The sequence below is a fragment of the Esox lucius genome, chromosome 3 (assembly GCF_011004845.1).
Source record: "Esox lucius isolate fEsoLuc1 chromosome 3, fEsoLuc1.pri, whole genome shotgun sequence".
NCBI classification, from domain to species: Eukaryota; Metazoa; Chordata; class Actinopteri; order Esociformes; family Esocidae; genus Esox; species Esox lucius.
In genome coordinates this window covers 29156192-29442611 of record NC_047571.1, presented here as the reverse complement: position 1 = coordinate 29442611, position 286420 = coordinate 29156192, and the positions used below count along the sequence as shown (strand labels likewise).

At 42.6% G+C, this 286420-nt stretch overlaps 16 protein-coding genes across 43 annotated transcripts; 8 read left to right on the top strand and 8 right to left on the bottom strand.

Annotated features, from left to right (window-relative positions):
* Positions 1-6496: 6496 nt before the first annotated feature.
* LOC105024884 (regulator of G-protein signaling 21) lies at positions 6497-9303 on the top strand. Its single transcript, XM_010895152.3, has 5 exons — positions 6497-6723; positions 7085-7159; positions 7282-7343; positions 7458-7624; positions 8100-9303. The coding sequence occupies exons 1-5, from the start codon at positions 6668-6670 to the stop codon at positions 8292-8294; spliced, it is 555 nt and encodes a 184-aa protein (XP_010893454.1). The 5' UTR covers positions 6497-6667; the 3' UTR covers positions 8295-9303.
* Positions 9304-10377: 1074 nt separating this feature from the next.
* On the top strand, positions 10378-18064 carry ro60 (Ro60, Y RNA binding protein). 3 transcript variants are annotated; one of them, XM_034289865.1, is made up of 9 exons: positions 10378-10572; positions 11505-12091; positions 13100-13320; positions 14991-15137; positions 15224-15361; positions 15439-15555; positions 16932-17048; positions 17277-17423; positions 17712-18064. In XM_034289865.1, the coding sequence occupies exons 2-9, from the start codon at positions 11518-11520 to the stop codon at positions 17865-17867; spliced, it is 1617 nt and encodes a 538-aa protein (XP_034145756.1). In that variant the 5' UTR covers positions 10378-10572; positions 11505-11517; the 3' UTR covers positions 17868-18064. The 3 variants fall into 3 exon arrangements, with proteins under 3 accessions (XP_034145756.1, XP_010893468.2, XP_019900428.1); XM_010895166.5 differs by having other exon boundaries at positions 10568-10661; XM_020044869.3 differs by lacking the exons at positions 10378-10572; positions 11505-12091 and adding an exon at positions 12585-12625.
* A 2467-nt stretch (positions 18065-20531) lies between these two features.
* cdc73 (cell division cycle 73, Paf1/RNA polymerase II complex component, homolog (S. cerevisiae)) lies at positions 20532-49295 on the top strand. Of its 2 annotated transcripts, none has more exons than XM_010895209.4 (17): positions 20532-20691; positions 21664-21769; positions 21953-22022; positions 22125-22187; positions 22310-22362; positions 22560-22648; positions 23832-24045; positions 25629-25724; positions 26081-26159; positions 26414-26478; positions 41015-41072; positions 43601-43636; positions 43821-43908; positions 45825-45986; positions 47514-47614; positions 47962-48103; positions 48204-49295. In XM_010895209.4, the coding sequence occupies exons 1-17, from the start codon at positions 20561-20563 to the stop codon at positions 48238-48240; spliced, it is 1590 nt and encodes a 529-aa protein (XP_010893511.1). In that variant the 5' UTR covers positions 20532-20560; the 3' UTR covers positions 48241-49295. The 2 variants fall into 2 exon arrangements, with proteins under 2 accessions (XP_010893511.1, XP_010893502.1); XM_010895200.4 differs by having other exon boundaries at positions 25629-25727.
* Positions 30905-36452, bottom strand: LOC105024894 (beta-1,3-galactosyltransferase 2). The gene is made up of 2 exons (XM_010895181.4): positions 35326-36452; positions 30905-34513 (listed from the first exon to the last, which is right to left on the bottom strand). The coding sequence occupies exon 2, from the start codon at positions 34243-34245 to the stop codon at positions 32908-32910; it is 1338 nt and encodes a 445-aa protein (XP_010893483.1). The 5' UTR covers positions 34246-34513; positions 35326-36452; the 3' UTR covers positions 30905-32907.
* Positions 49296-65306: 16011 nt separating the features above from the next.
* LOC105024960 (potassium channel, subfamily T, member 2) lies at positions 65307-102466 on the bottom strand. Of its 13 annotated transcripts, XM_034289769.1 has the most exons (32): positions 102163-102461; positions 101864-101943; positions 101555-101654; positions 99662-99706; positions 97933-97981; positions 97733-97792; positions 97270-97344; positions 96121-96204; positions 95757-95851; positions 88523-88706; positions 86931-87097; positions 86143-86698; positions 85903-86039; positions 85567-85642; positions 85331-85439; positions 85091-85199; positions 84712-84861; positions 83791-83975; positions 83259-83475; positions 82769-82874; positions 80117-80289; positions 78199-78270; positions 76848-76982; positions 74039-74150; positions 72107-72163; positions 70125-70226; positions 69071-69154; positions 68542-68670; positions 67415-67745; positions 67061-67151; positions 66664-66824; positions 65307-66429 (listed from the first exon to the last, which is right to left on the bottom strand). In XM_034289769.1, exons 1-31 carry the CDS (start codon positions 102255-102257, stop codon positions 66710-66712), a joined length of 4080 nt encoding a protein of 1359 aa, XP_034145660.1. In that variant the 5' UTR covers positions 102258-102461; the 3' UTR covers positions 65307-66429; positions 66664-66709. The 13 variants fall into 13 exon arrangements, with proteins under 13 accessions (XP_034145660.1, XP_034145688.1, XP_034145686.1 ...); XM_034289770.1 differs by lacking the exon at positions 65307-66429 and having other exon boundaries at positions 66473-66824; positions 83800-83975; positions 102163-102462; XM_034289772.1 differs by lacking the exon at positions 65307-66429 and having other exon boundaries at positions 66473-66824; positions 85579-85642; positions 102163-102459.
* A 53-nt stretch (positions 102467-102519) lies between these two features.
* Positions 102520-161909, top strand: LOC105024917 (complement factor H). The gene is made up of 21 exons (XM_034289837.1): positions 102520-102601; positions 103081-103185; positions 105296-105484; positions 109647-109823; positions 110315-110494; positions 110599-110640; positions 112574-112636; positions 113360-113422; positions 121581-121643; positions 121987-122151; positions 124642-124830; positions 129078-129254; positions 129732-129911; positions 139389-139430; positions 141367-141429; positions 152581-152643; positions 153671-153835; positions 156321-156509; positions 158530-158709; positions 158874-158936; positions 161887-161909. Exons 1-21 carry the CDS (start codon positions 102535-102537, stop codon positions 161892-161894), a joined length of 2433 nt encoding a protein of 810 aa, XP_034145728.1. The 5' UTR covers positions 102520-102534; the 3' UTR covers positions 161895-161909.
* A 2115-nt stretch (positions 161910-164024) lies between these two features.
* On the bottom strand, positions 164025-174788 carry zbtb41 (zinc finger and BTB domain containing 41). 2 transcript variants are annotated; one of them, XM_010901997.4, is made up of 11 exons: positions 174569-174788; positions 171564-172866; positions 171098-171305; positions 168439-168508; positions 168013-168160; positions 167474-167603; positions 166919-167014; positions 166565-166671; positions 166304-166409; positions 165889-165977; positions 164025-165586 (listed from the first exon to the last, which is right to left on the bottom strand). In XM_010901997.4, exons 1-11 carry the CDS (start codon positions 174617-174619, stop codon positions 164952-164954), a joined length of 2943 nt encoding a protein of 980 aa, XP_010900299.2. In that variant the 5' UTR covers positions 174620-174788; the 3' UTR covers positions 164025-164951. The 2 variants fall into 2 exon arrangements, with proteins under 2 accessions (XP_010900299.2, XP_010900300.2); XM_010901998.4 differs by lacking the exon at positions 174569-174788 and adding an exon at positions 173388-173564.
* A 343-nt stretch (positions 174789-175131) lies between these two features.
* LOC105028931 (protein crumbs homolog 1) lies at positions 175132-190117 on the top strand. Of its 3 annotated transcripts, XM_034289762.1 has the most exons (9): positions 175134-175399; positions 175863-176852; positions 177897-178450; positions 180224-180389; positions 181710-182637; positions 183276-183317; positions 183698-183820; positions 185035-185257; positions 190076-190117. In XM_034289762.1, exons 1-9 carry the CDS (start codon positions 175294-175296, stop codon positions 190109-190111), a joined length of 3168 nt encoding a protein of 1055 aa, XP_034145653.1. In that variant the 5' UTR covers positions 175134-175293; the 3' UTR covers positions 190112-190117. The 3 variants fall into 3 exon arrangements, with proteins under 3 accessions (XP_010900303.2, XP_034145653.1, XP_010900301.2); XM_010902001.3 differs by lacking the exon at positions 190076-190117 and having other exon boundaries at positions 175132-175399; positions 183721-183820; positions 185035-185127; XM_010901999.3 differs by lacking the exon at positions 190076-190117 and having other exon boundaries at positions 185035-186482.
* A 5232-nt stretch (positions 190118-195349) lies between these two features.
* Positions 195350-200555, bottom strand: LOC105028929. 3 transcript variants are annotated; one of them, XM_010901995.3, is made up of 11 exons: positions 200431-200554; positions 199091-199943; positions 198788-199016; positions 198584-198689; positions 197976-198123; positions 197250-197297; positions 196989-197066; positions 196556-196693; positions 196362-196445; positions 196159-196209; positions 195350-196012 (listed from the first exon to the last, which is right to left on the bottom strand). In XM_010901995.3, exons 2-11 carry the CDS (start codon positions 199841-199843, stop codon positions 195902-195904), a joined length of 1746 nt encoding a protein of 581 aa, XP_010900297.2. In that variant the 5' UTR covers positions 199844-199943; positions 200431-200554; the 3' UTR covers positions 195350-195901. The 3 variants fall into 3 exon arrangements, with proteins under 3 accessions (XP_010900297.2, XP_010900296.2, XP_034144395.1); XM_010901994.3 differs by having other exon boundaries at positions 199091-200554; XM_034288504.1 differs by having other exon boundaries at positions 195903-196012; positions 196159-196238; positions 199091-200555.
* Positions 200556-202563: 2008 nt separating this feature from the next.
* On the top strand, positions 202564-205910 carry ahsg2 (alpha-2-HS-glycoprotein 2). The gene is made up of 7 exons (XM_010901993.4): positions 202564-202869; positions 203996-204106; positions 204192-204273; positions 204507-204664; positions 204869-204973; positions 205154-205231; positions 205415-205910. The coding sequence occupies exons 1-7, from the start codon at positions 202579-202581 to the stop codon at positions 205805-205807; spliced, it is 1218 nt and encodes a 405-aa protein (XP_010900295.3). The 5' UTR covers positions 202564-202578; the 3' UTR covers positions 205808-205910.
* Positions 205911-212461: 6551 nt separating this feature from the next.
* On the bottom strand, positions 212462-219182 carry LOC105028926 (titin). Its single transcript, XM_029115921.2, has 7 exons — positions 218759-219182; positions 216917-217099; positions 216665-216786; positions 216412-216574; positions 216199-216314; positions 212643-216090; positions 212462-212555 (listed from the first exon to the last, which is right to left on the bottom strand). The coding sequence occupies exons 1-7, from the start codon at positions 219108-219110 to the stop codon at positions 212491-212493; spliced, it is 4449 nt and encodes a 1482-aa protein (XP_028971754.2). The 5' UTR covers positions 219111-219182; the 3' UTR covers positions 212462-212490.
* Positions 219183-221705: 2523 nt separating this feature from the next.
* Positions 221706-229451, bottom strand: LOC105028925 (profilin-2-like). Of its 3 annotated transcripts, XM_010901989.4 has the most exons (4): positions 229115-229451; positions 226937-227129; positions 222872-222916; positions 221706-222678 (listed from the first exon to the last, which is right to left on the bottom strand). In XM_010901989.4, exons 1-4 carry the CDS (start codon positions 229241-229243, stop codon positions 222470-222472), a joined length of 576 nt encoding a protein of 191 aa, XP_010900291.2. In that variant the 5' UTR covers positions 229244-229451; the 3' UTR covers positions 221706-222469. The 3 variants fall into 3 exon arrangements, with proteins under 3 accessions (XP_010900291.2, XP_010900292.1, XP_010900293.1); XM_010901990.5 differs by having other exon boundaries at positions 221706-223606; positions 229115-229437; XM_010901991.5 differs by lacking the exons at positions 221706-222678; positions 222872-222916 and adding an exon at positions 223680-223955 and having other exon boundaries at positions 229115-229447.
* A 7766-nt stretch (positions 229452-237217) lies between these two features.
* LOC105028935 (TSC22 domain family protein 2) lies at positions 237218-255953 on the top strand. Of its 4 annotated transcripts, none has more exons than XM_034291150.1 (5): positions 237218-239600; positions 248491-248565; positions 253509-253560; positions 253996-254295; positions 254380-255953. In XM_034291150.1, exons 1-5 carry the CDS (start codon positions 237838-237840, stop codon positions 254449-254451), a joined length of 2262 nt encoding a protein of 753 aa, XP_034147041.1. In that variant the 5' UTR covers positions 237218-237837; the 3' UTR covers positions 254452-255953. The 4 variants fall into 4 exon arrangements, with proteins under 4 accessions (XP_034147041.1, XP_034147037.1, XP_028973385.2 ...); XM_034291146.1 differs by having other exon boundaries at positions 253996-254319; XM_029117552.2 differs by having other exon boundaries at positions 253996-255953.
* A 1245-nt stretch (positions 255954-257198) lies between these two features.
* LOC105028923 (UAP56-interacting factor) lies at positions 257199-262691 on the bottom strand. Of its 2 annotated transcripts, none has more exons than XM_010901987.5 (9): positions 262519-262691; positions 261742-261879; positions 261397-261569; positions 260927-261162; positions 259662-259734; positions 259489-259553; positions 259124-259198; positions 258865-259000; positions 257199-258494 (listed from the first exon to the last, which is right to left on the bottom strand). In XM_010901987.5, the coding sequence occupies exons 1-9, from the start codon at positions 262586-262588 to the stop codon at positions 258396-258398; spliced, it is 1065 nt and encodes a 354-aa protein (XP_010900289.5). In that variant the 5' UTR covers positions 262589-262691; the 3' UTR covers positions 257199-258395. The 2 variants fall into 2 exon arrangements, with proteins under 2 accessions (XP_010900289.5, XP_028974824.2); XM_029118991.2 differs by having other exon boundaries at positions 257199-258497; positions 262519-262690.
* Positions 262692-262759: 68 nt separating this feature from the next.
* Positions 262760-269856, top strand: cpdp (CPD photolyase). 2 transcript variants are annotated; one of them, XR_829428.4, is made up of 10 exons: positions 262760-262919; positions 263137-263483; positions 263878-264029; positions 264374-264556; positions 265078-265236; positions 265645-265843; positions 266263-266415; positions 266621-266742; positions 267140-267256; positions 267338-267427. XR_829428.4 is itself a non-coding variant. In XM_010901988.4 (10 exons), the coding sequence occupies exons 1-10, from the start codon at positions 262909-262911 to the stop codon at positions 269330-269332; spliced, it is 1635 nt and encodes a 544-aa protein (XP_010900290.2). In that variant the 5' UTR covers positions 262762-262908; the 3' UTR covers positions 269333-269856. The 2 variants fall into 2 exon arrangements, 1 of the variants encoding a protein (XP_010900290.2); XM_010901988.4 differs by lacking the exon at positions 267140-267256 and adding an exon at positions 269184-269856 and having other exon boundaries at positions 262762-262919; positions 267338-267497.
* A 7344-nt stretch (positions 269857-277200) lies between these two features.
* On the bottom strand, positions 277201-286218 carry LOC105028922 (neuromedin-U receptor 1). The gene is made up of 3 exons (XM_010901985.4): positions 285596-286218; positions 280813-281721; positions 277201-278076 (listed from the first exon to the last, which is right to left on the bottom strand). The coding sequence occupies exons 2-3, from the start codon at positions 281696-281698 to the stop codon at positions 277727-277729; spliced, it is 1236 nt and encodes a 411-aa protein (XP_010900287.1). The 5' UTR covers positions 281699-281721; positions 285596-286218; the 3' UTR covers positions 277201-277726.
* Between the last annotated feature and the right edge of the window lie 202 nt (positions 286219-286420).

Below are 286420 nucleotides of genomic sequence, written 5' to 3'. Positions count from 1 at the left end.
TATTAGGGATTAGTTGGACCTGATCTAAGCACAGACAACTGTCCTCTAATAATGAGAATAGGTTTAAGTTAAGCAGAATGAAGTACATGGTGCAGGAAGCCTAAAACATTGTCCTCATATGCGGCCACAGGGTCTCAGGAGGTTCATTTTGCTAACTTTCTTTATGTAGTATCAGGTGTTATACTTGGCTACAAATTACACTTTTGAAAACAATACAAAGATTTGAATTTTGTTCGACTTCCACCAAAGAATGTGACTCTAACAGGAAGTTTTTTCTGAAGATAAGTTTTGCTTCCCACAATACTAAGAGTATCACTTCTAAGCATCTTCTTTTAAAGCAGAGGCTCCCACAAACTCCTAAGAAGTTGTGAATCATTTCACCAGGGTGCTTTAGTTTTAGGTGAACTGTTGGGGTAGATTTAGGAGCACAAGACTTACTTCACTTGGCCCATTTGTCACATCCTTAACAACTTCCTTGTTTCTCATGTGTTTCGTATATTTTTTTTTTTGATCGAGGCAGTGAGACTAAACTACATGTTCAACCAGTTTGGTCATTTTTGTAATGTGGGTCAGTCAGCAGGGCTCTCATCAAAGGAACAGGAAGCGTGGGAAGGTTCTTATTTTTTGTCAATGTTTTCTGACGAAGATAGGTGACAGAAATTGCACGTTAAAATATTGGTCATTGGGGCCGGGTAACACAAGCTTTCCATAACCGTGTTTCTTAAATGACGAAAATACCCATTTGATAGATTGACAGATGCTCATTCAAATCTAACGTAATTGCTAAGGTTTACCAATGTTACAGAATTCGTGTGCATGGGCGCCCTTAGGTTTTGTGGTCGCCTTTTTCTATGCTGGTTTGGAACTAAACAAACCTCAGTACTTCCGTCCGAGGCAAGAGGGGAACGTCACTCTACCATGATGCTTAGGCAAACACAATGTGATTTAAGGTCAACTAATCGCACATTAGGCAGCGCACAGACCATAAAGGAGGACATAAATGCCAGGCCTCTTTCATTGAAGGCTGCAACAAGTGTTGAAAAAGCGCTCCGACAATTAAATCTGTTTCGGTCAGCGGGTTCTCACTTCCTCTGCATTGCAGATGACTGTCGTCACACAAACAATGCAGCGGCTTCATTTACTAAGACTGCATGGCTAAATATAGGACCTTCGCAGGTGGTAGGGGGCCCACGACGCAATGTTGTTGTTTCTTTAATCCAATCTGAGTTTGAACTTGGTGTTGAGAGTGAGAATACATATTGTCAGTCGTGACATGGGTTGAACTCTAAAACTCAGTTGTAATATGTGGGTCGAGCTCTGAATACAGAGTGATCATTAACCAGCACTGCCAAGCACACCCTTGTTAACATTTACCCTGTGACCCCTGATATTACAGAGGTGACCAAGGGGTCACTGTTTTGTCCAGGGTCAGCGGTCCCCGCAGCTGGTACCATACCGACCACATCAGCCATCACACAGCTGGTACCATAACGACCACATCAGCCATCACACAGCTGGTACCATAACGACCACATCAGCCATCACACAGCTGGTACAATAACGACCACATCTGCCATTACACAGCTGGTACCATAACGACCACATCTGCCATTACACAGCTGGTACCATAACGACCACATCAGCCATTACACAGCTGGTACCATTCCGACCACATCAGCCATTAGGCAGCTGGTACCATACCGACCACATCAGCCATTACACAGCTGATACCATAACGACCACATCAGCCATTACACAGCTGGTACCATTCCGACCACATCAGCCATTAGGCAGCTGGTACCATACCGACCACATCAGCCATTACACAGCTGGTACCATACTGACCACATCAGCCATTACACAGCTGGTAACATACCTACCACATCAGCCATTACACAGCTGGTACCATAACGACCACATCAGCGTTTATGCAGCTGGTACCATACCGACCACATCAGCCATTACACAGCTGGTACCATAACGACCACATCAGCGTTTATGCAGCTGGTACCATACCGACCACATCAGCCATTATGCAGCTGGTACCATACCGACCACATCAGCCATTATGCAGCTGGTACCATACCTACCACATCAGCCATTACACAGCTGGTACCATACCTACCACATCAGCCATTACACAGCTGGTACCATAACGACCACATCAGCGTTTATGCAGCTGGTACCATACCGATCACATCGGCCATTATGCAGCTGGTACCATACCGACCACATCAGCCATTATGCAGCTGGTACCATACCTACCACATCAGCCATTACACAGCTGGTACCATACCTACCACATCAGCCATTACACAGCTGGTACCATACTGACCACATCAGCCATTATGCAGCTGGTACCATAACGACCACATCAGCCATTATGCAGCTGGTACCATACCGACTAAATCTGCCATAACACAGCTGGTAACATAACAACCACATCAGCCATTACACAGCTGGTACCATTCCGACCACATCAGCCATTAGGCAGCTGGTACCATACCAACCACATCAGCCATTATGCAGCTGGTACCATACCGACCACATCAGCCATTATGCAGCTGGTACCATACCGACCAAATCAGCCATTACACACAGCGACACCGGAACAGAACAAAAATCAAATTACAGTCAAACAGGTTGTCAGTGGAAACAGACACTAAGAATGCAATTACCTATGTTTCCTTCTTTCGGTTTTAGAGATAAGGGAATCATTATTTGTCAACCATCAACTGTGACGTGGACTGAAAACGTCCTGTCACCCTAAAACATCCTGCGAAATACCTCTTTCACGCTCATTGTGTTCATTGGAACTCATAAAACTCAACTCATAAAACTGGAACGACACAGCTATCCCAGTTACAATAAATACAACACTCCATTAAAAACAACCTGTGGTTCTTCAAACAGCAGACCACAGGTGACTGGAATCCAACTATTTACAGACTTACAGGTTTTCAGCTCACGGTTGAAGAGACATGTCACTCATTCAAACGCTTAAAGATTGTAAGATTCAAAAATAAGGATTAGGCTGATTAAGACTGATTATTAACTATAAAAACTAAGAAGAATTAACATTTTAGGATCCTGTAAATTAAATAAATCTAAAATGCACTCACGGATATCACAGTACTAGTTCTCAATCACACTTATTGTCAAGTCCTGGCTATGCCCCTAGCCATCTCTGCGCTGGGCTCGGGGCATGGTCAGAACAGGACAGGAGGTGGCACATCTAGCCACCTCCAATCATTTTGGTCTCCCCAATTGGAGGCAGGTGTTGGTCGTTGCCTCCAATTGGGGACCCTATTTAAGTTCCTTGTTTTGCACTTCCAGTGTGGTCCACTGGAGGCGACATACTAAACTCAAACTAAAGTCAGCCCCAAGAAATTTCTGGCCTACGTCCGGTGCCAGCCCCAAGACGCTGGGTGTTTCCAGCGCCCCCTGCTGCCCGGGAGCCGCAGTCAACGCCGCCAGCACCCCCTGCTGCCCGGGAGCCGCAGCCTGAGCCGCCTGAGCCGCCTGCGCCGCCTGCACCGCCTGCGCTGCCAGCGCCGCCAGCGCCTCCCGCTTCCCAGTGGCCGCAGCCGCCAGCTCCTGGTTTTTCCTGTGTATCAGTTAGCCCACGTCACTGGTTGCTGCTTCTTTTTGTTTTGTTTGAGTCTTTCTTTTATTAAACATGGATTATCCCTGTTATTTCGACTCTGCGCCTGTGTCCTTCCACACCCCAGCACGTGACACTTTGTTGGGAAAGTTTTTTAAATCAGAATATTGGTAAGGGAAAGAAGTATTCAGACTGCCACTGTTACTTTTGAATTAACTAGCCGAGTTTGACCAGAGGGTTCAGCTCCTCGTGGTATTTTCTTTACTTCATACTTGTAAATATTGATCATTATGATGCACAAACCCCTTAGTTAGACGCAAAAAGTCCCTATATGAGTTCACTATCAAAGCATGCAACAATATGCAGACCTAGTATACTCTGAGACGAAGAGTCTGAGGTCATCCTAATATATTCGCATTCAAATTTAAACAGAAATCAACATTTCTAGAAATCTTAAAATGTAAATGTCGTCCCGACGAATTTAATGCAAACTGTACTTTTAAGTGTTAAAGCCAGACTACAGTGCCAGGCAGTCAACAAGTTGATTCCCAAAGAGGGTTGAAACCCAGGACTAAAACAACGACAATTACTTTATGTGTATTTGATATTTTTGTAATTTACTGCAGTATTTCTTCAGTGCCTTGTAAATAAATAAATAAAAAGAATGTGAGTATTGTAATGTGTGTATTTTGTACTGTGCCAACATCTGTTACATCAGCATCGCACTGTTGACCCCAAAGAACACTGGCAGCTTACGGGGCCTTCCAGGGAAAGCCTGCGGGGCCAGCCCCAACCCTACACAGCTGCATACCATCGAGACCTCATCAGGGGGGATATAAAGACAATCCCCAGGAGCAGCTGAGGGGACAGGCCCCAGACAACGCCACCTCACCCAGACCCGTCAGCTTTTCTTTGGGTTGTGGGGTTTTTCCCTGCTCCTTTACCTCTTTTGTTTCTAAAACGCCCTTCAGGGCACTAAACACATACTCGCTCCAAATCCCATCTGTCGCTCGCCAATATTATATAACTCTATACAGTACTGTTTTAGGCACCTGAAAGTCGAAACTAAGGCACTTTAATTGGGTAGTTAGTGTTTAAATAAAAGAATATAGACTTTACTTTTGGTCAGTGGACATGCAAATCTCATAATTCCATACATAATAATTACTAAATGTGAAACAGCGGGAACCATTGCTCTAGATAACTCATGATGTTGGTATAACCTCTGCATAGTTGGAGTCCAGACACACAATGTCCTCTATGTATGGCATTATGAATATGGTCCTGTATGCAATTATTAACTTTTCCATTTGAATATCACCACGACGGAACATAAATAACCATTATATAAAACTGCATCATGGTAAAAAATGAACGACAATTACATTACATGGAAGATACACATGCAAATTCAAAACAGCGCATCCTCTGTGCTCCGACTTAGCTGATTTCTAAGTTTGACGTCCTGACGCAGAGACTGCAGATAAGTCACTGGTTTTCATCAAGTCACTGTTCTGATGGCTAAAACAGACCAGCAACAAAGTGTTACTATAGACCCAAATAAGTCAAACCGTTCCCTGACTTCATCATCAACACAAAAACTCTCAATCGTTTGAAAGCCAACAATAAGAGTTCTGCATTACAACAATGATCTTTAGTTGTTCTGATCATGCACTATACAGCATCCTCTCCTTTAAGATGGTTTTCGTTGGTGTCTTGAAATTTACAAGCATACACCTCTCCCTATTTCTGTTGAGGTTAATTAATGGAAAGAATGTCATTTCCATGTCTGCTCTGCGTCCTGTCATAGCATTCCAGTGATTCCTTATCTGTCCTTACTCAAGCAAAGGTTATTTTAAGCTCCTGGAAGTCTATTTAAAGAACATACCTGATTTACCTGAAACGTCAACCTGATAATGAAAGAGGAAGAGATAAGATCAGATTTCTTACAATAAAGGCCAGGCCTGGAAGAGGAACTCTCACACAGGTCACATTGAACAGCTTTCTCCATGTCCTCTATTTAAAGAACAGTCTATTTAAAAGGACTATTTTCCTGAGAAAATGTCCATGACTAAACTGGATCATCAACCAGATGATGAAATTGCCTGAGCTAAGGTCTGAACCTCTTGGATAAAGACCGCAAACACAAGTAACTCTCACAAATTGCATAATGATGAGCAAACTATCTATGAGTAGCCTAGACCTTTAATTATAAATAAGGTTTTTATCATGTTTGTGGTTTCTCACTCACTCAATGTCTCATTCCCCTCTGAAAACTTGTTGCGCAACACAACCAATCTTGTACCACACATATCCCTCTGATATGGGGTCTTGAACTGTTTAGGAGTGTCCACGGACTTCAACTTTATCTTCCTCATATATGTCTCACTAAGTCACACATGTGACATTCGGATATCTCAGGAACTGAACTGTGACATAACCCTGTCGACCCGCGACGGACACCTGCGCTACTTGAGTGAATCTTCCTCACAGAGCCCGGCGTTGTCACTTCCAGTTCAGCTTGATCAATGGCGTTCACAACGACTGATACCCAGAGTCACACTTCCAATGTGTAGAGAAGAATGGGATTCATTCAAAGACTAAACATGCCTTGTGAAGCGGCGTTGTGCAATTAGCTAATAACAAAAGGCCACATGAGGCCTGACGCACTTTGCACTCATGTGTTATCTATAAAAAGGCCCTTGCAAGTAAATAATGGTTAAAGATAGCAAGGCATGGGTTGAGAAAGGGGAGGAATGGGCTGATCCTCAGCAGATGAAAGCACAGCTCTGTTGAGTTATTTCCGCGGCTTGAAGCCGTGCTCCGTGACTTGTTGTCTCTGGATGTGAAGCATTTTGAGGATGCCATACAGTTCACACTCTGGTACATTTGACCCCGCAAACTGAGTTCAACCAATCAGTGCTGAGATGCAGGTGGAGCTTGGGTATTATCGTCTGGATCAGGAAGTATAAAGAGTCAGCTAACTTTCTTGAGAATTCGTTTTGGAAGCTCAAGGAGCAGGTTTAAGTCACTTTTTTTGCCACTGAACAGAAATAATCAGAAATGGTTTTTGGCTGCAGGGCGGCCTCTGAAGACACTGAGAACGCCAAAGGCCTTTTGTAAGTTTTTGATTTAAATGTAATTACAGTATTGTAATTGTTTATTTTTAAAATAGGAATGTACTTATTATGAGCACATATTTGTTCTATTGATATCTCATTTGCAAGTACTGTATACCAGCCATATTTTGAAAAGGATAATGTCACTGTGATATAAACAAGCCATAAAACATAAGAGGGTTTATGGCATATGACAAAATACTACTGAGGTGATGTCTTGAAATTCTAAATAAGTAACCAACATAATTAGAACATTAAACAAATGTTTTGTCATAACTGTGGTCTGACACATCTCGGCTATCAGTACTCAGGATCCATATATATTTCCTGAACATAAACATTCTTATCATTTCTTCAACAGACATAAACCTTGGAAATCAAGACTCCATAACTTCATCCACACTCCTTTACCTCACACAAGGAAGAAAGTGCACATGTGTGTAAAAACAAATAATAATACAAATAATTTAACATTTTATTTTTTATTTGAACTAGTTTGTCAATATATTCAATAACACTATTCCTCTGTTTTAACTTTTTTTTTTTCTTTTTTTGCAGACAATCGAGTGATGGTTTAAAACAGCTGGGACAATCCTTAGAGAATCTACTCACTCATAAATGTAAATATAAAACGTGTTACCATAGAATCTAAATTTGTTCTGAATGTTTTAGTAAACAATTTAAATAAGGCTTCCACATTCATCCAAATAACATTTTACATTTTCTCCTTTTAGATGGCAAAGCAGCATTTCGTGACTTCCTGCAGTCTCAGTTCTGCGAGGAGAATTTAGAGTTTTGGCAAGCCTGTGAAGAATTCAAGTCCATCAGCAATCCAATGGAGCTTGCCTGTAAAGCAACAAGCATTTACAAAGAATTCATCCAAACTGACTCCCCAAAGGAGGTAAAAACAAATGATGATTTTGATAATAAGAATATATATATTATTATATTTTCTTCATTGATGTCACTACAGCTCTGGAAAAAATTAAGAAACCACTTTTTTTTTCCTTTCCAAAAAAGTTGAAGGTTATGAGTGAGGAACAGAAGGGTTAAAATTAAGAGACCACTGCAAATTGAACGCTTCTGTTCCTCACTCAAAACCTTCCTTTTCAACTTTTTTGGAAAGGAAAGAAAAAGGTGCAGTGGTCTCATAATTTTTTCCAGAGCTGTATATTTACCTCCTTCCCCACATAAATACTTTGCCAGGAACAAAAATTTAAATAGTATTTTGAAATTCACTTTTAAATTAATGCACAGAGAGTTACATCTTAATTTAACTTTAATATAAACTAAGGTAGATTTCTAAGTTTGAAAACAGTGTTATGATAGTATCAAGGATGCAGAGCTTGTTTTTCATAGCATTTTTTTTTCTTCAGGTTAATGTTGACTTCCATACAAGAGACACCATTGCTCAGAATCTCCAGCGGCCAACGCCATCTTGTTTTGACGGTGCCCAGAAGAAGGTTTATAGCCTTATGGAGAATGACGCTTACCCTCGATTCATTCAGTCAGACTATTTTAAGGAACTGTATGTGGGTAGCCGGGGCTTGGGGAAACACAGAAGAGCTTGAGTCGGCCGGACCCCAAAAAGTGACTGTTGCAACTTGATTTTGAATGCGACTAAATTATCTAGTTTGCTTCTGAAGCGCACATATAAAATTTTCTCTCACAGATTGGTTTGCCTGCTAAAGAGATTTAAAAATGGCTTCACAAGATTTTGAGTTATTTTTTATACATGGTGGTGTACAGTATATTTGTAAAAGTGATAATATTTATTTTTATATTCCTTCACTGTTAAGCTGCGTTTTTAATTGAGTTCATTGCTGCAACGATCCATCGACATTTTGTGTTTGGATTGAGGGATGTGCAAACCCTCCTGCAGCCAATGTTTACACCCACCGCACATTTTCTAATCCAGGACACAAAGTGTACAGGTGCACACTGCGGTAGAAGAGTACAGAATGATGGTTGGCCTTGGTCCTTCTCATCTGAGTACTTTCAATCATCTCATGCAATGTCACGCCTGGAAGCTAAGACGCACAGACCATAAGCCTGCTACCTCAGCCGAGATTCAGAGACTTACCAGTCCTCAAAACTGACCCAAGATAAGCCCTAGGGTGCGATGTTGTCATTTGATGTCAAGATGTTGGGGAGAAGTAAGTGTCTTATTCAGTAAACAAAAGCGGTGATCTGGAATCTGGATTGAAATGCATGCACTCCTCCCAGTATTTGCAAATGTAATTAGGTCACATATAGCTTATACTGGAATGCCAAGGGATATAATTACAAAATATCACAATTCAGACTGCAGCAGGACTGTACTTTTTTATTTTTCATATATAGGCTACTGCAATGCTAATGAACTGTAATAAAATACATTGGTCCTCAAAATGATGATTATCAAGGCAGTGCCGTGATGATATTGTGCTTGTAGCAGTAACAAATGCAAAAACATACTTGCTGGATATCAAGGATATGTTATTGTCGAAGAGATGTAATTGTTAAGGAGATGTTTTGGGCTTGACAACAAATGTAGAGAACGTTTTTTTCAAGGCTTGTAAAGATAATGTAAAGATAATATGTATATATTTTAATATATAGCCTAAGTAAAACTATTCTTATGTCTTAAAATTGCCTGTGTGTCCTTTCCAACACTATACCATCTTGCAAACTGTGCTAGTAAAGCACACACACACACACACACACACACACACGGGCCTCATGACAAATTTTCTGATTATGACAGAACATTTCAACACAATGATTTGGACAATCACACTGCCACTTCCTCTTCAACAGCACACATGATATTAAGTAGAATTAACCCTTTCCCCTTCCAGCCGAACCGCCCATGATCTGAGCCTAAACTGTCATAACATTTTCAGAGCAGCAATTAATGTATCACTTCCTTTTAATTGTTGACATGCCAACTAAAGATGTCAGATGTCAGAATCGGATTACTGCGCTATTTAAATAATATTTACACACTTAGTCAAAAGGTTTAATGGGTGTTTTGCATGTCATTAAAGACACAGATCGTGATGTACCAATCAAATGACCTATAAAAGATTAGATCATTTCCCATTGAGAAGTTATATCCTGACCCCACCCACCCCAAAAGCATTTCCCGCCCTCTCTGAATCTCCATGACTTCTGTGGAAATTTTTAGAAATTGTGCAAAATTCACTTTTATTAAAAAATATCACAAGACCCATGTTTATCTTGACAATGATTAGGTTGTTTTTCCATTCTCCATTACATCGGTAGGCTTTTACTAACTTGATATCCCTAATTTAGTAGCTGCATTTTAAGCCAATAGTGTCCTCTAGTGTTATAAGAAATTAAGAAAGCCTTAAGTGTTAACAGTGTAGATTATTTCGATTTCATGACAGAGACCCTTTATTACAAAGGCCCACCTTATTGCCTAAATTATTAATTTAAAAGGCCCAGTTTTTCCAAAACGTTTCAACTGGATTACAGTTATCTCCATTCCTTAATATCATATTTTGTGGTATCCTATTTTGCTAAATTCGGTTTTCCAATTCTTTAAATAAAGATTAAGCAACTTGCCAGATCTATTGGCCAGGTGAGGTTATAGGCAGTCTGCCGTACAACTGCAAACATCATTAACTGTCAATATGTGTGTGCGTTATATTTTTTTGGAGCACTGACTTTGCTGATAGCTGCTTCAGTCCAATTTACGTAGCCTATTACTGTGACTCCGTGGCTTATTAAAATACAAAACAAGACTTTGGTGGTAATCAACTGCCGGGAATAATCGCCACTGACAGGAAAGAAGAATGTAGAGAACTGATGCTCTCCCAGCAACCACTTCTTCAGCTGCGTCTGGTGAGTCGGTCTGTGCGATTCATTCAGTGACACCCATCCGACCCGAAAACCAACAATTTGATTAGCTGCAGTATTAGTCACAGATTGTGGTAAGTGCGAAAATGAACATGCGTGATGTAATTTTTCTTCCTCGAAATTGAAGCCGGGAAATTTAGATTTTCTTGGTGTTTACGTCTGGCCAAATACTACTAATTCAAACAGTGGCTAAATTGTTAGCAACTGTTAGTTATCGCCACAGCCACAACTGCTAGCTACACTATCTCGGGTCCAGGTTGTTACGTTATTACACACACACACACTGTCCCTTGTCGCTGGTGTTATTGACGCCGGCTTCTGGACCAGAGCTAGCCACAACACCAGAAGCTATTAGCTCTCTGGCCAGCCAGAACCGCTCAGACTGACTTGACATTGTCGGCAAAGATGTAATGTTGTTATGTGGCTTGTGCCTCTAGTCCCAGTGAAACTGTTATCGTTTTAGCTTTTTTTTTTGTAGCCTACTAGCTAGTTTGTTTAATGGTTGTTTCCTAAGTCGGCTAACTTGCTAACGTTAGCATACATTGAATGATTACAAACGTAAGCAGTTGCTATGAATTGTATCGTGGTTATCTAGCTACCATATGAATGTCATTCCTAATCGGCTTAAGTCTATTTATATCAACTTACGATAGCTGCTCATTAAGGGTTCTGTCTAGCTATTCGGGTTGCCAGACGTATTACTGTTGTTGTTAGCCATGGCAACTTGCTAGCTAGCTATACTGTTGTACAGTACACTGTAACTGAAAAATCGTGCACAGTAAGAACAATAACAACCTGGACCGTTATCTTTCTTGTTAAAAAACGTACCATAGCTGGTACGACGATCCATTTTAAAACGTAAAAAGTAATGTAATGTACAGCTAAAACATCGTTCTCTACCCCTGTCTCCGGCTCAGAGGAACTGTCACAATGGAATTATTAGGACAGGGTGCAAACAACAACGACCAAAACTCGGCCACCGACGGTGAACACCCGTGGGAGGTAACGGACATAACCAGACTCCGCCGCTTCCTGTGCTACGGCTCGGAGATGGCCATCTATGACACCAAGGAGCATCGGCTGGGCATGGAGAGTGCCCTGGCTCTGCTCTCACTGCTCCAGGAGGGCAGAGGTTGTGAGGTGGTGGAGGAGGTCAAGAGGCTGGCTCAGAAGGGCAAGCAGGTCAGGGCCAACCCCTCCCTGTTCGCCCTGGCCGTATGCTCCCAGCACGCCGACCTGACCATCAGACAGGGGGCGTTCCGAGCCCTGAGGGACGTGTGCCAGGCGCCTGAGCATCTTTTCACCTTTGTCCAGTACAAGAAGGAGGTGAAGGACGGGATGCGGTGTGGTATATGGGGACGGGCCCTGAGGAAAGCCGTTTCGAGTTGGTACAATGAACAGGACGCCATGAGCCTGGCTATAGCAGTGACCAAATGTAAAACGAGAGGGGGGTGGTCGCACCAGGATCTGCTCAGACTCTCCCACACCAAGCCCGCTAACGAAGGTGAGCGGCAAGAGTTGTACCTGTGCTCATACTGTTTTACATAAATACACCGATCAGCCATAACATTATGACCACTGACAGGTGAAGTGAATAACACTGATAATCTTGTTATCATGGCACCTGTCAGTGGGTGGGATGTATTAGGCAGCAAGTGAATGTTCTGTCCGCAAAGATGTGTTAGAAGCAGGAAAAATGGGCAAGCGTAAGGATCTGACAAGGGCCAAATTGTGGTGGCTAGATATTTGGGTCTGAGCATCTCAAACTGCAGCCCTTGTGGGGTGTTCCCTGTCTGCAGTGGTCAGTACCTATCAGAAGTGGTCCAAGGAAGGAAAAGCAGTGAACCGGCGACGATCATGGGTAGCCGAGGCTCGTTGATGCGCGTGGGGAGCAATGGCTGACCCGTGTGGTCCGATCCATCAGACAAGCTACGGTAGCTCAAATTGCTGAAAAAGTTAAAACTGGACCACGGAGCAATGGAAGAAGGTGCCCTGGTCTGATGAATCACGTTTCCTTTTACATCACGTGGACGGCCGGGTGAGTGTGCGTCACTTACCAGGAGAACACATGGCACCAGGATGCACTATGGGAAGGAGGCAAGCCGGCTGAGGCAGTGTGATGCTTTGGGCAATGTTCTGCTGGGAAACCTTGACCACTGCCATTCATGTGGATGTTACTTTGACACATACCTACCTGAGCATTGCCTCGATGGGTCAGGGCTGTTTTGAAGGGGCAAAAGTGGGACCTACACAATATTAGGCAGGTGGTCATTATGTTATGGCTGTTCAGTGTGTTGTGTGTGTTTATATATAACAGTCACACAGTATTTTATCCTTAAAAATAATGTGCTAATTAATAGGGTTGTGGCCTGTAGGCTTCCCATCTGTCTATCTTAAAGATGCACTAACTTGCTGTTGCTCTGGATTATAATGTCTATTTGAAACTGAAATCATGGCATCAGGAAACGTGGTTGAATGGCTTCCTCCCATTTCTCCTCTGCCATGTTTGCAGCAATCACGTTGATCAGTAAGTATACTATGAAAGGATGGAAGGAGGTCCAGGTGGCCTACTCAGACAAGGAGAACTCAGAGGAGGTGGTGAAAGTCCTCTCGTACCTGGGGGCGGTTGAGAAGGTCAAACACAGTGCTGACGAGATGGAGGTCACCCATCTGATAGAGGAACACCAGCTGGAGCAGGAACAACTATTGACAGACCACCTGAAGTCCAAAGAGGTGAGCGGTATGGACCAACCAAATCCACAATTTACCTTTTTTCTTTGCTTTTGTTTATATGAACAGAATGTAGGAAAGAGTGTGATGAAATGGCAATGGGTTGGAATGGAATCCATGCTCTGTTTATGCATTCTCTGGTGGCAGGAGTTTACAGCGCCATGCCAAACCAGCCTACCCAAGCCAATATTCAGCCGACTCTTAAAGGGGTTGTCCTATCCACGAAGGGAAGGTGGTCAGATTGGTTTGCTGTCATCTAATGTGTTTACTTGATACGGCTGTGAATCAGAAAGTGCCTAATTATTATGTCGTTTTATGATTGTGGGAAGTTAAGCACTAGTTATCTGGGAAAAGTTGAAACATCACAGTATTCTTTTTGACAATATTTAGATTGGTCCTGAAATTATATGTTTAAGTTATGCACTCCAGATCGCCAAATCGGCCCTTAGACGGTACGGGCGAACTTGTCTAGAACACATCCGTCTGGTGACGTTACCTGTATGAATGAGCCGCACAGTGCATTACGGATAACATTTGCTTAGCAACAGCGTGACACAGCATGACAAGCTGAATGTGATTGGTTGACTGTCTGCAGGGCGGGACTATTATGCATTCCTCCTTTTATTTCCCGTCTTGCCTTTTCTTGAATATCTTTTTCAGACTTGCAACCAGAAATCTCTACTTGATTGAACATTTTATGTTTTCTAATGCTAAATTGATAGTGTTTGTGTGATTTTTACGATTGCATAACTGTTTCAAATGGTGATTGTGTTTGTTCCCCAATGAGATAATGTAGTAATTAGCTAGCCATAACTTGTCCAGAGAGCATTGAAATGGAGGTTGTGTAGGAAGCATTATTTAGCTATGCATACCATGGGAATTTGTTGTTTGGGTGAGTTAGCCCTTCATATCCTCCGCTTGTGTACATTTTTCACATCTATCAATCAAATGTATTTATAAAGCCCTTTTTACATCAGCAGTTGTCACAAAGTGCTTTTACAAAATGCCCAGCCTGAAACCCCAAGGAGCAAGCAACAAAAAAGTTGAGGCACAGTAGCTAGGAAAAACATCTAAATCCCAATCATAAAACTTGGAAAGCTTTAAACAAATGATTGAAATGGTTATGTTTTTGTCTGAATATGGTCTGGAAGTATGATTGAACTGTATACATGTACAAAATCAAAGGAATTGTGAGAGTCACAGTGCATATTGTAACAGCAAATATCGTGACAATATCGTATGGCAAGGTCCCTTGCAATTCCCTGCCCAATTAAGCACTCTATCGTGTTTTCATTGTGGCTGTTAAGCACTCATTGTATCACTGTAGTTAAAGCACTGTTGGATTTTATCATTGTGTAAGATAAGAACATTATAATTATGGAAGATAAGGACATTATAATTTTGTCATTGTGGACTATTAGCACTGTATTGTGGAAGATGAGCACAGCCTCATTGTGGAAGATAAGTACAGTATAATTTTATCAAGTGTATCATTTTTTTGTTGAATTTTAATCACAGTATAATTCTATTATTGTGAAAGTTAAGCAGTATCATTTTACTGTGCTGCACGTATGTTATTTTACATGTGGTCTTGAAACACTTGAAATTACTTCGGTGGGATAAGATTGTGGGTTGTTATTTGGTAAAGTCTGGTTGTCTTTTCTTCACTGTAGGTGTGGAAAGCTTTATTAAAGGAGATGCCTATGGCGTCACTGCTAAGAGCCCTGGGAAAGATGACCGCAGATCAAGTCTTGGTACCAGGAAGCTCAGACGTGGCAGCGGTTTGCGAGAGGATCCAGAGTGAGGCTTCTTTAATGAAGGTGAGGTGTACCCAGCTGAAGTCTCTCAGCCTTTAAGATTAATCTGCCCTGATTTCTTAGGAATCTAACAGGTCTTGTTGATTTAGGCCAAACTGCACCCCTTCAGCATCTTGACGGCCTCTGAAAACTACAAAAGGGGCCAGGGCAACCGGGGCAAACTGAAATGGGAACCCAACGTTGAGATCCTCAAAGCACTGGACTGCGCTTTCTACAAATGTTTCAAGGCAGGTTGAGTGTTGTATACACACATTTCTGAACGACCAAGGTATTGGCCTTCTGAGTAGGGTGTTTGTTTCCTCAGAACGTGGAGCCGACAGGCAAGCGCTTCGTGGTGGCGGTGGACGTCAGCACGTCTCTTAGCAGCACTGTCCAGAGGACCTCTGTCGGCACAGCTGTGGCGGCTGCAGCCATGACCATGGTGAGTGCCACACCACTACTGCTGCACTCAAGCCGCACCATAGAGATGAATAGAGGGTGTGTTATAAAGCCGACGGGATAATGAAAAGATAGGTGTCAGGCTTTCCTTCTCGCTAAGGGTTGTGGACTTGTTGTCACGATTGTGACATTTAGTTGACCATTGATTGTCGCCCAACTAATTGCGATTAACGATTTAAATGGCAATATTGTTAATTTTATGCCAGTATTATAGTTTAAGCCTAATAATATTGTAAAAATACACATGGTGGTGCTTGAGATTTGTGGTGTTTGCACTTTTGATCGCCCCCCTTTCAGGAGGAAATTTGACAGTTCGGCTCCTCCAAATAAATGCTTAATTTGGCTTAAAACCAAAATGCGCCCAGAGCGGTGCAGATGTGTTCGGCGTAGGAACCACCACTAAGTCCATGTTGTTAATGATTGCGCTACAAAAAGCAGAGGCCAATACATTTTCCTGCACATCGTAACATTTCACCTCTCGCTCTGCTGCACGTATTGTTATAGGCTAGTTATTGGAAATGGCTCATTCTAAAACTATTATGTAGGCCTTCTTAATATTGCGAAACATGTTTTAAATTAGTTGTACAAGGACATTTTTTTAAAATTCAAACTAGGCCTAAATATGCGATGGGATGACATTTCTGTATATGCATTTTAATGTGCATTATCTAATTAGAAAAATAGGGATGGAAATTTGACTTATACAATATTAGTAAAAAAATTTTACACATGAGTTGATACGACAAATAGACAACTGAAAAGCGTTTGTCTTTTAACTAATATTTTAGCGAAATTACGTAAGGTTGCATTGCAAAAGTGTTCTAAACTGGGTTTAAACATACTGAAATTAAGGAGCAAATTACTTTCATTAAATTAGCTGTGCCTGTAACTTTCCACAGAGCTGTCAAAAGCTCTGCTGCACCCCTGGGCTAGACATCGTACCTGTTTAAAACAGACATAAAAAATGAACTGACCCCTGTTCAAAAGTCTGCATACCCTTAGTTCTTAATACTGTGTATCGCCCCCTTTAGCATCAATGACAGCGTGCAGTCTTTTATATAATAGTTGTCTTTGAAGCCCCGAATTCATGCAGGTGGTATTGCTGCCCATTCGTCTTGGCAAAATGCCTCCAGGTCATGCAAAGTCTTTGGTTGTCTAGCATTAACCGCACGTTTGAGATCTGGTTTCTGTAAGTCTACTGATTCTTAGAACACTTCATTTAAGGCTACTGATTCTTAGAACACTTCATTTAATTCTACTGATTCTTAGAACGCTTCATTTGAAAGTCTGATGATTCTAATCCCAGGTATCTTAAAGCACAAACATTTGAAGTGGTAAAGTTGGTTGTCTATGTTAAAGGTTATAGCACGGACGGAGGCCGAGACACAGGTTCTGGCCTATTCTGAAGGAGCTGTAGTTCCTTGCACCATATCAGCCGACATGTCTCTTCGGGAAGTAACAGCCGAGCTGGTGAAGGTACACACACTCGCACTCAATTAAGATGATTAAAATAATAATGAAAAATCTGGATTAATGTCTGAAACGTCATTTTCGAATGGGCAGAAAATAATCAAAGGTTTTTCCTTCCAGGTCCAAAAAACATTTGCTAAAGTTGTCTTTACCGAACACAGTTGTCTATACTGTTTGATCATGGTTTGTAATATTATTCTGTCACGGCTGGCCTTGTCAATCATGTGCTTACAGATTCCCAGCGGCTATACAGACTGTGCCCTGCCTATCCTGTGGGCCTCAGAGAAGGGGGTTGCTGTGGACATGTTCATTATATTCACCAACAGCGCCTGCTGGCACGGCAAGGCCAACCCAGCGGAGTGCCTGAGGATGCACAGACATGTAGGTGGAGTGCATGCATCTTCGAACTTCCTTACCTTCCAATCTGGACCTAGAATCCAGTTCCACTGCTCTTTTTCTATGGTGTTCTTTCCCGCACCGACCTTTGCTGAGAACTAATAAATTGATCAGAATGCACTTACAATCTCTCTATACTGTTTGGTTGTTTCACCTAGGTCTTTTTAAAATTCATGTACTTAATAGAAGTTACTCTGGATTGCTCTGAAGAGTGTCTGCTAAATGACTAAAATGTACATTTCAATGTTGTTTATCTTGCCCCCTTTTCTGTAGAAAACAGGCATTTTCTCCAAACTGATTTTATGCGGGTTGACCTCCAAAGGCAACTCCATCGCTGAGGCGGCTGAAGACAGGGGCATGCTGGACATAAGTGGCCTCGACCTAGGAGCTGTGGATGTTATCCACAACTTGGCCCTGGACCTGATTTGAGAACCACTTCTGTACCGCATGTAGAAAAGATGAGGAGGGTGCCCAAGAGAGGACAAATTCAGAAGATATTAATATCTTTTTTTTTTTTTATCTTGAGTCCAACGCTGATGCACCCAGCAGGCTTGACTGAATTGTGGAAACATGTTTGGTTATTTCCTGACAGTTTGTAGAGGTGATCTTAAAAAAAAAAAAAAAAAGAAGAAAAAAAAATAACTATCATGATGTAGTGAGTATACTCCCATCGTACTACATCAGTCATGTGGTACTGTATAACAAAATGTCACAGAGGGTATTTGGACAAGACCATTGACTTAAACTAAGCTGTCTCATGGGGTGGCCGTGCAAGAGACCTGTGTTGTAATGGGCAATAGAAGGAATGTAGGAGAGACTGTATGGTAGGTCTTGTACATCTACTATGATGTGTTAGTTAGAGCACGTTTGGCGTTAACATAGAGTTTTTTTTTTTTTTGTTTTTTTTTTACCTTTTAAAGTTTTTCCCTCTGTCGTTTGTTGCGTTGTTATAAATGAGCACAGGCTCACCTGTGAGGACTTTAACGAAGCAAGGGGCCAAGGGTCAGAAGGTCAATGAAAGTCTTGCGCTCTGACAGTTCTGAATTGAGCCTGTTGAGGATTGTCATGACGACGCAATCGGGCTGTTGTTGCATTACTCAAAAATACTAACTAATAAGGCTTGCCCTATATCAATAGGTATTTTCCAAATATTTGGGTGTTTACCAGTGAATATTTCTGATACTGTCTAATTATAGAATACCCTTTTGTACATTTAAAGATGCAGCATGGAATTCTATGCTGCTGTTTGTGAAAGTGGTCCTGTTGAGCCAATAAGGGACCCAGAAATGGTGTACTGGGTCATATATGTGCTGATCTGTGACCAAATGTCATCAAAACCGCTAGCTTTCCTATACGTCGCATGGAAAACTGAGGTATACTTGTTAATTGAACTTATGCACATATTAGCCATCCGTCCCAAAATGGGAGATTAAGAATTATTTGGTTGATTTTGGAAGTCCCGGATTGCATCTTTAAACAAGTAATACACGAGAGCAAAACCATTTTTACTTTGTCACTAATGAAAATGTAACGAGATGGATCTTTAGTCAATGTCACTGATTTATTGCAAGCTGGCAATGTTCGTTTTTTCAGTGTGTTGTGATCATTGGGGCACATATTTGAAAACGGTTTAACTGTATTTAACGCTAAAGGGAAAGGAATGTTTCTTATTGGACAACTCCCGGAACTCCCTCCCGATTTCCTTATCTTACTCTGTTTGGTGCTGAATGTGCATCACCCAGAGTTGTTCAGGACACATTTGCGATTTTCTGGAACTATTTTTACATCAACATATAAAACATTTTCTTGAAAGGATTTTTGAGGTACAACTACTCCCATTTGGTGGGTCTGGTAAGATGTTGCTGGAAGCAGTGTGTGACGGCATTCCCCAAACCACAACCCAACCTTTCCCTGTTTCTGAACTGGTCTTCAGTACAGCAATGTTCAATTAAATGTTCCGGACCGTGAAAACAAACTGAACGCAGCACTGGTATCTAGTGATTTATGAATCTTTTTCGATTGCTGTGTTGTGTTGAAGGTCAAAACAAGGTAATTTTACAGTCCATGGAGACTTAAGCTGCTAGAAGCATAATAGATTTATTACAGTGTAGTAGGTTTATAAAAAGCGAACACTAATGTAAAACTTGTCCTGTCATGCAAAAACTAACTTTTTCTGTACAAACTCTGGCTACATTTCCAATTATAATTTGAATGAATGTACCTTTTTTCATACTTGGTTTGTTTTTCTTCAAGACTTGAGCAATTGAGCTGTGATTGCGTTATATTTCTTTTAAATGCTGGATGAATATTATTGCATAATATTGATATGCTTTGAAATTTAGGGTTCAATTTAATGGGACAATGATAGCTGAAGTTACAATAGCACAAGTGGATATTATTAATAAGATTTACTTAGACAAATTCTGACCATTGAACTGTGATTTCTTTTTTTAACTGTTTAATTTTATGCAATATAAAGTAAACCGTGTCATTTTAGACATTTTAGTTTTTCCCAATCCCACAAGTTGAAGATAGAAGTCTCTTTCTGAGGATAGCGGTTTTAAAGTGCTTAACAAAACAGATCATGTAAGCCATGATCTACATTCATCCTAAAGAAACTATACTTGAGTCATTGACCCAGAATGGCCACAGGCCATGTTGATTGAGATGTCTGACATCTGACTGCTCGGTATGGCTGTAATATTCCAATCCATGTTTAATTAAACATAAGGTGATGTTTTTTTCTCTGCTGCATGCCATTTACATTGTTAGTCATAGTGTTAATCCAAACCTTAATAAAGCTTTGTACATCTCTTAAAAAGAATCTACAGTATTTACTGACCAAATTATTTTTATAGAAAAAAACTAGCTGTGGCCAGACTCTTCTCTGCAGTAGAATGTACCTAAAAATGGAGGCATAACAGTTTCTTATGAAAGATATATATTTCTGCGTAGCTGTTGAAATGGGTGTAATGTTTATCAGTATAGGTTCAGAATTGGTTTATCCACTCACATGAATACACAATAAAACATTTGGAATCAGGCATTCTGTGTGAACACATTGAATTCTGTTGATAGGTGACTGGGGGCCTTGTAGTCACACTACATCAAGACTAGTGAAGATGGCGGACGTGTTGAGTGTTCTTCGGCAGTACAACACCCAGAAAAAAGAAATCGTCGCCAAAGGAGACGAAGTTATCTTTGGAGAATTCTCTTGGCCAAAAAATGTCAAGACTAATTATGTCATTTGGGGGTATGTTAATTTTGTAAATACATGGTTAAATAACTCGCTTTTTGTCGCCCTTTAGTGTGGCTAGGCTAGTTAGTTAGCAAATAGCTAACGTTGGCTAGCTAATGTTAGCTTCTAGCCACTGTGTTGTTGCCAAAACTTTTCTTGTCCTGTTTGTATTGTGCGAATATTAGTTATATATAACAAATGCAGCTAGTTTTACTTCTCGTTTCGGGGTTTAGCAAACTAACCCGCCAACCTTAACTATGTAATTGCTTGCTAACTACGTAAAGTACAGTATGTAACTTGCAAACTAATGTCTTTGGTTAGCTAGCTACAGTAGCTGTGTGGTTTGTTTAGTCTTCCATGGGTCTACCGGACAGACATACTAGGAGGCAACGTCGTCCCAAGACAGCTGTCTTACCAGCCAAGTTAACTCATTCCCATACAAATGTGGCTGAAATAATTTGGTTAGCTGCTGTGTTGGTCTTATCTATGCCAAGTTTAGTTGGCTAGCTAATGCAACACAGCTATAATTGACCTTTCCTGCACGTGACCTAACATCCAGACACCTAGGTGATGTTCTGTCAGGCAGGTTGTTCATTATGTCACTTTTGTTGGTGGTATTTTTTCCTGCACTCAAAGAGAGTTTTAATAGTAAAAATAGTAAACATAAATACATACAAGTAGCTAACAAAGTATGTCGCGCAAACTTAAGCAATTTGCTAGTGCCTCTGTTGATGCTTTCAAGCTGATGGTCGCTGTGTCTTTCATTTCTGCAGAACCAAATGTAGTTTAGGCCACATTAGCTATAAAACTATAAAGACCAGACAAATTCTTAGCGTTACCCAGCAAGTTACAAAAGTTTCAAAAACAAAAGTTCGAATTTGTTATTCGAGGGACCTAGTAGAGCACCGCCGACATCGCTGTAGACACCAGGCTGAACTGATGTTCTGCGAGGTGAAGCTGACAGGCGTTTTCACGTTCCGTTTCCAGAACTGGTAAAGAGGGTCAGCCGAAGGAATACTATACTCTGGACTCCATCCTGTTCCTGCTCAATAATGTGCATCTTCCTCATCCATCCTACGTGCGAAGAGCTGCAGTAAGTTAACGTGACGTCCTTTAGGACAAACATGTGTCTTCGAGGTGATTTTGAAGTGTTGGATATGGTCCCGTGTGTGTGCTTTCTTCTCTGGTTTCTGTGCTCATTCGCATAGTTTTGCGGTGACCTTTGTTTTCTTGCTTTTCGTAAAAGATTTCTTCTGGTTATATAATTACCCCTTAGACGGAGAACATTCCGGTTGTCAGACGACCTGATCGAAAGGGCCTGCTGTCGTATCTCAATGGGGAAAGTTGTAAGTATGCAGTTTATATTCAACACCTTGGAATGAATGCGCGTTTTCATTCTTATGATGATGTTCTACCCAAGCTTATTCTCTTTTGCTTTCCCTTCACAGCTACTTCAACAAGTATAGACAGAAGTGCCCCCATAGAAATCGGTTTGCAAAGGCCAACACAAGGTACAGTTTAAGCATTTGTAATGTAACAACACTCAGATTAATTGAGTGATTTAATCCATGCTACATGCATAAAAGATAATGTTCCCTTTTATTTATCCACGTTTAAAAAAAAAAATCCATAGTCAAACGAGCTGCAGACGAGGTGTCATCTGAAGCCAAGAAACCAAGGATAGAGGTATTTCACTAGCACTTTTCCACCATTATACCTGTTTAACAAGAGGGTGTGTGTGTGTGTGTGTGTGTATTCTTATCATACCATCTCAAAGTAACCCCATACCGTTTTTCTATATGTGAAAATAACCCACACTGCACTTATGTGCTAGAGTTTTCTGACGCAAACGTATTGTTTTTGTGCATCTTGTTGGGCTGTAGGATGAGGAAAGAGTGCGCCTGGACAAGGAGCGTCTTGCTGCCCGGCTGGAGGGTCACAAAGAAGGAATTGTGCAGACTGACCAGATCAGGTATGCGATGCATATTCCCGTTCATCATAGTCTTCTGTGCAGAATTGTCCTGTTTTACTGTTCTTCAACAGTATTATACAACAGGTGGAAACTAGCTGAATTTCAAGTGCTATTTACTTTAGGGTTAAGCTGTAGCCACAGGGCAAATTGTCTGACTGGATGTTCATGATAATATACAATTATTTCTGTACACCAAAAGTAGACCACAACAAAGCCTAAAAACATCTTTAAAGATCGCCATGTTTTACAGCAATGACTTTGAGATGATCATGTCTCTTTGTTTGTGAGTAATCGTTGAAACATATCTTAAACAATTATTGCTATTTGATTGCATGTTACAATAGACAAAACAGAAAATGGTATTTCCAAGTCCCAAGCAACAATCTGCTAGTCATTGGCTCTAGCTTTGTCCCACGGACTGAGTGTCCCCTTTAAAACCAATACATTTATTCTTGTATGATGTGAACTTTGACCCTTTGTGTCAAAGACCCTTTACTCTGACCCATTGCATCATGCTGATGCCAGACAGGATTTGGGGTAAGCAGTAGGATTCTGTGGACTTGTCCAGCCTGGTGTCAATGGCACAGGGTGGTGGTGGTGGTGGTGTTTTGGTGTAGAGAAACATTCCTTAGAACACATTGGGCCCCGACATAACAGTACCAAGATGAATTTGGATGCTCAATGTGTCCAGACCCGTACCAGACGGCTATCATCTTAATATGAACTGACCACTGAGTGTCGGTCCGAACTGACAATGAACGATGTAGATGAAACTAGCTAATAAAAGTAATCTGCGATTGGTCATCGTCACTTTCTTATGATGTGCTTTAAGATGAGTAATGCGTTATGCACTGGTCCTTAATCTCCAATGTTTGGAAGAAGTTTACGGCTATCAGACCCTCAGACCCCCCTTGCTTGGTTGCATGAGACACATGGGAGGTTTTGTGGTAGTCGATTGGGTGACAGACCAACTCAATTAAGCCAATTCCTACTGTGCTTAGAACTACTCAGAAGTTTCTTATTGGACAAGGAAGGCCACGGTTTTATTTTCCTCACCAGACCCTCCGCACCCATTGGTTGGAGTGTCGTGAGAACGTGTACTCCAGCCCGCGCAACCATGACGTAGTCCTGAGCCGGGGGGGGGGGACATAAGGCGTTAACCGTGATCTTTCCTCTTCCGCAGGTCGCTGTCCGAGGCCATGTCGGTGGAGAAGATTGCCGCAATCAAGGCCAAGATCATGGCCAAGAAGCGCTCCACCATCAAGACCGACCTGGACGAGGACATCACCCTGAAGCAGAGGAGCTTTGTGGACGCGGAGGTGGACGTGACCAGGGACATCGTCAGCAGAGAGCGTGTCTGGCGGACCAGGACCACCATCCTACAAAGCACTGGGAAGGTCAGGCCTCTAGAGCAGCGCGAGGGTTTCATTTGGCGCTTGTGCTGACATTTAAGGAGTGCTTGCCTAGAAGTAACCGTGTGTTGTTGTTTTTTTGCACTTTTGCGGGTTTTGCGAATGTCATTCGGTTGGGTGGATTCACCCTGCGACCGGGTCTTCTAAATGCGACGTCTTTTTCTAAAATTGACGACCAAATGTTATTTCGATGTATGCTAAGGTGTGTATTTCGACCAGCCCCTAAATGAATATAGTTGATTCGGTTTGAATTTTGGTTATTTGAACGGCGTGTCGGGATTGTCGGGTAGGGACAGAGGAAATCGATTTGCCGATGCATGAGGCCGGTTTAGTCAGTGTTGCCAGCAACAACCTGATCCGTATGAATGCTGTCTGTAGATATCGGCTGAGGATGAGCTTCCTCGAGGGGGAGGCTGGCAGTGGTCTTCATCCATTGCCGTTTAAAAAGCTTTTGCCGATTTTGTCTTTGTGTGAACAGTCTTTTTTGCCAGCAGGTGGCAGCAGTGCCTCATGGGAAATGAATTGATTTTGTTGCAATATTGCCTTTTTGGTTGTTAATGGTGGTATTACAAAATAGGAGAGAGGACATTCTGTCACAGTCCGGGTTTTGTTTGATAAGAAATGTCTGTGTAAATTTCTGTAGTCACTGATCACTCCCTGGTTTCTCCCTGTAGGGCGTTTGTATGTAGAGTAAGCTCAAAGCATTTTATTTGTTTTCATGGTAATTTGTCAAATGCACTGAACAACACAGCGTCATCCTGCACTATGACATTCTTGTGACATGGCAGCCGACAACTACGTAGTGACATAAGAATATAAAAGCCAAACTATAGCTAGAACAAAAGAGTACTGTAAACTAGCAGCGGTCCGGGTAGTGTTATGGATACGGCGGCAGTCCGGGTAGTGTTATGGATACGGCGGCAGTCCGGGTAGTGTTATGGATACGGCGGCAGTCCGGGTAGTGTTATGGATACGGCGGCAGTCCGGGTAGTGTTATGGATACGGCGGCAGTCCGGGTAGTGTTATGGATACGGCGGCAGTCCGGGTAGTGTTATGGATACGGCGGCAGTCCGGGTAGTGTTATGGGTACGGCGGCAGTCCGGGTAGTGTTATGGGTACGGCGGCAGTCCGGGTAGTGTTATGGGTACGGCGGCAGTCCGGGTAGTGTTATGGGTACGGCGGCAGTCCGGGTAGTGTTATGGGTACGGCGGCAGTCCGGGTAGTGTTATGGGTACGGCGGCAGTCTGGGTCGTATTTGAACATTTAGATATGCATATTACTGCCGTACTTTTCACAAGTGTAAACTAGCAGCATTTGGTAGTTATTGAAAATTATAGATACGTGTGAGTGCACTAGGCTTATGAATGGTGACGTAGCGCACTGCAACTACGTAGTGAGGATTTATATGTATGTTTGGGTCACAGTTCAGCGCGTTGCCTCACAATGATCTCGGTAAGGGATATTGTATTCTGCTTTATTGACACATCAAGCTGTGTTTTTTTCTTTCTAATGTGTCATGTTTCAACTTCCTGATAACCTTGTGGTGTTGAATCTTTTGGTCCCGGCAGAACTTCTCCAAAAACATATTTGCCATCCTGCAGTCGGTGAAGGCCAGGGAGGAGGGACGCGCGCCCGAGCAGAGGCCTGCACAGAACACCGCCCAGGTGGTGAGAGACCGGCCCACGTCCGTGGCCAGCCTTAGCTTGACTGCCGATATATATTTACCTTCTTAAAAGTCTGTGTGGTCGGTCGCGTGGATGTGAAAAGGTCATTGTTGGGAATGAAATCCCCCCCCCACCCGTAAAGACTGTCTGCATATTCCCTCACCTTCCTGTTGTGTCATTCCTCAAGGAAACCACCTTGGGTCCCCCAGGGAAAGAAGGTTATCCGTTTAACGGGTCAATGCTGAGTTGGCTGAAACACTGAACTTGCCACCTCATTACAATAATTTTTATGGGGGATCATTAATTGGAAGTGTCCCGTCTCTTGTTTTAAGTGTAAGCTCTTGTCTCCCCTCAAGGACCCGTCCATAAGAAACAAACAGCCCATTCCCGCTGCCTATAACCGTTACGACCAGGAGCGATTTAAAGGAAAAGAGGGTGAGTGGAACCAGGGCGTTAGCTGGGTTAGTGTTTCTATGGAAATGTGTGAAGAATAGCGTGTGTGGACTCATCTATGCATATACTGCCTGTTTTCATAGATAATGTGTCCCCTGGGGGGGTGTAAATGATTTTCATGCATTCCGTTCACTTCCTCACACCGAAATGAACCAGTAAAGATAACAAGCCTTAATGCTTTTATTTTTATTTTATTTTTACAATATGCCTTATTGACATACATCCACTGTTCCCAGAAACGGAGGGGTTCAAGATTGACACCATGGGAACCTACCACGGTATGACCCTGAAGTCTGTGACGGTAAGACCCATCTCTTCTGTCATGCTTGCGGTTCAGCTCATTTGTGCTCGTCTTTATTGGGATAGGTCTTTTTTTTCGTCTTGCACCCAGTGCCAAATCTTTGGAGGCTGTACAAAATACTGTCTCTAGAGGAATGTCCTTGTCCGGCTGCCTGTTTTGCAAAAGGCTCTATGAAATCTACCAATCAAAAAAAGCGCCGAGGGGTCCTACGCACGGAATCCAGGAATACCGAATTTTGCTTGAAATGCTGGGCATGATCAAAAAGCATAAGTGATTTGTTTTTGCCTCAACTTTTTTGAAGCGGCAATGCAGGAATGCCACTGTCTGCATTTACTGGTTTGCCAACTTATCATATCATTAGCCCTAAGAGATTATGCATATGTGATAGCAGGCTAACTGTCGTGCTGTAGATAAGAAGGCTTTCCCGAAACCCTTGAAAAAGTCAGTTGAAAAAGCCTTTGCTTACTTGGCATAATGACGTGAATGCCAACTAGCTGCAGTTTACTCACCGAATGCTAGGTTCACACGTCTGATGGAAACACTGCTGACCAAACGTCCCTTGCTTGTGCTTACTTTTAATTACATCTGTAGTATTATCAGAATAGATAAGTGTCAGTACGTTATGAATTGTGATTTTCCCAGCGCCATACATTTGGTATTCGATACTGTGGGATTTGGGATTTGCTCATCGTATTTATTATGCAGTAGGTTGAGAGCCATAATATGTTTCTGTAGCCGCAGTATTTAATAGTTTAACAATTAAGTGTATACAGCAGATCATCCAACATCATTACCAATTTACATCCTAACACCAGGGTTTGAATTATGGGATTGGAGGGAGGGTTTGACCCGCTTAATTAAGAGTTGGACACCCCCAAAAGAGTTAAAAACAGGTCAGGGGTGTTTAAACATGCCTGGGGAAGGACCCCCCCCAATTGTCATTGTATAATTCGCACTCTGCCTAATACTGTTTTTCAGATCATAAAAATAATAGTAATTCCATCCTTTCCTCTAAGTAACATTCATTCAGTGCACAGTTTCTTTAGTTTATTTCAGCCTGGGACCCAAAATGAGAAAATAATTGACTCCCTGGGACCCAAACATGTGACCTGTATACATGTTGGTTCATTCCATTGCACTTGTACATAGCTATTCTACTATAGATACCCATTTGACCATTTCCAGACCTTTTACTATTATTAGAATGCCTTGGGTTTATCACACTGTATCTTTGGTCAGGAAGTGGTTTTATTATTTATATCAACTTCCCTGCATGCAACACTTTGGGGTGTGCCTTGTTTCTGTACAAAATGCATTCAGGCCTTGTGGCAGTGTTATGGCTTCAGCCACGTTCATTAGAACCACATCGGTGAAAGTGTGCACAATCCACTTTAACGACAGTGTGTCGGTCGCGGCCGGGGGGGGTGGGGGGTTCAGCCGAGGAGGCGGGATGGACATCTGGTAAGGCGTGAAGCACGCCTTGAGCATCTCCCTCCTTAACGAACAGCTTCCGAGGCAGGTTCCCCTGAATTCCAATTACCTTCCAGTTCATGATAATATGCTCTTTGGGGGGAGTTTTGCACCATTTTGTCTCTTGCATTTGCTTTGCTCATAAGTCACTGGGCCCCAGCTTCCTGCCCAGTGCCGTAGAAGTAGAACAATACAATGTAGGTTTGTGGTTTTGGAATGAATGATCCTTGCCACTGAGCTCACCTGTTTACCGCCCAGCGACAGGTGTGGGACACAATGGGTTTATAGCAGGTCTGGGTTGCAAGATACGTTTTAGAAACGTTGTTTGAAGACTGATCCCCAACTGAGCATTCTGTTTAATGCAGGCTTTCTAAAACGAGGCATTGTATTTCTTATGAAAGGGGTGCTGCTGTCATCAGATTGTCTTTGGAACGAGTATGGCTTTTCTTAGCCTCTAGTTACAGCTCTCAAGTTGGCGTCAGTAGAGTTCTTTAATTAATTTTTAGGTGTTATTAGATATTGCGATAATGGACCTGCTATCAATATCTACTCCGTTTTGGGATCTATAATTTAACCAGCACATGCAGTGGCGATGAACCGATACAAATCCTCGGAAGTCTGTCTACTCTGTTGTTGCCATAGAGACTGCGTTCCGGTGATAGGCTAGTTACAGAAGCCCGTCTCCTAAAGCTTGAGGTGTGTTGTCTTGAGTCCGGGCGTGTACGCTTGACTTGCTTCACCCCCCCGTGGCAGCGGGTCTTCCAGGCCTGTGATCTATGTGCCTCGGGGCTGACCAGATGTCAGTGCGATTGGCCTCTGGATGCCGCCCGGAATCACCAGGGGATGAGTCATGGCTCCGCAACATCTCTGCAAATGAGAACCTGCAAAGGTCCAGCAGCTCTGTCTTTGTCATGCACATGCCACTGCAGTCTTTTATTTGTGCGTGCGTGCGTCCGTGCGTGCGCGCGTGCTTGCTTGTTCTCCATTTATGTGTACTTATGTGCCCACAAAGATGGGAAGACCTGCAAATCTGTCCGCACAATGTTTATTTTAACGGTCCCTGCTAGCAAAAATTGTATTTTACAGTTGGCATAGTGTTAGAATTGGGGTTATTTTAATGTTTAGGCATTGCCGTTTAGGTTTAGGACTAACCGTTGTGGCGCGGGTAAGTTTAAGCATCAAAGTTAGATTATTGAGGTTATTATAAGGTTACAGCTGGGAGATAAGGGAACATGCATTTCTGCGTGTGGTCCTCACAAAGATAGGAGAACATATGGTATGTGTTTCTGGGTCTCTTTGTCTGTCTGTTTCACTGTTCCATTAGCTTACACAACATCCCTCTTGTGTATTGCTGGTGTCTGCAATGTTTTGTCAAGTTAGGTCATGTGAAGTTTCAGTTTCATGTCTAAATGTGTTTATTCCTGCTTTTGTGAACTCATGTGGCTTCAAAACTCAGCTGTTCCTTGCGGAGGTGTGACCAAGTCATTGTGACCAAGTCACAAGTAAGTCTCAAATCTTACCATTCAAGACCGTCAAGTCTCAAGTCCTAAACTTTGACTTTCGAGTCATAAACGAGACATAATGTGCTCTTCACCAAATTTGATATTAATTTCATATTTTTTACAAGAGTAGTAGTTAATGTTACTTTTACGCAACTCATTAATGTTTTAAAAAATGTATATATATTTAATACTTTCCAAATAAATTATTTTTCCATGGAAATACATGTCCAGCCATTAATAAGAAACAAATCTATATGATAATGAGAGAAATTATATTGTAGTGCCCTCTCTCTCTCCAGATATACTCTAAGCCCTTAAAATAATCCTGCCATTAAGCTATCATTATTTATTAAAAGGTACATCAAAACAACTGCTACATAACGTCAAGCCTACAAGTTACACTAGAAAAGTTTTATATATAGCTGTTTCTATATTAGCCACGACTTTCAAATGTCGAACAAGTCTGTAATATTCTCCCTGCATGATTTGCAAGTTGCCATCCATTTTTTGACTACAGCGTCTTTCTATAAAAAAAAATTTTTTTGGGTATCGTCTTTCCAAGGGCTCCGTCTTGAATTCGCCTGCCAGCGTTCTTCAAGGATCGAGTCAAGGCTCCGGTCCAAGTAAAGTTACAAGTCATTGTTGATGAAGTCGAGTTGCAAGTCTTGTGATTTTTCAAGTCATGTCTAAAGTCATCATATATTTGTGACTGCAATCTGACTCGTCCAAGTCATGTGACTCAAGTCCACACCTCAGGTTACTAGAATCAATCAAATGTGTTTCATAAAGCCCATTTTACCGGCATTTGTTATGAAGTGGTTTTACAAATACCCAGACAGAATCCCCAAAGAGCAACCAACAAAGTTTTGATACTCTGATAAACTTGGAGAAATGTGGGATCAAACCGCGCTGAGGGTATTCCGGTCTTCTTCTCTCTGTGCCGGTGAAGATTATAAAAGTTTGTGACTTTTTGGCGCACATGAATCTTTTTGCATGTTCAGACAGCCAGCAGGGCAATAAATGCGCGTGGGCTGTGTACTGAGTAGCGGTCAACCGATTATCAGCCTAGCCGCTGATTGGATCCGATTATTCCGATTATTTATTATTTACAATAATCAGAATTGATAATTTGTCTTATATAACTTCCCCTAAAATACTTGATTTTAAATGCGCTTCTCTGGATGCAACATCTCTTTAAAATGTTTCCGCTTGTATGTTTCTGCTTCACATTATTTTTGATGTTTAGTATTTTCAATAGAAAGGCTGCTACATATAAAATGAAATATCAAAATAGTCTGAATAAACATACAGTCACTATACATAGATTACAGACCTGTGGCAGGTGGTAAGTTACAAAGTGTACTGGAAATTGTTTCAGAAACAAGAAAATAATGCATTGATGGCACTTAAGTTTTGGGCTCGCCTGGCGGAGGGCTCTGGACGCTTATGAAAAACTGTTTACGTCATTGTGTGTCCAAATCTACACCGAATGACAGAAAAATAGCTCTTTTTTTTTAGGGTAATATAGTAGCTTATTACATTGAAATCTGACATCAGTTCATTAAAATGATGTGATCCAGAGACGATCAACTAAACAAACAAGCTAACTACCTAGCCCTGTTGCTTCAAGCTGAATCGAATTAGCTGGCAATATGCTCGTGCTTTTTTTCAACACAGTGTCTCAACATGACCATCAACAAAATCAGTCTAATACATTAGGGCTATTAGGAATAAAAAAAAATTGTGGGGGAGAACATCAGCTGAATCCATGTGTTGTTTGTTCTCTTGTGGTCTCGACCAACCCTAATCTCAAGGAGGAAGTGCAGAAATGTCATTGTTTTATGTGAAAATTGGAGATGTTGTAATCCTACTGTTGAGTTTGTGGCCAATAGTTCAGACAGACAAATTAATCCTGTCTCTTGAGCTCATTGCTTATTTTTTTTTTTATATATATATCCATATATCTCACTCATCTGTGTGTCTGTGCCAATTGCATTGGTTCATTATGGGCGCTGTCATTAAGGATATCTCCATGGTGTCAGTAGAGAGTCCTTCCAGAAAGAAAATCATTCTGTGAGGTGCACATCACTTGGACTACTAACACTGTTTTGACACGTAGCTGAGCCTAACAGTCATGAGTTATTTTCTTTCTTAATGAAACCAACCAAAAAAGACAGACACCGATGTTGAAATGCAGTAGACAGAACCTGAATCATGCCTGAGCAGCAATACAGCAGAGAGACTGCAGTGTATTGGATGGGCAAGCCGTACGTCCTGTTACTGCTTAGAGGAAACATGTAGGCTACCAGCCAGTGTTATTGTTAGTAGCCAAAAATTATTTCCACACAAAAATCAGGGCATGGATCACAGAAAATTCACTAGCGTGTGTGATCACAACATTACGCATCCAGTGTCTCCCGAAAGTATTCAGACCTGTTCCGTTGGAGAGCTCAACAATGAATGGAGATATCCCCTTCTTGACTTCTTAAATAGGCTGAACTGGACAGTCCGTGTTTAATTTCTGTGCATTGCATTCTGCAAGCTCATTGGCCTACTGAGCTGTCAATCGTGTTATGATAGGCAAAAAAGTTTTGTGGCTGTCTCTGATTTAATTGCTGTATAATCATCTAAAGTTTACCACTGAAGTGTAGAATGTAAAAGTGTTATGCTCGTTTACTATGATAAATAGTCTGTCAAATATAGAAAGATAAATAGCAAAAATGTCTCAGTGCTTTTTACAACAGTACCCCCATGACTTATAGAAATTATATAATTTCCTGGTTAAATGGGTGTTTGCATTTCATGTATTTGTGGATGGGCTGATCTGTGTCTCACTAGATATATTGCTGGTTTGTTATTAGTAATTGGGCTGAGGGCTAACCGGCAGTTGACTTGACTAAATAGGTGAACTCGACAGCCCTTTTTCATGCACGTTTCCACTCAGTCTCTTTGTTTAAACAGGAAACCTGTTTCACATGAATTCACTTGAGACAATCTGATTTGTTCATGTCAGAGTGGTGTGTGTACATGCTCTCGCTGAAGTCTGTTTCCTCTTTCACAAACATTTCATGTATTTACACACACGTCCCTGCCAAAGTTCTTCCTATGGATCTGTAAGTAATTGTAAAATGATTCAATGGTCTAGTTTGGTTTTGGTACTTGATGATTTTTATTGACACCAGCAGTGGCTTTGTCACGGTTTTGAACATGCTGTGGTATGAGTTATCCCTTACATGACTGTTATCTATGAAGGGAAGCGTATTTCAATTCAAGGTGAACACAATGGATACCACACATCGACAGCCCACTGACACAGTGACATCCATCTTCATTATAGACACTGTCCACTATTAACACGACAGTATGTCTTCCTCTGTACACCGACGCATAACCTTATTTATCTCACAAGACCTGGACTTCCAGTAAAAAAATAAATAAAAGAACTGTTTGATAACCCTCAACCAACGATTGGGTCCAGAAACGGATGCTTGTCTCCTGCCCGCGATTCTGGCCCGGGCTGCGACCTGCCGGCGCCCTCTGCCCTGCGCGTCCCCTGCAGTCTCCGCTGGCGAAACCTGCCCGTCTTGTCCTTGGACGTGTTGATGCAGGCATTGTGCTTGTTGCTCTGCAGGTGGTGCCAGTACTTGAGCAGTTCATTGGGGTGGAACTGGTGCGAGGTGATGAGGTGGCTGTACTTGCAGCTGGTGTAGGACACCCGCCAGTGGTTGAACAGGAACTCGTTGGGCGGCGGCGTGGGCTCGACGCGCAGCTTAGCCAGGCATATGCCCACGTAGACGTCCTCCAGGTGTAGCCTGCGAATGCCCAGGGACGCCCGGTAGATCTTCCCCGCCAGGTCGCCCGAGAACACGTAGCCCGTCCCGGAGCAGAACGTCGGGTAGCGCTCGCTGGGGTACAGCTCGGGGGACATGTACCACTTGCTGTTTTTGTTGCGGTTGGGCGCGTAGCCCCTCATCAGGTAGCCCGTGAAGTAGTCCCGTTTGGGCTGGGCCTCGGGCCGGAGCAGCTTGTGTATGAGGTACTCCGTGTTGACGAACATGTCGCTGTCCGTCTTCATGACGTAGCTGGCGCCCGGGCAGTGGGCACTCACCCAGTGCATGCCCATCAGGGTTTTCAGGGTGAGGTTGTTGTACGTGTCCATGTAGTCCTGCTGCACAATGTCGCGGTGCCTCCGGCTTTCGGCCTCTAGCCGGGCCTGCTGCAGGCGGCCCACTTCGCCCTCCTTGACGCCCAGCAGGAAGAGCCTGACGAAACCCGGGGATGTGCTCTCGTTCCCCCAGGTCTGCCGGATGGCCTCCCTGGCCTCCACCTGCCGGGCCTCCGTGGCTATGAGCAGCACCAGGAAGGGCTCGGGGTTGCCCTCCCTGCACTTGTTTGGCTCATTGAGGATGTAAGGGTAGGGCTCGGAGTTCAGCGGGCTCCCCAGCCCGACCTCTCCGCTCAAGCTAGCGTTGGCTGCCAGTGAGTTCTCCAGTCCCGGGACGCCCTGTGAGGAGTCCTGCGGTTGGGAACTGAAGTTGGCGGCCATTTTCGGGGGCTCAGGCGGGACGGGAGCGTCCCTCCACTCCCGCGGTGAGCTGTGATTCTTTTTGTGCCCGGGGGGTCGCAGCCGACCCACTCCCTCCGTGTAGGCCGCTTGACGCTCCCTCTGCCACACGGAGCCCCGGAAGCCCGGCAGCAGGTCCTGATTGGCCAGGATGACCAGGGCCCCCAGGAGCGAGAGCGCCGACAGGAGCCCGGCGACGTGGGTGCAGCAGTGCCGCCGCCTCCACTGCATAATGGCTGTTGCGCACCGCCTGGCAGCGGTTACGCCCAATCAGGCCCGGCGCTTCTCGTGCACGGCCGCGCCCTTATCGCAGGTGACGGAGCAGCGTGTTGAGTGGCTGGCGGAGGTGGGGCCCCTGGGGAAACTACGCCATGGGGAGGGCATGCTTGCACTTTCGTCTGGATCACTTGCTGGTCGGTTATCAAGAGCCGCCCCCGCGTCCCAACCGGCTTTGTGCGCCTGAACGAACTACGGTCTTCGGCAGAGGGCGATGTTTTACCTAGGAAGGAAATGGGAGATACTGTTAACATTGTAAGGATGGGGTCACAGGACAAATGTTTTTGAACTCCTGGTCTAATTTGTGTGAAACTCCGGTGAGGGGAAGTGCTCAAATTATTTAGATTGGTAACTGAGCAGAGGACGGAAAATGGGTCAAACAGTATGTATGGACTCATTACTTTGAATCTCTCTAGATGAGTGTGCCTGCTGATTGTCCTTAATTTATATGCAATAATAGTGGAAGGAAAGTGTTTAACAATTTAAATTAAATTAATAGAAAAATCCTCAAATGACAAACATCCTGCTTTAAGTTCTCATTAAGTGCAGGTTAAAGGTTTATTTTGTGTGTGCTGTATGAAACCGTCTGTGATTGGCAGTGAAGTACAGCATTCCAAGCTGTCATTTGAAGTTTTTTTTCCAATTTCGATTGCGGTAAATGCTCTGTTTTATATTCCCCTTTTGGCCACTGGCCCTCAGGGGTGTGGGGGGGGGGGGGGCTGGATTACATGCTGCCCTCTTCAAGACCCCCCCCCCCCCCAGACAAAGGCCTGTTTGTGAGGAAGCTCAAGAGGTGCTGAAAAGCCCAATGTTGAGCCGTCCTCAAGAAAACCAACAGCATGGACACCATACATATATACACACTCTCTCACACACACACACACACACAGCCTAAAGTACTCTCAGGTTCAAAACAAAAACAAGTTCCCAGTGCCACACATTACTTCCCAGTAGCCAGGAACCTTTAATGACAGTGTCTGTACGTGTAAGAGCGATGTGTGCCGTCTGAGGCGGCGTGCCGGACCAAAGACATACCCGTTCCCCGCCACCGAGCTTCCCAGCGGAGGTCCGTCCCCGCTTCTCTGGGCGCAGCGATCTGCCGCCACACGGCCCTGTTCCCAGCTAGCGCGCTGTCTTCTCCCTCTTCGCGCCACACGCACCTCGGCTCGGCTCCGTCGCGCCGCTACCGTTTTACCACCGGCGACCGCCTTGTGGTTTGCTGCTGCTTCCGTTGTCGGGTTTTCCGGCGTCGTCGTCCCGCTTTGCCGTTTGCTGCTGTGAAGGTGCCCACACGCGTAGCGGTCCCGCCCTTGACTTGAGATATTACTCAATGGTAAATTTCACACATGCGCTCCGCGGGTGTGGATGTATTTTTCCTGTGGCGCGCTAGCGATGCAGTCTGTCCAGTTGTGTAAACCACCCCTTCCCACACACACACACACACAGTTCTTATATTCGGTGCTGGCTGTGCCACTGATATGGCTGCTACGTCTTGGTGTCCGGGAGATCAGTGTGTGCCGCTCTGGAGGCTCTCCCTGCGTTGCTAGGCAGAGTGCGGGTTGACTAGATGGCTGCCGGCTCCGTACGCCTCTGGTTCTCTCTTCAAGCACTCCATCTGTATCCCGTTCTGAGATGCTGCTATCTCTCTGCCGCGTCCACACTCCCTTCCTTCCTCCTCGCTCTCTGTGTCTGTTGGTTGCTTCCTCGCTCTCGGTTTCTGTTCGTTTCTGAATCTGTTTTTTTCTGCCCCGTTTCGCTCTGTCTTTCTCCTTTTCACAAAACCCGCCCTCTCATTGCATTTCTCTGACTCTGTTCCTCTCGCTTTCCTGCTTCTCTCTCCATCTGTCTGTCTCTTGTGGGGGGTACTGAGGGGGGCAGGGTTTCTTTCCCTGTATGGTCTGATAGACAGCTGTGTGCTTGGTGACAGTAGCTCCCCACCGCCACATCTCTCATTGCCTGCGGCTCGACAGGAGGGGTGGGGGGGGCCCTGTGCTGCTGACCTATTTGTATTCATTCCCACCCCTCCGTTGGGGGAAGAAAGGATTTCTCTGATTCGGCGTGTGGTGGAGGGGGGGGCTTTTTTGGTGTACTCATCTCCCAGAGCGTGTAGACAGTCCAAAGAGCCGATGTCTCCAGAGTGTTTAGCGGCAGTCCTAACCTCAGTGCCACTTGATTAGTGCTGCACGATTTGGAATAAGGTATTGAATCACAATTCCTTTGGGGGGGGGGGGGGGGGCAAATGTCACCATTACAATAATGAGCCTATACTCATTCAACTTGAAGGCAAATCAAGTAGTTTGTTTTTAAGATGAGGCTCTTAATAACCGTGCTGTTGTGTATCTGGGACAATATCTTGTGGCCACTCTCTAGCTTAAAGCAGACGGGTTCTTGAGCATTTGCCAGGTGAACTCTAACATTGAGTGTGAAAACAAAACCTTCTAAATAACCAATAAACATAAAGACCCTGTCTCCCCTAAGGAGATGCAAATCATCTTTTGCTAAATACATTTTAACCACTTTCCAAGTGTCTTCAGTTTTGCATTCTGCAGCTGATGCATGCTTGTGAGGGTGTAGACCTGGTCTAAGAATTAAAGCAAACTGGTGATGCACTTTCAAAACCGCAATAACAGACCTTCTGTTTTTCATAAATAAGAATGCAGGTCCTGAATAAATGGGGGGGGGGAAACTGTTTACTGACCGAGTACGCATGCCTGTCGACCTTCACATACATTTAAAAATATTTATATAATTCGGTGAAATTAGCTATTTGAAATATTGCAATTGTTTATATTGTAATTTTGGATTATAATGTCGCCTTAAGCCCGACGCTGTTTTCGCCCTTTGCAGGATTGACAGTTAAACTCTAGCTGCCTGTAGCTTGACGCTCTCTCATCCAGGCCCTCCTCGCAATTCCCTGCTACTGTTGTTTGTGTGCAAGATGGATGTGATAAGCTTATAGTGGGGTTGGAACATGGAGGTCACTGTTGTAAAATGCCATTGTTTTTTTAGCAGGGGTGAGTCACTAAAAACAGACAGGCTACGCCTGAGTTGGTCTGATTTATTCTAGGGATTTTCGGTTGGAACTAGGGCACGGCCTCAATTTTGTGAATGAAGCTCTTTTTAGATTACTTGTTACATAGGTTTGAATGTAAAGCTGGTTTGTGGTCAACTGACATTTTCTTGCTATAGCTGCAAACTGAATTGACCTTTAACCAAAACACCTGTATTAGAGTACTCCTTGTGTCTTTGACCTCATCGACAGTTCAAACTAGCCTGAATTCAAGCAATGGCGAGATGCAAATCAGATTTTTTTTCTTTTCTATTTATGTCTGGATTCTGGCAGGTGTTTGTTGTTGGCCTGTTTCAGGTCAGTTCTTCCATCTGCTTGCTCGTTTATGTTGCAGATCTGGACGTTTAAACCAGAATAAAACTCATTTGTCTGGCCAGTGTTGCGCTGTAGATGAGTCGCTTCACATCCCGGGCAAGCTGCTGAGTCACTATCTGAGTGGCCAGTAAATCAGAGAAGAGGGGACTTGGGCCTAGATAAGAGGCAGAGAACTGTTAAGGGATGCAAAGGCAACAGTTGTTGGTCGCCAGTTCCCCGTTCATTTAATTATTCTTTCTCTCTGACCAAACGGCTGGACTGTTGACAGTGTCGTCAGAAAGGATTTGACAGTTTTTGTCGTGATTCCAAACAAGTGCAGTTTTAAGAGCTGGGTAGGAATTGTGCCTTTTTCCACATACACTTAAACAACCGCCATCATACAGGGCGTTTCCGAGTGCACTGATGTCCAGAGTGTGTCGCATACACACTCGCCCACGCACACAGTGTTTAGGTCTGAATAAATTATCCTGGCAGCTGATATTGCTCATTGTAGTCCAAAATTATTTGTGGGCGAAGTTGAAAGCGCCTGGCCTGTGCCTTGTTTCCCTCCGAGAGGAACAGTCCGTCCTCTCCCAGCATTCATACCACAGCATTTGCACAGGCGAAACGAACTCTCCATTTGTCGTTTTATTTCCCAATGTTCTGTTTACATGCCTGGCCAAGAGTAAACATTAGAAATGGCGAGCAAGAATAGGCCAGACAGCTTTTTGTCCCTTAGTGGGACCGTGACAGTTTATCAAGTGCGGTACTTTTATTAGCCAAACAATGGTAAAGCATGTTCCGGTGACAGCCAAAACCTGAATAGAGACGTGTACGTTCCTGCTGACCGGCCGAGAGTGGTCTAACTGTGTCGCTCCTGGCGGTACAGCCGTTTGACCGGACAGGACGAACACACTGCCCCGCCAGTCAAACGGCTGTGTCGGGACAGTGTTTCCTGATTTGGATTCTCCGCTGGTTTTGACCCACTGCCATACATATTTCACAAGCGCAACGCCATTTTGCTCTGTTATAACGCTACTAGCTGTGGCGAAATATGAACTGATAAGGTAACCTACTACCCCCCCCCCCCCCTCTCCCGCCCACCGTTGTTTTTTCTTCTTCATGCGTTTTAAACGAGGTGCCGTTTCGGGAGCCAAATGATTAGACTCTTCCTGGTGAGTGGAGCCACAAGTGTCGGCTCACCAAGAAGGCTGAATACCTATCACTGGTGGCAGCAGGCAAATGTGTGAATAGCCTTCCGTAGCGGTGCTTTGAAAGGTTCTTCCCCGACCCATAAGGTGACTGGGAGTGAAGACGTTGTGCCTATGGTTGGGAGCTGTAGGTCTAGATATTTACCGGGTTCACATTAAAACGTCCCTCAACGCCCTCACTCTTTAATTAGTTCGGGATGTGTGCTACCTGGAGGGCCGTCATACGGACCTGATTAAAATATTCACACAGTTCATTATCGCGGGTAAACAAAGCTTGCATAATTTATTGCATAATAACTTCAATGTATCCCAGTAAATAAATATATACGGCCCGTGGGTCCGGGATTTGCATAGCAATGTCTTGACTGCGCACTGAAGGATTTAATCATCACTCATATACAACTCAGTCTGCTTTTCATGGAGTTGACAACAGGCAATCCTGCAGGAAGACAACGCATTATTTTAGCTGGGTTGTGTCCGTTTAGTGTACGGCAGGCAAGTACAGCAGGCATCCATAAAGAAATGTATCAGAAAGGGGTGCCTTATTGCGTTGGGATTCCTTGCGATATTTCAGGGCCCCGGATGCCCTATTGTGGTGGTTTGCCGACGAACGCTCACCCCCAATAAAGAGCCGTGACGGATTCGTTGCCGTGCAGTACAGGTAGCTCGTCACGGTTCGCACGTGAATCGGAATGAATACTTTTGAAAACATTTTGAAAATAAATGTCTGTCTATGCTGTGTGAAATGTCTTGCCTGAGCTGAGCTGTGAAAAAAAACACACACCAGGCCTTTCTGTTTCAACGGGAGGCCTTGTCCAAGTTGTTATCAAAACTATAATACCTGTTGGAGCTTTTCCAACTTTGGTGCTGTGAGCCAAACTCAAGAAGGAACGGCAGCATTGGTGACTGGAGGAAGGCTGTAGATGAATCTGTAGACTCCTCCAGCTTCATTTTTTATCTCCCGTTTAGCAGCATTTCTGAATTCTAGGAAAGTACAGTGTTGATGGACTGAGTTATTCACCATTCTTGATGAAGTAGCCCACGCGGAAGCTTAACACCTTGTCACTAGAGATGTGCTGGCTGCTTTTCTAGACTTACAGAAGTAATGGGTGTTTTTATAGTGACTTGTTCAACTGGATCGTTCCGTGGGCTGCGCATCAGTACAACCCGCGTCGTCTTGTAGTACGACCAGGAAGTGTGGGCTATACAGGGGCTGCCCAGGCTTTGTTAGTATTACTTCCAACATAAAGCTAGCTACTTTGCTGAAGTATAGCTTCGATAGTAATTGAACCAACGCCAAACGTGGGATGGAAAATGGTTTGCAGAAAACCATCCAACCATTTACATGGAGTAAGCGTTATATAGAATTTAATTTAGCCAGTGACCGACTCACTATGAAGTTCTGTGTACCATAGACCTTATCCATCAGAATAGGAAGTGCTGTATGGCTAGGTTGAACAGTGTTATGCCATGTGTGGTGATCGGTTGAAATAGCAGATTTTTTGTACTGCAGCGAGGTGTCAGTTTCATGCAGGAACAACAAAGCAATGGTTCGACGTCACTCTAGACATGCAGAAACAGTGTGGTGTTTGTAGTGAATCGCCTCACCATCTGACACTTATCAAGCCGTTGCAGAATATGTGACAGGTGTTGTTTCCTTCACCAGTATATGTGTGGTGGCCACATTTCAAGGGGCTGTTTTAAGAGCTTTGACGGGGGATTGACAGAAACGGACTCCTGTGAATGCAGATGTTCCCCCAGATTATTTTTAACCAAGCCCAGGGACTGTCATTGCACCTTAGAAGGTGTGACCTTCAATGCATGCCTCTGTTTGTACGTACACACACACACACACACACAGACGCGCGCGCTCACCAATCCAAGTGGAATCGATATTGGCCTTGAGTACAGGGGACAACTCCAGAGGCTCCTGATGACGACGAGGTTGAGATATGAAGTTGGAACAGCTCCAACAAGTATTAAAATGTTGATTATGACATGGGCTAAGGCTCCCATTAAAACAGAATAGCCTGGTGTGTTTTTTCACAGCCCAGCGCAGGCAAGACATTTCACACAGACAGACGTTTATTTTCCAGCTTGAATGGAACTTGAAGTGGGTTGACCCCCCCCCTCCCGTTTTGTGTTTCAGGAGGGAGCATCTGCCCGGAAGGCCCAGACACCAGCCCTGCAGCCTGTCCCCAGACCAGGTCTGTATCCGTCGCTTGTCAAACAACAACCACCCCATGTCTTGAGGGGGGCTTTTGTAGAGATCGCTTTTCTGAGTCACTCAAAATCCCTGTGTCAGCATTCATAAACAAACATGGCCTGAGGTAGCATTTAGTGATCTGCTGCAATTGGGCCTGGAACTCATGATGTCATATTGTCTGTGCGTCTGTGTGTCTCATTGGATTTAAGATCCTCCAGGTTTTTATCAGTACAGTTGGCGTGTGTTTGGGGTTGGCTGGATAGCCTGCTCCACACTTACAGGTGGTGACCACTGATTGTTTCATGACTCTAAATACATGGTTATGGACCACATCTACGTGTTGCTGCTAATGGATACTTAAAAACGTATACTTAAAAAAAAAAAAATAATTCTCAGACCAACTTTCATCGCTTCAAGGTTGCCGGACCATCGCCAAATGCCCCTGTCAATTCCTTGAGCACCGCGCCCCATAAAGTGTTTGGCAGCTGTCATGGGGCATTTGTCATGGCTCCCACCGTGGAATTTATCTGGGAAATCAAAATCCCTTCCACCAGCAGAGCCCTGGGATCACGCTCATTGTGTGGCGTGATGAATCGCTTGTCTGTTCTGAAAGTGTGTGTGTGTGTGTGTGTGTGTGTGTGTGTGTGTGTGTGTGTCCGTCCACTCGTTTTGAAGATACACTAGCACCTGTTCTTCAGAACTGCAACCCGACCCGGTTGGTTTCTCACGGTACCAAACAGAAACGTTCGAATGAAGGCCCCTGTGTCTGTTTGATGGGTCTCCGAGGGGGGGGGGGGGGGGGGGGTCTGTTTTTATTTATTAAAAAACCTTTTATTATCAACTGTATAAAATATTTAGATTTATCCCATTGGTTATGACCTTCGGTGCTATCAAAAGAAGTTGGAGAATGTTCTGAAAAAGTCGGGGTTGAGCAAAAAAAAAGACATACCCGGGAGCTTGGTTAAATACATTACTTACAACGTTGTATATGCCACAACCAGAACTGTGTCAAGGAAAATAATATTTCAGAATATCCACCGTGACAGAGATCATATCAACCATCTCTGACGGTGTCTGTCTGTGACATCTGTTCACATGAGCGATAGCCTGTCTGGCAGGATGTGACACGTTTTCCCTGTGCCACTGATGTGGATTAATAGATGAGCTCAGTTTGATAAACTTGCAGGCATCAGAGATGCTGGCCTGGGGGGGGGCTAAAACATTGCCTCCTGGGAATTCTACTCTGGGTGACGTGGCGCGAAGTGCCTCCGTGCAAGTCATTCGTCGCCGTGTGATTGGACGTTTGCTTTTTCCAGTCCGAGAGCATTTTGAAGTTTTTTGGTCTCCTTCAACGCAGGTCCTCGTGCCACACTGCTGGTTTTGGTGGACCCGGCTGCCTCCGTGGAAATGTGTGAACATACACGATGAGCATTGCTTTTGAGGAAGTTACATGGTGTGGCTTGTGCCAAAGCGCTGCATCTAAGACGGCCTGGCCGGGTGAAGTTAACCCCAACACACGACCGGTGTACAGTTATGGGAATTATTTGTCTTGTCTGTTGATGTCTTGTGTCTGTTGATGTCTTGTGTCTGTTGATGTCTTGTGTCTGTTGATGTCCTGTGTCTGTTGATGTCCTGTGTCTGTTGATGTCCTGTGTCTGCTATTTAAAATTAAGTTTTTACATTCGTGCATTGGTCTTATCTCACAATTCAGGTCAGCTATTCATAATTGCAGTGGCATGCAGCATGAATATATCTCCAGCAGGATCAATGCGGTTCGGTGTCCTTGGTGGGAACGCAGTCAACGAGATGCAGCAGTTAAACACAATAGGGCATCTGTTTTCGGTATTCTCACTAGACCTTTGTATTAACAAGTACTGCAGCTTACAAGGCTCTTCATATCACATACATTACCTGTTCGATAAAACTTGAGCCTGGCGTCTGCATATTATTTTGCAGCACCACCTCTTGTGGGGAGATGGCAGCGTGGCAACAACTACTACACTTCAAGCTTATACTTTTTGAAAGATTTGTTGTGAGTGCCTGATGTATGTGAAATTTGGTGTTCATTTTAACCTCTTGGATAGTAATGGATGATGTGGACATTCACCTAATCCAAGATCAGATCTTCACGTATTTTAAATACCGGCTCTTTAGAAATAGAATAGCAAAAGCCACTTTACCTTAGAAGGATGTATGGAACATGATGATTAAATCCTTATTGCTCCTTCGGATCCAAGCATTTGAATGAACGGCGATTAAAGTTACGATGGTTTGTAAATAGTAAAACCCACGTCGCTAAACTAAACAGGCTGTACGTGTTTGGTTGTGTGTGTCTGTTTTTCTTTGAGTAGTAGGAGTTTGTTGGTTTGAACTGGACTGATTTTTCATTTGACAGACGAAAACAAGCTAGAACTTGTAGTTCCTGTTAATCGCATCCGGTGTTAAAATGTTGTGGCTCTTTGCTTTTTTTTTATTTTATTGCTGTCACAGTTTTTTTGTTGTTGTAATCTCTCTTTTTTTATCTTCCAGTTTCCCAAGCCAGACCCCCACCAAATCAAAAGAAGGGTATGTAGTGGTGCGCGTGTGTGTGTGTGTGCGCACGTGTGTGCACAGATTGATTTATCTTAAATGGGAATTCACTACCCAATATATAAACCCATTTAGGGTATTGTCCTTTTGAAGTGCGCTGGGTCTTTTCTCAGTGTGATTAGTTCTGAGCATGGGACCTTTGGGTCCTGTTTGTTTGCAGGCTCGCGCACCCCCATCGTCATCATCCCAGCCGCCACCACGTCCCTCATCACTATGCTTAACGCCAAGGACCTTCTGCAGGACCTCAAGTAAGTGTGTCTGTGTGTTGTTTGTAAAATGCTGCCTCTGTTTCACACGGTTTGTGAGGTCAGGTTTTGGCAAGCTCAGTGTGATGCTGAACACACACACACCTCCGTGTGACTGACGGGGGAAAACCTCCCACCCTCAAAGGTGTTATCGTCTAACGAGCGCGCGTGCGTGCGTGCGTGCGAGCGACATTTGGCCGCTCCATACATCGTTCTCCCCAGTCTATCCAGCGTCTGAGTTGTTCCCTCGCATTACATTGGTATGTCCATACATGAACATATATGCTCCGGCCAATATGGAATAGGCGTGTTGACGTGTTCACCTGGCGTTGATTCCCCGTTCCGTGCTCTAGGTTAGACAGGGCACACGGACCCCCCAAGCCCCGGTTTTCATCTGAGGCAAATGAGCGTTCTTCTTTGATTAATAACTAACACCACCCAAGGTGAGGCTCACAAAACCAAACCCCCTGTTCTTGTGTGCCGCCTCAATACGTCGCAAAGGTGAATTACACCGGCACGTGCACGCACGCACACACACACACACACACACACACACACGGAGTAATTGCTATTTTGCCGTTTAATTGGAGTCATAAATCACTAGACGTCATCAGATGGCGGCCGCGACGGCCCTGGTGGCGGTGGACTGGGATGCATCATCGGGCGGAGCCCTGGTGCCACGCGAACACGTGATCGCGCCTTGCGACTGCTGCGGTGTCCTCGCATGGCTGGCGGCTACAGAGCCGGTGTGCTGCCGCGGCTGTCGATGTCCAGGATCATTGTGTTTCTTTTTTCCTGGCGTAGCGCGCGGTGAATTTGACGGAGGGTGTGGTAGAGTAGTTTTTCGTGTTAGGAGTCGTTAGCAGTCTAGTTGGAAAGTGAGCGTGTACTAAAACAATAATAACCTAGAGCGGATGTTTTTTTATTTGTTGAATTTTTTTGGATTGGGTGTAGGCTGTAGAGGATGTGTGATGTGCAGGAGATTGGACTTATCTTGTGTGCTTTGGCGAGACAATGAAGGGATTTGAAGATGAATCCAGGACAGAGGACCCAATGGGACAGATGATGTGCTCCCGGAAACCACGTTCCATAAACGGCATTGTTTATCCCACTAGATATTGTCACGTGAGAATTTGTTCTATAAATAACAAGGGCTCGAGCAGTTCTTCTTGGGCCCGTCTTCCTTAAATGGACCTCCATTATAACCGTTGATTTCATTCATGCCTGATCGTCGAAGACCATCCCGGGCTGTGCTTAGGCCAATGCATTTTTAAACAATCCCACAAGTGTTTGGTTGTGCGCGGCGATGATCGGTTATCGTCCGCTGCTACAGAGTGGAGAAATGAGTTGCACATTTTCTGTGTGACATTTGTCCGCTTCGGAAATCTTTGCTCAGCCAGTCTTCCTACCCCAACCGCGTGGTTCCCTCCCGTTGTATTAACCATCTAACTGCCCAATGCGGTGTGTGCTGAGCAGTTTATATCGCGTGTAGGGATCAGGCCAGTTGACGTTTCCATTCATCTACAGCTGTCTAGTTGAATGTGTGTCTTAGGGAGGGTCCGGCGTCTGGTCTGGTAGTCACCGTGGAGCCGTCAGTCCTCAGGTGTTGCTAGCAGCTGTCAGGAAATGAATGACAGTCACCAGGCTCCTCGCGCTGCCTCACTTTCAACGGCAGCGAGATCAAAACTCAGAATCACCCGGGGTTCAATTCTTGATGCCTTACACATGCATTTAGATTTTGTTTGTCTTGTGAATGAAAATGTGGTGGGTGGGAAGTTTGTTTTTGTTTTGTTTCTGCAGTGGATGGATAGACCGTGTCGCTTAACCCTCCCCTTTTCCCCTCTACGTGCCCCTCCCCTTTTCCCCTCTACGTGCCCCTCCCCTTTTCCCCTCTACGTGCCCCTCCCCCTTTCGGTCAGGTTTGTGACATCTGAGGAGAAAAAGAAGCAGGGCATCCAGCGGGATAACGAGGTGCTGCTCCAGAGGCGTAAGGACCAGATCCAGGCCGGGGGGGCCGCGCTGAGTGTCACCGTGCCCTACAGGGTCATCGACCAGCCCCTCAAACTGGCCCCACAGGACTGGTGAGCCCCGGCCTGGAAAGAATCTCGCGCCCTTCTGTTAGAGAGATGCGAAAGACATCATCCAATTTCACAAGTCACACACTTTTGCACTATGCCACCTCTTGCACACTTGCCTTTCACCACCAGCCCTCAGGGCAGGGATGTGTATAGGCACGGTGGCAGACAAAGATGGCTGTCTGTTTGTCCGCAGTAGATGGATCACAGTATCGCCATTTCACACAATATACTGGATTAAACGTTGTTACATCTTGAAGAATACGAGATGTAGCCATTTTGGAGGATTATTTGAACAGGAGCTAATATCCGATTTTGAGGGATTTTGACATCCTTACTCTTAGTGAGTATTAATTGGTTAATTGCAAAAGTTCCAGACTGCATCTTTAATCGAAATAACTGATAAATGGCTAGCAATAGGTTTATTTAAAAGGCCAGCACGTGTCAATTAGGTTGCAGTCTCTTGTTCCATTCTCTACGATGCACACCCACAATGTGTTTTCCAATTTTGTCTCACTTTCATTTCAATTTTTAGTATTTAAACGTTTACACCCCTAATTGGGACAGAATACACAAATGCCTGGCAATCTAAGATATGTGGTAATAATGGTTTATAGCATAGATGTTCTATATTAATGGGATGACCATGGTCCTACTAGTGTTTACAGGCAGCCAGCTGCTGACCACCTGGGAAAAGAAATCGTTCAGTGTGTTAGGATATTAGTGTCACGACTGAGCTGAATGGCCACTCGAGGGTTTCGACCAAGGCCAGATGTAGCCTGGGAGCCAACCCACGCACTTCAGAAGACGTAGAAGAATACTTGGCCATGTTTATAGACTGAATTCCATTGAACACAATAGTACTCCACTCTTGCCGACGGCAAACGACTCCTCTTACTGTCTGTACTAAACATCCCTGCGTCTGCTTTTCATTCATTTTGTTCCACCTCTTTGTCCGCTCCCCACTCCTGCCCGAACGCCCTCCCCTTCCTGTCATCAGGCCGGCGATCAGTGTGCCGTCTGTCTACTAATCTCTCCACAACCCCTGGGTCTCTTATCAACACTGCCTTCACTTTGCTCCAAACCTATCCTGAAAATCAGCCTCGACCCCCAAATCAGCCATGACCCAATAATCGGCCTCTATTTCTATAGCTAACGCACATTTCGGTCTATTTATTTTATTTATTATAATAAATGTGTAGAAACTAAATGAGAACTTGTCACGCCCTGACTGATGGCGACTGAATGCGCTTGACTGCAAGTCGGTCTGGGTGAAAGCATCCTCTTAATGACTAAAGCGTGTGTGACAGTGTGGCGGTTATACTTTGCATCGTAACGACCCACACACACGCTTTCATCCATCAGCCGCTGAAACACGCCCCATAACCACCAGTCAGTTTGCTTCTTCTCTAAACATTGTCTGACAGTGCGGCAGTTGTGCGAGACGTGTTTACAGTAGCGTGCCCGTTGAAAGGAGCCAGGTGTTAGTGGATTGGTAAATGCTAATGCCGTCTCTGTCTTTGTGTTGTGAAGGGATCGCGTGGTGGCGGTGTTCGTGCAAGGCCCCGCCTGGCAGTTCAAAGGCTGGCCGTGGCTGCTGCCGGATGGATCCCCTGTGGACATTTTCGCCAAAAGTGAGGTTCCCCGCGCTTCTCTTCTGTAATGGATCCTACCAAGGCACTCCGCCCTTTCACATTCAGGGCGCGTGTCTGGCAGTTATTGAATCTTTTTTTTTTTTTTTTTTTTTTTCCTCGTTATCGGTGACAATGAGGAGTTGCCATGGTAACCCAGTTATTCAGAGGTCAGAGTAGTCTCCTCGTAAGTGAACAGCAGGCAAGCCTTAATTAGCCTTTCTGTCTTCGGTCCGGACTGTTTAAGTAGGACCGCGGAGCTTAGCCGCCAGTTACTCCGGTTTCCCATCCACCGACCTTGGCTGGTGCGTGTCAGAATGTGGCTCCTAACGGTGGTTATCGCCCCGCAGTTCGAGCCTTTCACCTGAAGTACGACGAGCAGAAGATGGACCCCAATGTGCAGAAGTGGGACGTGACCGTGCTGGAGCTGAGCCACCACAAGCGCCACCTCGACCGGCCCATGTTCCTGAAGTTCTGGGAGACCCTCGACAGGTTTGTGTTAACGAGCATTTGTGTACCTTCCGCCTCCCATATATAGTGTCTGAGGTTATGAATGGATGACGTCTGATGGTCGCCCTTTCTGTCCCAACAGATACATGGTGAAACACAAATCCCACCTGAGGTTCTAAACGTGGCACATGGCCCTCCTCCCTCCACGGGTTCCGTCACAATCTCCCCCCTCGCCCCAAACATCGCCCCCTTGTCGTCATCCGGACTAATGTTAGTCGAGAGAGGACTTGCCCCGCCGGACGTTTGTGGCCCTGGGATGCCCTCCAGTGTGTTGAGAGAGTCTTTCAGGAAAACCCCCGTCTGCCTGCTCTTCATATGTTTTCATAGTTTCAAGCATCAGATGCTCTATGTCAGACTGCAAGAGGTTGGGGGGGGGTTCAATGTCTTCAGCGACTTGTATAGTTGGGGGACAAAAATATCCAAACTAGATTGGCCTTGTGTCTTACAGTGGAGACAGATTGAAGTGCAAGATGGAGAGAACAGCAGCGGGATGAGGGAGAGGCAGGAAAACAAACAGCGCCCCATATTAAATCCTTCTGTCAAATTGAATCTCGTAAAATCCATTAGGAAAAAAAGGCCCTGGATAAGAAGCCGTTCGGAAATCTGGCGGTACAAATAAAAGGCACTGCTGAGGATAAGGGACCTGAGACCTTTGTCGCTGCTTAATTTTTCCTGTGTTTTGTTTAATCCCCCCCCCCACCCCCATCTTAACTAATGGACTATTAATAGTCTAGAGCTGTTGACGAGGGCCCTGGTCATCAGTAACGCTCTGAAGGGAGCATTATTAAATCCTAGGCTAAAAGGGTGGAGTGACGCGGTCTTGTAGCCAATCCACCTGAGCAGTGTCGTTATGAGCGACCCAAATGTACATATTATTATAAATGAGTTAAACTGTCTGAACAGACTTCGAAGAAACTCAAAGAAGCTATTCTCCTTTTCTGGATACGTAGCTAAGCTCTTATTGATTCGTTGACCTATTCCAGACAGTCAATTCCAGTCTCTGCTCGGTGTTTCTCTTCTTTTGGACTGTGTATCACTTTTGTCAGGCCATAAAGTTACAAAGGTTGAATCCCTTTTCTTTTCTTTTTTTGGTGTTGTTCAAATGAATTATGGCGGAGATTTGCTTTGTTTTATGTGTTCACAGTGCAAATGCATAATAAAAGCTGGTAGAGAAGTGTGTTTTCTGTTTTGCATTTCAGACTTGGAGCTTTCAGAAGAATGCGGAGTGTGAGTCAGCTGACTGTGTGCGTGCGTGCGTGCGTGCGTGCGTGCGTGTGTGTGTGTGTGTGTGCGCTCTTCCGTGTTGAGGGAGAAAGCAGGAGAGTCTCCCTGTTGTCTCGGAAGTTTTGTTAGGAGAGCGATTGGATTCAGCGTTGATGTCATTGAACAAGTACAAAACAATGCAGTCAGCATCTAACCAGAAGTCCTAATGGAAGAGTGCAAGAAATTGACCAGCGAAACAGTTCAGACCGACGTATGTTATAAGTGGGACGTATAAATGTGCAGGTGCAAGGCAGCATGGGCACCTGAAATGCAGGGACAGCGTCAAGGAGGTTCCCGAGGTAGACATGTGTAACAACTGAGAACCAGAAGAACCAAGGAGACCAGAAAAGACTAAAACCAGTAGCGACTTGCTGAACCATCAGAAATACTTTCTTTGGGTTGCGAAATGTTTTTGCTACATTGCGGTTACCATCGTAGTGTAGCGCTCTACATTTAAACCCATGTAAACCCTATTAAAGGCTGTCATTGGGTGCGTTCGTTTCGCTTCCACGCTCAACAAACGGCGTAACGCTACACGTTCCTCCCCCACGTCTGCTCTTGGACATTCCCAGTCACTGCTGTAATGAATGCTATGTTGGAAGCTATGTATTTATTTTTCTTTCTCTTCTGTGTGTTTGTTTTGAGGTGATCCCCGCATCCATATTCGCGCCACAGTCATTAATTTTAATTACTATGTCATCCATTTAACCACCCTCATTCAATACACCACAGTCATCCTTTTTCGCAAAGTCTAGCCAGTCATCCACCAAAGTCTAGCCAGTGTGTTCTAATGGCTCCACTTGTGTCTTCATGTTCCAGGAACATCGGGCACCGTCTGTCAGTCAGTTTATACTGGCGTTTTGTTGATTGTGGTCATCCTGATCATAGTGCACAGATGGAAAGGATTCAAGTGTACTGGGTTACAAAATGTTCCTACCCTGTACAATCTACACCTGACCTTATTGCTGAAGCCCATTGTAAACCACACCTGACCTTCCCTGTGGCCAGTGTGAATTTTCCCGTTGTATTACGCCAAGGTCTCCATTTTACTACCAATAGTTGTCGTCTTTACACATTTTTCATATCAGGACAGTCAATAATTCTGGGTCTGACATCCCTGTGTGTGTGTGTGTGTGTGTGTGTGTGACACGTTACCCTGGCACAGTATTCAAAATGTTGTGTATATACTCTCTATTACAGCAAAAGCTGAAAAATACAGTTATTCAGTTTCTGAACTACATAAAAAATACTTCAGTCAGGGACATTTCAGATTAACCAAATATATTTGAAACCTTTATTTTGGGCTTGATGTGTAATATGTTGTTTATCTGTGCCTAATCAAGAAATGGAGTCAGTTATTTTAGACATGATGTTTGTAAGGGAGTGTTGTTGATGACGTGGGTCATAAATTGGCATGTGACTTTTTTGCAGACCCTTTTTGGCTTGTCAGCTGCACTTTTGCAATGCCTGGCAATCGCAGAAACAATCTTTAACTGTCACTTTTTTTTACCACAAGTGAACACCAACTTTTAATCCCTATATATAATTGAAAATGGTATAAAGACAACATATTAAATGCTGAAAGAGAGACATTTTTGTGTCTTTGGAAAAATACATGGCCATTTTGAATTTGATGTCAACACGTTTCAAAACATTTGGGACAGGGGCATGTTTACCACTGTGTTGCATCACCTCTTTTAGTAACACTCTGTAAATGTCTGTGAACTGAGGAGACCATTGCTGTGGTTTTGAAATGAAAATGTCTTCCCATTTTTGGTTGATATAGGATTTAAGCTGCTCAATAGCTCTGGGTCTCCTTTGTCGTATTTTTCATTTCAGAATGTGACAAATGTTTTCAATGGGTGACAGATCTGGACTGCAGGCAGACCAGTTTACCGTCCAGACTCTTTTACTAAGGAGCCATGCTGGTTGTAATACATGCAGAATGTGGTTTGGCATTGTTTTGCTGAAATTAGCAAGGGCTTCCCTGAAAAAGTTGTCTGGATGGCAGCATATGTTGCTCCAAAACCTGTATACAGTGGGGAGAACAAGTATTTGATACACTGCTGATTTTGCAGGTTTTCCCACTTACAAAACAGTCTGCCATTTTTATCATAGGTGCTCGTCAACTGTGAGTGACGGAATCTAAAACAAAAATCCAGATAATCACATTATATGATTAAGTAATTAATTTGTAGTTAAGCTCCCTCCAAAGATTTTCTATTGGGTTCTGGTCTGGAGACTGGCTAGGCCAACTAAGGAGATGCTTCTTACGGAGCCACTCCTTAGTTGTGTTGTGTTTCGTGTCGTTGTCATGCTGGAAGACCCAGCCACGACCCATCTTCAATGCTCTTACTGAGGGAAGGAGGTTGTTGGCCAAGATCTCGCGATACATTGCCCCATACATCCTCCCCTCAATACGGTGCAGTCGTCCTGTCCCCTTTACAGAAAAGCATCCCCAAAGAATGATGTTTCCACCTCCATGCTTCACGGTTGGGATGGTGTTCTTGGGGTTGTACTCATCCTTCTTCCTCCAAACACGGCAAGTGGAGTCATCCAGATGGTCATTGGCAAACTTCAGAGGGGCCTGGACATGCGCTGGCTTGAGCAGTGAGACCTTGCGTGCGCTGCAGGATTTTAATCCATTACGGCGTGTCACTAATGGTTTTCTTTGAGACTGTGGTCCCAGCTCTCTTCAGGTCATTGACCAGGTCATGCCTTGTAGTTCTGGTCTGATCCCTCACCTTCCTCTTGATCATTCATTCCCCAAGAGGTGAGATCTTGCATGGAGCCCCAGACGGAGGGAGATTTTATCCCTGATGTCCTTACACAACTCTCTGGTCTTGGCCATTGTGGAGAGGTTGGAGTCTTTTTGGTTGTGTGGACAGGTGTCTTTTATACAGGTAACGAGTTCAAACAGGTGCAGTTAATACAGTGGAGAACAGCAGGGCTTCTTAAAGAAAAACGAACAGGTCTGTGAGAGCCAGAATTCTTACTGGTTGGTAGGTGATCATACTTATGTCATGCAATAAAATGCAAATAAATTATAAAATAATCATACAAGGTGATTTTTCTGGATTTTTATTCCATCTCTCACAGTTGAAGAGTACCTATGATAAAAATGACAGACCTCTACATGCTTTGTAAGTAGGAAAACCTGCAAAATCGGCAGTGTATCAAATACTTGTTCTCCCCCCTGTATATTGTTCAGCATTAATGGTTCCTTCACAGATGTGCAAGTCACTCATGTCATGTGCTCTAATTCACCACCATACCATTAAAGATGCTGGCTTTTGAACTTCGTACTGATAACATGCCGGGTGGTTCTTCCCCTCTTAACTCCAGAGGACGGGGCATCCATTATTCCCAAAAATAATTTCACATTTTGATTTGTCAGACCCCAAGACAGTTTTCCACTTTGCCTCAGTCCATCTTAAATGAGCCCGGGCTCAGTGGAGGCGGCGGCGGCTGCGGTTCTGGATCTTGTTTATCTAGGCTTTCTTCTTTGCACGGTTGAGTTTTAACTTGAATCTTTGGATGCAGCGACATACTGTGCTCTCAGACAATGGGTTTCGGATGTGTTCCTGAGCCCATATAGTGATTTCCACTACAGAATCGTCTCTGTTTTTAATGCAGTACCACCTGAGGGCCTGATTCTCCCTGGATTCTCTGAATCTTTTAATTATGTACTGTAGATGATTAGATCCCCAAACTCTTAGCAATTTTAAGTTGAGAAACGTAATTCTTAGATTGTTGCACTATTTGTCTGCAGTCTTTCACAGAGTGGTGAACCACTCCCCATCTTCTCTTCTGAAGGACTCATCCTCTCTGATGCTCTTTTTATACCCAATCTGTTACTGATTTGTTGCCAGTTACCCTAATTAGTTGTGGGATGTTCCTCCTGGTTTGTTTTTTAGCATTACACAACTTTTCCAGGCCTTTGTTGGCTCTGTCTCAACTTTCTTGAAACATGTGACTGGCATCAGGGGTGTAGAATTAGGAGGTCACTGGGGATGATGACCCCCAGCTCATGATTGTTTAAGTTCTGTGTAATTTCATATGCGCCAGTGACATGCAGTGTTTGACACAACGCCCTGATGCAGATTTTCTTGGCAGAATTGTTGGTAGAAAAATAAATTGCATTTTCTTCTGGGGCAAGTAGCTACCAGCCAGAGCATTAAGCTAACCAAAACCATGACAACTAAAAGACTGGTTTAGATAAGAAGTAAAATGGAGTGGATTTAAAAACATACCACACCCAAAGCAGTGAAAAACCTTCCCTGTGATTGGTCCTCGACACGCTTGCTGACATTCTCTTGTGCCCGCCGTCCCCTGACAGTGTCCGGTTTTCCGACACAGACCGGCCCGAAATCACAGCGCTCTTTTTTTTTTTGACAGCTGTTCACTTCCTCTGGAGCAACGAACCGTCGGTCGTCGTTTGGGATCTGTTCACACGTGCGCCACATTTAACACGATTCTGACTCAACTCCCGTCGCTGCTCCCTGTCCGACGTGTTTGGTTCTGGTCAACCTGGTTGAGGTGCTGGTGTACACAGGCGTCTCTGAGGGCCTCTCCCTTCTTTACTCAAGATTCAAACACTTTTTCGAGGGCCCCTTGTGATAGTAATTCCATCGACTAGAACTGTTTAGTAAGTAGGTAGTAGAGCGACTCAATTCTCTTGGCACAATTAGCCATTTCTTTGCAAATATCGAGAAGATTCAAAGTTTACGCAATAAACCATAAAGCATCTTTAAAGTAACAGAAAAATCGTCAGTTCTTTTACAGTGCAGGGGGTGTGGTGAGTTTCTGCGTGGCTGTCCTATGTCAACCGTACGTTCCCTTTGTTCCATCTATATCTAGGTTTTACCCAAAAGGGCTGGCTGTCCTATGTCAACCGTACGTTCCCTTTGTTCCATCTATATCTACGTTTTACCCAAAAGGGCTGGCTGTCCTATGTCAACCGTACGTTCCCTTTGTTCCATCTATATCTACGTTTTACCCAAAAGGGCTGGCTGTCCTATGTCAACCGTACGTTCCCTTTGTTCCATCTATATCTACGTTTTACCCAAAAGGGCTGGCTGTCCCCCTGTCTTATCCCAGAGAAGTAAGGACACTGTAGGCAACCCCTTCAACTCAGAAGGGCCACTTACCATCTGGACAAAGCGCAGATAAAACTGATGGTTTAAACACAGAGACTGACGGAGGCCCCAACGATCTACTGATACCATTCAATTAGGACCATAACTAATAACCGAGATCAGATCCCCCTTACCAACATTCCTTTTCTTATCTAAACATGGGGGTACCTTTTCATGAACCCTAAACTTAAACCAGTAAATCTGTTACACACTTGTAGAATAGAAAATACATCAGTTCAAGATATTCCCTGATACCCTCTACATGATAGGGCGCTATAGACTTAGAGCCCCTTTTCCCAGGGTCTGACGCCACTGTTAATTGATATGGAAATTGAATATGGGTATATGTGGCTTTAAAAAGGTCACGCGCTCTTCTAATTTTCACTCCGTTCCTTATTGACTGCGGGCCAAAGATTAAATTAAAGACAGAGGGGATAGAGAGGTTCTGTAGATGGATTGCCCGTCTCATATATTCTGAGGTTTGTAGGGCTTTTCGTACCTTCACTCAGTTGTGAAGGATGTGCCATGTAATGTCACGCTGTATAGGTCCAAGTGCTGGTGGTTGATTCTCTTATCTCACTGAGATGTTCAAGGTTTTCACATCAGTTACTGTCTACTCAACAATCCTGTAGTTGGGCCATGTGAACAGACTTTTCGTCTTTTACCCATCAATCCTGAGTGGAGTTCCTGTTAGGACTCTGTGCTGTGTTGACAATATGACCTACACATAACCTCGCACGTCGTCTTCAGGCCCTTGTACTGAGTATTGTTCTCTGCCTCTTGCGGAATTGAGTTTTGGTTTGTGACTTCCGGCTCACATGGGAGTGCTTAGCTCATGCCATTCTCTAGTTCCTGTTAGGACTCTGCGCTGTGTTGACAATATGACCTACACATAACATCACACATCATCCTTATATAGAATATTTCTTCACTCAAAATGTATTTTCTTACTACCCGGAACATCCAAAGAGGACTGGACACTGGGTCCTCTTTTGGTTCTGATCTTTCCACTAAGCCTTTTTCTACATCTTATTGTTTGCTTCTGGGATTTAAGGTTGGGTTTATCCAGACGTTAAATTGGGCCGGGGTCAGAATGTGAACTAGGCAGAGCTGAGCTCCAGTACTTCTAAAGACCAGCAGTACAAAGTTAGATACAGCAGGTGCTATTTTGCACAGATTTTACAATTGTGTGCTCCAATCTATGGTCTGACTGCAAGTTTGGGGACCTCAACATGTTTGTAAATTCACACTAGACACTGCTATTTAGAGCACCATAGAGTGCTCTGTATTTATGAACTTATAAACGTCCCAGAATGCACTCTGGCAAGTGAGTGTGAGATAACCGCTAGCTGCAGATGCGTGACAATGCACGGACAGAACAAATAACAGGGGGAAAAAATACATTCATACTCTGAGAATATAGGATTACATGCATATAAATTAAATTAATCATAACATCATGTTGTGATGGCGCTCATATCATTTCCAGCTTCCATCTGGCTCTTTTTTTTTTTTATATCATCTAAGCGTATCTGTTCCCCAGGTAGTTGCTGTAAATGGCAACCTTCTCAGTCATCTGTCGTGGGGGAAAGAAAGGTAACAATAATGTTTTCTGTGGCCGCACTTTGCTGTCCCGACACATACTGTACATTTAGCATTTGTCTTAGCAATGCCCCCTTTAAACATCTACTTAATATGAAAAACAGACAAAGCCAGCTGGCATCTGCCTGTGTTACGCAGGCCTCTTGTGTGTTTGAATTACGTTTCAAATATTCATGTGCTCCCCTCAGTTCCCGGACCCTGTTTTAATGGGCTCCCAGTCTGATTTATGAAGCTACTGGGAGTTGGTCAAACATAAACACTGAAACCCAGCGGCCCTTTAAAGTGAGTTAACAGGAAATCTATGTGCTGTGACCCAGAGAAGGTTACAGCACTACCTTGTAATTGGCCCATGGAGACTTGACCTTTTCCAGGATGGAGTGACAGTTTTAAAGGCACAATTTGGGAGGTTTTCTCTGTTGTGTAACGGTCATTTCTACTGATACATAACAATTTTCTTCTTGGCGAAATACAGGGTTAACCCCTCATTAGCTTGAAACTAGCTCTTACTCATACCACAGAATGTTAGGTTTGTCTGCTGCAATTCGTCTTCCCGATTCCCCAGCTTCACACTAACATTGGTGTCCGGGCTGAAACACAAACCGAGGATTGTGCCTTTAAGTCTGCTCTGTCTGTTTGACGCTGTGTCATCTCTTTGAATTAGGATTCAGCCGGGCATGTTGCTGGCAGCTATTCTGATGAGTAGACACCCTACTGCTAAGTCTTACGTGTGACAAATGACCGCGTTTGCTAGTTTGTCTTCTCGTCAATTTAACACCAGCATTACATTCATCTTCTGTGGATTTTAATTAAGGTTTAGTGTATCACTAAAAATAGGATGTAGGTTTTGGTCTGAGAATGCAGACTACACTTTGTAACACGGGGAGGAATGCCTATCAGTGGTAACTTAGAAACTAGGTCGAAGCTAGTTTGTAAATCTTTTAGATCAAGTTGTGTAGCTTGTTGATTTAGCCTTCACTTCTCAATAAAATAAAAATGTTGTTTCTTTGCTATACTTGCCATTTATGTAGCTAGCAGTTTTATGAAGCTGACTTTAGCCATTTACTGTCCATGAATGGCTACCAATTTCCCATGATTAATATACAGGGAGCCATTTCCAGGTTACGAGTCACACAGGTGAGCTAAGCAATGTAAATAAATGAATGTGACATAGCAAACCAACAACAACTGACTAGTTAGTAAAGCACCTACAGCATTTCACCCAGTCATGGCTAGCAGGTGGAAAGTAATGTTACGACCAAAACCTTGGGGCATGTTCCAATCTATGAACTTTGATGAATATCAAACGTATGACGTCCGCCAGACAGTTTCAGGACCGTTCTCCCCCCATAACTGATTGGACAGCTATGACCTTTGAGCACGTCAGGATGGAGGCTGGTGGTGGGACTTAAAACGCACTGCGCGGCTGCTGACACACTGCTCTAAATGTACTCTCGCTGGGACGGTATGACACACAGGAATCTACATGACATTCAGCGCGTATGACGTGCGACGGACAGAAACCAAATCCTCCGTGCTTCGGTCTAGTCATGCTTCACTCAGCGTTCGGTAAGATCTGGACAAGGGGCTAACAATGTGAGGTTTTGTTCAAAAAGGGCTTTGGGATCAGGCATATGTTTTCGCTCTCCTTCATCCACACTGTCATCCTTCCCCTCCCCAATTCTCCACGGACACGGCGCTTCCCAAACGGCGCCCCGTTCCCTCGCTGGTAGCCGATGACTTCAAAGGTTTTAGTGCTCCGTGGGTGGATTTCGACCAGGTCAAAAGCGATGTATCACACAAAGGATAGGGTGTGGTTTGGAAGCCACAAAGGCACTTTGAGCTTTGAAAGGCGTGAACACGAGTCAGTCTCTTCAACGTCCCCCCACTTCCCTCTCGGGTTAATTGGATGCGCTTGCTCCAAATCCGTAGCTTTAGTGTTTCAGTCAAAGGAAGTCTTTGTTCCGGCGGTGCTGATGTGCTCACATCTTCGCCGGCAGGCTGATAGACTGTTCCCATGCACCCCACTCCGCCCCACCACTGGTTCCCAGGCTCCCAAGCGCCAGACAGGGCCAGGGGGCCATACAGCAAGGCTCTCCAAGGGGAGGGTGCAGCCTGGGGAAGGCTGACCTTGTTCTCTGGAGGTCTTCGACGCGAACCGCGTCGGTGCGGGCCCTGGGTTTTGGTAACCTGGATTTGAACCTTTTTGTAAAGCTTTCTCCTTTTCCTGGTCAACACCTTACTTCATTTCTAGAAAAGGTTTAGTGTAAAGGTCAAACTCCAGGTCAGGTGAGCACAGGGACCCCTCGGATGTATCGGTTTGCGAATTCAACTCGGCAAATGAAGCTGAAACCCTGGGATATCGTTTGCATCCTCATTGAGAAAATTACCAGGTACTCAATTAGTGCCTGGAGATATTCCAGGTTGTTTCTGAAGAAGATTAATTATGGGGGAATATTAGAAGTAAGCTGTCTGTCTGTGTGTGTTGCTTCTGGTCTTGCATGCGTATGAGAGAGAGAGAGAGAGAGAGAGAGAGAGAGGGAGGGGGGGGTGGGTGGGTTGGTGGGTGATAAATAATGCAGATGAAAATTCTCGCTGCTTGATTCTGTGTCCATGCACGCCTCTCTACAGAAGGAGCTCATACGTTCTGCTCCAGGGTCAGCTATCCCAAAACCTCGCAATGACGTTGCCTGTCAGCAAGATCTCCTGGAGTGAGCTTGACCGCGGGATGAATCTTTGATCAGATCTCTGGTCCGAGGGGATGTTGACACTTTCGGGAAACATTTGGGAAATGTGCCTCACCACTGCTTGAGCCCTGCCCTGTAATGTAATCACTGTGATGTTGTAATATTATGCTGGAATACTTTCCTATCGTCCTGCAAGGTCATTTCAAACTCGTTAACCGACTGCAATAACAACATATAGAGAAGCATCGAAGGTCGCATCACAGAGATTGGTGGGTGGATTTAAAATGTGATTATTGCCCCCCCCCCCAAATGAATGGATTTCTTGTTCCCACCCAGAAGGGAAACAAATGATATGTCAGTTCTAATTTCTTAGGATACTACAGCGTTCCTGTAAGTAATAAAGAAAAATGAAATCAATCCCACAACACGTTTTTCCTTTCCAGACAAGAACCCTGTTTAAATGTATTCGTCTTTCATTGTTTTCTTAAGGGAATCAAAGATGTGAAAGTGATTGGATAGGTGAAAACAAAAGGTTGTCATCCTGTTACTTTGGGGGGGAAAAGAAAAAAGAAAAGTGCCACTGTGTAGGGAAGGAAGAGAATATTTTTGGAGTTTCTTTATGTGGTGCACCGCTTCTGACCTGGTGAAAATATGCTGTTTGGGAATCACCGCGTCTGGGGAGAATTGGGGAGGGGAAGGATGAGAGTGTGGATGAAGGAGAGAGAAAACATTTCACCGATCTGCTGTTTATTTCCAAGCCAGTTAGAGAAGGAACAGAACAGTAACACAAGAAAACGAAAAGGAAGGTTAAAAGATAGAGGAAGACAGAGGATGAAAGGATTGAGGAAGATGGAGTGTTCAAGAATTGATGACGGCAGAATGTTAAAGGATGAGTTTAGACAGAATGTTAATGGATGAGTGTAGACAGAATGTTAAAGAATGGAGGAAGATGGAGTGTTAGAGGACGGATGAAGATAGAGAGTTTAAGGATGGAGGAGAATGGAGTGTCAAAAAACAGAGAACAGAATAGACAAGCCAAAGTAAGAATTTAGCTTTGCTATCAATCAGAAAGGGCCAGGAATGAGATTGCACCAAATTGCTTTTGGTAAAATAGATTGGGTGAAATCAATACAGGGAGCGGGGGGAGCGAATCCCCTTTAACCCTCCTCAGTCTCTCATCGAGTGTGATGTCCATGCGGAGCCATAGTTTAACGCCGACCCATTGACTTCCACGCGTGTTTTCCTGCTCTCCCCCGAACATTGGCCATCCATCATCTCCAGCCTTGAGACATGGATAACCACTCCTTCCTCTGGAGCTGCTGCCATTTTCTCCAGTTGTTCCTGGTCGGTCCTAACATGCACTGGTTCTAAAGCAGTGAATGTGGACCAGGTTCTGACTGTGTCCGCATTCTATAGCCGCTGGAGCACATGAGGAGATGCGTTTGGAAGGCATTCAAGCATGCGCTTGATCCAGACGTCTGTAATCTGGGAAGCCGTTAGCCCGTCATTATCCTGTGGTTGGCGGCACATGGCGGCAATGTGTATTTTAAAAGAATAGTTGCCAAATAATTTTGCTTACGGTGAACTGGTCATCTGGTCACTGCGGGAACACGCTAGAGCGACAGATTGTTATGCATACTGTTTTCAAAAGAGACAGAGTTTGCTCTGGCCAAAGACGGTCCAGGATCTTAAACATCTTCCACACGGTTGGCGGTGCTTTGGCACCAGTCCTGCCTGCAACTACCATGTTTTTCTCACGTGGAAGGGGGCTGTCTGCAGGCTCAACCATAGCCGCTGGGCCACACCATGCGCAGAGGTACCAGGGAGAAGCTCCTGATTGAGGGAGCTTGAGCAGTTTGATGGGAAGGCATGGTGAGATGTGCGACGGAGGGCACGCGTCTCAGTGTCCTACTCAACCTGAACAAGCTGGGAGTTGCTGCGAGGAAGCAAGGGGGTTGATAACAAAAACGTGGATTGTATTACTAATGGTCGGCTCTGAAGATTTTGTCGGTAATAATAATACTACCAGGGAGCTCAACTGTCGATGTTGCACTGGAACTGTTTGTCTTGAAAACGAGTCCCCCTGTTAACAGCCTGCATCACTGGCTCCATTGTAAATCTCACTGACATGTCTACCTCTGCTCAGCCTCCTGGAATCACACTCAAATCCAACAGGCAACACAGACAGGTCCCAGAAATAGAGTGAATTCATAAGGTCAGCCTCGGAAGCAGCATTGGCGACATTGACAACCAGGCCACGTCAGATAACGCCCATGCTCTGTCCGTGTCTGAAATTCCCCTGATGATGAATTAGTGGTTATTGCATGCGGTTATAGCATGCAGCTATGGCATGCGGTAATAGCATGCGCAGAAAACGGAGAAGGGCGCATGGGTCATTTCAATATGTCTAATGAGTCACAGACCGACGTCGGATGACAGTGGGAGTAACAAGGATCACCAGCTTGTTCATTGTAACTGGACGCTACAGACCAGAGGGAGGTAAGTCAGTATTTGGACTGTATGTGTGAAATGCCTGACAGACTGTTAGCTACTGAGAGGTGTGTTCTCTGTGTGACAAACACTGACTGGCTGTGAAAAAGCTGCTTACTCAGAAAGAAGCTTAGAACTGGAACCGATGCCTGTTATCTGATTCAGGTTATCAGTGAAACCAAACAGGCTGGATACCAAATGTACAGGGATTTAATCATCCACACATGCCAACCCCATTTGAATATTAATACATCAGAAATCTGCATTAAGAAGAAATGGAAATCCATAGAATGGTGTGATCGTAGTTTGAGTCACGTCTGAACCCGAAGTGCCAAAGCCAGGTGGTCCCACCGGAACCGCCTGGTCTACGCATAACGGGCCAAAAGACGAAAGACGAAAGACGAGCGCTGTGGTTTTTGAAAGCTGACAGGTTAGTGTGGAAGAGGTGAAGGAAGGATTGTTTATCTATAAATAAGGACAAACAAAACCAACTGAAATCCATCGCCCAACCCTGAAACAGATTGGTCAAGCTAAGCAGATTAAATCCTGGCTGTAGGCCATTATGAGTTGACATGGTCAAAACATATAGACTCAATGTTTGCACAGCTTCAGAATTATATTTCCGAACGCCTCAGTTTTGTCTATCAGTGCATTACCTTTGAAAGAAACGATAGAGGCCATAGACCAAGAAGATGAAATGCCTAGTGTTTTGCCTTCATATAGTCCCCCATTATAATGTGGGTGAATGTGTTGACTGCTGTATGACGGCTGAGCGGCTCCAAGCCTTGAAGCGCTTGAGTAGCTGGGGTTTGTTCCATTGGATAAAACCACCGCTGAGAAGCCGTCACACTGCAGATAACAGAATGTCATCCTTATACATAAAAAACACATTTAACAAAGTGTGTGAGAATGTGTCCTCAAAATGTGCTTTCACAAGACGGTTGGTCCCCTGAGTCTAATCTCACCCTCTTTCTGCCCCCCCCCCTGTCTGTTACCCTTGCAGGTGAAGAACTGCCCTTTCGTCTTGGATCCAAATGGCCTCCCTCCTCGCCCCTCCCTTCCCATCCTCTCTCTCTCCTGGCTGGTAAATAAATGCCCTTGAGTGTCTGATCTGAATGACCATGGCCGTCGACACGCAGGCTTTGATGTTTGTTTATCCATTGGCTGGGCTTCCTCCCCTGAGCTTACATGAGTCCCATTGCAACATTTGCATATTCAAGTGTCAGCCAGGCAGTGTGTGCCGTCCTCATCAGCAGAGATGAGTCGGCTGTTTTTGCCCCCCTTTACGGGCTGTATTTACACCCGTGGCTTGATTCTGATTTCATTTCCCCCGACTAGTTGGTCCTTTAAATCAACCAGAAAACGCAGTCAGATGTGCCACGACGGCTGAGACCGAAGCCGCTTTTCTACCTGGATCGGGTTGTCCTTTGGCCTGTGTTATGGTCGGTAAGTTTGAAGTCTGAGTATCGATTTAAGTGGAAAAAAAAATTCATCAGGATTCATCTGCCTTTGTGTCCAAAGTGGCCACAGTCTAAATCTGGATGAGATCAGGACGGAAAGGATGTATGTTAGCACCAGGTGTAAACTGGGCTTGTGTAAGGTAGTCGCTTGTGCTGGCTCAGGAGACAGCCACTTCAAAAGGCGTTGACACCTTTGACGTAAAAAAATAAATAAAGAACCAACATCAGCGGATTACATTGGGGACTTTTTAATGTGACTGTAATGTAAGCTCCCCACTAGGCAAATATATTATGTTTCCCCTGCTGTTCCCTGGCATTTTTAAAAGGCTCTTCATTAAGCCCTGTCCTTTAAAAACAAACCGAAAAAAAGGCTCTTTCTTTTTGAAGATGTGCTGGAATGAGATGAGTGGTGGTGGTGAGGACGTTTGGATTTATTATTTACTAATTGGAGAAAGAAAATTTGAAAGGACATGAAGAAAGTGAAGTGAGACCATCGGATTACTTTCCCTCCTCCCCAAAATAAATTTTAACATTTTCTCTGAGTGTATTGACCCATTCCTCCCACTGAGTGAATGTAATACTGAGATGTTCTGGCAGAGCCTGGTAGCCCTGAATGCTAGTGCTGACGATCAAAGAAGAAGCTATGTGTCTTTTTTCCTTTGTACAGTTTCCCTTGGGAGGCTGCCTTATCGAAATGAAAGCCAATGTGAAGTGGGTGTGTTTTGTGACTCCATGAGGGTGGGTGGATACCTTAATGGGGTGGATTTTGAAACCGCATAAAACGGGAGATAATTATTTGGTGTTCTAGATAAGCCGAGGGAGGACCCAATTTGCTTCAGATATCTTTTGGCTACGAGTCTAAGAGTGCTCCTGTCACCTAGTTTTCCAATTTGCATGTTGTTTTCCTGCAATTATTAATTGCAATTACTAAAAGAGCTATCCCGATCTAGTTATGCTTCACTGAAACAATACATTTGATGTCGTGTGAAGGTGTAATCTATTTCCAGTACAGTTTTGTGTGTTTGGATACGAACTGGTTCCTACTGTCTGATGACTGTTGAGCTACTTCAGATACCTCACTCTAGGGTTGTGTGAAGCTTCCTCTGGGATTTTCAGCTGTCTTTGTCTGAGCTCTTAAGCCTTTATCTAATGTCTCACTCTCTCACAGACACACACACGCACACACACACAGACACGATCACAAACACCTTTACGTAACGCCACACACACACACACACACACAAACAGGCTCGCCAAAAGCACACACCATTCTCTTCCTCAAACACACACAGACACACACTTTTAACACTGCAAATTCATACACTTGGCTGCATAGATACACACGCTTGTATCCAGTATGACACATTTGCACAGACAACTGCAGAGTCCTATGCAGCCAAACATACCAGACACACACAGAGGCACTTGACAGGTCTGCCACACTTCAGCACACCTGACTGGACCGGCGGACCGGTGATGGGTGAGCAAGGCCGAACAGCACTGACTTCACGTCTTCGGCGCCGCGCACGCGCACGCTCTAGTTCAAAAGAGACTTTTCACCAGCAGGCCGGAATAACTGAAACCACAGAATATTTGACCAGCCCGTAAACGAACGGCAGCAGAAGTTGGTATGGTAACCCTGAGGTGGAATCGCGTCCCAACCCTGACCTCACTGGAACTGCCTGAACTTCATTCACCCCGGGGATACGACTCAAGCGTATTCTTTCCCTGCCAGTCAAATATAAACGTGTTAATCCGAAACGCAAGAGAGGTGCTTCTGGAGTGCTTTCACATTCTACAGTACCGATACCCCTGTCAAAAGAAAAGGAGAGTTATAGGACACCATCTCTCCTCTCTCCTCAATGTAAAAAGGAGTTATTGGAAGCATTTCAGCCACAGGCGGTGAATTTGTACAAGCTTTCGTTGTCGTTACTATTTATTTCTATGACAACTTCTGAATGCTGGAGTGTTATCATGACACCGGTATGCCCCCACTGTGATAATACAGTAATACTACACAGAAGCCTGTTACTGTAGCGCAGCAGAGAATAAATATATTTGGGATTTGCTGGGATATCAAGTAAACCAAGTGTTAGACCTACTTATGAGAACATCCTTTCATATTTAACGTGAATATTTCATGACCCCACTCATATAATATATGCATTCCAATCCATCAAGGTCATCTTTGAAAAATGACAACGTATCAAGAGCCCAGCGTGAACCCAGCGCTCCCAATTTGTTTGTTTTTTATCTGTCTGTAAGTCCTGCGTTGTTTATCGATAGTCTTTCATCGGCCCACGGGTCACATTGGTTCAGCGACATTATAAAAGTAACGGGACATATTGCTTTCATACACTGTAGTATTCAGATTAATGCTAGAGAAAAACCAGCACGGTCAGTACCGCAGACCCGCGCATGGATCATTTATCACGCAAGCGTGAAACATCGACGCTCTTGTGTGGAATACACCGGTGACACCATTAAAATAGGACGTGCATTTGAAAAAAAAAAATCCGTGAATCAATATAGGCTGTGGGTTGTGAATCCGCTATACGGATTGACTGATTTAATTAACTTGCCATTTCAGAAAAAAAAAAAAAAACACATGAAACACTGACTACACGACACATACATTTTAATAGCATAAGTCAGATCCTTATCACCATTCAGGTCCCTAAATTGCATAGTGCAAAACATTACGACATGACATGAATACAGATGCACTGCATATATACCTCAACAGAAATCTGTTAGTTCATCATTCGATCTGCAAGCTACCACACTTATTTGAAATAAAACGATGGTGGGTATTCCATTCAACTATGCCGTGATATTAAAACGTGTGCCCTCGAGACAGACTGAAATCAGGCAATTGCAGATTCTTTCGGCTCTCCTGTTGTGTTGGAGAACAATAAAGGCATTTTCCTCATGCATACCACGTGCATATCAAGGATTGCATATAATAATTTAAAAGTCTGTGATAGTGTGAACTGTTTTGCATTGAACCCCGAACTGAACCTGAAATGTTATGAAGAACTACATTCCCCAACCCCAGGTCGAAACGATCTGCGTAGTTGCTTCCAGAATGTGCAGAGAGAACAAGTGCAAACACTCAATAATTTATGAGCGTCAGTATGAATAAAGACAAACATTTAACAGGTGCGCAATAGTAAAATACATGTGTGAGTTGAATGGATAAATGGACAGCGCATTAGATATAACCTGGAGTGCTTTACACTGTACTTTGAGGACAAAGTCTGACGACCCAGAGGAGCTTGTACACGCAAACACGCTACTATAGAAATATGGCATCAGTGTCAAGTTAGTGACAGACTGAGCAGTAGATATAGAATACATACAGACAATATGTATCTAGAGAATATATTAACTGTACTGCTTTTTATATAATATATTTTCCCAAAAATGTGCAATATCCAGTTTGTGATGGAGACCCTGCTTCTTCACAGCAACTCCCGGTGAACTCCAGACACTTGTGAGATGCCTTCTGAAGCACATCTGCCGCCGTTCGGGTCGTTGTCACTCTGCTCGTTCAACCAGGAAGCTTAGACAGAAATCCCCGGAACACGCTGGAAGGAACACACTCCCCGGGCCTTCTACCTCGATCGAGCTAACAGGTGACCGAGCCGCCACAAGGAGTCACTAGCGCGCTACGAGAGAAAGGCAACCATACTGGATTACAAACGCCCCCAAACCCGGATACCTCCGGGTCAACTGCGCCGCCCTCCAGTCGGCCAACAGGATTCAGACCCCGGACTCACAATGGGGCAGCAGCTACAGCTCATTTCTTACATAAAGCCTCATAAGTCTGATAAATTCAGTAGTTGTCAATTTTATCCTTCTTATCGGTTCCATGTAAAGTCTCCTGGAAAGAACAAACATACAGGCGATCTGTGTGTGCGCGTCCACGTGCACAAATGCAGGTATGGTTCAGAGGGGAGTCTCCGTCTGGGCGGGTTCCCCAAGACTTGTCTTGCTCCCCAGACTGTCAGTGGTGTCCACAGCCACCGGGATGAAGCCCAGAGGGTCTGGTCGGATGACATACCTGTAAGATGGGATACAGGGCAATGACGTGCCACAAAAATAGTCTGAGTGGTTATTTTTATTACTCCAAAGAGCAAAGAATAGCATTGGCTTGAATAACATTAGTCTATAAATAATAGCGATAACATGGAGAGTAAAACCAGTAATCTTTCTGCGTTCATGATCCGTTGACGGTCATGTGGTCACATGTCAGGAAGTGTCTTTTGCTCATCCTTATTTCCCTCCGGACATACTCACACCATATCATTCAGCTCCAGTCGTGTTTCAGGAGGTGGGTTGATTAACACATACGAGTGTGACTGAGTGCTCTGGTCTGCTTTGACATCATCTGGAATTGGGGGAAAAAAACAAAAGTGTAAGCCTGGGTCAGGGTGGAAACGCCAAGATATTGTTGCCTGAACATTTCGGGATTTCGACCTTCTCGGTTTTTTGTCCGATTCTGTTCGGTAAAGAGGGCCACCCTATCGCGTATTTATAGAGGATTGCGGAAATATTTTCCATCTGTCTTCCAGCGGGTTCGTCAGCCCCAAACATCATTCACCTTGTTCTAGGTTCTGGACGTTGGCGGATTCCTAGCAGAATGTCCCTTACCATGAGTGGACGACGAAAGTCCCAGGCTCTTCATCCGGTTGTTGACCAGCTCGGACAGCTCCTGTCTCTCGGAGCGTCTGGTCCTCAGACTCCGCTTGCTCCCCTTATGAGCCCCCCGCTGGTCCCCCCGCGGCCCCCTCCGGTTCAGCTTCTGCGCCCACTGCACGCTCTTTCTCCGCAGCAGGGGGGCCTTGATGTCAGAAGGGTCACTGGAGGTGGAGCTTCGGTGGAGACCGCCGGACGCCGCAGGAGGTGCCCCGCCCTTCTGCTCCTTGAGGTCGTCAAAGTCACCCGTCGTCGCTGACATCCCGGCGCACACTGAGAGCTGAGCCTGAGGGTCGAGAGGTCACACAGAACCAAAGCAGGTGGGGCCTATTCAGAAATATGGACGGAAATGGATGGCAAAAACGTTTCACGGCTCATGAAGAGACAAGCCAGAGATTGTAAAAGAGGAGTTTGACGATTATTTCTCACTGACATTTACGCCAGCGACAACTCCTGCCCGGTTTGTCAAGCACAATTTAACCAAGACACATTACAGCAGAGGAAAGGGACGTTCATCTGCACTCAAATGTAATTATGTCGGGCAAAATGAATATCCATCATTTATTTTTGGAACAATGGCCCTTTGTACCATACATATCTTTTGATAATAATTGGTAATGTAATACAGGTGGTTTGAATCCTGAATGATGATTGGCTGACAGCCGCGGTATAGCACTCCGTATAACACAGGTATGACATCACATCCCTTTTTACTGCTGTAACCGGTTCATAAGAGCAATAAAGCATCTCTGGGCTTGGTGATGTATTTCCAACATACTATGGCTAAACGCTGTGCCCAGGCACTCCACAATGCAGCATCATCGCCAACAGCTCTTAGTTGTGGTATATTGGCCACATACCACGCCGCCTCGTGCCTTATGGCTTAAAAAGACACACACGTCTAATGTGTTTCAACACGCTTGCGTAATCATTAAACGTGGATCATTTGAAAGAGAAGTCCCTTTGTTCGTCATTTATAGAGGCAAATTAGGAACACACACGACTTTCAATAAACCCAGACGCCCCTCTACGAATGTAAATGAATGTAACACGGAAACAGCCGTGGGGTTTCTGAAAGGCACCTCCAAGGAATCCTCTGTCTGGGATTCTGTCCTGTAGATGCCAATGGGAACGTCTCCGACAGTGGAGGACAGTTTCTGATAGAGCCTGCCATATGTCCGGATCCACAGGTCCTCCTCTGAGATCTGAATCTGAAAAGTGAGGCGACGGTTAGCGGCAGTATCTTCAAGTTTAATACAGATTAAATATTTATAATAATAACGTTGCGCGCGCAGCCGCTATTCGCCCCCCTCTGGACTAAAACTCTGGACTACGGTGATGTAGTTTACAGGCTTGACGCTAAACGGTTTCTCAATAACTTAGACGTGATTTACTTCACTGGCAACGGCCCCAGCTTCAACAAATCACGGTCACCTCGAAAGAAACCTACAATAGGTGTGTATCTCAATAGTCCAATACAGATGCCACCTTTCCTTGTCTTTCCTCCCACGGGACGCAATGAGAGGTTAGTTGTTGCCTTATTCCATTCCGTCCAAGACGAGAAGAGCAGGCCACTATTGACTTTTGCAATGCACCCCAACAGATACTCACACAGCAGAGGAAGCCAGACCCTGGAGTAGTGTCCAGGCCCAGTAGCAGCCTGATGATGGAGATCATGTAGTCTTTGACAAACGACTAGGAGAGCAGACCAGGACACAACGACAAGATCAGAAGGTAGCTGAGAGTAACTAAACACTGAAAGGTACATTCCTGGTCAAGTCCAGATAGAAGGAGAGAGACCAAGTTGACTGGCATTACACTGTAATAACAAATTAATTATTATAATAACTATCTAATTACAGACAATAACTAGAGATACAGTAGCTAGAGTTAATAATTGCAGATGACTAGCAAAAATAACTACAGATAATTAAGAGATATAACTACAGGTAGATAATAAGATATAGTAACAATAGTAAAATAATAATAGGTAAATAATACGATACAGTAAGAATTATAATATCTACAGTTAACTAGAGATAATTAAAGCGATTAGCCTCTGCATACAGTACCGACAATTTGGTAGCTAGCTGAACAGTAAGTATACATCCACTTCCTAAGGTTTCAGCTGCTGTAAAAAACGAGTTATATAAAGGAAATACTGTACTCGCTAGATGTCAGATAGGTGACACTGTAGCTATTTGAACCCACTAGGGCAGCTATCCCCTATTTTAAAAATAAATAAGAATAATAAATACACAGATACGCATTTATTAACACTAACATTTGTTATTGCCACATTTATTCTCTTACAAAGACCTTATTGCACAATTCTATTCATTCTCATATGGGGAGTGCAAAGCGTGTGTGATTCCTGTTACCTGGTAGAGGAGTGAAGCATGCGTGTGTGATTCCTGTTACCTGGTTGAGGAGAGTGTCCAGCATGCGTGTGTGATTCCTGTTACCTGGTAGAGGAGTGAAGCATGCGTGTGTGATTCCTGTTACCTGGTAGAGGAGTGAAGCATGCGTGTGTGATTCCTGTTACCTGGTAGAGGAGTGAAGCATGCGTGTGTGATTCCTGTTACCTGGTAGAGGAGTGAAGCATGCGTGTGTGATTCCTGTTACCTGGTAGAGGAGTGAAGCATGCGTGTGTGATTCCTGTTACCTGGTAGAGGAGAGTGTCCAGCATGCCGATACTGAAGATCCTCCCAGCAGCGAATGGCAGGCGGAACATGAAGGCCATGTTGGAGCCTGTCTCCCGCTCTTTCTAACACATAATTGAGGTTTTATTTTTAGACAGCCTCTCGACCAACACGCGGCCAACGGCATTTCTGCTGTTCTCCCATAAATATACAGGGGAGACCCAGACGCTAAAATGTCCAGAACCTCCTTTAATCCTCTTCTGAGGTCTAGTTCACATGTGCACAAATATTTTTTTTAATGTTTTTCTATGCATTTTGGCCTTTCGTCCACATGCAAACAGTATTTTAGGTCACTGAAAACTCCTTCCAGGGGAAGGATATTCAGAAACTCCGTGTTCAGTGTTTACGTGTATACAGGGAAAAGTAAAACTAGGGAGCCCTGGAGGTGTCATTGAATTTTAATATTTTTTTATAAAACGTGCTCGTTTTTATAAATGTGCTCTCATATATTATTGTCTTGTTTCAGGATTTTTGTTCTTATGGCTAACATTAGATCTAATTGAATGTCACCTACAGGGCTCCGTAGAAGAGATTTTGGCTTGTAAAGTCAGTGTGCCCTGTTATCTTCTTTGTTTACATGAGGCGATTTTATGCAATGGCAGACGTATCCAAAACAGTGCTGGTTTTAATCTTTCTAACAGGATTTTTTACATGTTTACACATAAATGTACAGTTACTCTCCCACTATATTGAGGAACAGAGGCGTCAGAATCCGCTACAGAGGTCACTGCTACATCCAGCACCTACGCCGTTGTTGTTAGCCTACCGGGACCGCTAATAACCTTTTCAGGCTTCTGATTGGCCAACATGGTTTTAAGGTTAGGGTTAACATTATCGCCTGTTGGTTTGGCATGCTTTTTGACAGTGCTTAAGATTGTGTTTTTGCGTTTTCATGTGTTTTTTTTAAAAACAGTGCTTGTATGGACATTATTTTATTTTTTTACGAAGAACAATACTTGTGTACATGTGGACTAGGCCTTTTAGACTAGTCTAGTTACTCCTCCAAATTTGTAGTATTGCATTGTGGGATAGAGTTCCTTTTTCAACTGGAGACACACACCTGGATACAACATATGCAGGTTACAGGAACTGAAATCGGTGTCCCTGATTCCAGTCACGGATAGAGCTGAATACATTGCCTCAATCAAAAACAGCCTTCTAGAGCAGAAATGACTATAGCCCTCTTTGGGATGTAATCCGGGCCTGTTATTAAATGCCTGTGGCCCAAATGAGAATGCCAGGCGGGTCCTCTAAAAGAGGCCAGTATATTTGACAGCAACCACTAGTCGTTAATAATGGTATGTTATTGTTGATACAGGAAGTAACGCATACACATTATTATATACACATATTACCCCTCACATTATCTCTAAACAGTTTACATGCCACATGCATCTATGAATGTGAATGACAACATAGAATTTTATGTATATATACACTCACCTAAAGGATTATTAGATTTCTCATTAATGCAATTATCTAATCAACCAATCACATCGCAGTTGCTTCAATGCGTTTAGAGGTGTGGTCCTGGTCAAGACAATCTCCTGAACTCCAAACTGAATGCCAGAATGGGTAAGAAAGGTGATTTAAGCAATTTTGAGCGTGGCATTGTTGTTGGTGCCAGGCGGGCCAGTCTGAGTCAATCTGCTCAGTACTGGGATTTTCACGCACAATCATTTCTAGGGTTTACTAAGAAGGGTGTGAAAAAGGAAAAACATCCAGTATGCGGCAGTCCTGTGGGTGAAAATGCCTTGTTGATGCTAGAGGTCAGAGGAAAATGGGCCGACTGATTCAAGCTGATAGAAGTATGCAGCAAAGCATTTGTGAAGCCACAACACGCACAACCTTGAGGCGGATGGGCTACATCAGCAGAAGACCCCACCGGGTACCACTCATCTCCACTACAAATAGGAAAAAGAGGCTACAATTTGCACAAGCTCACCAAAATTGGACAGTTGAAGACTGGAAGAATGTTGCCTGGTCTGATGAGTCTCGATTTCTGTTGAGACATTCAGATGGTAGAGTCAGAATTTTCCGTAAACAGAATGAGAACATGGATCCATCATGCCTTGTTACCACTGTGCAGGCTGGTGGTGGTGGTGTAATGGTGTGGGGGATGTTTTCTTGGCACACTTTAGGCCCCTTAGTGCCAATTGGGCATCGTTTAAATGCCACGGCCTACCTGAGCATTGTTTCTGACCATGTCCATCCCTTTATGACCACCATGTACCCATCCTCTGATGGCTACTTCCAGCAGGATAATGCACCATGTCACAAAGCTCATATCATTTCAAATTGGTTTTTTGAACATGACAATGAGTTCACTGTACTGAAATGGCCCCCATAGTCACCAGATCTCAACACAATAGAGCATCTTTGGGATGTGGTGGAACGGGAGCTTCGTGCCCTGGATGTGCATCCCACAAATCTCCATCAACTGCAAGATGCTATCCTATCAATATGGGCCAACATTTCTAAAGAATGCTTTCCATACCTTGTTGAATCAATGCCACGTAGAATTAAGGCAGTTCTGAAGGGAAAAGTGGGTCAAACACAGTATTAGTATGGTGTTCCTAATAATCCTTTAGGTGAGTGTATTTTGTAAACTTTGCATTTATAGACGTAGAGACACCCAGACAACACACTTTGAGAAAAAAAAATACTGTTGCTGGTTGTCTTGTGTATTGCTCAATACTGCGCCTTGCAATGACGAACTATCTAAAACAGAGATAAAAGTATTGCATCAAAAGCCTCTAGGACAATAACCCTCATTGAGATGGTTTAATCTGTGAGTTCTAGAACAGCGGTTCTACAGTGGTTTTCCCTATAGACCCAAATTTGACAAATAAATTCAGTCAAAACCTCCTATCGTATGTTATGGATTGTATCGCAATCTAAATTTCGTAATTTTTCATTGATTTCTGCTCCCGAATTGGACAGATTTCTCTTACAAAACAGACTTGTGTTTTACATTGTTTAGGGCTCAACTGTGATCACTGAAAGATGGCAAGCCATGCCTAAATTGCCAATCTAGCTGCCCCAGATAAGCAAAGAATTGTTAACATATGTGATTGTAAACTGTCTGGCTCCTAGCAAGCTTTTCAGAACAGTTAAACCAGTTAAACATTCTCTCGCTAACTTGCTAGCGGTTGCTTATAATGTTATCTGCTGAGCTAGACTAACTGCCTAATCTACATCGCCTGACATGAACAGCTTCTCCCTCTAAATATGGTGCAAGTGTTTTCAGATCAACTGATCAGATCTCTGTGACGACACATTCAATCAGCAGTGCACAGCAGCAGCTGACAGAACTTTACCATAACATTACTGCGGGAGTAACATCAGCAGAGAGCTGGCTTAGTTAACAATATAATATTATGTAGCAGCTACTTATCAACAGAAGCTAGCTGGCTTATGTGGAAGATATTTATATTGGTATTGGCTATACTGTTAGCACAATCCCCTTCATTTTGTTTGGAATGGTTATGATTGGCTGAGTGTTAAGCTACTTTTGATACTGTCAAAATTCCTATGTTCTGATCATTGGTGTAAAAAACACCTGTATATCTCCAGCAACAGTAAGTGCGATGCATTGCTTGCCTTTGGGTATGTAGCACCAGTAAACAGCTTTTATTTACTTTGAAATAAAAGCTGTTTACTGTAATTAGTATAGAATTTTTAAACATATCCACAACCCTACGACACTCTCTGGTGACACAAACGTGGGTTTCTCACCAGTTGAGAAACACTGTTCTAGAAGACGTTCATTGATCCTGCCTTTCATGCTTACAGGAATCCTCTGAAGGGGGAGTCATCCTTAAGTAAGCGCCATCTTACTCAAAGCAATTTGTAATTACATTAGACAACGTCCAACCTTTTCCAGTTGAGAGAGAGCCAGGGAATAGCAGTCCTTGGCTCTGAACTGCATAAACCTCATGTTGGCAGGGTGGGTCAGCTCCGTTATGATTCTCAGACTGGAGAACAACCTGGGTGAGAAGAAAAACCCAGTTGAGATGATGTGAATGGGAGGAACAAAATCATTACATTAGAGATGGGACACCAAGGTTATGTACAGGGTCAGTTCTGGATGGTCCCTAAATAGGAGACCAGTTGTTTCTGGGAGTGGTGTTGGAAGGCCTGTAGGGGGCACTCTTCCCTCTAGTCAAAAGATCAAATCCCAATGCTCCAGGGTAGTAAACGGGACATTGCCCTGTTCAGGTTGCCGTATTTGGGATGGGATGTTCAATGTGGTGGTGTCCTGGCCACATTTGCTATCTGGCCCAGAGATCATCACACACCCCTGCTTCTAATTGGCTCATTCATCTCTTCTCCTTTTTGTCACTATGCCAAGATTGACAAGATTGTTGCTGTAAATACGAATGTTTTCAGTCAGCCTACCTGGTAAAATAAGCGTTACATAAATACGAAAAAAATAAAAGAAATTAAAACATGTTTGTGTAAGTTTGTAGTATGTGTTGTCTGGTAAAATTATGAGTTGACATTTTTTGATTAACTGTCAAACCAACAAAAAATATGAGACAAGAAACTTCCATCAAACAGAAAACAAATGTATTTCCTGATGCAATATGACAAGGTTGCCAAGGAAACTAGCTCTGCAGTGTAGAGCATTTTTTCCCCCAGTCTTTCAAGTTCACGGTTGAATAAAACTAATTATCTTCTAAATTCATCTTTGAAATCCACCTCTAAAAATGTTGTTTTAGGAACATCATCAGCCTGCATATGCAGATGTGTAAAGGGAGGGGGGTAAACACATAAATGCAGTTTTTTTAGTTACCCCACTTCTGTGGCCTGTAAATGTGTAATTAGCTTATTTTATGGATAAGTGATAAGTGGTTACCCAACTATTCGTTCACACTTGCATGAAATGCTTTAACATGTGGTCCAGTATATAACAAATATTTTGCCCATTTACAACCATTTTCTTACCAGAACAGCTTACAATCAGATCATCTGAGCACAGATCAAAACATTTGACTATTTTGCTACCCTTACAGTGTCTGCATATTAATGCTAGTGGCAGTACCTGAACAGTGTCTCAACATTATTGCTAACTAAACAGTGTCCACATATTAATGATAGTGGCAGTACCTGAACAGTGTCTGAACATTATTGCTAACTAAACAGTGTCTGCATATTAATGATAGTGGCAGTACCTGAACAGTGTCTGAACATTATTGCTAACTAAACAGTGTCTACATATTAATGATAGTGGCAGTACCTGAAGTGTCTGAACATTATTGCTAACTAAACAGTGTCTACATATTAATGATAGTGGCAGTACCTGAACAGTGTCTGAACATTATTGCTAACTAAACAGTGTCTGCATATTAATGATAGTGGCAGTACCTGAACAGTGTCTGAATATTTATGATAGTAGTGGTACCTGAACAACAGTGGTACCTTAACAGTGTCGTAATATAAATGGCAGTGGTGTAAATGACAGTTGTGTTACTGGAATATATTCTGAACATTATGATAGTGAAGGGTACCTGAGCATTGTCTGAACATTAATGACAATAGTGGTACTTTAACTGGGTCTGAACATTAATTATAGTAGTGGTACCAGAACCGTGTCTGAACATTGATGACAGTGGTGGTATCTGAACAGGTTCTAGACATTAATTGTAGTAGGTGTACAAGAAAAGTATCTGAATGTTAATGACAGTGGTAAGTAGTAACAGGCTCTAAACATGGTACCTTAATGTCTGAAAGTTAATGACAGTACTGTTACCTGAATATTAATGACAGTGGGGAGTATCTGAGTATAGTATAATTATTAATGACAGAGGAAAGAACCTGAACACTGTATGAACATAAATAATAGTGTGGGTACCTGAAGAGTGTCTGAACATTAACGACAGTAGTGCTACTTGAAGAGTGTCTGAACATTAATTAATGAAAGTAATGGTACCTGAACAGTGTCTGAACATTATTGAAAGTAATGGTACCTGAACAGTGTCTAAACATTATTGAAAGTAATGGTACCTGAACAGTGTCTGAACATTATTGACATTAGTGGTACCTGAACAGTGTCTGAACATTATTAACATTAGTGGTACCTGAACAGTGTCTGAACATTATTAACATTAGTGGTACCTGAACAGTGTCTGAACATTATTAACATTAGTGGTACCTGAACAGTGTCTGAACATTATTAACATTAGTGGTACCTGAACAGTGTCTGAGCATTAACGACAGTATTGCTACTTGAGTGTCTGAAAATTAATTAATTAAATTAATGGTACCTGAAGAGTGTCTGAACATTAATTAATGAAAGTAATGGTACCTGAAGTGTCTGAACATTAATTAATGAAAGTAATGGTACCTCAAGAGTGTCTAAACATTAATGTCATTAGTGGTACCTGAACAGTGTCTGAACATTATTGAAAGTAATGGTACCTGAACAGTGTCTGAACATTAATAACATTAGTGGTACCTGAACAGTGTCTGAACATTATTAACAGTAGTGGTACCTGAACAGTGTCTGAACGTTATTAACATTAGTGGTACCTGAACAGTGTCTGAACATTAACGACAGTATTGCTACTTGAAGAGTGTCTGAAAATTAATTAATGAAAGTAATGGTACCTGAAGAGTGTCTGAACATTATTGAGATTAGTGGTACCTGAACAGTGTCTGAACATTAATGACATTAGTGGTACCTGAACAGTGTCTGAACATTGACAATGGTTTTGGCATCAGCCATGTAGTCCTCCTCTGCACTCATGGTGCTCTCCTTGTCCACCACCACCACGTTGGCTGCAAAGGACACACCGCAGCGAAGGAGGTCATCCAGGCTTGGAGACAGACAGACGTGCACAAATCATTTATAATAAAAAAAAATCTGTTGGTTCACATCCTGACTACTGATTGGCCAATAGCTGTGATATATATGGTCTCATGAATTTTTACTGCTCATCTGCATCGGTAAATGCATCACAGTTAACCTCTCTCACGTGTCAGCTAGTACACATTTGCTTTCCCATGTGTTTAAGATGCATTGTTCACATGTATAGAGGAGTGGCCTATGGAAACATGCAGTACATGCAGAGGAGGAGTGAGGAGGATTGGCCAATGGAAACATGCAGTACATGCAGAGGAGGAGTGAGGAGGAGTGGCCAATGGAAACATGCAGTACATGCAGAGGAGTGGCCAATGGAAACATGCAGTACATGTAGAGGAGGAGTGGCAAATGGAAACGTGCAGTACATGTAGAGGAGGAGTGGCAAATGGAAACATGCAGTACATGCAGAGGAGGAGTGAGGAGGAGTGGCCAATGGAAACATGCAGTACATGTAGAGGAGGAGTGGCAAATGGAAACATGCAGTACATGCAGAGGAGGAGTGGCAAATGGAAACATGCAGTACATGCAGAGGAGAAGTGGCCAATGGAAACATGCAGTACATGCAGAGGAGGAGTGGCCAATGGAAACATGCAGTACATGTAGAGGAGGAGTGAGGAGGAGTGGCCTATGGAAACATGCAGTACATGCAGAGGAGGAGTGAGGAGGAGTGGCCAATGGAAACATGCAGTACATGTAGAGGAGTGGCCAATGGAAACATGCAGTACATGCAGAGGAGGAGTGAGGAGGAGTGGCCAATGGAAACATGCAGTACATGCAGAGGAGTGGCCAATGGAAACATGCAGTACATGCAGAGGAGTGGCCAATGGAAACATGCAGTACATGTAGAGGAGGAGTGAGGAGGAGTGGCCTATGGAAACATGCAGTACAGGTACAGGAGGAGTGAGGAGGAGTGGCCAATGGAAACATGCAGTACATGCAGAGGAAGAGTGAGGAGGAGTGGCCAATGGAAACATGCAGTACAGGTAGAGGAGGAGTGGCCTATGGAAACATGCAGTACAGGTAGAGGAGGAGTGGCCTATGGAAACATGCAGTACATGTTAAGGAGGAGTGGCCTATGGAAACATGCAGTACAGGTACAGGAGGAGCGGTCTACAGTATGTAAACATGTACAGGGGATCTACGGGGTTATGATGCTGAGTGTCACATACTTAGCGATGGAGCCAACCATGTAGTAGACCAGGGGAAACCAACAGATGGCCTCCAGAAAGGGGGTGCCAGGCCTGGTGAGACAAGATCACAACAGACTAGATGGTCAGGCACAGCATCTTACGTGACGCGTAGAAAACAAATAAGAAACGTAGCCTTTGGAAAGTATTCAGACCCCTCCACTTTCTCCAATTTATTTAGTTTGGAAAACTTTTCGTTGCCATTAGTTTGTACCCAATAATGTCAGAATGTAGAAATATTTTAGGAATTTTTGGCCATTTTATTGAGATTCAAAAACTTAAATACCTCATTTACATAAGTATTTAGATTCTTTATTAAATATTTTGTAGAAGCCCCTTAGGCAATGATCACAGCTTCGAGTCTTCTTGGGTATACATCTACCAGCATTACACATCTGATTTTAGGCAATTTAATCTATACTTTCTTGTAGATCCTCTCCATTTCAGTCAGACTTGATGGGCGGCTTCTGTGAACTTTAATCTTCAACTGTAATCTTTGGCTGGAACACTAAAGGACATTCACAAACTTTTCTTGAAGTCACTCCAGCGTTGTCTTGGCTATGTGCTTTGTGTCATTATCATGGCGAAAGATGAATCTTTGCCCCCAGTCTGAAGTCCTGGGCTCTTGATTAGGTTTTCAAGGACCTCCTTGTATTTTCACCATTCACCTTTCCCTCAATCCCAGTGTTTCCCACAGACATCTTTGTTAGCAGCCAGTCGAGGGCCAGTTTTTTTCCTTCATTTCATTGTATTTAGAGTAATAAACTGATGCCCTAAGAACTTATATAGTGGCAAGATAGATATTTTTTTTAACACCTGCATACAAATTTCTTATATTGTAGCTAGAAACAAAATAACCTTTTGGTTCACCAGCAACTGTAACGAGTATATTGAAAATATTTTTCCCCAAATCAATCAAGAACATTTATTTTGAAAAGCCCTTTTTACATCAGCAGTGCTTTTACAGATACCCAGCCTGAAACCCTAATGAGCAAGCAACAACAGTAATTGATCCACAATTATAACATAAAACACAACTAATGAGTAAGGATGCAATGTTTCTAAATAATCCACGTGGTCCTAGTAACGAATAATGTGGTACTTCGCACAGTTCCGCCAAAACCTTGTGACCTGCGTTTAATTAATAAAATAAAAAAATAAAAAAGAGAATGAGACAAAACATTTCCGCTGCCCTTCTCAGGGCAGGGGGTTACCATGGTAACTGAACCAACAACGACCTGTGAGTAGACCTGCACATCGAACCTAGGTTGCCTGGCAACCCCAAACGTCGGTAAAGTGAATGCCGACGAAAGCACAGAGCTGAACTTGGACAGCACGTTCTCACCTCAGACAAAATACTAGATTTGTTTTTGCGGCAGCGGTGTGGATATTGTCATTGCAGTGTGGCGGTGGCGGAAACCCTGCTCAATCCTGACCAGACACCCAGTCCCTCCCGCTGTCAAGCATCTCCATTAATCAAGTGCAATCAATTGAACTTATCACAGGTGGACTCCAATCAAGTTCTAGAGACGTCTCGGGGATTACCAGAGATAACCAGATGCGTCCGAGTGTCACGGAAAAGGGCCTTAATACAGTGTTTTTATTTCCAATAAACTGGCACACATTTTGAGACTGATGGCATAAATGAATTAATGTAATCAATTATAAATCAAGTGTGTGGAGAAAATGAAGAGGTCTGAGTACTTTCTGAAGGTACTGAACATACAGTGTACTCCACATGGATTTATTACTGAAATAAAGATACCAAATATTTGTACTCAAAGCTTTTAGATGTGTGATATGTCTTATTATGACTCTGCCAAAGTATTCCCAAAATATCATGCAAGATTCCCAACTGGCAAAGGTGAGGGAAGTGAGGATTTTCAAAACTGCTTCTTACTTGTTATCCAGAAGCAACACAATAGGGTTCAGATCTTTCCTTAGTCTGTAGGAAGCTCTAAGTGGAACAATGAAGTTGTACAGCCCATTCCCTGCTGTTTCGGCTGACACGATGATGGGCTTGTTCTTAAAGCTGTACGCTTTGGCATCTTCAAAGTTGTTATGCTGACAGCCCTATGGGAAAAAGGACATACATTATTGATGTTGTTGTTTCATTTTTTTGGTTTCAAAACTGTTTGTGGTGAAGCAACAATAAATGCTTTATGCATATAAATGTGACAGTCGCGTTAAAATCTTCTAACACAGGAAAATAAACACACAAACACACACACACACACACACACACAAAACAAAGGTAAAAACCAAAAGTGTACCAAAGATGTCAACTAACAGAAGAAATTATCTATAAAATAAAAGAGTGTCAGAACAATAAACCAGGTCCTCTTCCAACAACAGATTCATTTTTATATAGGCTTATTCTTGGTCCAGGAAACGGACCAAAAAGGTATAACCAATATAATATTTTATGGCTAACCTCAGTTGGCCATTCAGTTTGAAAACAAGTGTATAAGATATGTATGTAAAAATGTTTGACCTTCGTTAGCTCGACAGACCCACTTTTACAACCAGTGGTCAACCATCTTTAACTGGTAATAATAATAAAAATATCATTATCATAATTTATTTATATATTTCAATGTCAATGTCAGGTCATGTGGACATAGAATATGCCCAGACCTCAACTAGGCCATTTTACACAGAACTACAGATTTTCTCAAACATCTACGTCTACGCATTTAATAATGAACAGTTTCTCATGAAATTGGCTCCCGAATGGAGCAGTGGGTTTTGTTCAAATCCTGGTCACCACATGCCAAGATTGTCCGGGGGTCCCGGAGGGCTGTGGGCTGGACCAGCAGGATTCTGGACCAGGCTGCCTCATCTCATCAAGCCCTGTTGGCCCAGTAAAGGGTCCAAGTGGCCGCCGAATCAACCGTGGCTGTTGCTTGGTGTCAACTCGACTCCAAAACCACAGGTCCCAACAAAGACCTCCCAGTTGAAGGAGCAGTGTGATAAGAACTACAATAGGTGGGCGAGATGTGCATCAGAGGAAATTGATGATGGCTGAGAAATGTTGTCTAATTGTGAGTGAGGGATATAAAATAAAAGTGCCCTACAATATCTCATGTTACTGTTTTCTTCTGATTTCCTGCCCATGTTAAAACATAAGTGTTAAAAGTGAATAACACCACGCCAACATTCATTATTGGGAAGTTTTGACAAATAATGCTTTGGAGCTGCTTTGCTCTTTTGGTACGAGGGCCCAGAATGCACTGCCAGCTGGAAATAGAGTTGCTGATGCTACCTTAGGAGCAGCAGCCCCCCCTGGTGGAGAAATGGTGCATAACTCTCAGTGCTGTCTGACCCTGCGTATACCAACTATTTAAGCTGCTGCTAGGAAGTTCATTTTCATCCATCCATCCATCATCTTCCGCTTATCTGGGGCCGGGTCACGGGGGCAGCAGTCTAAGCAGGGATGCCCAGACTTCCCTCTCCCCAGACACTTCCTCTAGCTCTTCCGGGGGGGGACCGAGGCGTTCCCAGGCCAGCCGCGAGACATAGTCCCTCCAGCGTGTCCTAGGTCTTCCCCGGGGTCTCCTCCCGGTGGGACGGGACCGGAACACCTTCCCAGGAAGGCGTTCCGGAGGCATCCGAAACATTCCGACTGAGGACCATGGCCTCGGATTTGGAGGTACTGATTTTCATCCCCACCGCTTCACACTCGGCTGCAAACCGTCCCAGTGCATGCTGAAGGTCCATGCTGAAGGTCATTTTCATTCAAAGCAATTTCCAGGGTGAACATTATGTGTTAAAAGCATTTTATATTTGTTTTGGCAACTCTTTTTTGCACATTTGAAAAGGAGCCTTGGAAATAGCATGGTTTTAGCTACCGAAATGCAGCATTGCTCTCTCTCACACAAACACACACACGCACTCTAATCATGCAATATGCCAACAGATGCTCGGTTGACAACTTGGGATAGAGGTTTTATTAAGCTACAGGGACTATTGCTACAGAATGGTACACTAGGTTTAGGCTACACATACATTATATAGTGATATTTTTTTAATATGAAGGTGAATACACAACCAAACTGGCAAGAGCTGAACACAGCAGGTTGCGAGGGACACCATCAAATATTCAGTAGAAAGTATTTCTTGGCATTTGTTGCTACTTTAGACAAAGCTATGCAAACAAATACAAGCTTTTCTTTATTATCTAAAGTAGAAACTACGCTAAGGAAAACAACATGCTTCCCGCAATTATGAAGATCCTAGAACACGGTGTCCAAATGTTGGAGACAAAACAAGTTTTTTCCTTTACCAATTTCAAATGAAAAAACATTTATGAAATAGGCTACGCAGGTGTGCCTTAGGCTGGCCACAATAAAAGGCCACTTTAAAATGTGCAGTTTCACTGTATTGGGGGGTCCGAAAACCAGTCAGTATCTGGTGTGACCACCATTTGCCTCACGCAGTGCAACACATCTCCTTAGATCATTGAGTTCAGCTCATGATAAATGAGGGCAAAAACAAAAGCGTTTATAAATTTGTTCAGTGTATAATTTAATAAGTCACTAGCATCATTTACCTTTTCCAGTCTGAGGCAACAGAATGGTACTTTATCCTTCAGCAGATGACACAGTGTTGCAGAGCTACCGATGTAGGGCAGGTTGGGAGGATAGCCTTTCATGTGTCTTGAAATAAACATAGGCACAATTAATAATGGACAGAGTGTGGATCTGAAATTCAAATTAATGGTCAAACTAATGCCATGGCTGACCTACAAAACAATTTGTGGCAGGCATCATCATGTCCAGTCATGATAAGCTACTGGTTGGACAGGTTTTTGCTCCAGCCCAGCACTAACCTACCTGAATCTATCAATTATTCATGGGCTTCATTCTTCAAACGTGTATGCTGGGATGGAACAAAACCCTGCACGCACTGTGGTAATACAGTAATGGTTGTTGACCCTTAACTCAATAATAATTTCCCCCTAAAAAATAAATGTCATAGAAAAAAAATTATCACAAAGTTTGACTTGATGACATCCTATAATATAAATAAATAAAACATACTTCTCTGTTGATTGGTCCTTGTTGGAGGGCAAGGTTTCGTCCTCTGATTGGTCGCTATTGAGGTCACCTGCGTGCAGGAAGGAGGGGTCTGGAACCCCCAACACAGAGTCCATGCTGGGCCTCCGGCCACTACTCTTAATGTCCTCTGGGGGGAGACAGAGTGTGGGTCCACTGCTGGGCTGGATCTCCCTGTCCTGAAGATCTACGGCCACATTGCCTGAAGAAATATAAAAGGAACATGCAACATTTTGTCTCACAAGTCAATTAATTGACCATATTTCAGAAAACAACGATTTAATTCCAATTACGCAACCTGTTACGCAACAACCTGTAACGCAACAACCTGTAACGCAACAACCTGTAACGCAACAACCTGTAACGCAACAACCTGTAACTTAATTTCCACACAAGCCCACTTAGTGCATTGAACTAATACGTTGTCCAATACACTTGTGCAATGTATTACAATATTTTTTGTATACTCCTTTATATTACGTAGTGTACAAGTTTGTGATGCTTGAATCGGGCTCACATTTCTGACCCATATCAGCGATGACACTTAGACGGGTCCTTTGGGTCTTAAAGGTGGACTCCTCCTCCTTGGTGACGTTGATGTAGAAACAGGTGTCACTGGGACTCATCCTGAACTGGGGCCCGGGGTTCAGGAGGATGCTCTTACTGTCCTTGCACCGCACCCCGATAAGACACACACCATACCTGGGGACGGACACAGCTGTGTCACACAGAAGGCTTGTTCACACTGCACCTTAGCCCAGGGCTAAGAGTGCTCACATTTGCACATTTTGAAGTGGGCTAGCACCACCGTTAGCCAAGGGCTAGTTGGCCCTTCTCCGGAGCGGGGTTAGCACCAACTTGTCAAGGCTAGCCCCAGAAAACACACAGTGAGAAAAATAACAGTGTGAAACGGTGTCAAGAACAATATCATAGAACGTCCATTCTCCAATATTTTCACACTGTCGTTTTTCTCTTTGCATTGTTTTAACGAATGTGTCAAAGCAAATGCTGACAGGGAGTATATCTTGATAATCCAATGTCAGAAAGTTGTTGCTTGAATCGTGGCATTGTGACATTGATAGCATGTCAGTGATGAACATGTAACATCATTCTCATGCCAGAGAGAATGTAACATTTACGGCTTCTCAGAGACAGAATGTTAAATAGTCTCATGTCCTATTTGTCTTTAAGACGAGGGCTTAGGAATACAAGTGTGAATCCTTAGCCTAGGGTTAAACTATGTGTTCAAGAGTCTGTTAACCCTGGGTCTAAGATAGCCCCGGGGCTGAGAACAATATAGTATGAAAAGGCCTAGAGTGGTGCTAAACAGGACCAGAGCCGAGGGGAAGGATGTACATTCAAAACATCTGCGGACGCACAACTCTTTCCCCACTAAAGAGCCCCCCATGGTGTAGAGACCGCTTTTATCGCCACATACTTCTTCTGTGCGTGGAAGGAGGTGTAGGTGAAGCTCTTCCCAATGTATTCCGAGAAGAAGACGCTGTCCATCAGGGCGATGTTGTAGACCTCGTTCCCCGAACACGTGCCGTAGGTCTGGTGCCACTGCACTGGAGACTGGCTCCCCTCCCTGGGGCGGAAAGACATGCTGGACGTAACCAGTCACGCGAAAAACCCTCTACCCAGCCCATTGTGAACACAACATCTCATGAGCTGCTACGTGACTCCTTTCAGTCGTAATGGTCAGAACGGAGACTCGAATGGAGACCAGGAGGGGTTTGCCCACTGTGCCGTGTAGATGTGGTGTCTGGGTGACGTGTGTTGGCGCGCGGGTGTAGCCAGGGTGGGGGTGCACTTACAGGCCCTGTGAGGTGTGGACCAGTAGGGTGATGAAAGTGGATGTCGCCGGACAGATGCAGTTCAGGGCCAACATGGCGTACTTGAATTCATCTTCACACACCACATGGTCTTCACACACACCACACAGAATTAATAAGATTTCATTTAAGTTCATTAAAAAAAACAATCCCACTTTCATAAGCCTGAATACGTATATTCTTTAAAAACAGAGTAAGGAAAATAATTCAGGAAATTCTCACCTGCAAATTTCACATGAAATTTATTCTCCGGCATAAGAATCTGTACATAAATGGGGCACTTCGGAGCAAAATCCTTCACAGCCCAAGCACGCAAGATGGTCTGATGGTCCTAAGAGGCAAACAGTATGAAGTCAAAACATGACAAGTATTTTCACAGCATTAAACAGACACTTCACCCCCCCCCCCCCCCCCCCCCCCCCCCCCACACACACACACACACACACACACACACACACCACTGTACATACGGCTGCTGTACGGTCCACCTCACAGCGACTGCTCAGGATGAAACAGCCATTGGCATTGTCCAGTCTGAAAAACAAGGACACCCACTGAATACTGAGTGGATGAACGTGGATAATCTACAGGGGCAACCTCTCATCTCCTGCTGGGTGGTGGCCCCGGGTCTTCCCTAAACATCTGGTTGAAAGGCAATGTAGTGGACACCTATTGCACCTCCACTCCACAAATGTCTTTCACCGTTCCAGCTAAAGGAACGGACACTAAAGTCCCAGAAGAAATGAAGTACATTTCAGTGGTCTGAGATGTGACCCTTGGTGTTAGCGACTCACTTGGCTCGTATGAGGTCCTTGTCTTTGAGGGCGGAGCCCTGGAGGTACATGACCCTCTGGGACCACAACGGGATGTGGAGGACCCGGCGCACCTGGGGATCCATCTCTGTCGCACACAGGATGATGACATAGTGCTCCTGATGGATGAGAGAACACACAGGATGATGACGCAGTGCTCCTGATGGATGAGAGAACACACAGGATGATGACGCAGTGCTCCTAGTGGATGAGAGAACACACAGGATGATGACGCAGTGCTCCTGGTGGATGAGAGAACACACAGGATGATGACGCAGTGCTCCTGGTGGATGAGAGAACACAGTATGATGATGCACTGGTACTCGTTGGATGAGAGAACACACAGCATGATGATGCACTGGTACTGGTTGGATGAGAGAACACACAGCATGATGACACACTGGTCCTGGTTGGATGAGAGAACACACAGGATGATGACACACTGGTCTTGGTTGGATGAGAGAACACAGGATGATGACACACTGGTACTGGTTGGATGAGAGAACACAGGATGATGACACACTGGTACTGGTTGGATGAGAGAACACACAGGATGATGACACACTGGTACTGGTTGGATGAGAGAACACACAGGATGATGACACACTGGTCTTGGTTGGATGAGAGAACACACAGGATGATGATACACTGGTACTGGTTGGATGAGAGAACACAGGATGATGACACACTGGTACTGGTTGGATGAGAGAACACACAGGATGATGACACACTGGTCTTGGTTGGATGAGAGAACACACAGGATGATGACACACTGGTCCTGGTTGGATGAGAGAACACACAGGATGATGACACAATGGTTCTGGTTGGATGGGAGAACACAGAGGAACATTCTGGACTGTTTTCATTAGGGTACTGGATGGACAAAACGGGACAAAAACACAGATGGGACGACTTTGAACATGTCCAATGAGATGTGTAAGTGTTGCATTATCAAGCAAACAAGACCCAAGAAAACGTCCACGTACACACACACACACAAACACACATACACCTGCAGCTCAGGGTGGGCGTAGAACTCGTTGAGGAAGTCCATAAGCAGGTCTATCTTGAGCGACCTGACACACAGCACCACGTGTTTCTCCGACTCGGCCCGGCGGCGGCTGTAGTTCCCACCAGACTTCTGGCTCTCCATCCACAGGTAGGCCATCTGCTCAAACTGACAAGAGCATTCAGCACAGGTAGGCCATCTGCTCAAACTGACAAGAGCATTCAGCACAGGTAGGCCATCTTTTCAAACTGACAAGAGCATTCAGCACAGGTAGGCCATCTTTTCAAACTGACAAGAGCATTCAGCACAGGTAGGCCATCTTTTCAAACTGACAAGAGCATTCAGCACAGGTAGGCCATCTGCTCAAAATGACACGAGCATTCAGCACAGGTAGGCCATCTGCTCAAACTGACAAGAGCATTCAGCACAGGTAGGCCATCTGCTCAAAATGACACGAGCATTCAGCACAGGTAGGCCATCTGCTCAAAATGACACGAGTATTCAGCACAGGTAGGCCATCTGCTCTAACTGACACGAGCATTCAGCACAGGTAGGCCATCTGCTCAAACTGACACGAGCATTCAGCACAGGTAGGCCATCTGCTCAAACTGACATGAGCATCAGCACAGGAACAGCATTCTACTGGGCTGAATATCAACAGTCCACCCGGTCAAACATTTAATGTCATGGGAAAATGATCTGAAACACACCTCATTCAGAGGATCAGTCAGTAGAAAAATATTTTGTAAAAAAGGAAGCAAATGGAACCAAACAGGGAGGGACCAACATTTATTTGTCAAATAGAATAATGATGATGTTTGGTTTGCAAATATTCTGTGTATAAGATAATCAAATGAATAAGCCCCAGGATCAGAATCAGATGGCCATATGTCAGGTCCTGGCTGGTGCCTGTGGGTCACAGCCAGGGCCTGCCCGCAGAGGGGCCTCTAGGCATCTCTATGCACCTGTGGGTCACAGCCAGGGCCTGCCCGCAGAGGGGCCTCTAGGCATCTCTATGCACCTGTGGGTCACAGCCAGGGTCTGCCCACAGAGGGGCCTCTAGGCATCTTTGCGCTACTGTTTATGATTGTCCCCAATTAGAGGCAGCTGCCCCGCATTGCCTCTAATTGGGGACCCTATTTAAAGTTGCCCTTGTTTTGTTTGTGCCATTTGTGTTGTGGCTCAGGTTGCCACTCTTTTTTTTGTTACGGTTACAATTAAAAGGCCCTTGGTGTTAGCGCCTCATGTCCCGCCTCCCTTCAAACGTGACACCATCACGCCATGATTAGTCCAGTTAATGGAGTCAATATCTTTTATGGATTTTTTTTTAAACGATCCATACCAAAGTCCATGTCATTCCCTGTATTATCATCAATAAGGTAAACTGTAGACTGTAAGAATGGTAGAACAACAACAGGAGAGATTTGTTTACAGTAAGCAATGCCAAACAGCAAAATGCACATTTTGTTTAGTTCACCTAAGAATAGACAAATTAACATTGAAAATGACCTTTTTTATTTATGTTCTACCTTCGTGTGTGTTTGTGCGTGCGTGCGTGCATACTCGTGCATTTGCAGGAAAACACTCTCTCACCTGCATGGGCAGTACCACCAGGGCCACAGAGATCATGATGATCACCAGCAGCTTGGAGGGCCACACACTGGGCGTGACGTCGCCGAAGCCCACCGTGGAGAAAGTGACAATGCAGAAGTACCAGGAGTCAAACACAGTCAGCTTCTTCTCTCCCGCTCGTTCCAGGTGCTGGAAGCCACAGATACTAACAGCCAGACAGGAGGAGCAGGGACATACAAGGTGTGAAGGAAGTGATGTCACAGGAACGTCAGGTGACTTTCACGGCTGCGTTCGCACAGGCAGTCCGATTGTGATCCTTTTTGTCAGTGACTGATATTTTGGCCGATCAGATCAGCTGTGAAACAGATCTGACCCGATTGGGATAAAAAAAAAAAAAGAACGATCTGATTCGGGGCTGGCTGTGTGAACGCAGTCTTAGTTGCTTTTCAAATAAACAGGTTGTTATTTTTGTTACTTTGACACTATCACTTCCCTTTGTTTATAGATAAAGATATGTGTCCCCTAGGTTACATTCACCACCTTCGGTGTTCTCGGCTGGTAGCTGCATGGTTACTGTGGCTAGGTAGCGAGACGTCAGACTCAGTAGCGTATATTAGATTAGATTCAACTTTGAACAGTACGAGTACAGCCCAACGAAATGCAGTTAGCATCTAACCAGAAGTGCAAATAGAGGAGGGCAGGATATTTAAGTATTAAGTATAGTATACATTACAAGTGGAACATATAGATCTGCAATGAACGTATTAAGCATATGTATGTGCAAGTGGGAAATTAACAGTTGTGCGATGAGGCAAATGCAATGACAGATGACAATTCTGACTGCGCAATCGAGCATGTTGGAGGAGCAAGGTGGCATGTGCAACTGAAATGCGGGGAGAGCAGCAATGAGGTTCCCGATGTCGACACGTACATGTAACAACTGAAAACGTCCATATCTCACTTGGCAAAGCAGTGTCAGAGTCCAGTAGTAAAAGGGAGTAGTGCAACAAGGTCGGTGAGTTAGTGATGGGTCACAGAGTTCAGCAGGGTTACGGTAGATGGAAAGACACTGTTCCTGAGCCTGCTGGTGTGGGAACGAAGAGACTTGTACCATCTGCCTGTTTGTGGCATGAGTGTGAAGGGTCCCTGATGATGCCACGTGCCCTATGCAGACACCACGCGCTGAAGGTCTATGATGCCTGGGAGATGGGCACCAGTGATGTGCTGGCTGGTTTTCACCACCCAATGCAGGGCCTTCCGGTTGGCTATGCAGCATCCGCCAAACCACTCTGTGGCACAGTTAGTCAGAATGCTCTAAGGTGTGTATTGGTAAAAGTCACAAGGATCTTGAAAGACAGGCGGGCCTTCTCCAGCCTCCTCAAAAAGTACAAGCGCTGCTATGCCTTTTTGACCAGGGCTGAGGTGTTGAGGGTCCAGGAGAGGTCCTCGGAGATGTGGACACCCAGGAATTTGAAGCTGGACACACGCTCCACCTCAGTGTCATCGATGAGGACTGGGGCGTGGCTGCAGCCTTTAGAATTCCTGTAATCCACAATGAGCTCCTTGGTCTTCTTGGTTATGGTGGAGACACCAGACACAGGCTCACCAAATTCAGACTAATTTACTGTCAGCTAAAGCTCGGATAAAGGTAAGAAAGGACATTTCTCCAGTAACAGGCCTGTGTGATTTTAGCCAGTAAGAAATACAAACTTCCAAGCAAATTCATACTGTTGAATATATTTGTGGCGCGCAGAATGTTTACCGAGAATTAATAAACCATATTCGTGTCCTCAAATATTCAGTAAACAGTAAGGTCGGATGAATCAACAAAAACACCATGCACATTGTGGACATTTCTGCAGTTCCTGACTGAAAACAGTGTCCATGTGACTACTGTGGAAGGTCGTGTATTGACACTGGACATAGCCTGACCTTCGATCGTCCAGATCCAGTAAATGGATTAGTAAGATTTGGCCACTGAATGAATGTGCAACTTTCTGTGTGGTAATTACATAAAGCAAGGTTGTAATCTGGGTAAACCTAGATTGCCCTGCCAGGACAAATAAAACTTTACAGGAATGTTTGGTCTAAAGGTTTTTCAATCTTCCACGACTGCCAAACCAGAGATGTTTTGTTTAATGTAATAAAAATCAACTGAACGCCGTTGATTTAATTTACTGAATTTCTTATTGTATATTTGAATGCTGTTGAGTTTGTTATTCTGTTTCAACACCGAAAATCTATTACAGACATTGGTTTTATGTTGTGAAATATTTGTAAGAAAGAATATTTTATATTTGGTATATCTAAAGGAATGTATTGATTTTCTAAGGTAATGGAGTATTGAAAGCAACACAGATAGGGTGATAATGTAGAAATTGTAACAGCTTCAGAGGCATCTTAGGACACAGAAGGAGTATTTTTATGACTAGAATGTCAGTCATGCAATTAAGCTGAAAAATTTAGCTGAACTGACATGAAACATCTTGATGGCACACAGACTACATTCAACTATTTATATGACTAAGGACAATTGGTTATACCATAGCCTATTATCCATAAGTGTGTCATAGAAAAGGAGGTGTATGTTTATGCAATCAAATATTAAGAATCATTATATTTTTCACTTTGTAATAGTTTTTGTTGATTTAGTGGCCAAACTCCAAATTAAATCAATTTTGATTTTGTGTTGTAGCACAATAAAATGTGGAAATGTCCAAGGGGCGTGAATATGTTTTTGGGAGCCAGTGTGTATATAAACAGAATATGTATGTACATCTACGTGTGTGTGTATATACACTCACCTAAAGGATTATTAGGAACACCATACTAATACTGTGTTTGACCCCCTTTCACCTTCAGAACTGCCATAATTCTACGTGGCATTGATTCAACAAGGTGCTGAAAGCATTCTTTAGAAATGTTGGCCCATATTGATAGGATAGCATGGAGATTTGTGGGATACACATCCAGGGCACAAAGCTCCCCTTCCACCCAATCCCAAAGATGGTCTATTGGGTTGAGATCTGGTGACTGTGGGGGCCATTTCAGTAGTGAACTCATTGTCATGTTCAAGAAACCAATTTGATATGATTCGAGCTTTGTGACATGGTGCATTATCCTGCTGGAAGTAGCCATCAGAGGATGGGTACATGGTGGTCATAAAGGGATGGACATGGTCAGAAACAATGCTCAGGTAGGCCATGGCATTTAAACGATGCCCAATTGGCACTAAGGGGCCTAAAGTGTGCCAAGAAAACATCCCCCACACCATTACACCACCACCACCAGCCTGCACAGTGGTAACAAGGCATGATGGATCCATGTTCCCATTCTGTTTATGCCAAATTCTGACTCGACCATCTGAATGTCAACAGAAATTGAGACTCATCAGACCAGGCAACATTCTTCCAGTCTTCAACTGTCCAATTTTGGTGAGCTTGTGCAAATTGTAGCCTCTTTTTTTCCTATTTGTAGTGGAGATGAGTGGTACCCGGTGGGGTCTTCTGCTGTTGTAGCCCATCCGCCTCAAGGTTGTGCGTGTTGTGGCTTCACAAATGCTTTGCTGCATACCTCGGTTGTCACGAGTGGTTATTTCAGTCAAAGTTGCTCTTCTATCAGCTTGAATCAGTCAACCCATTCTCCTCTGACCTCTAGCATCAACAAGGCATTTTCGCCCACAGGACTGCCGCATACCGGATGTTTTTTCCTTTTCACACCATTCTTTGTAAACCCTAGAAATGGTTGTGCGTGAAAATCCCAGTAACTGAGCAGATTGTGAAATGCTCAGACCGGCCCGTCTGGCACCAACAACCATGCCACGCTCAAAATTGCTTAAATCACCTTTCTTTCCCATTCTGGCATTCAGTTTGGAGTTCAGGAGATTGTCTTGACCAGGACCACACCCCTAAATGCATTGAAGCAACTGCCATGTGATTGGTTGATTAGATAATTGCATTAATGAGAAATTGAACAGGTGTTCCTAATAATCCTTTAGGTGAGTGTATGTATGACTGAAAGGTGGGAAGGTGTTCCGGTCCCGTCCCACCGGGAGGAGACCCCGGGGAAGACCTAGGACACGCTGGATGGACTATGTCTCCTGGCTGGCCTGGGAACGCCTCGGTCCCCCCCCGGAAGAGCTGGAGGAAGTATATATATAGTGCCCGAAGAAATTAAGAGACTACTGCACCTTTTTTTTCCCTTTCCAAAAAAGTTGAAAAGGAAGGTTTTGAGTGAGGAACAGAAGTGTTCAATTTGCAGTGGTCTCTTAATTTTGACCCTTCTGTTGCTCACTCAAACCCTTCCTTTTCGACTTTTTTGGAAAGGAAAGAAGAAGGTGCAGTGGTCTATATATATTTTCCAGAGCTGCATTTCTATTTATAATACACTCATTGTCCACTGCCAGATTACTAGGTACACCAGAAATGTCCCACAGGGATGCTGGTCCATGGTGTCGCAGTGCTGTCACAAGCCAGGAATGGGCAGGCGGTTTGGTTCAGGAGGAATGGGCAGGCGGTTTGGTTCAGGAGGAATGGGCAGGCGGTTTGGTTCAGGAGGAATGGGCAGGCGGTTTGGTTCAGGAGGAATGGGCAGGCGGTTTGGTTCAGGAGGAATGGGCAGGCGGTTTGGTTCAGGAGGAATGGGCAGGCGGTTTGGTTCAGGAGGAATGGGCAGGCGGTTTGGTTCAGGAGGAATGGGCAGGCGGTTTGGTTCAGGAGGAATGGGCAGGCGGTTTGGTTCAGGAGGAATGGGCAGGCGGTTTGGTTCAGGAGGAATGGGCAGGCGGTTTGGTTCAGGAGGAATGGGCAGGCGGTTTGGTTCAGGAGGAATGGGCAGGCGGTTTGGTTTAAGAGGAATGGCTTCTCCACCCTTCTCCTTGCTGTCTTCACCTTTGGCTCGGTCAGGGCAGCGGGGCTCAGGGTTGCCCTGCATTCTCAAACCTCCTGGAGCCTCCTCATACCTCCCCTGACGAGGTCTCGACAGATCTACTGGACTGCCTCCGGAAGGTTCCGGAACCTGCTTTTTCCTCTCCGCGGGGCCGTGTCGATGCCATGCTGATGCAGCGTGCAGGGGGCACGTTCAGACATGCTGTGATGTTCAGCTGCGCTCCGGACGTATAAAGAGACCTAATGTGTGTCTGTAAAATACCTCACCCCACTACACCGCCGTCAGTGGCCGGTGTCATTGACACCAGCTAGGATTGGTCCGTGCTGCTTGCGGGTGACTTACTTACCCCAGACATCGTCGTGAGTTACAAGCCCAGGTGGAACAGCTCCGCCTTGCCCTGAAAATGGCGGCGTGCTCACAGCCATTTGGCCACACGTTGTGCTCGTTGTGACATTCAATCAAACAGTAACTGAATGCCTCGATGCCGGTCTGCCTGCTTTATATTGCAAGGCCACTGTCTTCATCCAGCAGACCACACCCATGTGACTGTCTTTCTATATAGCAGGCCACGCCCATGTGACTCACTCTCTCTATACAACAGGCCACGCCCACATGACTCACTGAATAGGATCTGTTTTGGGGAACAGGGTGGTGTACTTAATGAACTGGCCACTGAGTGTATGTTTCGAAATAAATCATTGATGGGCCAGATGTGTGGGCGCGTGAGAGGCCACCATTAGCCTTCACCCTGACAAGCTTTAATTTATGGCCATGCAGGGAAAGAGACCAGCACTGCAATCGCACACACACACACACACAAACACATACACATTCAGGAAAACAAGGCATCTGTAAACCAAATAAAATAGCTAAATGGCCAAGTATTACAAAAAAACATCACTGCAGTAAATCAAACATTATAATTCTCCGTAGAAGTCTCGATCAGATTCATGGGGAAATGCATCTACATCTTCTTGAGTTATACAGAGTTGTTTAAAAGTAAACCACAGTGCTGTTTTGAATTAGAGCACATTTTTATGAACACAACCAGCCTGTCTGTAAACCCATCACCTTTAGATGCAGAGGGTTGCTCTGATCACTGAGCTACACCGAACTTTCGACAAGTACGTGACCTTCTAGGTCCTGGCATGTACCAATCAATTTTGAAAATGCTGCCTGCAGCACACCAGCACCACGACTTCCCACGTCCACAGGAACAACTACACACAACACAATTACGGGCAGAGCATTGAACGGCGGCAATGAGAGGCCATCAGCTCAGGTGAGACAGGCAGGCCACAGAAGAGCTGTACACGTCATCATTGGTTATCATCACACTGGGTTAGGGTTATCTGCCACCCGCTGCTTTAGATAACTTGGCCAACAGCCACCACTGAATGGGCGTATATGGCAGTGTTGTGCAATTGTGCCTTACACCAACACAAACCAAGACCGTTAGTTTATATTCTACAATAATGAATGAGCAGAGATGCGTTTCGAGGGGCAGGGTTCAGTGTGTCCCTTCATTAGAACGATCGGAAAAAGAAGAAAACTTTTTTGTTTTTCCAGATCTGGTAGTAATTGCTGCCATTACTTTGCTTTTGTGGAATCGCACATAATGAAACTAATGGCCTTCTGGCAATCCACAGGAAGCCAGATATCATGGGAAGAATGGTTCCGAGATAATTGACGTTGCACTGCTAGAGACCAACAGAGAGAGAGAGAAAGAGAGAGAGAGACAGAGACAGAGAGAAAGAGAGAGAGATCATAGGAGAGGATCACTCCAAAAGCTCTACACTTGAGAACCCACAAATGTGAATTTCATACTCGATACATTAGCAGCCAGTGACTTAAAGTGCTTAATGATCCAAAGCGGAAAACCACGGACAAGGAGCAGCAATTAAAATGTTGGCCGGCAGCGTGAATGCTGCGCGTGTGTGGTATAACGCAATAAAAAACATTAAAAGGAGACGGTACAACTTAAGGGTCCTTTCTTCCTCTGTCCCCTCGCTGAGTTGCTGAGTGCCCACAGTTTCCTGTGGTTTCTCACACTAAAGCCTCCCCGGGACACAGAACCTATTAGCGTTGAATGTCCGCCGTGTCAGTTACACCATCTTGTCTGTTTTTCCAAAGGACAGTTCAGACAGGATTAGATTAACCAACAACAGAAGAAGAAAAACTTGCAGTTATTTTCTCATTCAAAACTGACCGTTCAGATGGAAGCCTGGAGGCTGTTGCAGACATTAATATATGACAAATGGTCGAGGGCCATGACGGCTTTCAGTTTTCGCAAATGTCAAAAAAAATATATAAAAAGCAGGAGAGTGTTCTGGCACACACAGACACACACACACACACACACACTCACCAGGTGAATATGAGGCAAAACAGAGTGGAGATGAGGATGACCACCTGGTAGAACATGGCAGACTGTGTTCTCTGAGTGGCACGATGGAAGTCATTCTAGGGAGGGAGGATAAGAGAGGCGATTGGTGAACTTTTAAAATCTCTGTATTGTCTCTACCACTAGCATTCCATACCGATTCACCAGGATCTGAGGTCGGAAGGCTGTCTCTACCACTAGCATTCCATACCGATTCACCAGGATCTGAGGTCGGAAGGCTGTCTCTACCTCTAGCATTCCATACCGATTCAGCAGGATCTGAGGTCGGAAGGCTGTCTCTACCACTAGCATTCCATACCGATTCACCAGGATCTGAGGTAACACTTACAATCATGATCTCCAAGGATTTCTTGGCCAACCAGCAGTTGAGGAACACAGGGATGAAGAGGTTCCGAAGCGGGACAGAGATGATCTAAAACATGTAAATAAAGATCAGTAGGCCAGAAAACCCAAGGCAGCCTAGAAGTGCCTGATGTCAGTCTACACACATGGTGAAATAGTAACTGCCAGATGTCAGTCTACACACATGGTGAAATAGTAACTGCCTGATGTCAGTCTACACACATGGTGAAATAGTAACTGCCTGATGTCAGTCTACACACATGGTGAAATAGTAACTGCCTGATGTCAGTCTACACACATGGTGAAATAGTAACTGCCTGATGTCAGTCTACACACATGGTGAAATAGTAACTGCCTGATGTCAGTCTACACAAATGGTGAAATAGTAACTGCCTGATGTCAGTCTACACAAATGGTGAAATAGTAACTGCCTGATGTCAGTCTACACAAATGGTGAAATAGTAACTGCCTGATGTCAGTCTACACACATGGTGAAATAGTAACTGCCTGATGTCAGTCTACACACATGGTGAAATAGTAACTGCCTGATGTCAGTCTACACACATGGTGAAATAGTAACTGCCTGATGTCAGTCTACACACATGGTGAAATAACTGTGGCAATTTGAACATTACATGATTCAGAATATGAACTACATGTTCTTCATATTCCAACCAAATCAATCTTAAACCACGTCAACTCTGGGTAATCTGTCAAGGAACAATGGACTACATGAGATATGTAGAAGATATGGGGAAGTATTAGTTTCAGTTGACTCGCACTAAAATCTTTTTTGTTTTGAGAACAGGGATGTTGGTCACATACACATGAGCATTTAATTTTTAAGAAAGTTTAGAGCTTTTCTTAAACAATCTGATCCCTTCTTTTAACACACATTGACAAAATGTTTACGATCGTACTTTTTCTGTAGTTACCACTGCAGGAGACTTTGTCCTAAAACGCTTATATTCATTCTCCGTACATACAACTGACTATTTAGCCACGTGTGAGTATTTGTTCTATATGTAGACCTAGAAGCTCAGGAGTCCAGGGCTCATAGACAGGGCGGGAGTACTGATTCTAGGATCGGGTCCAACCTCTCACTCATGATGATTAAAAAGGTGTGCTTTCTTACGGAAATCAGGAAAGGCACTGTGTTAACCATCTCCAGGATGAACTTAAACTGTAGTATCTGCTCCCAAATGCTCCCCTGAGGAAAAAACAGGGAACAATCATGTCTCTTAATTTCTTTCTTCATGTTTATTTAATTCTTTGCAGCTCTTCTTCATTTTCTTTTAACTTTGTAAATTAGGCAAATCAGAGCTGGCATTGTGGGTAGTGGGTCTGTCCAGTAAAAGATTGCTGGATCAAATCACAGAGCCGGCAAGGGGAGAAATTGTAATGCCCGCTGAGCAAGGCAGTTAACAGTAATTGCACCCCATGTGCTTTTAATGCTAGCTTCATATACTGCTTAATCAGGGGTTGGGTCAAATGTTGTAGCTTGGTGCTGGTTTGACCGTTTGTACAAACTTGATATGACTGTAGAACAGACTGTCCTGAGTGTTTCCTTAAGGTGGGTTACATCCTATAGAACTTACCTTGCAACTCAAGTAGGTCGCCAGAAGTGTTTCAAAAAGACAAATAATCGCAACAAACACCTGTTGATTAAAAAAACATGGATCATTTTTATTTATTTTTATGATTTCACATCCTTGACAAGTTGAGAAACAGCGAACAGTAACACCCATTCATGCAATAGTTACAATGTAAGTTGAAAACTGGTTGGCAGAAACCTCACCTGTAAAACCCATATGAAGAAACTTCGTTCGACCCATATAATGGAGGACCTGTAGAAAGAAGAACACAGACTTATTGTTTCAGTGATCAATATCAAATAGCCGGACACATTGTGAAAATGAACAGCTGAAGTGGCTGTGATATACAGTTGTGCTCAAAAGTTTGCATACCCTTGGAGAATTGGTAATATACAGCTCTGGAAAAAATTAAGAGACCACTGCACCTTTTTCTTTCCTTTCTAAAAAAGTTGAAAAGGAAAGTTTTGGGTGACGAACAGAAGTGTTCAATTTGCAGCGGTCTCTTAATTTTAACCCTTCAATTCCTTACTCAAAACCTTCCTTTTTGACTTTTTTGGAAAGGAAAGAAAAAGGTGCAGTGGTCTCTTAATGTCTTAATGTCTTAATGTCTTATGACCTGACCCCTGTTCAAAAGTCTGCATACCCTTAGTTCTTAATACTGTGTATTGCCCCCTTTAGCATCAATGACAGCATGCAGTCTATTGTAATAGTTGTCTTGCAAGTGGTACAGCTGCCCATTCAACTTGGTAAAATGCCTCCAGATCAAGCAAAGTCTTTGGTCATCTCAAACCGCACGTTTGAGATCTCGAGTGGCTTGATGATATTAATGTCAGGAGACTGTGATGGCCACTCCAGAACCTTCAACCCTTCAACTTTTTCTGCTGTAATTGACCCACTGGAGGGTCAATTTTGTCTCGTGCTGGAAAGTCCAAGAGCTTCCCATGCGGAGCTTTCGTGCAGAAGAATGCAAATTGTCTGCCAGAATTTTCTGATAACATGCTGCATTAATCTTGCCATACATTTTCACAAGATTCCCCATGCCTTTAGAGCTCACACACCCCCAAAACAGTGGGGATGGTATGCTGTTCACTATAGGCCTTGTTGACCCCTCTCCAAACAGAGCGCTTATGGTTGTGAACATAAAGCTCTATTTTGGTCTTGCCACTCCAAAGTAGTGTGCCAGAAGCTGTGAGGCATGTCAAGGTGAATTCATCCGGCTGCTTCTGTCTGCTGTCACATCTTCAATAAACACTAGTGAACCAGAGTCATTGGAAGCCATGCATGCCCATGCCATCACACTGCCTCCACCGTGTTTTACAGATGATGTGGTACCCTTCAGGAACATAAGCAGTTCCAAGCCTTCCTCAATACTTTTTTCTTCCCATCATTCTGGTACATGTTGATCTTAGTTTCATCTGTCCAAAGAATGATGTTCCAGATCTGGGCTAGCTTTTTTAGTTGTTGTTTGGCAAAGTCTAATCTGTCCCTTGAAAAAGAGGGGGCTACATATTAAAGAGCTGTAATTCCTAAACCCTGTAAATACCCTCAAATGAAAGCTGAGAGACTGCACTTTAAGCCCGTATTCATTATTTAACTGTAACCTAATATATTTAGGAAAACAGCCAAAATAACAAAACTTGTGTCAGAGTCCAGTTGTTTCCAGACCTAAGTTTAGCAACCACCTGCTGAACCCAGGGGCTGTTTATGTCCATTTAACTTAGAATTAACCGTAAAAATAACATCTCGATTTACCATGTGGAACTGTCAAGATATAACCCAAAACTAGTGTCCAGTATTCTGGTCAGAATCACGTGGTTCTGTTGTTTCCTTTCAAAGTGAGAGAGTGGTCTACAAGTGTTAACCAACGCCAACTCTTTTCCTTAACTTTAATTTAAATTAAAACAGTTAGATAACAATAGAGTTAACACTCACCAGTCAATATATAAAAATGTATAATTTTTTATGGGGCATCCAAAGCTGTAAAGAACAAAAGATAACCAATTTGAGAACATTAAAACAATGTCAATCTTCTGGTTGCCGAATTGTTCCTGCTGTGAGAAACGGTCTCGGATCTAGCATCTAACCTCACGTGCTCTTGGCATTTGAAGTTTATTCTGGTTCAGTTTCCAGGCATAGAAATGTAACTACACTGCGTGCACAATTATTAGGCAAGTGAGTATTCTGATTGTATCATTATTTCTATGCACATTTTACAACTCCAAACCACATAAACTTGAATGCCCATTAAATGCAATAATTTTCCGGTGATACGTATTTGTGTAATGAGGGAGGGTGTGGTGTAAATGAATTACACATTATATCAAGGTGAGCAGAATTATTAGGCAGCTTCATGACCTCAGGTAAAATGGGCCAAAAAGAGATTTAACTGACACCGGAAAGTCAAATTATAAAATGCCTTTCAGATGGAGGCAAAACTCTTGAAATAGTGAACTGGGGTGCAAAACATGCATGGAGAAGAAAATACACAAATTAACTGCAAAAGAAGAAGAAAAGAGAAGAATTACACGTGAAGCTACCAGGAACTCATTATCCTACCTGGAGTAACCAGAATTACAAGGTGTCAAGTGCTCTGAGACATGGCCACGGTCAAGAAGGCTAAAAGAAGACCACCACTAAGATTCACAAGATGAAGCGTATAGATTGGGCAAAGGAATACCTGAAGACAGATTTTTCAAAGGTTTTATGGACCGATCAAATGAGTGACTCTTGATGGACCAGATGGATGGGCCCGTGGCTGGATCACTAATGGACACAGGGCACCACTTCAGTCAGGCGCCAGCAAAGTGAAGGAGGGGGTACTGGTATGGGCTGCTATCATTAAGGATGAGGTAGATGGACATTTTTGGGTTGAAGATGGACTGAAACTCACCTCCCAAACCTACTGCCAGTTTCTGGAAGATATTTTTTCAAGCAGTGGTACAGGAAGAAGTCCTCAGCATTCAAGAAGGCCATGTTCTTTATGCAGGACAATGCTCCATCACATGCATCCAAGTATGCCACTGTTGCCTAGTAAGTAAGGGCATCAGAGATGCCTTAATAATGACCTGGCCCCCTTCGCTACCTGACTTAAATCCTATTGAGAACTTGTGGACCCTTCTCAAATGTGAGATTTACAGTCAGGGAAGACACCTCTATGAACAGCAGTTGGGAGGCTGTGGTTGCTGCTTCAGCGAAAGTTGATCGTGATCAGATCAAGAAACTGACATGGATGGATGGAAGACTCATAGCAGTTATTGAAAAGAAGGGTGGTTATATCAGTCACTGAATATTTTTGAAAAGACACACATTTCAGTTAATTGTCATTTTGTGTTACTTGTTTCTTACACTTACTTTAAACATTGAGAATAAACAAGTGAGTTGGAAGATATTATTTTTGTAATTTAGTTGCCTAATAATTCTGCACACCAACTGTAGCCTTTAAATTCTGCGCACTTATTCCCCTGAGAAACTCACTTTCCCTTTGTAGAACATTCAGGTTTTGTGGTTCAATTATATTTTGGATTGAATGTGTGAATGGCATGGTGTTGTCCTGGTGGTCAAATTATTCATTATGGAGTGAATGTGTGAATGGCATGGCGTTGTCCTGTGGTCAAATGATTCATCATGGAGTGAATTTCATGATGTTGTCCTGTGGTCAAATGATTCATCATGGAGTGAATGTGTGAATGGTAGGGTGTTGTCCTGCGGTCACATGATTCATCATGGAGTGAATGTGTGAATGGCGTGGCGTTGTCCTGTGGTCAACTGATTCACATACAATTTCAGAGGACACCCTAGAGATACCTACAGACCAGCCATCCTTACCAGCCGTGTTCTTTTGCTGGGTCTTCGGCTAACACCCGATACATGTACAAGACACAACTCAAGACCTTCAGGGAGAAGTCAAACACTCTTATTCTCAGGCCTGGGAGACGGAAAAGACGGAGGGGATTAAGAAGACCCTAATCATGTGACCTGACTGGGACCAACTCTGGGCCCCTCAGGTATAATTTCTTTGACCGTCTGACTGATGCTGTTCGAAGGCAGAGCGGAAAACAACAACAGATACTGTATGCAAAGTGAACACCTCAGTGTCAGGTGGATTGTCCGAGAAATGTAACTGAGAAAACTTACTTGACCTTTGGTTTTTGATGAAGAAAAGTTTAAGCCTCCCTTTGAAAGTACATTCATTTGGAAAGAATTCAACTTGGACCCTTGGAAAACGGAAAAGTAAAGAGTTTGAGTGAATATAATCAAACTATGTAACACAGTCATCCTTCTCTCTCCAAACATAATTTTTAAAACACAAAATCACAACATGAAATATTGCAGGCTACTTATAGCCTAAAAATAATAGCCAAAATGATTGCATAATTCCACATACTTATTGTATCATATTTCGAGATAGAACTACGTTAAATATACCAACCTACCTGTCTTCATTCCGTAAATTCTGGTCACCGAGGAGTAGGTCCTTGAATCTATACTTCGGGGGAAGAGGGGGTACTTCGCTCTCCAAATCAAACATACTTATCTTAATATGCAGTAGCCACTACTCCAGTTGACACAAAAGCTCACCCAGACCTCAAATGTATACGCTTATGAGTTGGGTTTTTTTAAACAACCGCTGCTACTTCTAGAGCACAAGAGTCGTGCATCCTCATTCCAAGGGTATTCATCCTTAAAAACACGAGTTTTGTTTAATTATCTATTTAAACGGAAAAAAATATACAGCTCACCATGACTGCGCGGGTAGGCTAATTATTCAAACCTTCCCAATATTGACCATCAACACGCGCGTGCGGATGCGACTACACACCCAAATTTCGTCATTATCCAATTACGTCATTATCCTGCTGAGAAGTTGCATAGGTAATCCGTATCCACCCTCCACCATCCGAAACGCATCTCTTATTCACTGCATTCAGTTCAGTATTGCTTTTGATTACTATTTCAATATATGTCTAGATAATTTGTGTCACAACTCACTATATTTCCGTTTAGGTGGAAAGTGCAATAAACGTCAGTGATTCTTCACCTGCAACGCGATGTTTGCGTTATAATATAAAAGTTCTGTTGATCTTAGAATTAAATGTAGCTGTTTTGTTAAATATTTGCTGGATATTAAATATTATCTTACTCATTTATTTTCCTATCCAGTGTATATATATATATGCTACAACTAATTAAAGATATCCCAAACCCTTTCTATTCAAACAAGTTGGTTTATTTGAATACAGTTAGAGGAGCCAAATTCGAACAAACTATTTGGAAACTGCGTGTTATCTGCCTTGAAATGATTAACTACAGCTGACCTGAACTGTGAAATACGTTTTTTCTGTATTCCGCAGTGAACATTTGTCGGAGTAGCAGGGGGATTCAATTCTCTGAAGAAATGGGGGAAACAAAGGGTCTGTTTTTTGTATTACTTGTTTCGCTTCACGGGACAGTCCACGGTAAGAGCATGTAACGCAATCTGTTCACTTCTGGTTTATTATAAGCTACCTAGTTTGTTTGACTATTTGTACTTTAGCTATATGCAGTGGTCATGACTGAGCCTTGCAATTCACCAATGTCTAAATGGTTAGCTTCACTGTAAAAAATAAAATCTGTAAATTTAGCTACTGTACGTTTCTGGCAGCACGGGCACCAGATGAAGACAGTAAAAAAAAAACTACTACATACAGGCTACTAAATAAAATGTACTTTACTTCAAATAATGTATATTTCTGCAATTTTACAGTAAGAACCCATTTTCTTAACCAAAATCTCCCTTTTCTGGCTGTCATTTATTGCTTTTAAAAAGGTTTGTCTGTCAAGTTAATTGCATTTATACATCAGTTACTTGCGCATTGGACGACTTACGCCTTTCCTACGTCTACCAGGCACAAGGTTGGCAGAAATATACAAGAGCCACAGCTCAGCTTTGGTTGAATTTAAGAGCACTAAATATGGTGCAGCGAAACACAACAAACAGAATCGTCTTCATTTCAGTGGTTGCCACACAAACACGACCATAGTCCCCAAAAAACATTCCAAAAGGTAACACGGCATAAAAAACAAATCTCTGTCACATTCTTATCAATTACAACAAACATAAACATTAACAAAATGAACAACCGCAAAGCATACTGGGATATCGATAATAAAAAAAAATATACAATTAATTTTTGTAAACAGTGAATCAAAGTCTGTGGAAAAACCGATCCTTCTTGTGTTTCCTCATAAGTTTTCTAGTTATTTGCCAGGACGAATATTAAATTAAGGTTTTATGTCTAATTTAGAACAGAATTCTACTGTCATTCAGAAATAAAGATTCCAGAAAAATTAAAGTAAAGTACCATAAAAGAACATTTATTTTTTACTGTTCTTATTGCGATTACTTTACATGTAATCATCATACTGTTAATGTATTATTGAATTAAGTTATCCAAACTGTTCACAGCAGCTAGTGCAAGTAATGAAGGCAAAAGTGGAAAATGAAAATGCAGTGTGAAACATTTGAATTAAGTTAACTATACACTTCCATTAACTACAAATAAAATGGATCTCATGTGCATGGCAGGTGAACAAAATACACACTTCTGTGAAACCCTATGGCATAATCTTCCATTGGGAAGAATAGGGGAGCAACTTTTCCCGAGGAGGGGCATTTTGACCTGCTAGCTGAGGAAATTCCACTTTCCTAAAGATACACAGATTATTTAATTACAATACTGTCAATTGTTAACTTTTATTTTCCTCTAAAGTTTGCCACAACTAAGCATTCCCAAAACTAATCTCCAAATACACAATATTTTCCTCACATTCTTTTTTTGTCAGAACATACAAATTTGGTTTAGAATCAGTCAATCATATTTTAGTATAATCAGTCAAACATATTTTTTACAGTATTCACAGTATTACTATCAACAGTATATACCCTGAAAAATCCTATTTAAGAAATTGTCGTAACATTCTATTCTACTCAAGAAAATCAAGGGAACATGGAATCATCACAACATAACACCATTAAACTTCATGGGATATCAATCTGCCCAGTTAGGAAGCATAAGCCACTGTGAGTCATTGTCAACCTGTTTTTGTACAATTGAAAGTGACAACAGGTATACTGGAGAGGCAACAGCAAGACAAACCCCCAAAAGGGAATGGTTTTGCAGGTGGTGGCCGCAGACAATTTCTCTCCCCTTATCCTTCCTGACTGATTCTTCTCTAGTTTTGTGTTTTGCTAGTGTCCTTGTCTCTACTGGTAGCATGAGGCAGTACTTGCAGCCCATTCAGGTTGCACAGGTTGTCCAGCTCCTCCACAAGGAAGATTTGCTGAGTCTCCGAGCAGTCTCAAGGGCATGGAGGATATAACAGGAGTCGGGCTGTTACACACTGTCCAGCTGGGAAATCAACCCATTTAAATGTTCCCTTAATAAAAAAAAGTGATATTCATGAACATCAGCATGTGAATAAACTTTTGGATTTAGATTGATGTCATTAAAATCTAGATTGAGCACTGTGAAGTCTGCACAACAGCTTAAATGGTTGTCAGCAGGAATATTGTTTCCTTGATTTTAGCTCAAGGGGTCACAAGTTGCAGAAAACCCAAACTGGATGAAGGTTATTTTAACTCTGAAGAAAACGTGTACAACGAAGGCACAACACTTTACTATGGCTGCAATAAAGGCCGGAAACCTGTGGCTGAGGGCTGGTGGGGAATCACTGTGTGCAAGAACAGCCAATGGACCCCTGAACCTCAATGCATAGGTGAGTGATCAGCCCTTTTTTATATTTTGATAGTCATGAATGGGATGTTCACCATTGCCATGATCCTCGCTGGACATCAGTAGAATATTTTTATTTCATTTCATTCTCATTTTACCAGGTTAGTTGACTGAGAACACATTCTAATTTAAATTAGAGCAAGAGGTCCAAAAGGGCTGCTCCGAATTAGTGTCCTTCGGGGAAATCGCTTTTTATGTTCCAGTTAGAACCGATTTGGGTTATTCTTTCTGCGTGTACAGTTCATTACTCTCGGACACTTTGGGTTTTTCACGTGTTTACTGTAGGGCAGTGACGGACTGGGACCAAAAAAACAGCTCTGGACTTTGACCCAAAGAGCCTCCCAACAGCCAATGCATGTATCCACCAGAAACAGTCCCACAACACTACCTAGAGTCCATCATATTTCACCATGCTATATTCACATGGTATATTTAAACATGATTATGTAACCCACAATATCGAAGTGAATCATTTTTTTTTTACTCTAAAGACAGTGAAAAACTCTATTTGGATAAGTGAGTGCCCCCCTGAGTTAATACTTGGTGGAACCACCTTTTGCTTGAATTACAGCCAGGAGTCTTTTTGAACACGTCTCTACTAACTCTGCAGACCTAGACTGTGCAATATTTGCCCATTCGTACTTGCAGAATTGTTCAAGCTCAGTCAAATTGAATGGTGACTGCTTATGGACTGCTCTCTTCAAGTAATTCCACAGATTATAAAAATGGGTTAAGTTCAGGGCTCTGACTAAGCCACTCAAGGACATTCAAAAAAGTTAAAGTGTTGATATCATCTGACCACAGCACCTTTTGCCGCTTGGCCTTGGAACCTACAATGTGCTTTTTGGCAAACCTCAAACGAGGCTTGATGTCGCCTTTTCTGAGTAATGTTTTCTCTCTTGACATCCTCCAATAGAGTCCAGATTTGTGGAGCGCTTGTGATATTGTGGTCACATGCACACAATGATCAGTCTTTACCATAAAGGACTGAAGCTCCTTCAGAATTTCCACTGGCTTCTTGGTAGCCCCTGTGGTTAATCCAAAGTCACTACAGCTGATCACATAAGGAAGACAATTAGCTTGATTTGTGATCTGGATGGGGGTTGGGTATACCTCAGAAAGAGAAAGGTGTTCACTTATCCAAAAAGGCTATTTGTCACAGTCGAGACGCAAACTAAGACAAAGAGCACGAACAATGATCCACCCAGTGGTGTGGACAAACTAATGGGTAACGTGACTCCGGGTGTTGAAAGATCACGTGTTATTGGACAAAACCTGTGTAGTTACATCAAAAACAATTTACTGTCTCAGGTTTTGAAAACCCGGTTCAATACCAACAACTTACAATGAGTAGCGTCACTTTGTTGCAAGTTAGCCTATTTGGTAGTAACCACAGAAATGTTCTATCATCTATGGCAATAACTCTTTCAGTATGCATGGTGGCCTTTACTGAACACCTTTTTACCAATTTCGGTGCTATACCCACAATTGAAGTTGAGCATTGGCTAGGCAGGTAGGGCTGCAGACTTTCCTGTGGAGCTACATGAGTTCAAGTCCTCGTTAATGTTTTTCCAATTTAAACATGACTATTTATTGTTTTGAAATGGTAGCACTTTCTGATAAGGGTACATGAACTACCATTAAAGAATGCAGTAGTTAACATGAATGAATGATGAACAAAGACATTCCCGCGGATAAAACGTATTTGTGTGCGGGTGTTCACAATTGCAAACGTGCGTTTGTGTGCCTATAGTTTCTGCAACGTTTTGACAATGCCGGTGGTTGTGGAGCAAAACATCAGACTACTGTATTAATGTACGCGCGAAAAGCTGCGGATATCTTTTTTATATACAGTAACCATGTCAATACCCTTTTTGGGAAATTGCCATTTATTTTTCAACAGTGTTTTGAAGCAATTAGAAACATGAATAAAACAAATAACAGAAAAGGTTAACACATCCTTCGATTTTGGGTTATGTTCAGATAAACAGCCAGATTCTGGAAGATTGAGGGTTATTGGATTAATTGGAACGACTGAATGTCTGACAGACCTTTAGCGTGTAATGTAGAGATGTAGACCAATCATATTGAAGTCGACTGCAATGGTTTAGAAACCCTTTCCAATGGCGCTGTAGAAAACCCATAAGTTAAAATGCTAATTCTGTTTTTGGCCAGCTATGTAAACTCTGACACTGACTGATACCGCAAAAGGATGTTCAACTGGTTATAGGCTATTCCTATTTGTTTTCTAATGCCTCTTAATGTGAATGTAATCTAAAAGTAATTCATTACAGATTCTGAGTAATCTAAAAGTTACGTTACTGATTACAAATGTGGACAGGTAACTTGTAACTGTAACTGATTACATTTAAAAAGTAACCTACCCAACCCTGCCTGTGGCTCTGCCCAGGGACATCGTTAGACCTGCGCCTCCAGGGCTATAGCCTCAGATCTTTTATGAATAGCCCCTGATCTCAAATTCTTTATATATTTCTTTCAGTAAAAAAATATGTTTATTCCAATAATGCAATAATGACCCTCAAAAAATAATATGATATCATGGATTAAAACTGGGGGTTGCTAAGCCCTGAATGTATTGTGATCCTAGCAATGCCTCTGGCTCTGCATTTATCATCCCAATCATTATAATGGATTTATCACTATAATGGAGACTCGTTTTAAAGTGCTTGTTGCAAAGCGCAGGTTTCCACAGTTCTCCGGTGCCTGTCGACACTTTCAAACACTGATCTCTGTTTAGCAATTGAAGTAGAAACGTTTAAATTTGATTTACTTCTCTAGTGATCTGTTTCAAATCTGGACGATCTTCAGGCTTTTTTTTTCTCATTTATTTACTTTTGCAGTAAATAATGTCTCATTTACTGCAAAAGGAATAGGGGTAGGAATGAAACCCTTCTCACCCAGACGCCTTTATCTTCCAAAACATTAGAACGGAGGAATGGTTAAATGAAATGCAAGATCAAAAGGCAAGAGAAAAGCAGGAGACGAACCCTACATTTTATTTTCACGTTCCAATTGGCACACATTCTGTTGAGCCACAAAATCTTAGGCAAAATGTATGAACATTGAACATGTGCAAGAAGATGTTTTGAGCATTCCGTAAAGCCTCCACATAAATGTTCCAGTTGTCTTAGTGATACAGAAATCATCTTTCTGCCCATCACTAGGACATCACTAGGTCCCCAATTAGAGGCAATGCTGTGCCGCTGCCACTAATTGATGATGTCGGGTGCCATGTCACAAGAATTTCCTTGGGCAGGATGATGCTGTGATTCGGTGCATTTGATAAATAAACTTTGAACCTTTAGTGTCTGGCTATGAGGATGCCCCTAGCCTTCTCTGGGCAGATCTGGGGGCCATAGTCAGGACCTGGCAAAATTGGAGTCCTCTAGCCATCTTTGCCAGCCATCTCTGCCATTTCCTGTTAGAGCACCTTGAAATGCATTTTGTAAGAAATGTGCTATAAAAATAAAGTTTGATTTGATTTGCTGTCCTACTCATCTCAAACCATCTCAACCATCTCAAACCAGCTCACACAGTCTCCTCTGACCAGTTAATGTTGTGTCTGTTACTTGAACCTGTGAAGCATATATTTGGGCTGCAATCGGCCGTGCATTTGATTGCAGATTTCTGAGGCTGGTAACTAATAAACATATGCTCTGCATCAGAGTTAACTCCGGGACATCCTTTTCCGTGGCAGTCCTCATTGGAGCTAGGTTTATCACTGGGCTTAATGGTTTTTGCAATTGCACTTAAAGAAACTTTCATAGTTCTTGAAAATGTCCTTATTGACTGACCTTCATGCTTTTAATTATTGATGTACTGTGGTTTCTCTTTGCTTTTTTGAGCTGTCTTTGCCATAATATGTACTTACACAGTACAGACATAATATATACCCATCCTAACACATTAAGAAGGAAAGAAACTCCACAAATTCTCCTTTAACAAGGCACATCTGTAAATTGAAATGCGTTCCAGGTGACTACCCCATTAAGCTGGTTGAGAGAATCCAAGTGTGCCAAGCTGTGATCAATGTAGAAAATAGTCAAATTAAGAAGTGCCCTTGAATTAGTAGACGTGTCCAAACCCTTGACTGGTGCTGCATGTGTTTTCTTTTGGTTTTTCAGACGAGAGCGACTGCGTTGCGCCAGACAACCCTAACGCTAAAGTGAGAAAGCCCAGTGAGGAAGGGTGGTATAAAAACGGAAGATCCGTTAACTTTGAATGTGATGAATTCTATGAAACTAAGCGCACTAACGCCAAGTGTGAAAATGGAATTTGGGAAGACCTTCCAGTCTGTGAAAGTGAGTGTGCTCTCATCTAAGTGATGTATAGGACTGTGCAAAAGTCTTAGGCACCTGAAAGTCAAACTAAAGCCACTTAATTGGATAGTGTTTATTATCATATATATATATATATATATATATATATATATTTGTATATATATATAAATATATATTTGTATTATATTCATGTATTTATTTTGTAATTAGAACACTTACTACCCAAATAAATGGCCTTAGTTCGACTTTCAGCTACCTAAGACATTTGCACAGTACTGTACTCTACATTTTTATGTGTTCCTGTTTTCTGTATATAATCTTTTTTACAAAGACTAGATTATGGAATGGACAATATATCTGACTGACAGTCTTCACCTCACGTGGAGTCTTCATATTCTATTGTTAATAATACACTCTTGGAATCTCAATGAATGAATGTATGAATTGAGGGTGTAGTATAGAAATATAATGTACTACAGTGTCTATGGTATAGATGTCCTGCTTCTTTCCAGAAAGAAAAGACTTATGTGGTGAACCTCCTCAAGTGAAAAATGCAGTCATCACTCAGGAATACAGGGACACGTTTTTGGACAGCTCTTCGGTACAATATAAATGTCAGGATTCATATAACCTGAATATAACTGATCCCACTATTTGCATATCTGGAATTTGGAGTGGAATTCCCAAGTGCAGTAAGTAAAGTTCTGGATCTTGTTTGTGGTCTTCATTAGTTGTTTATGTTACAGACCCTTTCTAAGGATCAAATTACTGATATTTGCTTCCCTCCTCTGAATAGTTCAAGTTCAAGAACCCTCATCCGCAGAGAAGACCGACACAGGTATTTGTGATGTGCGACCATTTTTCCAACCGTCATCCAAAGCTACTGTACAACATTGTCACATTATATCCTCTAATGCCAAGGAAGTGCTGAACCTTAAACCATCTATCTGGGCAAAGTTAGTTTTTCTTTGTTTAAAAGACGTAAGAACGATTACTGCTACTTACATGCAAAAGTATGTGGTGACAAGGCTTAGCATGATAGTTCATTAAATACAGTGTAAATACTACAATACGCTGTATTAACCTTTAGCCCATTACTTTATTTAAGTCAGTGTAAACGCTATCTACTGTAAAATGTGTAGTGTTTATCTCTTGGTTAAAAGAGTAAACGGACTCAAGGAGTCTGATGCGGGACACCGCTGAGTATTCGTTGATGTCTTTAGTCACCACAACAGAACAACTCCTTTACATTGTTTTGGCCTGTACATGTAGGAGTGGGTGAGTGTGTTGTTCTCGGGATGGACAGATATAACAATTGATTAGTACATACAATAACACAAATCTCACAATAAGGATACATCTGAATTAAACACACATTATCCTTACAACTGATATGTTAACAGATTACACTCTCGTTATACCTGAACTTGCAAAAATTTGAATTGGGGCCCCCTCCCCCCGGGGCTCACTACTGGTCCAGGGCACGCTAGCAGTCGGGGGCCCTATACCTAGAAACAGGCCTGATTTTACATAGAAAATAAGAACATTGATTTAACCAGCTAACATTCCTGGTAATTAGCGAGTGTAGAAAGCGGTAGTGAACAACGCAGTAATGAACAGTGTCATACTGTATATAACTTTGAACATGCTACATGAAGAAGGTGAACAATTAACTTACTGGTATATGAACGCACACTCAATACACGACACACTTCAATTTATTATGTAGAACGTAGTCCTTTCTTCAGGTTCTGCGGTAACGTTGTCCCTTCATAAATGTCACAGGCTGAATCTCAAATCGCATACTACATTCTACGTACAACAAGTACGTATTTCGCAGATGATGGTAAAGTACGTACTGTTTAGTACATAGTAAGCTAGTATGCCAGTATTTGGACCGATTGGGACAGAGTAACTCGTCATAAAATTGCGTCTAAACATTAGATTTTGCATATTTAGCTAGACAACATTCAGCATTGTGTTAATCTGACTAACATGACTTATGAAGTTTACTTTCACCACAAATAGTATCTATGAACTGTATGGCTTTTAACAGATATCCATTTTAACAGATTATTAGCCAGTAATAAAACTACTAGTATCTAACTTACTACTTGGAATAGTCATAACAATTAAGTTGTTAGTGAGACTGAAGATGAACTTGACACTGCCAAAGCTATTGAATTTCATGGCACAATTTTCAATTTCCTTTCATCCGTGAATGATATTGATGCAATGAGTATCAATATAGGTGACGATGACTGACTTTTTCATCAAGTGAAAAGACGAGAGAATTGTGGAAACCCCTCCTCTTTTATTGCGCTCAAGGGATTGTGGTCTACACTCACCTAAAGGATTATTAGGAACACCATACTAATACTGTGTTTGACCCCCTTTCGCCTTCAGAACTGCCTTAATTCTACGTGGCATTGATTCAACAAGGTGCTGAAAGCATTCTTTAGAAATGTTGGCCCATATTGATACGATAGCATCTAGCAGTTGATGGAGATTTGTGGGATGCACATCCAGAGCACGAAGCTCCCATTCCACCACATCCCAAAGATGCTCTATTGGGTTGAGATCTGGTGACTGTGGGGGCCATTTCAGTACAGTGAACTCATTGTCATGTTCAAGAAACCAATTTGAAATGATTCAAGCTTTGTGACACTTGAATGTAGAATATTGCGGGCCAGTGGTTTCCAATGTGCAATGCACTTTTCGTAGCATGGTCATTGTCATACAATTTCTACTGTAACTTTTTCCATCAACAGGTGAGGAGGCCCAGAGACCCACTGGCAGACCAGAACCTAGTGGATCAGGTCCCTTTGTACCTGGTATTTCACATTTTTCACTTTTCTGCATCCTACTTTTCACCATTGCTCTATATTATTGTAATCTTAAAGATGAAGAATGTTGTTTGGACATACAGTGGGGAGAACAAGTATTTGATACACTGCCGATTTTGCAGGTTTTCCTACTTACAAAGCATGTAGATGTCTGTCATTTTACCCTCACTCACAGTTGAAGAGTACTTATGATAACAATTACAGACCTCTACATGCTTTGTAAGTGGGAAAACCTGCAAAATCGGTTGCTTTTCCCTTCTTTATGTCTAAGACCTGGCGACTAGTGACTAGCGATTCAAACACGGATCGCCAAATGCTAAACGCTAGTGGTGGGTGGTCAACAAAACCCAGCATGAGATAAAATGTCGAACAGCGGCACAGTAATGGGAACAGCAATTTTGACACTGCCTTTAAGGTTTAGCACAGGGATTCCCAGCCTGGGTCTGCTCAAAATAGATCAAATGTAAAATGGGTCCTTGAAGGAAGATGGTTGGAAACCCCTGTGAGTTACTTCAGTGATGTCACTGTAAATGAATGTAAGGTGTAACAGGCCTATAAGTCTTCGTAGCCTACCTCCCACAAGTAGGAGCTGCTGACAAAAAAGACAAATGCTGTAAAATGTTGCGGGCCAGTGGTTTCCAATGTGCAATGCCACTTTTCCTACCATGTTCATTGTCATACAATTTCTACTGTAACTATTTCCATCAACAGGTGAGGAGGCCCAGAGACCCATTGGCAGACCAGAACCTAGTGGATCAGGTCCCTTTGTACCTGGTATTTTACATTTTCACTTCTGCATCCTACTTTTCACCATTGCTCTATATTATTGTAATCTTAAAGATGGAGAATGTTGTTTGGATATACAGTAGTTATCCTTCATCTTGTAATAGAGACAGTGGGAATGACAGAGGAGATTGTTTCAAAGAAAGAGCAGTGGGCCAGATATAAACCTACACTGCAGCAGTACAATATATCTCTAGCACAGCTTAGAACACTGGACCACCCCAGAGGTCACATTTTAATGGATATAATTATTTAATGACAGAAATATTGAATATTCCTGTAACTAGAAATGAATCAATGTACTTAAATACTGCATGTATAATGTTATAGAATGTGAAACAAATCTTTAAATGCTTTGATAATGTTTTTAACAAGGCTTTATGTCTATATGAATAACATTGTAAACTAGGTCTTATATGGTTTAGGTCATGAGATCCTGATTACAAGACATGTTCATCATAAATCATTGCACCTGGATGATGTAGTATGTAGTTACCAGGGTTACTCTCACATGTCAGTACTCTGCTGGATGAGATGAACTGTCTCAGAACTATGTGGATGTTGTCCTTGTTATTCTGAAGAGCTGCATTTGTTTTTCAGTGGATAAATGTGGAGAAAAGCCAGTTGTTGATAATGGGGACTATATCAGTGATGACACTCGAATGGCACTGACTTACAAATGCAATTTGTATTATAAACTTGAGGGCCCAGAGAAAGTGATGTGTCATAGTAATGGAGTTTGGTCAGAGACACCTGTTTGTAAAGGTGAGTAAATGAATCACTAGTTAAAATTAGCTAAATATCATCACACATCCAACTGTCTCATGTATTAACATTTTGTTTCATGTGTATGAACCAGAACCCTGTACAGTCTCCCCAACCTCATTTGACCTGCTGGATGCTACAACAAATCAGTATGTTATGGATGGAGGAAGTAGTGTATTTCTTTGTAAACAAAAGGGTTATTACGGAACTAGATATTTCTCTCATTTTCACTGTCAGAATGGGAAGGTGACCCACAAACCATGTACACGTAAGTATGATGTACCGAACACATAAATATATACTCTAGAGTATTTTTGTTTCAATCTATGTAGGAAGGTCATTGCAGCTAAAATGGACTAAATACAATCACACATTTAAATGCTCCACTGACTTGCTTCTATTCAGTAAGGCAGGGATTTGTCTAAAAGCTTAATGTTTTCACAGTGTCTTTACAACATGTATTCAGGGACCACACTGACATACATTTCAAATAGTGGAAAAATGAAAGCTGTGAGCAGGGTTGCCAGGTAGTGGTTTGTTTCATAAAGACCAGTCTGAGTTTAGTTGACCGTTGGAGATACAGCTACTGAATTAATACTACAAGTAGTTTAGACTTTTTGGAGCCTGTACAATGACATGTGGATTCTCTTTTTTTACATAGCGGGTTGCAGAGTGGAAATGAAAAATTATCCTATTCTGGATCAAACAGATGACATTATAATAAAAGATAATGACTGGACATATCTAAAATGTAGATATTTGGATAGTTGGAAACGTACTCTATATAATGCGTTTCACTGTCAGTATGGACGTCTGACTTACTATGACTGTAAGTAGGATAAAATAAAATTCTTACTTTAAAGACTGAATACATTTTGAGCAAAGTTAAAATCATTTCACTTGTATTTTTACTTGTCAAGCATTTGAATGAAAATATTAACTAACTTGTGAATTCCTTCAGGTACATATAGGGGTTAAAATTAGGTATGCTTTTTTCCATTTCTACACAATCAGTAAATTAACCTAATCAAGCTTCAATTAATTTTCCACATAAATGAATACAATCAAGAAACATTGAGTCCTGTCCTGTAAAAGCTGCTATATTTCTAGTGAGTCTCCTCTGTTTTCCTACCAGGTGGGTGAATCAATGCAACACATCTAAACCAGCAGCAGGAGTCACCTGAAGAGAGGACGTCCCACAATGACCACAACAAAGATAGTTCATGACGTGTTTAATGAAGTGGATTTACATTTGGTTGATGATGTGGAATATGTAGGAGATTAAAAGATAAAGAGGAAGGGAGAGCTACCATTTTAGGAAGGGATGCTTTGAGCAGATCTAGAAAATGTCATTATTACAAACTGATGACAAATATCATGGCAAACAGCCACATAAAAATATATAATTATGCTTTTGTGTGATTTCATGTATGTTTTTCACTCAGTTCACTGAAAAGTGCAAAAGATAACAATAACTAACTACTAAACCATCAAATAAAAATGTCTGTCCAAGAAATCCAATAATCTGTGCAATTCATTCGTGGTGATTGTTTAGCCTACAGCTTCACAACATGTACCGACATTCAACACTGTTCCATGTTAAATGAATAGACAGGATCTGGTGCCGTCATCAACCAGTAGTCCTACTGAACCCACTAGGATGTCCTGCCAAGGGAGAAGGACATCCGCTTTTCACATCGGCTACCGCAACCATGTTGCAGCTACTCCATGGTTTATTTGATCCAGATCCTCCTGGAACAGGATCCCACAGAGTCTGACGTCACATAGAATGGGCACTTTCTATGGCAATGTACATTTTGTGTACGTGGATACGTTTTAATATATTCACATGTCTTTATTGGCATCTTATCAATTCAAAGTATCAGCTCTTTTTTAGGATAGTTTCACTATGTCAAACGATGTGCTCATTGTAATTTGTTTTGAAGTTGGTGCAATTCTGGAGGACACTGTGGAGAGCATGCAGGCAATTCACTCCAATAGTGGCTTCTATTCGTAGGCATTTTAATTATTTCCCCCAGAGATCAGAACGTTGATTTTACTGTATGTGACTTTTGTTGTCTTTTACATATAAGTTGGAAACTAAAGTCTCTACCTACTTAATGACAAACAGATAGCAATAAGAGATCACATCTTTAGACCATTCAAATCAGCAACGTCAGTTCCAGAAGAATCCACCTGTATGTCAGGTTACTGCCAGTACTGATGACACACTGGGACAGAAAACACACAACCCACACAGGTTCACATTATGTCCACATACCATGAGTGGTGGGAATATACCATACTGGGATGTGAGCAGTAAGTGCAGAATATTCTATAGATGTATTTACACATACTACATACTTACAGTTCCAGTACATGCATTAATTTAAATGCAGTGAGTTAGAGTCTAGAAAACAGTAAGTGGCTTAATGAGGAGAGAATTGCCAGTTGTGGGTCTCTGTGGGACCACAGCGTGGAGAACGGAGGTGTTTAGGCAGAGATGTCAAACCGGTTCCACGGAGGGCCGAGTGTCTGCAGGTTTTCTCTCTCACCTTGTACTTGATTGGTTAATTAGGTCACTGATTGGTTAGTTTCTACCCTCACCTGGTTGTGTAGGTATGAACTAGGAACCAATTTATAGGAAAAACCAAAAACCTGCAGACACTCGGCCCTTTGTGGAACCGGTTCGACACCTGTGTGTTAAGGTGACAGGATTGATCAAGAGTGACCTCTACTGTCTGTCTGTCTGTCCTCTGCCTGCTAGGAAGTTAGTTCAGATACTCTAACGTTGTCAGAGAATGGGAAGAGACTCTGTTGTCTTAGTGTTGAAGGGGAAGAGACTCTGTTGTCTTAGTGCTGAAGGGGAAGAGACTCTGTTGTCTTAGTTTTGAAGGGGAAGAGACTCTGTTGTCTTAGTGTTGAAGGGGAAGCTGGTCAGAATATTGGGCTGTCAGGACAGATGTGAGTTTTGACTGGACAGAGCAAGTGCTGCCCCCCCCCATAGAAGTGACAAAGAGACAGTCAAGAGACCAGAGGAAGCAAATAGGACACAGACTATCAAGGAAAATTTAAATTTCCTTTACCCTTCACTTCTCTTGGTGTAAACAATGAACTGAATGAACAGCAAACAATGGAGACGGAGAACAAAAACATGTTTGACCGCATGAAGCAAATCAATGCAGCATCAACCCTTTTCATTGGATGCAATAGAATAAACAAGAAAATTAATGAATATATATTTATGTTTACAGAATTTCCATTATTTAGCAATCTCTAGATGTTCAGTTCCCGCAAAGCAGCTTTATTTGTCATTTGTGACATTTTGTGTTTTCCCGACAGGTTTGCTCAGAGGGCAAACATTTCAGAAACAACCCCTATCAATAATTAGCCTAAGTTACATTTTATCCTATGTAAGGAACTCAAAATTAGATTAATACCTCAGTGTGAGATAATTATTAGTGGAGTAAAGATGAAGGAAATACCAGTCTTTGTCATTATTGCACTGCACTTATTGTCCATCAAAGTAGAAGGTAAGATATTTTGATTTGCATAGCTGTTCAAATATGTTTGAATTTGCTGTTCAAATATGTTTGAATTTAGTATTCTCTGCACATTACCTTCACTTTGTGCAGATTAATTGATTAATTTAATTGATTTATAGTGCATGTATTTGGTGCACTTGTAACATGTTATTATAAAACAAGTAATACATTTCTCTGCTACATTTCTATATACCCAGTGTTATATTTTTAACTAAGGTACATTTGAGGAATGTATGTCTTTCCATTCTCTGTTTTTACTCCTTTAAGAGTGTCGGTCAATGGAATTGCCATCACACCAGTCAACACATAACACATGTAAACATTCTGTAATTGTTCAGCTCAAGCCTCTGGAAGAGTCTGTCAAAGACCTCAACTGGACAATGGCTTTGTTGTCCCGGAGCAGGAAATGTACCAGGATGGTGTATCTTTGACTTATGCCTGTGATAGAGGTCTGAAGACACCACTGGACGGGTGGTGGGGGACGGTCAAATGTGACAATGGCGTATGGTCCCATAATCCTCAGTGTAACAGTAAGTAGTGACTCCGCCCTCCTTGATCTAAAGTAGATATTATAATGTAAGGGCTGCATTGTCTCACGTCAGATGATGTCATTACATACACAATAATGGTTCAAATGGTTCCAACGGCCAGTCCCAAATATAACACATATAGTATAAAACATTTAATATAACACATATAACACATATAATATAACACATATAACACATATAATATAACACATTTAATATAACACATATAACACATTTAACACATATATCACATTTAATATAACACATATAACACATATAATATAACACATTTAATATAACACATGTAACACATATAATATAACACATTTAATATAACACATATAACACATATAATATAACACATTTAATATAACACATATAACACATATAATAAAACACATTCAATATAACACATATAACACATATAATATAACACATTTAATATAACACATATAACACATATAATATAACACAGTTGTGTAGTAGAAACAGTCACTTCAGAGATCCCTATTTCATTGCCCTTGATCTCTACTTCAACTCCTCCACTATGTACCGAACGCTACTAAAGCATATAATATATTACGAATTTACACAAACGTATACTATGTTACAAACAAATTTTTATGTTAACATTAAGTATCACAGCACTGGAGTTAAGGTCAGAGTTGTGGTTACAAAGAATTAGCTTCTGGTTGGCTTTGAACTTTAGAATGAAGGTCATGGACGTTTCTGCCCATCCACCACCTCTGACCACTACCCCCTAACAAAAGTCCCCTCTATTTAACTTTTACTGCGTTCACCGCTGCTTCTAACGTCCGGTCATTACTGTCATAATACTTGACATAATATAATATATCTTACGAATTCAGCTGACAAAGATTTACGTAAAATAGTTTATGCCCCCTAAGACTAGTTTTTCCACAATTGTGATTTGGCCACAGAAAAAGTAAGAATTCAAACGTCCTATTTATGTCCGTTGATTGTTAGCCAATGGTGGCTAAAGGATCCATTAATTCCTGTTTGATTTCCACAGAAAAACTAAACTGTAGGGATGGCGAGTTTCAGTGCGCTGACAAAAGTTGTACACCAACTGCATGGATATGTTACAACAATTATGACTGCTTAGATAAGAGTGACGAGGAAAACTGTAAAAAAATAAAATAAGCCTACAAATATGTACATATATTTTATAGTCATCTTACAGTTTCAGAGATACCTTAGTCATTATGGAGTTTCATAAGTGAATCAAATGGACTAATTTCTTTAAAAACTTGTTTTTAATAATTCATTCTTAGTACAGACACCACTGACGTCTCATTGAATTAATTAATAGTTCATTTTCAAATCTACTATAACTTCCTTATAGATACAAAAGGCCGTAAGTGTCGACCTCAGGAGTTTCAGTGTGATACTAACACGTGCATACCAAAGATATGGACGTGCGACAACGATTTTGACTGTGCAGATAAAAGCGACGAGGAATACTGTGGTAAGTAAAAAAAACAACACCTGTCTAAAAATGTGTATACTGTGTTTTATAGTTTACAATTGCCTTACACTGCCATCATTCAATCGTTACGGTATTTTGTCGTTGTTATTTGCGGAGTCATTCTTAGTACAGACACACCTCTGGCTTGTCATTTATCACAGCGGTTTTACTTAAATCCATCAACCTCAGGGCGTTCCCTTTCGGTCGATTCCCGGTGGACAATGCTCATTAGAGATCACAAATAGAATCAAGCCTGATTAAGCACAGTGGGTGTGAGGCATCCAACAGCTCCACCGACTAAGCCCAAACCTGCGTTAAACTGCCTCTTAGAAAGGCTTACAAGGAGCCCAAGAGCTCCTCTTCGATGTGTTCAAAGGACACTTTTTGATAGTGTTCATCTGCACAAATTAAAGTTATAAATTGAACTAGTTCATTAAAAGTGTTTATGGGGTGTAGTACAGCCAAGGAGTACTACTTTAAGCTGGGATAAGTAGCCTATTATGTTCGAGGGAAAAAAGGCAGGCGGGCCCAACATAAAGAAAACAGAGTAGTGAAGTAATCTTTCATTAAAATGAAACGCACTGAAAGGAAACACAGGGGATTACGTGTTGGTTAGGTTATGGACTATTCAGTATTGTAGTACCTCCTACAAGCTTTCCAATTGGTTTTCCGTGTTCAGATTGGCTTTCTGCAATGGATAAGGGAGGGAAATAAAACACTGCTTAATTTCTTCCCGTCTGCCGTTCCGCCACGGCCAGGGCTGCCGTCCCGCTTAAAGAAGCTGGGCGGGAAGCCTTTTTTGAATGTCTCACAATAAAGCGCTTCTGCTTTCAACTACGGCATGCCGCTTGTGTGTGAATGAGGGGATAGGCGGCTGCCTAATCTTGCCTAAAGGTGCCTGCACACTGGCCGCGGTGGCGGTGAATGTCTCATAGACTTTCAATTGAAGTAGGGCGATGGGCGGCAAACCGCAAGCAGTTTGGCGAGTGGCGCACGGCGCGTGGTGCCGCTGTCTGTGCAAGCTTGCTCGCGGTTGGAGGCGCACAAAATTCTAATTTGTTGAAGTTGTTAATTGAACGTCAATTGTCATGTGAAATAGTTTTTTTATATTATAACAATATAGCCTAAGAATTATAACAAGAATATTGAACAGATGAGAACTGCAAATAATCTGGTTACCTATACAATTACATTACCTATTTAAAATGAACACAGAAAACGAGGGGGGCGGGGGGGCGGCAGGGGGGATGTTTTCGGCACAACGCTGGCATTGTACAGTCTCCCATTTTTTCTATGCTGGGTGTAAAAACTAAACAGCTATGTTTCATGGAAAATGATATTTAACATGCTAAAAATTTAAATATTCCTTTAACAATGCATGAGACAAATAACATTTGGTTTGATTTGAATATGTAATGTGCACCTCACATGTAGTCCTCATAATCTAAATGAAATTATACATTCTTTGAATTTCAAAAACTGTAGGCATGTGTGGTGAACCTCCTCGAGTGTTCAATGCAGTCATCACTCAAGAGTACCAGAAGAAGTTTCTAAGTGGCTCAGAGGTGGTTTATAAATGTCAGACATCATACACTCTGAACGGACCTGAATCCATTGTCTGCATATCTGGAGAATGGACCCCAACCCCCACGTGCAGTAAGTGAAAATATTGATAATAAAACAGTGTGAATGTCTTATTGGTAAACGTACTCAAACAAATGTCCTTGACAAAAACAACACATTCTATGACGTGTCTAGTGCCACATTTCCTAGCAGGTCCATTGTCATACAGTTTCTACTGTAACCTTTTCCATCAACAGGTAAGGAGGCCCAGAGACCCACTGGCAGACCAGAACCTAGTGGATCAGGTCCCTTTTTACCTGGTATTTCACTTTTTTAACTTCTCCTACTTTTTCATTAGATTATTGTAATATATTGTTCGGATATTTGTATCCATTGTCTTTTGACAGTGACAGCGGAGAGAGATAAAGGACATGGTTTCACTGGAAGGGCAGTGGGACAGATTCAAACACGCCACTGCATCCCGTGTGTCAGGGCTCATCAGATCATGATTACAAGACATGTTCACCATAAATCATTGGATGATGTAGTATATAGTTACCAGGGTTACTCTCACATGTCAGTACTCAGCTGGATGAGATTGACTGTCTCAGAACTATGTGGATGTTGTCCTTGTTATTCTGAAGAGCTGCATTTATTTTTCAGTGGAGAAATGTGGAGAAAAGCCAGTTGTTGATAATGGGGACTATATCAGCGACAACAATCGAATGGCACTGACTTACAAATGCAAAATGCATTATGAACTTGAGGGCCCAGAGCAAGTGATGTGTCATAGCAATGGAGTTTGGTCAGAGACACCTGTTTGTAAAGGTGAGTAAATGAGTCCCAAGTTAGTTTTGGTTGCTAATGTGTGCCGTCAGGAGGGTGACTATTAAAAAAAGAATTGACATACTCAATTTATGTTTCCAAAAACGTTGTGATGCTGCATAAAATGCAACTAAAGACTGGATGCAATTATGTTCAAATTATTTAATCCTATATTTAATTGAAAATAGTACACAGACAACACACCAAATGTTGAAACTGGGAAATGTTATTGTTTTTGGAGAAATACATGCCCATTTTGAATTTGATGCTAGCACAACATTAAAAAACAAAGTTGGGACAGGGGCATGTTTAGATTGGAAAGTAAAATGTTTTCCCGTTCTTGCTTGATAAATAATTTCAGCTGATCAACATGTGTCACATTTTACGTTTCATAATGCGCCAAATGTTTTCAATGGGTGACAGGTCTGGACTGTAGGCAGTTCATCCTCTTGCCTAGACTCTTTTACTGTGGAGCCATGTTAATGTAATACTTACAGAATGTGATTTGGCATTTTCTTGCTGAAATAAGCCAGGCCTTCCCTGAAAAGGTAATCTGGATGGCAGCCTATGTTGCTCCAAAACCTGTGCATTTTGTTCAGCATTAACGGTGCCTTCACAGATGTGTAAGTCACCCATGACATGTGCACTAATGCAGCCCCATACCATCACGGATGTTGGCTTTTGAACTGTGTGCTGATTGTGTTGCCGTTGTCCCTTGTGCACAGAGATTCCTCCAGATTCTCTGAATCTTTTAATGATATTGTGTACCGTAGATGATATCCCCAAACTCTTTGCAATTTTGCTAAGTTTTTCTTGAATTGTGGCACTATTCGACCCATGCAGTCTTTCACAGAGTGGTAAACTCCTCCCCAACCTCACTTCTGACAATTATATTTTAATGCCCAATCATGTTACTGACCTGCTGTCAATTGACCTAATTAGTTGTGATATTCTAGCATGTTTAGTTTTTTAGCATTACACGTTTCCAGTGCTTTGGTGCCTCAGTCCCAGCTTTTTTCAAACATGCTGTTGGCACCAAATTCCAAGTGAGCATGTATTTCCCAACAAATAATAACTTTTCTCAGTTTCAACATTTAATATGTTGTCTTGGTACTACTTTCTATTGAATATAGGGTTGAAATGATTTGCACATCATTGCATTCTGTTTTTCTTTACATTTTACACAGCGTCCCAACTTTTCTGGAAACATGGTTGGGTTTGTTTATATCTCAGCTTGTATTGTGATTGTGTGCTGTACAATAGTGGTTAGCTCCAGTTATCAAAATACAATTGCTTATTTAACTGTCTTCATAATCAATAAAAACCTTTATTAGGGCAGTGATTCAATCAATCCCACCACAGCAATATTTACAGTGTCATTATTTAGGAGAATTATTCTGTGGCGAAACTCTCCCACACATCAACAGCAAAACATCCTGTCGCTGATGTTAAATGTTATGATGCAATTTAACATGATCCGCTATGGCTTAAGTAGGAAAATAAATAATGAATGTATATAATAGATATATATATATTATTATTATTATATTTCACAGAGAGCGCACATACTGAGCAAAATGACATTGTCATTCAGTTTTACTACTGAAAATGCTTTAAGCTTAATTTAGGTAAATACATTACCTACCATCTCAATAAAATATATAAATGAATACATTCAAGAACCATTTTGGCCAGTCTGACAAAAGCTGCTATACTTCACCAAGGTTGTGTATTTTCCAACCAGGTGGTTGGTGAATCAATGCAACACATCCAAACCTGCAGCAGGAGTATAATCAGTCAAACATATTTTTTACAGTATTCACAGTATTACTATCAACAGTATATACCCTGAAAAATCCTATTTAAGAAATTGTCGTAACATTCTATTCTACTCAAGAACATCAAGGGAACATGGAATCATCACAACATAACACCATTAAACTTCATGGGATATCAATCTGCCCAGTTAGGAAGCATAAGCCACTGTGAGTCATTGTCAACCTGTTTTTGTACAATTGAAAGTGACAACAGGTGCACTGGAGAGGCAACAGCAAGACAAACCCCCAAAAGGGAATGGTTTTGCAGGTGGTGGCCGCAGACAATTTCTCTCCCTTTATCCTTCCTGACTGATTCTTCTCTAGTTTTGCGTTTTGCTAGTGTCCTTGTCTCTACTGGTAGCATGAGGCAGTACTTGCAGCCCATTCAGGTTGCACAGGTTGTCCAGCTCCTCCACAAGGAAGATTTGCTGAGTCTCCGAGCAGTCTCAAGGGCATGGAGGATATAACAGGATTCAGGGCTGTTACACGCTGTCCAGCTGGGAAATCAACCCATTTAAATGTTCCCTTAATAAAAAAAAGTGATATTCATGAACATCAGCATGTGAATAAACTTTTGGATTTAGATTGATGTCATTAAAATCTAGATTGAGCACTGTGAAGTCTGCACAACAGCTTAAATGGTTGTCAACAGGAATATTGTTTCCTTAAATTTTAGCTCAAGGGGTCACAAGTTGCAGAAAACCCAAACTGGATGAAGGTTATTTTAACTCTGAAGAAAACGTGTACAGCGAAGGCACAACACTTTACTATGGCTGCAATAAAGGCCGGAAACCTGTGACTGAGGGCTGGTGGGGAATCACTGAGTGCAAGAACAGCCAATGGACCCCTGAACCTCGATGTATTGGTGAGTGAACAGACCTTTTTTATATTGTGTTAGTCATGAATGGGATGTTCACCATTGCCATGATCCTCGCTGGACATCCGTAGAATATTTTTATTTCATTTCATTCTCATTTTACCAGGTTAGTTGACTGAGAACACATTCTAATTTAAATTAGAGCAAAGAGGTCCAAAAGGGCTGCTCTGAATTAGTGTCCTTCGGGGGAAATCGCTTTTTATGTTCCAGTTAGAACCGATTTGGGTTATTCTTTCTGCGTGTACAGTTCATTACTCTCGGACACTTTGGGTTTTTCACGTGTTTACTGTAGGGCAGTGACGGACTGGGACCAAAAAAACAGCTCTGGACTTTGACCCAAAGAGCCTCCCAACAGCCAATGCATGTATCCACCAGAAACAGTCCCACAACACTACCTAGAGTCCATCATATTTCACCATGCTATATTCACATGGTATATTTAAACATGATTATGTAACCCACAATATCGAAGTGAATCATTTTTCTTTAACTCTAAAAACAGTGAAATACTCTATTTGGATAAGTGAGTGCCCCCCTGAGTTAATACTTGGTGGAACCATCTTTTGCTTGAATTACAGCCAGGAGTCTTTTTGAACACTTCTCTACTAACTCTGCAGACCTAGACTGTGCAATATTTGCCCATTCGTACTTGCAGAATTGTTCAAGCTCAGTCAAATTGAATGGTGACTGCTTATGGACTGCTCTCTTCAAGTAATTCCACAGATTATAAAAATGGGTTAAGTTCAGGGCTCTGACTAAGCCACTCAAGGACATTCAAAAAAGTTAAAGTGTTGATATCATCTGACCACAGCACCTTTTGCCGCTTGGCCTTGGAATCTACAATGTGCTTTTTGGCAAACCTCAAACGAGGCTTGATGTTGCCTTTTCTGAGCAATGTTTTCTCTCTTGACATCCTCCAATAGAGTCCAGATTTGTGGAGCGCTTGTGATATTGTGGTCACATGCACACAATGATCAGTCTTTACCATAAAGGACTGAAGCTCCTTCAGAATTTCCACTGGCTTCTTGGTAGCCCCTCTGGTTAATCCAAAGTCACTACAGTTGATCACATAAGGAAGACAATTAGCTTGATTTGTGATCTGGATGGTGGTTGGGTATACCTCAGAAAGAGGAAGGTGTTTACTTATCCAAAAAGGCTATTTGTCACAGTCGAGATGCAGGACATGAGGCGCAGAGCTGTAGAACATCCTTTTATTTGGGTGACTTTACTCAAATACAACAAACAAAAGGAGAGGCACAATCGCAAACTAAGACAAAGAGCACGAACAATGATCCACCCAGTGGTGTGGACAAACTAATGGGTAACGTGACTCCGGGTGTTGAAAGATCACGTGTTATTAGACAAAACCTGTGTAGTTACATCAAAAACAATTTACTGTCTCAGGTTTTGAAAACCCGGTTCAATACCAACAACTTACAATGAGTAGCGTCACTTTGTTGCAAGTTAGCCTATTTGGTAGTAACCACAGAAATGTTCTATCATCTATGGCAATAACTCTTTCAGTATGCATGGTGACCTTTACTGAACACCTTTTTACCAATTTCGGTGCTACACCCACAATTGAAGTTGAGCAGTGGCTAGGCAGGTAGGGTTGCAGACTTTCCTGTGGAGCTACATGAGTTCAAGTCCTCTTTAATGTTTTTCCAATTTAAACATGACTATTTATTGTTTTGAAATGGTAACACTTTCCGATAAGGGTACATGAACTACCATTAAAGAATGCAGTAGTTAACATGAACGAATGATGAACAAAGACATTCCCGCGGGTAAAACGTATTTGTGTGCGGGTGTTCACAATTGCAAACGTGCGTTTGTGTGGCTATAGTTTCTGCAACGTTTTGACAATGTCGGTGGTTGTGGAGCAAAACATCAGACTACTGTATTAATGTACGTGCGAAAAGCTGCGGATATCTTGATTTTTATATACAGTAACCATGTCAATACCCTTTTTGGGAAATTGCCATTTATTTTTCAACAGTGTTTTGAAGCAATTAGAAACATGAATAAAACAAATAACAGAAAAGGTTAACACATCCTTCGATTTTGGGTTATGTTCAGATAAACAGCCAGATTCTGGAAGATTGAGGGTTATTGGATTAATTGGAACGACTGAATGTCTGACAGACCTTTAGCGTGTAATGTAGAGATGTAGACCAATCATATTGAAGTCGACTGCAATGGTTTAGAAACCCTTTCCAATGGCGCTGTAGAAAACCCATAAGTTAAAATGCAAATTCTGTTTTTGGCCAGCTATGTAAACTCTGACACTGACTGATACCGCAAAAGGATGTTCAAATGGTTATAGGCTATTCCTATTTGTTTTCTAATGCCTCTTAATATGAATGTAATCTAAAAGTAATTCATTACTGATTCTGAGTAATCTAAAAGTTACGTTACTGATTACAAATGTGGACAGGTAACTGATTACATTTAAAAAGTAACCTATCCAACCCTGCCTGTGGCTCTGCCCAGGGAAATCGTTAGACCTGCGCCTCTGGGGCTATAGCCTCGGATCTTTTATGAATAGCCCCTGATCTCAAATTCTTTATATATTTCTTTCAGTAAAAAAATATGTTTATTCCAATAATGCAATAATGACCCTCAAAAAATAATATGATATCGTGGATTAAAACTGGGGGTTGCTAAGCCCTGAATGTATTGTGATCCTAGCAATGCCTCTGGCTCTGCCTTTATCATCCAAATCATTATAATGGATTTATCACTATAATGGAGACTCGTTTTAAAGTGCTTGTTGCAAAGCGCAGGTTTCCACAGTTCTCCGGTGCCTGTCGACACTTTCAAACACTGATCTCTGTTTAGCAATTGAAGTAGAAACGTTTAAATTTGATTTACTTCTCTAGTGACCCGTTTCAAATCTGGACGATCTTCAGGCTTTTTTCCTCATTTATTTACTTTTGCGGTAAATAATGTCTCATTTACTGCCAAAGGAACAGGGGTAGGAATGAAACCCTTCTCACCCAGACGCCTTTATCTTCCAAAACATTAGAACGGAGGAATGGTTAAATGAAATGCAAGATCAAAAGGCAAGAGAAAAGCGGGAGACGAACCCTACATTTTATTTTCACGTTCCAATTGGCACACATTCTGTTGAACCACAAAATCTTAGGCAAAATGTATGAACATTGAACATGTGCAAGAATATGTTTTGAGCGTTCCGTAAAGCCTCCACATAAATGTTCCAGTTATCTTAGTGATACAGAAATCATCTTTCTGCCCATCACTAGGACTAACTCAATTTAAATAGGTCCCCAATTAGAGGCAAAGCTGTGCCGCTGCCACTAATTGATGATGTCGGGTGCCATGTCACAAGAATTTCCTTGGGCAGGATGATGCTGTGATTCGGTGCATTTGATAAATAAACTTTGAACCTTTAGTGTCTGGCTATGAGGATGCCCCTAGCCTTCTCTGGGCAGATCTGGGGGCCATAGTCAGGACCTGGCAAAATTGGAGTCCTCTAGCCATCTTTGCCAGCCATCTCTGCCATTTCCTGTTAGAGCACCTTGAAATGCATTTTGTAAGAAATGTGCTATAAAAATAAAGTTTGATTTGATTTGCTGTCCTACTCATCTCAAACCATCTCAACCATCTCAAACCAGCTCACACAGTCTCCTCTGACCAGTTAATGTTGTGTCTGTTACTTGAACCTGTGAAGCATATATTTGGGCTGCAAACGGCCATGCATTTGATTGCAGATTTCTGAGGCTGGTAACTAATAAACATATGCTCTGCATCAGAGTTAACTCCGGGACATCCTTTTCCGTGGCAGTCCTCATTGGAGCTAGGTTCATCACTGGGCTTAATGGTTTTTGCAATTGCACTTAAAGAAACTTTCATAGTTCTTGAAAATGTCCTTATTGACTGACCTTCATGCTTTTAAGTAATGATGTACTGTGGTTTCTCTTTGCTTTTTTGAGCTGTCTTTGCCATAATATGTACTTACACAGTACAGACATAATATATACCCATCCTAACACATTAAGAAGGAAAGAAACTCCACAAATTCTCCTTTAACAAGGCACACCTGTAAATTGAAATGCGTTCCAGGTGACTACCCCATTAAGCTGGTTGAGAGAATCCAAGTGTGCCAAGCTGTGATCAATGTAGAAAATAGTCAAATTAAGAAGTGCCCTTGAATTAGTAGACGTGTCCAAACCCTTGACTGGTGCTGCATGTGTTTTCTTTTGGTTTTTCAGACGAGAGCGACTGCCTTGCGCCAGACAACCCTAACGCTAAAGTGAGAAGACCCAGTGAGGAAGGGTGGTATAAAAACGGAAGATCCGTTTACTTTGAATGTGATGAATTCTATGAAACTAAGCGCACTGCAGCCAAGTGTGAAAATGGAACTTGGGAAGACCTTCCAGTCTGTGAAAGTGAGTGTGCTCTCATCTAAGAGATGTATAGGACTGTGCAAAAGTCTTAGGCACCTGAAAGTCAAACTAAAGCCACTTAATTGGATAGTAAGTGTTTATTATCATATATATATATATATATATATATATATATATATATATTTGTATTATATTCATGTATTTATTTTGTAATTAGAACACTTACTACCCAAATAAATGGCCTTAGTTCGACTTTCAGCTACCTAAGACATTTGCACAGTACTGTACTCTACATTTTTATGTGTTTCTGTTTTCTGTATATAATCTTTTTTACAAAGACTAGATTATGGATTGGACAATATATCTGACTGACAGTCTTCACCTCACGTGGAGTCTTCATATTCTATTGTTAATAATACACTCTTGGAATCTCAATGAATGAATGTATGAATTGAGGGTGTAGTATAGAAATATAATGTACTAGAGTGTCTATGGTATAGATGTCCTGCTTCTTTCCAGAAAGAAAAGACTTATGTGGTGAACCTCCTCAAGTGAAAAATGCAGTCATCACTCAGGAATACAGGGACACGTTTTTGGACAGCTCTTCGGTACAATATAAATGTCAGGATTCATATAACCTGAATATAACTGAACCCACTATTTGCATATCTGGAATTTGGAGTGGAATTCCCAAGTGCAGTAAGTAAAGTTCTGGATCTTGTTTGTGGTCTTCATTAGTTGTTTATGTTACAGACCCTTTCTAAGGATCAAATTACTGATATTTGCTTCCCTCCTCTGAATAGTTCAAGTTCAAAAACCCTCATCCGCAGAGAAGACCCACACAGGTATTTGTGATGTGCGACCATTTTTCCAACCGTCATCCAAAGCTACTGTACAACATTGTCACATTATATCCTCTAATGCCAAGGAAGTGCTGAACCTTAAACCATCTATCTGGGCAAAGTTAGTTTTTCTTTGTTTGGAAGACGTAAGAACGATTACTGCTACTTACATGCAAAAGTATGTGGTGACAAGGCTTAGCATGATAGTTCATTAAATACAGTGTAAATGCTACAATACGCTGTATTAACCTTTAGCCCATTACTTTATTTAAGTCAGTGTAAACGCTATCTACTGTAAAATGTGTAGTGTTTATCTCCTGGTTAAAAGAGTAAACGGAATCAAGGTGTCTGACGCGGGACACCGCTGAGTATTCGTTGATGTCTTTAGTCACCACAACAGAACAACTCCTTTACATTGTTTTGGCCTGTACATGTAGGTGTGGGTGAGTGTGTTGTTCTCGGGATGGACAGACATAACAATTGATTAGTACATACAATAACACAAATCTCACAATAAGGATACATCTAAATTGCACACACATTATCCTTACAACTGATCTGTTAACTGATTACACTCTCGTCATCCCTGAACTTGCAAAAATTTTAATTGGGGCCCCCTCCCCCCGGGGCTCACTAGTGGTCCAGGGCATGCTAGCAGTCGGGGGCCCTAAGCGGCGCTTATACCTAGAAACAGGCCTGATTTTACATAGAAAATAAGAAGATTGACTTAACCAGCCAACATTCCTGGTAATTAGCGAGTGTAGAAAGCGGTAGTGAACAACGCAGTAATGAACAGTGTCATACTGTCTATAACTTTGAACATGCTACATGAAGAAGGTGAACAATTAACTTACTGGTATATGAACGCACACTCAATACACGACACACTTCAATTTAATATGTAGAACGTAGTCCTTTCTTCAGGTTCTGCGGTAACGTTGTCCCTTCATAAATGTCACAGGCTGAATCTCAAATCGCATACTACATTCTACGTATAACAAGTACGTATTTCGCAGATGATGGTAAAGTACGTACTGTTTAGTACATAGTAAGCTAGTATGCCAGTATTTGGACCGATTGGGACAGAGTAACTCGTCATAAAATTGCGTCTAAACATTAGATTTTGCATATTTAGCTAGACAACATTCAGCATTGTGTTAATCTGACTAACATGACTTATGAAGTTTACTTTCACCACAAATAGTATCTATGAACTGTATGGCTTTTAACAGATATCCATTTTAACAGATTATTAGCCAGTAATAAAACTACTAGTATCTAACTTACTACTTGGAATAGTCATAACAATTAAGTTGTTAGTGAGACTGAAGATGAACTTGAAACTGCCAAAGCTATTGAATTTCATGGCACAATTTTCAATTTCCTTTCATCCGTGAATGATATTGATGCAATGAGTATCAATATAGTTGAGGATGACTGACTTTTTCATCAAGTGAAAAGACGAGAGAATTGTGGAAACCCCTCCTCTTTTATTGCGCTCAAGGGATTGTGGTCTACACTCACCTAAAGGATTATTAGGAACACCATACTAATACTGTGTTTGACCCCCTTTCGCCTTCAGAACTGCCTGAATTCTACGTGGCATTGTTTCAACAAGGTGCTGAAAGCATTCTTTAGAAATGTTGTCCCATATTGATAGGATAGCATCTTGCAGTTGATGGAGATTTGTGGGATGCACATCCAGGGCACGAAGCTCCCGTTCCACCACATCCCAAAGATGCTCTATTGGGTTGAGATCTGGTGACTGTGGGGGCCATTTCAGTACAGTGAACTCATTGTCATGTTCAAGAAACCAATTTGAAATGATTCAAGCTTTGTGACACTTGTGACACAATTTACGTTTCATAATGCGCCAAATGTTTTCAATGGGTGACAGGTCTGGACTGTAGGCAGTTCATCCTCTTGCCTAGACTCTTTTACTGTGGAGCCATGTTAATGTAATACGTGCAGAATGTGATTTGGCATTTTCTTGCTGAAATAAGCCAGGCCTTCCCTGAAAAAGTAATCTGGATGGCAGCCTATGTTGCTCCAAAACCTGTGCATTTTGTTCAGCATTAACGGTGCCTTCACAGATGTGTAAGTCACCCATGACATGTGCACTAATGCAGCCCCATACCATCACGGATGTTGGCTTTTGAACTGTGTGCTGATTGTGTTGCCGTTGTCCCTTGTGCATAGAGATTCCTCCAGATTCTCTGAATCTTTTAATGATATTGTGTACCGTAGATGATATCCCCAAACTCTTTGCAATTTTGCTAAGTTTTTCTTGAATTGTGGCACTATTCGACCCATGCAGTCTTTCACAGAGTGGTAAACTCCTCCCCAACCTCACTTCTGACAATTATATTTTAATGCCCAATCATGTTACTGACCTGCTGTCAATTGACCTAATTAGTTGTGATATTCTAGCATGTTTAGTTTTTTAGCATTACACGTTTCCAGTGCTTTGGTGCCTCAGTCCCAGCTTTTTTCAAACATGCTGTTGGCACCAAATTCCAAGTGAGCATGAATTTCTCAACAAATAATAACTTTTCTCAGTTTCAACATTTAATATGTTGTCTTGGTACTACTTTCTATTGAATATAGGGTTGAAATGATTTGCACATCATTGCATTCTGTTTTTCTTTACATTTTACACAGCGTCCCAACTTTTCTGGAAACATGGTTGGGTTTGTTTATATCTCAGCTTGTATTGTGATTGTGTGCTGTACAATAGTGGTTAGCTCCAGTTATCAAGATACAATCGCTTATTTAACTGTCTTCATAATCAATAAAAACCTTTATTAGGGCAGTGATTCAATCAATCCCACCACAGCAATATTTACAGTGTCATTATTTAGGAGAATTATTCTGTGGCGAAACTCTCCCACACATCAACAGCAAAACATCCTGTCGCTGATGTTAAATGTTATGATGCAATTTAACATGATCCGCTATGGCTTAAGTAGGAAAATAAATAATGAATGTATATAATAGATATATATATATTATTATTATTATATTTCACAGAGAGCGCACATACTGAGCAAAATGACATTGTCATTCAGTTTTACTACTGAAAATGCTTTAAGCTTAATTTAGGTAAATACATTACCTACCATCTCAATAAAATATATAAATGAATACATTCAAGAACCATTTTGGCCAGTCTGACAAAAGCTGCTATACTTCACCAAGGTTGTGTATTTTCCTACCAGGTGGTTGGTGAATCAATGCAACACATCCAAACCTGCAGCAGGAGTATAATCAGTCAAACATATTTTTTACAGTATTCACAGTATTACTATCAACAGTATATACCCTGAAAAATCCTATTTAAGAAATTGTCGTAACATTCTATTCTACTCAAGAACATCAAGGGAACATGGAATCATCACAACATAACACCATTAAACTTCATGGGATATCAATCTGCCCAGTTAGGAAGCATAAGCCACTGTGAGTCATTGTCAACCTGTTTTTGTACAATTGAAAGTGACAACAGGTGCACTGGAGAGGCAACAGCAAGACAAACCCCCAAAAGGGAATGGTTTTGCAGGTGGTGGCCGCAGACAATTTCTCTCCCTTTATCCTTCCTGACTGATTCTTCTCCAGTTTTGCGTTTTGCTAGTGTCCTTGTCTCTACTGGTAGCATGAGGCAGTACTTGCAGCCCATTCAGGTTGCACAGGTTGTCCAGCTCCTCCACAAGGAAGATTTGCTGAGTCTCCGAGCAGTCTCAAGGGCATGGAGGATATAACAGGAGTCGGGCTGTTACACGCTGTCCAGCTGGGAAATCAACCCATTTAAATGTTCCCTTAATAAAAAAAAGTGATATTCATGAACATCAGCATGTGAATAAACTTTTGGATTTAGATTGATGTCATTAAAATCTAGATTGAGCACTGTGAAGTCTGCACAACAGCTTTAATGGTTGTCAGCAGGAATATTGTTTCCTTGATTTTAGCTCAAGGGGTCACAAGTTGCAGAAAACCCAAACTGGATGAAGGTTATTTTAACTCTGAAGAAAACGTGTACAACGAAGGCACAACACTTTACTATGGCTGCAATAAAGGCCGGAAACCTGTGACTGAGGGCTGGTGGGGAATCACTGAGTGCAAGAACAGCCAATGGACCCCTGAACCTCGATGTATTGGTGAGTGAACAGACCTTTTTTATATTGTGTTAGTCATGAATGGGATGTTCACCATTGCCATGATCCTCGCTGGACATCCGTAGAATATTTTTATTTCATTTCATTCTCATTTTACCAGGTTAGTTGACTGAGAACACATTCTAATTTAAATTAGAGCAAGAGGTCCAAAAGGGCTGCTCTGAATTAGTGTCCTTCGGGGGAAATCGCTTTTTATGTTCCAGTTAGAACCGATTTGGGTTATTCTTTCTGCGTGTACAGTTCATTACTCTCGGACACTTTGGGTTTTTCACGTGTTTACTGTAGGGCAGTGACGGACTGGGACCAAAAAAACAGCTCTGGACTTTGACCCAAAGAGCCTCCCAACAGCCAATGCATGTATCCACCAGAAACAGTCCCACAACACTACCTAGAGTCCATCATATTTCACCATGCTATATTCACATGGTATATTTAAACATGATTATGTAACCCACAATATCGAAGTGAATCATTTTCTTTTAACTCTAAAAACAGTGAAATACTCTATTTGGATAAGTGAGTGCCCCCCTGAGTTAATACTTGGTGGAACCATCTTTTGCTTGAATTACAGCCAGGAGTCTTTTTGAACACTTCTCTACTAACTCTGCAGACCTAGACTGTGCAATATTTGCCCATTCGTACTTGCAGAATTGTTCAAGCTCAGTCAAATTGAATGGTGACTGCTTATGGACTGCTCTCTTCAAGTAATTCCACAGATTATAAAAATGGGTTAAGTTCAGGGCTCTGACTAAGCCACTCAAGGACATTCAAAAAAGTTAAAGTGTTGATATCATCTGACCACAGCACCTTTTGCCGCTTGGCCTTGGAATCTACAATGTGCTTTTTGGCAAACCTCAAACGAGGCTTGATGTTGCCTTTTCTGAGCAATGTTTTCTCTCTTGACATCCTCCAATAGAGTCCAGATTTGTGGAGCGCTTGTGATATTGTGGTCACATGCACACAATGATCAGTCTTTACCATAAAGGACTGAAGCTCCTTCAGAATTTCCACTGGCTTCTTGGTAGCCCCTCTGGTTAATCCAAAGTCACTACAGTTGATCACATAAGGAAGACAATTAGCTTGATTTGTGATCTGGATGGTGGTTGGGTATACCTCAGAAAGAGGAAGGTGTTTACTTATCCAAAAAGGCTATTTGTCACAGTCGAGATGCAGGACATGAGGCGCAGAGCTGTAGAACATCCTTTTATTTGGGTGACTTTACTCAAATACAACAAACAAAAGGAGAGGCACAATCGCAAACTAAGACAAAGAGCACGAACAATGATCCACCCAGTGGTGTGGACAAACTAATGGGTAACGTGACTCCGGGTGTTGAAAGATCACGTGTTATTAGACAAAACCTGTGTAGTTACATCAAAAACAATTTACTGTCTCAGGTTTTGAAAACCCGGTTCAATACCAACAACTTACAATGAGTAGCGTCACTTTGTTGCAAGTTAGCCTATTTGGTAGTAACCACAGAAATGTTCTATCATCTATGGCAATAACTCTTTCAGTATGCATGGTGACCTTTACTGAACACCTTTTTACCAATTTCGGTGCTACACCCACAATTGAAGTTGAGCAGTGGCTAGGCAGGTAGGGTTGCAGACTTTCCTGTGGAGCTACATGAGTTCAAGTCCTCTTTAATGTTTTTCCAATTTAAACATGACTATTTATTGTTTTGAAATGGTAACACTTTCCGATAAGGGTACATGAACTACCATTAAAGAATGCAGTAGTTAACATGAACGAATGATGAACAAAGACATTCCCGCGGGTAAAACGTATTTGTGTGCGGGTGTTCACAATTGCAAACGTGCGTTTGTGTGGCTATAGTTTCTGCAACGTTTTGACAATGTCGGTGGTTGTGGAGCAAAACATCAGACTACTGTATTAATGTACGTGCGAAAAGCTGCGGATATCTTGATTTTTATATACAGTAACCATGTCAATACCCTTTTTGGGAAATTGCCATTTATTTTTCAACAGTGTTTTGAAGCAATTAGAAACATGAATAAAACAAATAACAGAAAAGGTTAACACATCCTTCGATTTTGGGTTATGTTCAGATAAACAGCCAGATTCTGGAAGATTGAGGGTTATTGGATTAATTGGAACGACTGAATGTCTGACAGACCTTTAGCGTGTAATGTAGAGATGTAGACCAATCATATTGAAGTCGACTGCAATGGTTTAGAAACCCTTTCCAATGGCGCTGTAGAAAACCCATAAGTTAAAATGCAAATTCTGTTTTTGGCCAGCTATGTAAACTCTGACACTGACTGATACCGCAAAAGGATGTTCAAATGGTTATAGGCTATTCCTATTAGTTTTCTAATGCCTCTTAATATGAATGTAATCTAAAAGTAATTCATTACTGATTCTGAGTAATCTAAAAGTTACGTTACTGATTACAAATGTGGACAGGTAACTGATTACATTTAAAAAGTAACCTACCCAACCCTGCCTGTGGCTCTGCCCAGGGAAATCGTTAGACCTGCGCCTCTGGGGCTATAGCCTCGGATCTTTTATGAATAGCCCCTGATCTCAAATTCTTTATATATTTCTTTCAGTAAAAAAATATGTTTATTCCAATAATGCAATAATGACCCTCAAAAAATAATATGATATCGTGGATTAAAACTGGGGGTTGCTAAGCCCTGAATGTATTGTGATCCTAGCAATGCCTCTGGCTCTGCCTTTATCATCCAAATCATTATAATGGATTTATCACTATAATGGAGACTCGTTTTAAAGTGCTTGTTGCAAAGCGCAGGTTTCCACAGTTCTCCGGTGCCTGTCGACACTTTCAAACACTGATCTCTGTTTAGCAATTGAAGTAGAAACGTTTAAATTTGATTTACTTCTCTAGTGATCCGTTTCAAATCTGGACGATCTTCAGGCTTTTTTTTCTCATTTATTTACTTTTGCAGTAAATAATGTCTCATTTACTGCCAAAGGAACAGGGGTAGGAATGAAACCCTTCTCACCCAGATGCCTTTATCTTCCAAAACATTAGAACGGAGGAATGGTTAAATGAAATGCAAGATCAAAAGGCAAGAGAAAAGCGGGAGACGAACCCTACATTTTATTTTCACGTTCCAATTGGCACACATTCTGTTGAGCCACAAAATCTTAGGCAAAATGTATGAACATTGAACATGTGCAAGAATATGTTTTGAGCGTTCCGTAAAGCCTCCACATAAATGTTCCAGTTGTCTTAGTGATACAGAAAGCATCTTTCTGCCCATCACTAGGACTAACTCAATTTAGATAGGTCCCCAATTAGAGGCAAAGCTGTGCCGCTGCCACTAATTGATGATGTCGGGTGCCATGTCACAAGAATTTCCTTGGGCAGGATGATGCTGTGATTTGGTGCATTTGATAAATAAACTTTGAACCTTTAGTGTCTGGCTATGAGGATGCCCCTAGCCTTCTCTGGGCAGATCTGGGGGCCATAGTCAGGACCTGGCAAAATTGGAGTCCTCTAGCCATCTTTGCCAGCCATCTCTGCCATTTCCTGTTAGAGCACCTTGAAATGCATTTTGTAAGAAATGTGCTATAAAAATAAAGTTTGATTTGATTTGCTGTCCTACTCATCTCAAACCATCTCAACCATCTCAAACCAGCTCACACAGTCTCCTCTGACCAGTTAATGTTGTGTCTGTTACTTGAACCTGTGAAGCATATATTTGGGCTGCAAACGGCCATGCATTTGATTGCAGATTTCTGAGGCTGGTAACTAATAAACATATGCTCTGCATCAGAGTTAACTCCGGGACATCCTTTTCCGTGGCAGTCCTCATTGGAGCTAGGTTCATCACTGGGCTTAATGGTTTTTGCAATTGCACTTAAAGAAACTTTCATAGTTCTTGAAAATGTCCTTATTGACTGACCTTCATGCTTTTAAGTAATGATGTACTGTGGTTTCTCTTTGCTTTTTTGAGCTGTCTTTGCCATAATATGTACTTACACAGTACAGACATAATATATACCCATCCTAACACATTAAGAAGGAAAGAAACTCCACAAATTCTCCTTTAACAAGGCACACCTGTAAATTGAAATGCGTTCCAGGTGACTACCCCATTAAGCTGGTTGAGAGAATCCAAGTGTGCCAAGCTGTGATCAATGTAGAAAATAGTCAAATTAAGAAGTGCCCTTGAATTAGTAGACGTGTCCAAACCCTTGACTGGTGCTGCATGTGTTTTCTTTTGGTTTTTCAGACGAGAGCGACTGCCTTGCGCCAGACAACCCTAACGCTAAAGTGAGAAGACCCAGTGAGGAAGGGTGGTATAAAAACGGAAGATCCGTTTACTTTGAATGTGATGAATTCTATGAAACTAAGCGCACTGCAGCCAAGTGTGAAAATGGAACTTGGGAAGACCTTCCAGTCTGTGAAAGTGAGTGTGCTCTCATCTAAGAGATGTATAGGACTGTGCAAAAGTCTTAGGCACCTGAAAGTCAAACTAAAGCCATTTAATACGATAGTAAGTGTTTATTAGCATATATATATATATATATATTTGTATTATATTCATGTATTTATTTTGTATATATTTATACTTTTTTTCTAATTGGAACACTTACTACCCAAATAAATGGCCTTAGTCCGACTTTCAGCTACCTAAGACATTTGCACAGTACTGTACTCTACATGTTTCTGTTTTCTGTATATAATCTTTTTTACAAAGACTAGATTATGGAATGGACAATATATCTGACTGACAGTCTTCACCTCACTTGGAGTCTTCATATTCTATTGTTAATAATACACTCTTGGAATCTCAATGAGTGAATGTATGAATTGAGGGTGTAGTATAGAAATATAATGTACTAGAGTGTCTATGGTATAGATGTCCTGCTTCTTTCCAGAAAGAAAAGACTTGTGTGGTGAACCTCCTCAAGTGCAAAATGCAGTCATCACTCAGGAATACAGTGACATGTTTTTGGACAGCTCTTCGGTACAATATAAATGTCAGGATTCATATAACCTGAATATAAATGAACCCACTATTTGCATATCTGGAATTTGGAGTGGAATTCCCAAGTGCAGTAAGTAAAGTTCTGGATCCTGTTTGTGGTCTTCATTTGTTGTTTATGTTACAGACACTTTCTAAGGATCAAATTATTGATATTTGCTTCCCTCCTCTGAATAGTTCAAGTTCAAGAACCCTCATCCGCAGAGAAAACCCACACAGGTATTTGTGATGTGCGACCATTTTTCCAACCGTCATCCAAAGCTACTGTACAACATTGTCACATTATATCCTCTAATGCCAAGGAAGTGCTGAACCTTAAACCATCTATCTGGGCAAATTTAGTTTTTCTTTGTTTGGAAGACGTAAGAACGATTACTGCTACTTACATGCAAAAGTATGTGGTGACAAGGCTTAGCATGATAGTTCATTAAATACAGTGTAAATACAACAATACGCTGTATTAACCTTTAGCCCATTACTTTATTTAAGTCAGTGTAAACGCTATCTACTGTAAAATGTGTAGTGTTAAAAGAGTTAAAAGAGTACTGGTTAAAAGAGTAAACGGACTCAAGGTGTCTGACGCGGGACACCGCTGAGTATTCGTTGATGTCTTTAGTCACCACAACAGAACAACTCCTTTACATTGTTTTGGCCTGTACATGTAGGTGTGGGTGAGTGTGTTGTTCTCGGGATGGACAGATATAACAATTGATTAGTACATACAATAACACAAATCTCACAATAAGGATACATCTAAATTGCACACACATTATCCTTACAACTGATCTGTTAACAGATTACACTCTCATTTGAATTGGGGCCCCCTCCCCCCGGGGCTCACTAGTGGTCCAGGGCACGCTAGCAGTCGGGGGCCCTAAGCGGCGCTTATACCTAGAAACAGGCCTGATTTTACATAGATAATAAGAAGATTGACTTAACCAGCCAACATTCCTGGTAATTCGCGAGTGCAGGTAGCGGGTAGTGAACAACGCAGTAATGAACAGTGTCATACTTTCTATAACTCTGAACATGCTACATGCAGAAGGTGAACAATTAACTTACTGGTATATGAACGCACACTTAATACACGACACACTTCAATTTAATATGTAGAACGTAGTCCTTTCTTCAGGTTCTGCGGTAACGTAATCCCTTCATAAATGTCAAAGGCTGAATCTCAAATCGCATACTACATTCTACGTACAACAAGTACGTATTTCGCTGATGATGGTAAAGTACGTACTGTTTAGTACATAGTAAGCTAGTATGCCAGTATTTGGACCGATTGGAACAGAGTAACTCGTCATAAAATTGCGTCTGAACATTGGATTTTGCATATTTAGCTAGACAACATTCAGCATTGTGTTAATCTGACTAACATGACTTATGAAGTTTACTTTCACCACAAATAGTATCTATGAACTGTATGGCTTTTAACAGATATCCATTTTAACAGATTATTAGCCAGTAATAAAACTACTAGTATCTAACTTACTACTTGGAATAGTCATAACAATTGAGTTGTTAGTGAGACTGAAGATGAACTTGACACTGCCAAAGCTATTGAATTTCATGGCACAATTTTCAATTTCCTTTCATCCGTGAATGATATTGATGCAATGAGTATCAATATAGGTGACGATGAATGACATTTTCATCAAGTGAAAAGACGAGAGAATTGTGGAAACCCCTCCTCTTTTACTGCGCTCAAGGGATTGTGGTCTACACTCACCTAAAGGATTAATAGGAACACCATACTAATACTGTGTTTGACCCCCTTTCGCCTTCACAACTGCCTTAATTCTACGTGGCATTGATTCACCAAGGTGCTGAAAGCATTATTTAGAAATGTTGTCCCATATTGATAGGATAGCATCTTGCAGTTGATGGAGATTTGTGGGATGCACATCCAGGGCACGAAGCTCCCGTTCCACCACATCCCAAAGATGCTCTATTGGGTTGAGATCTGGTGACTGTGGGGGCCATTTCAGTACAGTGAACTCATTGTCATGTTCAAGAAACCAATTTGAAATGATTCAAGCTTTGTGACACTTGAATGTAGAATGTTGCGGGCCAGTGGTTTCCAATGTGCAATGCACTTTTCCTAGCAGGTTCATTGTCATACAGTTTCTACTGAAACTTTTTCCATCAACAGGTGAGGAGGCCCAGAGACCCATTGGCAGACCAGAACCTAGAGGATCAGGTCCCTTTGTCCCTGGTATTTCACATTTTTCACTTTTCTGCATCCTACTTTTCACCATTGCTCTATATTATTTTAATCTTAAAGATGGAGAATGTTGTTTGGAAATACAGTAGTTATCCTTCATCTTGTAATAGAGACAGTGGGAATGACAGAGGAGATTGTTTCAAAGAAAGAGCAGTGGGCCAGATATAAACCTACACTGCAGCAGTACAATATATCTCTAGCACAGCTTAGAACACTGGACCACCCCAGAGGTCACAATTTAATGGATATAATTATTTAATGACAGAAATATTGAATATTCCTGTAACTAGAAATGAATCAATGTACTTAAATACTGCATGTATAATGTTATAGAATGTGAAACAAATGTTTAAATGCTTTGATAATGTTTATAACAAGGCTTTTTGTCTATATGAATAACATTGTAAACTGGGTGTTATATGGTTTAAGTCATGAGATCATGATTACAAGACATGTTCATCATAAATCATTGTACCTGGATGATGTAGTATATAGTTACCAGGGTTACTCTCACATGTCAGTACTCTGCTGGATGAGATGAACTGTCTCAGAACTATGTGGATGTTGTCCTTGTTATTCTGAAGAGCTGCATTTGTTTTTCAGTTGATAAATGTGGAGAAAAGCCAGTTGTTGATAATGGGGACTATGTCAGTGATGACAACCGAAAGTTTCTGACCTATGAATGCAATTTGTATTATAAACTTGAGGGCCCAGAGAAAGTGATGTGTCATAGCAATGGAGTTTGGTCAAAGACACCTGTTTGTAAAGGTGAGTAAATTAATCACTAGTTAAAATTAGCTAAATATCATCACACATCCAACTGTCTCATGTATTAACATTTTGTTTCATGTGTATGAACCAGAACCCTGTACAGTCTCCCCAACCACATTTGACCTGCTGGATGCTACAACAAATCCGTTTGTTATGGATGGAGGAAGTAGTGTATTTCTTTGTAAACAAAAGGATCGTTACGGACGTAAATATTTCTCTCATTTTCACTGTCAGAATGGGAAGGTGACCCACACACCATGTACACGTAAGTAGGATGTACCTAATACATAAATATATACTCTAGAGCAGTGGTTCTCAACTGGTGGGGCCCGCCCCCCTGGGGGGCGCGGACACTTTCCCAGGGGGGCGCAAGTAGGCTATAGGATGGGAGTAAAATAAAAAACAATTCACGAAAATTCCCCCTATGTTGAGTGGTTGGACTGTTATAACACACAAATCACCCTCCTGGCGATTTTTGTGTCAAAAGTGACTAGCGACAAATCTAGTGTAAAAACGAAAAAGGCTAAAAAGGATAAACCGGCTGAATATTTTAAAAGTAAGCTTGATGGCCTCCATCAGCAACAGGCAACAATTTCAGTTCACAGCACTGTGTCTAAACAGTGTTTGGAGGCATCGTATGTAGTGGCCAAAAGAAGAGCTAAACTGGGTAAACCGCATACAATTGCAGAGACGCTCATTTTGCCGGCCGCGCAAGACATGTGCAGAATAATGATAGAGATAGTGCAGCAGCCAGGCTCGGTGCAGTACCACTGTCCAATGACACAGTCGCTAGGAGAATTTCAGACATGTCTAATGATATCAGAGAGCAACTGATGGAGTTCATAAAAAAAGAGTCCTTACTACGCGCTGCAGCTGGACGAATCCACTGATATTGCTGGGCAGGCACAGCTCCTCACCTATGGCAGGTACCTGCGGGACAAGGCGATTGAGGAGGATGTCCTGTTTTGCCGGCCTCTTCAGTCGCACACTACAGGAGAAGCCATCTTCAATGTCCTTGATATTTTTCTCTGTGAAAATGGTTTGACTTGGGACCGATGCGTTGGCTTATGCACGGATGGTGAGCGTGGCCATGAGCGTGACCTAGCTGCTCGCGTTCAGCAAGTAGCTCCACTTGTGAATTGGTCCATTGCGAAGCACTAGCTGCTAAAAAAAAGGCCAGTTCTCTTTGACTCAATCCGTGGAAATTATAAATCTCATAAAATCACGGCTGCTAAATTCTCGCTGGTTTTGGGGTCCTCTGCCAGGGGGTGGGGTCAGGGCACGAACAGCTGCTTCTGCACACTGAAGTTCGCTGGCTCTCCAGGGGGCGGGTGTTACAGCGGTTGTATGAGCTGCGAGAGGAGGTGAAGTGTTTTCTGACAGAAATCAAATCAGATCTGGCGAAGCATCTGGATGACACTATGTGGCTTGCGTCTCTGTCCTATTTGGTCGATATATTTGACCGCTTGAATGGCCTCAACCTGTCTTTGCAAGCATAGGCGCCGATTTATGTTTTCCTCCGTGGGTGCTCATAGGCGCACGCCATTTATATATATATATATATATATATATATATACACACACCTATATATACCTATATATACACACCTATATATACACCTATATATACATATATAAACGCACTACGCACATCTATTCATTTACTTATTAATAAAGCCGTAAAGTAGATCTTTCAAAATTTACCACTTATCACAAATACAGGATTGGAGATGAAAAGTTTACCTGACACGTAGGCCTAACCGCGATTAGTTCGTGGGAAATTAATGTTTTGCTCCATTATCTAAATATCGATAAAAAAAACGAAACATATAGGTTCTGGGAGTTTCTCCCTAATTTCTGCTACGAGTTTTTGATAGTGGCATTTTTGTTTTAGGTTAGAATCCATTATTCCTATAGGCTAATTATTGTTTATTTTATGAATTTAATAAAGAACTCGTATTAGCATATGTCCAAACGATCCAGCTACTTTTGTGTCCATTCGTTTTTCCTTTTTTAAACCGTAATTGAAAAACGAAAAATGAACGGTTGTTGAAGGCTAAAACGCAAAGTTGAACACCAAAATTTGCAATTTTGTTTATGACTTTTTGCCCCTTTATTAAACATTTAAAATATTCACAATTTAATATGGAAAACATGTCGATTTTACTGGTTTTCTAAGGCCAAATTAGAACCTGGATTTGATATTTTTCCCGCAGTGCTGAAGAGGGCTATAGGCCTATAGCCTGTGTCTCTGGAACCACAGCCCAACCAAAGAAGCGTTTTCATCTGAGAAACGCTGTGATTGGTGGATAGGGAGCACCCGGAGCAGGCGACTGGTTATGTCGCTGTCACTAACATCGACATAACCAATCACAGTGTGACAGACGCTATACATATCACCAAAGGCAAGTTTAATTTTAAATGAATGTAGCCTACTGGCGGACTGGCGGTCTGGCACACGCGGGTGCTCGTGCTCGGTATTTTCGTGGGTGCTCGCTATTTTCCGTGGGTGCTCGAGCCCCGGAGCACCCACGGTATTGGCGCCTATGTTTGCAAGGCCGCAAAACTCATATTTTGCTCCTTGCAGACAGAGTGGAAGCCTTCACACAAAAACCTGACCTCTGGCATGGCCGCATCAGTCGAGGGAACTGTGACATGTTCCCCAGCCTTGCAGACTTTATCACTGATGCAGGCACATCACACGATTTCTCCTCTCTATTTTGGTCAGCGTCTGAGCACCTGTCAGCAATGAGAGAACAATTTGCGACGTACTTTAAAGAGGATTATCGTTCTTTTGCGTGGGTTCGAGATCCATTTGTGTGCACAGCAAACGAGCTGTCAATTGATATGCAGGAACAGCTTATTGAGCTGAAGAGTGACAGTAGGCTGAAGGAACTCTTTACTTCCTGCCCTCTTTCGTCATTCTGGGCAGCATTGATGCAGGAATACCCTCAACTCTGTGACGTCGCCTTGAAGATTCTCCTCCCTTTCGCGTCGACATATTTGTGTGAGACAGGATTCTCAAAAATGACTGCAATCAAAACTAAATACCGCAATCGGGCACAAATCCAGGATGATTTGAGGCTATGTTTATCAGACATTGCGCCAAGAATTGAGGATCCTTGCATGGCAAAGCAGGCTCAGGTCTCACATTAACATCGCCTACCTGCAAGCTTCTGAGAAAAATGCAGATGATATGCCTACTATTAGGCCTAGTAATAATAACAATAATAGAGCATACATTTATATCAGAGGTCTGGTGCCAATTCCCAATTATAGCAAAAGCCTATTAATGATAATAGGCCTACTGATGATGATGATAATAATTATACCAACAATAAAGCATGTAACCTCATAATTATATAGCAATAGCCTAGTAATGATAATAGGCCTACTACTACTCATAATAATAATAATAATAATAATAATGCCTGCAAGCTCACATTAGAAGTCTGGTGCTAGTGCCAATTATAACAATAGCCTAGTAATGATAATAGCCCTACCTACCGCTACTGATGATGATAATAATAATAATAATAATGTGTGGGCCTAAAAATAATAGCCTAGGGGACTGTTTATCTATCTATCTATCTATCTATCTATGCAAGGTGGTGTAGTGGGGGTGGTGCCGGGAACGGGTGCCCCAATTGCAATGAACCATCTTTGGGGGGGACCCAGCTTGCAAAAGGTTGAGAACCCCTGCTCTATTTTTATTTCAATCTATATAGGAAGGTCATTGCAGCTAAAATGGACTAAATACAATCACACATTTAAATGCTCCACTGACTTGCTTTTACCATTCAGTAAGGCAGGGATTTGTCTAAAAGCTTGATAGTAATGTTTTCACATTGTCTTTACAACATGTATTCAGGACCACACTGACATACATTTCAAATAGTGGAAAAATGAAAGCTGTGAGCAGGGTTGCCAGGTAGTGGTTTGTTTCATAAAGACCAGTCTGTGAGTTTAGTTGACCATTGGAGATATAGCTACTGAATGAATACTACAAGTAGTTTAGACTTTTTGGAGCCTGTACACTGACATGTCAATTCTCTTTTTTTACATAGCGGGTTGCAGAGTGGAAATTAAAATATATAATTTTCTGGATCAAACAGAAGACATTATAATAGATTATAACAAATGGACATATCTAAAATGTAGAGATTTGGATGATTGGAAACGTACTCTATCTGCTCCGTTTAACTGTCTGAATGGAGCTGTGACTGCCCTTAGCTGTAAGTAGGATAAAATAAAATTCTTACTTTAAAGACTGAATACATTTTGAGAAAAATTAAAATAATTGTACTTGTATTTTTACTTGTCAAGCATTTGAATGAAAATATTAACTAACTTGTGAATTCCTTCAGGTGAATATAAGGGTTAAAATTAGGTACGCTTTTTTCCATTTCTACACAATCAGTAAATTAACCTAATCAAGCTTCAATTAATTTTCCACATAAATGAATACAATCAAGAAACATTGAGTCCTGTCCTGTAAAAGCTGCTATATTTCTAGTGAGTCTCCTCTGTTTTCCTACCAGGTGGGTGAATCAATGCAGCACATCCAAACCTGCAGCAGGAGTCACCTGAAGAGAGGACGTCCCACAATGACCACAACGAAGATAGTTTATGACGTGTTTAATGAAGTGGATTTACATTTGGTTCATGATGTGGAATATGTAGGAGATTAAAAGATAAAGAGGAAGGGAGAGCCACCATTTTAGGAAGGGATGCTTTGAGCAGATCTAGAAAATGTCATTATTACAAACTGATGACAAATATCACGGCAAACAGCCACATAAAAATATATAATTATGCTTTTGTGTGATTTCGTGTATGTTTTTCACTCAGTTCACTGAAAAGTGCAAAAGAAAACAATAACCAACTACTAAACCATCAAATAAAAAGGTCTGACAAAGTAATCCAATAATCTGTGCAATTCAGTCGAGGTGATTGTTTAGCCTACAGCTTCACAACATGTACCGACATTCAACACTGTTCCATGTTAAATGAATAGACAGGATCTGGTGAAGTCATCAACCCCACAGTAGTCCTACTGAACCCACTAGAAAGGCCTGCCAAGGGAGAAGGACATCCGCTCTTCAATGGACCACAACAATCGTGTTGCAATTACTTATTTCTGAAGACCATCAGGATAGACTGAAGTTGTCCAATTGCACGTCAATCGTCACCTAGCAACAGAGAATTTAAAGATTATACATGGAAGCCCTCAATTACAACAAGTTGGCCGGTAAAACTGACCCACAGAGTCTGACGTCACATAGAATGGGCACTTTCTATGGCATGTACATTTTGTGTACGTGGATACATTTTAATATATTCACATGTCTTTATTGGCACCTTATCAATTCAAAGTATCAGCTCTTTTGTAGGATAGTTTCACTATGTCAAACGATATGCTCATTGTAATTTGTTTTGAAGTTGGTGCAATTCTTGAGGACACTGTGGAGAGCATGCAGGAAATTCATTCCAATAGTGGCTTCTATTCGTAGGCATTTTAATTATTTCCCCCAAAGATCAGTATGTGATTTTTGTTGTCTGTTACATGTAAGTTGGAAACTTAAGTCTCTACCTACTTAATGACAAACAGATAGCATAAGAGATCACATCTTTAGGCCCTTCAAACTGGAAACTGTCTGTTTTGGGTAGTGATTCACTGTGCTAAAATGGCTAAATGCCGTTTCAACCCTGAAATCATCAAATGAACCTAGCGGAGCTTTTGCAGTCATGAAGTAAAACCTTTTTTTTTAAATACTTTTTGAGATTTACTAGAGGCTCTTATCCAGAGTAACTTACCACATTCATGTTAAAACAGCTTGGTGGGACGACCACATAATTAATAGTCAGGATATTTTACTCAATGATGAGGCCATCAGCAACGTCAGTTTCCGAAGAATCCACCTATATGTCATGTTACTGCCAGTACTGATGACACACTGGGACAGAAAACACACAACCCACACAAGTTCACATTATGTCCACATGAGACTCTATTGTCTTAGTGTTGAAGGGGCAGCTGGTCACAATATTGGGCTGTCAGGACAGAGGTGAGTTTTTACTGGACAGAGCAAGTGCTGCCCCCCCCACCATAGGAGTGACAAAGTGACAGTCCAGAGACCAGAGGAAGCAAATAGTACACAGACTATTAAGGAAACTTTACATTTCCTTTACCCTTCACTTCTCTTGGTGTAAACAATGAACTGAATGAACAGCAAACAATGTAGATGGAGAACAAAAACATGTTTGACCGGTGAAGCAAATCAATGCAGCATCATCCCTTACATTGGATGCAATAAAATAAACGAGAATGAATGAATAGATATTTGGTTACAGAATTTCCATTATTTAGCATCTGTAGATGTTCAGTTCCCGCAAAGCAGCTTTATTTGTATTTTCCCGGCAGGTTTGCTCAAAGGGCAAACATTTCAGAAACAAGCCCTATCAATAATTAACTTGAGTTACAGTTGATTCTATTTATTGAACTCAAACATAGATTAATACCTCAGTGTGAGATAATTATCCGTGGAGTAAAGATGAAGGAAATACCAGTCTTTGTCATTATTGCACTGCACTTATTGTCCATCAAAGTAGAAGGTAAGATATATTGATTTGTATAGTTGTTCAAATATGTTTCAATTTACAATTCTCTGCACATTCCCTTCACTTTGTGAAGATTTTTGGAAGGATTTTAGTTGATTTATAGTGCATGTATTTGGTGCACTTGTCACATGTAATTATGAAACAAGTAATACATTTCTCTGCTACATTTCTCTATACCCAGTCAACACATATAACACATGTAACATGTTGGCAAAGCAGATTTTATGTCCCACAGAACAATTAACCAACCTTATTCACTTCCTCCAATGCAAACCAATACACTGTTGGTTTCTTATGGTGTGGTCCGCTCTAATACATTTCTCTGCTACATTTTTCTATACCCAGTCAACACATATAACATTCTGTAATTTTTCAGCTCAAGCCTCTGGAAGAGTCTGTCAAAGACCTCAACTGGACAATGGCTTTGTTGTCCCGGAGCAGGAAATATACCAGGATGGTGTATCTTTGACTTATGCCTGTGATAGAGGTCTGAAGACACCACTGGACGGGTGGTGGGGGACGGTCAAATGTGACAATGGCGTATGGTCCCATAATCCTCAGTGTAACAGTAAGTAGTGACTCCGCCCTCCTTGATCTAAAGTATATTATTATGTAAGATCAGCATTGTCTCATGTCAGATGATGTCATTACATACACAATAATGGTTCAAATGGTTCCAACGGCCAGTCCCAAATATAACACATATAATATAAAACATTTAATATAACACATATAACACATATAATATAACACATATAACACATATAACACATATAACACATTTAACACATATATCACATTTAATATAACACATATAACATATATAATATAACACATTTAATATAACACATGTAACACATATAATATAACACATTTAATATAACACATTTAATATAACACATATAACACATATAATATAACACATTTAATATAACACATATAACACATTTAATATAACACATATAATATAACACATATAATATAACACACTTGTGTAGTAGACAACAGTCACTTCTGAGATCCCTATTTCATTGCCCTTGATCTCTAATTCAACTCCTCCACTGTGTACCGAACGCTACTAAAGCATCTAATATATTACGAAACGTAATTTACACAAACGTATACTATGTTACAGACACATTTTTATGTTAACATTAAGTATCACAGCACTGGAGTTAAGGTCAGAGTTGTGGTTACAAAGAATTAGCTTCTGGTCGGCTTTGAACTTGCGACCATTAGAATGAAGGTCATGGACGTTTCTGCCCATCCACCACCTCTGACCACTACCCCCTAACAAAAGTCCCCTCTATTTAACTTTTACTGCGTTCACCGCTGCTTCTAACGTCCGGTCATTACTGTCATAATACTTGACATAATATAATATATCTTACGAATTCAGCTGACAAAGATTTACGTAAAATAGTTTATGCCCCCTAAGACTAGTTTTTCCACAATTGTGATTTGGCCACAGAAAAAGTAAGAATTCAAACGTCCTATTTATGTCCGTTGATTGTTAGCCAATGGTGGCTAAAGGATCCATTAATTCCTTTTTGATTTCCACAGAAAAGCTAAACTGTAGGGATGGCGAGTTTCAGTGCGCTGACAAAAGTTGTATACCAACTGCATGGATATGTTACAACAATTATGACTGCTTAGATAAGAGTGACGAGGAAAACTGTAAAAAAATTAAATAAAATAAGCCTACAAATATGTACATATATTTTATAGTCATCTTACAGTTTCAGAGATACCTTAGTCATTATGGAGTTTCATAAGTGAATCAAAATGGACTAATTTCTTTAAAAACGTGTTTTTAATAATTCATTCTTAGTACAGACACCAGTGACGTCTCATTGAATTAATTAATAGTTCATTTTCAAATCTACTATAACTTCCTTATAGATACAAAAGGCGACAACGATTTTGACTGTGCAGATAAAAGCGACGAGGAATACTGTGGTAAGTAAAAAAAACAACACCTGTCTAAAAATGTGTATACTGTGTTTTATAGTTTACAATTGCCTTACACTGCCATCATTCAATCGTTATGGTATTTTGTCGTTGTTATTTGCGGAGTCATTCTTAGTACAGACACACCTCTGGCTTGTCATTTATCACAGCGGTTTTACTTAAATCCATCAACCTCAGGGCGTTCCCTTTCGGTCGATTCCCGGTGGACAATGCTCATTAGAGATCACAAATAGAATCAAGCCTGATTAAGCACAGTGGGTGTGAGGCATCCAACAGCTCCACCGACTAAGCCCAAACCTGCGTTAAACTGCCTCTGAGAAAGGCTTACAAGGAGCCCAAGAGCTCCTCTTCGATGTGTTCAAAGGACACTTTTTGATAGTGTTCATCTGCACAAATTAAAGTTATAAATTGAACTAGTTCATTAAAAGTGTTTATGGGGTGTAGTACAGCCAATGAGTACTACTTTAAGCTGGGATAAGTAGCCTATTGTGTTCGAGGGAAAAAAGGCAGGCGGGCCCAACATGAAGAAAACAGAGTAGTGAAGTAATCTTTCATTAAAATGAAACGCACTGAAAGGAAACACAGGGGATTACGTGTTGGTTAGGTTATGGACTATTCAGTATTGTAGTACCTCCTACAAGCTTTCCAATTGGTTTTCCGTGTTCAGATTGGCTTTCTGCAATGGATAAGGGAGGGAAATAAAACACTGCTTAATTTCTTCCCGTCTGCCGTTCCGCCACGGCCAGGGCTGCCGTCCCGCTTAAAGAAGCTGGGCGGGAAGCCTTTTTTGAATGTCTCACAATAAAGCGCTTCTGCTTTCAACTACGGCATGCCGCTTGTGTGTGAATGAGGGGATAGGCGGCTGCCTAATCTTGCCTAAAGGTGCTTGCACACTGGCCGCGGTGGCGGTGAATGTCTCATAGACTTTCAATTGCAGTTTTGCGAGTGGCGCACGACGCGTGGTGCCGCTGTCTGTGCAAGCTTGCTCGCGGTTGGAGGCGCACAAAATTCAAATTTGTTGAAGTTGTTAATTGAACGTCAATTGTCATGTGAAATAGTTTTTTTATATTATAACAATATAGGCTAAGAATTATAACAAGAATATTGAACAGATGAGAACTGCAAATAATCTGGTTACCTATACAATTACATTACCTATTTAAAATGAACACAGAAAAAGAGGGGGGCGGGGGGGCGGCAGGGGGGATGTTTTCGGCACAACGCTGGCATTGTACAGTCTCCCATTTTTTCTATGCTGGGTGTAAAAACTAAACAGCTATGTTTCATGGAAAATGATATTTAACATGCTAAAAATTTAAATATTCCTTTAACAATGCATGAGACAAATAACATTTGGTTTGATTTGAATATGTAATGTGCACCTCACATGTAGTCCTCATAATCTAAATGAAATTATACATTCTTTGAATTTCAAAAACTGTAGGCATGTGTGGTGAACCTCCTCGAGTGTTCAATGCAGTCATCACTCAAGAGTACCAGAAGAAGTTTCTAAGTGGCTCAGAGGTGGTTTATAAATGTCAGACATCATACACTCTGAACGGACCTGAATCCATTGTCTGCATATCTGGAGAATGGACCCCAACCCCCACGTGCAGTAAGTGAAAATATTGATAATAAAACAGTGTGAATGTCTTATTGGTAAACGTCCTCAAACAAATGTCCTTGACAAAAACAACACATTCTATGACGTGTCTAGTGCCACATTTCCTAGCAGGTCCATTGTCATACAGTTTCTACTGTAACCTTTTCCATCAACAGGTAAGGAGGCCCAGAGACCCACTGGCAGACCAGAACCTAGTGGATCAGGTCCCTTTTTACCTGGTATTTCACTTTTTTAACTTCTCCTACTTTTTCATTAGATTATTGTAATATATTGTTCGGATATTTGTATCCATTGTCTTTTGACAGTGACAGCGGAGAGAGATAAAGGACATGGTTTCACTGGAAGGGCAGTGGGACAGATTCAAACACGCAAACCGTGTGCCAGGGCTTAGAGCGCCGAAGCACCTTAGGTCACAGATATATATAGAGTGACGCAAATTATTCCTGTAACTAGAAGATAGTCAATATACTTAAATACTGCAAGTATTTCAATTCAATAATTTCTATTACTAGGCATAATGTAATGTCTCTATGAATAACACTGTCGCCTGGTTGCAATATTGTCTAGGTCATTATATCATGAGTACAAGTCATATGTCTCGGTATTAGGGCTGGAGCGGTATTCGTGACCATATCGTACATGGTGGCTCTTTACGGATCCCACATGAAGCCGAATTGATATTGCAGCAGTCTAATCAGGCAAAATCAGTGACATGTGCTTTGGGTGGGTGTGGCTTAGAATGCGCGCCCTTATATTCGTCCTGGATTGGTGTTGCGACTTTAGCCAAATGAGCTAGAAGCTGATTTTCAGGAACAGCTGACTAAGTTATTGCACTGTACCCAAAACGTACTGAACCATGACCTTCAACCAGCAATATGAAGGCTACAGTACAGTAGGTTAGGTGTGTCTTCATTATTGCATCTGGATAATGTAATAAAGAGTTACCGGGGTTACTAGAGGTTAGTCAAGACACTTAGAAGCAAGTAAATTGTATTACATTTTGTTAAAAGCATTAAAATGCTTTGATAAAGTTTGTAAGGCTTTATGTAATGTCTTATGGACATTATTTGGTGTAACTCATTAGATCATGATTACAAGACATGTTCACCATAAATCATTGGATGATGTAGTATATAGTTACCAGGGTTACTCTCACATGTCAGTACTCTGCTGGATGAGATGAACTGTCTCAGAACTATGTGGATGTTGTCCTTGTTATTCTGAAGAGCTGCATTTATTTTTCAGTGGAGAAATGTGGAGAAAAGCCAGTTGTTGATAATGGGGACTATATCAGCGACAACAATCGAATGGCACTGACTTACAAATGCAAAATGCATTATGAACTTGAGGGCCCAGAGCAAGTGATGTGTCATAGCAATGGAGTTTGGTCAGAGACACCTGTTTGTAAAGGTGAGTAAATGAGTCCCAAGTTAGTTTTGGTTGCTAATGTGTGCCGTCAGGAGGGTGACTATTAAAAAAAGAATTGACATACTCAATTTATGTTTCCAAAAACGTTGTGATGCTGCATAAAATGCAACTAAAGACCGGATGCAATGATGTTCAAATTATTTAATCCTATATTTAATTGAAAATAGTACAAAGACAACACACCAAATGTTGAAACTGGGAAATGTTATTGTTTTTGGAAAAATACATGCCCATTTTGAATTTGATGCTAGTACAACGTTAAAAAACAAAGTTGGGACAGGGGCATGTTTAGATTGGAAAGTAAAATGTTTTCCCGTTCTTGCTTGATAAATAATTTCAGCTGATCAACATGTGACACAATTTACGTTTCATAATGCGCCAAATGTTTTCAATGGGTAACAGGTCTGGACTGTAGGCAGTTCATCCTCTTGCCTAGACTCTTTTACTGTGGAGCCATGTTAATGTAATACGTGCAGAATGTGATTTGGCATTTTCTTGCTGAAATAAGCCAGGCCTTCCCTGAAAAAGTAATCTGGATGGCAGCCTATGTTGCTCCAAAACCTGTGCATTTTGTTCAGCATTAACGGTGCCTTCACAGATGTGTAAGTCACCCATGACATGTGCACTAATGCAGCCCCATACCATCACGGATGTTGGCTTTTGAACTGTGTGCTGATTGTGTTGCCGTTGTCCCTTGTGCATAGAGATTCCTCCAGATTCTCTGAATCTTTTAATGATATTGTGTACCGTGGATGATATCCCCAAACTCTTTGCAATTTTGCTAAGTTTTTCTTGAATTGTGGCACTATTCGACCCATGCAGTCTTTCACAGAGTGGTAAACTCCTCCCCAACCTCACTTCTGACAATTATATTTTAATGCCCAATCATGTTACTGACCTGCTGTCAATTGACCTAATTAGTTGTGATATTCTAGCATGTTTAGTTTTTTAGCATTACACGTTTCCAGTGCTTTGGTGCCTCAGTCCCAGCTTTTTTCAAACATGCTGTTGGCACCAAATTCCAAGTGAGCATGAATTTCTCAACAAATAATAACTTTTCTCAGTTTCAACATTTAATATGTTGTCTTGGTACTACTTTCTATTGAATATAGGGTTGAAATGATTTGCACATCATTGCATTCTGTTTTTCTTTACATTTTACACAGCGTCCCAACTTTTCTGGAAACATGGTTGGGTTTGTTTATATCTCAGCTTGTATTGTGATTGTGTGCTGTACAATAGTGGTTAGCTCCAGTTATCAAGATACAATCGCTTATTTAACTGTCTTCATAATCAATAAAAACCTTTATTAGGGCAGTGATTCAATCAATCCCACCACAGCAATATTTACAGTGTCATTATTTAGGAGAATTATTCTGTGGCGAAACTCTCCCACACATCAACAGCAAAACATCCTGTCGCTGATGTTAAATGTTATGATGCAATTTAACATGATCCGCTATGGCTTAAGTAGGAAAATAAATAATGATTGTATATAATAGATATATATATATTATTATTATTATATTTCACAGAGAGCGCACATACTGAGCAAAATGACATTGTCATTCAGTTTTACTACTGAAAATGCTTTAAGCTTAATTTAGGTAAATACATTACCTACCATCTCAATAAAATATATAAATGAATACATTCAAGAACCATTTTGGCCAGTCTGACAAAAGCTGCTATACTTCACCAAGGTTGTGTATTTTCCTACCAGGTGGTTGGTGAATCAATGCAACACATCCAAACCTGCAGCAGGAGTATAATCAGTCAAACATATTTTTTACAGTATTCACAGTATTACTATCAACAGTATATACCCTGAAAAATCCTATTTAAGAAATTGTCGTAACATTCTATTCTACTCAAGAACATCAAGGGAACATGGAATCATCACAACATAACACCATTAAACATGGGATATCAATCTGCCCAGTTAGGAAGCATAAGCCACTGTGAGTCATTGTCAACCTGTTTTTGTACAATTGAAAGTGACAACAGGTGCACTGGAGAGGCAACAGCAAGACAAACCCCCAAAAGGGAATGGTTTTGCAGGTGGTGGCCGCAGACAATTTCTCTCCCTTTATCCTTCCTGACTGATTCTTCTCTAGTTTTGCGTTTTGCTAGTGTCCTTGTCTCTACTGGTATTATGAGGCAGTACTTGCAGCCCATTCAGGTTGCACAGGTTGTCCAGCTCCTCCACAAGGAAGATTTGCTGAGTCTCCGAGCAGTCTCAAGGGCATGGAGGATATAACAGGATTCGGGCTGTTACACGCTGTCCAGCTGGGAAATCAACCCATTTAAATGTTCCCTTAATAAAAAAAAGTGATATTCATGAACATCAGCATGTGAATAAACTTTTGGATTTAGATTGATGTCATTAAAATCTAGATTGAGCACTGTGAAGTCTGCACAACAGCTTTAATGGTTGTCAGCAGGAATATTGTTTCCTTGATTTTAGCTCAAGGGGTCACAAGTTGCAGAAAACCCAAACTGGATGAAGGTTATTTTAACTCTGAAGAAAACGTGTACAACGAAGGCACAACACTTTACTATGGCTGCAATAAAGGCCGGAAACCTGTGACTGAGGGCTGGTGGGGAATCACTGAGTGCAAGAACAGCCAATGGACCCCTGAACCTCGATGTATTGGTGAGTGAATCAGACCTTTTTTATATTGTGTTAGTCATGAATGGGATGTTCACCATTGCCATGATCCTCGCTGGACATCCGTAGAATATTTTTATTTCATTTCATTCTCATTTTACCAGGTTAGTTGACTGAGAACACATTCTAATTTAAATTAGAGCAAGAGGTCCAAAAGGGCTGCTCTGAATTAGTGTCCTTCGGGGGAAATCGCTTTTTATGTTCCAGTTAGAACCGATTTGGGTTATTCTTTCTGCGTGTACAGTTCATTACTCTCGGACACTTTGGGTTTTTCACGTGTTTACTGTAGGGCAGTGACGGACTGGGACCAAAAAAACAGCTCTGGACTTTGACCCAAAGAGCCTCCCAACAGCCAATGCATGTATCCACCAGAAACAGTCCCACAACACTACCTAGAGTCCATCATATTTCACCATGCTATATTCACATGGTATATTTAAACATGATTATGTAACCCACAATATCGAAGTGAATCATTTTTTTTTAACTCTAAAAACAGTGAAATACTCTATTTGGATAAGTGAGTGCCCCCCTGAGTTAATACTTGGTGGAACCATCTTTTGCTTGAATTACAGCCAGGAGTCTTTTTGAACACTTCTCTACTAACTCTGCAGACCTAGACTTAGTAGGTCTGTGTTCTGATAGACACAGACCTCACATTAACAGTCATATTAAAGCGGTCACCAAAACAGCATTCTATCATCATAAAAATGCTTTTATCTCTAGTAGTGTTGACTACTGTAATGGCCTCTTAATTGGACTCCCCAAAAAGACTGTAAAACAGCTGCAGCTCATTCAGAATGCTGCTGCTAGAATGTTAAACAGGACCAAGAGAACAGAGCACATCACTCCGGTTCTTAAATCTTTGCTCTGACTTCCAGTCAGTTACAGAATAGATTTTAACGTGGTGCTTTTAGTTTATAAATCACTGAATGGTTTAGACCCCGAATATATTTCTGATATGTTTGAAGAACAAAAACCGAGCAGGGCTCCTTGATCCATGAACACAGCTCAGCTAATAGAGCCCAGAGTCCAAACTAAACAGGTTCAAGATGCATTTAGCAGTTATGCTGCACACAACTGGAATAAACTACCAGAAGATCTTAGACGTGCCCCAAACGTATATATTTTTAAATCTAGGTCAAAAACACTATGACGGACGCTTTTACTTAACCGCTGGAAGAGCCAAAGTGGCCACAATAACCGCACTGTTTAGACTCTCAGCTTTTATAGCTTCTTATGTTTTTATCCTGTTTTCATTCTATTTCTAATTTATTATTCAATGTTTTATTATGATGATGTTGTTTTTGATGTTTTCATTTGAGTATTTGTTTTTATGCCATTGTATTTTTATATTTTTTTCTTTTTCTTTGTAAAGCACATTGAAATGCTTCTATGTATGAATTGCGCTTTATAGATGAACTTGCTTGCTTGTTAGTAGTGAACAGTAACTAAGTACAAGTACTTTTCTTTTCAGTACTACTTAAGAATTTTTAGGAAATGGGTATCAGTTTCCGTTGATTGCAGTACTTAAAACTATTCATGTACATGAAACTACATGAACCGAAATTACCCAGATAACTCTACTGACTGACCCTGTTAAATGGTACGTCCTGTAAATACTCTCAAAAACTCATCTTTATTCGTATCATTTCACATTCAGTCCTTGTTAATGTTATTCTTAACACTGTGTATTTTTTGCTTGTGACTATTTTATGTTGTAAATTATTTATTTCATTACTCAATTTTGACAAAAGGGACTATAAGCATTTTACTTGAATATGCACTGCTGTTGACAATGCATGAGACACATAACATTTGGTTTTATTTCAATATCTAATGGACAGCATTATACTTGAATGACACAGCCCTCAGCTCACATATAGTCCTCATATTCAAAGTTAATTATACATTATTTGAATCTCAATAAATCCAGCATGCGTCTCTGTGACACATGACAAAGAGGTTGTATTCCAATTACAATTGATGTTCTGCTTCTTCACAGAAAGAAAAGACTTGTGTGTTGAACCTCCTCAAGTGAACCATGCAGTCATCACTCAGGATTACCAGAACAAGTTTCTAAGTGGCTCAAAGGTAGTTTATAAATGTCAGACATCTTACACCCTGAACGGACCTGAATCCATTGTCTGCATATCTGGAGAATGGACCCCAACCCCCACCTGCAGTAAGTGAAAATATTGATAATAAAACAGTGTGAATGTCTTATTGGTAAACGTCCTCAAACAAATGTCCTTGACAAAAACAACACATTCTATGACGTGTCTAGTGCCACATTTCCTAGCAGGTCCATTGTCATACAGTTTCTACTGTAACCTTTTCCATCAACAGGTAAGGAGGCCCAGAGACCCACTGGCAGACCAGAACCTAGTGGATCAGGTCCCTTTTTACCTGGTATTTCACTTTTTTAACTTCTCCTACTTTTTCATTAGATTATTGTAATATATTGTTCGGATATTTGTATCCATTGTCTTTTGACAGTGACAGCGGAGAGAGATAAAGGACATGGTTTCACTGGAAGGGCAGTGGGACAGATTCAAACACGCAAACCGTGTGCCAGGGCTTAGAGCGCCGAAGCACCTTAGGTCACAGATATATATAGAGTGACGCAAATTATTCCTGTAACTAGAAGATAGTCAATATACTTAAATACTGCAAGTATTTCAATTCAATAATTTCTATTACTAGGCATAATGTAATGTCTCTATGAATAACACTGTCGCCTGGTTGCAATATTGTCTAGGTCATTATATCATGAGTACAAGTCATATGTCTCGGTATTAGGGCTGGAGCGGTATTCGTGACCATATCGTACATGGTGGCTCTTTACGGATCCCACATGAAGCCGAATTGATATTGCAGCAGTCTAATCAGGCAAAATCAGTGACATGTGCTTTGGGTGGGTGTGGCTTAGAATGCGCGGCCTTATATTCGTCCTGGATTGGTGTTGCGACTTTAGCCAAATGAGCTAGAAGCTGATTTTCAGGAACAGCTGACTAAGTTATTGCACTGTACCCAAAACGTACTGAACCATGACCTTCAACCAGCAATAGGTAGGCTACAGTACAGTAGGTTAGGTGTGTCTTCATTATTGCATCTGGATAATGTAATAAAGAGTTACCGGGGTTACTAGAGGTTAGTCAAGACACTTAGAAGCAAGTAAATTGTATTACATTTTGTTAAAAGCATTAAAATGCTTTGATAAAGTTTGTAAGGCTTTATGTAATGTCTTATGGACATTATTTGGTGTAACTCATTAGATCATGATTACAAGACATGTTCACCATAAATCATTGGATGATGTAGTATATAGTTACCAGGGTTACTGTCACATGTCAGTACTCTGCTGGATGAGATGAACTGTCTCAGAACTATGTGGATGTTGTCCTTGTTATTCTGAAGAGCTGCATTTATTTTTCAGTGGAGAAATGTGGAGAAAAGCCGGTTGTTGATAATGGGGACTATATCAGCGACAACAATCGAATGGCACTGACTTACAAATGTAAAATGCATTATGAACTTGAGGGCCCAGAGCATATGATGTGTCATAGTAATGGAGTTTGGTCAGAGACACCTGTTTGTAAAGATGAGTAAATGAGTCCCAAGTTAGTTTTGGTTGCTAATGTGTGCCGTCAGGAGGGTGACTATTAAAAAAAGAATTGACATACTCAATTTCTGTTTCCAAAAACGTTGTGATGCTGCATAAAATGCAACTAAAGACCGGATGCAATGATGTTCAAATTATTTAATCCTATATTTAATTGAAAATAGTACAACACACCAAATGTTGAAACTGGGAAATGTTATTGTTTTTGGAAAAATACATGCCCATTTTGAATATGATGCTAGTACAACGTTAAAAAACAAAGTTGGGACAGGGGCATGTTTAGATTGGAAAGTAAAATGTTTTCCCGTTCTTGCTTGATAAATAATTTCAGCTGATCAACATGTGTCACAATTTACGTTTCATAATGCGCCAAATGTTTTCAATGGGTTGACAGGTCTGGACTGTAGGCAGTTCATCCTCTTGCCTAGACTCTTTTACTGTGGAGCCATGTTAATGTAATACTTACAGAATGTGATTTGGGATTTTCTTGCTGAAATAAGCCAGGCCTTCCCTGAAAAAGTAATCTGGATGGCAGCCTATGTTGCTCCAAAACCTGTGCATTTTGTTCAGCATAACGGTGCCTTCACAGATGTGTAAGTCACCCATGACATGTGCACTAATGCAGCTCCATACCATTATGGATGTTGGCTTTTGAACTGTATGCTGATTGTGTTGCCGTTGTCCCTTGTGCATAGAGATTCCTCCAGATTCTCTGAATCTTTTAATGATATTGTGTACCGTAGATGATATCCCCAAACTCTTTGCAATTTTGCTAAGTTTTTCTTGAATTGTGGCACTATTCGACCCATGCAGTCTTTCACAGAGTGGTAAACTCCTCCCCAACCTCACTTCTGACAATTATATTTTAATGCCCAATCATGTTACTGACCTGCTGTCAATTGACCTAATTAGTTGTGATATTCTACCATGTTTAGTTTTTTAGCATTACACGTTTCCAGTGCTTTGGTGCCTCAGTCCCAGCTTTTTTCAAACATGCTGTTGGCACCAAATTCCAAGTGAGCATGTATTTCCCAACAAATAATAACTTTTCTCAGTTTCAACATTTAATATGTTGTCTTGGTACTACTTTCTATTGAATATAGGGTTGAATTGATTTGCACATCATTGCATTCTGTTTTTCTTTACATTTTACACAGTGTCCCAACTTTTCTGGAAACATGGTTGGGTTTGTTTATATCTCAGCTTGTATTGTGATTGTGTGCTGTACAATAGTCGTTAGCTCCAGTTATCAAAATACAATTGCTTATTTAACTGTCTTCATAATCAATAAAAACCTTTATTAGGGCAGTGATTCAATCAATCCCACCACAGCAATATTTACAGTGTCATTATTTAGGAGAATTATTCTGTGGCGAAACTCTCCCACACATCAACAGCAAAACATCCTGTCGCTGATGTTAAATGTTATGATGCAATTTAACATGATCCGCTATGGCTTAAGTAGGAAAATAAATAATGAATGTATATAATAGATATATATATTATTATTATTATATTTCACAGAGAGCGCACATACTGAGCAAAATGACATTGTCATTCAGTTTTACTACTGAAAATGCTTTAAGCTTAATTTAGGTAAATACATTAACTACCATCTCAATAAAATATATACATGAATACATTCAAGAACCTTTTTGGCCAGTCTGACAAAAGCTGCTATATTTCTAGTGAGCGTCTCCTCTGTTACTTCACCAAGGTTGTGTATTTTCCTACCAGATGGGTGAATCAATGCAACACATCCAAACCTGCAGCAGGAGTCACCTGAAGAGAGGACGTCCCACAATGACCACAATGAAGATAGTCGTGTTTAATGAAGTGGATTTACATTTGGTTGATGATGTGGAATATGTCTTAATACACAGGGGATATAGTAAGGTAGAGAGGAATGAAGATCCACATCTTGGGATGGGAGGCTGGGTCTGAGCAGGTCTAGAACATTAATACAGAATTAATACAAAGTTATGATAAATACAGTAAAGAGAAGGCAAGCAAATACCCAAACAATATGCAGCAACACACTAGAAAGTAAAATCTAATGGATGTACATTTTACACTGGATTTCATGTTATAAGGCAATTTGTATAGGCCAATCTCAGGTATCAATTCTTGCATTGGAGCCAATGTAGTGGGTGGCTGAGAAAGTGTTGCTAGGTATTAATTCTGCACACCCTAACCATAGTGACTAATTCTCAAATGTTTCTTTTCTTTTGTTGTAAGGCAATATATTTAACAAATAACAGCCTGTATGTTATATGCTTTAATATTGTTGTGTAAATAATTTTCTTTTAATCTTATATAATTATAATCTTATTATATTCATTGCACTTTGCAATCATTAGAAAACAACATAAAAAAATCTTACAATCACATTAATTTCTTTAGGACTAATTATACACTATGTAATATATTGACATTGGAGCTACACTATGTAAAGCGAAATGTTCCTTATCGGTGCAGTTTGTCCATCACACTATAACTGTGGACAGTTTTACTTTAGGCTTACTTTGTACTGAAGCTTGTATCCTGAACAGGTCCTAATGCCTACTTTGTTTGTCCCGTGGCGCTTCATAAAGTCCTTTATTGCTTTGCACACCCACATTTTTTTTTATTTTATTTGTTTTGTTAATGTTATGTCAAGTTAGCAAGAGCATTGTTCAAGATGAGGAAGAACACAGAGTTAAAGGGATAATGAAATTCCGCTTACCATGAGTTGTTCTTGAAGGCCCATGGAGTCATTTTTCTAAACAAGCTGTTATTCACCTCTGTCCCAGTCTGGAATTAGCATTATTAGCATTGTCCAAATTCAGGAATTAAAAGCTGTTTTGTACACAGCTTTGAATTCGTTTTACGCATTGTAAGCGGAAACTAACTCAGAAAATATTAGTTTTTTTTGTCATCCAAATATTTAAATATATTGATCAACAACATTTGATTCCCTCATGGTCTCCTCCTGGCATGGTCAGAAGCCTGGTCACGCCCAGAGTTTCTCCTAGATAGGTCTGTTTACTGTGACAACCTCTGATCTAATAAGGGAATTAGAAAACACCTTTAATTAATTGTATACAACTATTTATTTCTGTTCAATGTGTTATACATGTAGTTCACCTTTTATCGTGTTGATTTACCTTGTGAACAGCAGATTTTTTTTTGGGAATATGCTCAGAAGTTTCTGGAGGAATCTGCACTGCTCTGTAAACTGAATTCAGCGCTTCTTACTGGGTTTATTTGATAACAAAACAACTTTTTAGATATATTGTAAATGATACAGTATGTTAGAGGAAAACCCCACTGAATGATGAAAACATGATTTACCTTGGTAGGAAACCTTATAGAAATCTTGATTTAGCCCACATCCCAGGGTAGGCTCCAAGTATAAGTAACATAAGCGGTTGCTTAGGGCCCCCAAAAGGCTAGAGCCGGCACTTCCACATCCTGACTGCCAACATTTTTAGACAGTTCAAAGTATGCACGTTTGAACCATGAATAAACAGGACACTAACAGGCCAAAAGAAAAGTTGCCCATTAATGTACATGTACAGTACCAGTAAAAAGTTAGAACACACCCACACATTCAAGGGTATTTCTTTAGTTTTACTATTTTACACATTGTAGAATAATAGTTAAGACATCCAAACCCTGAAATAACACATTTGGAATCACGTAGCCAACCAGGTGAACTCCAGGTGACTACTTCATGAAGCTGGTTGAGAGAATGCCAAGAGTGTGCAAAGCTGTAACCAAAGCAAAGTGTGGCTACTTTGAATAATCCAAAATATAAATGTATTTTGATTTGGTTAAAAATTTTTGGCTACATGATTCCATGTGTAATTTCTAAGTTTTGATGTCTTCACTACTATTCTACAATGTGAAAAAAAAGTACAAATAAAAAATACCCTTGAATACGGTGTCCAACCTTTTGACTGGTACTTTATGTAGAAACATTCTGTCAATAAATGTTAACATGGTCAATAAATTATGTTAACAATAAATAACAATAAATTAATGTTTTGTTACTGTGCAACACTAATAATTTGCTTTTCGCACTTTTTCTTTGTTCAGAGGTGAAGTGGTGCAGGGTGAACATTGAGAGTTTATTTCACATTTATGACATCATGTTCCCTTATAAGGCACCATTCAGTCTGAGCCTTCCATCGGCCTGAAGCTCTCCAGATGAGTGAAGCCCATCAGAGTAGAAGTGCTAGGATCAGTTTCCGCATCAGTTTTCCTTTTTGATTAGGATCAGTTTCTAGGAACTTGGTGAACAATGCATCTGGAAGACAGAGGTAGTACTCAAAATACACATTATATTCAGAACACTGAGCTTGCCAGTTGACCTCATGATACATTGATCAAAAACACCCTTCTAGAATGTGAGTATTCACCCTAGACACTGATCTTAGATCGGTTTGGCATTTCCCCAATTACTGGGCACGGTTAGAATTGGGGGAGTGGAAGCTGATCGTGAATCTTTGTCTCTTATCAATGTGGACAATCAGGCTCTAGTCACAATATTGCTCACTCACAATCATTTCGCAGAATAAGATCTTGTGATTTTAAGAGAAGCATAAAAAAAGCTTGTGATAAAAGACCTAGGACACAGTCAACCCTGTGCATCTTCGGGCGGTTGCCGATAGAAACATGACAAACGGAGGCACCAACAACAGCCTGCATTCGACGCGACCAACAATGAAATCCGTTCCGCGCCGAGCACGTCTGAGCGCTCTCTCTCTCTCGGGACGAAAGAAGGCCACGACAAACGCACTACCCGCATTAGCCCTTATTCACCGGGCCCCGCGGTCCGAATCGGAGACGTTCCGTACGGGGGTGGCCGGGTCCAGGCCCAGCAAGGTACCCAGGTACGACTGATCCCTCGGGTCCAGCAGCTGGTCGGGCCGAACCGGGTGCACTATGTTGGCTGGCTGCGGGGTGAGCGTGTACTTCTCCAGGAACGCCAGCTCGGCGGCCGTGTGGTACGCCCCGGACGGCTGCTGCTGCCCCTGGCCCCGGGGCGGGGCAGGCACGGGCAGGACGCCGCGCGTTTGTGCCTGGGTTGACCGGCCACCGCGGTCCCCCCCGGGCATCTGGACGGGCACCAGGGCGACCGGCGCGCACGCGTCCGCGGCGACGTTACGGCGAACGGCCTTGGGCTCTGCCCGGTACACCTCCGAGGAGCCGTCGTCGTGGTAGGCCAGAGCCGCCGCCTTGTCCTCGGTCGCGGCGGCCCGCGGCGGCTCGGCGTACTTGGCGCTGTGCACGTGGTCCGTGTGGTACTTCAGCTTGTCCTTCCTCTTAAAGGTGGCGCTGCAGTGGGGGCAGTTGAAGGGCCGGGCATCCGAGTGGATCACCATGTGCTTGGTGAGGGTCTTCTTGATGCGGAACGTCTGCTGGCACACGGGGCATCGGTAGGGTTTCTCTCCTGGCAGAGGGCAAAGGTCAGTTGGATCAACGGTGGAAGTTGGGAGGAATAAAAGGTGACATTTGACCTCTCACTATTATCTTTCGAAACTTATCTTCACACGTCTTGAGTGTCCAGCAAAAAATACCAACTATGACCTCACCGTCCCCATACTTATGGAGGGCATTGTATATACAACCATGACTGATTTATTGCCCATCTATATCCGCAACATACATTTATTATGGATTTACGTATCATCAAAGCGTTATTGTAAGAAGGCAAAGCAAGCCACAGAGGCAAGCCAGGGGCCTTCAACTTACCCGAGTGCGTTCGGAAGTGCATCTCCAGACTGGACTTCCCTTTGAACTCCTTCTTACAAACCTCACACTGATGCACTGCTGTTTTGTACCTAGGCAAGTTCCCAATGGTCAGTATTTTCACAAAGTCCTCAACTGGACCCCATAGAAGAACACCTTTAACAGTACAAGACTAAATGAAAATACACGCTGTCTTTGTCACATAAAAACGTATTGTGTTATTCCATTTTGCTGTAATGTACTTACTTGTTTAGTCTGACACACGCTGGGTTTTGGTCCACATAGGGCATTGGCTACATTTAGAATATTCATCCAAATAATAAAGTAACAGCAACTAAACCCACGTGCACCAGGCCTTGATAATAAGACTTAAAGAACACCTAAACTGTGCACCCTCTGTCTCCAGCTGGGCACTCACTTCTGCCACACTTTCTCTCCCAGGTGGACACTTTTGTAATGGACGGTCAGGTGATCATGGCGTCTGAAGCATTTCCCACATTCCTCACACTGGTGGGCTTTCTCGCCTGGAAAACAACCACAGGGGATTCAGTCAACCACACGTTCCATGCAAAACCCAGCTGGGCGCATGGGTCCTTGTGGACGGGCCACCCAGGTCAGGGGACTTGGCATGACTTGGCCGTTTTGTCTTTTTGCGTGGCTACGAAGGTGCGTGTCGTACCCGAGTGTATTTTCTGGTGTTTGGTCAGGTGATCATGGCGTATGAACGTCTTTCCACATTCATCGCATTCGTAGCGCTTGTCGTCGTGATGAACCCGGAGGTGAAGCCTATCAGAGTAGAGGTTGAGGGTTAATCGTGATTTTTTTTTTTTTATATTATGTGCAATTGAATCAGACATTTATTTGATTTCCTTTTAATAAAATCGAGCAAATGTAAGTTGAAATGAGGACAGTCGTGTTGTTCAGAGAAGATAACAATTGGCCAAAACAAACCTCCAGAACATTGGACTCCACCCACAGGTGATAGCCAATAAGAGCTCTGTAGGTGTGTGATGAACTGCCCGAGAACACTGACCTGTAAGAGCTGCCGTGGCGAAAACTTTGCCCACAAATACTGCAGAGGTGAGGCTTCTCTCCACTGTGAATGCGCATATGCTCCTTTAACGTTGTCCTGTGGATGTAGAAAAGAACAGCATTAAACGGAAGTCGACAGACTGTCAATCAGTCCTTAAAATGAGAATTGTGCTGAAACCGAGTGAACACTGACAGAGAAACACAATACAACCACCAAAAAGTTACATTTTGTTTTAAGAAGTTTGTTGAAATTATTAAAGCAGGGCTGCCCAACCCTGTTCCTGGAGATCTACTGTCCTGCAGGTTTTCTCTCCGACCCGATTCGTTACTAACCCAGTTAAGGTTTTCATCCAGATAATTATTAGAATCAGGTGTGCTGAGTTAGAGTTGGAGAGAAAACCCACAGGACAGTAGATCTCCAGGAACAGGAATGTGCAGCCCTGGATAAAACTTCTAGTGTTTTTCTGTGTATAAAAAAATAAAATAAAGTTGCACGTAATCAGTTTTACTGCAGAATACCAAGTATTGCTGTTTAATGTAGAGGTGACATTCATACCTCTCTCTCACTGACTTGCCACAGATGAAGCAGGTCCATTTTCTCTTACCCCCGTGTGTACATTCAATGTGCCTCTTTCTGTTACCCGTGTCGTTGAACTGGCGTCCACAGATGTCACACGGGAATGGACCTGGTTTGTCAACAGGGTCAGAGCTCAATTAAATATTCCCTACTTCTCGATCCAACATCAACGTTTGTTCAGTGATTAAGGTTCTTTAAACCTGATGGCATTGCCTTCATTGATTATAATTTTTTTACCTAGATGCGCTAGATGGTAACACTTTGTTTAGGCTTTAGTTAGACAATATATTATGACTTGTTATGACTATGATTATCTTTTAAAAATGAACAGTATGTCTTTCTGGCTGGCCCAAAAACTGCTTAATCATTATACAAACACAAACATTTCATGAATGTTTACGACAAGGCTAATAATGCAATATAACGCATTGGCTTGATCGAGTTTAAAGGTGTTTTAACATTTACGCATTATCGAAAAACACTGTGGACAGATACAATACAAAAATGCCATTCATTACCTAAATGGTACTTTTCTTGGTGCTTCAACCGGGCAAACCTGGACTTGAAGTGGTCGTCGCAGAAGGTGCATTTGAAGGGCCGGTTCTGCGTGTGAAGGATCATGTGCTCCTCCAGATGCGGCCTTCGCGTGAAAGATTTATGGCAGATCTGGGGGGGGGGAGGGGGGGGGGGGGGGGGGGGGGGGAGTACACAGGTGATGACATTATATGGTGGAGTGGGAGTAAACCACCTCTTCCTATCCAACTCGTCACACTGACCACCCACAACATCAGCAAGTGTCATTCACAGTGCGCCTTCTTAACCGAGGTGATCCCGTAGTACGGTAAGGGCGTGGCCGTATGGCGTGGCCGTATGGCGTGGCCGTGGTTCTAGCCTTTCGCTCCACACCCGTTTGTTTTTGTGTGAAATAAAAATGCAAAGCTCACGTCACACTTCCATCCGTCACTCTTCTTCTTCCTCATGGCGAGGAACTCCTGAATGTGGTCTGGGTGGAACCTGGAGACACAGTTTCAACATAGCAAAGGTGGTGCTATTAATGACATGAGGAATTTCTGGAACTTTGCTTTCCATAAAATCTCCAATAGTTAAAGGAGCTAGCACATACAGTGCTGTGCAAAAGTCTTAGGCACCCGAAAGTTGGACTAAGGCCATTTATTTGAGCAGTAAGTGTTCTAATTTTAAAATATCTCAACAGTCCTGTTTCCAAAAGAGTTGGGACGCTGCATATGTTGCAAAATAAATAAAGAATGCAATAATTTGCAAATCATTTATCCCTATGTTTAATTGAAAATAGTACAAGGACAACATGTCAAATGTTGAAACTGAGAAATGTTATTGTTTCTGGAAAAATAAATGCCCACTTTGAATTTGATTTTTAAAAAGTTGGGACAGGGGGGCGTGTTTACCACTGTGTTGCATCTGCTCTTCTTTTAACAATACTCTGTAAGAGTTTGGGAACTGAGGAGACCAATTGAAAGTGAAATGTTTTCCCATTCTTGCTTGATATAAGATATCAGCTGCTCAACAGTTCAGGGTTTCCTTTGTCATATTTTTAGTTTCATAATGTGCCAAATGTTTTCTGTGGGTGACAGACCTGGACTGCAGGCAGACGAGTTTACCGCCCGGACTCATTTACTTCGGAGCCATGCTGTTGTAATACATGCAGAATGTGGTTTGGCATTGTCTTGCTGACATAAGCAAGGCCTTCCCTGAAAAATACATTGTCTGGATAGCAGAATATGTTGCTCCAAATCCTGCATATATTGTTCAGCATTAATGGTGCCTTCACAGATGTGCAAGTCACCCATGCCGTGTCCACTTGTACCATCACGGACGTTGTCTTTTGAACTGTGCACTGATAACAAGCAGGATGGTCCCTTTACTTTTTAGCCTGGAGGACACGGCGTCCATGATTCCCAAAAATAATTTCACATTTTGACCTGCCAGACCACATGACAGTTTTCCATCTAAAATGAGCTTGGGCCCAGAGAATGTACTGCCGTTACTGGATGTTGTTTATGTATGGTTTCTTCTTTGCATTTGTGGATGCAGCGACGTACCGCGTTCACATATAATGTGTTTCGGATGTGTTCCTGAGCCCATGCAGTGATTTCCACTACAGAATTGTGTCTGGTTTTAATGCATTGCCGACTGAGGGCCCGAAGATCACGGCCATCCAATATTGGTTTTCGGCCTTGTCATTTGCGTACAAAGAATTCTTCCGGATTCTCTGATTCTTTAAATGAAATGATGTACCATAGATTGAGATCCTGAAACTCTTTGCAATTTTACGTTGAGAAACATTATTCTTAAATTGTTGCACTATTTGTCTGTGCAGTCTTTCACAGAGTGGTGAAACCCTCCCCATCTTCACTTCTGAAAGACTCATCCTCTCTGGGACACTCTTTTTATACATAATCATGTTACTGATCGGTTGCCAATTGACCTAATTAGTTGTGAGATGTTTCAATAGTCTTTTTTTTGTTATTACACAACGTAACAATTTTTGGTTTCAACATTGCAAATGTTGTCTCTGTACTATGTTCTATTGAATATAGGGTTGAAATGATTTGCATATCTTTCCATTGGGATTTATATCCATTTTACACAGCGTCCCAACAGGGTTATGTATATAAATACATGAACATTAATATATATTTATTTATTATTATAATTATTGTTTATTTTTTTACAAATAAACACTCCAAATAAATGACTTTGGTTAAATTTTCAGGAGCCTAAGACTTTTGCTCAGTACTGTATGTCATGAAGAAGAGGGCGTTATCATCACACACGCAGCTCCACTGCCCAACAACCAGTCAGGAACTCACCAAAAAATGAACTGCACTCTGACACTTATCCACAAGGAGGCACCGCTCAGTCTTTTAAGATTGAGTAGTACACTTGGTAAAAGGTTCATTCAAATGATCACCGTAGAAAATACCACGAAATCCGTTCACCTATAAGGACTACAAGCAAGCATTTACATTATCTCTGGACGACTTCCTGAGTGCTCTAACGACTGTTGTTCTGCCTTGAGAATGGTAGTGAATCCCACACCGGGCTTCATTTGGCTCTAGAAAACCTGCCCTAATCGTTTGGGACTAATAACCAGAAGAAAACCCAGTAAAAGTAAGGATGTCAAGGAATAACATGGTTTGGGGTCATTTCCGTTACAATTCAGTATAGAAAACAGGAACTCCTATCCCAGTTCTAATTTCCCTCGAAGGCGTTCACTATTAACACTATTAACTCAATTAACTATTAACACTATTAACTCAATTAACTATTAACACTATTAACACTATTAACACTATTAACTAAATGAACTATTAACACTATTAACACTATTAACACTATTAACACTATTAACTAAATTAACTATTAACACTATTAACTCACTTAACTATGAACACTATTAACTAATTTAACTCAATTAACTATTAACACTATTAACTCAATTAACTATTAACACAATTAACTCAATTAACTATTAACACTATTAACTCACTCGACTCGCTCCCCGAGTGGACCGGACTGAAACACAACCGGGTCGGGGGTTACGGGACATGCACAAAGTCTCACCTCCGGACATGCTTTGCGAGCGTCTTCTTGCTGGCGTGCAGTTTGCTGCAGAAGGGACACTTGTGGTCCTTCACCTGGAAGGGGGCGTCGCCGGCGTGCTTCTTCTTGTGCACAGTGAGGTTGGACTTGGTGGAGTAACACTGCAGGCAGACATCGCACTGGAAGGGTTTCTCTCCCGTGTGCACCGTGGTGTGGCTCTCGTACTTCCCTTGTGGGAGAACAGAATCATCAGTTATTACTCAGAATGTGGTGTGCGGGTGGTAGGGACAGGCTGGTAACACACATACACCGCGTTGCTTGGATTTTGTGATTTGTTGTCGGTATTAGGATAGTGCGTTTGATCTTTTTTCGCTACGATATCAGCCTTAGAGACAGCCAACCCCTTTAAATAAATACAGTATAAAATATTTAAGTATTTAACACATGGAACAGAAATACAGCTGACAATTACAAGGACCACGCCCACCTATTCGGTCAAAGGTCTTGTCACACTTGGGGCACTTGAGAGTCTTCTTACTGGAGCTCTGGACGATGACTGGAACCAGTTCCTCTGGGTAGACTGACACATGTTGAGAGCCATCGGCTGACTGACTGCACACCACCTCATTGGCTGCCTGACAGCCATCCTCCACCTCATTGGCTTGCTGACAGCACACCTCCACCTCACTGGCTGCCTGACAGCACACCTCCACCTCATCGGCTGCCTGTGGTTCCGCGGTCTCCAACTCTGAGCTCTCCGGGTTCTCTCCTGCGCCTCGCATCAACCCACCCCCCTGCTCGTCCTCCTCCCCCTCCTCATCCTCCCTCTCGGTTTGGGCGAGCGCATTTCCCTTGTCGGTTGTGGGCTTAGGGTTACCCTCTTCTTCTTCGTCATGGTCTTCCTCTGCGGCGTTCGGGCCCCCCCCCGCCAGGTGGTGATGTGACTTCCCCTTGTTCGTCCCAGTGACGTCCCTCTCCAGTTTGGCGGGAGCTCTCCGCCTGCGAGCGGATCTCCGGCTCGTTGTAACCACCTCAGGGCTGACCACCTCCTCCGTCCTTCTGGGGTCCACCTGGGAGGTGTCACTGTGGCTCCGGGCTAAATGGTTCTCCAGGGACTTCTTGTAGCGAAATGCGCGGCCGCAGAATGAACAGCGGTGGGCGCCGGCCTGCGCCGGGTTTTGGATCCCAGCGCAGGCTGCCGGGGGGTCAGAGGCTTCATGGACCTCTTCTCCATTTGGGTCCACCGCTGGCTTGACCTCAGGTCGGGGACGCACCGCCGGGCCGTCCTCATCCCCCGCTAGGAGCCGGACTACATCCATAACGTCCAGGAAGCGGGCAGCAGCGCTCAGGGCCGGGACCTCGCTCTCCGGGATGACACACTTGGACGTGTAGAGGAAGCAGAGCAAGTGCTGGAACACGGAGTCCTCCACGTGGTCCAGGCTGATGTGGTCGGCGGCCCGGTTCTTGGTCAGCTCGGCGTGGAAATAGCTGCTGCCGTGTGCCAACACCGCTTTGTGGGCACTGTAGCGTTTCCCGCCAACCGTGACGGACACGTCGCAGAACCTTCGCTCGGTTCGGTCCTCGTTCAGGAACTTGAGGAGGTCGTCGCCGTGCTTGGTCATGGTCAGGTGCCTGTTTGGACGGGGCACCTGAGAGAGGGGGGCTGTTTTCGAGTCAGTCATGGCAGTGGGGTCATGCGCACTGACACTGACTCCGCCCCTTGTCTTATGGGGTTGAGGTTGGCTGGATTTCCTCTTCATGGCGTTAAACTGGAAACCATTCAAAGACTTCTGAAACACAGAATTCCCATAAACATTGACTACATCGGTAATAAGTCATGACATTACATAGCTACGTTTAGGCTAGTCCATCATTACACATCCAATGGTACGTTTTGGTTTTAGACAAAGTTCTCTGTGTAACTTTTTTGCACATAATGCAGCTTATTCTTAATGTTCTTTTAAGAATTATTTAGCCTTTACGGTCGTTGCCAGCGGTGGAAATTTCAACAAACATGAACAATAACGCATCGGTGATCCGTGGGTTATCAACACCAGGCAACATCGGTAGCTCACGGATTCTAATCGATATAGCGAAGATCGACTCAGCTCAACACAGAACTGATACATTATGCATCAGCTGAATGTTGTCTAGACTGTTGCAGTTCCAAATTCGCAATCCACCTCAAGGACCCCTATGTTATCGTCTCTGCATTCTGAAACGGGCCCCCCCGAAGAGGAGAACGTCGACAAGCGACCCTTACGGCCCCTCGGGAAAGTGTTCGGGTTAACAGAATATTGTTTAAACCTACCTTAGGAGTACAATAACCCGAGGAAAACCACAAAACCTCCAGGCATAATTTATACTGAGATAAAAACGAAAATGTATAATTTCCTGAATATCTCAAAACGTCCCACCTCCCTGTTCTTGGTGAAACGTTTCACACACAAACAACACGCTCGTTCATTGGCTGTTTCAGCATTGGTTCTCAAGCTCCTTTGTGTGACCGTGACCAGAGAATAGGCAAATTACAAACAAAAAATATACCAAAAATGTGACACTTATCTAATATTTATTCAGGTACGTAATTGTTTCATTGGGTATATCATTTATTTCATTAATAACATAGAAGAATGTGCTGAACTTCATCGCTTGATATGAATCTACGTGACGTTGCATTGTGGGAATTGTAGTGAAATAGAACCTAGTGAAATTGTTTATAAATAGACCTGTGTTAAATGAATGGATTGAGATAACGTTTGACTAGAAACACATTTCAGTGTTTAATTATACATTATGTTTGATTAGACATCCATTTCAGTTTTTAACTACACAAGGTTTGATTAGAAACTTAATTTTCTCTCCACAGAGAAATAAATATACTTGTTAGCTGAGACTCCATGACTTAAAGAAGGGCCAGACATGGGTTTAAAACTTGGTGGAAAGCTTAAAGATTTCAGGCTACAATATAGTTGAAGTATATTCATGATCACTTAGGCAAATATCTCCAAGTTGAAGTTCCTTTTAGTGATGAAGCAAGTCATAGCTTTTGTAACCCTTACGTCTCAGACACAGCCAAAAGAACAAAAATGACTAAAATCTGGAGAGAAACACCACAGGGTGGCATATCTCTCTGCCTTCTTTGTTAAAAAAAAAAAAAAACAGATTCAGAAGAAAATCAGAGTTGACTCAATGCAGGATCCATTAGAATTGGCTGACTGGGTCACGTTTAGATCAACATAGAAATCCTTTACGCATTCCTAGTACTGTATTCCCCAGTTCTAATTAAAATCTCCCAGGATTATCACCTCTGTTGTAAAGGATGCTGTGAGGTCAGTGAGCTCACTGAGTACACCTTTCTTGACTGAAGGTGGACCACATATACCTGCAATTGCAATTGGGGAGTTATTTCCCAACCAAAGACAAAACTTGAATTAGCCTTTAACAGAGCAGTAGAGAGGTGTTTGCAAACAGGATGCCTCCACACCTTACCCCGCCATCTTCGCTGTGCATTGTAAACCTCCAGTAGAATCTCTGTGCCATTATTTCCTCCCTATAACCAAGTTTCAAAGGGAATGAAAAACTGCCTGAGAATCCCTGAAGACCAACTCTGTGAGTAGGCTTTGTTTTTCAGGCCTGTTGAAACTTCTTACGCTGCTGGTTCAACCAGGTCTAAACCAGAATGTTTTTTTTTGCCATTAAGGGGACGCACTCTCCGGTCTTCTTCGAGATTGAGCAACCAGATGCCCAAGCCGCCACGAGGAATGACAAGGCAAGGCAATCGTATTCGATCACTAACCCTCCAAACCTGGACGGCGTTGGTCAATTGCACCACACTCCGTGGGATGCTTAGGCTAATCCACAAGCAGAATTCGACCCCTGGGTGGGAATGACGCAGCTAATTGCAAGGCAATGAATTTACTGCTGCGCTATTCAGAGGCCTCAGTTTGGTAAACATTGTAATTGAATTAGCATAATCCATAATAGGCTATTGGCTTGTAGCGACTGGCGATAGCAGCCAGCCATGCATGCATTGAGGAAAGACATGGGAATAAGCCAATGTCAGTTGTGAAAAGCAGTAGCTTAATCCCAATCAGGTTTGTTGTGATCCCAGCCTTACACATGACTGGAATGGGAAACAAGTCATTCATGCATGGGAGAAACAGATGCGAGGAAGCTAAGATGTGTTCTGATGGCTTCCAAATCACTTCAGCAATATGCAGTGGAAAAACGTGTCGATTCAGAGTTCTGCTGACAGGGACAAGGCAAAAACCATGTTAAGATTCAACGTGTGTGTTTGGACTGTGTGGCTTCTTTATGCAGGTAATATTCCATTGTAGATGTGCTTTTTGTTGGTGTGTAGTTTGTGTGTTGGTTGGTGTGTTGATGCCAAGTTTGTTGGTGTGTTATTGTTGCATTGCTGGTGTGTAGTTGGTGTGCTTGTTGTGGGTGTGTTGTTGGTGCATTGTTAGTGCGTAGTTGATGTGTAGTTGGTGAGTTATTGGTGTGTTTGTTGTTGGTGTGCGGTTGATGTGCTGTTGGTGCATTGTTGGTTCATATTGGCTCATTTGTTGTTGTTGTGTTTGTTGTTGGTGCATTGTTGGTACATTTTGGCTCATTTGCTGTTGTTGTGTTTGTTGTTGGTGTGCTGTCTGTGTATTGCTGGCGCGTGTTTTCCTCGGCAGTCCAGTGGTGTGAATTAAACAGCACAGGTGTACAATATTTTCCGTCAAGTACATAAAATGTCCTCAATTATCCGATTATGCTGATTATGTCATCTGCACAGGTGCTGTCTGTGAGGAGGACACTGGAGCATGCGAACTGCGACCGTGTCACAACAGTGGCGTCTGCCAGAGCCATCAGGATGGCTACAGGTGCCTCTGCCCCAGACAGAGCACAGACGGACCACTGTACGGAGGACCAAACTGCACCGACGCCCTGCCGGGCTGCGATGGCAACCCCTGCAAGAATGATGGCGTCTGCTCTCCTCTCTTCCAGGACAACCAGCAAGCCTACACCTGCAGCTGCCGCGCGGGCTTCACCGGCTCCAGGTGTCAGACGTCCACAGCGTTCTCCTTCGAGACCAGCGGTTACATGCACATAGAGACCCGGCTGCCGTCCCCGGAGAAGACCCTGAACGTCACTCTGAGCTTTCGGACGGACAGGCCCTTCGGCACCCTCCTCCAGAGTCGGGCCGACGACCTGCTGTTCACCGTCGAGCTGGTCCAGGGCCGCCTGCGCCTCAGTACAAGGAGAGGTCAAAGGTCCGGTGAGCCCGTCGTCTCTGAGCTACCGCTGAGCGCAGCGGATGGCAAGTGGCACACGATGGAGGCGTGGCTTGGCAGCGAGGAGGATCGTAGTGGCCTCCGATTGGTACAACCCGCCTGCGACGAGGTGGGCTGCGCCAGGGAGTCTGCCGCCACCAGGGCGCCTCAGCCGGAGCAAGGCGACGACCTCCCTGAGCCCGGCTTGGTCCACCGCAGCCTATTCCTGGGAGGGGTGGGCCAGGGCTTCGGGGAGGGGGAAGCTGAAAGCGCCGACCTGGCTGCCTACTTCCTGGGGTGTTTCCGGGACGTGTTTGTGGCGTCCCGGTTGGTGGTTCCCGCCACCCCTGGCGACTCCCTAGCTCAGGTCAACGTCACAGCGGGGTGCGGCGGGCAGGACGAGTGTGAGGACAGCCCGTGTCAGAGGCGTGGCCAGTGTGTCAGCCGGGGATGGAGGAGACACATCTGCCAGTGCTACAGGCCGTATGAGGGGACTGTGGACTGCGCCGAGGGTAAGACGGAAGGGTGGGGTCTGAAAACACAGAGGGGTGAGGTATAAAAACGCTGAGGGAAAGGGCAAATAGGTGTGGTATAAAAACACTGAGGAAAGGGCAGAGGAGTGTGGTATAAAAACACTGAGGGAAAGGGCAGAGGGGTGTGGTATAAAAACACTGAGGGAAAGGGCAAATAGGTGTGGTATAAAAACACTGAGGGAAAGGGCAGATGGGTGTGGTATAAAAACACTGAGGGAAAGGGCAGAGGGGTGTGGTATAAAAATACTGAGGGAAAGGGCAGAGGGTTGTGGGTGTCGAAACAGTCAGGCAGAAACCCTGTGAAATCCGAACAAAGGCTAAACATTTTGCAGTTTTTTTTCTCTATTTTGAACTTTTATCATTTACAGATTGTATAAATCGAACAACAATTTAAGTAAAACCAAGAATGTAGGTGTCATTTTGGACACTAAGGATTCAGGCACAAGTTCCAACTCACCTGACCGGAGGAACAGGTCAGTTTAGCCTTTTTTGAATCACTCGAAAATCTGAAAGGTATCCTTATGTGGCACCTCACAATTAGATAAAACTAGCCCGTGACAGACTGCAAAGGAGCTTAGGGAATTAAAATAGCATAGTGCACACACACACACTCACACACACACACACACACTCCCAACCTTCACTAACACAAGTACACACATACATAGGTGAGGCTGAGGCAACAAATGACACCTGACCCTCTGATTAGGAAAATGTTAATGGGTTTAAACTTGACACAATCCCCTATCGCGATTGGTGGAAATAAATGGTCCGAGCTATGAGTACAAATGTGGGCAAATCAGTTTGCCATTGGGGGGAGGAAACCTTTTCAGATGTTATAACACATTTCATGTAATTATACACATTTTGTCATGGGGCAACCATAAAATGTTCTGTTTCTCAGCAAATATCTGGAAGAGTAAATATTTATTGCAATTACTCTCGCTGTGTAAGATGTCTGAGTGAAAATGAATAGATCCAACGGCTACTGTCTTCTGACCCTCTCCCTCTGTACCAACACAGAGTACATCACAGCCGGGTTTGGCGACGGGGACACAGCGAGCTATGCAGTGTTCTCCTTGGATGACACTTTGGATTCCGGTTCTATCGCCATATCAATGTTTGTACGCACGCGGACCCTGAGCGGCCTCCTCCTGGTGATGGCCAACAGCACCAGCCAGTATCTCCATCTGTGGCTGGACGGAGGCCACGTCAAAGTCCAGGCGATAAGCTCTGAGAGCCTGGTGGGGCACCGTGCGGTCAGCGACGGACATTTTCATTTGGTGACGGTTCAGCTGGAGGGCAACTTAGCGACACTATTTCATTCAGCCCAGAGACAGGGATCCATCCGTGTTCGGCCCGTGGCGGTTCAGCCAGGTGACATGGTCTACGTTGGGGGCCTGGCCGACCAGAGAGACTCCGGCCCTTTCGGCGGTCACCTGAAAGGCTGTGTCCAGGACCTGAGGATCAACAGGAAACGGCTGCAGTTCTTCCCCATAGCAACCCCGGTGGCCTCTTACCAGCTAGAGAAGTTGGTCGATGTCACAATGGGATGTAGCAGTGACGACGTCTGCACCGTAAGTAACCACGTAGTCACGCCATGACACGACACGGTCACCCCATGACACGACACGGTCACCCCATGACACGACACGGTCACCCCATGACACGACACGGTCACTCCTAGACAGAAAATAACTTATGAACAGTTCCCTGTTTCAAATACTTCCAAGCAATGTTCACCATGAACACTGAAGCTGTAGGGTTAGGGGTTAACCCTTTGTGTTGCAGTTTGTGACATTGGCCAGAGTTCTCTAACGACAAAAACCATGACATGTAAATGCAGAAATGGATGTTCTTTTCCATGATATAGTCTGTAGTAGCCTATAGCTTATGGTTAAAGCAGGTCTACCTGCTATTTTCACTCGGCCATATCTCCCAAAATCAGTGCTGGTTTTCTATAAGGCTCATAAGTTGCTAACTACCAAAGAATTACAAGTACACTGATCTGATCAGATCTGAGCTCTGGTCTGAAAACACACATTTGTCATAGATGTCAGTTAGGCTTGATTGCACGCTTTGCCCAGGCGCTCCTAATTAAATATGATCACAGTGACGAATGCCCTTGATGGCTGTAAATGCTGTGGCCCAGGCACTCCTAATTAAATGTTAACTCTAATTAATTGAATAATGTGATTGGCTCCCTCTTTTTAACCTCCTCCTTGAGAAACCTTGTTTCCCTGGAGATACAGTTGCCTGTTGCTTGTTAGACATTGTGGCCCAGTTATTTGGAAGCCTTGATTTTAAGAGGTGTAGTACCTTCATGAGATGATGATTGGAGTACAAGAGAAGCGTGCAATGCTTTCCCTCCACCTGTACTGAATACGGTCCCTTTCAGTGTTGTTTTGTTTCGTGTTCATGGTTTGTAATTTCTAAAATGGCTTCTTAAAGGGAAATCTCACAGCTGCTATATTTACCAATACATGTCCACTGACATGGTATCAGCACATCATATGTGCCATGAAAAAAATATGTTTGTCACTCAACACAAATAGAAGAGTTTCTGCATTTCACAGGTAGCCAGAGAAAATGAGGCATGCTGGTTATCTGCAATATTGTGGCCAATGGGAACATTGTTGAGACATGTACCCACCTCTAGTGTGATTGAGCATAATTTGGCCTGAAACATCTTCTATCCCAACTACGTATCTATGGTAACTGAAAAAACATCCCAGTAGTGTCTAGCAGTGGATCATCCCTATCGGGCATTGATGTAAGGAGAGAAATAAGACTGTAAGTTGACCTGTCTGTGACCTTCCTTACATGTTCTTCCGCTCAACCCCAAATTCGGAGGTTCTGTGTCAGGAGTGTTACTCAGATGTTGTTGGTTTAAACCCACGCGGCGGTGTATCAGATCTATGGTCATAACTAAGTTCAGCCACGTCCTCTCTCAGCTAGGTTGTGACGCATCTGTCAATGTAATGATGCACTTGGGTTCTGCATCTTTTCTGGCGCCTGCAAAATGGTGTCCAGGTGTTCTCAAACCACACTAATTGCTGTGACCTATTATTCTGTTATCTGTAGTACATTTCAAATGTATTAGGAATGATGGAAATGAAGCTCCGATACCGGATAAGCGGATGAAGATGAGATGATGATGAAATAAAGCTTATCATGTTTACAATGAATCAGTAAATCAAATGTATTCATAAAATTAATCACATTTATTTATTTATAAAAAGAAAAAAATCTCTATGGCAACATACAAGCAGAATTAACCTCTTGATGACCCAGAGTGGTTTCCCTGGTGACGAGCGCATCTGCTTGACCGAGTAATTGTGTCCTTCCAGGACAACCCCTGTCTTAACGGCGGAGCGTGCTACTCCATGCGGGACGACTTCATCTGCATTTGCCAACCACACACCGGGGGACGGCTCTGCGAAGAGGTCAGGTGGTGTGAGTTGTCGCCATGTCCCTGGACTGCAGCCTGCCAGCCCGTCGCCAACGGCTTTGAGTGTGAGTTGCTCCTTAGGGGAACCCCTTTCTGAAGAGAGGGACAACCAAGCAATTTGATAAAAACACACTAGTTCAGGTGTGTTTGTTATCACACATTAACCACAGCGTTATCAATATAAATGTTTACCTAACACTGTTACTCAAAGCAATGTTTCTTCACTACATGAAACCCGCAACGATTTCCAACTGTCTGACATAATCCTGTAGCACTGCACCTGATTGAATTACCTGTATTTCACCAGTCAAAAAGGCCTTCAATAACCTAATCCTGTCTGCATGTTTCACTAAGCGTTTCCTAGACTGTTTCCTTTCAGAATATGTAACTCACTCTAATAACAGAAGAAGCAGCTGTTCAAATGGTTGACTGCGGCAATATGTTTATGTAAGGTTCCCTCATTCAGTAGTTTATTACCGACCGTGTTCTGTAACATTTGTCAGGGTTGTCTGTCATCTGTATTTGGGGTCAACAGTCCACTTGGCTCATAACCTACCGGTATGGAGACCTGTATGTCTAACGGTGTGGAGACCTGTATGTCTAACGGTGTGGAGACCTGTATGTCTAACGGTGTGGAGACCTGTGTGTCTAACGGTGTGGAGACCTGTGTGTCTAACGGTGTGGAGACCTGTATGTCTAACGGTATGGAGACCTGTATGTCTAACGGTATGGAGACCTGTATGTCTAACAATATGGAGACCTGTGTGTCTAACGGTATGGAGACCTTTGTGTCTAACTGTGTGGAGTCCTGTGTGTCTAACGGTGTGGAGACCTGTGTGTCTAACGGTGTGGAGACCTGTGTGTCTAACGGTGTGGAGACCTGTGTGTCTAACGGTGTGGAGACCTGTGTGTCTAACGGTATGGAGACCTGTGTGTCTAACGGTGTGGAGTCCTGTGTGTCTAACGGTGTGGAGTCCTGTGTGTCTAACGGTGTGGAGACCTGTGTGTCTAACGGTGTGGAGACCTGTGTGTCTAACGGTGTGGAGACCTGTGTGTCTAACGGTGTGGAGACCTGTGTGTCTAACGGTGTGGAGACCTGTGTGTCTAACGGTGTGGAGACCTGTGTGTCTAACGGTGTGGAGACCTGTGTGTCTAACGGTGTGGAGACCTGTGTGTCTAACGGTGTGGAGACCTGTGTGTCTAACGGTGTGGAGACCTGTGTGTCTAACGGTGTGGAGACCTGTGTGTCTAACGGTGTGGAGACCTGTGTGTCTAACGGTATGGAGACCTGTGTGTCTAACGGTGTGGAGACATGTATGTATAACGGTGTGTTTCCCAGTATGTCTACCAGCAGTTTCTTACGCCTCCACGATTTTGCATTCCAGGCGTGACCAACGTGACCCTCCGGAATGACCGCACGCTGTCCTACCGAGACAACGGGAAGATCAGTCGCGGCCTCAACACCGTCCTTCTCAGTGTACGAACCAGGCAGACTGACGCCACCCTCCTACACGCCAAGAGAGGTTCAGAGTTCCTCACCGTCTCCCTCCAGCGATCCCACCTGGTGCTGGAGCTACAGGCAAGTGGCGGGCAGGCCTCCCATAACGTCACCATTCAGAGCCGGACCCGGCTCAGCGACGGACACTGGCACACGGTGGAGCTCTCCATGGAAGACCCGGCTCAACAGATCTCCAGGTGGATCGCGGTCCTCGATGGGGGGAAAGAGAGGGGAGGGGGGGAGCACGTCATGTCTGAAGCCCCCTCTGGGAACCTGGACTTCCTCAGGGAGGGTGCGGACATCTTCCTGGGGGGCCTGGGGCCAGAGGCTGGAGGCAATCTGGCTGGATGTCTGGGCCCGGTCCAGATTGGGGGGCTCCTTCTGCCCTACTACGAGGACACGGAACTCAGCCTTCCCAGGCCGCAAGATGAGCGGTTTATTATGACCCATGGTGGCCCCTCCCCACAATATGGCTGTTGGGGGGCCAGTGTGTGTGAGCCAAACCCCTGTCTCAACCAGGGGGCGTGCGAGGACCTCTTCGACACCTACCTGTGCACGTGCCCTTCTGATTGGACAGGTCCACAATGCCAGAATAACGCGGACACCTGCGCCGTCCAGCCGTGTGTCCATGGCAACTGCAGTGTATCAGGACAGGGACACGTGTGTTCATGTGAGGCGGGGTACACGGGGGCCAGGTGTGAGGAAGACACGGACACGTGTGAGGACAACGGGTGTGGCCTGGGCTCCACCTGTCTCAGGGGCCTGGTGAACTACACCTGTCTCTGCCCCAGGAACATGACTGGGCCCTTATGCAAGTAAATCTGAAATGCCCCCTGATTCTACCAGTGTATGCTCACGTACACGCCTTAAAACCAAAAAAAATTTGGGTGAACTATCCCTCTTCAAAGGGGTAGTTCGCCCCAAATTACCCTGTGAGCGGTCTACGGACAAACTATATCATGAATATATGCTTTGGTTTAGTTTCCCTGTTAATGTTTCTAAATGCTAACATTTTAGCATTTCTGGCACAAAGGTCCAAAGGTCTTCATTAGCATCCTTTGCAATTATATCCAAATAGTCAAAATATTTCAAATGTATTAGAAAGCTCAACAAAGGCCCCTCGAGTTCATTTTATAGTGAGATTCTATTATAATATCAGTATCATGATTGTGGCATTTGTGAAACCCCATTCAAGTAATGTTACGAATATGCCAATATAAACATTCTTCTTGCATCATGTTCATATCACACAGAAGGGCCTTTATTAAGCCTCACAATCAATTAGAAACTTTTCAGTACTTAAATTCTCTCTCTTAAGGGAAAACACTTCATAACAAAACAATACGAAACAATCCATGCTTATGACTCAATTGTTAATGACACTCCATACTGGATGTCACAACTCAAGGGGAAATTAACACTAACCAACCCCTGCTTAATCATTCTCTTTCAGTGAAAAGCTCCCAGAAGTGCCATGGCACATTTCAATGATCTCGTAAGTAATTTCAAGTTATTTTAATTGCTTGTTTGTTTGTTTTTGTACAATTTGAGCTATTGATCATAATGAATGTTATATGCGATTGTGCACCTGACAACCTCAGGTTAGCAGACGCCTGCGTTACTCAAATTAAGACCAGGAAATCCGTGCCAACAATCCCTCACCGCTCCACAGCCAATGGTGCCCAAATTGCATCGCCCACGGGGCTTCCCAGCCACCCATCCGCTAGATGCACAATCCAGGCTTGAACTTAAATTGTGGTGGTCAGCTTGGTGCTAGGAAAGAGCATTTTAGACCGGTGTCCCGCCTGGTAGATCAGAATCGCCAGTTGTGAAACCATCCGAGTAACTGAAACGGTGTGTTTGTCACTAATCCAGAGACCCCCACCTACCTGTATCAGTGTGTCCCGGGGACAGATGGAGTTACAGCTGTTTCAACGGGGGGAACTGCTCTAAGCTGGACAACGCCTGCGTTTGTCAACCTGGTTTTTTAGGGCAATGGTAAGTCATGGCTGATTGCAATATTACACTTGTAGTTCTCTAAACACGTGGGTGATCATGACATTGAGGACTCCTGCTAAAGCCTGTGCAATTTAGGCATTCTTGAAGGTTTGCCTGTTTGTAGGTTTGCATTGTCCACTCTAGGAGCAGGCTACGCAGAGAACGGAACACATTGTCCATTCTAGGAGCAGGCTACGCAGAGAACGGAACACATTGTCCATTCTAGGAGCAGGCTACGCAGAGAACGGAGCTAGATGGGGTTCACCATGGTGGAGCGGTTGAGCTTAGTTTCTGAAAAAGAAGTACATCTGCAGGCCAATCTAAGTTTAGTTGTAAAGAAACAACAAACTTGTAATTCAAGCAACTGGGGGAATACAACATTGTATGACATTAAAAAGAACTATTGATTGTTATTCTGTGGTAGGTAGTTTACTGTCAGGTTATTGACCATTTCTTTTGTGACCTCAAAACCAAATTCAGTAGGCTGACAGGTTTGTTGTATAGGGCCAGGTGATTGGCCCACTTTCAGTTACTGAACTGCTTGTCTTCTGATTATGCAAAAACATTGGCGTGGTCCAAACAGTCATGTGCTCTCATAATCTTCACCCGGCACAACTCAACTTGTGTGTTTCAAATATCTCTATTTACATACATGCTGACCATCACATCTGACTAATTGCCAAAACATTAGTAAGCCGGCCATACTCAAATGATGTCTGACAAGTGTCTCAAAAACAAAGATTTAACCTAAAATAGATCAGCAGAAAAAGAGGACATTTCAACAAAGAAATTTGTACTCAACACAATTATCTTTGATAAGAGGCACAGTGTCTTCGTCTACCAGGTTGTTTGCCATTGCTGAGCTCACCAGTGATCTTTCTTTTTACGAATGTACCAAACCATTGATTCTGGCATAACAAATCTTGTGGCAATGTCTGAGAAAATGTATCCTGATTTATCTACCTCATAATGGCCAGCTTGACTTGCGTTTTTACTACTTTTATCCTAATATTGTCTCACATGGGCAACAGACACATAATGCATAAGTCTAGAAGCAAGGCTGGACATTTGTGCAGTTGTGTAACAGTTGTGCATGCACCAAAAACTCAAACAAACCACCCTAATTCAAATATGAAATATTTATAAAATTGTAACTCAATTATTATCAATAATGCAATATGTCTGTATATAATTTAATTCCCTGTCTGTAACAGGTGTGAGGTAGACTACGATGAGTGTGTGTCAAACCCATGTGCTAATGGAGGCCACTGCCACAATCTTCCCAATGGCTTCCAATGTGAATGTGGGATCAACTTCTCGGGCGACCAGTGCACAATCGACAGCAGTGACTTCATCTTGTACCTGGCCCTAATGCAGTTGCAATTCATGCTCCAGTTCATGTCCTACATGATCCTACAAATCGATGATGGCCCAGAGATCGACTGGGGACATTATTCATAGCTTGTCCATAATCCCAACATGCATTCTGTGGGCTACATGGGCAATTGACAAATACTGTTTCAGTAGGGGGGGGGGGGGAATGTAATAATGGATTGAATTAACATTTCAATAAAATGTCTCCACTTAGGTGTTGTCTACAAACAAATGACAGTTGCAGTTATTAAAACATTTTAAGAACCCCATATTTAGATATTTGGAAATATAACACTGTGTGGCAAATAATTTGCTTTTTTTGTATTTTTGTCGATTTCTCACTAAGAAATTCCTATTAAACGACATATCGCAAGCCACCAGGCATATACACAGATAGACCCTAGTGCAGGGGGGTTGGGCCCCGACCATTTTCTCCTTCAGAATCAAGATTTACTGACATTGCACAGCTGTAGCAGTACTGTATCGCTCAATTTTAAAATACAATCAGCATAAACAAAATGACAAGGAACATGAACACATTTTCTTAGTCCAAGAGTACACTAAAAGTCTGTCTGCAAAACCACTCCATTAAGCAGTTTTCCCGTTCTTTTTACCTGCTTATGCAAATGTCATTGCGTTAGTCAAGTTACTGAAACCAGACACAGTTTTCACCAAGTGGCTTTTAACACTAATTTTAAAGGTTTTCATGGGGCTGATTTCCCAGTCACAGTCTAAGCTTGGTCTAGGATTAAAAACAAATCATGATCAATGGAGTTCTTCAGAAATCTGCCTTAATCCATATGTGCAAAATTGGTTTACAAGATTTTTTTTGAAAAACATACACATGCACTTTAACAAACCATGTTCTATTATGCAACAATATAATACGTTTTTGGTGGTTGCACTGAACAACTTTTCAAACGCTTTCCTGTCTTGACAACCACAGAAATTTTTAGCCTAAATATTTTGGGGAGTTTTGATTTACTTTCTGTTGAGCTGGAGTATCCTCTGCACTAACTACAGTAAACTTTAAGGACCGGTTTAGCAGGCACAGATTAAGCCTAGACCAGGACAAAAATAAAATAAAATCACCCTCAATGGAGATTCTCCATTGAGCTTGATTTTTTTGTTCCAGACTAGGCTTTTTCTATCTTATTGTGAGCCACTATTCTAAAAACAACTGACAGTTTTTTCAAAAGGGCATGAAGGAGTATTATAATATTTAGACAATGTTTCAATGTCATCACATACCTACAGTGGGGAGAACAAATATTTGATACACGGACGATTTTGCAGGTTTTCCCACTTACAAAGGATGTAGCAGTCTGTAATTTATATCATAGGTACTCTTCAACTGTGAGTGACAGAGTATAAAACTAAAATCCAGAAAATCACATTGTATGATTTTTAAGCAATTAATTTGCATTTTATTGCATGACATAAGTATTTGATACATCAGAAAAGCAGAACTTAATATTTGGTACAGAAACCTTTGTTTGCAATTACAGAGATCATACGTTTCCTGTAGTTCTTGACCAGGTTTGCAAACACTGCAGCAGAGATTTTGGCCCACTCCTCCATACAGACCTTCTCCAGATCCTTCAGGTTTCGGGGCTGTCGCTGGGTAATACGGACTTTAAGCTCCCTCCAAAGATTTTCTATTGGGTTCAGGTCTGGAGACTGGCTAGGCCACTCCAGGACTTTGAGATGCTTCTTACAGAGCCACTCCTTAGTTGCCCTGGCTGTGTGTTTCGGGTCGTTGTCATGCTGGAAGACCCAGCCACGACCCACCTTCAATGCTCTAACTGAGGGAAGGAGGTTGTTGGCCAAAATCTCGCGATACATGGCCCGATCCAACCTCCCACAATAAGGTGCAGTCGTCCTGTCCCCTTTGCTGAAAAGCATCCCCAAATAATTATGTTTCCACCTCCATGCTTCATGGTTGGGATGGTGTTCTTGGGGTTGTACTCATCCTTCTTCTTCCTCCAAATACAGCGAGTGGAGTTTAGACCAAAAATATATTTTATCTATTTTTGTCTCATCAGACCACATGACCTTCTCCTATTCCTCCTCTGGATCATCCAGATGGTCATTGGCAAACATCAGACGGCCTGGACATGTGCTGGCTTGAGCAGGGGGACGTTGCGTGCGCTGCAGGATTTTAATCCATGACGGCGTATTGTGTTACTAATGGTTTTCTTTGAGACTGTGGTTCCAGCTCTCTTCAGGTCATTGACCAGGTTCTGCCGTGTAGTTCTGGGCTGATCCCCCACCTTCCTCATGATCATTGATGCCCCACGAGGTGAGATCTTGCACGGAGCCCCAGAGCGAGGGAGATTGACTGTCATCTTGAACTTCTTCCATTTTCTAATAATTGCGCCAATAGTTGTTGCCTTCTCACCAAGCTGCTTGCCTATTGTCCTGTAGCTCATACAGTTTTATCCCTGATGTCCTTACACAGCTCTCTGGGCTTGGCCATTGTGGAGCGGTTGGAGTCTGTTTGATTGTGTGGACAGGTGTCTTTTATACGGTAACGAGTTCAAACAGGGGCAGTTAATACAGGTAATGAGTGGAGAACAGGAGGGCTTCTTAAAGAAAAACTAATAGGTCTGCGAGAGCCAGAATTCTTACTGGTTGGTAGGTGATCAAATACTTATGTCATGCAATAAAATGAAAATGTATTATTTAAAAATCATACAATGTGATTTTCTGGATTTTTGTTTTAGATTCCGTCTCTCACAGTTGAAGTGTACCTTTGATAAAAAATGACAGACCTCTACATGCTTTGTAAGTAGGAAAACCTGCAAAATCGGCAGTGTATCAAATACTTGTTCTCCCCACTGTATGCAAATCTATGCCAAAGTCAAATATATACTGGTTGGTTATGAATTACATCCTAGGTCTTTAACCCTCCTCTTTTTAGGGACCTCCAGACATTACACAATTTTGTTGTAGCCCTCAACAAGAAGACTTGATCCACTAATCAAAGGCTTTATGATTAGCTGACAGGTCTAATCATGTATGCTAGCTCTGCAATAGATCAAATATTTTGAACGACTGGGGGTCCATGAGGAGCGGGTTAAACTTAGGATGTAATTAGTAAAAAGTAATGATTTGAAGACCTCTGAATTATATCAATTCACCACTGTTTTTTTAATATGTAACAAGTTGATATGCCAACACTGTAAAAAAATATAACTAACAAAAAAAGAAAAGAAAAGGAAAATAGATCATGCTTTATGATAAATGTATGTGGTGCCAAAAGAAGGAACATAAATGTTCTGTAAAAATATTTTTGTATTTATTGTTTAAAATAAAATCTTTGGACATAAAGCGCCACGTCAATTCAATCTGTTAAGTAAAACACATGTTACAATTTTTTTTTTTATAATGCAGATATTAAGGTTCTAAATGTAAATGAATGTTCCTTTAACTATAATCATATGTAGTAATGTATTCAAAATGTTTTTACTGCAATTGTATAAAGAACTGAAATCCTACCCATCTAGGTGTCTTCCCAAAATAGTTACACATCATTTGAAATGTCATTGCCATTGACCATCTGTGCTATTATGCATAATTACATAGTTAAATTTCACAGCAACCGTACAGGGCAAACCATTAGATAGAGAAGCTTGTGAATGTCATATCACATTATACTTTCACAACTAATTCAGAAAACAACCACTGGGGACTGACCATATCTGTATGTCGCGCCAGTTATGGAATTCACCGCCAAAAACACAAATACCAGCAGGCCTTTCAAATGACATGATTTACAAATTTTTGTTAGTTTTTTGTTTCATCTTCAACTTTTTACACGGACAAAACAGTGCCCTCTGCGCAATACAACAAGGCTATGCCACGTTGGTTGAATTTACAATGTTCTTCAAACAGTGTAGTAAAACGCTTACTTGGATGAAACAATCACAAATCTTCACACAGACAATGCACATCAGGTCACGTTGATATTTCTGGACAGGGAAAGTCAAAAATAAACTAAATCCATTGACAGGCCTTTCCCCCTGCAGTCAGGTCATCCTGATGCTTGTGGGTAAAGGGTTGTTAGAAATCGGCGGTTACGTATAGTGGTCAAATAATGTAGAAACCGTATCGAATCGAGGGAGAAGTTCGCTCAAGTTTATTGGAAAATTGCAGCACAGATGTCATTCAGTGAACGTTCCATTATCTTCTCACTGTAATGTTAGTTGCCAGCTAGCCTATACATTAAGGGCGTTTCTAACTAGCACAGATCATGTTTCTAGAAGTTAACCCCCCCCCGTAAACATTCCTGGGGTTTTCAGAGCGCAACCTACAGAGAGAATCTAAACAGAGAGGTTTCTGTTGTTCTCATTATCTAGGCACATTCACTTCCAATGAAACGTACATACATATGTAATTGTTAATGCTCAGATTCCACAGGGTCAACACCTAACTGTAATATTACATGATTCATTCAAGCCCAGAATGACTACATAAATATTAGCAAGGCAACTGCCTTTCTCAGTAGACAGTAGCGAGCCAGAAACATTTGCATTAAAAATCTGTGCAGTGGATCAACATTTTTCATGCTTGCACAGCTGGCTTTTTTACAGAAAACTGTAAATTTACTTTAAATAAGAATGTCTGTACATAAGAACATTCCCTGTCTGTAACAGGTGTGAGGTAGACTACGATGAGTGTGTGTCAGACCCATGTGCTAATGGAGGCCACTGCCACAATCTTCCCAATGGCTTCCAATGTGAATGTGGGATCAACTTCTCGGGCGACCAGTGCACAATCGACAGCAGTGACTTCATCTTGTACCTGGCCCTAATGCAGTTGCAATTCATGCTCCAGTTCATGTCCTACATGATCCTACAAATCGATGATGGCCCAGAGATGGACCAGGAAGGTCAGCAGATGGATGACAACTAGAAGTCCAGTGGGAATAACATTAAAGGATTGAAAGAGTTAAATTAGCTCAGTCGTCAATTGATCAAGGTCCAATTTACATTTGACTGGTTTTAATCCAACCCCTCCAAATTACATTTGGGTTGGTTTAAAAGCCTCATCAGCCGTTTAAGGGCTCAGGAATTGGATCAGGGGCCATTAGAAGCCAGAAAGCATGGAATAAAAGGGGTCCCATTTTAGCCAACATGGAGGACTAGGTTACCATCAGAGCCAACATGGACAACTAGGTTACGATCAGAGCCAAAATGAACGACTATGCTACCTTCAGAGCCATCACGGATGACTAGGTTACCATCAGAGCCATCACGGATGACTAGGCTACCATCAGAGCCATCACGGATGACTAGGCTACCATCAGAGCCATCACGGATGACTAGGCTACCATCAGAGCCATCATGGACGACTAGGCTACCATCAGAGCCATCACGGACGACTAGGCTACCATCAGAGCCATCACGGACGACTAGGTTACCGTCAGAGCCAACATGGACGACTAGGTTACCGTCAGAGCCAACATGGACGACTAGGCTACCGTCAGAGCCAACATGGACGACTACGCTACCGTCAGAGCCAACATGGACGACTACGCTACCGTCAGAGCCAACATGGACGACTACGCTACCGTCAGAGCCAACATGGACGACTAGGCTACCATCAGAGCAAACTGAGTAGACATTATAGATTGTATTTGATGCTTCCTCTGCTAAAAGTAAAACTCAATCACAATTTCTTCTGCTCAGCAAAACATATCACATTAAAATGTAGATAGGGTGTGATATTTGCATGTACTCTACAGTTGTACGAAAAGGTATTACTACTGTTAAACTAACAATCTGTATAGTAATTTAAATAAAGCCTTCTGTAAAAGCCTATCACATTAAAAGGCTGTTTTATGTGCTTTATGAATTGTGTGATCCACAAAATCAAAATTTGTGTATTTTTACATAAAGAACAGCAAGATTGTACACCTATTATGCAGTGGGAAACAAACGGCTGGCTGGGCGAGTCTTGTTAAATAGCGACTCAGGAGACCAGGAATCAAATCCGGCCAGGGACAAAACAAATTAGGATTAGTTGAGGATAAACTAAAACTTCACTGGCCACGAACAGTTTATGGTCATGTTGCAATGGGCAACCAGGGAACTGCAACTGGCACGTCTAACATCAAAATTGCTTGAAGAGTCACACTGCAACAAAACGTATTGCTCTCTCCCAACTAATCCGCTTGACAGAACTTTGTGAGGAAATAAGTTAACCACGTGAAAAACTGACAACAAAAATACATTTTGTTGATTGACAAACAAGTATCATAGGCCTACATATTTTTCCCACCACCAATGTTCTTAGAGTTGCATACAGACAATTAGTGTTTTTGTTCCTCTTCTGTCTATTTTGAACGGTTCAACTGTTTTAATAGAACAAGTGAATATAGTTATCTGAAACCAAATCATTATGAAAATCGAAAAAAGCCAGTTGATGGCCGTTTTTATACTATAAGTACTACATAGCTAGCTAGCCATCCACAGTAATCGGTTTAAAATTTAACCCGTTAAATGTAAAAAATGTATTCATAAATTGCGTTCCGTATACCGGCAGGGCTGCCCTTTGTCACCGGTTCTGTTCGTAATTTTTATGGACAGAATTTCTAGGCGCAGCCAGGGGCCGGAGGGTGTCAGGTTTGGGGACCACACGATTTCGTCTCTGCTCTTTGCGGATGATGTTGTCGTGTTGGCCCCTTCAAGCCAGGACCTTCAGCATGCACTTGGACGGTTTGCAGCCGAGTGTGAAGCGGTGGGGATGAAAATCAGTACCTCCAAATCCGAGGCCATGGTCATCAGTCGGAAAAGGGTGGCTTGCCCACTTCAGGTTGGTGGAGAGTGCCTGCCTCAAGTGGAGGAGTTTAAGTATCTAGGGGTCTTGTTCACGAGTGAGGGAAGGATGGAACGGGAGATTGACAGACGGATCGGTGCAGCTTCTGCAGTAATGCGGTCGATGTATCGGTCTGTCGTGGTGAAGAAAGAGCTGAGCCGTAAGGCGAAGCTCTCGATTTACCGGTCAATCTACGTTCCTACTCTCACCTATGGTCATGAGCTTTGGGTCATGACCGAAAGGACAAGATCCCGGATACAGGCGGCCGAAATGAGCTTTCTCCGCAGGGTGGCTGGGCGATCCCTTAGAGATAGGGTGAGAAGCTCGGTCACCCGGGAGGAGCTCAGAGTAGAGCCGCTGCTCCTCCACATCGAGAGGGGTCAGCTGAGGTGGCTTGGGCATCTGTTTCGGATGCCTCCGGGACGCCTTCCTGGGAAGGTGTTCCGGTCCCGTCCCACCGGGAAGAGACCCCGGGGAAGACCTAGGACACGCTGGAGGGACTATGTCTCCCGGCTGGCCTGGGAACACCTCGGTGTCCCCCCGGAAGAGCTGGAGGAAGTGTCTGGGGAGAGGGAAGTCTGGGCATCCCTGCTTAGACTGCTGCCCCCGCGACCCGGCCCCGGATTAAGCGGAAGATGATGCGATGCGATACTAGGTTTTGGTTTAGCACAGGAATGGAGTATTGTTAAAGTTCAAAGTTTATTTATCAAATGCACCAAATAACACAGCATCATTCTTGTGATATGGCACACATCTACATAGTAAGAATTAAGAAATATATACACTCACCTAAAGGATTATTAGGAACACCATACTAATACTGTGTTTGACCCCCTTTTGCCTTCAGAACTGCCTAAATTCCACATGGCATTGATTCAACAAGGTGCTGAAAGCATTCTTTAGAAATGTTGGCCCATATTGATAGGATAGCATCTTGCAGTTGATGGAGATTCGTGGGATGCACATCCAGGGCACGAAGCTCCTGTTCCACCACATCCCAAAGATGCTCTATTGGGTTGAGATCTGGTGACTGTGGGGGCCATTTCAGTACAGTGAACTCATTGTCATGTTCAAGAAACCAATTTGAAATGATTCGAGCTTTGTGACATGGTGCATTATCCTGCTGGAAGTAGCCATCAGAGGATGGGTACATGGTGGTCATAAAGGGATGGACATGGTCAGAAACAATGCTCAGGTAGGCCGTGGCATTTAAAGGGGCCTAAAGTGTGCCAAGAAAAAATCCCCCACACCATTACACCACCACCACCAGCCTGCACAGTGGTAACAAGGCATGATGGATCCATGTTCTCATTCTGTTTACGCCAAATTCTGACTCGACCATCTGAATGTCTCAACAGAAATCGAGACTCATCAGACCAGGCAACATTCTTCCAGTCTTCAACTGTCCAATTTTGATGAGCTTGTGCAAATTGTAGCCTCTTTTTCCTATTTGTAGTGGAGATGAGTGGTACCCGGTGGGGTCTTCGGCTGTTGTAGCCCATCCGCCTCAAGGTTGTGCGTGTTGTGGCTTCACAAATGCTTTGCTGCATACCTCGGTTGTAACAAGTGGATATTTCAGTCAAAGTTGCTCTTCTATCAGCTTGAATCAGTCAGCCCATTCTCCTCTGACCTCTAGCATCAACAAGGCATTTTCACCCACAGGACTGCCGCATACTGGATGTTTTTCCCTTTTCACACCATTCTTTGTAAACCCTAGAAATGGTTGTGCGTGAAAATCCCAGTAACTGAGCAGATTGTGAAATACTCAGACCGGCCCGTCTGGCACCAACAACCATGCCACGCTCAAAATTGCTTAAATCACCTTTCTTTCCCTTTCTGACATTCAGTTTGGAGTTCAGGATATTGTCTTGACCAGGACCACACCCCTAAATGCATTGAAGCAACTGCCATGTGATTGGTTGATTAGATAATTCCATTAATGAGAAATTGAACAGGTGTTCCTAATAATCCTTTAGGTAAGTGTAAATCAAAAATACAGCAATAATAAACATAACAATATAAACTAGCAGCACTTTTTAAAGAGTGTAGAATGGGGAATATGAACAATATGGGTAGAAGTATTGAATATTATAAATATAATTTCAGTGTAATATGCATATGAATGGTCTAATCTGGCCTTTCTATTCTTGAGGCTTATGAATGTTTTGCACCTTGTGGTGAACCCTCTGTATTTGCTGTGTTTAAGTCTTCTCTTCATGGTAGACTTGGATAATGATATGCCAACTTCCTGAAGTGTTCTTCACTTGGCTGGATGTTGTGAAGGGGTTTTTCTTTACCATGGAAAGGATCCTACGATCATCCACCACTGTTGTCTTCCATGGACATCAAGGCCTTTTTGAGTTGCAGAGCTCACCAGTGCATTTTTTCCCCTCAAAATGTACCAAACTGTTGATCTGGCAACTCTTAATGTTCCTGATAAATCTCTGATGGATAATTTTTTCGTAGCCTAAGGATGGCCTCTTTCACTTGCATTGAGAGCTCCTTTGACCACATGTTGTGGGTTCACAACAGCTTCCAAATGCAAATGCCACACCTGGAATCAACTCCAGACCTTTTACCCGCTTAATTGATGCAGAGATAACAAAAGGAATAGTCCACACCTGTCCATGAAACAGCTTTTGATTCAATTGTCCAATTACTTTTGGTCCCTTGAAAAAGAGGGGGCTACATATTAAAGAGCTGTAATTCCTAAACCCTTCCTCCAATTTGGCTGTGAACACCCTCAAATTAAATCAGAGACTGCATTTTAGCCCACATTTAACTATATTTTGGTAAACAGTGCCAGAGTCCAATTATTTCCAGACCCAACTATATAGTCGCTTTTGGGCAGTTTTCACTGCAGAGTTCACTTGCCTTTATCAAGTGAGTTCAAGTTTGGCCACTTCTCACAAAAAAAGCTGGCATTGGCCCATAAATAACTGCTCTTCAAACCCTCCCTTGCTCATCACAATCACTTCTACTCACGGCTCAGCCAAACTAGGCTTCCCTGGTTTTTCTTTCTTGTTTGTATGTAGTGTGTTATCATTGAAATAAACACATTGAAGGAACTTGGTCAAATAAACACAGGCTGCTGCAATCTATTCCATTGTTTTTTTGTTTGTTTGTTGGATCCTGTGTTGAGCCAAGAATAAAAGCTTGAAGCTCTGTTAGCGTTTTAAGACACCCAGCAGTAACCTGAAGATAATACGCTGCAATTCTGACAATTGTTTAAACTAGCATATTTGGAGATTATACACGGTTTGTTCACAATCATGAAGTAGAACAGGTTTGCATTTTGGGTTCTGATTAGATAAAAACCACAGTTGAACTAAATTCATGTTCATTCATTTATAAGTATTTTTCAAGTGTCAATAGGTACACAATAATTACAAAATATTGTAACTACAGATAGTCCCATTCAAGCTGCAGTGCGAATGTAACAAAGACAAGTTCATTTCCAAATGAATTCAATGTATCAGTGGCAAAAAACTGAAATGTGACATACATTATGTCCAAAACATTAAAAACACAAACAACATGATTATACTCTGGATTTTAAACAAATTCACTGACAAGGTAAAATTAATAATTTCTGATGCCTTCAGCCATGGTCCAAACTGAGAATGCCCACTAAATAAATGCAGTAACTGTTGACAAACCGTGGACACGCGTATCAGGACTTGTCTTGGACTGTGTGTACCAGATCTTAAAAACTGATATGCCAAGCTTTACAGCTAAAGAGAGACCAGTCTCAGGACACACAAATCCTAAAACACTTGGTTCCACGCTGATCGGCATGCTAAATAATCAATAAATAACAACTAGGGAAAAGAAACAGACAAGTGAGTCGAGGTTTCAGACCAGGAGAGCGTAAAGGAAAGGATGTCAGTCCTGGAGCTTGCACTCACAGAGCTCTTTGTAGATTCTCTTCCGAAACCTCGGAATGTCCCCTTGTGAAAAATGCAATGGTTTCCCCAAGGCAAGGCATCTGCAGTACTGAAAGAGAGGCAGGGGAATTAGTGTGTGTGTGAGTGGGATTTTACTCAAAACTGCATTCACACAACATGAGGTAAATGAATGATGCTAATGATGATTGTTAAAGAATGTCCTATTTAATCATGAGTTTTGAAAAATACAAGTACCTCTAAGACAAAAACGCCACAGTCGTTTTCATTGGTCTGTTGTGGTATACTCTGCAAAAGCCCAATGGGGAAACAGACAGCTAAAACAGTGAGTTTTATGGGCTATATTGTAATGGCATGTTTCTGCAAGCTATGCAGTATACTAACCATGTCTTGACACACAGCTAATGTCAACAAACTACACACGGCTAACAAAAACATACCTCGTTTAAATAAATCTTCCAGCCACTTTGAAACGAGGGTTGCTTCTTCTCCAATGCTTCTGTCATTATGTAACGCAACACATTCTGTGGAAAGGACATTTCATATTCTGATTCAAGTGAAAGGGGGCATCATTTTCAAATTGGTGGGGGTAGGGGGGGGGGGGCAGTTGGCATGAAGGTCCAGTGATCATCACCTCAGCTGCCTCCTTGAAATCAAAGCCCTGGGAGTCATACAGGTGGATCCTCTTGGTGGTTGTGTCGGCCGTCACCAGGCACCAGTGGATCTCCAGGTGGATGGGCACCAGCAGCAGAGACTTGGAGAACAGGTCCACCTGCAGGACACGAGGGCAACAGGAGCCGAGACTGTGGTCAATAGGGACAAGGACATGATTTTATCGTTTTATTTATTAGATTTTTTTAAACTGAATGCAAAACAAGACTTTTCTTATCCCAGGTAGAGGAGTCCATGCCTGTTTAAAGGATTGCATACGTACCCCCCACCCCCACCAAGACTCTCTCACTTGTAATTATGTTACGACGTGTGATTGAAAATAATTTCGTGATTTTGCTAACAGTCTCTTAAATACTTTAAGGTGAGCCTAAGACAACTCCATTTTTAGCCCTTACCTTCCTGGTCCACCTCCTCACACCTTCATATCCTTTCGTCATAAGCTGTCGGTGGAAGAAGCTGTTGAAGAAATGGACCTGCAACAAGCATGAAGTGCACACTCAGCATCCAAAAAGCTGCTAGTTTCGCTCAATTGTGTCGCTGTGGGACTTCTACCCCTCAGTTTCTTGACATGACTATGATGTAATACTTTTCTGTAATTCATAATTTGACAAATAAAAATAGTTTTAACTAATAGGATTACTAAAAACAACACCTACCCTGTGCTGTGCGGACTCCATGATTAAATCTCCATACATATTCATGACCTTCAAGGTTAAAACACAAAAGAGGTTCGAACAGGGTCATAAATTTACATAACATTGAGGTAAATTAACTTCAGACTGTGCAGACACACCAGACCCAATGGTAAAGACACCCAGACCCAACGGTAAGGACACCCAGGACACCCAGACCCAACGGTAAGGACACCCAGACCCAACGGTAAGGACACCCAGACCCAACGGTAAGGACACCCAGACCCAACGGTAAAGACACCCAGACCCAACGGTAAGGACACCCATCCTAATCCCAGTAAACTGACGCTCCAGTTCCTCTGGGTCAGGTCATTTGGTCTGAAAAAATGTCTGGCGTCGGTTGTGAGTAGTTTAACTCCATGAACCGCCCCAGCCAAAAGTGCTTAAAGTGTATTAATTTGGAACCACTTATGTTAGTACACTAAATTACATTAAAATAGCGGCACATTTTATATTTGAAATAGACTCAGAGTATATTTCAAGTGTACTAAAATGCTAATTCTATTTGTATGTTTTATACATATACCAAAGTCGGAAGTCCATTTTAACACAAAGTACAGTCACTAATATATAAATAGTACTTAAATACTATTTTGATACTACTTAGGCTACTTAAGAACAATATAGGCGGTTTCCAAATACACATTTATCATGGGCGAAAATTGTGAAACCCTTGTGACAAGCACCGACCTGGTCATTAAGCCAGTTTTGGTGGTCCAGTGTAGACAGGTCCTCCAGGCCCAAGGTGTGCTTATTGTAGAGCACTCTGAAAGAGGGCATAGGTGCACGCATCACCACAGCCTTGAGCTCCCTTGCTTCTGCAGAGATGAAAGGCTTCCTATAAAAGAGGAAAACCACAACATTGTTTGGCTGATCAGTACAGGGCTTCTCAAAACTCGGACAACCATTCATCGAGCCCTCAAATATATGAACCGAGTGAACTAGTTCATGACTAAAACAGGTTTCCTCTGGATCTTCCAAGATGTTTGGGAAAAACTGGTTCATTAAAGGTTTATAATTCCTAGGGCCCTAGATTTTTTTTCCTTAGCCACCGACTCCTCGCCAGGAAGAACATCCCAGTCTTAGTTCAAGGCTGTGCCTCAAAGCCAAACAGAATTTATTTTGACTATTTTGACTTTAAATGCCGTTCACCTTCCCTGACCAAAAGGGGGCGGAGTATGTGAACTTCGGTCTGGAGAAGAAGACAACTAATGCCTAACGCACGTCGGGTCCAGCAGTGTCGTAGTACTAATATTGCTTAATTGGGTGAGCCAAAACCGGTTTGTCCGTGTACTCACCACTTAGTAAGGTCCGTGTTTAGCTTATCGTTAAGGTGCACCAATACGTCGCCCTTCCTCAGTGGGATGAAGCTTCCATACTTAACGTAAAAGCAGTGAAGGAACTCTACAGGGAAAGAATGTTAGTCACTCAAAACTAAAAGAGAAGTGTGTCTGTGTGTGTGTGTAGGCGCGTGCATGTGCATACAAGATGTGAAAAAGTACCATAGATGAGGCTTCGTGTTGTTTCCCAACAGATGCCTCTGGACGCCCACGGGCTCCGAAGGGGTAACGGCGGCGGTCGCTTTGTATCCAAAGGGGCCTGGTTTGTTTCGGGGGCAACGCCACGCCGTTCGCTGGTTACGCCACAGTCGACGCCCTCCGTGCCGGGGTTGCCACATTGGGCAGATGTGCCCACGGGTGGACACGCTTTCTGGTCGGAGGACCCCTTCGCCTGAACAAATAAATGTAACATAAACCCAGTATCGGACCACATTTTCCATGTCTGAATATGCTTGAGGAACTTGCCTGGCTTTCCGCTGCGCTGACAAGGCTTGGTTTATTACATCCAATGTCCAAAGAGACCACTTCTCTCTCACATATCTCTGGCAATTTCTGGCTTCCTTTTCTTTCCCCAGCGTTCGCTGCTTTCGCATTCTTCACTGTCACAATAGACATCAGGAGCTTCCTGGTTCTCATTTCTCTCTTAGCTCTGACAATGGATGCCCAGAAGTGAAAACTGAGTGTCCGCCACTTCCTCCCCAGCTGGTACTTGACATTATGCCGTCTCTGCAACCGGCTTTTACGTCGCATGGAGAGAAGGGAGGTTCCTTTGACGGCGAGCTTTAGGCCGCGGAGGCTCCTTCGCCGGCCTGGTTTGTGCTTGGTGGCTCTAGTGGGGGCTGTGTTGGTTTGGGAAGGGTTGGGACGCCACGCCACAGGCAGGCTGCAAGGGACATGGGACTGTGTGACAGGGAGGAGCTTTTCATTGCTGTGCACGGTGAATGCAGGATGAGGGGGCTGAACAGAGGACAGACCCGGGTCAGAAAAGTCCTGAGACACAGAGGTCTTGTGGATTCCATCGGTCGTACCAGTGAGACCCGCAGCGGAGATGAGAGAAGGCGTCGTTTTGCATTTGCAATTACTGAGTTTTTTACGTTTTCTCTCGAGGCGGGCCGAGACCATCGGCTCTGGTCTTGAGTTTGATTGGAGAGCTGAGAGCTTTTGGCTCATGAGTGAGCCGTTTGGATTGGTCACATTCTCCAGGGGATGGCTCCCCATTCGTCTTCCTTCAGGTTGACCCAATGAAGCAAAGCAAGACAACAAATCCGTGTCTTCACTTTTTGCCTCCTCTGTCTCCTCAGCCAACAGGCTACAAGTACTAAACACACCAGACGGTAAGAGAAACAACATTGCCTTAGATGTCTCTTGTACCAAATGGCAAAAACAACAACTTGTCCTAAGCAAAACTTTGATAGGTAGCTAAAAAAAAATTTACATCAAAAACATAGGTTGTCTCTGGCATTGTCATTTCAGTTAGGGCCATAGCACACATAGCCTTATATGATATAGCCTTCACATTCACACACAGCCAACGGCAAAAAAATTATGATAAAGATGTTTTAATTGGCTACCATGAATCATGACTACCTGCGTGGTATAAGGAGAAGTTACGGTAAATAGATGATCGTCTATTTTAGAACACGTAGCTAAGAGGCTACCTGAGTATAGTCAACTCGTCCTCGTTTAGTTAGCACGTGTCAGTGTTTCGGGAAAAACAAGGGTTATGCAATCATTAAATACGAAAGGTCGGTATGTTTCATATTGTCTTGACTGGCTGAAATGCATTAGTAGCAACATGTATTTACCCAAATACGTCGACACCTTCACCACAAAGGTGTTTCAGACTCTCTCTAGATGACCAGTCTTGTACATTGCAAAACACTACAAAAAATCACTCGTGGAATGTGACGATATCGTCGTCGCACGTTAAGTACGTCACGTCCCTTACGCTACATACCACTCGGAATGTCTTAAGGGAAAAGTGCATCTGAAATCGCTTTTCAACCGCTAACATTTTGCACAATGAGTGTATGAACAGGCAAAACTCGTCCCCACCGATATTATAACCTGCGAATCGTTTCTCACAATTTGTTCTCTGGGTAGGGTTAGATTATTCGGTTAAAATATACAGTTAGGTATAGTGTCAGAATTACGGGTTTTAGAACAACACGAGAGAATCCTGGGGGTCAGACGTCCCCATAAAGATAGTAAAGCTTAAGATTCAGTTTCAGCTATTAAAAAGGCTTGAAAAAGGGTTTGGGTTAAGGGGATTGGGTAAAGCATACTACAATTTGGGTGAGTGTTAGAAGTGGAATTAGGTTTAGGCATTACAGATCATGATTAGAATTAGGATAAGTTTAGGCATAAAGGCTATGTTGCTGAGGTTAGGTTTAGCATTAGGTTGAGAGTTCAGGGGGAAATAATTTCTCTGGTCCCAACAAGGATAAAAAGCAAATTTATATTTTTGTTTCACAGATCAAATTTGGACCAGAAGTCCTCACATAAATAATAAAACAGAAAAAAATCTGCCCTTAGTAAGACATTTTTATTTAAGGACAAAGTATATTTCTGTTTTAGTGGTTGTGTATATCTGTGATCCTGGTCAATCGACACGTTGGGCCTCAAGTCAAAAAAAGCAAAACCATACAAACCAGACTTGTCTTTTTGGGTGGTCCCAACTAGGAAAAAGGCTTATTCAAGCTTAGAGGTTTGGTTCAGCTTGAAACTTACACCTAGGGTTTGTAATAGAATTGGGGATACTTTTAGGGTTTGGCATTACAGGTTATGTTTGGGTGTTTGTGCTGCGTTAAGTGTAGTCTTAAAGGTTCGGTGTAGGTGTTCGCACTACGTTACGTGTAGTCTTAAAAGTTTGTAGGGGTTCGCACTACGTTACTTGTAGTCTTAAAGGTTCGGTGTAGGTGTTCGCACTACGTTACGTGTAGTCTTAAAAGTTCGGTGTAGGGGTTCGCACTACGTTACGTGTAGTCTTAAAGATTCGGTGTAGGGGTTCGCACTACGTTACGTGTAGTCTTAAAAGTTCGGTGTAGGTGTTCGACCTAGGTTAAGTATAGACATAAAGGTGACAGGGAATGTGCATTTCATACTAATTTCAACATGCACATTTTGCTACCAATTCTGTCGTCTTACGCAGGCAGTTTAATGCATGCAGTAGGTGTGACAAAGGGACCGGAGTACACCTGCAAATTGTTGTCCTGTGCCTGTGTGGGATAGCCAACATAATCCACCAGGTGTCACTGCATCCTTGTGGATGTGGCTCATCTACACAATACACGCTAGTAGACAACCTTACCTGCCTCATTTACACAGTACACGCTAGTAGACAACTTCACTAGCCTGATCTACACAGTACACGCTCGTAGACAACTTCACTAGCCTGATCTACACAGTACACGCTAGTAAACAACTTTACTAGCCTCATCTACACAGCAGACGCTAGTACACAACTTTACTAGCCTGGCCTCATTGAAATGCCTACCTGTCAGTTCACCCAAAAACAGTGGATAACTAGATGAAATATATTAAAATATCAAAAGCTGAAACAAGGACAGAACACTAATAAATGACTTGAAGAATGATGAGAGTGCATGAGGTAAAGTGTTGAGTACAGTAATTTCAATATTCACATGTGTATCAGGTGGGAAAGTTGAAAAGTGTAGTAGCACCAATTATCAATTGAAGATTTTAGTTTTGGACCCAAGCTGGAAAAACAGTTTGTTGAACTGAAGAGCACAACTCTGACATCCTTATGCTCACACCAATGCACCTGATCACCTCAGAACGTTAGTCTGTTGGCATTTATCTTGGCAAAATTCCCCAATGGAATCAGACCAATTGCCCTCGCATAACCTACCTGTTGCGCAGGGGTCTGGGGGTGGACTTGTTTAACTTGGCTCTGGGCCGAAGTTTAAAGTACAGGATATATACCAAGGCGCATGGACTCAGTCCACCTTTTCCTGTATCTTCCCAGCACTCTGCTAACATACATACCTCCTCTCGCCGTCCCATCCCTCCTGATGATGAGTTTCCTGGCGTTTGTTGTAGTTTTGGGGCTGCTGACCGGGACGGGAGGCCACCTGCAGCCTTATAATGTGACCCGTCCTCTCTGCGACTCGGCGGAAGCGGAAGCCGCAGCCCTGGTGGCCCAGGACTACCTCAACAGCCAGCACACGCACGGCTACAAGTACGCCCTGAACCAGATTGACGACATCAAAATCATTTCCAAGGTGAGCTGGTGGGGGAGCACGAATAATAGAAGAGCTTACAGTGCAGCATAGACTGTCCTCTACACAGGGCCAAACATAGACTGTCCTCTACACAGGGCCAAACATAGACTGTCCTCTACGCAGGGCCAAACATAGACTGTCCTCTACACAGGGCCAAACATAGACTGTCCTCTACGCAGGGCCAAACATAGACTGTCCTCTACGCAGGGCCAAACATAGACTGTCCTCTACGCAGGGCCAAACATAGACTGTCCTCTACACAGGGCCAAACATAGACTGTCCTCTACGCAGGGCCAAACATAGACTGTCCTCTACACAGGGCCAAACATAGACTGTCCTCTACGCAGGGCCAAACATAGACTGTACTCTATGCAGGGCCAAACATAGACTGTCCTCTACGCAGGGCCAAACATAGACTGTACTCTATGCAGGGCCAAACATAAGACTGTCCTCTACACGGGGCAGACTGGAAACCTGGCATTTCAGCAGAGGGCTGGTCATTTTTCATGCCAAGCTGACTCATAAAATTATCATCTGGTAAATTATGGGGGTTTCAAAATGTAGCTGGTCCAGAAGGCCTCAAGTTAGAAGAGAATGCCCCCCCAACTGTCTTGCTAGTCACTCGAGTCTATTCAACTTTGACCCTTTAAGATCCAGAGCCTACTGGCATTATGTTCCACCTCCAGGCTCCAGGTCTAAATGAGTCGCTGGTTAGTTCGTTTTTATCAGTGAAACTGGCTTCGAAGTCCAGAGTTAAAAATGTCATACTTGTTGCGTAGCCTCAGTGTAGACTGCATTCTGTTACTACAGAATAACATGGTATTAATGACATTATCAGCTTTCCCCCTGTCTGTTGACCCAGATAAAATATTAGTATATCTTTACTCGGGTTTTGTTAAACCTAGTGTTGCCAAAAACTTGAAATCCAAAACGAAAATACACATTTGATACAAAGTCCCCACTGCTCATGCATTCATCTGTAAAGATGGCTCAAGGGTTAGGATGTATTCACATTGTCATAGCATGGGTGCTGACCTAGAACACCTCACCTTTCAGTCCTGCTATTAATAGACACTGGCTTGCAGTACATTTCCCTTTAGTCTTGTTCTCCTGTATTCATCCATAGCCTGATGGAACTGAGACCTACAAGCTGGAAGTGGACCTGCTGGAGACCATGTGCCATGTTCTGGACCCCACGCCTGTCGCCAACTGCACCGTCCGTCCCAAAGTAGCCACGGTAAGTCTGAGTATCCACTTTATTCATCTTATTTGGTTAATTCCAGTGGAGCAATAGTCATATTTTTATTTTGTGTTTTTTTAAGGCGGTGCAGGGTGACTGTGATGTCATACTGTCGAATGTGGGAGGAGTCATGACTGTCATAGGTTTCAAGTGTAAAACGGAAGGTATGCAGTTTCTATTTAATTATTTATCAAATCCCAAAATGTTTTTTGACAATCACATATCCTGGGCAAATAAATCAACACAACTTGTGAACAAAGTCTCACAAACACTGACAGGTATCACAGAAATGATGCGTACACGCAAACAACACAAGGTATCATTCACTCTAACAAGACGCTAACCTCCTCTGTCTGTCTGTCTGTCTGTCTGTCTGTCTGTCTGCTGCCATGTAAAGAATCAACAGAGGACCTCTGTCTCGGGTGCGCCTCACTTCTGCCCCTCAATGACACAACAGGGCTGGCCCTGGTCTCTGCCTCGCTGGACTCCTTCAACAAACAAACAGGCCAGACGTCATTGTTCGACATCATGGAAGTTGGACGCATGTCAACTCAGGTGAACTGTTATTTCTTTGTCGACGCACACTGAGTGCACTTCGCGAAGACGAGTAGGCGAAATCGAAGTTGTCGTTAGTCTTCAGGCACGATCCTTATCATCTGAACAGAGCATGTGACCTATGTTCGAGGCTTTTTGCTCCCATACGCTAAGTGCGAGACAACTAAAAGCAAAAGCCACAATGTACGTCAATTCACTTTGCAGATCGTGGCTGGTGGTTTGCAATACTTAGCGGAATATGTCATAGTAGAGACCAACTGCACCGCTGGTGAGAGTGAAAACTGTGTCCCGCTGACCGTTGCCACAGCAGTAAGTACATGGTGTCTTAAAGGAGGCGTGCTCAAACCTGCTGGTACTTTGAATGTTTGCCCTGCGTGTACGGATGCATTCAAAATTGTACGCTAGTGATGCAAGGAAACATAATCAATGTATTGCTCTTAATACCACTAAATGACTAGTTAAAAAAGCCGTGTTTCTTTACTCTTTTAGCAACGTGGATTTTGTCAAGCTTCAGGTGGCATCCCTTCCCACTCTGTTGGCTGTACTTTATTTGGGGCTCCTGCAAAGGTAAGAGAAAAGTTGTAATCATTTCCAAGTAGATGAATAATTATAATCTTTTTACACAGTTATTAATTTGTCTCCTTTACAACATATGTTGAAACAAACCATAAAAGCCATATAAGAAAACGTAACAGAAACCATTAAGTTGAGACAGCACTCGGCCAACATGCATATTGTTCAAATGTACAGACTCCAATTTTGGACACCAGTGGCACAGTCCCGGTACCTCCTCCATCCGTCCGCATCCAGGCCGGTAACATACCTGTGGGCCACGGATTGAGGCATCACAAACTCACCGCCCTCCACAACCCCAACCTAAGCGGCCTTCTGTCAGCCGAGTCTTTAGAGTCTGGCGAGTCGGCGGAGGCTATAGTGCCAGTGGTGCCAGTGGTGCCAGCTGCGGAAATCCCTATAGCAACCGATGCGTCCCCAGTCGCAGTTGAAAGTGTGGCGGGCTCCGCATCGCCTGTGACCGTGGTGGTGAAGAGAGAGGCTGCGCAACCAGCTGGTATAGTCGAGAGCCCGGTGGTAAAAATGCTGCCCGCTCCGCTACGGTGTCCTGGGAGGAAGAAATTCTTCTAAGATGTTCTATTTCCCGTACTGGAAAAAAATTATATTACTGTATGTATACTAATTGCAATTAAAAATGTTCCTTATTAGAATACCTTTACAAAAATAATGCATACAGAAAAATACATAATTTGGCAAAGTTTGTGTTATATAATTTGGTCAGGGTGTTTGTCATCATACCTATTATGAATTACATATTTAATGAAGCAATGAGGTAGGAACTCAGACTGCCAGGATAGCCATACTATATTGACCATCTACCACAAACTCCAGAGGCACATTATTGCTATTAAAAACAGACGACCAAAGTAATTAGAAGATTTTTAAAAAGTCACTGTACTATACAGTTAGATGTACGACAACAGCGTTTAGCCAATCAATATTGAAGGACCAAACCACCGTGTATATCACAGTAAAAAGGGTTCATTTGTAGTGTTGCTCTATATCCGGGGATAATAAAGAACAACATCATTCATCTTTTCTGTTATCATGCGCCTTTCATTTTTCTGTATGAAAGTGGTCAGCTCCAAGTCAATAGACCTCTCTGTTGATCATCATTAAGGTATTCCAAATTAATTCGTTTTCAGGACTGGCACCATAGATCTTCCAAAAATCAAGCAATGAATTGATAAATTAAAATCACTTCATGGTGCATGACGGTGCATTTCACATATTTAGTGTCATAGCAAAGGCCTGAATCATCATGTGGATAAAAACAATGTGCCAAGAAGCAAATCTGACTCACAAAAAAAAAACAAGTTCACTTTGAATGGTCTTACGAAATTAAGAGTTAGTCCATGCCTTCATACTTCCAATCATACCCTCATGATTAATTGTTTTACTACATAGCGAGTTCAGACCTTGTGGGATAAAAGCTGGTTATCTTATAAATGTACCGATTAAGGCTCCCATTGACTGTAACCCTACCTTACTTTGGGTTAAGCTAATGTTAATACTCCATCAAAATGTAAAGCACCTTGAAGTCCCTGATACATAAGCAGCTATGACTTAGGCAAAAAAATATGTATTCTAAATATAATCCAAACAATGGATGACATTTATTCATAAAGCCCTTTTTACATCAGCAGTTGTCACAAAGTGCTTTTACAGAACACCCGGCCTGAAACCCCCCCAAAAGTCAGGGTTCAGACCCGGTCGTAGCACAAATCTCTGCTGCTTCCTTGGTTTTAAATGGTGTGTTAAACAGTCTAGATAACAAGAAACATCTTTTGTAGGACCTTTTACTGATCTATCAAAACTTTTGGACACCGTTGATGACTTATTGCTCATTCGGGAAATTGTCAGCAATGGGCTTTGATCAGGCTAACTGTGGCTTGTTGGAAAATTACAGTTCATAGGTTTCCATACCCTGGTAGAAATTGTGAAACTTTGGCATTGATTTTGAAATTACATTTTATTTAAGGATAGTGATCATATGAAGCCATTTATTATCACGTTGTTTGGCTCCTTTTGAAATTATAATGATAACAGAAATCACCCAAATGGCCCTGATCAAAAGTTTACATACCCTTGAATGTTTGGCCTGTTAAAGACACACAAGGTGATATACAGGTTAACATGGCAATTAAAGATGAATTTCACACACTTGTGGCTTTTTAAATTGTAATTAGTGTCTGTGTATAAATAGTCAATGAGTTTGTTAGCTCTCACATGGATGCACTGAGCAGGCTAGATACTGAGCCATGGGGAGCAGAAAAGAACTGTCAAAAGACCTGTGTAACAAGGTAATAGGACATTATAAAGGATATGAAAAAGATGTCCAAAGCCTTGAAAATGCCAGTCAGTACTGTTCAATCACTTATTAAGAAGTGGAAAATTTGGGGAGCTCTTGATACCAAGCCAAGGTCAGGTAGGCCAAGAAAGATTTCAGCCAAAACTGCCAGAATAATTGTTCAGGACACAAAGAAAAACCCACAGGTAACCTCAGGAGAAATACAGGCTGATCTGGAAACAGACAGTGTGGTTGTTTCAAGGAGCACAATGTGACGATCATTGAACAAAAATGAGCTGCATGGTCAAGTTGCCAGAAAGAAGCCTTTACTGCGCCAAAGCCACAAAAAAGCAGGTTACAATATGCCCGACAACATCTTAACACGTCTCACAGCTTCTAGCACACTGTAATTTTGAGTGACAAGACCAAAATAGAGCTTTTTGGTCTCAACCATAAGCGTTATGTTTGGGGATGGTCAACAAGGCAGACAGTGAACAAAATACCATCCCCACTGTGAAGCATGGTAGGGGCTCACTGATGTTTTAGGGGAGTGTGAGCTCTAAAGGCACTGGGAATACTGGCAGACAATTTGCATTCTTCTACACAAAAGCTGCACATAGGAGGCTCTTGGACTTTCCAGCATGACAATGACCCTAAGCACAAGGCCAAGTCGGCCCTCCAGTGGTTACAGCAGAAAAAGGTGAATGTTCTGGAGTGGCCATCACAGTCTCCTGACCTTAATATCATCGAGCCACTCTGGGGAGATCTCAAACGTGCGGTTCATGCAAGACAACAAAAGACTTTGCATGACCTGGAGGCATTTTGACAAGACGAATGGGCAGCTATGCCCAACCTGCAAAAAGTTGGGGCCTCATAGACAACTATTACAAAAGACTGCATGCTGCACCCTGCTCATTCATGTTTTCTTTACAAATGGTACATATAGCACCAATTCTCAAGGGTATGCAAACTTTTGAGCACAACTGTACTTATTTGACAGTCATTGCTCTCTGTATGAGAAAGTAGGCTGGCCCTCTCTGAAGTCATGTAGATCTATGCATTTAAGTATTTTTGATTTTAAAGCACTATAGCATAAATTACCACCACGCTACCGTACATTAGGGTAATTTTGGGTAAAACGCCCCCCTTTAAGGGAAATCTGTTTTTTCAGACTCAAAAAAGCATTGTTTGGTCTGATTTCTGTACAAACATATTGACTATAGTCAAATACATTTAGATAAAAATATTTGGAAGAATGATTCTATTTTATTGCAACATAATCAAATGACAAAATATGTAAATTAGCGTTTTACCCCACTACCGGGGCAATATGCCCCTCCCTATGGGGTTAACCGTGCAAATGTATTAAGTTAAAAACACTTAATCAATAACATTGTGCAATTCATTCAATATCAGTGCCAATTGATAAGTCTGTTATACTAACCGTGCGAAAGTAGAGGGCACGTTAAGCCCCAAACATGACCACAAAAAACAGGATTGCTATAAAAAACTAAAAATTATCTGAACAAGTGGATTACTTAGCCTAAGGCCATCCTATTGAACTATCAAACATCAGTATATAGGTCTAACTTGATCACATGACAATGTTTTCTAAATGACAAAAAAATTAAATCCACTTATGCCCAAATAGTTTTTGTGGAATTAACTGCTCAGCTTGGTTAATTCAACAACATTTTCTAGGTGAACAAGAATAGTGGCAACCAAGGAATGTGTGGAAATAAAATTTGCAATATTTTGGTGGATATATAAGGAAGGGGGGGGGGGGGTTAACCCCAAGGCACACTGCTTCTCTGCTGATATACAGAAATACAAACTACCAAACGGTCTCAGAGATGGTTAACTCTAGAGATACCTGCAATGTCCATGGAGGTAGGTAGACACGCTTGTAGTTTTTCTGCCCCTTACATTTGCCATAAATTCCAAGATCATTTTAAGTTGAATGAATTGATGCCTCCAGGGCTACTCAAACGGATGATAGAGGAGTATGTCCATGCAGAATGTGTTTGTATCTTATGAATTGTGTTTATTTCTGGGGTGTTTTGCACCCCATACTTTCTATTGTTTAATAGTTGTGTTGATGCTGGGGTCAGCCGCAAAAGAGACTTTTGGTCTTAGCATGAACTTCCCTCCTAAAATAAAGATTAAATAAAATACATATAAAGAAATAAGCAGCATGCCATAACAACACAACGTTCAGGGAAATATATTAAATTGTACTTTGCTTCTGTAAATATTGTCCTTAGAGACCCTATTTTTTACTACTTCTCTGCAAAGAACAAACGTGCTGATTGGTGATAAAGACAAATGAGCAGAACTACCTAGTTGGATCACGCTAGTTTTCAAAAATCTATGTACCCGTATTACCGTGTAAAATTAGGAGACCTTCATGGCGTTTAAAGCCCACGCAAACATGCAGACATTCCAAGTAAATGATCAGCAGACGCTTAAATCAGTAAACCCTTTAGACTTCTTATTTCAATAATGACAAAGAGCAGGGATCAGGGTTGAATACACGGTTTGCTGATACCGTTGGCATTTGATTGCCAGATGTCCATGTCTATGAACCCAAATACACCATCATCCTGCCAGCAACTGGCAGTGTCAGGAGCGGTCAGGATTGCACCGAGCGAAACCACCCGTGACGTCATTAGAATCCAAAATATCCACGAGATATCTGGTTGACAACGTGGCTGTCAGTGCTTGGAAAACACACAGAAGTGCCAAAAAAACGGGTACAGACAAGCCCATACAAAATACATAGCAACGCCACCTAGGCACGGCATCGGTTGAGTCTGCCAGTGCATATATAAAGCATAGACATCTGTAGAAGAATCTAGTGCTGTTTGCGCTGTGAGAACGGCAAGTTATCATGATTTAGGCGACTTTCAACGTGGTTTAACAGTTGGACCTCGTTAGATGGGTCATATCATTTCGGAGGTAGAGGAGAAGTTTGGATTTTCACTTGCTACCATTTCAAGGGTGTACCGTGAATACAAGAAATCTGGCAAAACATCTCACAACAGCAGCTTGGCCATAAAAATACTTTGGGAGAGCATGACCAGCGTCGGCTGGCAAGAATCATTCCACACGGTAGCCGTGCAACACCGCCTCAAACATCTGCATTCACCGCTGGGCCCTCAGCAAACATCAGCGTGGGGAATGCGGATGTGGGCTTTAGGAGCGGACACCCAACTCGAGTACCCCTGGTGAATACTAGACACAAAGCTAGGCGCCTCGCCTGGGCTCGGGAACACCGTCACCCTGATGGACCCTTGATGACTGGAAACGAGTAGCCTGGTCTGACGAGACGCGTTTCCAACGGTTTCGGGCAGACTGAAGGATCTGTGTGTGGAGAAAACCCCATGCAGCCATTGATCCCGCATGTCAACAGGGCATTGTGGTGGTGGCTATGGGGCTGTTTAATGGTATGGGGTTTGTTTAGCTGGCATTAAATGGGACTCCCAGTCTACAAACGTCTGACAGGTGAACGTTGTGTGTGCATCCTTTTTGACGTGTTGCACCAGGTTCATGTCCTGCGTTCATTCTGACGGGTTTGGCCTCTTCCAACGGGACAACGCGCCGCCACACAAGTCTAGACACGCCAAATTACGGTTAGAGGAACACTCATCCGAGGTTTGGGGTCTTGCCATTCCCACCCAAGTCACCAGATCAACGTTATCGAACACATCTGGGATGCCATTCAACGCACTGTGGAACACAAATCCTACACCTCGGAATACAACAGAATTGTGGACCACCCTGCAGGAAGTATGGTGTTCATTGTCTCCAGAACACTTCAGCTTGTGGAAGTTCAAGCTAATGGAGTCCATGCCCCGGCATATTTTCTGCACTCCACTGACACCCACATTTTTTTTTCTTCTATTCAACTCTGTCTGTTAATCTACTCAATTATGCCCATTTTGGCCCACACACACACACTGTCATTAAAAATAACAGCCCACCTGGCAACACTGACTGCTAAGGAGGAGCTCTACCAATTTAACTGAAGAGAAAGACATGCTCATTCTACACTGTAGCACAGACCCCAACCCAGACAGAGCCACATTTAAAATTAAGATCCCAGGCCTTGAACATGAATCCAACCAGGCCACCAGGTGTGATAAACCAACAGACAACACTGTTGGATGTCCCATCCAGCTGGCTACATTGAAACATTTCCATGTGGCTCAGTTCATTGAATGTGGCAGAGCTAAGTTCAGGATTGCGGGTTTGATTTCTTTGCCCATATGAAAAGTATGCATACCATCAAGTCACCATAGTAAGTCACTGTGGATATGGGCATGTTAAATTACTCACATAACACTGAAAGCCCTCAATGGCAATACCCATATTGAAACACCATAAAGGCTTCGATGGGATATCAATAATCCATCATCTTTAGCTCTCACTCTGCACTTCCATTTAACACAAAACACACAAGGATGTACAAATAACAGCATTCTAGCTGTTGGGGTGCTTTTGGACTCAGAGGGTGATCTTTATACATGTTTACTCAATGGAGAGCTTCCATCTAGTAGGCTATTCAGTCAACACATTTCCTAAACATGCAACCAACTGAACCAATTCACCAAAGTACCAAATCTTAGGAATTCATGCTTTAGATGACCACTAGATGGTAGGCTTAAACCACAGAGGTGTCACATTGCTGTGTTCTGAATTCCAAATTGAGTGACCTTCTAGGAACCTGTTCTAAAGAGGCAGGTTCTTAAGTCACTTTTTGTCCATCCTCAACTGAAAATACACAAACAAAAAACAGGTCAGTATATGGGGAACTTGTGCCAGGGGTAAAACTTTGGGTTACAATATAATTGTTAAACCAACCAGGCTAAAATACTTAAGGTGCCAAAATCACACATGCAAGGGTCGTGATAAAAAACAAAAACAAGCAGTTGCAAGTTTCCAACACTTTATTGGGAAAACATCAAGAAGTTGACCGCTTCTGGTGACCAGCCCCATTGTTGGCATTGATAGGACGATTCACATTTGCTGCAAAAGACAGAAGCAAGTTAATCAGAGTTTGATGCAGTTTTAACAAGTTTAGTGAACATGGACAAGTTACTTAGGGCTACATGCCATTTAGTTGGTTTGCAGCACGGTCTTGACTTCCAGTGGGTTGGGAGGGGGTAAATGCATTTAGCTTCTGATTAGCTGGGAGTGGCATGATGGGATTCCAATAATGTGTTAATGACTCTGGGACGTCATGTCTGGACAGTTCAAGAGGCGGCTTGGCTGGAGACTTCCTGGGGTAGAATGGTTTGGAACCAGCATAATATATTGGCAAGGAGGACACGTAACTAGGCATTTGTGGGTCAGAGGAAACTGGTTGTTGAAGGTTAGTAAGACTTTCTGAATTACTTGGATGAGAACCACCCAGTTCTTGTACTAGTTTTGGTGGCTTAGGCTTGCCATGTGGTTGCTCTTGAGCATTATTTGGTTTGCCACGCCTCTGTAATGGAGATTCAGACTGACTGGTTTGGTGGTCTGGTTCCAAAGGTTCAGATGTGTAAAGCATGCCAGGGTCATCCTGAGGCGGAGGTCTGAAATGCTGCTGCTTTGGAGGTTGAGGTTTCAAATGCCTGTTGGGGTCACTAGAAAATACTTGAGATTCAGATGGTTTGTTAGGGGTAGGAAATGCTTTGCGATGGGACTGTTGTGAACTGTAGGGCATATGATCAGGGTACATAAGCCGTTGTGGATTATATAGGTGCATAAACCGCTGGGTATTATAGGGCAGATATGGCTGTATCTGTGGCTGCTTTTCAGTTGGCTTGTTGGAGCTACTGGAAGGTGTTTGGCCATTTGGATGATTGTTCAAATTATATCGGTGAATTGACTGCTGTGTGTTGTAGGGCTGAACCTGTAGCGCTGAATCTGCTGGTGCTTCCAATTCAGTGGGCTTTTTCAAGTCTGAGTATGGCACTAAGTCATTTGGATCTGAGGCAGCAGGAAACCCAAGTCTATGCCGAATCCAGAAATCATGGAAACTCAAGGAACTTTTAGTGGGGTCTATGGTCTGGTCTGTACCAGTTAGAGGAGTTATAGTGGTTGGGGTTGGTCCAGGGACAGGAACCGATGTGTATTTTAGCAAGTCAGATAACTGTTTAAAAGGGTAAATGGGAACAATACCATTATCCTTGGATATGGCAGGGCCAAAATGGTTGTGGTGATGATGATGGAAAGATATAGGTGCGGGGCAGCAATTCGAGAAACCAGTAGGACAAATGGTAGGACAATCCGCAGGACGGGGTGGGTAAGGGACATTTGTCAGATGAGGTTGGTTAGCAGGGCAGCAGTTCAAAAAACCCGTAGGGCAGATGGTAGGACAATCAACAGGCCGGGGTGGCTGGAGTCGGGTAGTCGGACTGGTTTCAAGTACAGGGTAGTGGGGAGGTTTTACATAGCCCAGGGGAACTTCAGTAGGTGGAATAATTTTATTTGCTGGAGGGGGATCTACAGCAGGAGTTGGCACTGGAGTGAAATGAGGATGTGTGGCATGCCTGGGTAGGTGAGGTTTTTCAGGATTGTGGTCTTCAAAAGGTTGCGTTACAGGCTTGCCTGGCTGAGGGTGGAAGTGATCTGGATACCAAGGAACCTGAGGTTTTTCAGGAACATTGTCTTCTGGGGGAGGAGTTACAGGCTTTCTTGGCTGGGGGTAGTAGTGATCTGGATACCAAGGAACCTGAGGTTTTTCAGGAACCTTGTCTTCAGGGGGAGGAGTTACAGGCGTGCCTGGCTGGGGGTAGTAGTGATCTGGATACCAAGGAACCTGAGGTTTTTCAGGAACCTTGTCTTCAGGGGGAGGACTTACAGGCTTGCCTGGCTGAGGGTGGTATTGATCTGGATACAGAGGAACCTGAGGTTTTTTAGGAACCTTGTCTTCTGGGGGAGGAGTTACAGGCTTTCTTGGCTGGGGGTGGTAGTGATCTGGATACAGAGGAACCTGAGGTTTTTCAGGAACCTTGTCTTCTGGGGGAGGAGTTACAGGCTTTCTTGGCTGAGGGTAGTAGTGATCGGGATACCAAGGAACCTGAGGTTTTTCAGGAACATTGTCTTCAGGGGGAGGAGTTACAGGCCTTCTTGGCTGAGAGTGGTAGTGATCTGGATACCAAGGAACCTGAGGTTTTTCAGGAACGTCATCTTCAAGGGGAGGAGTGACAGGTGTGCCTGGCTGAGGGTGGTAGTGATCTGGATACCAAGGAACCTGAGGTTTTTCAGGAACCTTGTCTTCAGGGGGAGGAGTTTCAGGCTTTCTTGGCTGGGGGTAGTAGTGATCTGGATACCAAGGAACCTGAGGTTTTTCAGGAACCTTGTCTTCAGGGGGAGGAGTTATAGGCTTGCCTGGCTGAGGGTGGTATTGATCTGGATACCAAGGAACCTGAGGTTTTTCAGGAACCTTGTCTTCTGGGGGAGGAGTTACAGGCTTTCTTGGCTGAGGGTAGTAGTGATCTGGATACCAAGGAACCTGAGGTTTTTCAGGAACATCATCTTCAAGGGGAGGAGTAACAGGCGTGCCTGGCTGAGGGTGGTAGTGATCTGGATACCAAGGAACCTGAGGTTTTTCAGGAACATTGTCTTCAGGGGGAGGAGTTACAGGCTTTCTTGGCTGGGGGTAGTAGTGATCTGGATACCAAGGAACCTGAGGTTTTTCAGGAACCTTGTCTTCAGGGGGAGGAGTTACAGGCTTTCTTGGCTGGGGGTAGTAGTGATCTGGATACCAAGGAACCTGAGGTTTTTCAGGAACCTTGTCTTCAGGGGGAGGAGTTACAGGCTTTCTTGGCTGGGGGTAGTAGTGATCTGGATACCAAGGAACCTGAGGTTTTTCAGGAACCTTGTCTTCAGGGGGAGGAGTTACAGGCTTGCCTGGCTGAGGGTGGTAGTGATCTGGATACCAAGGAACCTGAGGTTTTTCAGGAACGTCATCTTCAAGGGGAGGAGTAAAAGGCTTGCCTGGCCGAGGGTAAACATGATCTGGGTACCAAGGAACCAGAGGTTCTTCAGTACCAAGAATAGGGTCTTCAGGGGGAGGAGTTACAGGCTTGCCTGGCCAAGGGTAAACATGATCTGGGTACCAAGGAACCAGAGGTTCTTCAGTACCAAGACTACGGTCTTCAGGGGGAGGAGTTACAGGCTTAGCTGGATGAGGGTGGAAGGGAAAGTAATGCTGAGGCTTCCAAGGAGACAGAGTTACAGAATGTGGCTTCTCAGCAGGCTTTGGGTAGAAAGGATGCTGCGTAGCTTGCTTTTTGGGGGGTAGAGAAGGCTGCACTGGGGTGGGAGGGACTGGATGAGGGATCAACTTTGGCTCAGTGGGCAACCCAGGGTCCACAACCTTAGAAGGGTGTTTGGGCTTCTGGTAGACTTTCCCCGGTGTTGGAGTGGTCAAGCACGGCTTGTTGGAAGTCTCTGATAGGCAGGGTAACGGTTGTGGATCAGTTGGCTCAACATCAGAAACCGGCAGATATGGGCAAGACAATTTAATCTCACCCTCCCTTCCAGCAAGTTCTAAAGTGAACATGCCATCCTGCAACAAAAATGTACACGTCATACATGACCATCTTAAGTAACCCCTGTTCTTATCCTTTTACAACCAGCAAAGACCTTTACATGGCCTTAAGGTTCAGAGACCTACCATAGGTTCCACACAGGGTTCATAGCAAGCAGATATGACCAGACCATCTGGGTGTGTTACAACACTGTACCCACAATGTGATGAAACCCTCATCAATGACTGCCACTGCTCCTTGACTGAAATAAATAATCGTACAAAAGGAACTTCAAGTATACACATGGCTTCACTTTCCCCAAATGTTATTGTACATAAAATAATTAAGTTTAAACTTACACTTCACTTGTAGCTCCTTGGCAGAGGTGTCATGTATTTTGACTACCATGCCCTCTGGGTAGCAAGAAACTGTAGGCGGGTTGGCATTAGATGGCTTTTCAGCAGGGCAAGACATTTTCAATGGCAACCCCAACCAAAGCAAAGGGAAAATGTAATAATCATTCTGGAAAGAGAGACAATGTTACTCACTGAAACAGTTAACACATGGTTACCAAAACAGGAAGAGCCAGTCGGTTCCCAGTAACAATCTCACCTCCCGAGTAACATAACACCCATCATAGGGAGCACGAAAAATCCAATCCCTCGGAGTTCCTTGCAAGGAATGACCACAGCTTTGGGGCAAATTTGACAATGGCAGCGGAGACTGAAGCATCCCTGCAAAACATAACGACAATGGTAACTCTTACCAGTAGCATGCAGAGAGAAATGCATACACACAAAAAAAAAAGGGACTGAAATGACTCAATTTGGGGTCATGAAATACCATGAGGGCATAAATACTTGCCTCGGTTCACAAAAAAGAGAGACCCTGGTTTGGAGCCTGTGTCATGGACCTTTAGTTTCATGGAGTCTCCTACACATTCGACCCTTGGTTCCATCTTCAGTAGACGCTCCACCGCTGCCCTATTTGAGCTAGCCAAGCCATCAGCTTCACGTTCCGTGCGCTCCGATTCATTCCAACCCCAATCTTGAAATAGAAAACGCAATTAAGGACAACATTTTCACACAGGTGTGGTTGTCCCTTAAACATGATTGACAGTTAAGTAGTCATAAGTGACACACTGAAATATTATACTTTGATCGTTAATCAAAAATCTCCAGAAACACAGAAAAACAAAGTGCCCTTCACTTCAATAGCAGATGTTCCCCCCTTTGGCTGAAATAAGTGCATATAGACTTCTTGCAACTGTCTCTAAGTCTCTTACATCAACTGGGAGTAATTTTTGCCCACTCTACAGTGTCATGTTGAAGGGCTTTCTTTCACACAAACCATTTCAATAGGACTGAGATCTGGTCTTCTGCCATGGTAAAAGTAGAGATGAACTAACTTTTCCAGCTTAAGGAAATTGCATTTCTGTTCATTTTGATTACATAAATTGGTTCAAAGTTACATTGTGTGATTTGCAGAACAAAGAAAAGGAACATAGTGAGGAACAATCGTATAAAGTGTCAAGTCTAACATGCTGCAATTCATAGTGTGATTTGATTATTGATTAGCTGGAAGCAGTAGCAAATGAGGCGGGGGGGGGGGGGTATGGCCAATATACCATGACTAAGAGGTTCTCTTAGCTAATCATCATTCTAACCACATGGTGTATAACCTAACAATAATGCCCCTCGAGTAGTGATGGCCAAACGAGGATTCTTTAGCGTAGTTTTTGCAGCAGGATATTATGCTGGCACCACTCAGATTCTTTATCACAATAAAAGCCATAATTGAAATGTATACAGCAATAAAGTTAGTCTAAAAAAAGAACAGACTAACAATATTGGAATGGACATTAAACAATATGTACAGAATAGATTGCTCACTATATTGCCTTATATTGTAATTATGGCTTTTATTTTGAAAAACTAAATCTGAGTTAGCGCTCCTAGCATAATATCCTGCTGCTAGAACAACGGTAATGAAGCCTCGTATGGCCATCACTAGCCTCAGGTTCATTATGCTTGCAGTGTGAATGGATACTAATGGCACCAATCACTAATATGATATTGCAACATAAATGTCATAGCGTAGTAAATGGAACAGACCGTGGGAACAAGCAGACGATATCCCTGGGACAGTAAAAACTGATTTAAGTCGATTTATCATCGACACATTACAAATCTTTATTGCAACAACACAACGTTGTTCCTCGAGTACAACTGAGAAATGTGTATTTTTCCCTGAATAACATTAAAGTCGTAATAATTTATCACTAACAGCTACACCCAATTCATAAGAGCGGGAAGCACAAATCAGCGGTGGTAAGGCCTAGTAACACTAAACTGGCCATTTACCGTACACTGGTGTTTTATTACCTAAATATGAGTATGACCAAAAATACTGTTCTAATGGCGTTGTTAATCACTTTGTAACAACTAAAATGCATCTCAGGGTTTGCGGTCCATGGCCAGTATAGAAGTTGAAACCAGGAACTCACGCGCATCCTCGTGTCCAAAAACTAAAGACTGCTACGTTACAAAGCACTGTCGGGGCTAAACGCTTCAATTCACAGAGAGGTGCAAACAATGTACATGCCAAATTAGATTCACAAGTACGGTGGTACAAATGAGTTCAGAACAAAAACAGTTCACCGAAATGTCTTGAAACTTTCAGACGGCATGAAATCCACATACGTACTCATATCAGACTGGTAGTCATCATCCGAAGATCCGTTGGAGAACTTGACTTTAGGAACAGTATGTTCAACAGTATCAAGACCCTCCTTGTTGGGTTGGATATTACGTCCAAGTATAAGTCTTCCATATCGCATATCCCCTGTAGGTCTAGATGGCTCCTCATTACCATTGTTCGTATTGGGGGCCACCACCGTGGATGATTTTGATGAGCTTGTTAGCGTTAATGCATTGCAGTGACAAAAAGAGTTTAATAGTATCACGAGCAGCGCTAACCACGCCGAAGCTGGATGCCCCCCTCGATCTTTCCACGCCATGGGAATAAAATCACTTCTCACGCACACACCAGACCACATCAGCGTGATAAAACTGTCCTTCACTCACCGTCACCAGGGTGCGAAGATAATGACTGAATGATCAGACTTCAAAACCCCCCATTTACAGCTGTCTCCAATTAAAAGCCCGGGTTGCGTTCAAGTCACACTTAACGTTCAGTTAGTTAAACGCTCTTTGACATTCAGTTAAACGGAAACAGTGTTATAAACGACCATTTCAAAAACCGGGAGGGATTAGGGTTAGGCTCCGCAAGACTACAACGAAGTGGCTAGGGCAGATATGTCAAACCGGTTCCATGGAAGACCGAATGTCTGCTGGTTTTGGCTCCAACCTTGTACTTGATTGATTAATTAGGTCACTAATTGGTTAGTTTTCACCCTCACCTGGTTGTTTAGGCCTGAACTAGGAACCAATTTATAGGAAAAAACAAAAACCTGCAGACACTCGGCCCTCTGTGGAACTAGGGTGACCAGACGTCCCGAAATCCAGTTGTCCCGAATCCTGCCCTAATTGTCCCGAAAATTAGAACAAAGTCTCAAAAGCAGACTTTTTTTTTTTGACTCTTAGTTCTAGTATGATAGAACATTAAAAACTGTCCATGCATTGAGGCGTCCTGCAGCCAGCTCCCGTCGGCTGCTCATTGGCTGCAAGTTGCAATAGTATGTATAGGCGGCTATAGGCGCGAATTTTCATTCATTCATTTTTGAAATGTAGGCTCAGGCTTGTGTCCCGGGACCCGATCAAGATCAGCACGTAGCTAAAAAGCAAAAACGCCTCTGCAGATACCGGGAGGACTGGGTAGGGAAATACCCCTGGATTACTGCAGTTTTACGCGATGCCGAGAGTGCTGGCAGCAGTGAAATCCTCCGCGAAATATGCCAGCGCCGTGCATCCAGCGCAACCCAATCTTAGGAGGTATTATATAGCTTTAGTGTATTACACTTTTGTTGTTTCTGTTATTTTATACGCACAAAGAAAATACAACCTATTTGTCCCCTTTTTATGTCATAGAGTAGATGAAGACAAAGAACTAAAACTGATACATCCACCTGACATTATATACAAGAACCTTCCTATAGAGTTTGAACTATAACCTACTGTATCGGACAGTTGAACCATGGTGGAGTATTAGTGTATTAGAATGCCTGAGAGCCAGCCAGGCGCACCCACCTTGTCTCCACTGGCGCTGGTGAGGACAAACGTGGAGAAGACCGGGAGCTGGTACTTGGTGTTGAGGGGCCAGCTCTCCACGGACATTACAGACCCCCCCCCCCCACTCTCATCTAGTCACCCTATGTGGAACCGGTTTGACACCCCTGGGCTAGGGGTTAAATAAACCCCTCAACTTAAGGACCACACTCCTGAATTGGAAGAAGCAATTAATAAAACGACGATGAAATTCAAATGTAGAAATCCTGCTAATGGTTTAAGAATAAATATCAGTAACAGCTGATTATTTCATGTAAAAGGTAGCCTATTCTTTGATGCATAGGTGTCAAGTCACAAAATCAAACATAAACAAATTCTACTTGTCATATAATAATAATTTATCCGTTCTTTCATCTGAAATCGCAAAAGCTCAAAACTAACGCCGTGCGTCCCTGTGTCCGCTTTGCTAGCGAAGGCTGTATCGCTGCCCACAATATTTTGCCAAGGGCGCTGGCCATGAAGGTCTAAATAAGGAATGATAAAAACATTCTAAGTGATTGAATCGATGAAATAATGAAAAATACAGTGATACGTTCTGTCGTACGGGGGTAAATATGCAAACTTTCGCGAGAGGCTAGGGCAGCAATCAACGCTTACGTCCCAAGGAGGCACGGGTGGTCTGTTTTTCCAGTCGATTTCTACTTAACTGTCTCCCTGCCCACTGCGTCTGAATGGCGAAGGAAATACACACAATATTATCCACTAACTGCGGTTTTATTGAACATTTCCATAAATGTTTTGAATAAACAACGCTACGAAGTGTGTGTTGTAAATTAAAGAAAGCGTAGAAACCTCTAGTGGCCAACAACTGTTGTAGCTTAGACACTGGCAGAAACCCAGCCCACTTATATCCCAGCCCAAACATTAGGGATAACTATCCCAAAGGCTCATTAGAACCATGAAACAGCTCATTCTGTACAGATGTTGAAGGTAACCCTTGCCTCTTGCTCTTTGGATCAGTTAGTTCCTTATGCTATAGAAAATATACAATTTAAAAATGGAAGTTAGAGAATGACACTGGCCGCGCTCCGCCAGCATAATGGGAAAGTCATTGGGATGATCGAGTCCAACTGAGAAATATTTGTGTATTTTCCCTGAAAAATTGTTGTGATAATTTACTAACAGCTACACCCAATTCATAACAGCGGGAAGCACACAAATCAGCGGTGGTAAGGCCTAGTAACACTAAATTGGCCATATACCGTACCCCAGGGTGTTATTGCCTTAACATGAGTATGAACAAAAATACTTAAAAAAAGTTATAAATGACACTGGCCGCACGCCAACTGACAGCATAATGGGAAAGGCATTTGGATGAATCTGCATGTCTTACGCTGTGGCATTCACACCACTGAGTAAACCAACATCAGAGCACTGACCAAGTAACAAAGCAAGAACACAGTGGGTTACAGTTCTGGTTGGAATAACTTTATTTGATCCATCTGTAAACAAGATTATTTATTAATTTTTGTCATTTCCCTTTTTTTTTTTAAAACCACATTTCTTAATTTTTACCAATCCAAATGTATAACAGGGTTGACAAATTAGTAATACTTTATTCTTTACACAATCCACAACATCTTGAGTGTGTCAGCCAAAATATCCCGAAGGAAAGTGCCATTGAAGCTAGTCCGTGCTGGAGCAGCAGTTAAAAAGAAAATAAGAATCAAACAGTAGCATCAGATCAGATCTACGTTATGGCACAGAATGCACTGTTTCTCTTAGACCGTTTTCACAAGACAACTCAGTGCTCTTATTCCAACCAACACCATTTTTCAGAAATTTAGTGTACACATGTTCACTTTTCCTTCTTTTTTACCCCCTCTTTTTATTTTTTATATTTAAATATACTGTTAATTACCGTGCAATGACAGTTGTTGATACATCTTTGATGAGTAGAGCACAAGGCAATGAATTCAAAGAGTTTGTTTTCCAGCAGAGCTGGGGTTTACAGTCAAATGCATTCACTGAGAACAATCTGGATACCACAGTTGTCAAATGAGACTGCAATTATGTCAGTTAACTACAAATCAGTCAATTAGTGATCTACAGCAATCTAAAGAAGCAGTAAGTGTTTTACAGTAATCTGAAGTATAGTGTCTAACGATTACAGTTAAACAAATGAGGCCAACAATCATCCTTCATAATGGTTTGGGGCAATTCCGAAAAATCACCATTTAGCGTAACAATTGGTCCTATGGAAAAGAAAACTTGCCAAAAATAAAATAACATGGTTATGAAGGGAGGTGGATTGATTACACTGCACAATGCCGGCAGATGGAAACACATTGTAGGAGCTGGCAGACTGAAGGTTGGTGCCGGTGCTATTGCAGATGGAATGTCCATGGAGACGTCGAGATGTGAAGATCACAGGAGGAACTGTTCACACATGAATAAACCTCAGCAACATAACTCTATCCGCCATTACACCCAAAAAGTCCAACACCACATCAACGACTTAAGACCACATTCAAGTTACAACAGCAAAAGCATCTGATGGAACACAACGCAACAAAAAAAAAAAAGAAAAAATAATAAAAGAAAAAAAAAAAAAAAGGGCTGGCCGACTCACCAGAGAAGAGTCGTTCGTGTTTGGACCTCCATGTTGGGAGGAAATCTGAAATTGAATGGATCAAATGACAAAGCGAGAAACAAGGGGCTGAATGGTAACCTTTTTTTTTTTGGGCGAGGATATAAAGGTCTGGGAGGGAAAGAAGTCAATTCAGCTTGGTAAAAGAAACGCATGCAACTTTTAATATTCAGTAAAAGGAAGACAATGCCAACTGGTTGTATTATACAAAACCATCTGCACCATCTTAAGACAACCATTTAACGTAGTTTTCCAATTGTTTACGCATTTGTTTATACAAGCCAAGTCGAAATTTGGTACACACTTTATTACATTTTTATTCATTTCTTCGCACAGTTCTGTTTTGGTAAATATACATTTCAACCATTTCGGGATGAACATGCTCTTGTTGTAGTGTCTGGGGTACATAGTGTTATCACTCCAGGGAAACACAGGGAGTAGACAAAAGGAGCAAAAAAAAATAAAAAAAATAATTCCAGGTACCATGACAAATAAAACAAAATATGGGCGCACATAAAAATGGTTCTGGGGGAGAGATATCCGCTAACTAACCCAGGAAAATGTCAACACAACAGGGGGTAAATGAGCTGCTAGAGGAAGGGAGGGGGTCGAGGCTGCTTTAAGATCCAGACTTCCTCAGGTACTCTGCCATGGTAAACGCTTTCTTGTTGAGCTGTCCGCCATGGACCCCTTCTTTTCCCATGACAAAAACCAATGCTGGAGGAAACAAAAAGGAAGTGAACAAACTTGAAGAGTCTTTTTCTCCCCCCCCCCCCGCCCCCCCCGCCCACCCCCACCACTAAGAGTGGGGATCAAGGTGACACGATCTTACCCACCACCGTTACTCGGCATTGCTATTAAAGTTTCCACGACATTTGACTGCTTGCAGGAGAAATCTTAACAGCAATATTTTTTTCCTTTTCTCTCCTTTTTGTCCCTCAATTTAAAACTAAGCAGGCCTGACGACACTAGAACCCTGAATCCCTCAAGTATTTGGCCATAGAGTACGCCTTCTTATTCAAGCCGCCTCCATGGACACCTTCTTTGCCCATTACAAGAACCAAGACTGAAAGAGAAGAAAGAAAAGAAAAAAAGGGAAAAGTTTAGAGATAGAAGGTTAAGGAAAAGGCAGGCAAGTGAGGAAATGGTGGTTAGTGCTCATATGGAAGTGGTGTATCATAACTTATAAACACTGGCTTCGAATCCCTGAGTGCTAATTGGCTGACAGCTGTGGTATATCAGATTGTGCACCACGGGAAACCCATCTCATCACTTTTAGGCTCTAGTTGTTTTGGCAACCAGTTTATAAATTGCAAAAAGGGCATCCTTGGGGGGCTTGTGGTATATTGCAAATTTACCGCGGCCAAACACTTTCCTTTCCATGTAAGAAAAGCTCTTCGCCGTGGTGTATTAGCCATATACCACAGCCCTCATTCGTTATAGTTTACATACCTAGCTATCTGATCTGTATTCAGGTAGTGCACTCCGAGGGCAAATACCACAAACCAATTGTGGACAAAACACATTGGCACGGCTAAATTACTGTAAAAAGTATTTTGCAGTCAAAACGATGAATATTACCAAGCTACCAATGTATGGAATTGTCTGGATTCGGCCATGACAACGCATCGAATGCATCCTGACCTGGCCCTCTACCGTTAACATGTAAATCAAGATTGCTGTCCGGGAATTAAGTGATTACAATAAGCCCTGAAGCTTTAAAACATTAAATTAAAGTACTGAGTCACTTCAAAAAAAATAGCCCACCTGACTACGCACTTACAAGATCAATTTCTCATATGCAAATGTTTAGAGTTGAAGGTTTTAAATACATCTACACTATAGCAAAAGTGTAAAAAATTATCAACCCCTGGGTGATAAAGTAACTGAACTTAAATGTTTTAGCACAATGTTTCAAAAACACCCATTACACCAGACTTCAGTTCTCACAGGGTTACATGACACTTCTGTTCAGCAGACTGTGGACCAATTGAGTTTGTCATGCAGTGTCACATGTTCGCTAAGCTTCAAGTCCTTACTAGAAAGCCAACGTAAGATTGAAGAATCTACATAACTGTCAAAATGTCATGATAAAATAAAAATTGGTCTAGAGGGAACAGGTTTACAGTCTTGAGTTGTTTTTAGTTAACGTTCGATCAAAGACAAATTGAAGTAGTCAGTCTTCTGTAGGAATTACCCATAATGCTAATAAATGCATTGCCCACTGAAAACATATGGGTAATATAACCCATTTGGTGTACATTTAAATTCCAGTCCCATTCCCCCAAAAGGTATCTCCAGCTACTCCTTCCCAATCACTCAGACATTCCTCTCAGGGTGTTTTAGTGGTTTGATCTCAATATTTGCATTTGAGGTTTTGTCCAATCGAATTGGTCATATAAGCAAAAACACAAATTGGTATTAATTATAATAAAGAACAACCATTAACATAACCCTTCCACAATTTGCACTGCAGCAGAAGCTATCAAAAGGGGAATATCAATAAACACAGTTTGTCAAGCACCACCTTGAACAACAATGTACCACTAGGACTAATTAAACCATGGAATATACTAGCGTGTCTGCATTTTTTGAAGTTCAGTGAAGTAAAAATATATATAAATACATTGATAAGGGACGGCCAACAAATCTCTTAAAAATAAATATTATTAACCAGGTAGGTAGCTTGGATTTCAACATGTCAAAAAAAGCAGATAGACTAGCATGCACTTCAAACTGGAATGCAGGATGTGTTTATAACAATCCAGCTGTTCTAGCTTCTCAGCAATCAAACACATTAGAGTCGGCTTTACTTTAATGAAGATACGCTGGCTACTTAACTAGTATGAGTTTGCGCTTGAGAGTTTGGGAGACACCTTTTATGTCTTGATAAGGACTGCTACAAGAAGTTTGTCCATTGTCAGTGGATATGCAGGATTTAGAGTAAGTGTCTATCAGAGACGATACTGTCACTGACAAATTGGAAAGCTATCAATAGTTATTGCATTAAGCAGACTGAACATCAGCTGATCTTTTTGTTGCGAAGGCCCCAATATGAAATTCAGTGCATTTTTACCTAAAAATGTAGTTTAAAAAAAATGGGGTTACTGGTGAAAAAGCATTTTACTCCCCCAAGGGGACTGGGCAAAAAAAAAAAATATGTATATGAAAAGTATGAAAAATATTCACCCACTGCTACAGAATGCTCCAGGTGAGAGCGTCTGCTAAAAGACTAAGATAAATAGAAAAAAAAGGACTATTTTGACGCTGCGTGAATCAGAAGTACAAATGGTAAAGCACAATAGACAAAGCACTCTTTCTGAGGAGTTGAAATGTGTGAGTGCCAGATAAATTAAGCAGATTATGTATATGATGATCAAAAATAGTCATGGTTGATAACCACCTGTCAGTTTAGCGGTAAGTAACAGAGAAAGAAAACCTAAGAAAAGGATAGAGTTGTTGATTAGATTTAAGCCAGATGAAGTACAGACCACAAAGGCAGACTGACTTTGAGTAGTGTACCATATATATTTTTGTTAATCTTTTTTTTTAATTTTTTTATTTACACTTTTGCGAATTTGACAATGTTATTAATACACTGAGGGAAGAGAATACAGCCCAATACGCAGAACGGTTTTTCATACGAAGAACAGATTATCGGAAGTAATCTATAAATACGGCCCAAAACCACAGCGTGCTGATCTGTGATAAAGATAACCCCCTAAATGCTTAACTTCCAAATTGTACTAAATACCACAAATCTAATTTTGGAAGCATGAACATCTTCGCAATTTGACACATTCAGGCTACTGAACATGCTGCACAGGTTTCTGTTTATTAATACCCCAAAAATATATTAAAATGTTAAAACACTTAATGCACTACACTACAGCAAAATGAAGCGCTAAAGAATGATGCCACAACACAAGGAAAAAGCTCACACTGACCAGGATTACACGTTGTGTAGGCCTAAATTCATTCTACAATGCAGCAATCACCAAAATAATGTTGGGGGGGGGTTACCACTAAAAAGCAGACACCCTTTACCTTTGCCAGCTTTGCCTACGCTGATGTTGTATGTTGGCTCTCCGCCTTGGCTCTTTGTCCGGATGTCCATTGTCCAGTCCCCTTCACTGTGGAGGCTGTCCCTGATGACCGAGCACTTCTTTGAACCCAAGGTCATGCCGTTGGTGAAAAAGCTTGTCCTGTCCTTCCCAATGATGACATCAATTTCTTGAGGCTGAATAACAGTAGCAGAAAATCAAAACATTTTCAGAATTATATATTGTTATATTATGATGTATTTCGGAACTGGGTTTTGAATTGACAAACCCTGCTGATCAGGGTTTAAGTCAATACACAAACGGTAATAGGCAGCAAAAGTATTCTCTAGTACATGAGGGATATTTCATTTATTCCTGTCAGAACTATATCCTACCAACAACACACTGCTCTCATGAGTGTTTGTTTGCCCCTACTGTTGTAAATGAGGTCTAATCGATAATGCCAATAATAATTAAAAAAAAGTTACTAAATATTCTTATCACCCATTAGTTAGGTCTGTGTGGGAGAAAGGAACAAAATATTGAACAAATAAGTAGAGGCTTTGGCTAAACAAGTGGAAATACTGTAACAATTTGTATGCACTTTACATAAGAGAACTATGAAGCCATGGCCACAGAGGTTGAAGAGGACTAACTCACGACAATCTGAAACAACTGTGTCATTGTCTGCTCTTAAGAGTTTTAGTTTGGCTTCAAGGCACAAATTGTGTTCAGAAGTGAGACACTTCATCTCGAACGCATGGTTTAGCGCATAGAATTTGTTTATAGTGAAGCAGCCCCTGATGAAATCATAACCGTTACTAATGGACTGTGTGATGTGTGTCAATAAGCAAATTCCATATTACCCTGCAGTTAAAACTTTAGATGAAAATGCATCCCAAGTTAATTAATTTATTAGAATAGTGATGTCTGTGGACTTCAGTTAAAGCCGTCTACTATAAGATTATCAGTGATGTTTTAAGTACAGATTTGTTACCCTGTTTCACAGGATCATGTAGAACACCATGGAATTATGAGTAAATTATAAAACAATAAATATAATTGCTCTTTCAAGTATCTGAATAGAGCACTGAATAGAGCTACTGTTAATAAACATTTGCTTTTAATCCTGAAAGTTTCATTTATACGATTAACGTACGTAGCAGGCTAATCAACAGATTAATCGATTATCAAAATATTGGGTTTGCTGCAGGCGTAAGAGAACGAACAAATGGTGCATTTTGTTAATGCATGATTAATTAATTGTTTGATTACCCATGGAATTAGACGTTCAAAACAAGTAAATCCAAAATGCAATACGTACTGTACTTGAGATGGCTAGTTACACTGTTCTACAAACTAATCTAGCAAGCTTACCCATTGTGGATGGCATGGGGAGCCGCCATCTTGGGAAGCAACAAGCCAAGCTAGGTCCTGACTTCATCAAAATGTGTACGTTAGCACTCTTTCTGCAGCTAGCTAGTTAATATGGTCAATCTACAGTCAATTTCTTAGACAAAAATTGATAAAATGTCGAAATATTATGAACTAAATTCATAGTTTGGAATGAAGTGGCAACTGTTTTGGGTAGCCACAATAACTAGCGAGTTACCACAACTGTACGACTTTGTATACCTTCTTTGGGTACCGTACCCGCACAAACAGATTAGTAGACCGCTATCTAATGCGTTGACAAAACAAGCCCCACGAGTTTGCCTTGACTTTCCACTTGACTGTGAAGTCAGCTAACACAGCTACTAGGCTAGCTGACGTTAGCTTTAGACCACGACACTCATTCATTGTACGTCTACAACGTTGTCTAGCGAACATGACATTTACCCAACTACGCTAATACACTTCGCTAACCTTACCTGGCTAACTAACACTGTAAACAGCCATGTAGTTTTACCGCATCGCTCTTCGGGCAAATGTAATGGTACTGGCCACAATGGAAATTATTTTGGCATCAGTAATTGTTAAGTGTAGCTAGCCTGCCAAACTGGATTGGGCGAGGAGGTAGGTAGCTAGCAGTAACTGGCTTGTGTGCTTTAGTTAGCTAGCTAACTCGGTAGCTAGCTAGGTCCGGCGAGGTTGTGATTATCCCAGCCAGCTTTAATTCTGATTGCGACTGACATTGACCGTGTCATTCACGTGAACTATTGGTTTCCCTTTCATTTCTTACCGTTATGTTGTTAAAAGTACCACCCGCATGTGCTGCCCAAACATATTTCGCGTCCGTATACCCAACAATGGCGGAATCCTGACAGCTGCCATCGGCCATCAGGTTATCCACGTAGCTTTGCCAAGACATTTTAGAATTTGTCGAAATTTACAGCTCCCTACAAACACCGAAATGTAGTTTAAAGCTAGGATAAAACAGTTACAGTTGATTTGTCACTGCTTACGGGTCAATTTAGTGTCTCCAATTGTACCCCCCACTTCGACGTTCACACACGTCTTGGTTCGGGCAGTAAAGAAAGCCAATGTAATCAAGCAGCGGATGGGTGTAGTCTGCATCAGATCACTCCGCACAATGGGCTCACTGGCTTGAACGAAAGGGGCGGATGAATAAAATGGGACATGTCTTGCACTTGAGAGTTGTCTGAAGAGTCCTCACGGTTTTACGTCACTTTGGATTGTAGTCCTTATGTATAATATATTCTTATTAAAACTGTACAGGCAGTTTAATTGAGAAATTCACAAGCAGGTTACATGTATTTTTGTTCCTGTTTTAAAGTAACAATCTCATTCCAGATTTGGACATCTATATACCTGGACGTCTCTATGTTGTGTAGACGCAGAATGAATACCTCTTTATACTACGTTCAGGAAGATCTCCCAGGAGAAGTTTCTGCTTTGCAAGTTGCCCAAGTATACGAAAGATCAGGTTCGAACCTTTGCTGCAGTACATTACATCAGAGTGACGTCAGCGATATTCAGATCAGAAGGTGATATGAACGTTTCCGAATTTAGATTTTAAATTGGATGACGGTGCAAAAGTAGAAATCACAGACCGAGCTACTTTTCATGTGTTGTTTTGAACGCAGTGCAGTTAGATGTCAGAGATTTTCCAATTCCCATGATCCCCATTTTCCCCAACGTGGTTTATTGCCTATGAAGAGTCTTTTTTTTTTTTTTTAGAAAGGACTGGAAATTAAAGATAGGCATACAATCAATGTGCCAGTTTGTTCTCGTCCTAAGACACTTTTTAATGGACATTAGCTGTCATTACTCGTTGTTTCCCAATAGAGAACGATAGAGGCCTCTAGTGGCCATAAGAACATTTCAGCTTGCATTGCGCCACTTTCCAGGATTGAAAAAGGTTTTGAATAGTCTCCCCCTTTCTGGGTACCTAAAGTATTTTGACAGATTATGAATAAAACAATAGTCATGTTTAGTGCTTGGCAACAAATCCATTGCCTGAAGTCTGCAACCCATAGACATCACCAGTCACTGGCTCTTCCATGGTGATGCTTTGTCAGGCCTGATCTGAAGCCATATTCAGTACCTGCTTGTTTTGGAGTCTTTTCATCTGTCTTGTTTTCAGCATCTGAAGTTTTGCTCAGTTGGATTCAGATTGGGTGACAGACTTCACTTGAGCCCTGGAACACTCCTTATAGCTATGGCAGTTTGTTTTGGGATAGACGTCATGTTGCACGATGAAGCACTGCCCAAACGGTTCAAAGGCATTTTACAACGTTGTAGCAGAAAAGACTATAGCGCAGAAAAGTCTCTCTGCACTATAGAATTCATCCTGCTGCTGCCTGTACGTCATTGTACTCTAAAAGAGATACAGTATATCTTTTGTATATGTTTAATTGTAAGGAAGGACATAATGTCATCCATGACAAGAGCTCAGTATTTGCCTGGAGCATCCATTGTACACTAACTCATCCGTCACCACATATCAGAGTCACAAAAGACAGAGGAAGGCCTGAGGTATAAATGTGATCTGAATGGTATAACTTAGTGACACCGGGGATATTTGGGGAATTAACATACTATATGAAATATTAAAAATGTTCAGGCATGTTTGCGACAGATCTTCTGTATCCTAAAAACAAGTTATTCTAAAGTACGTTTTACCAGTTCAAAAGAAACCTCTGAAACATTTGATTAAATATTGTAAGGTAAACTGACTTTGCATGAGATGAAAGATATGGAGTTATTCAACCCGGAAGGATGAAAGTTACATTTACATTCATTGTGCACACAGTGTTTGCTTTAACCTACCCTTCAACTTAATTTAACGACACTGTGACTATATGCAGGGGAATGAAAGAGGCCCTGTTCTGGAAGTAATACTGTAACCTGCATGTTCATGTGCATACTGATGCTTAGCTGTAAAAAAAAAAATATTTGCAGAAATTGCAAATGAAGTTTAGGAAGGGAAAGAGTTCTATCCTGACACTTCGGATATGAACCACTTGCTTTTTTTTAACACTAGCTATATATAATGTGACCCTTTCTTTAAAAAAATCATATTGCTCGTATTTTGGTAAGTACAGGAAAATCAACCACATTTTTGTTGTGATTTTAAATGGTCTGTCAATCAATAAAGACGTCTACACTTTTCCCCCCAAGTACAAACATACCAGTAGTGTTATAAAGCATAAACTAATCTTTGTTGAATGTGACTGATGAATTTCGACTGACTCCTACACTTGGCCACTGGAGGCCGAGTTTTCCACGGTTTGTAAACATTCCAGAAGGTTCACCAATTGTGTTCTACTGGTTTCCTTGGCTCTGTTAAAGATATGACTGGATCTGCGTTAAAATTGAATGCAAACAAATATCCTAGAAAACTGTTTATCTGTAATGTGCATAAAATGAATATACAGTTTATCCCCAAAAAAACCTTATCAAATCAAACTTGACAACTGAGTTTCGAGGAAATGCAAAAACAATTCACCTTGTGCTGCTTAGACCTTTCAAAAAACATTCCCTCTTGATTTGTAATGATCCTGTGTTACTATAGCAACATATAATACTATCTATCAAAGCACCTACTTGATGCAACTCCAGAAACATGTCAGAGATGTTATGCTGAATGTAGAGTTGTGGAGTTTTCTTTCTCAAATGTGAATAAGAACTAAATCAAGTATTTTTTTTGTGCGTGTGGTCTGATATAACACACTTGGTGAAAGATGCAAGTAGCCTATGCCCAGGTTTGGTTATTAGAGAAGAGCAGTACAGAATACTGCGTATTGATGCCGTGCCCAAAAGCAAGTTCCTAATTTAAAGACAGGAAATATTACAGCGCTGTGCATATATTGACGTTGTTTGCTTCTGTAGGCTATAACCTGCATTATAGGTCTCTCTTTTGAAGAAGCTGTGTAAAATTGTGGGCAGCTCTACTAAACTATTAAATCAAAGGTATATTTAGACAGAGGGACGCTGCCAGGCCAATTTGGGCGGTTTTAGACCCTAAAATATAAATTAACCCCATCCCAAATAAATTATTATATCAGTCAAAATACTTTCTCTGTGATTTTTGTTTTGCTGTTTTGCGTTTTATTTTGTTCATTTTAAAAAAAAATCTTACAAATGCAATGGATGGAAATTGTTTTACACAAGTTGCAATTTGTGAGATTCGACTTCCGCGATAGGCCACACATCATAACCTATTAAAGTGATCCGACAAGAAAACTAGCCAAAACTTTCTATCAGACCCTTAGAGGAGACTAAGATCTTTCATTTGTAAGACAAATAAAAAGGAGTTATAGTGTAATTCAACAAAATAGTAAGGTAGTGGCCTAATAGGGGGTCAACCAACATCAACCAATAGGTAATTGAAAGTAGCCTATAAATATTTCCACTGAAATTTCTGAAAATATAATTAATGATGTGCTAGCTAACATTTTATCATAAAACATTGATGACTTGATCAAATGATAATTCGGTACAATATGTATTTCAAAAAATTGCTGCTGCAAATGCCGATAACAGTGTTCTACGAGATTCGTTCAATTCTTCCAGTTAGGAAGCAAAAGCAATTGTGAATCAATGTTACCTGTTTTGGTGCCAACCATGACCAAGAAAAAAACTTATTTTGTTAGATTTCACACCTGTTGTTACTCTAAAAATACATGATGAAAATATGTTTTCGGGACTTAAAGAAAAATCCTAGGGGATATGACATGATTGTTTAAACGCCTTCTGCCATAACAGGACAATGCATTTTTGTCAAAAAAACATGACAACACAGAACAAGTGATTACCTACATGTTTTTGGTGGACTACCATGGTTGGCTATAGCCAGAAATCCAAATCTATACACAAAAACATAAACACAAGAATTTAACAAAAAATTTAAAAGCGCAACCTACATTCCAATACCTCAAATAGATATTCAATGTCATAAACACCTTTTTTTTAAGTTAGAAAGGACTTCTAACTATAGACTTGATGTAGTACCTTAGATGTGATGGCCTCCACATATACAATCAACTTCAAAACAACCATTGATCTGACACTTTTACAAAAGGAGCAGTTTCTATACCTCTTTATATACTTTTGGCAATACCCTCTCTAAGTGGTCCCCCTTAGAGTTTTGAGTCAGACATGGATCAGTCACTGTTCAACCCTGTTCCTGATTACCCCTGACTGGATCACAACCAACATAAAACAGGCTGCTGCATTCTGAATAAGTTGCCGGGTCTTGGTGGCTGACCACAGGAGCCCTAACAAGAGTGAGATGGCAAGTGCCTGGATAAGTACATGTGCTGCTTCTGGTGTGAGGTAAGGTTCTGCTCTACGAATGTTGTAGAGCATGAACCTGCAGGAGCGAGCCACTGCCTTGATGTTAACAGGGTGTTGTCCAGGATCATGCCAAAGTTCTTTTCACTCTGTGAGGGGGAAACTGTGCAGTTGCTAATAACCATGATGGACATGTTGAGTTGTGGGCAAGAAGAACAGCTCAGTCTTTTCAAGATTAAGCTTGGTGGGCCGACATCCAAGCAGTGATGTCAGCCCGACATGCAGAGATGCGTGTTGTCACCTGGATGTTAAAAGTGGGAAGGAGAAATAAAACTGAGTATCATCTGCATAGCAGTGGTAGCAAAGACCATGTAAGAATATGACAGATCCAAGGGACTATGTGTATAGAGAGAAGAGGAAAGGGCATAGAACCGAGCCTTGGGGAACACCAGTAGTTAGAAGCTGCCTGGCAGACACTGATCCTCTAAACTTCAACTGGTAAGAGCAGCTTGCTACATAGGATGCAATCCAAGAGTGTGCAGAGCCTGAGATGCACATATCCGAGAGGATAGAAAGATTTGATGGTTTACCGTGTTGAAGGCAGTGGATAGATCTAGGAGGATGAGAACCGAGGAGAGTTAGCTCGGACACTGCGAAGAGCTTCTGCTGCACAGAGAAGAGCATTCTCGGTCAAGTGGCTTTTTTTCAAGCCTGACTGGTTAGGGTCAAAGAGATTGTTTTGACAGAGATAACAATAGAGTTGGTTGGAGACAACACGTTCAAGTGTCTAGGAAAGGAAAGGCAGAAGAAATACTGGCCCACTCTTTTTGACATCAGAGTAGTCAAGTGTAGATTTATTTAAAATTGGAGCGTCTCCAGCCATCTTGAAGTCAACTGCGACACAGCCAGTACTCAGGGATGAGTTGGTGAGGAAGTTTAGGAATGGGATTTCACCAGATATGCTCTGTAAAGGGAGGAATGGGTGGGGTTGATAGGGTTTGATGTTAGATTTTGTTGATCTTTTATATACAGTGCTTTGCAAAGATTATTCAGACCCTAACCAATTTTCTCATTACGGAATTTCAAATGATACATTGAAATTTCATTCTGTTTGATGTTTCATTTTAAAACACATGTTATTGTCAGATGATATTTGTTTTACATTGGGTAATATTTGAAAGAAACTTAAAAAACTGAAATATTTTGCTTGCATAAATATTCAAACTTTGCAGTGTGAAAACGTCCAACTGACACAGATGAAAGAAACAATTAAACTTACCATTGGCCTCCATCTGTGAACCATTTAAGTTACCATATTTTCTGGGAAACAAAACACTGTTGAAGAATCATTGTTCAGGTTGTGAATCTGAATGAAGATTAACACCAAAAGAACATTTTACAGGAGTTAAAAATATAGTAATACAAATGCATAGATTATGGAAAAGATGCACAAAAAGCATTTGGATATCCCAGTTAGCCCAACTGGGTCAATAACCAGGAACTCACTTAACGAGAAAGGCTACATGATGTATAAATCTGAAGCATCAGATTATAATTTCAACTTCATGGAAGCAGAAGTCCAGGCAATGAAAGCCCTTGAATTGAGCCACCATTCTGACAGTATTCTGATATCTATACAGTAACCTATTCACCATTTTTTTTTTTTTAATTCTCTCTCATATATATATATATATATATATAATATATATATATATATATATATATATATACATACTGTGAGTGTACATATACTGTACACTCACCGGCCAATTCATTAGGTACACCTTTTCATCTGCTGTTTAACACAAAAATCGAATCAGCCAATCATGTGGTAGCAACTCAATGCATTTAGGCATGTATACTTGGTCAATACTATTTGCTGAAGTTTTAACCAAGTATCAGAATAGGGAAGAAAGTAGATTTAAGTGACTGAGTGTGGCATGGTTGTTGATGCCAGACGGGCTGGTTTGAATATTTCAGAACATTTTGATCTACTGGGATTTTCCCACACAACCATTTCTAAGGTTTAGAGAATAGCCTGAAAAAGAGAACACATTCAGTCAGCAACAGGTTTCTTACCAAAAATGGCTTGTTTGATAGTTGAGGTCAGAGGAGAATGGCCAGACTGGTTCAAGCTGATAAAAAGGCAATTGCAACTCAAATACCTACTTGTTACAACCAATGTATGCAGAAGAGCATCTCTGAATGGACAACAAGTCAAACCTTGAAGAATCATTGTTCAGGTTGTGAATCTGAACAATTTTACAGGCTACAATATGCACAAGCCCACCAAATATGGACAATAGAAGATTGGAAAAACATTGCCTGGTCTAAAGAGTCTTGATTTCTGCTGTGGTATCCATACTGCCTTGTATCAATGGTTCAGGCTGGTGGTGGTGGTGTAATGGTGTAGGGGATATTTCCTCTGCACACTTTGGGCCCCTCAGTACTTGAGCATCGTTTGAACACCACAGCCTACCTGAGAATTGTTGCTGATAATTTGTCCATCCCTTTATGACCACAGTGTACCCATCTTCTAATGGCAACTTCCAGCAGCATAACGCCTTTGTCACAAAGCTCACACAAACTGGTTTATTGAACATAACAATTAGTTCATTTTACTCAAATAGCCTCCACAGTCATCAGATCTCAATCCAATAGAGCACCTTTTGGATGTGGTGGAATGGGAGATTCGCATCATGCTGACAAATTTGCAGCAACTGGTGATATAATGTCAAAAAGGACCACATTTTTTTGTCCTGCTTCTTGTTGAATCTATTCCTAGGTTCAGCATGGCCTGTCTAGTTTACATATAACCCTAAACCATTGCCTAACCTTAAACTCATTAATCTAACCTGCCAAAATAATGATGCTTACCTGCCTAACAGGTTCAGCCAAAATGCTACAAGAAGCCACAACGCAAACATTTACTATTCATTATCCTCTAACCACTGCTCACACTTCTCTCAACTCTCTTAACACACCCATCTTCAAACACACTTCATGTCCAGTTACCCGTACCCGGTCAGGAGACATTAATGAATTCTCCATATCTGAAAATGTTCAGGGCCTCAAACTGCACACATTTTTATGCATTTACGAAAAAATGAACATGTTTTTTATATGCTTGGACTAAACATTTGTGTGCATAATAAGAACTGGTTCTACACAAATAGGTATCCATTGAGGGGTTTAATGGATTGCTGCCTGTCCAGTCCCTTCAATAAGTCCCTTCAATAAGACAGTTATATGGTAAGGGGTGCAGCCATCCCTGCGATCTCAGCCAATTCTGTAAAACAAATGGTTAATTCAGGTGATCCCCAAGTGAGCAAAACATTTTAAATATTTCAAAATAATTTCAAACTGCCTTATCTAAAAGGTATCGTAGGAAGCATGCATATATGTTTTACCCAGGTAAATATGTATAGAAAAAAAAGAGAAAGAGGGAGGTGAGAGTGCGAGAGAGAGTGAGGGAGGTGAGAGTGCGAGAGAGAGTGAGTGAGGGGAATGAAATTCTCATTCACCATGTACGTAAATATTGTTGCGGACGCTACCCACGATGCAATGCGGTGTACATAAGTAGCTAGCCATCTTGACAAGAGTGAGGGAGGTAGGCGCTGTTCAAGATTTCACTTCGGTGAAGTGTAAAATAGAGACGGTGTATTCTTGGAAATGTGTTCCGTTTACCATTTAAACGAGTGTTAGTATTACATCATTTTAAGTTTGTGTGTCAATTAGGAAGAGGAGACCTGTTCCACATGATGTCTTACAAACTTGTCCCAACGTAGAGGGGTGTTGTAGCTAGCTAGCTAGCTCGACTAGTGGAGGGGTACGGGCCCGCCTCAGACTAAAGTAGCTCCTACAGCTGGGGAACTCTATCTGCGACAGCGGCCTTCTGACAACTACGGAGTCGGGACATTACTGGGCAGGCCGGTTCGGACGGATCAAAGCTTTGGACCAGTTATTGAGTTGCTTAGTTTGGTAAACGCCGCATTCCTGTACAGTTGGGTGTTGGATGTTATGAACTCGTAAAATGCAACAGGAGACGAGAGGAGGAAGGATGACTCATTCTCATCTTGTTAATAGTTAGAAAAACTGAAATCAATGCAAATACGCTATTTCAGATAGTCATTTAATAGCTGATATTAGCTCGTTCGCTTTAAACGCAAGACATTTTGCCCGGAGTTGTTAACGCAGGCTCTCAAAATGTCTAAAATGCCGGCGAAAAAGAAGAGCTGTTTTCAGATCACAAGTGTGACACAGGCTCAGGTCGCAGCCAATAGTGCCACAGACGATACCGAGAGTCTGGACGACCCAGACGAATCACGGACTGAAGACGTGTCGTCGGAAATATTCGACGTGTCCCGGGCGGACTACGAACCGGAGGTATGTGAGCGAAGTTCGTCCGAAGAAACCCTAAACCATGTAGGGGAGCAAGAGGCAAGTAGCGTAATGGCACCGCCGCTTAGTATACCTCAAGTTGGCCAGTTAGATGCAATGTCTGGGCCTTCAAATGGGGGGTTTTCTATTCGAAAGGTGGGAGTGGCAGGCTCGCCTAGTGTTAGCCAGCAAACTCCGGGAACTGGTTTGCCAGGCAGCCTCCCTCCTATCACTCAGTCTGGGCTCTTGCAACAGCCGACCACAACGGCAAGTGTGGGGGATATCAACGTGTTAGTGAGCGTGTCCCAGCCAGCAGTGGCTACTGCAACCCCTACTTCGACTACATCGACTACGAGTTGCAGCTCACGCTTCAGGGTCATCAAACTTGATCACAGTACCGGAGAACCCTTCCGAAAAGGCCGGTGGACTTGCACTGAGTTCTATGAGAGGGACTCTGAGGGTAACTCCGTGGTTACCAGGACTACGGAAAACATTAGGCCCGCCCACACGTTTGACCCCAGTGCCGACAGGGACAGCGGACTTGGCTTTACGGGCGGCTCAGTGGTCACCCCCGCAGCTCTCTCCGGCCAGGGCCTAGACTTCACAGCAGACGCACTGGACCCACTGGAACAGCAGCAGCTTCTCCCCCCAATTTACAGTGCGTTTCCCCTACACGTTGGAACAGCCACGCCCAGCACTTTCCCCACCCACAAACCCATGGTTGCACCGGCTCAGCAACCGCTGCGGGGTAGTGTCCTGCCCAATGCCCACCTCCTCCCAGTGGGGCTCAACAGTCTGCCTCAAAGTGGGCTCCACAAACAGAAATCCCCTGGCCTGCCCCAGGCAGCCCAGACCCAGCCGCTGGCCTACCCCACACAACAGCAGCTTCCACTGGGACACCACCTGCCGAACCATCCCCCAGGCCTGGCCCAGAACCAGACAGACTACTACCAGCAGCAACCGCCTGGCATGGGGGCGGTGGTGGTGTCGGCTGGCCAGACCCTCCCTGTGGCCGGCCTGTATCCGTGTCAGGGTTCGGCGCCGGTCATGACGCCAGCCACTGGAGCCCCGGTGCCAGGGGAAGTGGGTGGAGCTTGTCCTTTACCCGTTACCCATCCTGCTCCAGATCTGACGGTCGGCGGGCTGGGAGGGGTCGCTGTCTCCGTACTGCTGGGTGGAGGCTCTGCTCTGCAGCAGTCTTCGGGGCAGTATGCGCCCCAGCCCCCCGGCCTTCATGCCGTGCCTCCCAGTGCCCAAAACGTGCCTACAACTGTAATGGCGGTGCCCACCACCGTTCCCAGTGCCTCCAGCATGGCAGCCCCGACCGCCATGCCGAACCCGGCCGCCTCCATGCTGCCCGGACAGCCGGGCCCTGCGGCCCGAAACGGCGGTGGGCAGCAGGTCCTTCCGGTGACCGGGTTCGGCCATGCGGAGGAGGGCGCTGGGAAGCCGGAGGGCCTCGCGCCGGCCCAGTCTCCGGCCGTGCCTGAGAAAAACCTGAAGGTTCCGGAGACCCTGCAGTTGGCCAACAACCCCTCTGTGAGCAGTCTGTTCGGAATACCCATTCCAGTGGATGGGGATGAGGACAGGTAAGGCCCCGCCCACGTCCATCACCTTGTCACAGTTCACCGTTGGTCATAAAGAGGGGACTCACCGGGCTAGAAGGTACAAAGTCAACGAAATGCTGTCAGGCCACATACTTCACTATCCAGGACCAGGGTCATAGGCTTAACATGACTAAACAGCGATGGCTAAACCGTATCTCATCCTCCAGTGTTGACGTATGAATCATTATTTTCAGTTTTGTCCCGCTTTAGGAAGTGCTGTTTGCAGGCTTCTGTGGCAGTGTAGACACACACACACACACCCACCCACTCACACACATGCATTCAGTGTGTGACTAGGAGACTGATAGGAGATGAGAGGGCAGCCGATCAAATTTGTTTTCATCTTCCACAATTAAGTCTTGTTGTCACTGTTTTGGTCTTGTTGCTGTGGCTGGGGGGTACAGGGGTAGGCATGACTGGGTGGGGGCAGGAAGGGAATATGTTTTTCAGGCAAATTCTTGATAAAGGGCTTCTGTGCCCCTACCACCGGAAAAGACCTCTGACTGCCACTTGAGCTTGAACAGCTGAGTTGGAGAGCATGCGCTTGCACACGGAGGAAGCTGCTGAAATAGAACAAGCGTCTTAGCGGAGTGTTCTGTCAGAGCAGTTTCGGTTTAATCACATCCGTCCTTTTTATTTTGGCCTTCATGCCTACTTGTACATTTATTGGATCCTCTCTGTGGCCACAACCACTAGTACGTCAAACGTTTACACGTGATTAAGTCATTTCAGACGCGTTTCTTTTTCGTCGGCCATGGACATTATTGAAGTGCTCTCGGCCCGTTTTCTGTTGTTGACTGTCTAAATGGAATGTTTTACGATTTGACCCAGGTTAAGGTACTTTCCCCAGATTTTGTTGCCATTGCACATCAAGTCAGTTTCTTAGTGGATGGCCCCTGTAACTAACTGGAAATAGAACTGTGGGCTGAACCATCCTTCCCTCCTGGCTTCTTGATATATCCTCTTTTCTTCTTTGTAACATTTTTTTCTGTTTTTTTTTATGCTACTTTTGCCCTGGAAAAAGGCTTCCTTTTCAAATGGGGCAGAGCCTTGAACTTGTAAGCCACCTTTCATGTTACCAGAGTTTCCATTCACGCAGTATGCTTAACCCCCCCCACCCCACCCCACCCCCACCAAAGAAGAAAATATTCTGAGAGGACAGTCCAGCAGTGAGTGGAGTGCTTTTAGTACTTAGACTGCAGGTTGCATAAACCTTCACTTGGGGGAAAAACCAGACTTGTTTTAGTGTTAGGCCTACAATACAGGGGTAATTTGGTTGCAAAACCTCAGGTTATCTTGGTGCACTGAATATGATAATCTGCTGTAGATTTAGTTTAGAGGGGTGTTACTTACACTTCCTTTTCATGTGCAAGAAAATTTCAGTTCCTACATCAGGCGCTTGCCTGTGATAGCAAGTGTGAAAGGAAATGGTGAAGTGTCTCAAATCTCTTGGTGGTTTCCATATATAGGTCTTATAAACACATTGTGCATTCTGTCACGTGCCCGAACCTAAGTAGACCCTTTGTTGATTTACAAGCCTATGTGGTTTTAGGAAAAGCTGTTTTAATATCTTGTACTGGCATATATGAGTATATATTTCGTGGCCTCCTGCTCCAGTCTCACTGGAGTCTGATTTTAGAGTGGGGTCTCTGGTGATGAGGTCTCAGCAATCCTATCGGGCAGCCAACAGTTCATTCCAATGGGCCCCATTCTACTGATAAGGCACCATATTGGGTGTGTCGGAAGTCATTCACAGCCAAGGGTCACGTTCTTGTTGTTCCTCCATACACTGAGGCCCACGGCCCCTTGTCAGGAACATGGTGGCATGCCAAGCTGTGCCGTGGCTCAACCGAAACCCCACCGGGTGAAGGACTTGTGCTGATTTTAGACACTTAATAGCAGGTTAACGTGTTAAAAAAAAAAAAAGGCGACACTCCCCCACTTTGCCTCACAGTGGTTTGATCCACTGCCCCCCAGCCCTCAGCAGTGACGCATCGTGCAGGTACAGGTGTGTGGGGATCTGCCATTCTGTGGTTGCCTTTCAGTAACTAGTTCAAACAAAGGTTATGTTAGAGATTTCTTTACTTCTACAAGTCAATACAATAAAAACCATTTCTAACCTTCACCACCCTTCATTTTCTCTGCATTGAATTACAGGTATCTTATGTTAGCTAGCGGTTTTTGGACGTTTGCTAGCAAGCTACAGTAACATCAACAGCTTTTGTAGCTGTTTAAATTCAAGTCAATGAGAGTAGCTTGCAGTCTAGTGTATAGTAGTGTTCCTTAGCTGGCAAGGTGAGTGTTCATGTCTACGGTCTGAAATACCGTCGTATAATACGCGATCGTCCCGTATTGAAAAATAAAATGCACTGTCCCTTACACAAGCAATACGAGACGCGATTTGTCCCATCTTTTCGTCCACACCATACTTTACGTTTTCACAAGCTTGGATTGACACTAGAAATAATAAAACCAACAGAGTTTCACGAAACATAGTGGAGAAGAATTAAATCAGAATGACAGACGAGTTACAGAGACTCCGACGCACGGTAATATCAGCCGTGCGGTTCTCCCAGATGAACACTGGCAGTTCTGTAAGCAGAAGATACGACCCTCCGCACACAGCTCGTGTACGTGTGAGAGAAATATAACCAATATCCTGCGTGGTGGAAATTCAATTCACTTATTTATATAGCGCATTTAAAAACAAAATGAGTTGACCCAAAGTGCGTTACAGTCGAGGCAGATGGATTAACATATGCCTCTAAACATGCTTGCGCTAGAAAAAACATTTTAGATTTCTATGGATGGGCATATTTGTCCTACTTATCAAGATAGAATCGTAGCTAATGCACGACGGACGGAAAGCAAATCTTTGCATATACAACAAATGTGAAAGCTTTAGTAACTGCAGTAGTTACACATTCTTTCTAGCTTAGTGATCACATCACTTAAAGCACATCTTCAATCGCATTTGCTGATGAAGAGGAGAGGTACATTCCCAACAGTAATTAGTGAAGTACAGTATTGGGAAGCATCTTACCCAAACTATTTTTAGGGGGCAAATAATTATTGCTGGGGGTAATGCCCTCATGCCCCACAGGGTCCGTGTACATGATTAAGGGAATAATACATAAAAGGCAACAATACATATAATACAATAGTACATATAATACATAGAGGGAAAGACTAAAATGATGTGAAATCAAAGTAATACAATAAGACATTAAGAGAAATTGAATATAACCAACAACAGATTGAAACACAGTAAGAGGATGTTAAAAATAAGTAAAGAGTGGACTTGACAAAAAACAAGGGACAACCTCAGACTGAACTAAAAGCAAGAGAGAAGGTGGGTATTTGCAATTTTAAATCAAATGTAATGGTAGAATGGGATTTAATGTGGGATGGGAGACTTTTCCAGAGCATGGGGGCAGCAACAGACAAAACTAGGATACATCATCCATCCTGGAGGGTGGGTTCTTGCTTCTTCCAAATATACCAAATAGTTTATTTTGAAAGACCAAACATCTTGCCCATGTCTATGATCAGATGTTTTAATCCTTAATATAATTAATGCAACTGTTCTTAACTCATATTTACTCTATTTCCATTACATTCATGTTCACAGGAGCAGAACACTTGAAACGATGCATAATAGAACAAATTGGTGCATAGAGATTCATCAGAATGCAGGAAATGAATCTGACTCTCGCGGCTTGGGGCCGCTGACAAGGTGTCCCTTATTTTTCCACATTCAAGGTGGCAAGCCTAGTCTGAAAGGCAACTCGAAGCATGTAGCAAATGTGAGGTTAATTCAGTACATTTATTTTATGTTGGTAGGATTCACACAATAGCTGAATTGGAGTTTATAGTAGCAACCCAACCTATGGTGCAAACTAAAATTGTATTACTGCACTACTTTTGTGTCCCCCTCAAAAATTGCTCTTGAGAAACTTATGTAATTGTCCCCTCCAAATTTGATATCAGATTTTTGCCCCTGAGCTGATCTGATCCCGGTTGGCTAGTCGTGAGCTGATCTGATCCCGGTTGGCTAGTCGTGAGCTGATCTGATCCCGGTTGGCTAGTCGTGAGCTGATCTGATCCCGGTTGGCTAGTCGTGAGCTGATCTGATCCCGGTTGGCTAGTCGTGAGCTGATCTGATCCCGGGTTGGCTAGTCGTGAGTCAAGAGTCACATTATGACCATGTTTTATAATTGCTAATAGGACATGGGTCCCCTAAAACCGTTAAACTGTTTTCTGTTATTCGAACGAGAGGTTGGGAAACATATTGGTCTTGAGAGCGAGAGGCTGAACGGGTGCGTGTGTATTTCTGACTGGGGTTTACTATAGGACATACGGGTCCCTTCCCCTCAAAGCTTCTTCTGTGCGTTGTTAACTGTTGCTTCATCCGTCAGTCAGTCGCCAGTCCTTCCTGGAAGTAATTACTGTAGAGCTTAGCTGTCTCCAGACTCCCTGCCCCGACTTTTAAGCTGCTCTCCTGACATTTTGTTTTTACGTTTGTATTTGTTTTATTTTGGCTAGATGATTAAAAAACGTGAGCGTTGTATGTGGTGTTGTTAAGAGTTCCAGCCTTTACACCGTGTGGAATCCTGCCCCTAACCTTTAGAAGACCGAACTTTCAACCGTGACCCCATTTGTCTCCTTTGCTTCCGCTGACCAGGCCGGTCTCGTGCTAGCTGGTCCAGGGTGGTTTAGGGTTGTGGGATAGTTGTCTAAAGCAATGCAAACTGATCGATGGACAGGCAAGAAAGTTTAAATCTTGAAAATCTCAGGCGACCCAGACAATCTTGTAGAAAAGATTATATATATTAAAAAATAAACTTAAAACATGAACTGCAGTTGTCTTCTGGTAATTTTCTGCTTTTATCGGTGATTGTAAAATCTTACATATTAATTTAAATCTAATTAACCGAATTGGCTGTTTTCTGTCGGAATGCAACCAGAACACGACTACGCTTGTAGCCTGCCTGACAGTCGACACAGTGACTGGTGGAGGGAATGTGGCCGAGTTATCTGAGCAGCACGAGTCCTCCCCAGCAGCCCGAAGGAGAATGGGGCCCCAGTCAGAGGAGCAATGGAAGGATTGACAGTGTGAAGTGAGGGGGGGGTGGGGGGTGGGGGGGTCGGGGGGTCCTGAGTGATGTAAGTGTTCATGTGTGTAGAACGGGGGTCAATATTTGGCTGTGCGCATGATCTTTTGAAAGTTTTGAACTTAAACTGGCAGTGCTAGGTTGGAATGTGGATTTAATGCCGGGGCGTCTGTCAGTGTGTCTGTTTCTGTGTGCTGGCAAGTGGCCTCTGACCCCAGGTTGTCCTGCTGTATCCTGTTTTGCTGGCAAAAAAGAGGGGGACAGACCCGGACCACCAGATATCCCTGCTTTCCGAACGGCCTTCGACTTGCACCCAGCCCCGTCACGGACTCTTAGCGGCCAGCCGGTGGCGAGCCCCCTGGCGAGCCCCCTGGCGAGCTCTTTGGGCTAAAATGGGTGAATGTAGTTAGCCCACCACTGATCTTCTTCTGCACTACTTTGAACACCTTGTAGCTTCTCAGCAGCCCCCCCGGAATCAATGCCCTTTTAAGGCGTATGTATGTATATTTGTATGTATGTGTATATGTATGTGTTTATATATACACGCGCGCGCACACACACACACACATACAGCTCCAGAAAAAATTAAGAGACCACTGCAAATTGAACACTTGTGTTCCTCACCCAAAACTTTCCTTTTCAACTTTTTTTTGGAAAGGGAAAGATAAAGGTGCAGTGGTCTCTTAATTTTTTCCGTAGATTGCGTTATTGTCTGTGGAGCGACTTTGCCGGTCTCTCCATTTCCATCTTCAGGTTGTTCCCCTGTCATCACCACTGCCTCAGGTTCTGAGGCCCTCCATTGTTTGGAGAGAGAGCCTGGCTTCAGGCCCAAAGGCCAGCTCTGCTCTCGACTGATGATGGACTGGCTGAACGGCTCTTTCACAAGGGGGTGTTCTGCCGCTGTGTCACCAAGGGCTGTTGTGGCGACATGTTGCTTGTGCACAGAGTTCGTTTGAATAGTAATGGGTACGTTTGAATAGTAAAAGGACACCTCCTTTTTTTTCTTCCGTAGTGGGCCAGAGAGGTCTTCTAGGTTGTTCCGGTATTTGAAAACAAAGGCACAAACATCACCCTTTTCCCCCCGGTCCACCTGACAGCAGTGTGGGGAGGATGCTGGGTATGTTCGGTGAGTCCAAGAAAACACTGTTCCTTGTCAACTCCCGGGCTTTACCAGGTCCCCTGTGGGGTCAACTCCCGGGCTTTACCAGGTCCCCTGTGGGGTCAACTCCCGGGCTTTACCAGGTCCCCTGTGGGGTCAACTCCCGGGCTTTACCAGGTCCCCTGTGGGGTCAACTCCCGGGCTTTACCAGGTCCCCTGTGGGGTCAACTCCCGGGCTTTACCACGTCCCCTGTGGGGTCAACTCCCGGGCTTTACCACGTCCCCTGTAGGGTCAACTCCCAGGGTTTACCAGGTCCCCTCCTTTCAGTCCGGTTGAGTCAAACTTGCGCCACATGTGGACTCTCAGGGTGTTGAAATCTAAATAGTCTTGACCTCCTTCAGCAAAGGGTCTGAGGGAAGGGCAGATGACTGAAAGCATCATGAACACCAGGTCCCTGGTATCAAGTATTAATCTGGATTTTGCCTGTTGAATAGGATTAAATGTGTAGAAATGCAATGAATTGTACCCATTCAGGCCAATGACTGCTCATTCTGTCTGCGCATGTATTCCTACCTCCTCCCGCTTGTTGAAAATCAGAGACTACTGAGAAAGCAGGCCGAGTCGGCTTGGTTCCCTCCCTCCCCTTTCACCATGCCCCTCAGGGCTTTTCACGTGCTCCGTGAGTAACAAGGTCATTCCCAGGTCCAACACCCTGCAAACCAACCCGCCATCAGTCAGGCTCATGCCCACTGCTCCCGGCTCTGTGCCACGTGATCAATGAGAATCTGGCAAAAAACCACCTCTTCTAATCGCGGAGCCGGGTAAAAGTTCACTCTGTTCCAGCTACGCCCTCTGACCTTTTACGGGAAACTGTCCTGACGCTGAACCACAGGGGGCAAACCAAACGCTTCCACCGAAAACACTTATTTTTTTTCCCCGTCACGAAAAACATGCGGTTGTCGTTGACTCTGTGGTGAACGTCCGCACTGAACGTCTGGCGTTCGGAATCAAGCAAAATTCCTCCATGTCATTAAACCAGTGTCTGGTGCCGTTGGCGGTCCATGAGGTTGGCGTTGGGTCGCGCACTATACAGCGGTCCGGTAACATGACCCAAGATGTCTCTGTCAGTGCCGGAGTTTTCTGAGCCGTGTAGCTGCAGGCCAGGGAGTCCCTGCTGACTGTGTGGTGCTGGACCATGGGCTTCCCAGCCACTTGTTTACCTGGCGGCATGGTAGAGGCTCTGATATTGTGTGGTCGGCGCTGTGAGGAGAACTTAGACAGCTGTGCCAGAAGAAAGCCTTATAAGGGGGGGGGGGGGGCTGTGTTGACTGTTTTCTAGCATAACTACCATTTTATGGCACCTTAGTCATGGTCCGAACGAGGTCTGTCCGTTTCACCTCCTCTTCATGTTTGACGCCCGTGGGTTTCATCTCCTCCACACTTCTGCGGATGATTGAACACCGTTATTACCTCCGGAATTATGTAAGCCCAGTTTGAGTCCACACATGACCTGAACCAACCCGGTTCTAACCCTGGCCTGTGGTGTTCTACCTAAGAGAGTGTTGTTCTCAGCAGGACTGAGTGCGATGGAGGAGCTCCAGGAGTATGTTTGGTCATGAGGTAATGTGACAAAGTGAGTTTGTGTCAGAGATTTCTAGGAAAAGAACCTTGGCTTGATAGTGTTTGTGTGTGCTTGTTCCCTCTTTATGGACTTCATGGGAGGAGGGGAACATTTCCCTTATATGCCCCTCATCAGAGAACACCATGTGCTTGTGGCCTGGAAAATGGGACATAGGCGGTAGGCTAATGCTAACCATCTGAGCTACCCCCTGTCAGGACATAAGGGGTAGGCTAATACTAAGCATCTGAGCTACCCCCTGTCAGGACATAAGGGGTAGGCTAATACTAAGCATCTGAGCTACCCCCTGTCAGGACATAAGGGGTAGGCTAATGCTAAGCATCTGAGCTACCCCCTGTCAGGACATAAGGGGTAGGCTAATACTAAGCATCTGAGCTACCCCCTGTCAGGACATAAGGGGTAGGCTAATACTAAGCATCTGAGCTACCCCCTGTCAGGACATAAGGGGTAGGCTAATACTAAGCATCTGAGCTACCCCCTGTCAGGACATAAGGGGTAGGCTAATGCTAAGCATCTGAGCTACCCCCTGTCAGGACATAAGGGGTAGGCTAATGCTAACCATCTGAGCTACCCCCTGTCAGGACATAAGGGGTAGGCTAATGCTAACCATCTGAGCTCACTCCCCTTTCATTGCAGCAGTTGGTTAAATAACAATTTTCTACACTGCAGACCTCAACATATTATTTCGCCTGCTTTGGACATACTGTCTAGAGCATGGGGTGGAGGAAATATACACACTGTTCCTTTAAAATCTCCCCCAGGAAAGTTTTATTGGAATATTTGTGAATTACGTACTGTTTGCTCATTCTGAACTTGTGACAGACTATATTACTGAAACGCCTCTAGGCATAGCCTCTCTCGACGTAGCTGGTTAACTGTTTCCACATGGTGCTCTCTTCTGATTAAGACTTTTCACAAAAGAGGCCAGATCTGTCTTTTTCCTGTCTTTCTGTGAATCATACCCTCTGTGTCTTTCTCTCTCTCTCTCCCTTCCCATTTTCTCTGGCTGGTTGGCACAGGAACCCGTCCATGGCGTTCTACCAGGCCCTCCAGTCTGGCAGCAGGCTGCGGGACTCTAAGATCCACAGTGATAGGTACTGTACTGGCCTGGCCTGGATGGTTTGGTGTGTTTGTGTGTGTCGTGCCTACCAGCACTGCGTCGGCAGGAGTGAGCTCTTCTTTTGTTGATGTGCATGGGTGAAAACGGCATGGTGGTGGGGGGTACGTGTCGGGGAGCCAGCACTCTCACATTCGGCCAGCAGGCCGTGATCAGTGGTCGCCTCAGCTTGTAACACTGAGGGCTGCAGTTGTTCCCTGGACTGCCCCTCAACTGCTCATGCTGGTCTGTTCACGCCACTGCAGAACACTCACTAATGGAACCTGACACGTCCCACGTCTTTCCCTAACACTCTCACTTAAGGAACCTGACTCGTCCCACATCTTTCACTAACACATACTCACTTAAGGAACCTGACACGTCCCACTTCTTTCCCTAACACACTCCCTTCAAGTCTGACCCATCCAACATACTTCAACATAGGGGTAGAGCTGGAACGGTGCATGGAAAGTCACATGAAGGTGTGCTGTTAGTCCATCACTCAGCAGTGTTGGGTGCTTTGTTCCACGGTAGCAGGGCAGGCAGGGGGGCCAGGTGTTGTGAGATTGGGTGTCTCGATTGCCCCCCCCCCCCCCCCCCCCCCCCCCCAATTTGCGTCAAACGTAGAAATTGTGTGCAAGTGTCCTGTCCGTCCGTCCGTTGTGCATTCTGCCCATTTCTGTGGCGCGGTTGTGAAATGCGGTCCATGTTAGTAGCTGGTAGCTAGATGGTCAAGCCCATCTGCAGATACTGAACATTGTTAGCTGGTTCCCTCATGCCAAGCTAAGCCAAAGCTGCCCTCTGCTACTGAGACGGGGAAGTTGCGCACTGGGATAACCGTGGCCAAGGGCCAAGCTACGTCCGCTATTCCAGGTTCCTGCTTAGTTTTACTTCCTAGTTCTCGTCAGTGTGGCCTAGTGGTCAAGAGTGTTGGGCCAGTAAGCTGATATTTGTTGGTTCTAATCCCAAGCCAACAAGGTGAAAGAGCATGTGGTTCTTTCCCCAAGCAAGACCGTTAACTCTTACCACTCCCAGGTTGTTGCTGTACATAAGAATGTGTTCTCCGCATACTTCTCTTGTAAAATATAGTTGACTTTTATTTGAAAGTCGGATGTGTGAGAACACTAGCAGTGCCATTGAGACAGTGTTGTCTATAAAACTCTGGTGAATTGGGGGAAACAAAAAGATATTTTCTTATGACTGTCTAAAAAGTTACATTTTATTCATAATTATTAAAATATTAAACTAATGTAGCATTTTCTTTGTATTGGTTTGTAAGGCTACGAATGACTAGCCAGACAGAATTGGGGAAGTTTGGTCTGTTTATCTGCCTTTGAAAGGATAACACCATGCTTGCTTCACTAATCTTCAAACTGTATGTGGAGACAACCACTTTTAAATGCGAATTTGAATGGAAATAAAAATGTGATCAAAATATTGTTTTAAGTGCTGTCCAGAGATTGGACGAGGTAAACTTAACTTGACAGAGTTGTGCAAGGTTAGAGAGTCATTTTCTCCTATCAGGTTTTTGTTTGATCTCAGCCCAACCCTGAGGCTTGAGCTGAAGTCTTTTAAACCACATTCTATACATGGTAGCTCATCTAACAAATACAAGCCTTCATGGCTTTAACTAGAAAGTGGTGGCTTAGCTGTTAAAATTGTCTTGGGCAAACCTGAGCTTGTTAAAACCTGATCAAACATTTGTTTTTCAAAGTACATTTTGCATTTTTGGACAATTTGCCCCTGGATCTGCCTTGACTTCAGCAGTTAGTTGCTTTTAATCTATGGAGGACTTGCATAACTGACCGTTTATGACTTAACAAGGTTAGTCCTCACTTATCTATTCTGTAATAATACTTGGGGGGAAAAAAGCTGATTTTGTTGCCACTGTTGGTTGTCCAAATCATCAAACGGACGAGCTCTTCTGAAGACCACGTCAAAAAAAAAAACAGCCGCAGGCATCAAAAACACATGCTGCTTAGTTTTAACATAGTTACTCTGTCCTTGAATAGCCCACCTGCTCAGATTATACCGCAGGGGCCAAATTGGAGAATTTCCGACATTAAAGAAGCTTTACTTGACTGAGCGGTGAGCAATGCCCGGGCCTGATCCAGGCTCCGCTGGCTTGAAGCAGCTCTGCCCAGTGCTGGTCCAGCCAACAGCTGTCTTTGGCAACCTCTCGGCCCTTTTACACTCAACAGCATGTACCCTGTGCTTGTTGACCAGGACCGGCCAAGATGTCAGACCGTAGCACCTCTTCCACAGTTGTGTAGTGAAACTCTACGTCCTCCCAGAAAATGGAGTGGGGAGGTGGGGTTGGATGTTTCTTTTTCAGTCAGTTTTAGTTATTGGTCTCACGTCGGTCCGGGGGGGCTTTTGGGTTTGGGGCCCCTCGGCGAGGTCTGTGCATTCACAGAGCCAGAGATCTGTGGAGTTTAGGGTTAGGACCTACACAGCAGGCTAGAAGCCTATATAGAGGCCTTGTATTCAAGTCTGGAATGGACCTAAAAAAAACCTGAAAGCATGTGGATCGTGTGGGGTAAAGTCTGGGTTTGGATTCTGTCCAAGTGTTTTTCTTTTTTTTTGCCTTACATAAGACTGCTTGGCAGTGAGGGCCTTGGTTTCACATATTTGAAACTTTTACGTACTTAGGGCGTTTGTTTAAGCCTGCCTGGCGGTGTAAAACTGATTTAAATACTTGTGTTTGTTCCATTGCAACATGCAAGCTCAATCAAGCACAGATGGGCTGTGTTAAAGGGTTTGACATGGTATTGGAACCCAGGTCTGGCGGTGCGCTTGTGTGCCATAAGATCAGCTGCCCTTCATGTGCGTGTCAAAATTTTTTGATTTCTTTTTTTTTTTCTTTCAGTAGATTGTGCCTACTTCCTCCTGGCATGTCTATATGCTTGCGTCTTGGTAAGCCTACGATATCTCACTCATCAGCTTCTTATCAGTGAGATCATGGCAGTGATTTATGGTAGGAGTGATGTCAGTGGACTGGCATGCTGTAGGTCCAGGAGGAGCCTGTTGATGGTTATCTGCTAAGTGCTTCCGCCCGGGCTTGGACAACCTAATTGGATGGTGAAAGAACAGAATGTCTTGAACCGTCCTCCTCGTTCGTTAACCCGCTGTGTGTGGAAGAATTCTAATAAAGCCCTAAGCGTCAGAAGTCTCCAGCTGTTCCGCGCACCGTCAACTGATGTTTCTGTTCGTCGTGTCGAAAAGCCGACCGGAATGATGTCACAGAATGGCACCAAACGCCGGCCCAGGTGTTCCTTGTCTGTGGGCGGTTTTGCTGCATTTACAACACGTCGCAGTGTGTGGCAAACCTTGGGCAGGTATTTTGGATGGTTTTCAACGAGCTTGGATAACAGTATGATGTGCTTTCCCACTCATGACCCCTTCAGGGGTGATGGTGGCACACTCCTGTAGTTGTGCCTAGAAACATGTTGTGATTGTATTTATGAAGTGTTTTTTTTTTTTTACAGGGGGCTTATGTGATCAATTACCATATCCATTTTTAATCATGACATTTCATTCAGTCCTTGTGCACTAGGAACGTGTGACTAACTAATAGTTCACATCTTGAAAATATGGGAACTACGATATATTCTTGCACTGTCGTTTTCAAAGGTTCACTTGTTAATGGAAGAAAATGGACACAAACAAAAGCTAACAATCTGCTCTTAAAACTCATAGCGAGTGTAAAGTCAAAACAACTCAATTGGCACTGTGTAAATGTATTATTCTCATAAAATATATAGTTTGGGGACCTATGCTCCCTTTGCTTACATTCATTTGAAGCAGCTGTGCAGTGCATTGCCAGATCTGAAAAATGCACCTACTTGGAAAAACGCATGCATACAAATGTGTATTCATGAAATGTTATGCAAATCTGCTTACAACCCGTTCCTCATATGACCTGTAACTCACTGAAATATTTGTTCTTTTTTTGCATGTTGCATGTGAAGTGTTGTTCTTTACTAATTTTACTAATGTGACGTTAGTTGTGTGCCTTGCATTGATGAGGGTCGTCAGTTGTCGTCTGTAGTTTGATGATTACAGGTTTTTATAATTTAGGTTTGAAAGGGTATCCTGGAAAACCTCAAATGTGTTGGAGAAATTTTGACACATTTCCAAAAGAAGTGGAGGTGCAGGATAACACCTGTGATTGAAATTAATCCATTAATATTTATTATTTGACAGATTTAAAATACATTTATTTCTGGTATATGAATACAGGCCACTGATTTGAAATGTTTTTTTTTTTAATAAAAAAAATAAAAAATCTGGTCCTTAAGTTTAATGGATAGGTGTCACAGGATTAGTTAACATACGTTATGGCGAAGTTTCCATTGCGATAGGATTCAGATTACCCTTTCATTCCTCTGTCTGTGTTTAATGAGGCCCTTCGCTTCCTCCTGGCCATGCTATTCCTGCATTCCATGTATATCACTAATGTCAGGGTTGTCTGTAAGCGTACTAGCAGAAGTGTGGCATTCATGTCTTTAATGCTATTTTTATTTATTTTTTATATCATAATTGTCAGCATTTGTTTCCCAATTGACTGTATCTTAAGCATTTGGAGTTGACATAAAAATAAAATAAAAATCACAGATTTTAATCACAGTCAGAAACGATAAAAACGATGATTTGCCTTGTTTTATTTGGGTTAATTGCAATTGATCAACATTTTTGAATTTGCCCATTGAAGTTACAATCAAGGCATAGCAACGATGCAAACTGTGTCATAAACAAAATTCGTTTTTTAACCCTGCACCCTTTTATTGTCCCTGGAGTAATGAAGTCACTCCCAAATACTGATTTGATGAAGTGACCACAGGAAAAATTTGATGCATACAGATTTTGGACCTGCCATGTTAACTCCACAGACCGTTACTGATTTGTCTTTGTATATAATATTATTTTATACTTTCACAGTGCCTCCGGAGCCAGTGTTGTTGCAATCGACAACAAAATAGAACAGGCAATGGTGAGTCATTTATTTAACCCTTTCTAGTGTCTTCTGTCCCTTTTTTTGTTTTTACAGAACCGCTATATTGGCAGGACATCTCCGGTAGGTTCCCCAGGTTTAAAGACTCCTGTTGGTACTTAAACTGAAAAAGGAATGTGATTAAAATAACTTGCCATCTAGAGACCGTCGCCTTAGATGCTGAGGAGGAGACAAGGACCAGCGAGGACTGTGGTCAGACCTACTGCTGACCCCACTGCCCTTGCAGGCAAATGCTGTGTGCAGTATCGCCATGTGCATGTTCAATGCCATTGGTTAACCTAGGGTTGCCCTTGTAGTTTTCCACTCTACCCGCTCACAGTGGCTGTAAGCTAAATGCTGTTTGCATGTATTTCACTGAGGATATCAGCCAACTCCATTATTTTCGCATATCCCCTGTTTTCCGTCTCTACTCAGGACCTGGTGAAGAGCCACCTGATGTACGCGGTGCGCGAGGAGGTGGAGGTGCTGAAAGAGCAGATAAAGGAGCTGTTTGAGAGGAACTCCATGCTGGAGCGGGAGAATGCTGTGCTGAAGTCCCTGGCCAACAGTGACCAGCTGTCTCAGCTCTCTGTCCGTCCGGCCGCCACAAACCCCTCGAGTGGCACGCCTCCCCAGCAAGGAGCAGGCCAAGGCCAGTTACAGTTGCAGGCTCCACAGCCAGCGCAGCCTTTGCCCCAACCTCAGCCCCAGGTCCAGCCCCAACCTCAGCCCCAGGTCCAGCCCCAACCTCAGCCCCAGGTCCAGCCCCAACCTCAGCCCCAGGTCCAGCCCCAGGTCCAGCCCCAACTTCAGCCCCAGGTCCAAACCCAGCTGGACACCAGCCTTCCCCAGCCTTTGAAGCCACCGCAGCCCAACGTCAACTCGGTTTGAAGTGTGCCCTCACTCTCGCCACGAAAGGAGAGGTGTGTGGGGGGGGTGGGGTGAATATTTGAAATGAGCATCCGGCGTATCAACAAAACATGTTTTTCACCACCAGCTTGACCACCACAACCGAGAGTAGCGCTTTTGTGTGTGCGTGCGTGCTGTTTGACTTTCCCAGTGTTAATGCAATCATCATCGATAAAGAGACAGAACAAGATACATTTAAAGAGGAGAGAGAGAGAGCATGGGGGGGTCGTTCCCACGGGACACCATGCTTTAGCTGGGACAGGCTTAAACGCTGGATGGGAGCCTCTGGACCTAATGCCCCCCCCCCCAGGATGCTGAAGACTGCTGCAGCTCACATCTGAAGACTAATCAGAGCGTCCGGGAGAATTATTATTTTTTTTTTAAAGAGAGTGTCCAGCTGGGAAAGGGTTTATTTTTAGCCTAGCTGTTTTGTGTTGTGAGTAAGAAGTGGGAGAGAGATCTATTTTCGGAAGCACGCCGCCATTTCTTCAGCATGAGTCCAATCCATGCCTAAGTCTAAAGTTCTACTGTTGATGTTTATTTATTACGGGGCTGCTATTTTCATAAAGGAACAATGACACAAACCTGTTTAAAAAAAAAAATTATCTAAAAAAAAGCAAGCAATGAGAGCCTTTTTTTTTTCTTGAATACATTTTGTCATTACAGTATTTAAAGTGATGGGCCGTACAACGAACGGGCAGTGTCCCACATTAACCAGTTGAATATGTAGGCAATAATAAACTCTTGACATATGTCTAACACTAAACGGGCAGTTTTACAGTGGAATTGTTTATCCGCAACCGGTCAAGATCCAGTTTGAATGTACATTTTGTAAAGACTGTAAAGTATTAAGAACATGGCAACATTTGTAAAGGTTAATGCCAACATCTATGACAGGAAATCTGAATGGGAATCCACGGCGGGCTATTTTGATGAAGACAACTTCCAATCGCTCATTTCTTTTGTCTCAAAGAAATTGAAAGTTTATTGCCATACATCCCTGCCTCTACTCATGTTGTCTTGTGTTTTGGGGGTGGGGGGTGGAAAAGCTGTGAAGTCGTTTAAAAACCTACTTTGTAACCAAAGATGCAAAGCTGTGTAATTCTATCATTATTTTGTAATGCACACTTCTATGTATTTTTTTTTTTTTGTTTGTTACTTTTTCTCCTTCACAACAAAATATTTTTGTTGCTGTTTAGCATGTTCTGCATGATCTGTAACCTTCAAACCACTTTCTTACCTCATATTTTTATTCAGCACTCGTAGTGTAAGATATTAGTCTGTGAACAATGTAAATGGTGAAGACATGGAGACAGAGAGCGAGGTTTTTGGTTGAGCAAAGTCAAACTAGCGCTACAGACACTGGCTGCATAAAATGAAGTGAGCCATGTTTTGTTCATTTAAATGGTGTTTGAATTTCATATGCCATTAGTTTTGTTACATTGCAAATTTTAATGTATTTAAATAAATGCAATATTCAGATTCCAAAATTGTGTGTGTGTGTGTGTGTGTGTGTCCACACACAGACTACTCATTGGAAAATACTGGAGACTGAGAAACAAAATTATCGATGTTTGCACATTGAAAAAGGTGTTTATTGCTGGCCCTTGAAGAGTGGTCTATATATCCCATTGCCTTGTGCTGGGTGTGGCCACTAAAGATCCCATCACTCTTCCTGTAGGAGTGTCAGCCACGGTGTCCTGGCTACATTTTCCCAGCTTTTAATTGGGTCATTAACCGCCACAGACTAACTATAGTAACAGAGTATTACAGGTACTGACATGGGTAACGTGTGTGAATCAGCTGAAGTGCCCCCATCACCAGAGGTTGTCTGGTCAGCCTGCTGAGAAAGACTCCTTTTTGGCCACAAGATGAACTGACCAGAATATGGGTCTTATGGGTCAGAACACATGTCCGGGTCAGTTCCGGGCTCTTCTACCACCACAATCTGGTTTGTAGCCTATTTTGTAATGTCACAAAAAAAAAAAAAAAGAAAAAGTAACAATTGTATTTTAGTTTATGGAATTTAGAAAACCTAACAAGTTCAGTCTAAGACATGAAGTACACTTCCTCCCCATCCAACTCCACCTATCCCTCCTGGAGGGCTTCCTCATGGATGCAGGTTAAGGGTCTGCTCCGAGGCACCGTAGGCCATCGATTGGGCAGACCTGCACCAGGGCTTACTGGATCCGTCTCACCACTAGCACCCTCTTGTGGCAGATTACAGTAGAGTCACACCTTGTGTAAACCGAGAAGGGCCAAGACTCATCCGTGTTGGTAGCGGTTGGTTGTGGAGCAACAGCTGGTAAAGTCTTCCTTCTGCTAACGGTCCTGTAGGTCACCCAGGTGGCGTCTGCGGCAGGCGGAGTGTCCATGGCTTGGCCTTTTGCAGACCAGACGATTTGACGGTCTAGTGGCATAAAATCTGAAGTCTAAGGAGCCCAGGGTAACATTCATGGATTTACAGCCCCCTAGCCATAATCGATGTTTAAGTGCATGAGTCAACTGTCAGCAAGAGACTGCACAATCTTGACCCACATGGGGGGTCAAATAGTTAGAAGCCTCCGCTCTCAAATAAGAATGTCAAAACATGACTGAAGTTTGCTAGACAACACCTGGGTAATGTTAAACACCACCAGAACACTTTGCTCTGGACAAATCATAGGTGGAACTGCTTAGCGATATTTTATTTCTGTTGACTTATTAATAATTCCAAAGTATAATCAGTGTTATTTGTTAAATTGGGTTACTTTTATTTGTCAACAGGGTTGAAGTGGAGATTACATATCCTCATATCCAAATATAAGAACTTTCCAAGCATTACATTTACTGTCTGACAACTATAAGGTCTCACACTTCTTGGTGCATGTCAGAGCAAAAACCAAGTCATGAAGTTCAAAGTCTATATGCCCATCCAAGCTGACAGAACTGTCAGGAAGAACCGGAAGAAACAACCCACAACTGTGCCCAGCTGGTGGGCACACCTACCAACACTTGCTGTTGAAGCTGCTTCTACAAAGTACTCAAAAATGGGTCAGAATACATTTCCCTTACATCACAAAATTGACAAAACTAAAACATTTGTTTTCGCTGTGTCTTTGTGGGGTATTTTGCGTACAGTGTCGGCACACTGTGGAGGAAAAGGTCTGAACACTTCAAAGCCACTGTCAATTATTTTAGTTCATCACACTGTAATGAGGTGACGCAACTTTTTGTCATCTATGAACCCAGGGAAGGACATCGTTGTTGACCTTCACAAACCCCCACTGTTAGTGGACAATAAGTATAAAACCAACTGAAGCAGAAAAAAACCTGAGTAGAAAATCATAGTTTGAAGGGTAGAATTTTTTTTGTAACCAATTGATAGAACATTGATAGAGAAGCATTCTTAAGGATTTAATGGATTGTACCGAGTCAAAATACTTGAGCTCAAAGATTTTTAACAGAGAGGGAAAGTATGGGTCACATTTTGTTTTTATTTGAAACAAAAACTGTATTTTAAAAACATTGCCTTAATAAAAAATAAAAATACATAATTCACTAAACAAAACCTCTTCCAACTGGCACAAAGAAACCCTTCCCCACTGAAATTAGTTCTCCCTCAGAACGGCCAAAGCCACACTCCTCGTGAGAAGTGGGAGGTCGCTGAGGAACGTAGACGCTCCTGAACACAACCCAGCAGAGTACAGTGTTGACAACAACGATGGGTCCTATCGAGGTACAAAAAAACAAAGCAACACTTAATCTTTTATGACAATTGCACCCGTTTAGTTCTGATACTAGAGGACCAGGTCTCCATCCCTCAGTTGTTCCTCAGGAAGTGCCACACAGTGGGTTCAGCTTACAATCATCTGGGGGGGGGGGAGAGGGGGGGGGGGTCCTGTAATCGAGTCCCGATCTCTTCATCCACCAGCCCTTAGCTTGGCTTAACCCACGGTGACGAATCGACTGCCTTTGCCCGCCTGTGCGGTGGCGACACGCTGGTCCTTCAAGATACGGAAGCGCTCATTCAGAGTCATCGCTGTCTGCTGTGTGCCATTGGGGGAGAGAGGGGGGGTTTTTACATTTATTTGTCATGTTGACTAGTCATGAAATCTGGACAAATTGGTCACGGATAGCGGCTATGTTTAATTCACCGGTAAGTCGTTCCATTTGAACTAACTTGACAAGAAACACTTTGTTTACGTCACCTGTTTTGAAATCTGTTTGCTACAGTACATCCAGATTAAAGATTTCCAGTACTCTTTATCACAGGCTGAAGATGACATTTTCAACCACCAGGGGGAGCTCTTAACTGTCTTAATTAAAAAAACGCAATAGGTCCGGCCGGTACCTTGGCCAATAACCGGACACTGAAAACGGTCAGCGTGGACCGCGCAGCCACAGCTCACTCACCTGTTTCCCCACACTGTTAATGTCAAACTGCAAGGGCACTCCTTTAGGTGGTGCCGGCTTCTTCTCCTCCACCTCCATCTTGACCGGGGTAGGGCTTCGGGGCTTTGGGGGGTGTAGGGACCAAGCACTGGGAGGCCTGGGGCAGATGACAGAACGAGTGGTTAGGCCTATCTAGGGCAAGGAAGAACCCTGGTCACATGGACGGGAGACATGGTCCTATGTATTCAGCCAGCCGTCTTAGATAAATAACTGGTCTCACTCAGGCTGTGTCATGGCAGTGGGGTTGTCGATGGAAACCGTCAGGATTCCGTTGCTATTTGTAGATGTGCGCCACCTGGTGGACACACACACACACACACACACACACACACACACACACACACACACACACACACACACACACACACACACACACACACACACACACACACACACACACACACACACACACACACACACACACACACACACACACACACACACACACACACACACACACACACACACACACACACACACACACACACAAGTAAAACAACTAGTGGAGAACAACAAGCAAGGGCAAGAGGTGCTGTCTGTGTCCACTCAGTGACCCCCCCCCCCCCCCCCCCACCAAATACTCACTGGCGAGTTCTGACTGTAGGAGCGGTTGGAGACGTCGGCGTCGGCTTCTGTACCTGAGCGTGGACCTGCAATTAACAAGAACAGACACATCTCTATTATTCGCGAGGGGGGCGGGGGGGGGTCTGAACGGTGCCTAGCGTAGGAAGATTCTGTCCCAAATCAGCCACGCGTACCTTCAGTCCCCTGTGGAAGAGGAAGGTGGCCTGGCGGGCTTCCCTCTGGGTGGGATGGACAGGGGGCAGCGGCCTGCAGGGGGGAGACAGGACCACAGTGAGTTTCCACAGGGACGCCGGCTGGCTCGGGCCACGCCAGGAGTGCACTTAAACACTCCACAGCAGACAGTGGGGTTTTCAGCGTCAGGCAGGGAACCCCCAAAACCATCTGGCCATGATGTCAACTCTTTGATGTTTGCGGAACAGAAGCCTGAAGGGGGGGGTTCTAGAAATCCGGTTCAACCAGTTAGCCTGGGGTCACTTGGGGAACAGGGGATAACTAGTCATACTTGAATGGCGCACCTTTTAAAATTGCCAAGCTCCTCCAGAACACACAGCTCTCAAGAGGTGACCTCACCCATCTAGAAGTTTCATACATATCACTGAAAATTTTTAAAATCGATATGAGGCTCATATCCTTCCAGTGTATATCTTATTAATACCATATCAGCACAGTGAAACGTTTGTACCCAATCAGAAACCAAAATAATGTTTTACTGTAGACCACCACTGTATACCCTAAACACAGCTGAAGTAACAGCTCTACAAGAAATGACAGTACTTCATTTTAGTGAAATAGTTTTCCTAAAAATTACACAAATAAATGTAACCGTTTTCAGGTGTGGTAACTGTGTGGGAGGAACAAAAAAAAAATAATGGAGGGGGTGTAAAGCAGTTATGAAAACATATGTAACGGTTGGTCTGGTCAGTCTGTGCATCCTTAGCCAACTGGGAATTTTAGAGTGGTTCCATTTCTCCAGTCCAATGAAAGTGAAGAGGAGAGCACTTTAACATTGTACGTGAATCCTGTTCACATGATCCGCCGTCCAAATGTGAATAGTTGAGTGGACCCATGTGTCAAACTTGGCTAACCAACAGAAAGACAGGGATGACACTCCCAGCACACTGGCTTTATCGACTTCATGTACCAACTCTACCCATATGTGTCCTCAACCTATCTGTAGTCGCACCTTAGTCATGTGATTCATTTAAATTAAACGATGACAGATCATTAACTTTGGGTAATAACAACAGTCACATGGCCTGCGCCATGAAGACCGGCTTTGAATCATTGATATCCCAGGCTAATATGCACATAGCCTGGGTACAAAGTTAGAGATCTGTCAACCCTGAATGGTCAGGGCCAAAAGGAAGCAATTCATAGCGAATTAATTCCAATCCATCGAGAAGAGTCATCCGGGAGTAAAATGTTGCAAATTCCTCACCGTCTCCGCAGCTGAAAGGGTCTCGTCCTTGTCATCAAGTTGGGGCCTCTCTGAATGTCTGCCTGCCTGTATGGCCTCTTCTGGCCTTGTGTCTGTCTGTATTGGGCTGGTTGGATGAAAGGCCGTGATGGATTGCCGAAGGGCCGCGACGGGTTGACGAAGGGCCGCGACGGGTTGACGAAGGGCCGCGACGGATTGACGAAGGGCCGCGACGGATTGACGAAGGGGCGTAACTTCTGAGAGGAAAAATAGATATGGTGAGCGGAGTAGCAAGGTCTCCTTTGGAAACTAACTCTCCCCTCCGCTTTGAACCCAACAAGGGTCGTGTTCACTAGGCATGAAAAAGAGAACAATCCGAAACTCAGTGAAACCAGAAGGTATTAACTGAACATTTTTGTTTTTTTCTGAACTGAACGTTCTGCTACACTGTGTCCTAATGAACACACTCCAAACGTATGGGCCCTTAGTACCTGGTTGACAGCCGATCGGTTGAGCGAACTGATTCCCTTCTGTATCGCTGCCGTCTTCCGGGCCGCCAGTCCAGTGATGACCCCTTGACCGCGGCGTCGACCAATCAGAGGGGGAATCTTCCGGCCTCTTCCGACACCCACTCTCGTTAACCTCCCTCTAGCTAGACCCACTCCTAAAAATTACAATGTGCAATTTATTTGGACAATCCAAATGTGATGAACAGTCCTACCCTATTTCACTGATATAAGGAGAGGTGCTAAGAATGCCTGCCATTCAAAGCATCACAGGCATTTCCGTATGAACATAGTAAACAAGAGGATAGCCTAGATCTACACAAAACTAACCCCTTTGGTTCTGTGCCCCAATCCTTGCACCCCTTTGCTTCCCTGGGAGAAAACCTTTGCCTCTCTGTAGTGGCCTGCGGTTTCCTTGGCCAGGCCGCCGTGCTTGTTGCTCCTTCTTGTTTAAACGAATTATATCATCTGGTAAAGTCAGACAAAGAAAACAACAGAGAATGTAAAATGCAATTGGTTTGTTTTTCAGACACAGTACCATAAATATTACACGCCTGTGAATGGACGTTGTCTGAATATATTGGAAGTACATTACAGTTAGGTAGCAATTTACATTCATCATTCTCAGAGAAGGGTCAATAGACTTGCATTACAGTATATCATTATTACACTTGGCTTGCCACGCCGTGGCATGTTTGTTTTCATAAAATAAACATAGTTACATAACCAGTCAGTGGTCTACTAACGTTAGTAAGCTAGCTAGCAAGTAACCTTACTGTTGTACAATTGTTACTTTAAAGTAGTTACAGTACATGTTTCAAACAAAGTTGTCCAGACCACGAGTAGTAGTCAGCTATGTACAATGCAATGGCAAGGTCTTCGAAAATAGAACGCAACTAAAAACACATACAGGTATTTATAACGACCTAGTTATACAGCAATAGCTAATTTTAGTATGTTATCACCTAGCTAGCTAACTAACTAGCAAACGTTACACGCGAACATAATTGACAAAATGGCTAGCAAACTACAACAACCTGGTGAGTGACCAACCCAAACACTTAAACGTCAATCGTGCTGTGAGCGGCCATAGCTAGCAAACGTTACCTAATGACATGTCGACCTTATCAGGTCCCCCTGAGCTCCCCCGCGCAGCCGAAAATCCAGCGTTACTCATGCTGTGAAAATCTGTACAAAAGTGGAAGATTCTGTGTTACAAAATACAAACAGCTTTACAACTCCAAATACTAGCCAGCTAGCTAACCGTACGTCAAATGTAACTCGTCTCAACGTCGTTAACGCACGACCACGTAATGGCAGGCGAATAGTATTTTGGGGGATGTAGTACCGAAAGATTAGGTGTTACAAAACCAAAACACCACGCGTTTGTACGTGTGCATTCAGTGTTTTTCAAATTGATTAATATAAAGGAGCCTCAGTAAACTACGTGTTTGAAACACATTTGAAGGATTGTTTGATACAATTGCAAGATTTTTTATGCATCGTAGGTAAGTCATTCTTAGCGAAACATTTCCCATAGGACAACCGTCCTTAAAATTATTTCCTGGCTGACTTTAAGATTGGCCATGGCTTGCGTGATAATATGCTATTTTGTCGACGGATACTTGCATTATTAAACATGTGAGCTTTTTCCATATAAAATGTTTTGCATCTGTTTAATCAGAGTGACGTTTTAATGTCTCCAATCCAACGTCCCCTATTCAGTTGGTGGCTCCTCCGAACATCCCACCACGTCTGGAAGTGTGCAGCCATCGAGAGCCGAATACCCTACCATAACTTAAACAAATTAATAGGTCTAAGCAGCATTAACCCCCGGACCAACATGCCAGCTGAAAAACGCAAAGCGCCTTCTAACAAAATGGGCAATGCCAAAAAGCAGAAGCTGCAGGTGGCGAAAGAGGGGATGGGGGAGAGTGAAGAGGTGAATGAGCACCAGAACCAGGACCTGAAATTCAACAAGAAGCGCATGCGTTTCCTGTCCCAAACCGAGAAGATGAAGCAGGGTTCAGAGGGCGTAGTCTACTGGATGAACCGGGACCACAGGGTCCAAGGTGAGTTGATCTCAATCTCTGGCACCAGCACCATACCAAGATTGATAGAAAGTGCCTTAATTCTTTAGCTTTTTCTGCTGAGCCGTAATGTGCTGGCCCAGTTATAATATAACATTGTGTGCCATTTGTTAAAAACGTTAATCCGTCCTTCATACACATGGGTGCTTCCCGGAATTGATCCCAGCACTTGTTGTTTCAAGCGCCAGGCTCTAAAAAACTAACGTGTCCAGAAGTCATTTCCAGCGCAGTTCCAGCGACAAAGGCAAAATCTACTTTTCAAGCCAGAACGCTGTGGTTCACCTTGGCACAGCTTAAGGATTATTGATGTTTTTTGCCACCATATTCACCAGTAACAGAGACTGTCTGTGCTCCCTCTTTTTGGCTCTTGTTGTAGATAACTGGGCTTTGATCCTCGCTCAGCAGCTTGCCCTGGAGGGGAAGGTGCCGTTGCACATCTGTGTCTGTCTAGTGCTGCCACAAAATTCTAAGCTGGCCACCCTACGGCATGTTGGCTTCATGCTGAGAGGACTGGAGGAAAATGCCAAGGTAGAGACACTGTTTTGCCTTGGGTGAAAATGGACAAAATAAGTTTATTGTGGGATCTGGCCGGGTGGTCATGTTATTGCTCCTACATTTCCGTATGCTAGTTACGCTCCATGTCACAGGCTCCTGATAATCCTGGTTCCTGTGTCATCTAAAGATGCTTGGTTGAAGCTGAAACATTTATTGGAAAACACTTATATAGAGGTCAGACCTCTTTGAGCTACTAATCAAGTGGGTTTTCACGTTGGGATTGTATGCAAATACATGGGCAGATATGTCATCTGGGTCAAGTACCGTCCTCCTCCTTCCTGCTTTTGCCGTTCAGTTACCTGTCCCCTCTCTCACAGGAATGCCGTGCCCTCGATATTCAGTTCCACTTGCTCCAGGGTTCCGCTGGGGAAGTATTGCCGGGCTTTGTGGCAGACTGGAATTTGGGGGCTGTGGTGACTGACTTCTCCCCTCTAAGGGAGCCACTGCGCTGGCTGGAAGATGTCAAAAAGGGGATTCCATTAGATATCCCCTTCATACAGGTATGCAGGTGTAAAAGATGCCTTGGTTAGCATTCCTTCTGCCTTGTTAAGACTAGGTCCACCCAGGCGCAAGAAAGTTGTTGTATATTTATTTTTTACTGTGCCAGTAGGTTATTGATCAAACGGCAGCCTTGCATCAATCATCATGTCACCCGAATAAGAGCCTTGATAAGACAGGAGTACCATAGCTGATCCCAGGGCAATGTATCCATCCTGTGAAGACCCTCATAGTAATTTAATCTGTTGCTTAGTGAACAGAATGCTTTCCGGAGTCATAGTATAAAGACTCCAATTCTTGTGACTGGAAGTTGACACAGGTCCACTGCCATTTCTCGCAAAAATAATTTTACAGAGACAAAATGATCCCAGCCTTGTCGAGCGAATAAATTGCTGGTGGACATTAATCATATTCTACTGATGTGACGATTAATAGTTTTTTTTCCTGTCAATTTGTCAGTCTTTGTTTTTGCTAAGGATTTCCAGTCTCTCATCTGTCCTACATCCTGCTGTTACTACTGCAGGTGGATGCCCATAACGTGGTGCCCTGCTGGGTGGCGTCAGACAAGCAGGAGTACGCTGCCAGGACCATCCGTACCAAGATCAACAAGCTTCTGCCGGAGTTTCTCACCGAGATGCCCACAGTGGGCAAACACCCGCACCCAGCTGCTCAAACCGCCAAGGTAATACGCTGCTTAAAGAGGGCAGGCTTGAGTAAAGTGAAGGGTTGCTTAACACTAGAAGAGCTTGGACTTGAAGGATGCCTTGTTTGAGCCAATGAAGAGTCATTTGGATGTCAAAACCCGTGGAAATATGTATGTAATTTCACATATGGAGTGGCAGGGTAACCTAGTGGTCCAGGGTAGATGTTCCCAACCTTTTCCCCCCTGTCCCCCTCCCCTGTTTTTTACATTTGATAATGTTTTTGGTGCAGTGTTTCCTTGCCTAAAGCATTTTCTCAAACTATTTACCTTGCCTCTTCTACTTCCTCTCTGGCCTCCTTTTATAAAAGTTCCAACGTTACAGAGTGTGTATGTTGAAGCTCTTGAATGAAATAAGATGGACCTTCCGCCTTCTCCCCCCTCCCCAAGCCAGTAGACTGGGCCGGGCTGATGTCTTCTTTGGAATTGGACAGGACAGTGGAGGAGGTGGGTTGGGCCAGACCGGGTACTGCAGCAGGCTTGGCCATGTTAGAGTCCTTCATCGACCAGCGTCTCAAGAACTTCGCCACTCTGAGGAACAACCCTAACTCCTCAGCTTTAAGCCAGCTCTCTCCGTGGATCCGCTTCGGTCAGTGCGGGAAGCAATTTGGTGTAATTCATGATCACACAAAACCTGTATTCATGATAAAATGACACACTTTCATGTAATTCAGCGCAAAAAAACACTGCACACATACTGTAACGTTGACGTGCTATTTACCTGATGAAGACAGCTTTTTGGTTCTTCTACTGCATTTTCTGTCTTAATTTTCTGTCTTAATGTCTTTGCACAAGATGGCAATCAACTTTGGGACAACACAAGAAATTTAGATTTTTACTGTAGTTATCTTTCTTTGTATTTGGTCAAATTTTATAGTGTTTTATGAGAAAATAAACACTTACCAAATGAAGAGCGGTAATCAATATGAATGTAATGTGTACAAAAGGAGACATTATTTTTTGTCCACTGACTCTCCATCTGTTCCTTCACCCCCCTGCTCCCCCCAGGTCACTTGTCTGCCCAGCGTGTGGTGCTCCGGGTCAAGAGCTGTGAGAAGAAGGCTAGGGAGTCCGTACCCACCTTCATAGAAGAACTGGTGGTGCGACGAGAGTTGACCGACAACTTCTGCTTTTACAACAGCAACTATGACAGTGTCAAGGGTGAGCGCGCTCGGACGCCGAAAGACACACCCACACTGCCCATGCAGTTTTCCACCAACGCGCCGAGCAAATACTTGATTTAGATACACCAGCCATTTAGAACATAACACAAAGAAGTCCAATGGTACATTTTAAAGGGCGAGGCGTGGGTTTATCTTTGGTGTTTCCGAGGTAAATGAATGGTCCTCCTTTGTGTTGGATCTAGGTGCCAGCGACTGGGCCCAGAAGACGCTGAAGGATCACGCCAAGGATCCCAGGCCGTATGTCTACTCACAGGAGCAGCTGGAGAAGGCCCAGACACACGACAAACTCTGGAACGCAGCCCAGGTACCCTTTCCCCCGCAGAGACCATCAACACACAGCCAACTCAGCAATTCTTCAACCGACAGCCATAATTGTGTGTATTATAAAATGGTTGGTTAAAATCCTGAATGCTGATAGGCGTGGTATTTGAGACCATAAGTATGACATCACATCATTTTTTTTTACTGCTGTAATTGCGTTGGTAATCAGTTTATAATAGCAAACAAGGCATCTCCTGATTATTATTATTTTTTTGTGTTTAGCCAAACAAAACCAATATAGCATGGCTAAGTGATTTATCCAGGCACACCGCGATGTGCTGTGCATAGGAACTGCTCTTAGCTGTGGTATATTGGCCATATAGCACTCCCCTGTCCCTCATTGCTTGGTTAGTACAGAAACATCTTGATCCCTTCCCCAGGCCAGTAAACATCCGTCATCCTTACAAGACAGTGGGGCTACTAAAACAATGAACCGCTGTTGATTGAGTTTTCTTCCTTCTCCATTCTTGAGTAGACCTGCAAGGCTGTAATCACAGGTCAGCAAAAGTTCCCTCTCAAAATAAGCTACCACAATTAGCGCTGAAGTATTTGGGGGTCATGTCTGTTTCCTCCTGCAGTACCAGATGGTGACTGAAGGTAAGATGCATGGCTTTATGAGGATGTACTGGGCCAAAAAAATCCTGGAGTGGACATCCTCGCCAGAGGAGGCACTCTCCATCGCCATCTACCTCAACGATCGCTACGAGTTGGACGGACAGGACCCCAATGGATTTGTAGGTAAGGTTCAGGAAGGAGCCAGTTACCATCTCACCCCAATCAGCTGTTCAGTTGGTCTCCCCACATTTGTTTGGCCTGTGACCCCATTATTTTTTTTTTACCAGCTCAACATTTCAAGAAATGGATATATTGAATGACAAATCTTGAATTTAATTTGGAGCTGTGAGTCAGTCAAAATGTTATCAAAAATTATTTGTAATAGATTTCAGTCAAAAGAAAGCATGGTTTGAAATGCATTAGAAACTTTCCACTGTGTTCTGAAGTAAACTGAAGGGTTGTGAGGAAACTTGTCTTTCAGCATTAGGGTGATAATATTTTTTGGCTTGAACCATAAACAAAATTGAACCACATGCGTAGGAAGAAAACAGAACCTTTTATATACAACTGCCGTATGTACCTCAGATTAATGAACCAAGCAGTAATGTAATAATTATTCCAGTTTCTCTCTTCTCTCGCTACCCCTTGTTAGGGAACTGACCTTCAGTGTGCACCTCCCCATTCCATTCCATTCCATTTCAGTCTCTAGTTCCTTTTTATACCCCTTGGATGTTCCTAGATCTGATGCAACTGGATAGGTGAGCGCTTTGATGGGAGTATCGGCAGACCCGACCAATGCATCATCCTCCTAAATCAGACCTTGATCTGCCAGGTGCAGCTTTTCACTTGTCAAATTAGAATGAGCAATTTCTCCATTTGATCCTGAAAGACAGTAATGGCACTAGTAACTGTCTACGGCCCAGTAGCATACAAACACAAACATCATCAATACAGCCAGGAGGAAATCAGTAATTATATTACCCCTGTCTGCAAAATACATTTCTCTCTGAGGACCAATGGACCATACAGTTTGATGGATAATTCTGAGGTCTTCCCTTGTCAGTAGAAACATCATATAATGTAATTCTGACACATCCACTCAGGGCAGGTTGAATCCCTGCCCGTATTGGTGGAAAATACAGAGAATAAAAAAACCACTTTCAGACTGAACTGGAGTAAAACCAAATGTAATATATACAGAAATGGAGGGTGATAAAAAATACTAAGTGAGCTTCTTTTTTTTTTTTTTACAATATCAATACATTTTAGTTTTCCAGAAATCTTGGTAAGAGAAATATGGTCTCCCTGTTTACCCTCTCATGATTCTGGGAAAAAGTTTTGGATAGTTACAGACGATCTATTAAAAGTTCACAAAGCAAGAAAAACTATTAATTCAGTATATAAATATAAGTTGAACCAAAAGAACCGCACATTAGCCATGCCAGAATACACCCAGAATGCAGCCAGTTCATTATGTACAGAACCCTATTTCAGAAAACAGATTGTTCCGGAAGACAGGGTGTCACATGGCTGTGGCTGAAAATATAAAGGAGACAGACAGGCATCCATGCTTGAGTGTTTTCACATCTGTCTTTTGTGCTGGCATGGGTGTAGTCTGTATTATGGAAGTGTCAGTTTGTGTATGTTCGATTTTGGTTTTTCAATGGGGAGACCGCCACTGATCCTGGAATGCCTCAGCTGGGCTTCTGCCTGGGACGTGTTATGCACCATAAAAGGCTACACCTGTCTCTGCAAATAACTGACACTGGGTAAATTAAACCAAGATTAATTTGCACCTCCCCTGCCTGCCTCCTTTTGGAACGTTGTCCTCACGACCGCTTCTCCCCGACACTCTCCACCTCTCCGCAGGCTGCATGTGGTCTATATGTGGGATCCACGACCAGGGCTGGGGCGAGAGGCCCGTCTTCGGGAAAATCCGGTACATGAACTACAAGGGCTGCACCCGCAAGTTTGACGTGGCTCAGTTCGAGAGGAAGTACTGCCCCAAAACAGCCTGAGGAGGACAGAGCCTAGGGTTAAGGCAGGCGAATGGTGTAGACTGTGGGAGTATTCATCTCAGGTCTCTGGGTCATACTCATAAGGTCAAAATATAGCTAAATGTTTGTCTTTTTTTATTGGATCCATTTCAGGCTATCCATTCCTGTTGCAGTTTTTTTTAAATCTGTTTGGTGTTCAAGATGGGGTCTAGTGTAGGTTAGCTCATCCTGGCACATAAACAGAAAATGAACATCTGTGTTCTTATTGGACAAATTAAGAGAAAAAAATCCAGACATGGGTTTGCTGCCACAAGATAAAGCTGGCATTTCTCATTTACATTATGTTTCAAAACATTTTCTTCCTACATGTATTTTTCAAAGCCTTTTAGGTTCATATAAGTACATGCAGACACTTGGTTAACTGTTTTAATACTACTTGTTTTAATACTACTCTGTGTTTGTGGTATCCTAGTAACATTCAGAGGATGCTAGTAAGGTTCTGTGTTTTAAAGATTAAAGGTTTATTTTCTTTGGTTTTTCTAGAACGCCTGCCTGTTTCATTTCAGTACATACTGCATTGTGTTGTCATATACTACAGAGCTATGGCAGCGAGGCTCTAATGTTCATCTTAGTTTGCCACTCGGGTGATGCCACTCGGGTGATGCCACTCGGGTGATGCCACTCGGGTGATGCCACTCGGGTGATGTTACTCGGGTGATGCCACTCGGGTGATGCCACTCGGGTGATGCCACTCGGGTGATGCCACTCGGGTGATGTTACTCGGGTGATGCCACTCGGGTGATGCCACTCGGGTGATGCCACTCGGGTGAAGTCGTAGGAGTAGCAAAAAGCTTGTGTCTCAGCTCCTAAAACTGTGATGGCGTTTAAATAAATTAACTCTAGAATAAAACCAAAAAATGACCTCTATAAAGGACCACAAGTTACTAATTAGAAAATAATAATTAAAAATCATGTGAACAGGATTTAACAAATGGAAACTGGCTAGTGTTAACAGGGCAACTGGTACATCGGACAGTTCAGCAGTGATAGCCTGAAGCTAGAAGTTTTTCTGTCTGACCTGGTTATGATGCTCATGAACCAGCCACAATGATCTTGTTTGTCTTTTCGCAGAACTGTATGGAGTATATAATGTCTCAGACTGCAGCCTAAGTGGTAGGTTATGTCCTCAAATAGGGGGACTTTCTGTAAGAAACTGTGTTTAAATGGCTGTTGCGAGACAAAAAAAGAACTTGACAACCTCTGCTTTAGTATATTTCCCATTAGTCCAGTGTTTTTATACAATCCTTAAATGTGTGTGTTAGCAGTTAAGTTCTCAAAGCCCCTCAGTAAACAAAAAACCCTTTACAAGCAAAAAAATGCGGGACTAATGGAAGAGTGTTTGAGTGTAGAGTTCCTTTGATCAGGATGTTAAAAGCTGGTCATTTGGGATCTGCAGGGGAATATTGCAGTGTTCCGTAAATGTAAGCCAATGCCCTTAAAGAGCGGATTCCACATTGGCTTTCTGGTGCTATTTCAGTTTGGTTTTGCAGGTGTGGTTTCGAAATGGCAGTACTGACATTTGTCCCCTATAAGACACAATAAGGGGGAAGGCCATATCCCTTTTGGCAAATATATAATTAATCTCAGGAAATCTGTAATGCATTTCAAGGTTTTTGCCATGGAGGATTTTCTCACATGATCTAAGATGTAGCATTTCTCAGTTAAGGAAATATGTGTCTTGTTGTAGTATGCAATCAAAGTCTGAGCAAGCAGCTGTTCATCTCATGTTAGCAGGCAAATGGACATTGTCAAAATCAAAACCAAGCGTGAGGCCAGTCTGATAAAACCTTGACTGACTGTATAACTGACATTTACTTTTTATTCAATTTAGACACATTATATGCTTGAGAGTGTACGAAGTTGCCAAGAAACCTATCACGCAACTTCCCAAATAACAGCTCTGTTAATAATAATAATAATAATAACTTATACTTATATAGCGCCTTTCATAATACCCAAGGTCACTTAACAAATGAGGGGAGAGGGGGGCCTTGGGGGTTAGGGATCAAAGGACTTATTGAAAAGATAGGTTTTAAGGTGCTTTTTGAATATGGGCAAGGATGGGGCAGAGCGGATGTGGAGTGGTAGACTGTTCCACAGTTTTGGAGCATTGGCAGAGAAAGCCCTGTCTCCAAAAGTCCGCAATCTGGTACGGGGGGGGTATCAGTAGGTCTTTGTCAGAGGACCACAAGGAATGTGAATGTGTGTAGGGGTGGAGTAGTTCTGTGATGTACTTTGGTGAGACTCCATGGAGAGATTTGTAGGTGAGCAGGAGGATCTTATAGATGATGCGAGACTTGACTGGCAACCAGTATTACAACCAGCATTATAATGTCAAAACACGTTTTATGTTACAACATCTGTCAAAACGCATTTAATCAGGGGTTTTGCCACTGAAAAACGGCAAGAAATATCTGTAATATCAAAGTGAAAAATAAAGTTGTTCTAAATTAATTACGAAAAAATTAAACGGCAAATAATTGGTCGGATAAATATTCACCCGTTTTCCGATGACAAACGTGAATGGGCTGGGGTGCATCCAATTGTCTTTACACATTATGTAATTAGTTGAATGGCGTCCACCTGTGGACCAGGCCCGACGCCAGGACAAAGTAACTGAGGGGACAGGAAAAATTGCCTATTTTTCTATAGGATATTTAAAACTGAGGGGTCAGAGAATTCAACTGAGGGGGCTAAGCCCCCTTGTGGCCCTGGGGCCTGCTGTGGAAAATCAAGTTGACCATTTCTGTTTTTCTGGGAGTTCCCATGGTCGGTGAGTGCCATTCCTAACATGACTTACAGACGAAGAAGCTTAGACAAAGAAACATTCAAAGCAAATCGAGAATACGTTTCTGCAAAAGTACCAATCAGGAGTCGGATGTACAAACATTTCCGAGGCAATGAATATCCATTGGAGCACAGTGAAATCCATAATTAAAAAACTGAGAGAATAAGGCACAACTGTGTCTGTCCAGAACTAGCTGTCGTCAGAAATGGAGTATCCAGGCGATAGTGAGGGATGCCACCAAGAGGCCTGTGGCAACTCTAAAGTAGTTACAGTTATCCACAGCTGAAGTCTGCAAGAGACCTGTGACTTGGGAGAAAATTCATCTTCCAGCAGAACAACGACCCCAAACTAAAAGCCAAAGTCACACTGGGGCTTGAAAACTAAGTGGCCCAGTCATAGCCCAGACCACAATCCAACTGAGAATATGTGGAAAAAGTGATGAGAATTGCTGTTCATCAAAGTTTGAGCAATTTTGCAAAGGAAAATTGGCGAAGATTGCTGTGTCCAGATGTGCAAAGTTAGTAGAGACCTATCCAAACATATATGAGGGTAAAGTATTTAATTTTTATTTACAAATACAAAACTGAAAATACAATTATTTTTCGGTTTTGTGTTTGTAATTCATTCAGAACATTTTGAAGATTTTATTTCTCACTTTCACATTCTGGACTTTTTTGGGTTGATCAGTGGCAATAACTCCTCAATAAATCCATTTAGATTTCATGTTGTATCACAGTAACAAAAGGAAAGACTAAGGGCTTGAATAGTTTTAAGGGCCACATTACCGATATAAGTCAGTATACCCTCAGTCTCTTCCTGTGGGGGTGTGGCTTTGAGTTGCGGAGGATGCCCATTTATGGACATATTAACTGGAAGGCTAGAAGCGTGACGACTAGAGCAGACAGTCATATTTAATGTAGTGAGCTTCAACACTGCGTTGAAATAATAATGGGTTTCGAAGCAACGGTTAGTCTTTTCATTTTCGCGTTAGTGCCGTCCTCACATTAGTGCTTTAGACACTGGGGTTTATGTCAACTTCTGGAGTTACTGTTTTAAAGAGTGCAGAGGGCTCTGGCAGAAAGCTTTATAAATAAACTTTCCCAACCGTCCGGCTCGGAGGATAGCCATGTTGGCACTATGAATGTAAGCAGAGAAGTTTAAATGAAAACTCTGTCCCATGTCTTCTGTATCCTTCTACTATTCCAACCAATTGTGTACAATGCTGCTTCTTGAAAGAACCTTTAATGTGTAACGATTAAATATGAAAATAAATAAATAGGCTTGCATTAATAGTATGCCCAAAACGAGAACTGCAGTTGTGCAATAATACAGTTAATGAGTTGGTTATCAGAGCATCTTCATTATCGTAGGCAATGTGGTAAATCCACTTGTACAGCAGAGGGTGACAAACTAGTCTAGTGTGGTTTTATCCACATGTTGTCACAGCAGAGTTGTTGTGGTCTAGAAGACCGAACAACATTTCCTGTGCACTGGTGTTTTTGGGCCACTTCTATAAAGATAAGCCATGCTCAATGGGTGAAAGAAAACGTCAGTATGTTCCCCTCATGCACGTTTCAATAATTTTACACTGGGTCGTTGAAACCCTGAGCACTGATTCTGCGTTGCGTTGTGCCCAAGCTGCGGTATACTGGAACAATCTAAACTTGAGGCATTGACACAGACTGTTCCTGAGGAGGTTTTAGACTCCGTCCGCAGAATGGAGGTGCTACTGAAAGAAAAGTTCTAAGAGTTCTTTGAGAGTCGACTTGTAAAATGCAACACTGCTCTCAGCAATAGGATCCCCCCCCAAAAAACTAACTAACATCAGGGAAAGGGGAAACCAGTGGCACACAAGCAGCTGCCGGCAAATAAATGAATCATTGAACATTTAATTGTGACAGATTGAGCTCTGATGAGACTGTAAATGAAGCAAGGCAGATCCTGTTTACGGAGGGAGACATACCAACAACGCTGCAAAAGAGGAGGATGGACTCAAAAAACGTCTAGGGAATGAGAAGGTATGTCGAAGGCTTTAAGATCTGCTGGCCTCTCATAAATTCTGCCTGTACCCCTAAATATAGTGAAGAGAGATGTATTGTATGGGCTACTTGACGTGAAAAAAAGTATAGTCTAGTGTAATGTCTAGCGAATTCACATTCAGCTTCTTTTGAGAGCAGCGGCTTCTTGCTGTTAACATCACGCAGTGCAACTCACTAAATGCCTTCAAATTTAAGTCTCAGTGATCGAGGAAGAACCAGGAAATACCAAGTGTTGACATATTTGTTTAGGTAAATATATAATATACATTCTGCCTCATTTTGCCTTTGTAGAGGGTGAGAACCTGATGTATGCCACATTGGGGTATCCCATTGAAATGCAAGTGTGCAGCCATTTTTATGGAAAAGAAATGACATGTTGAAGGCACCCTGCATTTGGCCCGTCCGATCTTACCCTTCATCGCAGTTCACCCTCTTCTTTGCACTCCGGGAACGTCTCACATGTCTCTGAAGTAACATCGGCGTCCTCGTCCCCAGGCTTGAATTGCAGAGTGAGAGCCAGCTGGTGGACAAGATTTCAACTCCACCAGAGTGTTATTGACTCTCCGGCATTTTGTTGGGACTCCCTGGGGAGTGAACTGACCTGAGCTGATCGTGACAGGGTCAACACCTCTGGAGGTAGCATTAAATCTGCGACGCTGACGTTGAGCTCGTATAGAGACGATCGCGTTCCGGCCGAAGTGAGCAACATCATGAAATTGCCATTGGTGTTGCAATTTTCTGGCTCTACGATTTTCTCCGGAGAATCAACCTATGACTTTTGTAGACAGGGACAATAGCCTTAACATGCTAACTTATTCCTACTGAAAAGCTTCTGGAGTTTGTGCCTGTCAATTGATAACTCTGCCATTCAGTGTCCGCGGTCATTTTCCTCAGCGGTCGATGAATGACTTCAGCCAGTTCAAACAGGACATTGCCTCTGCTAAGTGAATTTTCCAATTTCTATTAAGTAGGCTTTGAATTTTACAACTGGTGAGAAGTAGGCTTTCTGTGAAATGTCACTGCTTTACCTTTTTATGTTACTGGTCCGTCTACAGTGGTTTATTTCACGTCAGCCGGGGTTTTGTTCTTATCTAACCTAGGTAAATAAAGCATATACTCATTATAAAATAAATACATTAAGACATATGAGTGAATGAATCATGGTAATGTTAACTAATCTTTCAAATATCAGTATCGTTGTTATTTTAATGTCAAAAATGTCCAAGACACTAATGCGTACTGACACAATTCAAAACCAGTGGAGATATGCTCGGAACTGACAGGATCTCAGAATTCAAATTCAAGTGTGCCCAGCTGCACTACTTTTCAATGCCATTGGGTTTATTCCTGTTATTTCTGTATTCATTCACAAGGTTGCCGCAACGTAAAATATTCATTTTAAGCCTGCGGGATCAGGTGGATTGCAAGCCTGGCCTCGACTGGTCCCACACTCCTATTGTGATTAAATATGGACTGTGTGTGTGTGTGTTTTCAAGGTCAGATCACACACACTCACACGCACATTTCTTTCCTGGAGTCGGAATGATAAGTATTCTTCCCCAGAGCAGGGAGAAGCCAGGACTGGAGAGCAGAAAGCCGGCAGAGCAGTCAGTAGACTCATTATCCCAGCTGGCGTGGGGTTAAGGGGGAAAAGTAATAATCCCGGTAAGTGAGGGACATTGGGTCATTCATCCTGCACCCCCCGTGCTGTCATTCAACTGGACAGACAGTGAATCTGAAATCTAAACGGGACGCTTATTATTTCATCTCGATTACCTGAAATAATGAGAATTTCATGAAGGTTCGTCACTTCACGTTTTATTTCTGGACTTGTCGTCCAGTGCAAAATGTTAACTCTCAGCTAAAGCTTTATCATCTGCAAAGCAGGCTGGAAATCTCCACCCTTGTTAAACACACAGCCTTGTGCAAAGTATTCCAACACGTAACCAATTATGTCCTTTTAAAGAATTACAAATGGCACATTGACATTTATTACTGTTTTTCCTATTTTATTTTAACACCAACAAGGCCAAGTGATAATTTCAGTGGTGGGTATGAAACATTATTTTACTGATGAGTGGATTAATATAGAAAATGTTTTGTATTGAAAAGATATGCTATTTCCTCCTGTTTTGGAGGGTGGCAAAAAAAGAAAAGCCACAACACAAATACCACCGAAAGCTTTTAAGTGACCCAGTTTTTGTAAAAAGGTTTTCTGGTCAGATGAGCCCAAGAAAGAGTTTTTTCCCTGCTAAAACTCAGAGCTAAGTATGGAACAAACCTAACACTGACCTTGCCTCAATACACACCATCCCTAATGTGAAGCATGGTGATGGCAGCATCATACTGTGGGGAGGCTTCTCATCTGCAAGGCCTGGCCACCTTGCTAAAATTAAAAACCTCTCCGCAGTACAAACAGCCCCAGCACATGCCACAGCAACATGGAGATATTTCCTAAAATAAAACCAATGCCACCGGACCAAAAATTTACTTGAATGTTTGAAAAGAAAATGTCAAAGAAAATGAAGTATCAACTTACAATTTGTAATTTAGTGACATGAAATAATTGGTCTGGGCTTTGAATACATTTGCAAGGCACTGATATAAGGTATAAAAACCAGCAACATCGAATTAACCTAGGCTCCGTAGTGACCTCCCGCCTCCCAAATCTACACCCCTGAATTCAACTGTCACTCACTGTGTATCAAGAATGAATGTGCATTTTAGAACTATCATCAAACCAATCAAAAACTGTTTTAAATATACTGTATATATGTACAGTATATATTCAGTATGTATACATAAACGCATTTATACATTGCACAGTACGTCACATTAATATATCAAATATATTACCAACTTGCCTGTGCTACACATGGTACAACAACACATAATAATTTTTTTTAAGAAAAGCTGAAATAAAAAATCAGCCTTAATTAGGATCAACAAGTATTTTTACAAAGCTGGTTATTTGATTATTTAGTAAGATTTTTTAACTAGGTTTTATCAGAGTATTTATATCCAGTTGAAGTACATTTTCAAATGCAAATAATAAACATATGAATTTCCCATATATTGTATAGCCAATATTTTATAATATGTAGTGAAATTATAATGTATATCTTATTATGTTGAAAATCTATTTTCTATTCGAAGTCAGAGACAAAAAGTTTATTATGTCTGCTCCATTCAGTCTAACTGCAATCTGTGGTACAGTTGTTAGTCCTCATCTTGGATCATTTTTGTATCGCTTCCCCAATGAGAATTTTACTTCAAATCCAAGGTCAAGGGAAAAGGTAAATGCTATGGTTTTTCTTCAACCAAACACTCCTGGCACACATTGAATCAGGCCAAAAAAAAACATCACCTGGTCACTTTGTCGCTCAATCTTCATCCATGTTGATAATTCATTTCGGTCCATTTTGGTACCTCATTAGCTTAGTCCATCAAAGCTCCTGGTTTTGGTACCCCCAGCCCCACCCCATGAGCTCCGGGTTTGAACTGGGAATACAGGCTTTTGAAGAGGGTCTATGGAGAGTCTCTGTCTTGGCTGATTCTCTCCAGGGTCATATTACGCTGGGGCTTCTCGTAGAGGCTAGTACGCAGGGTCATCTGCGTGCTGCGGAGGGTCAGTCGGTGCACGTGACCGCCAAAGAGGGCGCAGCGACATGTGATCTTTGTGAACATTTCCCGAAAGCGCGTGGACATGAGGTTGTAGAGTATGGGGTTCACCGCCGAGCTGAGGTAGAAGAAGACCCCAGAGACGATGTGGACATACTCGAAGATCAGGTGGTGGTTGTCGTTGTTGATGAAGCTCCACATGAGGCGGTCGATGTGAAAGGGAGCCCAGCAGATGCCAAAGACGATCACCAATACACCTGCTTAGGCAGGTTTGGTTGAACGATGAACAGACAGAAAAACAGATGGACCAAAAGTCAGGCAGGCACTCTTATAGACATATACAAGATAAATACACTGGCAGACATTGATAGCAAAGCATTTATGTGACATTGAACATTAAAATGTATTTTGGTTTCTACTTCAGGTAATTTCCTGATCAAATATTGTAATACTAGAACTGGGTTCAAATATTAAGGTATTTATATCTGATATTTGGAATTCTTTATCCTAACCTCTTTTTATCTGACATTTCAGGTAAATACTTACCAATTTCACATGAGGAAATCATGTGTGTAGTAGAAAAATGCAATTAAAAACATTTGTTTGGGTGCAAAAATAAGTTAAGTTGCATTGATTAAAATAAGTAGGTAAGTAGAATCAGTTGGGTTAATAATTGGGTACCAGATGATCCAGTCAAAGGAGAAATCTTTAGGAAAGAGTGGGGGAGGGACTTTTTTATCTTCTCTAGTGAAACTGGCTCTGTTTGGCATTACTCATACTTTAACAATAACTCTGATTTGAAATGACATTCATAGGGGGGTTGATAAGAAGTCAAAAAAGAACCAAATGGCCATCTAAACTCAACCAGAGATCACATGGACAAACCTGAAGGTTTCTAGTACATTCTCTGAACAGATGAGTCCAAAAGTGTCCTTTTTGGTCACAATCAATACCGCTTTGTTCATCAAAAACACAACACTGCCTACCACCTTCCAAAGGTCAAGCATGCATGTCAACATCTTGGGATGCTTCACCTCCTCTTGACCTGGTCTACTCAAAGGACATCAAGGGAAGTAGTCAATGTGTGAATGTGACCCCAATACCACAATTGCACCACAAATCTGGCCACTACGGGAGGGGGCCAAGAAAAAAAAGCACATTGGAGATTCCCAGAATAAAACTAAATGAATGAATTCCAAAGTATAACAGCAGATTGTTGAAGAGAACTTCAGGCCATTAGTCAAAGAGCTGAAGCTTGGACGAAAATGGTCCTTCCAACAAGACAACAACCCAAAGCATTCAAGCAAATCTAACAAAGAAGATTTGTGTTTTGGATTGGCCAAGTCAAAGTACTGACCATAATCCAATGGAGGTGCTGTGGCAGGACTGGAGCAGCCAGTACATGCAAGACACCCCGCAAACCTCATTCAATTAGCTGAGGTCTAAGGAAGACTCAACATGGGTACCTAGTCCATTTCCATTTGAAAGGTGCAAACAAAGTAAACACCGGAGTCCACAACAGAAAGGTCCCGTTATGAATGAAATTCAGATTGCTACCAATAACATCTCAGGTATAGGCCCTAACTAACTCAACTAACAACTACTGTGGCGATGACCACTTTCACAGGACCTGCGACCTGTAAAATATTGCCCTAGGCACTAAGCCTACCAGCATCTCTGGCTGGTTGTGAGATAGACGTTGACTTTAGAACTGTAGAACTCTGTGCTTGTAGAACTATATTATTCTCTGACTATAGAACAGTAGAACTCTGTGCCTGTAGAACTGTATAACTATCTGACAGTAGAACTGTTTTAGATACATTTGCAATTTAGATACATTTTTGCATGGTCATTATGGAGTTTTGTGTTTAGATTAATGAAGAGAAAAATTCCATGCATTTTATAATAAGGCTGTAATGTAACAAAATGTGGAAACAGTGACAGGGTCTGAAAGCTTTCCGAATGCACTGCAGCTGTAACTGGCTCGATAGTTGTCAGCTACAGTGGTTCTGCCAGAGTGCCCCATGCTGGCCTGATTATAAAGGGTATACGCTCAAGTAATTACCCCAAACTGGTGTAATAAATACTCACCTGCCAGGGTGGGGCTGTGAGCAGGGTCTCAGAGCTGCCAGGGGTCAAGAACTCTTACGGTATATATCTGTATATATATAAAGCTGTGTAGTTCTGGGCTGATCCCTCATCTTCCTCATGATCATTGATGCCCCACCAGGTGAGATCCTGCATGGAGCCCCAGACTGAGGGAGACTGACCGTCATCTTGAAAATCTTCCATTTTCTAATAATTGCGCCAATAGTTGTTGCCTTCTCACCAAGCTGCTTGCCTATTGTCCTGTAGCCCATCCCAGCCTTGTGCAGGTCTACAATTTTATCCCTGATATCCTTACACAGCTCTCTGGTCTTGGCCATTGTGGAGAGGTTGGAGTCTGTTTGATTGAGTGGGTGGACAGGTGTCTTTTACACAGGTAATGAATTCAAACATGTGCAGATAATACAGGTAATGAGTGGAGAACAAGAGGGCTTCTTAAAGAAAAATGAACAGGTCTGTGAGAGCCAGAATTCTTACTTCAAATACTTGTGTCATGCAATAAAATGCAAATTAATTATTTAAAAATCATACAATGAGATTTTCTGGATTTTTGTTTAAGATTCCATCTCTCACAGTTGAAGTGTACCTATGATAAAAATGACAGACCTCTACATGCTTTGTAAGTAGGAAAACCTGCAAAATCGGCAGTGTATTTTTTTTGCTTCCAGTTCACACATTCCACTGCAGAATGCTATTCAGTGAAGCATAAAATGTAATAAAGGTACCTGGAAAAAAAACATAAAGGAATTTTATTTGAACCCACCTCTGCTTTTGCAAACATTTCAAGCTCAAGTCAGTGGTGATAGCTGCCTACAATCTGCAAATTCTCAGGACATTTCCCCGCTTGCCATTCTGGGGCTACTGATGAGAGTGGGTGGATGACTTACATAGCATCTTGGTGACCTGGAAGTGGCGTGCGGTCTGCTGTTGCCTGTGGACACTGCAGTGGCTGTCGGGACCAAACCCTCGTCCGGGCCCCGCCCCCCGCTGGCCTCGCCCTTCGCTCAGCTTCTGGCCGATGCGCATGTACATTGCGGTGATGGTTAGCATGGGCAGGAAGAAGAAGGCCAGCGTTGTCACCTGGATGATCAGGCAGTATATCCAGCGGGGCTTCACAATCGTGCATATGGCAGACTCTGGGAACCTGACCCCGAACCGCGGCTCCAGCATGTCCACGCCGTGCAAGCTGGTGTTGGGCACGGCACAGGCCACGGACACAACCCACACCATCAGGATGACGTGTTTGGCGTGGGCGCGCGTGGCCACGTGCCTGACCTTGAGCGGGTGCACCACAGCGATGTAGCGCTCCACGCTCAGCGCCGTCACATTGAGGATGGAGGCGAAGCAGACCGTCTCGAACAGCAAGGTCTTGAAGTAGCAGCCGCCGGTGCCAAACAGGAAGGGGTAGTTACTCCACATCTCGTAGAGCTCCAGCGGCATGCCCAGCAGCAGCACCAGCAGGTCGGACACGGCCAGGCTGAACAGATAGTAGTTGGTGGGCGTGCGCATCACCTTGAAGCGCACGATGACGATGCAGGTGAGTGCGTTTCCGAACACACCCACCACGAATATCACCAGGAAGGTGACGCAGACGGGCAGGAATATGGGCGACCGCCGGAAGCCTAGACACTTCTCCAAGTACTGAGTCCGAGTCAAGCACATATCCTGCATGTCGTTGGTACTGACGTTGTCCAGGAGCCCAGAGACGTTCCAGCCCAGCTGGTCTGGAGTGGCGGCAGGTAGGCCCAAAGAAGAACAGTTATACTCAGCCATTGTGGTTCATAGGGACTCAACACCTGGGGGCGTGTGATAAAATATAATTAATGACATGAATCAGAATGGGAAGTTATGCCTGTCAGTGGGGACAGTTTGTTTAGCTGCTGTCAAGTAAACAACATCTGGTAGCTTGTGAATGGTGTTGTTGATATCTACTTGTAGCAAGTGTATATGAGAGCTTTGGAGAGGGAGTCTGATTGAAATGGCTGTCGCAACGTGATGCATATGTCCTTGCACTACATTTAAATAAACTCAGAAGTGGACTGCTGGGCTTATGTTTATGGAGGACTAAATGTGCCATATTCTTAAATAAATAAGTACATAAATATATTGCAATGTGTAAATGCAATTATGTATCTATTTAACTGTCAATGTATTTATTTATTTAATTACATCATTATTTATTAATTAATTAATTAATTGTTTGTCCTGTGTTTGCAGTTCAAATGCAATGGGGGGTGGGACTTTCACTGAGACTGAGCTATTCTGATTGGACTGCAGTGTTGTACACCGGGAACAATTTGATTGAACCTGTACAGTATGTATGAATATACACTGAGAATAAAAACAGATTGCACCCAGGGAGCAATATGCATGTCATTTTCTTTAATGAAGGACAGAACACAGCATTGTTAAGTTCTGAAATTACTGTTGATACATTTTGAAGGAGACATTAACTTGTGATTGAATATTTTCTCTTATATGAAGCCCTAACTGGATGGGTTCCCACAACCATTAAAAAACCTTTCATGAACCGACCAATGTTGCAAGAAAAGGCTGTGTTTTTAATGATCAAGTATTTCAAATACTGTCATGCTACAGTTTATACCAAAAACAATTATGTCCAAATGTATCCACTGTCATTTATGTTTTCATATAATTATTCCTCTGTTAAACCTTGCATTGTAAACATCTGAAATTTCACAGAATGGAGAAGTACTTTTTTTGCCTGCTAACCCACCACCGGCTAACCCACCACCGGCTAACCCACCACCGGCTAACCCACCACCGGCTAAACCACCACCGGCTAACCCACCACCTGCTAACCCACCACCGGCTAACCCACCACCTGCTAACCCACCACCGGCTAACCCACCACCGGCTAACCCACCACCTGCTAACCCACCACCGGCTAACCCACCACCTGCTAACCCACCACCTGCTAACCCACACACTAAGAGTCCTACAGTATTCTTTCTATGGTGCAGCCAGGCTTCAGAGTTGGCCATGGGTGTATTTCAGCTAGGGATGGTCAAACAAGGCTTCATTAGCGTTATTTTAGCAGCAGGATATTATGCTGGCAGCACTCAGATTTTCTTTATCACAATAAGAGCCATAATTGAAATGTATAAGGCAATGTAGTTAACAATCTAGTCAGTAAAAAAAGATCAGACAGAAACGATATTGGAACAGAAATTAACCATAACATTTACAGATTGTTAACTCATACCTTATATATTTCAATGATGGCTTTTATTTAGAAGAAGAAAATCTGAGTTAGCCCTGCTAGCATAATATCCTGGCAGCCCTCAGATTTATTTTATTACAATAAGAGCCATCATTGACATTTATAAGGCAAAATATAGTTAACAATCTAGTCAGTAAAAAAGATCAGACAGAAACAATATTGAAACGGACATTAACCATAAAATATACAGATTGTTAACTATTGCCTTATATATTTAAATGAGGGCTTTTATTTAGAAGAAGAAAATCTGAGTTAGCACTGCTAGCATAATATCCTGCTGCTAGAAAAACAGTAATGAAGCCATAATATGGCCATCACTAATTTCAGCCTCCCTAAAGTTCCTAAACTACATCAAATCTGTTTTTGGTTAAAGCCTTTGACTCAGTCCACTCGGCCTAATAATAGTATACACAATCTAGGGTTCTCAAACTGTCTGGCCTGAATAAGATTTCTCTTTCCGTGTACAAATCTGAGAGCCTGGTTTCTACACAGCTAGTAGGGAATGATGTTGTGCTCATTGCTAGTGACTTCCAGTCAACTTAACGCCGATAACACTGTCTTGTTTACAATGTGCCCCTCACTGAACACAGAGCTGACCACCCTACATCATAGCTTTAATATACAGTATCTTTTATAGCATCCTACACTGGTGTCTTGCCTCCCTAACAAGGCATCCGTCACCCAAGCTGCCGAGTACACGCCGTTACAAATTGGCCTACTTGTCAATGCAGGACTGTGGCTACATGAACTGGATGAAATATCAACTCCGCCTTCAGAACTCATCCTGGTGAACTTCACACTCTGGGACCTTTATTGTAGCTAGATATGTAATATGTTTGCTATGTGTGCATAATACACAGAACAAAATTATAAATGCACCTCTTTCGTTTTTTGCCCCCGTTTATCATGAGCTGAACGCAAAGCTCTAAGACTTTCTCTATGTACACAAAAGGCCTATTTCTCTCAAATGTTGTTCACAAATCTGTCTAAATCTGTGTTAGTGAGCACTTCTCCTTTGCAGAGATAATCCATCCACCTCACAGGTGTGGCATATCAAGATGCTGATTAGACAGCATGATTATTGCCCAGGTGTGCCTTAGGCTGGCCACAATAAAAGGCCACTTTAAAAGTGAGTGGTTTTGAAGACATGACATAATTTAAGACACAATATACAATTCTTGGAGACCCGTTTTGTCTCCATAGCACCCCTTTTACAACCAGTGGCCAACAATCTCAGACCGCATCTAACTGGCTGCTAATTACACAAGTACCAAGTTATTAACGAGTCCCTTTAGGTAAGCTACTCCAATAGTAACCTATACTTCTGTAGATATCTCACCCTGGTCCCTCCTAAAACCTACACTTAATTTTGCTGTCATTCATTTCAGTTTGCCATCTCCAGTAGCTGCAATAAATAGCACAAGACTTTAAACTTGACATCACACCTCGCATCTACAAAAACAAAACAAACATGCCGCTATCCGGTCAGGTCACATGCTGAATAATTCTGTTTACGGGTCTCACTGTATTTGTTATAATTTGATATTCAGCTGTATATACTATTCATTTGTTCTTATATTCATACATTATTTGTCTGGTTCTGTGTACTTTTGGCCAGGTTATCATTTAAATTCTGAATTGTTGATAACCTAACTTACCTGGTTGATTGAATAGTGTTTTAATAAAATCAGTTTTGACCTTCTGAAGAGTCCTGATACATTGGTGACAAGGCTTGGTTCTCCTGGATTAGTGAGTTCATAGAACACCAAGATTCTAGCTCATAGACATGATGCCAGTCTTTGGGTCTCAGGCATAATTAGTCACGGCAAGCGCTCGGTTCACTGATATGTGGGTGAATGTTTCAATATTTACAGAAATAATTCACAGGAAGATCAATTGGGTCTTGCTCTTTCAAAAATAAGCTATTGCGCATTAGTGCATTCATAATTAACTGAAGAAAGGCATACGGTCTCTCCAAATAACCATTATTATTATTATTAACTTGAATCATGCGGTAACGTTCACTGACTAAATATGTGACTACATGCAGATATGGTCTAAACCGGCTGTGAGTGCAGTTACACCCTACATAATGACACTTATTCAACATAACTACTGCGCTCCCCCATCTGAATCACTGTCAAATGTTTTCCTAATGGGTGTTATTTAAAAACACGAAACCTAATGCACGCAGGAATATGGAAATGTATATATTCCTTGTTCTGTATTATGTGTTTGGCGTTAATGTATTAAGTATTAGTCTTAGACATCCAAGTAAACAATTACATTCAGTGTGTGAAGTATAATGGAGGCAGGATCTTGTTTGTGCCCATCAAGAACCACTAAAGGACCTTCTGTGGGATGTATTTAAAAATATATTACTTCAATGTGCTCGTTAGCTATTGATGTGAAGATGGAATACTCACCTACGAGACGTCCTTTTTCAGTGTTCTCTTCGAATCTCTCTTCATTCATTTTGGTAAAAGAACAGGAAAAAGCAAATTGGTTTTCATCATTTTGTTTATTGCTTCGGTTTCAACTTTGCAATGAGGCCATCCACATGTTTAGTTCTTTTCAAACCACTTGAACACTGCTGCTCAGTATCTCCTCTCTGTCTTTGTGAACAGGAGAGCAAAGCGCCAAAAAGAATATCTCTCTCTCTCCTTCTCCCTCGGTCCTTCTCTCTTTGTCATTTTTCTCTGTGAGAGTAAACAAGGATCAATGCTTGTCCTCTCTCTGATCTCTATATGATACACCTCTTACCAAACATATTGTAAGATTGAATCCTTGAGCTGAAGTGAACCGATAATTGACAATTTGATTAGAACTGATGATGTCTGATATTCACAATTGCACCCAATTACAAAAAGGACAGCTGTAATTACACTTCATTCCATACCCACACACATACACACACACACACAGACTCACACACTCCGGAAGACTTTCTACAGCAGTAATGTCACACAGAACCTTGACAAAATGACCTCCATTTCAGAAATAAATTTTCCATGGAATGTTCCAACCAATTACCCACCCAATGTACCATCCACTTGTACATTGTGTAAACCAAAATACAAACAAATAAACAAGAGAAAAACATTACATATAAATTGTGCAAACAAATATCATTGCTGAGTAAAAGGTTATTCATCCGCAGCCACTGGCAGTGAAATAGCGCAGTGGTTTTGCTGATCCCATTGGCTAGGGAAAAGACATTCCTTCTCCGTGAAATTTCCGAACTCTACCAC

Bases quoted from the DNA above. Each gene is read 5' to 3' on its own strand.
- LOC105024884 (XM_010895152.3), top strand. From the start codon at position 6,668: ATGGTTTTTGGCTGCAGGGCGGCCTCTGAAGACACTGAGAACGCCAAA. The intron at 7,344-7,457 runs GTAAATATAAAA...TTCTCCTTTTAG, and splicing joins GAATCTACTCACTCATAAAT to ATGGCAAAGCAGCATTTCGT. The intron at 7,625-8,099 runs GTAAAAACAAAT...TTTTTTCTTCAG, and splicing joins AAACTGACTCCCCAAAGGAG to GTTAATGTTGACTTCCATAC.
- ro60 (XM_034289865.1), top strand. From the start codon at position 11,518: ATGGAATTATTAGGACAGGGTGCAAACAACAACGACCAAAACTCGGCC. The intron at 15,138-15,223 runs GTGAGGTGTACC...TTGTTGATTTAG, and splicing joins GTGAGGCTTCTTTAATGAAG to GCCAAACTGCACCCCTTCAG. The intron at 15,556-16,931 runs GTGAGTGCCACA...TCTATGTTAAAG, and splicing joins CGGCTGCAGCCATGACCATG to GTTATAGCACGGACGGAGGC.
- cdc73 (XM_010895200.4), top strand. From the start codon at position 20,561: ATGGCGGACGTGTTGAGTGTTCTTCGGCAGTACAACACCCAGAAAAAA. The intron at 22,023-22,124 runs GTAAGTATGCAG...TTCCCTTCACAG, and splicing joins GTATCTCAATGGGGAAAGTT to CTACTTCAACAAGTATAGAC. The intron at 22,363-22,559 runs GTATTTCACTAG...GTTGGGCTGTAG, and splicing joins CCAAGAAACCAAGGATAGAG to GATGAGGAAAGAGTGCGCCT.
- LOC105024894 (XM_010895181.4), bottom strand. From the start codon at position 34,245: ATGCAGTGGAGGCGGCGGCACTGCTGCACCCACGTCGCCGGGCTCCTG.
- LOC105024960 (XM_034289769.1), bottom strand. From the start codon at position 102,257: ATGTTTGATTTGGAGAGCGAAGTACCCCCTCTTCCCCCGAAGTATAGA. The intron at 95,852-96,120 runs GTAAGTGTTACC...CTCCCTCCCTAG, and splicing joins AATCCTTGGAGATCATGATT to AATGACTTCCATCGTGCCAC. The intron at 83,976-84,711 runs GTATGTGGCGAT...GTCCGTCCCCAG, and splicing joins TCCTTCCACGCACAGAAGAA to GTATGGTGTGTGTCTTATCG.
- LOC105024917 (XM_034289837.1), top strand. From the start codon at position 102,535: ATGCGACTACACACCCAAATTTCGTCATTATCCAATTACGTCATTATC. The intron at 141,430-152,580 runs GTATTTCACATT...TTCCATCAACAG, and splicing joins ATCAGGTCCCTTTGTCCCTG to GTAAGGAGGCCCAGAGACCC. The intron at 156,510-158,529 runs GTGAGTGAATCA...GCTTCTTCACAG, and splicing joins CCCTGAACCTCGATGTATTG to AAAGAAAAGACTTGTGTGTT.
- zbtb41 (XM_010901997.4), bottom strand. From the start codon at position 174,619: ATGGCACAGAGATTCTACTGGAGGTTTACAATGCACAGCGAAGATGGC. The intron at 168,161-168,438 runs GTGAGCTTTGCA...CCCCCCCCCCAG, and splicing joins GTGACGGATGGAAGTGTGAC to ATCTGCCATAAATCTTTCAC. The intron at 166,672-166,918 runs GTCAGTGTTCTC...CTACTCTGATAG, and splicing joins CGCCACGGCAGCTCTTACAG to GCTTCACCTCCGGGTTCATC.
- LOC105028931 (XM_034289762.1), top strand. From the start codon at position 175,294: ATGCAGTGGAAAAACGTGTCGATTCAGAGTTCTGCTGACAGGGACAAG. The intron at 183,318-183,697 runs GTAAGTAATTTC...TCACTAATCCAG, and splicing joins TGGCACATTTCAATGATCTC to AGACCCCCACCTACCTGTAT. The intron at 185,258-190,075 runs ATCGACTGGGGA...GATGGCCCAGAG, and splicing joins AAATCGATGATGGCCCAGAG to ATGGACCAGGAAGGTCAGCA.
- LOC105028929 (XM_010901994.3), bottom strand. From the start codon at position 199,975: ATGTTGTTTCTCTTACCGTCTGGTGTGTTTAGTACTTGTAGCCTGTTG. The intron at 198,690-198,787 runs GTACTTTTTCAC...CTTTCCCTGTAG, and splicing joins AACACGAAGCCTCATCTATG to AGTTCCTTCACTGCTTTTAC. The intron at 196,694-196,988 runs GTAAGGGCTAAA...CGTGTCCTGCAG, and splicing joins TGAGGAGGTGGACCAGGAAG to GTGGACCTGTTCTCCAAGTC.
- ahsg2 (XM_010901993.4), top strand. From the start codon at position 202,579: ATGGACTCAGTCCACCTTTTCCTGTATCTTCCCAGCACTCTGCTAACA. The intron at 204,274-204,506 runs GTATGCAGTTTC...TGCCATGTAAAG, and splicing joins TTTCAAGTGTAAAACGGAAG to AATCAACAGAGGACCTCTGT. The intron at 204,974-205,153 runs GTAAGTACATGG...TTACTCTTTTAG, and splicing joins CGCTGACCGTTGCCACAGCA to CAACGTGGATTTTGTCAAGC.
- LOC105028926 (XM_029115921.2), bottom strand. From the start codon at position 219,110: ATGTGGTCTGGTGTGTGCGTGAGAAGTGATTTTATTCCCATGGCGTGG. The intron at 217,100-218,758 runs GTACGTATGTGG...TTCTATTTCAAG, and splicing joins TGACTACCAGTCTGATATGA to ATTGGGGTTGGAATGAATCG. The intron at 216,575-216,664 runs GTGAGATTGTTA...CTCTCTTTCCAG, and splicing joins GGTGTTATGTTACTCGGGAG to AATGATTATTACATTTTCCC.
- LOC105028925 (XM_010901989.4), bottom strand. From the start codon at position 229,243: ATGTCTTGGCAAAGCTACGTGGATAACCTGATGGCCGATGGCAGCTGT. The intron at 227,130-229,114 runs GTAAGAAATGAA...ACTGTTATTCAG, and splicing joins GTACTTTTAACAACATAACG to CCTCAAGAAATTGATGTCAT. The intron at 222,917-226,936 runs GTAAAGGGTGTC...ATTCAATTTCAG, and splicing joins CGTAGGCAAAGCTGGCAAAG to ATTTCCTCCCAACATGGAGG.
- LOC105028935 (XM_029117552.2), top strand. From the start codon at position 237,838: ATGTCTAAAATGCCGGCGAAAAAGAAGAGCTGTTTTCAGATCACAAGT. The intron at 239,601-248,490 runs GTAAGGCCCCGC...TGGTTGGCACAG, and splicing joins GTGGATGGGGATGAGGACAG to GAACCCGTCCATGGCGTTCT. The intron at 253,561-253,995 runs GTGAGTCATTTA...GTCTCTACTCAG, and splicing joins ACAAAATAGAACAGGCAATG to GACCTGGTGAAGAGCCACCT.
- LOC105028923 (XM_029118991.2), bottom strand. From the start codon at position 262,588: ATGAGTAACGCTGGATTTTCGGCTGCGCGGGGGAGCTCAGGGGGACCT. The intron at 259,735-260,926 runs GTGAGGAATTTG...TCCCCCCTGCAG, and splicing joins CCCTTTCAGCTGCGGAGACG to GCCGCTGCCCCCTGTCCATC. The intron at 258,498-258,864 runs GTGAGTGAGCTG...AATGGCACACAG, and splicing joins TTAACAGTGTGGGGAAACAG to CAGACAGCGATGACTCTGAA.
- cpdp (XM_010901988.4), top strand. The intron at 265,237-265,644 runs GTAATACGCTGC...CCCCTCCCCAAG, and splicing joins CAGCTGCTCAAACCGCCAAG to CCAGTAGACTGGGCCGGGCT. The intron at 265,844-266,262 runs GTCAGTGCGGGA...TGCTCCCCCCAG, and splicing joins CTCTCCGTGGATCCGCTTCG to GTCACTTGTCTGCCCAGCGT.
- LOC105028922 (XM_010901985.4), bottom strand. From the start codon at position 281,698: ATGGCTGAGTATAACTGTTCTTCTTTGGGCCTACCTGCCGCCACTCCA. The intron at 278,077-280,812 runs GTAAGTCATCCA...CTGCCTAAGCAG, and splicing joins CCAGGTCACCAAGATGCTAT to GTGTATTGGTGATCGTCTTT.